Below are 288,358 nucleotides of genomic sequence, written 5' to 3' on the forward strand. Positions count from 1 at the left end.
ATTCAAAAGAAGAAGAAAATAGTAAGAGGATTAGATGAAGAGAGTAAGAGGATAGATGAAAGGAGAAGAAAGAGATAGAATAGAGGAATGGGGAAGAGAGGAATTCAAGTGGTTAGACTAACACAGTAGCTAGACCAATAAGTGATTGACCCGGAGTGGTAGCACCCGGAGTGGTAGCAAGACGGGAACGATAACTTAGACCGGCATGACGACAATACTACTAGACGACAAAATCGACAAAAGGATCACCGACTAGCCTGGCACCATGGGTAGCTTATCGTTGCAGCAAGATGGGCACGTTAACTCAGACTGGCACAACGGCAATACTGCTAAACGATAAGACTATCATGGTAGTACTTGACTTAGCCTCCCTTGGTCAAAAAAGAGGAAAAGAGAGAAGGAGAAGAAAAGAGAAGAGACAATAAGGAGAGATAAGAGAGAAGGAAGAAAGAGAGAGAAGAAGAAAGAGTAGAAGAGAAGAGAAGAGATAGACAAGAGATAGAGAAGATCAGTGAGCAAGAAAAGAAAGGAGGGAGAAGAAAGAAGGAAGGGAAAGAAGGAAGAAGGAGAAAAAGAGAGAAGAGCGAAGAGAAACATGGATGGGGATGAGGTTTTGTCGTCCATGATGAAGGAGAGAGGAAGGGAGAGTCATGGACCATCATGGGGTTCCACTGTCCATGACAAAGGAGAGAGAAAGGGAGAGAACCATGGATGGCGATGGGGTTCTACCATCTGTGACAGAGTGAGAAGAGAAAAGAAAGCATGGACGATGATGGGGTTCTGCAGTCTACAACAGATGAGAGAGAAAATATGGACGGTGATAACATTCTGCCGTCCATGATAGGAGAGAGAAAATAAAAGAAAACATGTATGGTGATGAGGTTTTGTCGTCCATGATGGAGGAGAGAGAAAGGGAGAGAATCATGGACCATCATGGGGTTCCACTGTCCATGACAGAGGAGAGAGAAAGGGAGAGAACCATGGATGGCGATGGGGTTCTACCATCTGTGACAGAGTGAGAAGAGAAAAGAAAGCATGGACGATGATGGGGTTCTGCAGTCTACAACAGATGAGAGAGAAAATATGGACGGTGATAACATTCTGCCGTCCATGATAGGAGAGAGAAAATAAAAGAAAACATGTATGGTGATGAGGCTCCACTGTCCATGACAGAAGGGAGAGAACGAAGAAGGAAACATGGACGGTAATGACGCTCCGCTGTCCATGACAGAGGAGAGAGAGAAGAGAAGAAAACATGGACGTCGATGAGGTTCCGCCATCCATGACATAGGAGAGGGAAGGGAAAATAAAACATAAACAACGATGAGGCGCTGTTGTCCATGACAGAGAAGAGGGAAAACATAGACGACGATGAGGTCTCGTCGTCCATAATAGGAAAGAGAAAGGAAGAAGAAAACATGGATGGCAATGGGGTTCCATCGTCCACAACAGAGGAGAGAGAGAAGAAGAAAATATGGACGGGGATGAGGCTCCGCCATCCATGACAGAAGAGAGAGAGAAGAGAAGAAAACATGAACGGTGATGAGGTTCCGCTGTCCATTATATAGGAGAGGGAACGGAAAAGAAAATATGGAAGGTGATGAGGTTTCGCCGTCCATGACAGAGGAGAGAGAAAATATGGACAGCGAATAGGTTTTACCGTCTATGATAGGAGAGAGAAGGGAGAAGAAAACATGGACGGAGATGGGGTTCTACCGTCCATAACATAGGAGAGAGAGAGAGAAGAAGAAAGTACGGATGTCAATGAGGCTCTAGAGTCCATGACAGAAGGAAAGAGACAGGAGAACTTGGATAGAGGCCGGCCCGCCACTCGCGTTAAGGCTTGACTCACTGTTTATGTTCCAAGAGTAAGAGGACAACATACCCGACGATAGGCTCTATCATGCATGAATGGAGAAGAGAGAAAGAAGAGAATAAGGAGAAAAAAGGAAGAGAGAGATTAGGAAAGCAAGGAAAGAGAAAGAAAAGATAGACGAGAGAGAAGAAAAGTGAATAAAGAAGATCAAGAAAGAGAGAGGAAAGAGAAAGAGATAGACAAGAAGAGGAGAGAGGAAGATGCAGATGAGAAGAGGAGAAAGAAAGAGATATAAAAGAGGAGAGATAAAGAGAGAAAAGAGGAGAGAGAATAGAGTAGAGATAAAGAGAGAAGAAAGAGGAGAGGGAAAGAAAGAGAAAAGAGGAGGAGAGACAAAGTTCCCCTCACTAAAGTGTACCAAACTTTTTCTTCTCTCTCCTCACTCTCTCTCCAAGACATGCCCACAATTTCAATGTGAAACTCTCAAATTTTATTCATGAGATGAAAACTGAGGGATCTTTTTATAATGGTTTAACATGTAAATATAGAATTGGGCCCAAACATGGGTGGATGCCTAAAATTTAGCCTAATTGATGATAATTAAAATTTAATTGAATTAAAATAAAATCTAAAAATGGGTGCAAATGGACTATTTTACCCATGTTCAACAATACATGAAATTCCAAAACAGTCCCTATTACTGCTCTAAAATGTGTGTGATCTTCCATGGATGATTTGGGGTTGTGCTGACGTTTATTTGGCCGAAAGATGATTGTTTTCTTGTCGGGCTCGGCATGACGATCTATTTGATACCAAGTTCGAGCCACGAATGACGTTTTTAGGCCACGATCATGCAACTCGAATCTTGAAAACTTCTTATTGATAGTGTGCTTGTTTCTTGATGTTTTTTTTTTGTTTCTTCTCTGAATTGCACTGAGCATGCCGTCACAATCATGTTGCAACAAACCCTACTCGATTCCATGTCCGAACGAAGATTTCGTCGTCTTGGGCCGAAATCTAGAAATCCAATGGACTGAATCTGCAGCAAATTTGATGTCTTCGTGTGTCGAATCCAACCATTCATCGTATACAAGGTTTAGAAGAAACATAGCTTCAGACCTTACATACAAAATTCAATTGGTTTCGCATCGATCAGGTAGGCAAGCGTCGTGATCTGGCCGCTTGAGCAAGGTGTGTTGCTGCTGAATTTTATGCAACTGTCTTCACAAATCACCAAATTATCTCTAGATTTTCTCCCTTCACGGGTATCCTCACAGGGCGTGCCATATACCAAAACGCTCGTCTTGACAAGAAGAACACACTCACAAAAATTGAGCACGATCTGACTCGTAACGAGTAAGATATCGATCTTCGAAGTTTATCATGACCCCGCCCCCTGACCCCTACTATCCCATACCAGAGGGCGACAGAGTGCAGGATCGTGATCGGAGGTCTTGTACGTCAGTCTGGTGGGAGTGGCATCAACACGTATTTATAGTGTGGAATCAAAGCAAACCACACGAAATAAATAAAACTCATTGATCAAACACTAAAAACTGAATAAATGAAAACCATTTCATATCCATATACAGTCTCCAAGGTCATAAACAATATCCTGAATAATACAATTCATCCAAGGCATCAAAAGCATGTTAACAAAAATATAAAGCTTCACTAACAACCTTATAGGGTAGATGGCCAGCTAACAGCTACAACAACAAGGAGATCTTCTAGTCGAGCGCGGGCCTTCAGTCCACCAATCATGATCACCGCCCGCTCGTCTTCGACTTGCAGCAGTCAATCTACAAGAGTGGATGCAGAGGAATGAGCTAAAAATCCAAGTAAGTAGATCATGGTGTCATGCTTCCCAACCTATGAAATTTTATTCACAACACAATTCAAGGTTCTAAACCATATACATAAAATAAGAGTCATGCATCACAATTATGTCACAATTGTAGGATGATGCTTTTCATGGTAGAACAGGCACAATATAAGACATCAAATATCATATGCACTAACAATGTATCAAATATCGACAGATCCACACCAACAAGATAGTATAACAAAATCAACAAACACAACCCACTCTCTAGCCCTATTCATCAAGCCACTCCCTTATTTTGCAAAATCAATCGTATAACTCAGGAAATCATATATCTCAGGTCAATCTCATAACTCAGGTCAAAACACACATCTCAAGTCAATTACACAACTCAGGCGACTACCTATCTCGGGTGATGCAATTTGCATAAGGCATTGTCGAGAAGTCACATATCACCATGTGTGCACCTCACTGGTATCAGCCATGGCCATGAGATATGCTCAAAGCACGCTCAGTAATCACATAACAATCACACTATCACAGTATTCCACTACCAATGGTAGACCCATTGCATAGCAGTCTGATATCAGTATTCATATAACAGAATCAGAAAGCCTACCACCAATGGAGGACCCATTGCGCAGTGTTCATATAAAAGATTCTCAGTATCACAATCATGTAGAAACGGTATTAGTATCATATGGTAACATTATCAATATCACAGAATATTTTAATCAGTATCTTAGAGTATCAGAGTATCACAGAGTCTCAGTGTTGATGTCACACTCCCTGAATTTCAGACAATGACAACCGATCAAAATAGGGCCGTTACTTTCAACTCATTTGGAATTTAAAAGTAGTTCTAAAATAAATTTTATGCTAGACACGACTATGATTCAAACTGCGGTGGTTCGAAAGCTATTGAATCTTGTTTGGCCCCTCAAAAGTGTAAAGGAACGGAGGCACTTAAATCTGGGGTCTGCTGAGCAGTGACGGTTGTTACATGTCTTTGAACTTCTCTCCATAACTCAAAAACAAGAAGGAACTTTGGAAAGTACTCAAATTGTTAATTGAAGCTAACTCATAAACAGTTTAAATGGTAGTAGTTTGAAAGAAAATGGACACTTTTGGGTTAGTCAAAATCTGTAATGACAGAGACCTAAATTTTGATATTTGTAAAAGCTGTCCACAGTGACATATTGTTACATTCAATCAAATAACTCTCACATTAGGAAGAATTTGAAAATGTGATAAACATGTGATCTCAATTTCACTCCAATATATTTCAAACATAAGTGGTTTGGAAGAAAACATACCTTATTTAGTTAGTCAAAACCCTTGACATCAGAGACATTAGTTCTATGTTTTTGCCAAATTTGTCCACAGTGATCTACTGGCATGTTTCAAGATATTAATTTTCATACATAAATAATCAGGATAAGATGAAAACATGAACATTGAAATAGACTCAGAAATATTTCAATTGGAAGTGGTTTTGCATCATTTGGGTTTCAATTTCTTAGTCAAACTCTTAGTACAACAGAAGTAACATTTCAAGAAATTATCACAGCCTGCTAACAGTTATATATATCCACAAAATGAAGCATATCTCTCAAATTATCAATAATATCAACTAGCCATAAACATCAAACTTAAAATAGACTCATAGACCTTTCCAATGGTAGTAATTTGAAACAATTCCGAGATCATTTGATAGGTCAACAGAGAGTCACAAGAACCCCAATTCTCTTTAGAATTCTACAGTCTAACCATAACATATTTCAAAGATCAAAGCATAACTCCTAAACTAAAGATAACCACATGAAACCAATTCTATCTTGAACTAGACTCATAAGAACATCAACGCACAAATTTTCAAGCTCGACAGAAATTACAACAGTGCATAGCATATCTTAAAAATAAGGCTCACTTCCTGGAAAACAGAAATCAAAACATGCAAATTTTCTTATTCATTCACACAATTTCTATACATACTCAAAACATAATTCATGCTTAATTAAATACTTCATTCATGCTTCAATACACACCTTATTCATGCTTAAATTCATAGAAATTCGTGCTTAAAAATAATCCCATACTTTCATGCTTAAGAATCATACTTCATACTATGGACACATAATAGCATAACCTACTTACCTTGTGCTTCAATGGTGATCCCAAAACCTTCACACAACTCACTCTTTAAGTCTCTCCAAAGTGGGAACAAAGGGGCTGGAGTTTCTAACGGTTCAAAAAGGGGGAACAACATGCAGAAGGGGGAGAGAGAGAGATATGAAAGCAGGGTAGTTAAAAGCTAGTGAGAGAAGGGGAGGAGAGGTGGCAACAAGCCGCCTCCAAGTGGCAAGCAAAAGCGGAGAGGTGGCAACAAGCCACCTCCAACTGGCAAGCAAAAGGGGAGAGGTGGCAACAAGCCACCTCCAAGTGGCAAGCAAGAGGATGACACTTGGAGAGAGAAAGGAAAAGGGAAAACAAAGATGGAAAAGAGGTGATCCCCCATGGACTACCCTATACAGCTGTGCCCGACGACCGACATCGCACACGGGAGCTCACGCACGCACAATGCTCACTCCTCTTCACGCGTGGCGATAACACTCTGACACGCACGACGATACCTCAAATCACGCATGACGTTCGTCCTCCATGCGTGCAACGTTACTCCTCGATGCGAACGACGTTTCTCCCTTACGCCCGCGGCGATACTCCTCCACACGTGCGATGTTATTTCTTCCTGCGCACAATGTTTCCACCTTATGCGCACGGCGATACTTCTCCACGCACGTGGTGTTACTTCTTTCTACGCATGATGTTTCTTCCTTATGTGCGTGGCGATACTCATCCATTCGCACGACATTACTTCTTCTTGCGCATGATGTACGCACACGACATTACTTCTCCACGTGCATGGTGTTTGTCTCTCACTACACCGATGGCGATGCCTCTCACTCCTTGTCAAGCATGTCCTTTCCTTTTTCTGACTCAGAAAAATCTTGGGTCGTTACATCATCCCCCCCTTAAAAGGGATTTTGTCCCCAAAATCATACTTATGAAACCCAACAATCAGAGGAGAGCACCCACACGTCCACTACTGTCTCATACAATTATCTATAGCCTCATCTCCAGAAATCATATGGTCTATACTTCATATTTTACACACAATGTCGTGCACTAACCATTCAGATGCCTTAGCATTTCAAACATTCCATCAATCCATTTAACCATCGCTAACAAGTTGACACACACACAATCATAGGTTAAGCCATTCAATCTCTCAGCAAGGTCATCAGTTCAATTACTACCAGTTGACGATCAGTATCAGTCTATAGTTAGGTCCGACAATACTCACAAAGCGACACCTTACCAATATCAATCGTGCGATGCACTCATGGCACCCACTACAGAATCAAAGAGTCAGAACACTAGAACCAATCAATCATATTGTCAAGCCCTGCTACAAGCTCGGAGTAGGCTTTCCATCAGTTTCAATCATGGCAATGCAATACGCTAAAAGCATGCACCATAGAATCACAAAGTCACGAAGTCAAGTTCTGCAATACGCTCAAAGCCTGCTTTCTATTAGTATAAATCACAATAGTATGGTCTTACAATATGCTTAAAGTATGCACCCTATCAGTATCAATCACAATAGTCGAGTCCTATAATACGCTCAAAGTAGGCACCCTATCAACATCAATCGTGGTCATGCAATACACTCAAAGCATGCACCACAAAATCACAAAGCTGGGCCTACAATACGCTCAAAGTAAGCACCATGGTACAGTCACAACATCAGGTCCTGCAATATGCTCAAAGCAGGCAACCAACAATCTCAATCATGATTATGCAATATGCTCAAAGCATGCACCACAAAAAAACAAAGCTGGGCCCTACAATACTCTCAAAGTAGGCACGACAATACAATCACAACATCAAGTCCTGTAATACGCTCAAATCAAGCAACCTACAATCTCGATCATGGTTATGCAATATGCTCAAAGCATGCACCACATAAACACAAAGCCAGGCCCTACAATACTCTCAAAGTAGGCACCACGGTATAATCACAACATCAGGTCCTGCAATATGCTCAAAGCAAGTACCTTACATTCTCGGTCGCGGTCATGAAATACGCTCAAAGCAAGCACCACAGAAACACAAAGCCGAGCCCCTATAATACTCTCAAAGTAGGCACCACGGTACAATCACAACATCAAGTCCTGCAATACGCTCAAAGCAGGCACCCTACAATCTCGGTCGTGGTCATGCAATATGCTCAAAACATACACCACAAAAACACAAAGCCGGGCCCTACAATACTCTTAATGTAGGCACCACTGTACAATCACAACAGCAGGTCCTGCAATATGCTCAAAGCAGGCACCGTACAATCTCGATCATGGTCATGCAATACGCTCAAAGCATGCACCACAGAATCACAAAGTCAGGCCCTACAATATGCTCAAAGTAGGCACCTTACCATCATCACAAAGTCAGGCCCTGCAATACGCTCAAAACAGGCACCTAACTATCACAAGGTTCGGCCCTACAATATGCTCAAAGTAGGCAACTTACTATCATCACAAAGTCAGGTCCTACAATATGCTCAAAGCAGGCACCTAAATAACACAATCACAATATCAACTTGGGTCATGCAGTATGCTCAAAGCATGCCCAAGAAACCGTGTAGCACGCTACCTTCATACCATGTTTCATACAACACATTCCATTCATCACACAATTAGCCACACGAGCCGTATCATACAATATTTATCATTCAACCACATAACACGTATCAACTCTTCACTAAATGGGGCAGGTCATACCCCTCAAGCAAAGTTCCACACCATTATCATAGTAAAGGATCTCTAAGGATCCCCCAAATCAGTTGCAAACACTTTAAGCACAATCATGTTGTAAAGGTCCAAATTTCATTAGATATGCCAAAATATGGTATTACACTAACAGTTATAGGAAACAAGGTCAAACAAAAACACACTCCTAGTTCCTCAAAGTCGACATCTTAGCTCCTTCCCCTTCAAGTGCAAAGACTCGACCTTGAGCTTTAGGTTTGGGTTCATCCGTAAATGCTGGGCAGTCTCGAATCAGCTGGCCCGCATTGCCACAGTTGTAACATGTCTTGGTCTTAAGCTAGCACCCAAAAGCCGCATGGCCCTGCTTCCTGCAAAAGGTACAATGCACGAGCTGGCTATGCTTGACGTCGCCATGGGAGTTCTTTTGGGCCTTACCATTCCTTCGACTTTCCTTTTCTTGTGGACCCTCAGAGGGTGGAGGCCCTGTCCTTCATTTCTCTCTCCTTAGTCAATAGTCATCACGATCTTTTCCACCTTCCTGGTCAGATCCACCAACTGAGAGAAGCCCTTAAGATTGGCCGACAGAACTCTCCCTCTGATATCAGGCCGTAACGCTCTCTCAAACTTACTTGTCTTTCTAGCCTCCGTGTTGATGATATGCGATGCGTATCGGGATAATTCTGAAAATTTGACCACATATTATCAACAGTCAGATTCCCTTGTTGTAACTCTATGAATTCCGCCTCCTTCCTTTCCTTTATTGATTCAGGGAAATATCTTTCATTAAAGGCCTCTAGAAATCCTTCCTAAGTAGGTATTATCGCATCCTCTTCCCAGGCTTGCTGGACCAAACGCCACCAATGTTCGGCGTCTCCTTCTAACATGAAGTTACCTAATCTCAACTTTTGCTTGTCTGAGCACTAGAGAACACTAAAGATCTTTTCCACTTACATTAACCATCTCTCAGCTTTCTCTAATCCCCCAAGCCTCAAGAAAGTCAGAGGCCCCAGCCTCCTAAATGTTTCTATCAAGTTGTTGTCATTCTGGTCAGGGACGTGGGTAAACGGGGCCGGCATTGCTTCCTTCATCATCTGTGTCATGGCCCCTAAGGTCCTGACAAACTCACCGAGGGCCTCGATGTTCTCATTACTAGAGCTGGCATTATTGGCCTGCGTCCTCGGCATCTTCAACCAAAGACACAAGTACTCAGTTACTAGTCTAGCAAAGAACTATCCTAAAAACACTTCCAAAACTCCTTAGGTCAAGAATCCTATCTTGGCAGCTCTAATACCATAACGGTCACAACCCCGCCCACTACCCCCTACCATCCCATACCAGAGGGTGACAAAGTGCGGGATCGCGATCAAAAGTCACGTACGTCACTCAGGTGGGAGTGGCATCAACACGTGTTTAGAGTGCAGAATCAAAGCAAACCACAAGAATAAAACTCATCGATCAAATACTAAAAAATGAATAAATTAAAACCATTTCACATCCATATACAGTCTCCAAGGTCATAAAAAATATCTTGAATAATGCAATTCATCTAAGGCACCAAAAGCCTATTAACAAAAACACGAAGCTTCAATAACAACCCTGTACAGCAGACGGCCAGCTAACACCTACAACAACAAGGAGATCTTCTAGTCGAGCGAGGGCCTTCAGTCCACCAGTCACGATCACCGCCCACCCATCTTCAACCTGTAGCAGTCAATCTAAAAGAGTGGAAGTAGCGGAATGAGCTAAAAAGCCCAGTAAGTACATCATGGTATCATGCTTCCCTACCTACAAAATTTTATCTCACAACACAGATCAAGGTTCTAAATCATGATCATAAAACAGGAGTCATACATCACAAGTATGTCACAATTATAAGATGATGATATTCATGGTAGAGCAGACACAATATAAGACATCATATATCATATACACTATCAGATATCAACAGATCCATACCAACAAGATAGCATAATAAAATCAACCGACACAATCCACTCTCTAGCCCTATTCATCAGGCAACTCCCTTATCTGGCAAAATCAATCATATAACTCAGGAAATCATATATCTCAGGTCAATCTCATAACTCAGGTCAAAACACACATCTCAAGTCAATTACAAAACTCAGGCGACTACCTATCTTGGGAGATGTAATTTGCAAAAGGCATTACCGGGAAGTCACATATCACCTTGTGCACATCGTACTGGTGTCAGCCATGGTCATGCGATACACTCAAAGCACGCCCAATAATCACATAACAATCACAGTATCACGATATCCTACTACCAATGGTAGATTCATGGCATAGCAATCAGATACCAGTATTCTTATAATAGAATCAGAAAGCCTACCACCAATGGAGGACCCATTGCGTAGTGTTCATAAAACACAATCCCAGTATCACAATCACAGGACAACGAAATCAGTATCATATGGTAACATTATCAATATCACGGAATATTTTCATCAGTATCACATAGTATTAGAGTATCACAACGTCTCAGTGTCGATGTCACACTCCCTAAAATTTCAAGCAGTAACACCCGATCAAATACTGGACCATTACTTTCAATTCATTTAGAATTTAAAAGTAGTTCTAAAATAAATTTTATGCTAGACACAACTATCTTTCAAACTGGGGTGGTTTGAAGCCATTGGATCTTGTTTGGCCCCTCAAAAGTGTAAAGGAACAGGCACTTAAATCTGGGGTCTACTGAGCAGTGAAGGCTATAACATGTCTTTAAAATTCTCTCCACAACGAAAATTAAGAAGGAATTTTGAAACGTTCTCAAGATGAGAATTGAAGCTAACTCATAAATTATTCCAATGCAAGTAGTTTCAAAGAAATGGACACCTTTTGGTCACTCAAAATCCATGGCGACAAAGGCATAAATTCTGAGTTTTATAAAAGCTGTCCACAGTGACATATTGTTACAATTAATCATATAACTCTCAAATTAGGGAGAATTTAAAAAAGTGTACTCAATCTCACTCAAATATCTTTCGAACAACAGTGGTTTAGAAGAAAACGGACCTATTTTGGTTAGTCAAAACCCTTGACATCAGAGACATCAGTTTTGTATTTTTACCAAACTGTCCACAATGATCGACAATATGAAAACATGAACATTGAAATAGACTCAGAAATATTTCCAATGGCAGTATTTTTGCATCATTTGGACTTCTATTGCTTAGTCAAACTCTCAGTACAACAGAAGTAACATTCCTAGAAATTATCATAGCCTGCAAACAGTGACATATATCCACAAAACGAAGCATATATCCCAAATTATCAAAATTGTAAACTATCCATAAACACCAAAATTAAAATAGACTCAGAACTTTCCAATGGTGGTAATTTGAAACAATTCTTAGATCATTTGATAGGTCAACACAAAGTCATAAGAACCACAATTCTCCCTGGAAGTCCACTGTCCAGTCATAACATACTTCAAAGATCAAAGCATAACTCCTAAACTATACAAGATAATCACATGAAACCAATTCTAGCATAAACTAGGCTCATAAGAGCATCAACCTACAAATGTTTAGGCTCGACAGAAATTACAACAGTGCATAGCATATCTTATAAGGCTCACTTCCTGAAAAACAGAACACAAAACATGCATACAATCCTACAGAACACAAAACATGCGTACAATCCTATTCATTCACACAATTTCTATACATACTCAAAACCTAACTCATGCTTAATTCAATACTTTATTCATGCTTCATTACACACTTTATTCATGCTTAAATTCATAGAAATTCATGCTTAAAAAAATATCATTCTTTCATGTTTAAGAATCATACTTCATACTATGGACACATAATAGCATAACCTACATATCTTGTGCTTCAATGGTGATCCCAAAACCTTAACACAACTCACTCTTCAAGTCTCTCCACAGTGGTACACACGAGCTGGAGTTTTTAAGGGTCCAAAAAGGGGGAAAAACATGGGGAAGAGGGAGAGAGAGAGAGACATGAGTGCTGGGGTAGTTAAAAGCTAGTGAGAGAAGGGGAGGAGAGGTAGCAATAAGCCACCTCCAAGTGGCAAGTAAAAAGGGAGAGGTGGCAACAAGCCACCTCCAAGTGGCACGCAAGAGGGTGACACCTGGAGACAGAAAGAAAAAGGGAAAACAAAGAGGGAAAAGAGGTGGTCCCCCATGGACTACCTTATACAGCTGCGCCCAACGGCCCACATCGCACATGGCAACTCACACACGCATGACGCTAACTCCTCTTTATGCATGGTGATAAGACTTTGACATGCACAGAGATTTCACACTCGGAGTTCGTCCTCCATGCACGCGACGTTACTCCTTGACGCGCATGGTGTTTCTCCCTTACCCACGCGGCGATACTCCTCGATGCGGGCTGCGTTACTTCTTCCTCCACACGGTGTTTCTCCCTTACGTGCAAGGTGTTACTTCTTCCTGTGTACAACATTTCTTCCTTATGTGCATGGCGATACCCCTCCAAGCACACGGTGTCACCTCTTACTACGCATGGTGTACGCGTGCAGCGTTACTTCTCCACGCGCACGGTGTTTGTCTCTCACTACATAGACGGCGATGTTTCTCACTCATTACCGAGCGTGTCCTTTCTTTTTTCTGACTCAGACAAATCTTAGGTCATTACAAAGTTGCTGCTCATGACTTTTCAAACCAGTCTTCTTTAATAGATATTGGCGCAGGAAGGCTGCATGGGAATAGCGTGCAGCTTACCCTTTCTAATGTTTCACCCATAACTTCGTCTTGGGACGTCTGTTTAAGCCAAAAAGTGTTTTTGACTGTGACGGATCCAATGATGGTCGTTCCACAGTTGTTTGATCCATCGAAAATAGAGTTCTAGTTACGAGGTCCATTTCAGGGTGCTAGAGGCTGATTTTTCCAAAATTGTTTCTTTGTATACGCTGCCTTAGACATATCGGATCAGGAAGAAACTTGGTTGGTGGCCTTTTGGAGTGCTTAAAAAGATTCTGACCCATTCTGGGGAAATTCTGAGACTATCGGTAATTCCACTATATATTAAGGCTTTATTGACCGGCTTCTCTTTTTATTCCGCATTGGGGACCAAAGGTGTTGAAAAATGTATTCAAATAGCTTGCCTTGCCAAATTTTGTGGTTTGAGAGAAGCGAGAAGGACAGCATTTGGAAATTTTCCTTTGGCTTTATTATATTTTTCTTCCTAGCCACAGGACCACGTGAACGCCGAGGAGATCCACGCAATGCTGTAACTAAGATGCTTAGATGTTTGGATACCATGTACAGGTCCATCCATAGAGACTTAGGGGGGAGAAGAGACTTTTGAAGGATCCTATCAAAGTCCTCACCCTTGCGTGGACTGTTTGTGATTATGACAGCTGAGGATTTTGTACAAACCTCGTTGGTCAGAATTTGGCCCGTCTGGAGGTCGAGTGCCATGCTTAAGGGAATTTTTTCCATTTAGTCTGGGTTGTTTGTTCTGGATGGTCTGCTGAAGGGCCTTCTGTTGGCGGCCATATGCGTTTTGCACCAGATTTTCCTTGATGGGCAGGGTACCTCAGTTTATCGAGGTGATCAGCTTTGAGCACAACCTTGCTTACTGCTAGCATTTTCAACAATCAGGATACCTCTCTTCTTTGTCCGAGGCGACCCCTGAGGGCTCAATTCTGTTGCTGCATAATAGGTCCAAGGTCTGACTGGCTTGGCTTTCTTGGGGCATCTTCAGCATCTTGGACTGTGTTAGGGACCTCCTGGTAATGTATGGTGCTCTTCTTCATGAGACTTGTCGTGCCTTTTGGCAAGTCTTCTGTCCTTCGAGTCCTTTTACGAAATGGACTCAATCTATCATAATATTTCCTTGAAGCTCATCTTTTTGGGCCTGGTATCAGGGTAGTTTGACACCAATGATTTTTTCCTTTTGAATGCTGGCTGAAGCCTCCCATGAGGCCAACACTGCATCAACCTGCTTATTAGTCCAAGCATCCTTTACGAATTTTCACTTGGACTTGGGAAGTGGTGCCGTAGCGATGGTTTTCACCAACTTCCTTTTATTTGGGGCTCTTTTACCCATGACCTTTTGGCCATGTCCATCCTTACTCTTTCATTTTTACTCATTGTGCCCTTTTGAGTTTTCACCGTGCCCGGGTTCTTACTTTCATGGAACTCTCTTACTCATGGCTTCTTGACCATGCCTGTCCGTCATTTTTACTCATGGCATTCCCTTGACCAGGTGTACATCATGCATGTTATTCTTTTTTTCTTTTTTTTTTGTGAAGATGTGTTTAGGGTCATGCCTTCGGGACCTGTGCGAAGCCTGTTAACGTCATGCGGTTAGGACGTGCACTATAGTTTAAGATCGTACAGCTGGGCCATGGTGGTAATGAACGGCTGTCTGTTGAGGCCATGGAGTGAGTATGGTAGTTGTTTGACTCACTTTGGAGAGATGGCACGAGGTTGTCTATAAGGGATGAATGGCGAATGGATGGAATGTGGAAAGTGGTGACCCACTAGCTAATGACGAGTATGGATGGTGGGATGGCTCGCCATTTGTGAGAGAGGGTGAAACTCACTGGGGAATGATGAATGATTAATGAAGGAAGATGGATTTACTAGGGAGGCTGATAAAGGTGGTGCACACACATGAACGGGTTGGTTAGGGAAGTCATGCGTGAAGACTCATGTAAAGGGCGCGTGCACGTATGTGGGGGTGTGTTTAAGGTCATGCTTCTTGAACCTGGGCAAAGCCATTTAATGTCATGCGACCAAGACGTGCACTATAGTTTTAAGTTCATACAGCTTGGACCGTGGCTATGTAGTTTAAAGTCATGTAGCTATGACCATACAGTTTAAGGTCGTGCAACTAGACCTCCACTATAGCCTAAGGTCATATAGTTTGGATCATGGTGCTAAGCATTTTAACGTCATGCGGTTAGGATGTGCACTATGGTTTAAAGTCATATAGCTTGGACCGTGGCTATGCAGTTTAAAGTCATGAAACTAGGACCATGCAGTTTAAGGTCATGCAATTAGACCCCCACTACAATTTAAGGTCATGTAGTTTGGACCATGGATGTGCAGTTTAAGGTCATGCAGCATGAACCATTGTGTGGGTTGCCATGTAGGTGAAGCTCCATGGGGAATAGAAGCATGGATGACAGTCGACTCCCTGGGAATAAAATGGTTAAGGCCATACACAAGCAGAGGGCTCAGATGAAGATGGCACCCCGACGAGGGATGGAAAACTAAAGCAGACTTTACTGGGGATTAGAGGGGGAAGTGTGAATCTCTGGGGGTGAAAGGTGAGACTCCATGGAGAATAGGTTTATGGAAAGTAACAGACTCCCTAGGGATAATATAGCTTGGTGCAAAGCAAACCCACCGAGGATTGAAGAGGTAAGCATGACCCTTTTTTTTTGGCATATACCTAACTCCACTGGGGATGATGGGCTGCAGCACATGTGTAACTCCTACTAGGTATGTTGGTGCGACACCGGTATAACTCTACTGGGGATAGTGGTAGAACACACACAGCGGTAACAGGGCCTGGCATATGGGTATGCAAGGTGGTAGCACATGCACGACATTAGCAAGGGGAGAGTAATACACACGGCACTGGTCCTGAATAGTGCTAAGCACCAGTCACACAGATGACACACACGTGACACTTGGCAAAAATTACACAAGCGGCGCTAGGCACAAATTACATAGATGGTGCTAGTCACAAGTTACACAGACAATGCTGATCGCAAGTTACACAGACAGCGCTGGTCACAAGTTACACAGACGGTGTTGGTCACAAGTTACACAGACAGCACTGGTCACAAATTGCACAAATGGCGCTGGTCACAAGTTACAGAGATGACGGTGACCTGTGTTCGGGCCTTAGGTCTGAGCCGGACTCGATCTAGGTCCCTAATGCATGGGGTTTCATTGGCTGCAGTAAACCTCCGTTCAGCCTCGGGTCTGAGCTCGACCCAGCCTGGCCCATTACCGTTTGGTCTTCAGAGACCTGATTAGCATTCCTGATTTGTTAGGGGCACTTCGGGGAAGCTTCACCTATATAAAGTGATGAACCCCACTTTTACCGTTTGGTAAACGGCTAAGGATTTTTAACAGCGTGAGAGAGAGAGCTCCTAGCGAGAATTTCGACAAGAATGCAAAACTTACAAGTGAGGGTTTACAGGAGTCTGTCGTTAAGAACTTTGGCAAGAAAGTTTCGGTTGGGAGGCGAACGCTCTGCTAAGATGAAGATTCTTATGGGGGTTATTGTTGCTAGAGTAAGAGGAGCGGAAAGCTGTTAGCTAACATAGGGACTCTGGCGATGGTTTTTAGAGTAGCTGAAAAAAGGGGGAAAGGGGTCCAAGTTGTAAGCAGGGAGCTGCCGGTAAACTTCCACTAGCTTTCGTGGGTTTTTCGGTGGTGTTTCAGTGTTGTGGAGGTGAGAAGAATGTTGAATAGTGGGTTTTCGACAAGGAAATTGGTTTCTCGGTGAGTAGCTAGAAGGTCACGAGGGAGTGAACGGTTGCTTTGAGACGAAGGGTCACTTGGAGGTAACGGTCGCTATCCACGTGTGCCAGGACGCCCGTCAAAGCACATCGCATGTGGCAGTTGTCAGGCGGTGCACCCAAGGCTCAAGGCGATGCGTGCACACTCAGTGGAATGTGTGAAGGATTTGAACACAAGCGGCATTGGGCTGTGACCAAAACACAGCCGACGTTAATCCTTGAGAAATGCAATCGACGCTAGCCTTTGAGAACACAGTCGGTGCTGGACCTTCATAACACAGCCAACACTAGGCCTTGAGAACAAAGTCGACGCTAGGCTTTGAGAACACAGCGGCGATGGCATTTGACAAACATAACCGGTGATGATCTTAATCCAACACAATCGACGGTAGCTTTTGAGGACACAACCGGTGCTAAGCTTTAACAAACACAGTAGGCGGTAGCTTTTGAGAACACAACTAGTGCTAGCTAGTACCTTTTCACATGTGGCGATAACGCCTTAGTGATTCGCACACGGCAGTGAGTCCTTAAGCTTTATATAATGGCCGGGTCTTCTCACAGAATCCCTGACATGAAAAATCTCCCAAGGGGAGGAGAGCTTGGCACAAATGATTTTACTGCGAAGAGCCTAGTCAGGGGTGAGCCCGTTTGGCTAACAGAACCAATATGCAAACTAGAGTGGCCCCGCAGTATTACTTTCATTACCGACTCAGTTCACTTTGAGGTCCGGGAGGGCAATGATGGCAACATCAGTATTGAAGAAGGGATGACCCTCCTTCATTGCATGCATAGGAATGTGGCCTTTGGAGAGAATCTGCCCACATTAGGGAAGATAATGGTGAAGACAAAGGTGTTGATGTGGTCTTTTGCAGGCCTTCAAGTGCAAGGGGAGCACTAATATTAGAAGGGGTACTCTTCTTGGACCATCAAGGTGTTGGGGTCATATAGAAGCACTCTTGAGCATGCCTCTCTATTAGCAGTTGTGCAGTGTACAGGTAGCTATTATGATCGATGCTCAAATACCATCAAGTTATTGTTAGAGACATGGAGTCATTTGAGCAATACATGGCCCCTTGGTCATGGTGAAGCAGGGATCTCCTTGTTAAATCTTTATTTCATTGACAGCCTTCCGCTGATCAGAGCAATGTATGACGAGTTCGTGCCTCAGAGCTCAGTCATTTTCGCTGGTGCTCGCCTAAGGGGAGAGGAACCGCCTACTAGTCTTCAAACTATTTTTGAGATTTACCAGCTACTTTTCTCCAAGTCCAGCAATGGTCGTGTGACCTTTGCCAAATGGCTGAAATTCTTTTGCGGGGATTACCCCGAGAAAGCTATTTCAGTTACTTTAAGAAGGAAGGGGAAGGCAGCTGTAAAGAGGACGCCTTCAATATACCAATTCGAGATCAGTGATGACTGTGTCTTCTTGGCTGCATACTTGGCCCTGCTTCTATACAAGTTTGCTATTCTTAGAGGGGTAGATGACATCCATCCAGGCACATTATATGTGGCTTGCGCCATGGCGAGGGGGCGTCAGTATGCCCATGCACAACTAGTTCTATGCAGCATCTACCATGGACTGGGAGCCATGTCGAGGAGGAAAGCCTACAAAGGAAAGGAAGGGGGTGATGGCCTAGTGGGGGACTTTAAGACACCATCCCCCATCCATTATGTGTATGGGTGGCTAGGGGCCTATTTCCCTACAACTTATGTCAGAATTCTGGGCCCCAAAGAGAGAATGTGCCCCTTCCTGATGAGGATTATTGGGCAGAAGGCTATCTTTCACAGCCTGGGGGAAGCACAGAACTTGTTTGGGAATGATTTCTCCAGTATGGGTCGGGTCACCTTTCCATTTGGGGGCTTTATTGATCGCACCTTTATTGATGAACCAGGCAAGGAGCTGGATGGTGCTCCTACAACCATCAAGGAGCTCATGTTTATTTTGAGCATCAGAGGCGGGGTTCTGGCCAATCGTACCCCATTCAGTGTCAGACTTAAAGGGTATTTCCCCATCGCTTTGCTCGTCAACATGGGCTTTATCAAAGTTGCCCCTTTTCTATGCTCTTTGAGAAGGGTCACAGCAGAGTGAACATAGGGAGGAAGGAAGAGCTAGAAACTCTTCGAGAATTGTGGCGGTTAGAGCATATCCGCACCTCATGGTCTGCATGTTTGGAGATGACTGAAGTTAGCAAATATGTGGTACCATATTTTGGCAGGAGGGTGCGGCGACCGAGGCCTATGCATGCTGGTGGAGAATTACCCGCAGGGGGGACTGGGGTGTTGATCACCCTGGAAAGGGGAGAAATGTAACTGGTGCCAAGAGACTAGACAAAGGAGGATCATCAACACTCCCCTTCTTGGCGAGATCTTTGACTTGGGCTATCCATGGAATTGGCAGGCTCTTGGGATACCTCGAAAGCAAGCGGCAGATGATGCTTTGCTGCAACTTCTTGCAATGGAGAAAAAGACAGGGAGCCTTTTTTATAACCTCACCTCTATCTTTCAATGGAGGGAGGGACGAAAGGTCCCTGGTCATGAAGGGCGCCATATTCAAGACCTAAATGCATTGATAGGGAGCGACCCCCACAGTGTTCTTGTTGCAGGCCCTCCTCGAGAGGGGAGTTCTGAGGTGGTTGCTCCTTCTCCAACAATAGGGAAGAAAGCGCTCAGCCCCTATCAGCACTCGTGCACTGCCTTGGGCTGTCAAACTTGCTCAAAGACATAGGGGTGCAAAACTTCCAGTCATCTTAGAATTAGGAGGTAGCTCCTCATCTTCTGGTGCCATCTGTATCAGATTATACCTGAAGTATCCATCCATGAAGGAGAAGATCTAGTAGTGAGTTGTAGAATCAATGAGCAGCACCATAAACGGCAACTGGGAAATCATCCTTCGGGCAAGCAATATTTAGGTCGTGGTAGTCAATACATACCCCAATTTGGTTGTTCTTCTTCTTGATTGGAACAACATTTGCCAGCCACTTTGGGTACTTGACCCTATCAGCATTTCGAGGTCAGGCCTGAACCTCCTTGATTTCTGTTTGATAGGTTTGACGGATGGATCGATGCCAAGATGGTAGACTGCGACTTGAGGATCTAAACCAGACATCTCGTGGTAATGCTAGGCAAAGATGTCTCGGTTTGCTCACATGAAGGTGGTAAAATTCTCTTTCTCTTTTGACGACATACTTGCCGAGATGAAAGTGGGCGTGGAGTCGTCTTCATCTCCTAGATTTATCTCCTCGAGCTCATCAACTGTGGCTTGACCGCCTTCTTCCCATTCTTCTGAGGCTTCTAGAAACTCTTCATCATTGGCTTCGGAGGACTTCTCATTAACCTCCAGTGAAGATACCCACACTCTTGACATTTCTTCATCTAGCCAGGCTTTGCTATGGAACATGGTTCTTGCATCCTCATCTTGCTTGCTGACAAAAGGATCAACCTCTGGCAGAGCCAATGTATCTAGTTGAGAAGTTCCTGGGATGGTTGTGACTCAACGATTGTACAGACAACGAATGCCTCATGACGACCTTCCTAATGTTCCCCTATATGCACCATGGATCTAGGAAATGTGGTAGGTTGAGGGTCAGGTTTAGAAGGAGGGGTTTTATTTTGGTGGATGGGTAAATTATTTGGAGTATTTGGGTGAAGGAGAAGTGGTGGACCAGGAAACTTTAAGATGCCTGGATTCTGAGGTGGAGGTTGCAGCGTTTTCCTCGATCTCAGGCTCATTTGCCATGCTGGGTGATGCTTCTGAGACTTGCACCATGTAACAGACTTCCTGAGAATAGAAGCTCTGTCCTCTTGACTCTCTCAGCCTCTGCTCAAAGTCAAGCTCAGAAGGCCACTGGGGTTTCTTCAGCTCTGACTTCTTACTCTTCTTTGAGGAAGAGAATGTCTCTGAGTTGGCTCTAGTCCCCAAGGCATCAGCAAGTGTTAAGAATCCAGCTGCCTTGGCTAGCGTCTTTTCAGTCACCTGTGATGCGTCCTACTTATATTGGTTCCTTCGAGTTCTCTGTCGAGGACCTCAAAGTCTGGACATTCCTGAGTTGTACCAGTAGGAGACATAGAAGAGGAGGGGAAAGAAGAAGAAGAAGGAGAAAAAAGGTTAGTAGGTGAGGGACTTCTAAGGTCATTTCCCTCATCGGACCTATCAGGGTAGCTTTTTGCATCATCACTAAAGTTGGACATGTGCAGGGAGTCTTTTAGGTCATTCCCCTCCTTAGACCACAGAGGAGTGCTTTTAACATCATCACCCTCATTGGACGTGCCCTAAGTAGAAGATGGCCCAGGGATATTCTCTTGATGAGATGAGGAAGGAAGGATGATTGGGTTGGGGATGAAGTCTTGTAAGGTAAGAAAATAGGGGAAGAGGCCTAAGAAATTCTTGCTCAACTGGTGCTTGAGCAGTCTTGTTTCTCCGGTGAGCAGCCCTTTGCGCCCGTCTGCTCCTGGTTTTCATTGGAAGTGCTTGATTCATCTCACTAGGTTTGTAAACGGCCCTAGCTTGACGAACTGGCTCTCACTTTAAGGACATGAGTCTGCTATGCTCATGGTAGATTCTCCACAGTTGGGACGTTGAGGGTTCAGCAAGATCTAAATCATCATTACCTGGGTCTTGTGTCAGGAGGCTCTCTCGCACCGATGGAGCAGTCACTTGGGGATCTCCTTTTGGAATGTTACAAACTTATTGGCATCCCTGTATTTTCTTCATGATTATGTCTTGAAAACTAGACCACTCACTCAGGTTGTGGCCCCATATCTGATAGTACGGGGCACTAGTGGTTCTCAGTTCCCTAAGCAAGGTGTTAGGGTTGCCTTGCCGACTTTGGAGTGATGAGACCTTGAAGCATCATGACGAACAAGCCACGAAGGAGATCGGGCACTTCGTCTTCCTCTTGGACTGTCACCGCATGGGAACTTTCTGCTATCCCGAATGCTTTCTTTAGTTCGTCAAGCTTTATCTAACCCTTCTAGATCAGGGCTTCGATGATGTCTTTTAACATGTAGAATTCCTCCAAGGTGTGATTTATCCTCTGATGATAAGCATAGTAATTCACATGGGTGTCGAGTCCAGCTTGATCAGGGCACTTAGTCTCAGGGAGCTCGATCATGTTCTGTTTCAGTAATAATCGGAGTAGTGCTGGGACCTATTCTTTTTCAAAAGGGTAGACTTTATTCTTATTCCTGGTCCAATAATCATCTCGATTAAGGTTCGAGTTGTATGATTGTTGTTGTTTGCCTGCCTGAGGTGCTTTTGTTGTGCTTACCCCTTTGGAGAGATCCAAAGTTTGGGAGACAGCCTTCTTTGGGTCATTAACAGTAATGGCTGCGCTGATTACTCCTTTCGGTTGGTTGCCCCGAGCATTGGTTCGAGAGCTACCATTGCCCCAGTTGTTTCCTGAGCTTACAGCCTATTGTCGTGACCTGCCATGGTGGCGTGACATGCTTTCTATGCGAACTGACTTAGAGCTAACATGGAGGATGGATTGGAGGCGTCAATATGTAGAGCAATCTCAAGTCGCATGTTGAGCACACAGGTTTGAACTGCTTCCTTCTCAAGCATGGGATTTGGATGTCGAGCGGTTAAATCCCTCCATCTTACTATAAATTGATCCACAGGTTCGTCAGGTTCCTAGGTCAAAGTGAGAAGCTCGATGGTTTGGACCTCTCTCTTGACCTCATAGAAGCGTTGGTGGAACAGTTTCTCCATTTCCTCCCAAGTACGTACTGAATTTGGGGGAAGCCGAGCATACCATTGAATAGTCAGACCATCAAGGGTTTCAACAAACTAACGAAGAAAGAATCGCCTGTTAGCAGCTGTCTCTCGACATGCTACTTGGAAATGACCGATATGCTAGTGGGGGAGGTTGTATGGTCGAATACGGGAAACTTCCCTTTCTTGTAGTCTGAGGGAAATGGAACCTGATCAAAGTAGGAGGGGTACGGCTTCTGGTAAAGCGTTGTACCCTGTATACCAGGGATTTGTCTACTCTCTAAGCTATGGGTTACCATAGCATCGATGTCTACCTGTGAGAAGGGGTGGGGGATGGAATTGTCTTGTGAGGCAGGAGGGGAAGGCTGCCTTGGAGCTGCATCATCCGAGTGATGGGAGTCGGCCTCATGATTGGATACATTGACTGGGGACCACGTGCTTTCCATGCGATCAATCTTCTCCATCATCGCTCGCACCATCTGCTCGAACCTGTCCATGCGTTCTTCCTGATTGTCTTTAGATTCAGTTACAATCATAACGCTAGCCATTTCCTCAAAAGATGATCAGCCTTAGGTGCAGCTAAAGGCTTCTGAGCTTGGCGGGTCGTGCGCGGTAGATCAGTCAGCAAAGGCTCAACATTCCCCAACTCAACTCGAGTCTTATATGCCGATCACGTAAGGACCGATTCTCGACGGTCTTGGGCCCATGGCTGCTGAGTGGCTGGGTCATCTTCTACGACACTGACCACGGTGCAGGATTCACGCACTACTTCTTCAGGCTTTGTCATCTGAAGAGGGTAAAAGGGGTTCTGATGACGAGGGTCACTAGGGGAGGCTGCCCCGATTGTCTTGTTTGCTTCTCTAGTCAGGATTTTTACTATTGCATTTAGCTTTGAGGCTTTGATGGACCTCATGCCATAACTACGATCGAGATTGCGGCTGGTAGGCCCTTCTTGCATAAGAGAGAGTCCTCTACATTAGGTGAAGCAATGGGTGTGGACCAGGTACTGAAGTCAACCTGGGCTAAGGAAGACAAAGGAATTGATCTCCCATCAGGTCTTTGCCTCGAGCTCTCTTATGGGCTCCAGCGACATGACCGAGCTAATGGGGCTAGCTCAAGATAGTGCTCCTGGGGAAAGTCTTTGAGTACCAGGGCTGAAGGTGCTTGCCCGAAAGAGAAGGGGCAGACAGAGGAAGGGTCGACTCATGACAGCGCCTGAGTCAGGAACGGGGAGCGGTCTATGAAGGTGGCGCATGTGCACCCCTTGAAGAAGGATCACAGGTGACCTTGGGGTCAGCCCGGGCTCGAACAAGTGGTCTGGCCTTAGGAGGCCGAGAACTGCGAGCAGGTGTCCATAAGAGAACAAGTGGAATCCTGCCCCTTACAGGGTGCGCTAGTGTATGCTGAGTAGGAGGACAAGGGGGTCATGTTCTGTGTACTCAGGTTGACGCAATGACGGCATTGCCCCGAGTGGTGGGATGCACATGCATAACGTGTACAGGGCTTGGCCCTAGGAGGCCTGATCCTGGACACTGACTCGAGGTAACACAAGGGTTGCCCAGAGTGGTTAGGTGCCTCGATCTCGCCCTCCGGACCCTTTGGGGATCGGGAGGCATGTGTCTCGGGTTTCGAGGGAAGACCCAGGACATTTTGAGATCGCTCTCTCAGGAACTTCTTTAGAGAATGGGGGCAGGTGTTACTAACCAGTGAGAAAGGAACTTGGTTGGGTTTAGGATTTACTCAAGTTGGCTCTTGTGGACACCCTCTTAGATCACGAAGAAAGCCCCCCAGTCATAAAACTGGTTCGGAATCGCCTCCCTTGGCTTATATTCTTCTATTTTCTACAATCACACACATATATGACAAATGTCATAAGACAAATGGCTTAGACCTCACACTTTTCCTCTTTGATGAACGTACACAAGCATGCGCATTCAAAAAGAAAAATAAAAGAAGAATGACGGGGGAGAGAAGAATTCGACTGAGTAGGAGGATCAGAGCGGTGACTAAGCTTGTGAATAATTGGCCTGACATCGTAGCAAAACGGGCTCGGTAACTAAGACCGGCTCATAAGATTACAATTAAACGTCATTACCAGTACCAACCAGCTAAGCACGATAGTCAGTCTGTTGTGGTAGTAAAGCGGGCCAAGTAATCCTAGCACAACAACATTACGGCTAGACAGCAGGACTACCGTGAGAGGCTCACCTCAATCCCTCTTAGTCAAATGAGGAAGTAACAGAACGAAGGTTATAAGAAGAGAAGAATAAAACATAAAGGAGGAGGGAGATGAAAGGAAGAGAAGATTATGAAGGATGAGAGAATAAAAGAGAGAGAGAGGGAAGGAAGACGCAGTCGGCATTAGGTAGTTTCCGACAGTGTTAGAAGGAAAAGAGAGAAAATACAGTCGGTGCTAGATTTCGTCGACTGTTTCAGAAGAAGAGGGAGAAAAACACAGTCGGTGCTAAGCTTTGTCAACTGTGCCAAAGAAGAGAGAGAAAATGCAGTCCATGCTAAGCTTCACAGACTATATCAGAATAAGAGAGAGAAAACACAGCCAGTGCTAGGCTACACCGATTGTGTCAGAAGAGAAGAGAGATAAAAAGCAGTCGGCGCTAGGCCTCATCGACTATGTTCGAAGAGAAGAGATAGAAAAAGTAGTATGTGCTAGGCTTCACCGACTGTGTCAGAAAAGAACCAACAGGAGTTAGGCTTGCGCCAATTGTGTTGGGAGAGAAGAGAGAGAGAAATCCAACCGGGGCTAGCTTTCGCTGATTGTGACAGAAGAAAAGAGAGAAAAATCCAATCGGCGCTAGGCCTCCCCCACGTGACAGAAGAAAAGAAAGAGAAATCTAGACAGCGCTAGGCTTCACTGAGAACAGAAGAAAAGGGAGCAAAATCCAACTGGGGCTAGGCTTCATCGACTGTGATAGAAGCGAAGAAAGAGAAAACCAACCGGTGCTAGGCTTTGCCGATTGTTGACAGAAGAGAAGGGAGAAAATTCCAACTGGCGCTAGGCTTCATAGCCGGCGCTAGGCTTCACTGACTGTTGACAAAAGAGAAAAGAGAGAAATCCAACCGGCGCTAGGCTTCGCCGACTGTTGACAGAAGGGAAGAGAAAGAGAAATCTAGCCGGTGCTAGACTTCGCCGACTGTTGACAGAAGAGAGGAGAGAATGGGGATAGAGATGAGAAGAAGAGAGAGAAAGAGATAGAGACACAAGAAAGCGCGGAGAGAAAGAAATAGAGATGAGAAGTAGAGAGATAGAGATAGAGATGAGAAGATGGGAGGAGAGCGAAAGAGATAGAGATGAGAAGAAGGGAGGAGAGAGAAAAAGGGGAGGAGAAAAAGAGATAGAGATGAGAAGAGGAAAGGAGAGAGAAAGAGATAGAGACGAGAAGAGAGGAGGAGAGAAAAAAAGGGGAGGAGAGAGAAACTTACCTACCCAAAGGATACCAACCCTTTTCTTCTCCCTTCTCTCTCTCTTTTCAAGATGCACTCACGAGTTCAAGAGGAAATTGAAATTTTATTGATCCTTGTGTCAAATGAACCCAAGGTTTTTTTACAATTTGCATTTGCATGCTTATATAGAATTGGGCTAAAACATGGGTGTATGCCCAAAAACTACCTAGATATGAAGATAATTATAATTTAATTGAATTTAAAGAAATTCTAAAATGGGTGCAAAAGGATTGTTTTGCCCTTACCTAACAATATGTGAAATTCCAGAACAGTCCCTACTGCTGCCTGAGAACTTATATGATTTTTCATGGCTGACCCTAGGTCTGATGCCCATTTGATTGAAATATTATTTTTTTCTTATAGGGCTCGGCATGGCGATCATTTTGATACCAACTTCGAGCCATGAATCATGCTATTGAGCCATGATCATAAGACTTGAATTTTAGATGAATCTTGAAAACTTCAAATCGATTGTGTGCTAGTTCCTTGATGTTTCTTCATGACTTCTTCATAAAATCACACTGATAATGCTGTCACGATCACGTTACAACGAACGCAGCTCGATTTCATATCCAGATGAAGGTTTTGTCGTCTTGATTTTTTAGACGGAATCTTGAGATCCGATGGCTAGAATTTTCAGTAGCTTTGTCGGCTTTGTGTGTAAAATCAAACTGTTCATCGTATGGCACATTTTGACCAGAGATAGCCTCGGACCTCATGCACATAATGCAATTGGTTTCGTGTCGATCAGGCATGCGAGCGTCGTGATCTGGCTACTCGAACGAGCTGTGCTGCTACTGAATTTTTTGCAACTTATTTCATGGATCAACGATTTCCATGTATTTTTTTTTCTCTGCTCGGGGCGTCGTCATGGGGCGTACTACATATCGAATTGTTCGTGTTGATGAGATGAACGTGCTCACCAAATTTAGGAGCGATCTGACTTGGAACGAGTGAGACATAGGCCCCGAAAGTGACTGGCCGTGACTGTAAGAACAGCCACCTTTAATGGTGTTTTGATGAAGTGAAGTCACAAGGGAATAGTGTGCGGCCTACCCCTTTTCAGTATTTTACCCATAACTTTGTCTTGGAGTCTCAGTGTTTTCATTATTAGAACGCGCACTGTTGGCACGAGTCCTCGTCAACTTGACCTAAAACAGGAACACCCAGTTACAAGCCTATCCAAAACCACTCTTCAGACACTTCCAAGACTTTCTAGGCCAAGAATCCTATCCTGGCTGCTCTGATACCATAACTGTCATGACCCTGCCCTTTTGCCCCCTACCGTACTTGTCGAAGGGCAACAAGGTGCGAGACCGTGATCATAGGGTAGCGAATGCTACTCAGGTGGGAGTGCGCTCAACGCTTTAGAAAGATGGAATTAAAACAACCCATGAAATAAAACAAAAACTCCATATCACACACATTCATTGAAGTATGGATAACCCAATCCCCAAACTGTAAATACATTGTACATAATATTTCAAAGTATTACAAAAGAGTCTCGGGCATCAAAGGCCCAAATCATTATATAACTTCAAAATTAGACAAAAACTATGGCCAAACTGTCATCTAAAACTTACAATATAAAGAAACTTCTGCAAGTAACACGGGGCTCTAACCGCCAGCCGCAATTCCCATATCGGCAGTCCTCGACCTGTGGCTAATGCTCTATAAGGATGGAAGTTAAAGGAATAAGCTATAAAGCCCAGTGAGTAGATCCCGATGTCATACCTCACAATTATATCTAACAATGTGTCGTGAACGATTCTTTTCAGGGATAAGTAATTACAATGCAGATATCATATGAATTAGCAATTTATCAAATATTTCCATCACGAGCATCATAACGATCATCATAACTATAACTCAACAAGCATAACAAGTATAAACCACATTAACAGGCATTAACCAACTCACTCCCTAATTCACCTACTCTCGTAGTAGAAGCTCTATTCATTAGGCTAAGTGAATCCCATTGTTTAGGGCTTCTACCATCACTCAGGAGGGAAGACAATGACAAATGGGTGACCCACTTAGTTATGGCTTCACACGCACACATACAATCCCAACGCACTTTAGGGCTTTTGATAGGCACAGGCCTAGTAAGACACGGCCCTCTCATGTGCCCTTCTGGCGAGCGAGAGTTAACTACCAAAGGGGGTCCCAATGGATAGTGCCTCATACAAACATTTGGGGGTTGCGACCCATCCCAACACACATAATCATCCTAGCTCCCATCCTATCATATGGAGTTAAGGGAATATCACAACTGCTAACACAACTTTTTTATCAAATCACATTACACTACCAACGAATGACCTGTTGCGTAGTGTCACTTATCAGAGCACATTTTTATCATAATACATTTTACAGAGCACAGTCTTGTTAGAGAACATTCTTATCAAAGCACATTACGGCCATGCAATACGCTCAAAGCATGCCGACAAAATCACATATCACTTAACTTGTCTCAGAATCATGCACACATATTACGTACATATCATTTATCTCAGAATTATGCACACATATCACTATAGAACGTCTATCATAGTCATGTACACATATCATAACAAGGCATATCTTACAGCATGCATTTATATCATAACAGAGCCCATCTCATTATCAGGCATTCTTACCACCACAGAGCATACTTTAATGCACACATGTATGTCCAAAGAAAAACACAAATCATAAGGCTCATTAAATTTTCGAATTATTTTGCTGGTTTGAGAAGTGAACATAGTCCACCTTTAAGAGCATAATTTTCAAATCACAGAGAATTTCAATATGATTCAAAGTCATTTTTAAAATAGACTCACTCATATTTCATATAAAAGTGGTTTGAACTCATTCTGACATAATTTGGCCAGTGAACATTCTAACACAAAACACATGTAAAAGTTCTGGGAAAGTTCTTGCATTCACAATAGTGACATCTTCATAGAAAAACAAGCATAATTTCCAAACCGCAGGAAATTTTGTTTTGATTCTACGGCTATATTTAAAGTAGACACGCTCATCTTTCATTAAAAAGTAGTTTGAGCTCATTCTGACATGATTTGGTCAGTAAACCATTCAATATAAAAACATATAAAGTTTCTGGAAAATTTCCTATCATCACTATAATAACATCTTCATCGTAAAAAGAACATATTTCCAAACTGTAGGGAATTTCGTTTTGATTCCAAAATCATGTTTAAAGTAGACTCACTAGTATTTTATTAAAAAGTCGTTTTATCTCATTCTGACTTGATTTGGTCAGTAAACCGTTCAATACAAAAACAAGTAAAGTTTCTAGAATTTCTTTTCACAATTCTGGCATGTTCTAGCCAATGGCTCATGACTTTCCAATCAAAAGACATATTGATATGGGGTCTTTTCTCTCTTAAAATAGACTCAAAGGGATAGTTATCCACAAATTTCATAATCAACAAAGATAATTTCAGCTCTTAAACAATTACTCAAAGGAGAGTCACAATCTTGGAAATACAAAGTGCATACTTAACAAAATTTCATAAGCATCTTTCCACAATCACATCCATATCCCTACTCAATTTTCATACTTTAACAAACAAGTTGAACATGCATCAAACAAGGCATGAAACATAGGATTTTAGATCCACTTATAGTACTAAAGAACTCCAATTGCACTCCAAAAGGCCAAGATCCAATGATAGGTTAAGGGTCTCGAGTCTTAGGGCTAAGGAGGGTGGGCATGAGTGAGAGAGAGAGAGAGCAAAGGCTTAAAGAAAGGTGAGAAGGGGTTTAAATAGGCCAAAGGGAGGAGGTGGTAGCATACAAAAGCTAAGTGACATAAAAGAAACATGTAGGTGCCACTTGGCACACGGGAAGCATGCAAACAATCATGGGAGAAAGATTCTTCTGCACTTGGTGGTGTCCTCTGCTTTATGTTGCGTACAGCGGTGGTTAGGTGCCTCAATCTCGCCCTCCAGATCTAGACGAACTAGCAGCACGTGTCTCAGGTTTTAGGAAACCCGAGTTTTGAGATCGCTATCTCGGGAACCACGTAAAGAAGACGTGGGCAAGAGTAGCAACCGATGAGAGATGAATTAAAGTCGTGAGGCGGGACTTACCTCACGTGGGTTCGTAACACGCTCGGGCTGGCTCGCGTGGCCACCCTCTTAGATCACATTGGAAAGCCCCTGGCCTATGGCCGGTTTGGAATCGCCTCCCTTGACATGTTTCTCCTTTCCTGCAAACACACACATACACACATTAGAAGTACCGACAAGTGAGGCAACATCCCCACCTTGTTACAAGATGAAATAAAAAAGAGAGAGGTGAATTAAAATAAAAGTAAAAATAAAATAAAATTAGAAAATGGAATTAGGATTAAAATTGAATGAAGTGAAATGAGACAAATAAAATGAAGTGGGTAAAATAGAATAAAAAGGATAAAATAAAATAAAATAACATGGGGTAAATAAAATAAAAGAGGTATATGAAGTAAAATAAAAACAAATAATTAAAATAAAATAAGATGAGGTAATGGGAATAATATAAATGAAGTAAATAAGAGTAAATATGGTAAGGGAAAATAATATAAAATAAATGGAGTAAAGGAATTATATTGAAATAAACTAAGGTGAAATAAATGGAATGGGTGAGTTTAAGTGGGATAATAATAAAAAGAAATAAAATGGAAGGAAATACCGTGAAAAGGGCGTAGCGTAAAAATAAAAGGAAAGGGATGTAAAGAAAAAGAAAAGAAAATAAAGTTGAGTAACAAAAAAAAAAAGGTAACATGAAATAAAGGAATAAAAATAAAGTAAGACAAAAAGGTCGCATAGAAATGAAGTCAAAGAGAACAAAGTAAGAATAAATTGTGAGAGGTAATAAAATAATCATAAAAAGAAAGGAAGAAGGGATAAGTGGAATAAGGACAAAAATGGTGACCATGTGAGAGAACGAGGTGAAGGAGGGTTGGACGAAAGATTGGGAACAGAACGAAAAAAAAGGGTGGGCGAAACGAAACTCACGCGACCGAAAAGAAAAGGACGAAAAAGAAAGGGCAAAACACTAGTGGGTTTTTTAGAGAGAGAGAAGGGTAAACGAGAGGGGCCCGAGTGGAAAGGTAAACGAGAGGGGCCCGAGAGCGAGAGAAGCGGAGGTGGCTGAACAAGGTTGGGGCTGCGATTGAGATAGACGGAAGTTTGTTAGGAACAGGGAAGGAGCAGCAGCGAGATGGTGGAGTTTGCAGGCAGGTGGCGGACATGGGAGGAGACAGCTGAGGAGCGGAGAGAGGAGGTGTGCGAGTGGTTACAGATGGGTGGAAGTGGCTGCAGGCAAGTGATTGAGGAAGAAGAGGGTGAGGTGATGGCCGCTAGTGGTGGTTACAGCAGAAAGCGGATGAGGTGGTAGAAGTTGGTGGCAGAGATTAGGGGCAGCAGGCTGAAGGACAATGGCAGTTGGCCGCGAGGTGGGAAAAGATGGTGGTTGGTTGCGGGCCGATGGGAGTTGCAGGGAAAGAGGTGAGCAGCGTGATGACTGGAATGGAGAGTCGAAGATTGAGACGAGATCACCATAATGCATAGAGAAGAGAGAGAGGCGGAGGTGGCTGCCTGGTGTGTGGCAGCGTGCGCGTGCTGGTTGCAGGGAGCTTGTTGTTTTTTTTTTTTTTTTTTCCATTTTTTAGTTTGAGGGAGAGAGAGGACGATGGGAGGATAAGAGAGGGGGTGGACAGGGGCTGTGCAAGAGAAGAGAATAGTTAGAGGATGGCGATTAGTTTAAGGGAGTTAGAGAAAGAAGTAAAATGAGAAAAGGGGGGGCGTAGTAGTGGACCTGCTGAGCCGTAGTTGTAGGGAGGGAACAGCAATGCGGGAGAAAAGCGCACGGCAATGATGAAGTTCGCGTGCGGTAATGAGTTGAAATGAGTAGAGGTTAATCTTCAAGCGCGGTGTTAAAGAGAAATCCACGCGGCTTAAAGGTTTGTTAGCATAGGAGGGGCGCTAGGATGTGTTTTTTACATATACGGTCATGGGGTATGCTTTGCCCAGTCGCCACTGGGGTGAGCCGTAGTTGAAGGGAGGGAACGGCAATGCGGGAGAAAAGCGCACGGCTCGCGTGCGGCAATGAGTAGAAATGAGCAGAGGTTGAACGCACACGGCGACAAGAAGAAATTCACGCGCGGTGTTAAAGAGAAATTCACGCGGCTTTAAGGTTTGTTAGCATAAGAGAGCGCTTGGATGTGTTTTGCATATACGGTCATGGGGTATGTTTTGCCCAGACAGCACTGGGGTGTGTTTTGCCCAGGTATTGAGTTGAAGAGTTTTTTAAAATAGTAGTTGCGCACGAAAGGCATAAAGAAGGATAATATAAAGGATCACATAAAAAGCAGAGGGGTAATATGAAGGATTACATACAAAAGAGAGGAAGATCGACACGAGGGACCACCAGGAAAAAATAGAGGAAGTAGACCCGAGAGTGCATATGAAGCTGGTCGACTTGACTTGCAGGGATAAAAGAATGAGAAAATTGAGAAATTGTGGTATTGTTAAACCACAAGAAAAGAGAGGAGAAAGTTGTGGTTGTGAGGGACCACAGGGATGAGAGAAGAGGAGGGTTATGGTCATACCAGACCACAAGGAGCAGAAAAAGAGAAACAAAGAGAATGAGAAAAACATACAACAATGGGTTGGTCGTCTGTGAAAGAGCAGACACTCGTTGTTCGTGAAAGAGGAGAGAGAAAGAGAAAGAAAGAGAGATAAAGATGAGAGAGAAAAGAGGGAGGAGAGAGAAAAAAGAGAGAGAAAAGAGGGAGGAGAAAGAAAAGAAAAGAGAAAAGAAAAGAGAAAAGAGGGAAGCGAGAGAAAAGAAGAGAGAAAAAGAGAGAAAAATGGAGAAAAAAGAAAAAAAAAGAGAGAACAGAAGAGAGAGAAAGAGAGATAGAGATGAGAGAAAAAAGAAGAGGAGAAAGTAAAAAAGAGAGATAGAGATGAGGAAGACATAGGTGATGGCTGGCCCTACCACTCATGTGGACTACGGGGCTCACCGCCTAGGAGGGGCTTGAACCATCATCTCAGTCATGAGAAGGAAGATAGAGAAAGAAATAGAAGAGAGAGAAAGAGATAACAGAGATGAGAGAGAAAAGAGGAGGAGAGAGAAAATCACTTTATCAAAAGGTATAAGCTCTTTTTTCCTCTCTTTTATCTCTTTCTCTCCAAAACGTACCCACGAACTTAAGCCAAAATTTAAAATTTTATTGAATGATCGAAGGTTCATTTGCAATTAGGTTTAGCATGTTTATATAGAATTGAGCCCAAACATGGGTGGATGCCCAAAAACTACCTAAAATTGAAAATATTTACAATAAAATTAAGAAAATAAGGTGCAAAATGAATGTTTTGCCCCTACCTAATAATTCATAGAATTTTGAAACAGTCTCTGCTGCTGCCTTAGAACTTGCGAGATCTTCCATGACTGATCCGGGGTTGCTCTGATGCTCGTTCGATCAAAAGATGATCGTTTTCTTGTAGGGTTTGGCATGGCGATCGATTTGATACCAATTTCGAACTATAGATCGTGTTTTTAAGCCACGATCATGAGAATTGATATAATCTTGAAAACTTTGGATCTTTAGTGTTCTTGTTTCCTAATGTTTTTCTTCAGTTTCTTCGTTGAATCACACTGAGCATGTCGACACGATCAGGTTGCAACAAACGCAATTCGATTTCGTGTCCAGATGAAGATTTCGTCGACTTGGGTTTTTGGTCGAAATCTTGAAATTCGCCAGCCGACATTTACAGCAACTTCGACGCTGATATCCAATCGTTCATCGTACGCGAGGTTCAGACTAGAGATAGCCTCGGACCTTACGCACCTAATGCAGTTGGTTTCGTGTTGATTGGGTACCCGAGCGTCATAATTTGGCCATCGCAGTGAGGCGCGCTGCTGCTAAATTTTTTGCAATTTTCTTCACAGATTAGCAACTTCTTTTTAGTTTTTCTCCCTGCTCGGGCATCGTCATAAGGCGTATTACATAACAAAACGCTCGTCTTAACGAGACGAACACATTCGCAAAGTTTGAGCGCAATCTAACTCGAATCGAGTGAGATATAGGCCTCGAAAGTTACTTTTTGTGACTGTAAAAATAAACCACCTTTAATGGTGTTTTGGTAGACGGTGGCCACACAGGAATAGTGTGCGGCCTACCCCTTTCCAGTATTTTACTCATAACTTTATCCTGGAGTGCCTGATTAAGTCGAAACTTGGCTTATGGGGGTTTTTATTGTGTCGAATCCAATGGCGATGGTCCCATGGCGATTTGACCCAACGAAAATATAGTTTCAGTTATATGGGGCCTTTTTAGGGTGTTAAAGGACAATTTTTTGAAGTTGTTTCTTTATGTTCATTGCCTTAAACATGTTGGAATGTGACAAAACTTGGCAGGTGGCCTTTTGGAGTGTTGATGAAGATCTTCACTAATTCTGAAGCCACTCTGAGAATGTTAAAGTTTTCACTGTTTTTTAGGCTTTATTGACCGGTTTCCTCTTTATTCCGCATCAGGGACCAAGGTGCTAAAAATGTGTTCAAACAGGTGGTGCCCCCTCTTCTTTCTGCTGTGCACAGTGGCTTCTTCCTTGGCAGCAATGCACATGGCGACAATGTGCACTGCGGCATCGTGTACAACGGTGTCACGCAGGATAGCACCCTTGTCACGCACGATGGCTTCTCATGCACGCACGATGGCTTCTCATGCACGCATGGCGGCTTCTCATGCACACACGGCGGCTTCTCATGCACACACGGTGGCTTCTCATGCACGCACGATGGCTACCTCCAGTATGCCAGAAAATTTTGGGTCCTTACAAGCATCGTAACCGGTTGGCTCTCCTTGAGCAGGCCAGGGCTACCTCCATTAGCCGAGGCAAAGAGTGAGGCCCTGAGAGGGTCTGAGCCTTGGCCTTCATAAGCAGCTCCGATCTAATCGGGGGAGAGAGGGAATGTTGCACCTTCTTGACCACCAGAGCTTGCCCCGAGCTTGCCTTCGAGCTCCGATGGCCATGTGAGGCCACAAAGGGGACTGAAGAAGGGTACTCACAAAGAAGACCTTAGAGTACCAGTTGGTCAAAGGTTTCACTGGGGAAGAAGGGGCGAACGGGGGAGAGGAGGCCTACCAGTGGCCTTTACCTCAGGAGCTCAAAGAAGTATGAGGATCCAGTGTGTGTGCACCCTTAGAAGAAGACTTTCGGGCGGCGACTTGCGGGTCTACATGGCTCGAGCAGCAGATCGGGCTTTAGGAAGCCCAGCTCCACGAGAAGGTGTGCATGACGAAACGGCCTTGTGACCACCCCTCACGAGGTGAGCAGATATGTGTAAAGAGGAGCGACGAGTGGGTAATCATCCGTGTGCTCGAGGGGGTGCAATGACAAGGTTGCCCCGAGTTGGGTGATGCATGTGGTGTATGGGGCTTGGTCCTAGAAGGTCGAGTTCCAAATAGTGATCCGAAGCAGCCTGAGGGAAACTTCGGGGTGCAGCTCTAGTTTGCAGACCACAAGCCTCGGTGGGTGTGTTGGAGGTGGTGACATTGGAGCCTCCTCCTGGTAGTGTCGAACCTTCGATAGAGGGTGGGGCGCAGCCTTACGGCTACCCTAGAGGCAATGGCAAGTGAACTGCTAGTTGCGAGAGGGGAAGAGGTGGCCTTCCAGCTGCTCCGAGCAGTAGGATAGACAAGTAACGTACCGATAACTGGGTGCATGCTATGTGGGGCGGTTGTTGCGCCACCCATGCAAGGGACATTGGCGGTGTGTCCACCAATGCCAGGGGGTAGGGAGTGAAGGACTTGTGAGTCCCTCCTTGCCTGAAGCTGGGTAAGAACATGGGAGCGCGACACTGAATCAACACTCAAAAGAAAAACAGGGAACGAGGTTAACGGAACCTGACTCATGGAAGACAGACTCACGCTTGTGGGGATCATAAATCCCTGACTCGGACGTAGGGGTTAAACAACCTCGAAGCCATGCGTGTGTAAGAGAGTGGGAATGAAAGAAAGCAAGGTCAAGAAAGAAGGGCCAATGATGGTGTAGCGCATCCCCAGTGGAGTCCTCAAGCTAGTTGGATGCCTCGACCTCGTCGATCCAGTCAAGAAGACCCGCCTAACAGGGACCCAGGTTCATGAGAGCCCAGGACCAGAGACCACTTTCTCAAGAACCGTGGTGCGCATGGGCGGCACGTGTAAGGGCCAAGGTTTTCTTGGGAAACATGCACGGCGGTAGGAGTCTGATAAGAAGAGGGGTAACGCCAGGCTCGTGAAAAGGGGGAACGCCGCCTGCAAAGAGAGAAAGGCATCGTCATTTGGAGGCATTGCCATTTTGAGGCATCACCATTTGAAGAAGGGAGGCATTGCCGTTTGAAGGCATCAGGCATCACCGTTTTGAGAAGGGAGGCATCACCGTTTGGAGGCATCGCGGTTTGGAGGCATCACTGTTTGGAGAAGAGAGGCATCACCATTTGGAGAAGAGAGGCATCGCCGGTTGGTGAAGAGAGGCATCACCGTTTGGAGGCATCGCCGTTTGGAGAAGAGAGGCATCGTCATTTGAGGCATCGCCGTTTGGAGAAGAGAAACATCACCGTTTGGAGGCATCGCCGTTTGGAGAAGAGAGGCATCGTCCCTTGGAGCACCATTGTGCATGGTAACACCATGTGTAGCACTGTCATGCATGGATAGTGACTGCCACATGCTGGTCTCGTGTTGAGCACACACGCCACTTATGCTTTGGCATGGACGTTGCTCTCCACTTGGCAAGCTTTGGACTGCCACCCCAGCTACAAGGTACTTAAGCCTCTCCCTCTCCCACACACCATTTCACTTTCTCTATCTAAAGCCTCCCAACTTTGATCCCCATTATTTTAGCCATTGTTCACCATTGAAGAGCCTTGTTAGGAACTTGGAGAAGAAGACTGTGGGAGAATATTTGGAGACATTGTGCACCTAAGGTAAGTGGATCATCTATCTTGTAGGTCCTTAGGCATGAACTAAGACTGCATGTGTACCCTGTTATGCCATGTATTCCAGAATTTTAGCCTACCATTGCATGTCAAAATAAGCATTGAAATCTTTTATGATTTCCATGAAAATCTGTGATTAAGTGTTATATGCATCTAATGAATAATGAGAAGGGTTGTATGTTAAAACCTAACATAACATGGGATTAATTGACTGTGATTTGAGAAATGTCATGGCTGCACTGTAAATTTCTAGTTTTAATTTACTTTTAGCCTATCAAATGAGGCCCAATTGACCTCAAATTTCTACCATTAGAAAGATATCTATGTTTACTCAAATGTTCATGTTTGGATGTTGCTCAAATTCTTTATTCATGAAGAGTTATGCTTCAAAATGTACAAGTAGGTAACTGTTTACAAATTTAGTAAAAGTGCATAACTAATGTCTCTGTTGTCACAAATTTTAATTAACGAAATGAAGTCCATTTTCTCTAAAATCACCGCCATTTGAAATATCTTTGAGTAAGCTTAAAGTTGCATGATGAAATTATTTTGAAATTTCTCTTAGATTGAAAGTAATGCAGTAATTAGTGAAGGCATGTCACTGTGGACATATTTTATTAAAACTCAGAACCATCACTTTGGATGCCATAGACTTTTGAATGACCAAATGGAGTCCAATCACTTTCCAATTATCCTTGTTGGAGAGATACTTATTTTTACTCACATTTGGGTTTTGGAACCACGTTAAAATGTTTGATGGATTGAAAGTTATAATGGTGCTAAGTGGAACATGTCACTGTTCCAATTGCACAGTAAGTTTCTGATGGGATTTCTCCTTTCTAATGAGCTTTTAAAGGGCCAAACTGGGTTCAAACACTTTCAAACTACCCCCATTTGAAAGATATGCATGTCTAGTGAAATTTTTACTTTGGAACCATTTTCGAATTCGAAATGGATCGAGCATTATGGCCTTGTTTGTGGTTGGACATCACTGTCTGAAATTGCAGAAAATTATGAGATTGTGATACTTAAAATATGATATTGTGATTCTGGCCATGACCGCTACGCAATGGGTTCTCCATTGGTAGTGGATACTATGATTCTGTTACATACGCTTATGTTATATGTGTCATGACCGCTACGCAATGGGTCCTCCATTGGTAGTGGATATTGTGATTCTGTTATATGTGATTTTGTTATATGTGTCATGACTGCTACACAATGGGTCCTCCATTGGTAGTGGATATTGTGATTATGTTACATGTGCCCTAACCGCTACGCAATGGGTCCTCCATTGGTAGTTGGATTTGTGATTCTGCTATACCGAAAATTGATATCTATGATATGACCACCACGCAATGGGTCCTCCATTGGTAGTTGGATATACTATACCTCGACTCCTCTGATAGGAGTGGAGTCGAGAAGTGACTGTGAATAACCGGGTGGGTCACGTCCCCAAATTGTTATGGGCACTACGCATTGGGCCCTCTAGTGGTAGTGTAACGCCCTCCCACCTGAAGGCGTTAGGAGAGGGTCGTGTCGTGCAAAGCCTCAACCTATCAAGAACCCCAAAGAGTGATGGGGATTATGTGCATGAGTGAGGACATTACGAAATAGGACCTCCATTTGTCATTATCCTCTCTCTTGGATGAGGGTAGAAGCCCCAAGTTACAGGATTGGCTTAGCTTGATCGATGTGGCTTCTACTTTGGGAGTAATTAGATATGTTCTGCTTGACTGAATTAGGCATTCTGTGTGAACATTTGACTGTAACTGTAATAAGCATAGATGTATTTGCCATCTCAAGAATAATGGATACTATGATATCTGAATGTTACTTTCTTTATATACCACACACACACACACACACACACACACACACACACAAACAGACACACGCACACACACACACATATACATATATATATATATATATATATATATATATATATATATATATATATATATATATATATATATATATATATATATATATATATATATATATATATATATTCTGATGCACGATTCTACTCTATGATGCTAATATGATTTCTGATAAACTATAGACCGTGTTATTATGTATATGCATGTAGGTGGGAATGTAAGGGTAGTGATCTACTTACTGGGCTTATAGCTCACTCCGCCTACTTTCATCTGTGTGGAGTGATAGCACTTGTCTGTGGGAGTAGAGCAAGAGAGTGGTGACGACAGACTTTTGAAGCTTCAGACCTGTCAGGGATCTCTTTTTGCATAGTATGTGTCTGGTGTACTACCACGTGTTGTTTTGATCAATGTATTGTACGTCAGGCTTGTAAGCCTTGAATAGCAGTGTAAAGAATCTTAGAGTTTTATTGAAATTTAATGGTTTTAATTTATTCAGTTTTTAGAGCTTGTATGAGTTTTATTTATTTTCTCGTGGTTTGTTTTGATTCTGCACTTCTAACATGTGTTGATGTTACTCCCACCTGAATGATGTACGCAACTTTTTGTTGCGATCTCGCACTCTGCCACCTTCTGATAGAGTACGATAGGGGTCAAAGGGCAGTGTCGTGACTGTTATGGTATCAGAGCAACCAGGATAAGATTCTTGGCTTATGAAGTTTTAGAAATGTCTTTGGAATAGTTTTGGGATAGATTAGTAACTGAGTTCTTGTGTCTTAGGTTAAAGATGCCGAGGACACGAGCCAATAATGCAAGCTTCAGTAATGAAAACACCGAGGCTCTCGGTGAATTTGTCAAAACCTTAGGGGCCATGACACAGATGATGAAAGAAGTAATGCCGACCCTATCTACCCCTGCCCCCAACCTGAATGACAGTAGTTTGATAAAGAAGTTTAAGAGGCTGGCTTAAGGGAGTAGAGAAAGCAGAATGATGGAGAAGACAAGTAGAAACGATATTTGAGGTACTGCATTATACGGATGAATAGAATGTCAGATTGAGGACCTTCATGCTAGAATGAGATGCTGAGCACTGGTGCGGCTCAGTGAAGCAATCATGGGAAGAGTCAGGGCTAGACGTAAGCTGGGGAAATTTTCTAGAAGCCTTCAATGAGAACTACTTTCCTGACTCTGTACGGGAAAGAAAAGAAGTATAATTTATTGAATTGCAATAGAGGAATCTATCAGCGGAGCAATATGTCACTACCTCGCCCCTGACCCCTACCTTACTAGCAGGAGGGCGACCAGAGGTTGCGAACGCCACTCAGCATGCTGCCAAGTTCGCTGAGCTATCGAGGTATGCACCACATATCATTAATACTAAGGCGCAGAAAGTGAACAAATTTGAGAGAGGTATTAGGCCAGAAATAAGGGGGAGGGTATTATCAGCGAATCTTAAGACCTTCTCCCCTTTAGTAGATTTGGCCTTGAAGATTGAGAGGGACTGTGAAGAGTCCCGGGTCGGAGGAAACTGGAAGATGAGACCAGCCCAGTTTGAAAACTTGGGGAGAAAGGCTCGACCACCAAGGAGGAACTTCAGGGGAAGACATAACCAGAGGGGTAAGAAGATTCAGAGGATCTTGCTGGATGACATAAGGGAGAACATGCGCGCGACGTGCGCACTGGTTAGGTGCCTTGATCTCACCCTCTGGATCTAGGTGATCTAGCGACACGTATCTCGAGTTTCTAGTGAATCTAGGATTTGAGATCACTCTCTTGGAACCTTGCTCAAGAGCAAGGGCAGGTATACCAACCGATGAGAGAGGAATTTAAGGTGGGTTCGAAACTTACTCTAACTGGCTCGCATGGGCGTCCTCTTAGATCACGTCGGAAAGCCCCCCATCTACTTTAGCTGGTTCAGAATCGCCTCTCTTGATCTTTAATCTTCTTGTTTTTCTACACAATACTACTATGGTTAATTTGCAACACAAGTGAGTTGCCGCGTGATCGTGATGGCATGATCAGTGCACTACAATGAAGAAATCAAAGAAAAACATCAAGGAACGAGCGCACTATCGATCCAAAGTTTTCAAGATTCATGCAAATTTCAAGTCTCATGATCGTGGCTTAAAAACACGATTCATGGCTCGAAATGGGTATCAAATCGCTCACCATGCCAAGCCCTACAAGAAAACAATCATCTTTCAATCAAACGGGCATCAGAGTAACCTTGGATCAGTCATGAAAGATCACGCAAGTTCTAGGGCTGCAATAGGGACTGTTTCAGAATTCCATGGATTGTTAGGTAGGGGCAAAACATTCATTTTGCACCTTATTTTCTTAATTTTATTTGATTTAAAATAATTGTAATTATCATCAATTTAGATAGTCTTTGGGTATCCACCCATGTTTGGGCCCAATTCTATATAAACATGCAAAACCTAATTGTAAAGGAGGCTAGTTCATTTTTACACATTGATCAATAAAGTTTCAATTCTTGCTTTGAATTCGTGGGTGCGTCTTGGAGAGAGATAGAGGAGAGAGAAGAAAAGGGCTGATATCCCTCGATAAAGTAATTTTCTCTCTTCCTCATTTCTTTCTCATCTTTATCTCTTTCTCTCTCCTCTTTTCTCTCTCATATCTATCTCTTTCTCTCTCCTCTTTTCTCTCTCATCTTTATCTTCTTCTTTCTTCATCCTTTGGTCTATCGCTTCTCCCCTTCTATGCTCTTTTCTCTATTCACACATGGCGGACCTCCCGTCTGGTGTGATGTCTCCCTGTTTCTAAGGCATGAACAGTCAGTCAAGCCTTAGCCTGAATGGCGGGCCGGGCCTCTATCAAAATTCCTTTGTCTCTCTTCTGACTTAGACGGCAAAAATCCATCGTCGTCTGTGCTCTCTCTCTTCCCTTTTCTGTCCCAAGCGACGGAAGCCCATCGTCGTCTGCACTCTATCTCACTCTTCTTCTTCTAACACAACTGGCGAAGACTCAGTGCCGTCTGTCTCTTCTTCTTCTTCTAAAACAACTGGCGTAGACTCAGTGCCGTCTGTATCTTCTTCTTCTTCTTCTTCTTCTTCTTCGTCTTCTCCTATCACAGCCGATGAAAGCACATCGTTGTCTGTGTCTTGCCTCTCTTCTTCTTCTGTCACATCTAACGAAAGGCTCATCGTCGCCTGTGTCTTCTCTCTCTTCTCTCTTCTCTCTTCTCTCTTCTCTCTTCTGACCCAGACGACGGAAGCACATCGCCACCTGTGTCTCCTCTCTTCTCTTCTTTCAGTCACAGACGATGGAAACATTTTGCCGCATGTGCTTTCTCTCTCTTTTTCTCTTGTCACAGATGGCGGAAGCCTATTACCGCCTGTGTTTTCTTCCCACTCTTATTTCTGTCACAGACGGTGGAATCCCATCGCAATCTAAGTCATTCTCTCTACATCTCATTGTCATTGTGTCTTCCTTCTCCTTTCTTCTTCCTTCTCTTTATTTCTCCCTCTTCCTCTTTCTCCTCTCTCCCTTGCTTTTCTCCTTCTTTCTCTCTCTTTCTCCTCTCTTCTTTTATATTATTCTCTTATTCTTCTCTCACTATTTTCTTTATAATCTCGCTCTCTCTCTCTCATCTTCCCCATTTCTCTTCTTCGTCTTCCCTTCTCCTTCTCTTTTTGTTCTTTTTCTCTTTTTAAACTCTCTCGTTTTGACAAAGAGAGGTTGAGACTAGCATTCTATAGTAATCCTATCATCTAGCAGTAACGTCATTGTGCCAATTAGAGTTACTGTGCCAGCCTTATTGCCACGACAGACAAGCCATTGTGTCAAGCTAGTCGGTATTGGCACTGTCGTCTAGTAGTAATTCTGTTGAGCCAGTCTGAGTTACCGAGCCCGTTTTACTGCCACGTCAGGTCAATTATCTACGAGTTAGTCACCGCGTTGGTCTCATCGCCTGGTCAAATTCTTCTCATCCCAGTCTTAATTCTCTCACCCTTCTTTTCTTCTTTTCGAATGTGCACGTCTGTGTACGTTCAACCAAAGGCAAGGTGGGGTCCCTTGAACCACTTGTCTTATAACATTGTCATATGTGTGTGATTGCAGAAAAAGGAGAGTACAAGTCAAGGTAGGCGATTTCAAACCAGTTCTAGGACTGGGGGGCTTTCTTCGTGATCTAAGAGGACACCCAGAGTAAGTCCCGAACCCACCTTAAATTCCTCTCTCATCACTTGGTATTCTTGCCCTTATTCTTGAGCAAGGTTCCCGAGAGAGTGATCTCAAGTCTCAGGTTCCCTTGAAACCTGAGATACTTGCCACCCGATCATCTAGATCCGGAGCGGCCCATGTGTTGAGGGTCGAGGAGGGGCATGCACATGTGTTGAGGTCGAGGAGGGGCCCATGTGTTGAGGGTTGATTCCGTCCGCCGATTTCCCTAGGGCAGGCCCATGTGTTGAGGTCGATTCCACCTGGGGGCATGCCCATGTGTTGAGGTCGATTCCACCTGGGGGCATGCCCATGTGTTGAGGTCGATTCTGCCCGATTTCTGAGCCCAATCTGCTGTTGATCGAACCGCCCTGATCGATGAGTTTGGGCATGCCCATCTGTTGAGGTCGATTCCGCCCGATTTTTTATCGATTTTGGCCCAGGGCATGCCTATGTGTTGAGGTTGATTCTGCCCGATTTCTGAGCCGAATCTGCTGTTGATCGAACCGCCCCGATCGATGAGTTTGGGCATGCCCATTTGTTGAGGTCGATTCCGCACGATTTTTTATCGATTCCGCCCGATTTTTTATCGATTTCGGCCCGATTCGATGAGTTTTAAATCAGATTCCACCCCGGGGCATGCCCATGTGTTGAGGTCGATTCCACCCGATTTCTGAGCCAAATCTGCTGCTGATCGATTCCGCCCTGATTCAATGAGTTTGGGCATGCCCATGTGTTGAGGTTGATTCCGCCCGATTTCTAAGACGAATCTGCTGCTGATAGATTTTGCCCCGATTCGATGAGTTTTAAATCATTGGGGCATGCCCATGTGTTGATGTCTATTCCGCCCTCGGGACAAGTTTTAAATCATTCGGGGCATGCCCATGTGTTGAGGTCGATTCCACCCTCGGGATGAGTTTAAAATCATTGGCGGCATGCCATGTGTTGACCAAAGACTTGAAAAGACCAAAGACTTTAAATAATATACTCGTATTTTCTACAAAAATCGTCCGTGTCACCGTTCCTATCCGGATCTCTGTAGAAGAATCGTGTCGAGTTTATCGATAGGAATCAAGAAGGTTTATCTAGATAATGCCTGATTTCCAGTTATCAATGAGAATCAGCATGAGATGATCAACTTATGAGCCGAATCTGATCGATTCTGCCTCGATTCGATGAGTTTTAAATCATTGGGGCATGCCCATTTGTTAAGGTCGACTCCGCCCCCGAGACGAGTTTTAAATCATTGGGGGCATGCCATGTGTTGACCAAAGACTTCAAATAATATACTCGTATTTTCTACAAAAAATATTATAATTTCAGATCTACCCTTAGGGATTGAAATCGTCTGTGTCACTGTTCCTACTCGACGAATCTCTGTAGAGAATCGTGTCGAGTTATCGATAGGAACCGTACCGGTTTATCTAGATATGATTTATTTCTGGTTATCAATGATAATCAGCAGGAGATGACCGATTCCTGAGACGAATCCACCCCGACTTGACGAGTTTTAAATCATTGGGCCAACGACAACAAGTCAAAACTTCCGTTTATTTTGCCGGGTCATAGGGCCATCCCCCACCCTAATAATTAATTTCTCTCAAAACCGTTTTAAATCACTGGGGCAACGACAAAAAGTCAAAACTTCCATTTATTTTGTCGGGTCACAGGGCCATCCCCCGCCCTAATAATTGATTTCTCTCAAAACCGTATGAATTACATCTCATCTGCATGTGAACCCAAACGTCAGCAAAGAACAACACGTTGTATCACATGATGACAGCATGTTATATTAGGCTTATGCGCAAAACCTTTATACTTCCCCTTATCCAACCGTCCATTCTAAATGGAGGGCTAAGATTGCTCCAATCACAATGTCATGTCTCTACACTATTTTACTTGTAAGTTTTCTTCTATACACTATTTTGACACCAAAATTTGGACATCCATTCCTCTATTAGACTCGCACTAGCAAAAAATATAAAAAAAAATTATTTTCAATAAAATAAAATGACCAAAATACCTTTGAAACTTTCAAAGGTATTTTGGTCATTATATTTTATCAAAAAATTATTTTTAATATTTTTATAAGTGCACCCTAATGAGAAGGTGGAACTTATCAAATTTCATATTCATGCAATTTGTATAAAAAAACTAAAAATAAAATACTTTGAGGCATCGGCTCTAAGATCAAACGGTTAGTGGTTCTCTTGATAAAATTGGACAATTGGAATGTTAGGGGAAGGATAGAACTTCTAACCTTTCCCAAGTGCAATGTGTGAAACTCAGTATTGATTTCAAATGCAAGAACAATAAATATGGATTACTGTATGCTTGCAAGAAGTGTGCTTAGATACCTTCAAATCATCTGATAAAATTGCCTTCATCTTCAAACATGCAACGCATTCGAGTATTCGAAAGAATGAATCCGAAATCTGCGGATTAGTACCCTGATTTTTTGTGAAATATTATATAAGGTTGTGGTTTGCATAAGGTTGCAACCAGTGGTTTAAAAAATGGATTGATGGCTCGGATCAGATACTCCAAAAACCCATCCGGATCAGTAAATTGGTGATTCGGATAGAGAGTCGGCAGAATTGGTCGGACTAAGCCTTAAAAAAATTCAAAAAAGCTATTAAAATTCATTATAAATGTTGTTTTTTAAAAATCCAATAAGAAATGGGGTACTACATGTCACACCCCAAGATTTATAATACTGGAATCCCTGAGATGTAACAGTCTATCTTTAACAAAATGAAAATTTTCTACTTCACCATTTATTGCACTAAAACAGATTTTTCCATTTCTAAGAGTTTGTACAAAGTCTACTCATAACTAGTATTAACATGAAGGTTTAGATATACATCTATTGATAGGACAAAATTTACAATAGTGAATTTGAACAAAAGTCACAAAGAGAAAATTTCATCATAACTATGACTTCTTCCAAAGTTGGTCCTGTTGTGCTTTCAACTAGGGAGGCTGCAATTACCCTGAAAATTTTTACCATAGTTTGATGAGTTTGGCTACTCAGTAAGTGATCATCATAGTCCAAAAAAATAATCATAGTAAGAAGATGTAAGCATTTTAAGAAAGGGAGGTCTATTAGAAACGATGCGAGCAAAAAAACATTTATGGATAACAATTTCACTTTCAGAAATGCACAATTAAACATAATCCAAATGATTGAAATGCATATAAATATTGTAACAGCAATGCATAACTCAAAGGATTTCATAAAATACCCTACTGGCGTCCCAAGTAGGTCACCTATATACCCCACCAGCATCCTAGATGGGTCCAAACAATCCCTACAGGTCCAAACATACCTCACCGACGTCCCGGATGAGTCCAAATAGTCCCTACCGGTATAACCAGATAGGTCCAAACAATCTCTGCAGGTCCAAAACTACCTCATTGGCATCCCGATGAATCCAAATAGTCCCTAGCGGCATAACTGGATAGGTCCAAACAATCCCTGCAAGTCTAAACGTACCCCAACGGCGTACCGGATGTGTCCAAATAGTCCCTATCGGCATCCTGGATAGGTCCACACATACTTAAATTATCTCAGAAACTCTTTAACATCAGAAAGCATCAACATCGTATATTCAAAGTATCATTGAAATCATTAACAGGAATATACTTGAAGCAATTTAAACAATTACTTTCATTGAAATATTTGTAAGTAACGAATCAAACAATTTGGATAAAAATTGCAAAAAGCCAGCAGATCGAATAGGTATATTTGAAATGGAATCCAATAGGCAGTCGATTATCAATTTAAGAGCTTTTATAAAAATCCAAGGTTAAACACATAAATATCACAATTTTATGGAATGTAATTTCATAATTAATTATTTTACAAGAATAAGTAAAACTTATAGTATCTAAATTTCATAGACAAACAAAAATACAATTAAATGCAGAAATGCATAAATCTCACAGTATTGGCAATATTATAATTAATTGCAGAAATATCAATTTTTCACATAATGATTTTACCAAAAATGACATCACTTATACATAAATTTTACAGTATCTAAAAGTCATAATAATAGGCAAAAATTTTATTTTTAATAATTTACAATGTCTAAATTTCTAATAAACAAAAATAATAATTTTAACAGAAAAAAAATATACCATATGCGCATAAAATTACAATATAAAAATGGTGAACAGACTACTTTTCAGGATAATGAGATCATTTACCTATAATATTTGAGAGGGAACTTTCGGTAAAAATCTGCTAGAGAGAAGGAGTTCAATGCGTTCTTTAATTCACAAAGAGGGCTCAACGTTAATGAGAGGGAGGGGCATAAGACAGAGTGTTTTTGCAGAGAGAGAATCCAACGTGTTCTCCTCTTTTTAAAAACAAAAAAAATATTATTATAATATATTATTAACCCACCTCATACATGAGGTGTTTAGAAGGTGTTACATTAACACTTAAAGCCCACGTCCCCAGAGGACGTGACACAAGAAACAAAAATGAAGGTAAAAAGAGAAAAAAAATGATGGTCCCTAAGGACCAAATTATTTGTATGGACCATCAAAGGTAAAAAATTTTTTTTTTTTTTTTAAGTTTAGGATTGTTATACTACATCATTAACTTTAATTTTTTTCATCAATTTGTGAATATTAAAATGTTTTTTTCCTATATAAACTTATGTTAACCATTAAATTTGCATCACACAAAAAGAAAAATCATAAAGTTATCATGGATAAAGTATATAATCATATATAGGCTATATTAAATAATGGATTAAATCAATGAAAAAATAGCCACTAAAATCTCAAATTGGCAAAAACCCTAATCCGCTAAAAAAAACCCTAAATTATTACAACCTAACTAACTATAATCTAAAATTATTACAACCTAAGTAACTATAATATTATATACTAAAATTGAAATTGTTGGTTTACAGTTTATGATTATTTAATTATACAAATAATAACAAATCCATAATATCTTATACTATCATCTAATTTAAAATGTATTATTGACAACTATAACAAAAATAGTATATTACATGATTTATAATGCAAATAAATTAATAAATAAAATAAAATTTTGGTTATCAATGTAGAAATTAGTAGAATGCATACCAATTTTCAAAATAACACTTTAATTTTTCAAAAATTTAAGTTTTTAGATTTCAATAATGAATTTAGTGGAAGATATTATTAGTAGAGAGAGAGGGAGAGATTTTCAAATGGCCTCATTGTATGAACCCTATCTTTAAGTTATTATTCTTAAATTTATGTTAAGGAACACTATGTTATAAATATATATATATATATATATATATATAATTAGACCATTTATTCTTAGGTTGTATTAAGAAATACTTTTATTTTTTTTGACAAGAAGCACTTGTTGTATTACTTTTATTTTATTTTATTTTTGACAAGAAATATATGATACTTGTTGTATTACCTTTTATTTTTTTCTTACAAGAAAAATAAGATGTTGTATTACCTATTTTTTTATAATTATAAAATTTTAAACTTCAAAAATGATTAAAATCAAATAAATCTATAAGCATATGAAATTCTTGAAAATAGAATGTGTTCCAAGATACACTATTTTTAGGACTCAAAATCCTTTTTCTTTTCATATTCATACTCAATTTTTAGATGATCAACGAAATGGTTTTCTGTTAGTCCAAATGAAAATAATAATAAATAAATAAAATTGAAATCGATAACAACTTACGTGGATCTATCCTTAAATCACATGAGGGACTTAAGGCTCCATACTAAATCCTATAGACCAAGTCATCCAGTGACAGACTACCTTGAGAGTCTTCTTGGTGAATCTCCTTCACCTCTTTTTTCTATCTTTTTTTTTCTTTTTTAGAAGGATTAACCTCCTTTTATAGAGAACAAATTTATTTAGTAACTCTCAAATTCATGGTCTATAGGAGTTGAGATCCAAGTGTAACTTTGTCTTAATTCTCTTAAGTGCAACTAATTAGGATTAACGAGTTGTCACCAAACTGTGTAATGAGTTAAACATGTCGTTAGTTCACTAATAACTCATATAATGGGATGTCATCCAAGTATTCCACAATTTACAAGGAATCCAAACACACTACTGGGTTTTCCCTCTAGTGATATTGGGTTTTTCTCTCTAGTGATACATCCTATTAAAGCTAAAAAATGGATCAATGTATATGGCATTCCCTCATGTTAATCACATGGGATTTCACTTATACTTAAATATAGCTTTGTACCATTATTGAAAAAAATAAATTTTCGAGAGAAAAAGGGCCTAATAGGCCACATTTCTAATAACTCCCACTTGGCCTAAAGGCCCTTTAATATCTTATACATGACATTGCATCATGCTTTTCCACATGAGATTTTCATATACTCAGCCACACACCACTTTTAGATTTCATGGCCTCCAGAGCCTTATATATGGCATCGTCTCATGCTACGTGTATGGGATTTCACATATACCCTACTAATGTGGTCATACACCACACTCATATTTCCTGGCCTCTATAACCTTGTACATGACATTGCCTCATGCTTTCCACATGAGATTTCACATATACCTTGCCAATGTGGTCAAACACCACACTTGGTTTTCTTGGTCTCAATGGTTTTATATATAGCATTGTCTCATGCTACCTGCATGGAATTTCTCATATACCTTACCAAAGTGGTCATACACCACACTTAGATTTTCTGGCATCAATAACTTTGTATATGGCATTGATTCATGCTATTTGCATGGAATTTCATATATGGTCAAACACCACACTTTGATTTATTGGCCTCAATAGTTTTGTATGTTATATTGCCTCATGTTACTTGCATGGGATTTAACATATACCCTACCAATATGGTCAAACACCATATTTGGATTTCTTGGTCTCAATGGTTTTGTATATGGCATTGCCTCATGCTACCTACATGGAATTCTTATATACCCTGCCAATGTGGTCAAATATCACACTTGGATTGCCCTCAATGGTTGTTTATATGGCATTGTCTCATTCGACTTGCATGGGATTTCTCATATACCTTATTAATTATTCACCAACATGTTGAATTTTATTTACATCTATCTTTTAGCCAAGAGAAAAAGACTTATTGCTTTCACTTGTTTCTTAAACATATCGTCCACAACTGGTTTTTAAGTCCAAAACTCAGATTCGGATCATAGGTCAAAATAATACAAAACAATAATAATTTGACAAAGCTATTGGTATTATTATATACATAAAGAAATCTTTAAGTGGTCTCAACCTTAACAATAATAAAAGAAAGAAATATAATACCATTTATTTTTGATATGTTCAATAAGTTTCAAATCGTTGATGTTATCAAACTATTCAATAATGGCTGCCACTATTTTCAATATGTGGTTGTTATCATAATAATAAAAATTAGTCTAATATAGTCTAGTATGCTAGATCAGTAATTGCTCTCACTTTTTTGATGTGCATTTATAATTATAGAGCTAACAAATTCAATTCCAATTTGGTAAATGATGATTTACTCCTACTATCTAATGAACTACTATCACCAATATGATATTTCAATCTAACATGACACATCATTAAATATTTTTAATGTCATTTAGGCATGCACAAAACTTGATAAGATGTCAATGATAATTACATTTCATTGAAAAAAGAATAGCTCAGCATCACAGCCCTATGGGTACAAATTTAGTTTTCTAAATAAAAGAAAGAATACTAAGCAAAAAAAATACTGAAAAGTAAGTCACAACTTATTTAAAAATAATAAACAAAACAAAATATTCTTAATGTTTGTAGAAAGCAAGAAAAAGATTCTAGCACAAATATACATATATTGTTGAACTTGAAATATTCATAATCATTGATCACCATAAAAATTTTCAAATCAAGTATCTCTTTAAATAAAATTGATAACCAATATATGTCTCATCATAAAGAGGCCTATGATGGAAATAAATAGGAATAACTTCCATCCTTTTTCTATAATTTTTTTTTTTTTTTTAAATAATGAAGAGTGAGAGATAGAGACTTGCATATCCTTGAGTAGAGAGAGGGAGAGAGAGCGTAACTTAAATTTAAAAAGAGGACTGCACATTGATTTACATTTATTTCATACTACTAAGAAAAAATAGAATGTCAACAAATTTCTAATTTAAGACAATAAAGAACTTACCACAAAAACTTTATAATTGAAACCTACCGAATTCCAATTTAAGGCAATAAAGAAGTTACCACAAATGCTTTATAATTGAAATCTGTCAAAATCTAATTGAAGGCAATAAAGAAATTACCACAAATGCTTTATAATTGAAACCTGCCAAATTCTAATTTAAGGCAATAAAGAACTTACCACAAATGCTTTATAATTGAAACCTGCCAAAATCTAATTTAAGGCAATAAAGAACGTACCACAAATGCTTTATAATTGAAACCTATCAAATTATAATTTTAAGGCAATAAAGAACTTATCAAAAATGTTTTATAATTGAAACCTGCCAAATTTTAATTTTAAGGAAATAAAGAACGTGCCATGCACATTGATGTACACTCATTGTTGTGATTGCAGGTATGATAATAAAGGGACATGTATAACACTAATTGGTCTCTCTTAGAAAATAGGCAGCTATGATTCTCTACATTACTGGTGCAGCTTCATGTATATAGTTTCCCAATCATGGTTATTTTTCAAAAAATACAAAACAACAAAGTGATTTACCTCACATCAAACCCAATTCCCAATGAAATCAATGTGATCAATTTTCCATAATGTAAATATTCAACTCCACTGATCAAGTGGGAAAGGAACTAGTTCATTGTTGTCCGCTCTACACTTAATTGAAGAGGAAACAAATTGTACATGGATAGCTTGGTGAGTCAAAACCTCGTAGCTTAAGTATAGTATCCATTATTTGTATAAAAATGTGTCAAAGAAGTAGTAGATCCATGACAATTGATTATGGCAAGCATGTAATATCCATTAACCACTACCAATTGTGATGCATCATTCAATATAATTTTGATGTATTTTACATACTTCAGAATGTTTTGGTGCTGACCAATAATTGAATGCATAAAACATGACTGATTTCCTAACAATATCCGCTATCGAATAGGAAAGAAAAATAATGAACCAACATTTTATTTTCAGCCAACAAACAAAGTAACATAACCACTTCCTAATCCTTTTCTAAACCAACAATCTTAAGATGAGAAGGGCCACTATGATTAGGTTCAAATGAGTAGTAGAGGTAAACGGATCACAACAAGAGAGAGAGATATATATGTTAAGAGAGAGGGAAAAGAGCTTGAAAAAAAATAATAAAGAAGCAAGTCTAGAGAGTGATACACTAAAAAAACTTCAATATGCTCCTGCTACCATTTCATGAATATAGCTTTAAGGGGAGAAACTAATGTAAAGGCTAGAGTGAAATGAAAGAGAAAGAGCCTTCTTGGAAATCATAATGGAAAGAGAAACAATACAAACTGAATTTCAAGGTATAGCTAAATCCTCAACTCCATATCAGCACACATTTCTCAGCTATACAGGTCAAATGTGATTCCAGCAATGTTACCATTGTTAGTCCCAATGAAAATAATAATAAATAAATAAAATTGAAATCGATAAACAATTTACTCAGATCAGTCTTTAAATTACGCGAGAGACCTAAGGTTCCATACCAAATCCTATAGACCTAGCCATCCGGTGACGGGCTATCTTGAGAGTCCTCTTGGTGAAACTCTTTTATCTCTTTTCTATATCTTTATTTTCTTTTCTAGAGGGGTTATCCTCCTTTTATAAAGAACACCTTTATTTAGTAACTCTCGCATTCATGGTCTATAGGAGTTGAGATCCAAATGTAAGTCCTACCTTAATTCCCTTAAGTACAGTTAATTAGGATTAACAAGTTGTTACCAAACTGTTAATCCTATGTGATGAGCTAAACCTGTCATTAATCTGCTAATGACTCATACAATGAGATGTCATCTAAGCATTCCAACAATTTACAAGGAATCCAAATACACTACTGGGTTTTCCCTCCAGTGATACATCCTATTAAAGCTTAAAAATGGATCATTGTATATGACATTGCCTCATGTTAACCATATGGGATTTCACATATACTTCAATATGGCTTTTGTGCCATTATTGAAAAAAATGATTTTTCAAGAGAAAAAGGGCTCATAGGCCACATTTCCAACATTTTTCACAATCAAAACAACTTTTTATAATGATTTTTTGACGTGCACCTTAATTCTATATTTTAAGGTTGCAACCTTCTATAACTTTTTCCATTATAATATGGAGCCCTATATAAAAGGATGTATCATGGTTGTTTTAGGCCATAAGTTAGTCGTGCTGCGTTTAAATTTTTATTAGCTAAATCTTGCAACATGTTTTTTTTTTTTTTGTTGGATAAAAAATTCTTGCAACATATTATTAATGAATAATACATGCAACTGATACAAGAAATTGCTCCTTGGATATAGTAAGTGAAAATAAAAGAGAATTTGTTTTCTTCCCATGTTTGTCCTTACAAGCCACTTTCTCTAGTTATGATTGGTGAAGAGACAAAAATAGATTTTGTCTCCTAATTGTTATGAAGTCATGAGAGTGAGATGGAGCCTTTATTTCAAAATGTCTTTTAGATATCGAAGTCACCATAGTTTGTTATGGTTTTGATGCAACACTTACAACAAGTGAACGGCAATCCGACTTAAACTTTTAACTCAATTGTAATGAGTGGAAAAGTTACTTTACATGTAGTATATTCTTCCCAAAAACCACTGTATTATGTGGCCGGTATTTAAACTCTACCTCTTGCTTTTGATTATTTAATTTTTTACCATAAGAATATTGGTTTAAATGCTTTGGTCAAAATAGCAATTGTAGGCTCCTATAATTTGAAGGCAAATTTCTTGAATAGTCTTTTGTTTATATCATAAGTTCAAACCACCACTAAAAAATAAAGAAAATGAAAAGAAAAATGAAGCCATTGTTATGCAAATGATTTTTTTTTATTAGGACCATAATAAAGTGTACTATTTTAATTATATATAACTAATTGGCACTATTTATCTTATATTTCAACCTTAAAAATAAGAATACAATCTCTATCCCAAATCAAAATTGTTAAAAATGTTTTAGATGAAAAATGTTTTATATTTACCCATCTAAATTTTTTTAGATGCCTTTAATATTATTAGATGAAAAAAGTTAAAAAGCAAAAAAATTGATTTTAATTTTGTAAAAGCATACATACTAAAATTCAATAAATAAATAATCTAGATTTATTATTGGATAGCGACTCATTTTCATCATATATGGGGGTGCAATTTGAATTTCACCTTTTGGAGATTGATTATTGGATAGAGAGAGGTAGTGCAATGTTTGGGTTCATACAAAGGCCATAAACATGGATTTTTAGAAGGGTGTTTTCATTTTGTTAGATTGACATGGTTAGATGAAATCATTCCCCTAAATGGAAAAAAGGTAAGGCATGTCTTAAAAATCATCTCAAAATGATGTTACGAAATTGGAGAAACTCTCCCATTGTTCATCTTGAATTTGAGGTGTATATAGATATAAAAAGAAAAGCAATCATGAATTTAATGAATAATGCATTATTTGGACGTTTAAAAAATGTCAATCTGATCATAATTAGGAATCATCAGGGATGAACTTCATCATCATCGTCATCATAGCCTTTTCCCAATTAAGTGGGTCGGCCACATGAATCGTGGTCAATGTATTATGCTCTATAAGTGTCACACTTTCAGTGATGCCATATGTCATCATATCTTTTCTCACTACTTCCAACCATGTCTTTTGGGCCAATCTTTGCATTTTTTTAACTTTCCACTTTAACTAACTCACACCTTCTAACAGGTGTTGTACTTGGTTTGCACCACATATGTTAGCCCACCTAAGTCTATTCTCTCTCATTTATCACCTATTGATGCCGTATCTAAATTTATTTGAATAGACTTGTTTTAAATTCTATCTCTTCTTGTCTTGCCACTCATCAAACTTAATATTCTCATATCCGCTACACTCATTCTATGGATAATATTATTTTTTTGACCGCTCAACACTCTGCTCTACAAAGCAAAGTTGGTATCACAGTTATTTTATAGAACTCGCCCTTTAGATTCATTAAAATGCGACAATCAAATAAAAGTTCAGTTTCACATATCCACTTCATCCATCCAACTCTAATTTTGTGTGAGAGATCTTCTTTAATTTCTTTATTTTCATGGATTATCAATTCAAAATATCGAAAGTGTGGTTTTTCGATATTTCCTGGCCGTCAGTCTTAACTGCTTCCATGTCTCTATACCTATTATTATTCAACTTGTATTTTATATACTATATTTTTGTCCGACTAATTTAAAACTTTTAGATTCTAGAGCATCTCTCCAAAGTTCTAACTCCGTGTTTATGCTGCTTCGAGTCTCGTTGATCAAAATTATGTCATCTACAAACAATATGCACTACGGTACCTCATCATGTAGAGTCCAGTAAGTCGTCCACACAGAGGTATGGATTTAACGTTAACCCATGTTATAGACCTATCGAGGATGAACTTTGTTGCGTGCAATGTTCTAAACTGGCCTCACAAATTAGTATTTTTTATTTTTAATAGACTATTTATTAGACCATATCACCAGTCTAAATTGCTGATCTACCAAACTAAATCAGAATTCCAGATGCACGGTCTAGGGTCACTAATCCATTTTTTTTAAAAACCTTGATTTGGACCTTTATTTCTCATGATTTTTCAAGTTTTTACATATCTAATTATGGAAGAATTGAGCATCTCGACATCAACATGCATGGACATGAGAAAAAATGAATTTCATGTTTTGGAAATATTGCATCTTATAACGATTTTTTGACCGTCAATTTTCAAGTTTTCCTAAATATGCTCGATCTACACTATTTTTGAAGCTTTAAATTTTATAATTAAAAATAAAAACAAATTTTGAGGCTATCACAAAGATTTCTAGTATTGAGCCCAGATTTCTCGAATCTTTTTGAAGGCACGTTTTACTCTGCTCTATACAAATTGCATCCATTAAGTATATATAGATTTGTATAGTGGATAGCGCATTACAAGTACCTTTCTTTTTCAATATTTTCAAATGTTTATAGATCTATTTGATGTGCATCAATTTTAGAACTTAAAAGTTTGTTGCTGGTCAAAAAAAAATAATAATAATTCTAGCCACCACAACTCTTTTCACCACCAGAAGTTATCTTTATGGGTGACGGACAATTGTTACCTCAAAACATAGGTTGAATTTGGTCCTATGCTAAAATAATCCCAAGTAGGTATTTTCGTCGAGGAAGTAGGCGTACACTCTATTTAAACCTTAGAATTAATGTGGGCCCTAAAATTACAAGAATCGAACACCATTTTTAGCATGGAGGAAAGGGAAAACCACACAAAAAAGACCATGTTTGATTACAAGGAGGTCACAAAACAGTTAATGTCGATCATGTTTCAGATTAGATACTTGCAAGAGTGTCACTAACTAGACACAAAGGAAAAAATAAAAAATTTGAACTTCGTGAGATATCTCAAGCCATCTAATTTGACATTTAATAGTTAGTTGTAATTGTGAACTCCTTGTAAAAAAATAAATGGTCCCATAGTATACTATCGTAATGAAAAGGTTATCATAATTTACCGGTAAATTATGTTAAAACTAAATAGAAAATATTTTGATAGGGTCACATCTCTATCAAAACGAGTAAAGCCTCATTTTAAAAATCACTTAAAATTGTAGTTTAGCATCGAAAAACCTTCAAATCAATCTTGACCACTATAGTTGTGAAAAAAATAAGAATTTAAGAATTTAAACCCTAAAAATAGTGTATATCATAATACAATATTAAACCTCCTATTTTGCCCTAAAAAGAAGTATTCATGGATACACAAAATATTCTATTTCCAGGCAAGGATTTGAGGTGAAGCTCTACTTTGTCTTTATAAAGCCTAGGCCTTACAAAAACAGCTCTCTCCCCGCAGCTCCCGGTTCAGAACTCGCAATCGCGCACCTCTCCCCCTTCTCTCTCTTTCTCCCTCTCTCTCTTTCACTCACAACTTTCTCAAACCTTCCGACGAGGAAACTAACGTTCCTCTCTTTCTCTCTCTACAACACAATAACGCGCCCCTCTCTGTCTCTCCAGCAATGGAGAAAGTAGATTTGTAAGTGTTACTGATAGGATTTTTACTATTTCCTTTCAAATCGTTATTCGGTCTGTTTCGTTTTGGCTGGAAAAATTTCACTGTCAAGTATATATAGTTAGTTTTTTTCCATCTACTTCGTCTCTATTGCTTGAAAAGACTTTATTTTGAGTCCTTTTCCAGGCTTCATGATGCTGCTCGCCCTGTTAAAACAGCAGTCGACAAGTTTCAGTTGCTCCCAGAGTTCTTAAAGGTATTCATCATCATCATCATTGTGTTCTTCTCAAACTTCCAGTTATTTTCAATTAGCCGGTGAATTTAATGATTCTGGTTGTATTTGCCTTGGATTTTTAACAGATCAGGGGGCTTGTGAAGCAACACATTGATTCGTTCAATTATTTTGTGAACAATGAAATTAAGAAGATTGTTCATGCGCCATCTAATGAAAGAATCACCTCTGAAGTCGATCCCGCTTATACTCTCAAGTATATATGCATTTTCTTCCTATGTTTTTTCCTTTCCTTTCACTTATTGAGTCTTTTTGTGCGGAAAAATTTCATTCTCTGGTATGCATAGTTTCTCTTAATTTGTTTTGGTCGTCTAAAATTATAATTTGGATTGGCAACATTTTTTCAAGTATACAATCTTCATCTCTCTTCAGTCTTCATTTTTCAAATCCTTAGTGGTTTACGTTTTGTTCATAGTCCATTGGTAAACGATCGATGAAATTCTTCTGATCATCATTGGACTTGTTTAGGTATCTTGATGTATCCATCGGAACGCCATCATATGATACCAACACTGTTGCAGAAAAAGTCACCCCTCAAGAATGCCGCCTAAGGGACATGACGTATGCTCGCTGGCTCATAATTCTCTTTTCAATATATCAGCTTTTACTTCAATGCTATATTTTTTTTGGTTTATTTTTCCTGTGCAGTTTTTTTTTTTTTTTTGCTTTTTCTTTTGGTTGGTTAACTTCGAAAAAGGAGGAGTTGGTGGATTTTATTATTGCATGAGATGGCTTGACATTTGCATGTAAATCTCATGATATTACATGACACGATTATAATTAAGGCTATCATGCTTGAATTTCTAATATATGGAACTCTATGGTGTAGCTCCCAGATTTATTATCAAAACTTTTATTGATGACTTCTTTCATGTCGCTAGGTGAAAGCCATGGAAGACAACCTGGTTATTGTTAGATAAGAGGAATGGGATGGATAATTTCAGAGAAAAAAATAGAGGAATGGGATGGATATTTTGTATTTCATGTTGTCTTAAAAGGATATGGCATTTTCCAGATGGAATTTTATGTGTTTCTTTTGATTTAACTTAATGGCAATCGATCATCAAAAAATTCAATTATTGTCATCAATCAATAAAAAAAGAAAAACTATGACCTATGCCCTTTTTTCTTCCAAGTGTTACCTATGTAGAAGGTGGTGAGGCTTGAGGAACTAGTGAATGAAATGGACGCAAAATTAGACATTAGAGGAGCCATCTAAGGTAGTGGATAAAACTAGTGGTTTTAATCCTTGGAATCTCTCTGGGACTTAGCCACTGCCCTGGGCTGGTCGGTTCAGTGAGTCCTGAGTTGACTCACTGAGACTTGGCTGAGTCATCATGCGAAAAAGGGGGTAGGGCGAATCCTATTTTGATATTCTAATTTGCATTAACATGAGATTTTGAGTGTTCTTTTGTTGGATCTAAGTGTCGGATTCAACAAATGATAGAAAATATATGGTTAGGGATGAATTTTCAGGATGATTGGAGTAGTAGATGCAAAGAACGAGCAAGAAAGGGAGGCATGATTGTTTTATTCCCTATATGTCTTAAAATGTATAGGACTAGGTGAGTCCTGTAGGACTCGCTTGAGTCCCCTGGCCTTCACCAAGTCCAACAAAAAGCTATCCGAGTCACTGTTAGAACTTGGCAGTCTAGTGTACAGTAGGGCCTCAAGCAAGAAATTAGTAGGTTGCTGTTTTTGGTAAACTTACCTGGGTCGGAGTCGAACTCGCAGGTTTTAAGACACTAACAATATGTCGGTTCTGATTTTTTTCATTGAAAGGATGCATCAACTGATGACATTTCCAGAATCTTTGCAGTAGTTACACTTCAGCCCTTTCTTAGTTGTGTGGCGTTGCAACCTATATCTCCACATTAATAATCCTTGATATTGTGCTTTAGAGAGATCTCTTTGAGTGCTTCATGAAAGAGCAGCAACCACAAGAACTAATCACTATGAGATTTTGTGATTGCCCTGTCTCCCATGTAGCTCTGTGAATGAAGTGATACCATACTACTGGTACAGTCACCTTAAAAATGCATCATGTTTTGTTTGCAGACTGTAATAAGACATGGCTTCTGCTGGTTATTGATGTTCTTACCTGTTGAATTAACCCCATATCACACTCAATTGAAGTCTAATATTTGAAACTTCTTGTTGCCATGAGTGGCAGAAACAAAGTCCTGGCCCAAACATTACACATCTAAATGATTGGTTTGATAATAAACCTTCTCAAGAAGAGCTAATATTTCCTTTGCATTTATAAATTGGATAAGATTTGATGCAATAGCAATATATGTCTACTTGAGGATCCATATTACAGTTATAGCATTATTCATTAGCCATGGACCCAACTCCCTGATGTTCACAGTAGATATATCCAACGTATGATCAATGTAGGTCAGAGCATCTATCTATATGACAAAGTTTTTGTAATAAAATTCCCTATGGCCACGTGGCATTGTTCTTATCATCCAGATGAATAGAAACGGTAGTATGAACATCAGCTGAGGTAGCTGATGCTATATTATAAATCCATATACTACATAAGGGATAGATTTGCTGAAACTTGTGCACTAGAATGCATGAACAATGGTATGCTTGCAATGGCCAATTAAATCACCCTAGATTTGGTTTCAGGTTGTGAGGGGTTTGGTGAATCTAAATCATAAAAAACACCAAGAAAAACTATCCGATCATATTGAAACATAGAAACAACCTATACAACGTGCTCACACTAGTGCTAGTGTGACAATATGGATTTAGCCATGTTGCGCGATGAGGAGCTCTCATTTTGTAGGCTTCATTGTTTCACTTGCGATGCCTCACTACAGGACTCACTATGCTATATTGTTCTATCTTATGCTATACCATACCATATTATGCTATGGACGTCATCATCATCATCATCATCATCATCCGAGCCTTATCCCAACTATTTGGGTCGGCAACACAAGTCCTATACCGCCATAGGTTCAGGATTCATGAAAAGATTTAGCAAAGTTTTATGCTGGCTGCCCTATCTAACACAACCCTCCTCCTTTATCTGGGCTTGGGACTGGCATTACCGGCTTAGGACCGGCCATGGTGAAGTTATTTATCAAATAAAAAATAAACTACCTAAGTTTCTTAGATTTTGATTTCTAAATGTTGATTTCCATGCAATGTGAATGGATGAATCAATCTCCCTATTTGAGAATCCCTTTTCTCTTATGAATGCGAGAACTCAATGTATGACAACATCAACAATCCAATAAAATAGGACAACAAGTGCCTTTCAACTGCAGGACTTCTCAACATTGCGATAGAAGTTTGAGTGCAAGAACACTTGCCGTACTGTTTACGTTATCAAATTAGATTACAAATTAGAAACCCAGTTAGAGGTTGAAATAATTTATACAAAAAGAAATAATAATGTCGCTAGAACTTGTATGTCTCTAACAAAAGCCCAATAATTCAAATTATCGTTGCAAAATTGGTAAAACATTCTCCAGATACCAATTTGCTGAAGCCTGAATAATGGTTGTCTTAACTCTAGTGGATGGAATGGTAGTAGCATAATAGTTTCTAGTGCTCCATGAGAACCTTCCGGGTAACTCTTTTACAATGTTAATGTCATCCTTCAGGACGTGAATAAAGCCATCGACATCAAATATGTCCCCAAAGGTGCATGAATCTCGCCATACTATATACCTTACTATGCGATGGTATAATATTTAATTAGCTTTCTAGTGCAGTATAGATTCCACTCATAGTAGTTTCATTGCTTGCTCGCGTTGTTGACGAGAAGAACTTGTCTCACTTGCATTGAGTGGCTTGATGTGGATATAAGTTAACCTCCAAATGGAGCGTAGAGTCCTTTATTAGTAGTGTGAGAGAGCGTGGAGTCCCTTAGTGTGGTACAAAAACAATTTTTTTTTTTTGGGGGAAATCAATGGGCCCTTACCCGTTTTTCCATTAAAACAAACAAAAAGGATATACAAGTTCAGAAAAATACAACCCTATCATAGAGCACCCATGCAACATCATAAAGCAACAATAAGGAAAGAAAATTTGGAGGAATGGACTGCCAAATAGTAGCTGCAGAGTAAGTAGTAGCCTTCTTAGCAATACTGTCAGCCACCATGTTGGCTCCATGAAAGATGTGTGAAATTCACCAATCACGTTTATTTAAGGAAAGTTTCTATTGGCAATTGTCTGCCATGGCATGGAGTGACCAAGGGGGCTTTTAATGGATGGAATTAACAAGGAGGGTGGAGTCACTTTTGATTATCAGAGGGAAGCCTTGCAACTGAATTGCCAAATCAGTACCTGCTCCATTGCACTAAATTCAACAAAATTGTTTGATGCAATTCCTAGTGGAGTTGCAAAAGCGGCAATGAATTGGCCACAATCATATTTTATTTTATCACCACTTCTTGCTAAACTAAGATTTCGAAAATAAGCCCCCATCAATATTTACCTTAAATTGCTGAGGTGGAGGCATGGACCAAGAGATCAGAATATTGACTTGTCTTATCTTCTGACATCATTGTATGGAGAGGTTATGCACAATCATCCTTTATGAGGGATGAAAAGGCCAAGACTTAGCATCCACTAAGTAGTGGCGTTGCCTCTGAAAAGTTCACTATTGTGCTTCTCCCATAAAAACCAAATATTGTGGTGAAGAAGAGAGAGTTCCAAACATGTTGAAGCTCCTTTGATTTGAATTGGTATGCTATCCATTTGCTAAGCATGAGTGGAACAAATTGTTTTGGTGGAAGCCTTTTGCCACACCCTCATGCAATGGGTTTCGTATAACCTGTGAGAAAGCGCACTAACTAAAGCAAGAGGTGGTTATAGTTATCATCATTGTTACAACAAAAGGGGCAGGTGGATGCCAAGATGACTCCCTTGGTCAGTAAACGAGTTGTTGTTGGGAGATGCTGGTGAAGGGACAACCAGGAAAACCACATTGCCCAGGGATGAGAGGAGGATGACCAAAGTGTCTTAATAGTGGGTTGGGGGCTGCCTCTGTGTCTATTGGAGCCCCAAGCATATTTGATTAAGAAACAACCATAAGAAGTATGCACCCAAACAAGGAAATCATGCTAGGTTGTAGTGGGACCTTGAAAGATTTGTTCTCCTCCCAAGCTCAAAAAAGAGAAGCAGAGGTTGTTGATGGAAGATCCCAACATTGAGGAGAACCACACAAGTAATTTGAGACGTGCCCAGAGGATTGTCCATCATGCCTACTAGATTGAAGTCAGAAATGTCATGAAGGCCTAGACCCCCTTCTTCCAATTTTAAGCAAACCGTCTTCCATTTGACAAGATGAAGGCCCTTTTCTTTGCAGAACGTGCCCAGATGAAATCCCGTTGTAGCCTCTTCATCATATTGCAAGTATGGCGCGACAAGCGAAAAAATAATACCCAAAATATTGCAGAGGAACCTATAATTGATTGAAGCAGCTGTAGACGGCTCACAGAAGGCAAATAGAGGGCCTCCCAAGACCCAATTTTTCCTATTATCTTACCAATAAGGCTGTGACAATGATTATCTTTTAAAGATCCTTTGGACAATGGCAGGTCTAGATATCTTATTGGAAGGAATGGATGACGATAGTCTCACAATTGGACAAGCATCCGACATAAGATATAAAAGCTGGAACCTTCTGCCTCTTTTTCATGGAATTCGTCCATGAAATCATAAATTGGCACTGATCCATGTTCTTTTTTGACTTTCGGTTTGTTTTGGTGCCAAGGTTTTGGCCTTTGACTAACCAAAGTTCACTCCCATCACTAACGGCAAATAGGGAAAATATGATTCTTTATTCACTCATGCAATAAATGTTACTTTAAAGCTATGCTAAGCTAAGCAGAAAGAAAACCACAACCCTTGAATTTGTATGATGAACTCTCTTTGCTATGGTTACTAAGGAGTCCTGCCTCTACAACTCACTCGCTGGAAACCGCAGTTTAAAACTGCGGACTCTACTTGGGATTTGCATTGGTCCATATTCGAATTAACTGGCCATGACTCATCCGAGTCTGAAAATGAATCAGCTGAGTTCATTAAAAAATAAAAGGGGACGTGACCACCGTGGCAGTCCTACACTTCTATTATAAGACTCAGTCAGGTCCTGATAGAATCCTATTCTGACATATCCCTTGTTGGATCAATGAGTTTTTTGAGCTGTTATGGAATCATATTTATGTTCTCAAATCGCTAGAACAATCTCCCTATGACTACTAAGTCAATTGCTGAGGGTAACTAAACGTTGTCCTTGTTAACTAATAGGTGGTGAAATTGATGAGGTTCTGTCAAATTGTTGATTCTCATTAATTTAATGCCATTGTCGTTGTTGCATCTGGAATTATATCAATAGCTTTTTGAATAGTCCTACTCCTGAGAAATTCATCAAGTTGTCATTCTTGCCATCCGATCACTACTGATTGAGAGAAGCTTGCCTTAAGTATTGCATTTGGAATGGAGGACTTCCACTGGTGGTAGTAAGCATGGATAAGATGGGTTTCATCATTCTTAAAGCTGTTGTAGCATTTGTAGCACACTTTAGACGTTTAGAGCCTCTAGGCATGGAGATTCATTCTTTAAGAGGGTGATGGACAATGATTGGCTTGAAGCACTGACCACTCAAAAGAACAACCTTCAAAGCATATATGTCCACCTTATATCTACTTCTGTTGCCCTAAATATTTTTGTTGTTCTCTGCTTTGATACCACTCTAATGTACAACGGTGGAAGATGATGCTAGTTGTAGAGTGGTGATGCAAGGAACCTTGAGGTGATTATTCATTGCTTTTTGCAAGGTTCAAAATCCTATAAAATTTCCTTATTACACATGATATATCTTTCTATTCAATGTATTCATTAATGTGTTAGACACTAATATTTTGCATATGGATAGGATGAGACTGCTTTTGTAAACACCTTCCCCAGATTTACCTGTCATATCGCTTTTCTTTGAGGTTGTGTTCATTTGGGTTAGGAGTGATTATTGGGTCAGTAAAATCTAGTGACCTATTGGGGGGAACCTGACAAGGGTGTAGGTCAACCCAACCTATCCCCCAATCCAAGTATTATATTCATATATACTTTTATATACAAAAAACCTTTATTTAAGGCATTGAACTTTGACTATAGAAGTACGGGGTGTCTTAAAACCCACTGGAAAAGGTTTTAGCAATGCTGGAAAATCCTCTAGTTGATCATCTTAACCCTGAGATACATGGATATGGGAAGAAAAATAAAGAAGAAGCTTTCAAGTCATAAAGTAGTGCATCTTATGCCCATTATTTGGAGTTCATTTTCAAGATTTTTGAGTGTTCACATATTACCCAATCTACACCATTTTGGATCTCTAAGCTTCATAATAAGGGATGGAAAGTTTCAGGTCGTTCACGGGTTTTTGACATCAAAGCTGCATCCTTTGGCTGGGTTTTACGGTGTCTTTTACTTTGATTGTTTAAGGTTGATGCCTTATATAAGCCTTACCCTTTATATATATACATATTATCATAAGTTTATCAGGATTCACGATGGGCTTTGGTAAAATTTTATGTTGGTTACCTACCTTACACAACCATGCCCCTTTATTCGAGCATGGGATGGGTTAAGGGAAAGTTCAAGATCATCACCTATATATATATATATATACATATATATATATATATATACATATGTATATATATGTATATATATATATATATATATACATATATATACATATATATACATATGTATATATATATATATATATACATATATATAAATATATATGGAAAAATCTTGGGTGAACCCACTAGCTCACAGGAAAAAATGAGCCCAACAGCCCAGATTGAATTTGGGCTGATCTGACGATCACAAATGTCCGGTGGTGTTTGAATTTTAATTTTTTTTCTACAAATCCAAAGCACTTGAAATTTTATCTAGCCGCACCTAATAAAAAGATAAAAAAATAATTCATGAAATAAATTGACCAAAATACCCCTGAAATTTCAGGGGTATTTTGGCCAATTTATTTAATGCAAATTTTTTTTTGATATTTTTCAAAGATTCACCTATTTTTGATGTAGACACGCTCCAAATTTCAAGTGATTTGGATTTGTAGAAAAAAAATTAAAATTCAAACACTACCGGACATCCGTGATCGTCAGATCGGCCCAGATTCAATTTGGGTCGTTGGGCTCATTTTTCCCCCGAGCTAGTGGGTTCACCCAAGCTTTTTCCTATATATATATATATATATATATATATATATATATATATAGGGAGAGATTTCGCAATGCTTATGGGCAAAAATGAATAGTATTTTCGCCCAGAAGCTTGGCTTTTTTCAATTTTTTCTGATGGCGTGGATTAAAGAATGTCACGGATATATCATGTCTGTGGTTGTCCGTCAAGGACAACATGTCCATGTTGGGTTTTTTTCTAGTCAAAATTCACTAAAAATTGTACGGAAACCGCCACGGCTCCTGTCCATCAGTGGTGGTATTTTAGGCGCTATGTCTGTGATGGCGCAAAACACTGTAGCATGAAGGCGCAAGTGGGGATTGCGAGGCCCCAAGCATGGAAGTTCATGTATGTTGATACTCACATAAACAGCAAGTCCACTCGTACCATGGTGGACACTAGAGTCGCACACAACTGCAGACCAAGAGTCGCACACAACTGCATCCAACTAAATATTTTTATTCCTGTGGGGACAACTATGATCGTGGTACCTGCGGTAAAGTAGGCATGCATATCAATGTCTGAGCCCACATTAAACATATGATGAGCCCGAACAAGATATCTAGGAACACTTGTACCGGTCATGGCATAAATCTTGCTTAGATACCCGAAGACTGGTTTTCCCAAAAAAGTTGATACAATATGACTTACGATACCGGATCTAGGCGAAATGGGAATATACACCTCTCGATGACCGTAGAACCGAAGGAGATGCAAGTATAATATAGGGTCCCCCCCTCCAACGGGATCATAAAAGGTTTGATTAGTTAATAACATGGTAATTGCCCCAATTCACCGATATGCTTTTTTGAGGCTTTTCCCTATATATATATATATGTATATATAGATATATAGGATAAAGCTACCAAAGAGTGGTACCATAATGGATAGTAATATATGTGGAATCCCAGCCATCAGATCTTCATTGGGTTGTTCAAAATACATGTCACTATCTAAATTTTAATCATTTTTCTAGAAATCAAATCGAGATGAAATTTTGGGTGTATATACTTGACACCAACATGCACCATATAAAAATATAAAAAATTACTTTCAAGAATTTAAAATGATCAAATCAAGCCTATCATTTTTAAGGGATATGTTGGTTATTCTTTTTCTAAATGGCCTGGAGCACCGTCACTGTACATACTTGCCGTAGTAATTGGCCTTGATCTTAGAGCATCACTGAATTAGAAATCTAGTTGGCTATGGCAGTTGAGTTTACCTCAATCTATACCCAATATATTCAAACTTAGGGATCATAAAGCTCTCACAAATGAAAAATGTCTAAAAAGCTTGTCCTTAGACTCAACATCCGACTTGCACATAATGCACATACTTCATTGCCCTTCTCTGTCGGTGATCCATAATGAAAAATGGTCCCCATAGGTCAAGACTAACCAGAAAGAGGATACTAATCAATCACACCTAGTAAGATTAAGTAAAAAGATTGTGCTGAGAACTCCTCTTGGCCATTCTTAGTTTAGATCCTTCCATCTGCCGTCCTAAAGGGATGTAGATCTCGCCTCGGGTGGTTGTGAGCCCAGTAAGCTCCTTTACCTTAAAGTCGATAAGGTCTCATTTGAAGCTTGGGTCCTAGGGAACATCGTGTGACATCGTACGATGTTCCTGCTCTCACCATCGATAGGAAAGTTCTTTTTCATCAAAGATTAAAGAGAATGCAAAAAGAGAAGTCTAGGACCTATTTGGGGTTTCTGCAAAACAAATTTTTATGGATCTGGAGGTCAATTTGTTTCCTTCATCCGGGTGATATAATTGTAGGGACAATTTTCTGACATGTTCTGGTTATGGTTATTTGCCATGAAATTTGATTGGGCATTACTGCATTGGATTTTGCAGGTTGTTGACCATGTTTGCTTAGGTTCTTTAGGTGTTGAGAATATTCATCTTGAAAAAAAAATAGTTTTACAAGCTTTGGATCTGGCTCTTCGTGTTTGCTATTATGTGATACATATCATCACCATCGTTATAGCCCCTTTCTCAATTAATTGGTATCGGCTGCACAAAACCTGATCTGCCATTCTACTTTATTAAAGACCATACACTCAGTGAGGCTATGAGTCCCTATATCTTTTCGTATTACTTCCAACCACATCTTTTGGGGCATACCCCTTGCCCTTTTCAATCCTTCTGTTTATACTAACGCGCACCTCCTAATAGGTGTTGTACTAGGTCGGCGCCATACATGGCCAGCCCACCTAAGTATACTCTCTCTCATCTTTTCGCATATTGGTGCCACACCTAAACTTTTTCAAATATATTCATTTTGAATTCTATCCTTCTTGTCTTACCACTCATCCATCTTAACATCCTCATCTCCAACACTCATTTTATGGGTATATTGTTTTTTGTTCACTTAACATTCCGTCCCATGGAGCATAGCTGGTCTCACAGCTGTCCTATAGAACTTGTCCTTCAGCTTTATTGGTATGTGGCAATCACATGAAATTCCAGTTGCACATCTCCATTTTGCTCACCCTGCTCTAATTTTGTGTGTGACATCTTCCTCAATCTCTCAATTTTCTTGGATTATCGACTCAAGATATTGAAAGTGTGGTCGTTTTTGTACTTCTTGATTGTCAGTCTTAACGACTTCCTCGTCTCTACTCCTATTATTACTAAACTTGCATTCCATATATTGTCTCTGTCAGGCTAATTTTAAAACCATTGGATTCTAGAACATCCTTCCAAAGTTCTAACTTTGTGTTGACGTAGTTTCGGGTCTCATTGATTAACACTATGTCATCTATGAACAACATGCACCACGATACCTCATCATGTAGGCTCCTAGTTAAGTCATTCATAACTAAGACAAAGAGGTACGGGCTCAATGCTGACCCTTAATATAGATCTATCGTCACGGAAAACTTACTCGTATCTCCACTAGTTCATAATCTAATTAGCGCTCCATCGTACTAGGTGATACACATGCATTTATTATTTTGTTTAATGAAATTATATGCATAAAAGTTAGAAGAAAATAGATGGTGGTTCAGTTCTTAGTGGTAGCATTAATGTGCTTTTATTTCATGAGTATCTTGCACCATGTATGGGTAGACTGAGCGTATTTATATGAGAATTTAACATGTGCATTCCGCACAGACAATTGGTTATGTGCCAATATAGTTTGTGATCAGAAGTGAATAATTGAGGGGCTTTAATGTGGCATTGTTGAAATCTGTTTCATTCACATGCAAGTAGGATCAGTGTTTCAAAAAGCGCTAGGCGACACCTAGGCGGTTAGGAGGGCCAGGCCGCCCAGGGCCTAGGCGGGCACCCAGAACTTGGGCGGCCGAGTTTGGTTTTTCTCTCTCTAAAATAGACTCTAATGGGTTTTAGGTTCATTTGAAACCTTAAACCCACAATTTTCACCTTTAGTATTAAAAAATATGACCTAAAATGACCCAAAAATGGCCTCAACGAGAGGTACTTTCGCCCCTGGGCGGGTGCAGGCCCTAGGCGGCTGCCTAGGCGGTTTTAGGCGGGCGCTCGAGGATACCCGCCTAATTTGATTGCCTAGGCCTAGGCGATGCGCCGAAGCCTTTTGGACCGTCTAGGCGGCCGCCCAAGTGCTGGGCGGTCCACTTTTTGAAACACTGAGTAGGATCCAAATGCTGCTACTATTGATCTATTTCCATGGAAATAGTTGGACGTAGTTCCTTTTTGTTACAACAATACATTTATTTCATGATTTCCTTATTTGTTGAGATTGTGAACAAAAGAAGAATGCGTGATTTATGTCAATGCATTTATGTCAATATATGTAGGTATTCAGCCCCAATAAAGGCTATTGTAGAGTACGCCAAAACCAAAGGAGGTGAAATTGTGCATTCCACGGTATGAAAAATAACATCTTTTTTGATGTTATTTATTATGGTTACATGGATGTTTTGACGTGCTGATTGATCTCTTTTATGATCATGTTTTACAAGAGAAATGGTTTTGACCTAATCTCTATATTTGTAGATAACTATTGGATACTTGCCAATAATGCTACGCAGTTGCCAGTGCGTTTTGAGTGGAAAAGATGAAGATGAACTTGCGGAACTAGGTTTGTAAGGCTTTTCATGTTTTTTTTTTTGATGCCCATACATTTTCATTTCCTTTACTTTGTGTTGTTATATTGTGTTCAGAATGCGTATTGTTATATGCTCTTACAGGTGAATGCCCCCTGGACCCTGGTGGTTATTTCATTGTTAAAGGATCAGAGAAGGTTATATTTAAACTCAATTATTTTATGGTCGTAGGGACTACTTTGTTTTGAGTGGCAGAAAGTACATGCTATGTCCTTGGAAGTTTTATTGCTTTTTTTGTTACTGCATTGGTCATTATTTTGTGGACGTCATTTGTGTCTTCCCTTTCTTGTTGCCTCATCTGCTAGCATGTATTGTGTGTCAATGTATATTGATAGTTGTCACGAAACACACTTGTGCCTTATCTACTTTTGCTACATTTGATGTTTGTGCATTGGCAAATGAGCTATGATGTTTGAATTGCTACTGTAAAAACTGCCTGATAATTTTCTAGTATTGTACGCAATGGAGAGAACTTTAATATTGATCTAATACTTCTTGGGATTTCTTTATCATGACGTAGGAACTCTTAAGATGCTTGATACATATTGGTAGAGCAGCTGGAAACTAAGATACTTGCATAGTATCAAATATCATTTGACACTTAAATGGGAATGCCAATCCCTACAACAACACCTAGTGCTCCTAGGAATTAGCATACTATATTTTATAACGTTATATATATAAATGTAAAACACAAAATGGATTAATTGTTAAAGATTACAGGGTTCTCTTGTTTCCTTATTGTTTATTGTTCGAGGGATATTTAGGCTCCTTTCCATGTCAGGGGTATTCTAGTCAAATTTTTTCTTTATATTCGTTAATAAGATCATTATCTGTTCAGTTCTAGTATTGTAGAGAGACTTTTTTTCTTTTCCAAGTTAACATGGTATCAATGAAACCTAGGGTTTCCTCTTTTTCTCAGTTTGTGTGCCAATAACTTGGAGTGGTTAATTGAATATCCACATCATAATTCTTATTTGTTAGGTCGAGTTCTCCTGCCGCGATTGAGAGTAAGTTTACCTTTCCTTCTTCCTAATTTGATTTCTGGGGTTAGAGTTTGGAGTTCCTCACACTTTTACCTCGGTCTTCAGATCTGTATCTCGTGCAAATAAAAATCATTCGCCTTTGTTAAATAATTGTTAATTCTTATATTCTTGCTTTATCTTGGGGTTTAGATCTAGGATTTCTTATTTTTACTCGATTTAAGGTTAATGACCCATTTTGTTACCTAACAATGTCAGTGGCCTGTGAATAAGGTTGTTTACCTAAATTTATTCATGTTAATATTGCATACTTTGGCCATATTTTGGGATTTAAAATCGGGGTTTCTGGAAATTTGGGGATCCTAAATTGATCTAAGGTTTCATTCTGGAAATTTACCCATTTCGCATTTACAATGAATAGCTCTCATTCTGTTATTGTTCATTTTGGCCATTTGGCCTATTTTGTTTTTGGGTCTAGGTTTTTCGTCATCATATTAAAATTCTGATGTTCAATATTTTTTGACTTGGGCTGAAATTTTCAAATTCAACCCTCAAAGGGTGTGCCCAAATTGCTCAATTGGGTTTACATACCTGCCGAGTGCATATTATTCTTGGCTGTGATGGCAGCCTCACCTCCCCCCGTTATCAAACTTGATGGCTCAAACTACACATCATGGTCATTTTTTATGACAAATTTCCTCTCTGGAAAAGTACGGGGCTAAGATGGGTCAGTCAAGAAACCCCTATTTGAACCCGAATGAGTGGTGTTTTACGAAGCCAAGATGTTGACTTGGATTGCAAACTTGGTGGATCCGCATTATAGTCCAACTCACCAAATATCACACAGCTTTTTGTTACTTGCGTTAACTCTGTGCAGTCTAACTCTACTCAGGCGTATCATATTGAAGGTGTGATTCGGGCAGCTAGAATGGGGGATTGTTCTGTCCAGGAGTTCTATTCACTCTTGTCCCTTGGATCTTTGATTCAGGGTCTTTCTATCATATGACCTCAGATTACTCTCTTTTGTTACATTGTTCCACACCCTCATCACCTGTAGATACTGTCGATTGATCCCCTTTGGCCATTGCCTGTGTTGGGTCTGTTGATTCTAGCTCCTATTCTTCTAGTTGATGTATTATTTTGAATGTCTTGCACGTCCCTCGTCGTCATGTTAATCTGCTCTCTATCAGTTAGCTTGCTAACATTGGTTATGATAGCACTTATTTTCATCCAGCTGTGTTGTGCAGGATCAATACTCAGGGCAAATAAATGGGGTGGGCCGTACGATTGTTCACCTCTATTATCTTGAGCATGTTTACATTCCCAACCATGGTATTGTGATTTCGCCGAGTAGCTCCAAACTTTATACAACTTGGGGCAGATAAATTTTTTTTTTTAAATAAAAAAATGTACAAAATAGGTAAATGTTGTATAATTTTTCTTACATGATTTGGATGTTTTTAACCATAATCCCTATTTTATATTTTCCTTTTTTTGGATTTTTGTAAAATCTCCCATCTATAAAATCAGCTTTTTTTAGATCCATTTTATATACTTTTTAAAGCTTTTCTGGACTTTTTAAGGATGCTTTTACGTTTATTGTACTTCTACAACCTTCATTTTATTTTTTGATATTTTTATTTTTAAACTTTTCTAGGGCTGTTTTGCCTCCTACATGACTTCGGTGAGTCCCTTCGGACCCCGAGTTTTTGTTCTCAATATACTATCTTCATCAGCAGATTGTCAGCTCTTAGTTTTCCTTGTTCTACATCTCCATTTTCTTTATGGCATTGTAGACTAGGTCATATATCTAATCTAGACGCCATTATATGTCTTTTATTTCGATTTACTACAATTTTAAAGTGATAAATAATGAAGTTCTATAAGGTTTTTAGTTTTCTAATCCTAATTAGTCTAGAAGTCGATATGGTCAAATATTACGGGGATAGAGTTCCTATATACCTCCCTAAATCATAAATGCTGATGTGTTGGATGGATGGCACAAATTTATTTTCTCTTACCTCACAGATTTCCAAGATTCTTATTAGTCAAGGTAAATCATTAGGCATACCTAAAGGTCTTGAGGTATATAAGGAGGTGAACTCCCTCTCATTACATACAATTGGAAACCTCTCTCCCCCAAATTCCCTCTCCTCCAACCCCAAATTCTCTCTCTCTCTCTCTCTCTCTCTCTCTCTCTCTCTCTCTCCCTCCCCCCTCCCCTCAAGGTGGCACGCCATCCTATAAGAAAATAAAAATGGGGGATTACACACCTGCCGCTAATTAGGATTTGAAGAGAGGGCAAGCTTAGCCCAAGAAAAGGGGGGTGCCTTGAGGCTTGCCCTAATTTTTTACTAAGGGGTTCTAACAAAACCCTAATAGTTTCTTATGCTCTCTGAAACCCTGGTTTTAAGAGGTATTTCCCAAGGAAGCATCTCGGCTCTAAAAATTCAGCAAAATCAATAGGATCGAAGTGCGTCATCAGTTAGAAAATCGGGTATGGGATATATTATGTCCTATGGGGGTGACCCTAGGTATAATCCAGTATGTTTTCGAGGCTATTTAGTTTTATTTTTCAGTCATATTTGCATGTTTGTTCTGAATTTCCAGGAGCATTGTTTGTACCTAATTTGTTAATGGAAGTTTGGTTTCTATTCTTAGATTGTGTTTTATTTATTTTGAAAGTAAAAGGAAATGTCCTAAGTTATATTTAGGGCTTTGACTTTCATGTACAGCAGTGTATTATGGCACTTGTAAGTGGAATTCATACTCAATAATAAAGAAAAGAAGAAACCATCCTTGCCATTATGGAAACTAAATGACCGGCCCCCACCCTGCAACTCATTCGCCAGGTTTGGGGCCGCTGCCCATGCCAGTGGCTATCTATTGCTGCGGCTGGAGCTTCTGGTGGAACTCAGCAGAACATGCTCTAGTTTTGTCTCACTTAGGGGAGTTTTCGATAAATGCAATACTCACAAGGATCTCGGATGGGCTCCCCTGGAAATTCACAGCAGTTTACAGTCCCAACACAGTTTCCCTTAGAGCTACGCTTTGGGAAGAACTGGATCTTGTGGCCAGCCTCCCCCACCTAGTGTGGTGCCTCGGGGGAGATTTCGATTACTAGATGGTCCCATTAGAGTAACTACAACTCTAATATTTCATAGGGAATGCTGGATTTTTTCCAACTTCATCTCTCGAAATGAACTCTTGGACCAGGGCAACCTCTTCACGTGGTCTGACCACTCCTCTCAGCCCACCCTATCCAAACTTAACAAGTTCCTAACCTCTCTGCTATGGGACGACGTTTTCCTAGTTTCCCATGCAATGGCTCCTCCCAAACCTACTTCTGATCACTACCGCATTCTGCTCCATACCCAATCAACTCACAGGGGGTCCAAACCCTTCCAGTTTGAGCTTGCTTGGTTGGAAGGGTCTTCTTTGTCCTCTCTCATCCTCCAGTGTTGGGACTTCTCCTCACCTTTAGAACCCAACTTAAACTAGACTACTTCTCAACCCTTAAAAAAGAAGAGATTTTCTGGTACTAGAGTTCTAGGGTCAAATGGCTACGCTATGGTGACCACAATACTGCCTATTTCCACGGAATAGCTAGCTGTCAGCATCGGTAGAACTCCATCTCCACTCTTAAGGTTGGAATTACATTATTGGATCAACCATCCGAGAAAGAAGCAACTATCCTCTCATGTTATCGCTTCCTCTATTCGGCTCCTACGTAGGACGGGGGACCTTCTATTCCATCGTCCTAATCTTTGGTCCAAGTGGATGGAGGGGCCCTTCTCAGAGCAGGAAATTCTGGACGCCATAGCGGACTTGGGCAAAGATAAAGCCTCAAGCTAGGATGGCTTTCCTTTAGCCCCCTTCAAGATCTTCTGGGCTACATTTAAGCCCAATTTCCTCAAGTTCTTTGATGAATTCTTCCATCGGGGCATCCTTCACAATGCGATGAATGCGACTTTCATCGCCTTGGTACTCAAAGTTGAAGGGGCTGAGGAACTCAAGGATTTCAGCCCATTAGTTTGGTCAACGCAACTTATAAAATTTTATCCAAAGTGCTGGCCACTGGGCTTTAAGAGATGCTACCCTTTGTGATTTCCTTAAATCAGAGTGCTGTCATAAAAGAAAGGCGGATCTTTGATGGGGTCCTTGTGGTTCACAAGATACACTCTAGACATCTTGCCAAAACACCTGGTCTTTTCTTTAAGATTGATTGGGAAAAACCTATGATCACGTCGACTAGTTAATCTTGGACGAGACAATGGCGAGGATGGGGTTTGGGGACTGCTGGAGAAAGTGGATGAGGGGCTGTTACGCCCATCCCTACTTCTTTGTGCTGATCAGTGGTACACCAAGAGCTTTCTTCCCCTCATCCAGGGGCCCAAGGCAAGGAGATCTTCTCTCCTCTTTCCTCTTTGCAACCTCAGCCGAGGTATTCAGCCAATCTATCTCTCGAATGTATCAGTTCGACCTTTTTGGGTTCAAAAGCAGTCTGAGTGGCGTTACTGTAACTCATTTACAATATGCCAATGATAATTTGGTGTCATTGGTGCAGTACCTCATGAAATCGAGTACTGGCGCCTCTTCCTTAAGTATTTCGATTACGCCAAATATCTTTACTAAAGCTGTTGGACAATATAGATTACAAAATATCACAAGCAAGCTGGGTATGATGCAATCTATGCACTAGCTTGATGGGGAGTGCTGGAAATAATTAATTATTTTTTTGCTTTGGGGTATTAATGTCTTTTCTTGTTGTATGGGGAAAATATCCAAGCAAGCTGGGTATGATTGAATCTATGCACTACCATGCTACAAATGATAGTATGGGGAAACAATTCCCATTCTTGCATTCTATCCTTTGTGCTGAAACCGAATTACTTTTTTAAGTGCAATGTTCCAATTAATCTTAAAATTCCTTATATGTTAATTTGGTTTGAGGCTGTTGATGCAGTTGCAGATCATGCGGAATAGTTAAGTGACATAATGTCTAGTTTTCTTTGCCTCTAGGGTACATTGTATGATACTAATTGAGGTCCTCCACCGATTTAGGCAACCCCGGGACACCTTGTACCAGTTTACAAAAAAATTCCAATTCTGTAAGTAGAGGGACAATGCAACATTCGGTAGTCCATCATTTTTTCTACTTTGCAGCACAATAATATGTCTAGGGTAAAAGGCATAGCTCAACTGGAATTGTAGTTGCAACCTTGAGGTTGTCAGCTAATATCTAGGATACCTCACTTCTTCCTCCAACTTCCAAACAATCCTCCCACCAAAAAAAAAAAGGAAAAAAAAAATGAAGGAAAAATTCATGAAGGTTTATAGATTTTTCCATTTTCCCACTTTATTTTGTGGATGTAGTTCATTGTAAGGAACATGTCATCAGTAGCGAACCAGTCAAAGAACTTGAATTTTAGACAAGCCTGACATTGCATTCCATGCATTTGGACCTCAAATGTCTTTAATGATAATTTTCTTCAATATGGCATTTTCATGAGTGATGATCAAATTATACTCTTGGAACATATATGTAAAGTTTTCTACATGTATATCGATTGTTACATTATGCACATAGACTGTTACAAAGATTTAATGAAATACTGCTATATGTAAAAAAAGTAGTAGTTGTCACATACATAAAAAAGTAGTAGTTGTCATATACATAAATTGTACTTTTCTCCCTTGTCAGGTTCAATGTCTTACCAATACTGTACAGTTAAAACTTCATTTTTTTGTTTACTTCTTTACAGTTTGGTCCAAATTTCTCTTAACTTCCACATTGTGCTTTTCTGTCCTTTGTGTTTCCTTAATGTCAAGCTCATGATTCTTCAGGTGATTTTGATTCAGGAACAACTTTCAAAAAATCGTATTATAATCGAAACAGATGGTAAGGGAAGGTATGGAAATTGGAATAAGCTTTAGCCAATTATCATTGCAAATGTTGTTTGTATGTGTTGAAAATGATGCTACATTACCATTGTTCCGCTTTTTATTTGGTTTCTAAAATGGGCCCTCTCCTGTATTTTACTATACTTCATCTCTGAATTGAATTATCATGCACGTTTTTGTCATTGTTAGTTTGGAATGATGATATAGGAGCACTTCTCTTGGTATGTCTATTTAAAGGGTCATGTTGCACCCAACTCTTTCTTGCATTTCCTACTTGTGGTTTTTTTGATGAGAGATAGTATTTACATTAAAAAAACACTGCATCTTGGGAAAAGAACATCAAATACGTAATCACTTTTTTGGACTTCCTTTGTGCAAAGAAATTTCCCTTTTCTACCCCGCAGGTCAGCCATGCAATATGTGAAATGGTTGCCTTATTACAATTAATTATGACTAAGTCTCATGCATCCTTGTATGCTCGAAGTGATCCTAAATGTACTAACCACAAGGGCTGGCAATGGACCTGATGGCCTAGTTGTCCCGGCCTAAAAAAAGTAGGCCGGGCTAGGGCCAATACTGGCCTGGTTTAGCCTGGCCCAGCCCTCTTTTTTTATTTTTTATTTTTTTATTTGTTTTTCATTTGCTTTTGGCCGTGCCCGCCCCTATGGGGAGAAGGGCCGGGCCAGGGCCAAAGTTGTCCAGGCCTGGGCCTGACCCGTTGACACCCTTACTAATCACCATAAGAAAAGGTTGAAACAATTTTAACTAACTCCAAGTGTGGGGCATTCATTGAGTCCAACTAGTAGAGCATTTCGATATATTCAATGCTGATCCTCTCGCCGAAGGTCCCAATAATACATAAACTAGTATTTTTGTTGTCATTGAATATCCTCAATTTGCATGGCCTTATATGTCCCAGCAAAAACTGGGTCGCGAAAATGAATTTAAAATTTCATGAATGTGGTATGTGGCAGATTTTTCACTTGACTGCCTAAATGATCTTTGTATATGCTCTCATACAGTGGCCTACCTCCTCTCTACAATGACAACTCTCATAATAGGTACCCAAATCTGTTTTCAGTAAACCTTCTTATCTTTAAAAACTTTGAAACATCCGCCCTTGTATGCTCCCATGCCATCTCACCTTGTCATCTAGATGTGTTTTCATATTGAGCACCTGTTAATCCATTACTCGGGCTTGATTTCAATTATTCTTTTGTGCTTGTTGATATATGAGAAATGTATATAGAGGCATTGCTCAGCATTGTTAGACGTTGACAAGTACTGGAGGTTTGTAGGCTGTGGAGTGCCCATTGAAAATAGTATCGTAGAGAATCTTTTCGACATTTGGCTCATAATAGATTATTTTCTATTCAATAGATCTATGTATGGCAATTTACTGGGAAGACTTATTGAACCTTTGCCGAGGGTTACCCGATTAGGACTTAGCGCACCCTAAACCCATTTACTGAACTGATGGTGAACTCTGATCCTTTGGCCTTGCTGAATCCTTTGAACTGAAAGCATCTCAGGCAATAATGCCTTTCTGTAGGGTTGCTTCTCGATTACAAGGGGGATTCTCTTTATGCACACGTACATATGCCTTTCTGTAGGGTTTTACCATAATGCAGCTGTCATATGTACATGCTCTCTGGAGGTTTGTTGAGTATTTGGCTGTTGCTTTCACATGCCCACAACCGCACGCAAAAATCTCAGTGGCTTTCTGTCTTAAAATCATCATCTCAGGGCATTTCTCTGACCTCAATAAGGGATGACCATCCAGAAAGCCCTCCACGATAGTATCTATTGCCTAGGGAAAGGGTTTTGGATATGACCTGGGCCATAGACTGCCCAACCCTAGGTCAATCAACCAACATACATTCCTATTGAAGTGTGCAATTCACCATATTTATTTATTTTTATAGTCTCTTATGTGCTTTAAAGGCCACAAACCCCCACAAAATCAATATGGTGTTGGTGTTCCCTAGTGGATGTAGTCCATTAGGAAGAACATCTGGGGAGATGTCTTCAACTCCTCAAGAAGGAGCGTGAACTCACTTGGCACACTTGTGGGCTCAACTTCCTCTTTAGCCACCAAAGCGTACATAACTCCACTCTCATTACTTTCTTCGTAAAGCATAGACAAGGTAAGAAAGCTATAGCCTTCATCTTGACCAAATTTCGGAGCAATTTCCTTCTTGCTAGGCAGGAATATCACTTCCACATTTCCCATTCAGAAAATGTAAGTGTCTTTGCAACCATCATGTATTATACACTTGTCAAATTGCCATTGTCGATCGAGATGTATGTGAGATATGTCCATAGGAACAATGTCACACCATACTTTATCTTTATATCTCTTTCTCATAGGAAAAGAAACAAGGCAATGGGAGAGACTTTTACCTCGTTGCCTTTCTTGTAACATGCAATGCGATACAACTGGGGATTCAGCTTGGTTTTCAGTTTGAGCTTGTCCACCACTTGTTATGAGGCTGTTCTCACAACTACCTCCATCAATTACAATGGTGCATACCCTGCACTCGCTTTGCATCAGGTCTTAAAATTGCTTGACTGAGGCCAATCTTCATCCAGCTAGCCTTGGGAGTGTTAGAACTTGGCTGATAACCCAGCTTTCGCGCACCTCGGGCTCAATCTCTTTATGTATTAGCTCAGGATCTTCATCATAGATGGGTCCAGAACTGTCCCCAATAATAGCCCACCATTCTCGTGAGAGTGACTCGTGGCTCAAATTACCTCTGGGGAAACTCACTTGAAAGGCGACCTGTTTGGCCACCCTTGAAGCAAGGTATAGGCTTATGGTGCGGTGTAGAGGCCTGCTCAAGAGGGGCTGAACAACCATGGACAGAAGTGGGGTTCTTAGTAAACTCCTTTGCTCCCTTGGTGTTTGAGCCACCACTTTTGGATGTTTTGCTCTTAAAAGAGCAATCAGTATTAGTGAATCGTCTAATTGACAAGCGTCATCGATCTTCCACCGAGAATGCATGTCCACCTCATCTCTAATGGCTTGTCGCAAGCTACCGAGATACCTAGAAACGGCCTGCTCCTCTGTTTCTTGTATGTCATTTCTTACCATGAGCTTGTAAAACAATTCAGTGTATTTTGCCACTCTCTTAGTCTCTTGCCAGATGCTATTGAATTGGGGGAAGCGAACCAGCGAGCAATCAATTGGCAGGAACTTCTTCTTCATCTTAGACCTCATCTTTTCCCAAGAGGCTACCATAGGCTTCCCTTTTCAAAGGTGAGGCTCCTGGATTTGATCTTACCATGCCAAGGCACAGCCATGTAATCTTTAGTGGCTACAAGCTTTCATGAAACCCCTTATGGGTTTTTTTATAGTCGATGAACTTCTAAACGGCGCTGGGCCAATCTTGAAAAATTTCGCGATGTAGCTGTCCATGGAACTCTAGTATGTCAACTTTGATAGAATCTCTATCAAATCTAAGGCTGTCCTTCCTCACCTCCTTACGCCAACGCCGTTTTGTGAAGGGGTTTACCTCAGAGTTGTCATTAGAGGAGTCTCATCTAGACTCAAGCGCATTTAAACACTCAAGTTGTGCAGTCAAATGAAGAACTTAGGTGATGCAACTGCATCAACTCGTTATTCCTTGCATTGTTCCCCAAAAAGTTGCTGAGTCCTCTACCTCTAGCCCCTCTTTGCGCCATGAAGAAGACTATTTCTAAGAAACAAGGGGCCTTCTAATTGGTACCAGTGAGCTTTGATACCAAATAAATACGGGAAAACGGTCCAACAAACTAGAGAGAGAGAACAAGCAAAATATGAGAAAAAGAATTCAGTCAGCTGGAAGTTTCTCTTGTATATAATAGCTCTAGATATTGTGATGCGGACATGACAATATATCCAAAGGAGAGAAACCGGCTATCGGCTGTTACGCCTTCATTATGTTGAATTCAATCAGCTGGAAGTTTAAAAATATAATATAATTGTGTGATTCAGTGCTTAAGTAGGACAGCCTCAACAACTAGTAGCAAACATATGGGGCTCAATCACTTCATAAAGAAATTGGGGTCTAAATTCTTGAGCCCATAATATTGCTTTGTGACAAATAGTGTGTGATTCTTCTTGAATGCAACTCTAACTCCCGAGTGATATGGTTCTTTATCCTTAGAGATGTCCAATCTAGATTCCATTAGATTGGAACACAAGGATCACCATATTTTGCATCCTGATTCCCCGTGATCCTCCAAAACGAATGCTACATCTTTCTTTGCTTATTTAGTAACCAATAGTAAAAAGAGAATTATTTCATCTATATGTAGTTTTGGGTTATATTTTCCTGCATATAGCTATTCAATGAAATAATTGCATCAGTGCAGCTTGGGTTTTGTACTTGAAGCTATGAAGGTCATAATTTATTTAGTGAGTTGATTTATCTACTATATTAATATGGTGAACTATGTTGAAGTGGAGTGAGGTTGAGAATTATACTCTCCCTCTACAACCCAAGAAGGATTCACTGGTCTGGATTCATTCTGCTGATGTATTATTCTCTATTAAAAGGGCATGGGATTTTATTAGGCATCAAGGCTCTTCACAATCTATTTTTCGTGCGCTTGGGTCCTCCAAATGCCACCCAAGGGTGAAATGGTTCTCATGGCTGGCCTTACATGATCGATTGCCCACTTCATTCTTATTACAGCAGCGAGGTATGCAACTGGACTGTTTATGTCCCTTTTGTAGTAACCATGATGATAGTCTTTTTCATCTATTATTACAATGTGCCTTTGCACTGGGTGTATGGAGATCACTCGCTTGGAGATGTGGAAAACGGTTTGTCCTCGGTACCTCTGTCCCTGATTTACTTAGGTAGTGGTTACTTTTCAGGTTTAAATCACATGGACTTTGTAATGTTTGGTCTTCTATCTTTTTTATTGCCATTTGGTTTCTATGGGCAGAACGCAAGTGAAGAGCCTTTGAGTCAAGACCCACCAGGAGAGAGCTTATTCTGAAAAGGATTACCCTACATGTTCAGGCACTAGCAGAAGTTAAGAAGTGGTCTTTTTATTTATCAGAAAAAGCCATCATTGGTAACCTTCAAATAACTTGGCAACAGTAGAGGGCTGAATCCTTTACTTTGGTAGCGTAGTCTTTCCTGAGACTCATAATTATAAACTCAATATTGATGGTGCTTCCTTGAGAAATCCAGTTCTAGCAGGTAGTGGTGGAGTTATCAGGAACAGTGAGGGTGGTTTTATTGCTGCTTTCGCAAAGCATTTTGGTTTTGCTTCTAATAACCGTGCAGAATTCTTGGCATTTGAGGAAGGAGTTCAATTGGAAATTCAAAGCAATTGCTTTCTAATTCAGATTGAAAGTGATTCTGCCTTGCTTGTAAATTTTATTCAGAATCGATGCAATGCTCCATGGAGGCTAAAGACCATTGGAGACTATTTTTTTGCACCAAACTGTCTTCTCATTGGTGGTCCAGTACACATGTTTTTCGTGAGGCTAACATGGTTGCTGATGCCCTAGCTAAGAGGGCAGTTGCTGGCCCTGGTGGTACTGACTGGCGCCATAGACCACCAGATTTCTTTCCTCTCTTTTATTGCATGATCTGGCTTAATTGCCCTACCATAGGGTTGTATCTTAATTGTTTTTATCTGCTATTTTATTAATGAAAAAAAGGGTAGGGGGCCTTCTCTCCCACTGACTTACCCTAAAAAAAGAAGGCTCTAAAAGGGCAAGTGGAAGACCTAGAAGCACTTGAATGGAAGTAGTAAGAAGAGATATAGTGCCTTATGGTTTGACTGAGTGTATGTCCCTTGATAGAGCGGAGTGGTAGAACATGATTCGTGTAGCCAGCTCCAAATAGTTGGGATAAAGCTTTGATGATGATGATTAATATAATGAATTATGGAGTAATTCAAAGTTAATTTATTTGACAGAATTACATATTGACGGTGGGAACTACCTGTAAAGCGAGGGAACCCTATTTAAACTTAGACAAGTATCTTGTTTTTGAATTAAATGGAGCTCGCTCCTTATCCCTTACTCCATACTATGTTGGATCATTTTTCCTATTGCACTCTCAAGTTAAGAAACTCAACAAGTTGTGCTTGTGTACTTTGTTTTCAAATCAGAGGATCTTGCTCCCCAATATTATCATAATTGATCCTATCTTATAAAGGAACTCGATCCCCAACACATGGACTGTTTTCCTTACGCTTGAGGCTGTATGGACATCGGTCCCAAACATAAGGATGTTTGGGGTAATTTCGATCCATCGATCCCACCCTGGATCTCGGAACCATTTGTAATCCCATCCACACCAACTATTCTCATTATGTACTGAATGACCTGGCTAATATTAAGGATGATGTGTGAAAAATTACCATAATGCCTTCCTAACACCATGGCTGTCCATTCCCAGGTGTAGAATAGAGCATGATACAAGGCATTCTAGTTGGATGCCACCCATAGATGGTTAGAATTTAATGTACATGGGATATATATTGTTTACATTTTTTGGATTGCTGCTTTAGTAGTGCGTCTCAATCAAATGAAGCCATAACGAATGCATTTTTACAAAGGTTCTCATGGGCATCATCTCACTATCAACCCAAGGTATTTCACTATCAACTTGAGGTGAAAGTTGACTGTATATGCAGGGAAGCTAATGAGATGGTGGATCTCTTGAAAAGGGAAGTGGTCTCCAAAATGCATATTGTAGTTACAAAGTTTAATGTAATGGTTCCAACTATTATGGAACTCAATTTTGTATAGGAATCTATACACTTACATCCTTTTTTTGAGTAATAAAATCTAGTTAACAATTAAAAAAAAAAAGAAAATAATTAATAATATAGTACTTACTAAGATGATGATTTTGGTAGAATTATTATCATGTAGTGTGTGTGTGTGTCTTTACCAATCCTTTTCCTTTTTTCGAGTCTTGAACTTTCTTGTATTGTTAGGATATTTGGATTCCCAATTGATCCCTTTTGAGTTACACATTCAATCTCCTAACCTTTGAATGTTAGAGGTATCACTAATACTTTTTCTAGAGTTAACTCTTTATATGTTCTCGTTTCCTAAATTGATATTTTTAATGTTTCTACAATATCATATCCTCTGGTTTGAACATGTTGGACGTGATATCCACGCCCATTTCTTTTCTGGACTTTGGGAAACGAAAAGTCATCTCTCCTCTTCCTCTACAACCTTATTTCTATCTTCAAAGGAGAGTAGTCAAGTTTGATGCTGATGCATTAGCCATAAAGGATGTATTGTGCGATTCTATTCCAATTCTTGCTGTCCTATAGGTTTTGAGATGCTGCCTTGGCATCTCAGGTGGCCACGCTTGTGTTCCTCTCATCATTATCATCATCATCATCATCCTCGCCTTTTCTCAATTAATTGAGGTCGGTTATATGAATCCTGGTTTGCCATTCTGCTCTATTATGAGCCATACCCTCAGTGAGGCTAAAAGTCCTCACATCTTTTCGGACTACTTCCAACCATGTCCTTTTGGGCCTACCATTTACCCCTCGCAATCCTTCCACTTGAACGCTTATTGCTCCTCTATGGCTTGGTTTTTAATAAATTAATAGACTTAGTGAAGACTAACTTGCAAATATATTTGCCAAGGCAATCTGATGAATTTCATAGGCTACAAGTGTGTGTGTGTGTGTGTTTGTGTGAAAGAGAGAGAGAGATGGTTTATATGGTGTGTGTCAAGTAATCTTTTGAATATGCATTTTTATGTTATAAATTATAGGAAAATGTTTTTGCTTTGTTCATTGTCAATTTAATGCAGGCACTATGAAGTTTTTGATTTGATAAAAGACACGACATGTTGATGTTTTGGTTGTTTTCTCTCTTGGTCCAGTGTTGTAGCTACAGTTACTTCTGTTACAAACGAGACAAAAAGTAAGACAAATATCGTCTTGAAAAAAGAGAAGATTTATTTAAAGCTCAATGTGTTTATCGAAGATGTACGTATATGCATGCCATGGAATTTTCTTAAGAGTCCTGCATGTTATTCATCATGATTTATTCAATCTTCATGTTCTCTTATAGGTTCCGATAATAGTGATCTTGAAGGCAATGGGGATGGAAAGTGACCAAGAGATTGTACAAATGCTTGGCAGGGATCCAAGATTCGGAAGCATTCTTTTACCGTCCTTGCAGGTACCTTGCAGATTTCAGTCTCTCAAAATTTTTAGTAAACATGTTCTTTGATAAAGAAATCCTGTTGAAAGAGATTCGTTTGGAATGGGAGCCTAATAGCTGAATTAGTAGCAAATGGATGTGAGATTCATTGACATCGATGAGTTTATTATGTCTTTGTAAGAAGTGGATCCTAATTGGATATGTTTTTTTCACATGGGAAACTGTCTCAACTTATTTCTCTCAAGGACTCTCATTGTAATCAAAACCTGTTTGACTCATGCATATGATATCCTGTCATGCACTTTTGACACTTAAAAATACAGCTCAAGAAGCATGTTTGGTGTGAGATTCTATAGAGGATATCTCAAGAAGCATATTTGGAGTGAGATTCTGTTGTTATGATCGCATGTTTTATGTCGAAGTGTGCCATTAAAACATCATCGCCTACCTCTAAGTTCTTACTTGGACTATTAGGTGCTTATGGTGATTTGTCATGTAATGATTACTTTGAGTTGTGTGCCCTTGTACTTAAATTATGTATGAACATTATCAAATGTTATAAGTTAGATTACAAGTGAAAATTTTTGTTACTGTTATATCTCCACCATAGTCGTTAGCTATTCTTGGGCCACTTCTCTTTTCCCTTGTGTTCTATATGTTAATTAGAATGTGAGATTTTCTTTAATTTGTACATTTATTGGAAAGCAGTTATAGACACTTATAGCAAATAAAACTGTCTTTGTTGGTGATTTTTATTTTTGCTTCAACTCAGGAGTGTGCATCTTTGGGAATATACATGGAGCATCAAGCCTTGGCTTTTCTTGAATTGAAGGTACCTATTTTCTGCTCTCTACTGTATTATGGTGCCTATCTTTGGTTGTGATGTAAATGAAGAACCATAGAAAACACATTATTGTGTGTACATCTTATAAATTCACGTTCTGGTTTCCAACGTTCGAACGCCTATGTGGTTGCCTTGGCACAACTTGGCAGAGGGCAGAAAAGGGCCTCAGCCAAGGGCAAAAAAGTACTCTCCCTCATAGTTGTTGGGATCGGGAGCGGGACTGATACTGGGATCGGGATCGGGAGCGAGGGATCGTGAAGTGCTAGATGATCCCTATGATTGGGAACGCCAGCTGTACAATGCACATGTTAGGGATCGAGATGCCAACCTTTTTGGGATGTTGATCTCGACTTTTTGGGATCTTGATCCCAACTTTTTGGGGATCTTGCTGCCAACCTTAAAGTGTATAATAATCTAGGATTATGTATACCCTTGAATGTAGGGATCTCATTGTTAATAGCAAACGAGCAATATTTGTGTTAATAGTTGGCTATAAATAAAAAAAATCATCGGTTTGGTTGTTGTTTTGGTCTTTAAGGTTGGGTTTGAGGTCCCTAACAGCGGGATTCAGAATCCCTATCAGTGGGGTTCGAGATCCCAAAATTTAAAAATCGAGATCCCCAAGGTTTTAAAAAACGCTAGGCGGCCTGCTTGGTGCCGAGCGCCCAACACCTAAGCGGGCACCTTGCGGTGCAAATTCTTAGTTTGTTTTATATATTTGTTATCCAAATGCACATATATGCATATATTTGTGTCAAAATTTGTAATTTATTCCAAAATTTGAACCATACAAAACATTTAAAAGTCGAATAGGTAAGGTCTCCAACTCTCAAATTCAGAAATTCTCCATATTGGCATATTCCATATTCCATATTCCATAATTCATATCCATAAAATAAACCATAATAACATCCAAGATTCCAAGTCTCCAACTCTCCAAGTCATCAACAAACTGACTTCCAAAACTATAGAAAAACCAGTAAACCACACAACGAAATAGTCCAAAAAGGCAAAAAAATTACAAACCACATAACTAAATAAAAATCGTTCAAACTGCAAATGTTTAAAGCCCAAACCAAGATGGTGCAATAAAGTATTAAAGTTACTTCAAAAGAAGAGAGAAGACAATCAAGACTTCAATAAGAATCAGAATCATCATCTTCATTGCCTTCATCTTCATTAGAATTGCGGCCGTCATCATGAGAATCATCACCCTTTCCAACATATTCCTCTTCTTCCATAGATTCTTCTGAATCTGCCTCCTCTTCCTCTATCTCCCTCCGTGACGTACCAGCAGAAAAAGTTGCTCGAGTGGCCCTTCTAGGATCAGAAGCTTGCCCTGAAGCGTCCTCGACCTTTTCCCATGTCAAACCCTCCCCAGGGAAGACCTCACTACCAGGGTCACTAACTAGCCAATTTGAAGCATTCTCCATGTCTTTCGAAGAGATAGGGTCCTTCTTTGACTGGTTTTTCTTCTCCTTGAGCCTTTGATTCTCTCTAACAAAACCAAGTCATTGAACTTCCTTTGCTCAAGCCTATTTCTTCTCTTTGTATGCACCTATAAGGAAAAATAATTCATAAGTAACTACTATAGGTCTATGATCTTCTTACCTTTTATGAATCTATATTACAAAATGAATATGAACTTGTAAACAAAAAAAACATATAAAATTTTATTCCTTTAAAATAGTGAAATAGTAAAATACTATCTTAAACGAACTCCAATTGCGCTCACAACCAAAAGAGGTAGTTGTCAAACTCAAGATCCGCATAGCCATCTTCTGGAGGTTTGGAACGCTACTCCCATGTTGTCTCCACCATTGGGCTGCAATAGGTGGGCAACCTTTATAATTAATTTAGGTATTTAACGTTATCAGAACTTGAAAGAAAATTATAAATTTATATTTTATAAAACAAAAGTACATAAGTCAAAAGAATATTACCTGGTTCGTCTTTGTTTCTTTGCGGTAATGCCATATATTTCCCAAATGATATCAAAGAACACTTTTACGAAATTAGCTCTTCAATTGATATCTTATCTTGGATATTTGGATCAGGAACTAATTTCTCAAGGCACTTATAAAACCATCCATAATTACCCCTTTTGACTCAATATTTGCATCTGCATAAAAGAATTTGTGGTTCAAGTAGTACCCCGTTGCATGCAATGGTCTATGGAGCTGCCTATCCCATTTATCATCTATCATCTCCCAAATTGGGGCATACTTCGTTGCATCATCGCCCAAGTTCTCTACAATCTCATTCTTAGCCCTTTCCATTGCATCATATATAAAGCCCATGGAGGGCTTATCAGCATCAACCAAGCGCAAGACCTTCACCAAAGGAAGAAATACTAATATCGCATGCTTCAACCCACACCAAAAATATTTCGAAAGAATAATATTTCGTGTCTTCTTTCCCTTGGCATCTCTAAACCACTTACACCTACTCCACTCCTCTGAAGCAAACATAGACCTTAATGCGATCCTCCTCTTATACATGCTTTGTAGACTAAGGTAGGTAGTGGTAAATCCAGTGACCCCAAGCCTCACTAGCTCTCTCTTTGTTGTAAACTTGCGCATCATGCTAAGGATAAGTATGTGACTGTATATGAAGATTGTAACCTTGTTAGCCTTAAAAATAATTCCTTCAATAGGAGGCAATTCACCAATTGCCTCAGGCATAAGATCTACGTAATGTGCAACGTAAGGAGTCCAAATTTTTCGAGCCTCTTTTGTCAAAGCAAATGACTTGCAGCTAGATTGGGAGTAGCATTATATGTGACCACTTGAATTACTTGTTCCTCCCCAACCTCCTTAATACCCTTATCAATGAAAGAAAATATATGCTCATCATGAACATCATTGAAAGTATCGATTGAGCGCAAAAAAACTGTACGCGTAGGACAATTTACTAATAAATTCATGTTACTCCTCCTATCACTCCACTTGTCTGTCATCAAAGAAACCCCAAATTTAGCCCATCCCTCCTTATGAGTCTTGAGATATTCATTAGTGTACTCGACTTCTTTCTTCAGTAGTGGCTCTCCAATCTCATAAGGAGTTGAAGCTTTCAAACCTGGCCCAAATTGCCCAATTGCTTCCAATATTGTATAGAAGCTATTCAAACTAATAGTGTTAAAAGAAATACCCGTATGGTAAAACCACCGAGCAATATACTGAATCACCCTGACTCTATCTTTTTTATTAACTTATTTTCAATTGTCACCTATTTTTCCCCGTTTCCCTTGCCTTTCTCAATTACTTTCTCAGGGCTAGGTGTAAAGAAACTATCTATAGGCCCTCTCGTACGAGCCTCCTTAGACCCAAAAGCCCTCTTGGTCTTAGAGCTCTGAGTACCAACCATGGCTACCCTTTCTTCCCCCTCTCATCATCCTCTTCTTCAGTTTCAGTATTATCATAAAAATATGAACCCCTGACTTTAATTCTGCTATATCTTTTTTTTTTGCAACTTTTTTACTTTTTTCAGCTTCAATGTACTCCAAAATTTCTTTCTTTACAAGATCTGGGACTTTCTCACATGGGGCGACATCACCTCTAATACCGGCGAGATGTTTCTTAAATTTATATATGCCGGCATTAGAAACATGTCCATAGAAATTGCACACAATTTTATTTCTGTCATTCTTATCCGGGTTAACACAATATTTCCATTCTGGATCTCCACCCCTAGTAGACCTTGCAGAAGACATCTCAAATTGAAACTAAATCTCAAATAAAGATTACAGACTGACATTTTCTACCGAATCTCTGATCTTCGATGTTGGCTATCTCAGTCGAGCTACGAATCAACTTAAAAGTCTTCTAATACCACCAATAGCACCCTAAAAATAATTTCAATCAGGAAAACAAACTTTTTCAATCCACAAGGAGTATTTTCGATGCTCAGCAATTGCTTTAGATTCTCATAAATAAGTTTAAGATTGAGGGTTTCTTGTTTTTTTTTTCAGTTTGGGGTTGAAAATAAACCCCTTAACTTATTTTATACAAACTTGGGGGTCAAAATGACCCCCTTTGCCCTTTTGGGTGAAGTTAAAAAAAAAAAAATCGTAAACTGTGCTCGGCGCCCGTCCAAAATTGGGCGCTGGGCACCCGCCTAGAACTGGGCGTTGGGCACCCTCCCAGGTATAGCCGCTCGTGTTGGGGCGCCCAGGTCCAGGCGTGCAGCAAATTTTTTTTGGGCGCCTAAGTGCCTGGCGGTCTGTTTTTTTAAACATTGGAGATCTCTGAAAGATCCATTCCGAAAACATTGGTGGAAGAGGCAATCTAGCTCCCCAACCCTCCTCAAAAAGTATGAGCCCGCTTAATAAACTTCTTATGGGGGCTTACGGGTTTTAGGATTATATCATTGATTTTTAATTGCTCTAATGGAAACTAATGGTTAATTGGGAATGGAGCAATTGGTAGTTAATTTATGGAATTGAGTGTAATTTTGTTGATTATTTCATAAAGATGGCTTCTTTTATTCTTCAATCGTGATTTTGAAATGATAATTGATGATAAAAAGGACTAGTCTCGATGGTATGTGGTACTAAATGTTCAAAGAACCCTCATAAATTAGGGCTAGTTGTAGGTTTTGGTGGGATGTGAGATTCGTTTTTGATTAATTATAAGAAAATTAAAAAATTTGGCTAAACTGCACAAAACATTATAAGAAATTTGACTATGGATCAGTGCAATATGTGGTTTCATATTACGCAACAAATAATGTGTGTGAAAAAGTAAAGAAATACTTTGTATGTTTTTTCATATTTAGTTCAAGTAATTGGGATATTATTGTTTGAAATAAATAGACTATAGTGTAAAACAAATATGTCCATGTTTGAAATAAATAGACTATAGCCAAGGTGCCCCCATAGGGGTCCTTTTGATCAATTTATTTTTTTATAAATTATTATTTTTAGATATTTTTATTAGGTGCACATACTTTTCAAGAGTAGATGATTTAAATTGCAAGGGATTTATATTTATAAAAAAGAACAAAATAAAATTCACAGCTGAAACACAACTGTGGCCATCCAATCAGCGATTGAATCTGGCGATTGGACGTATAGTATTGCATCAGCCCTTGGGCTTGTTGGGTTTTGTGGCCTTAAAGGCCTAACGCTGTTCCAAAAGGCGAGCCGCTCAATGCCTAGGCGGCCGCCCAAGGGCGGAAATACCCCTTTTTAGGGGCATTTTTTGTTTTTGTTTTTGTTTTTTTTTCTTTTTTTTTTTAAAAAGGAGAAAAGGGGTTTAAAGGTGGGTTTGTGGTTCATTTGAGGTTTGTTAAGTGAAAATATCTTCACCAGATTCTTTTAGGATTGGTGATCTGGGATAGAAATATGGTCATAACCCGAATCTTTTTGTAACTTGTATAAGGTGTAATTATTGTGGAAAGGATACTAATGGGGGTATTTACCGGTTCAAAAAACACTTTGCTGGTATTTATGGGGATGTTGCCATGTGTAAAAACCTTCCTGAGGCTATCAGGGAGGAAATTAAACAATATTTGAGTTCAATGAAACACAAAGGCCAGGGGCACTAGGTAGAGCAGCCAAGTCTCCTAAGGCCTCAGCTGCACAGAGTAAGAGGGGGCTAGAAGAAGAGGTAGAAGAGGCATATTCAATAGAAGCAGAGGAGGATGAGCGTTATGTTGAAGAGGGAGATAATTCTAATGATGTTGTGCTTGAGTCCGATGTATATGATGAGGTTGCCCCACTCCTTTTGATGATGATGATGAACACTTATCTTTTGGTGCTGTCTTGAATTGTGTATTTTCTTTTTCTTATTTACTAGTTTCTATTGTCAACTCTTGTGTGTATGTTTCGATGGTTGTATCATTGTATGGAAATATGGATTATGGACCATCTATGATCTACTCTTGTTCTTATCTGCTCTTTTTTTCTTATTTTTCTTATGGTTTTAGGCCGCCCAAGCCCCCGGCTGCTTAAGCACACCCCCCCTCCCCCCCAGTTCTTCTGCATCCTTCGCCCAGATCACAACTGCTCCTCCCCCTCCTCTGATCCCTTCAGCACCTGCGGAGGATCCTAACACCACCCAACTACCTCCACCTCCACATTGGCCTCATCTACCACTCATCATCTCCAACCCCATTGAGCCAAGCTCAGCTCTTCTTTGGGTTTTTTTTTTTCATCCGAGGAGGGACAACTTCCAGTCTATTGAGCAATGGGGCAGCAATACTGGGGGGAGCTGCATCTCTGTTGTTGCCCCCTTTCCAATGGCTCTATTCTATTCAATTTTCCTTCTGAGGAGAGCGCCCGTCGAGCTTTTCAGTCATCCCCCTCTCTGGTTTTCAAGGGGGACCTCCTTTTCTTTGACTAATGGTCTTAGGAAGCAGGTTCCTTTAGGAAACAACGGATCTGGGTCACGGTCTCCAACTTCCCTTTTCACGCCTCGTCACCCACCACTTTCAAGTTGGTTGTTGAGGCTTGCGGATCCCTTGTTCAGATCTATTGGGAATCCCTAGAATTCCTCCCTTTGAGTTCAATCCGGACGCTCTTGGAGGTTCTGACCCTATCCTTATTCCTCTATCTCTCTGGTTTGAAGCGGAAGGGTCTTTCTTCCACTTATCAATCTTGTGGTCTTTGGCCTCTCCCCTTTGTTCCAGTTTCTTTCCCTCGTTGACTTCTTATAGCTTCCCCCATCCTTCTCGTCAGAATGGATCCCAGCCCACAGGATGCGCCACCAGAACAGGTGGCGCCACCATCATCCCGACCATTGCTCGTTTCTCGCCAAGGGAAGGATCTCTAGATTGGTCGGCACACAACCCCGAGCAACCGGTCGTATGCAGCCCTCACAACCGCCTCATGACTGACCCTCAAGTTGCCACGTGACTGATGCCAGGCACACCTCTACTTTGTGGACAACAGCCCCTGCTCTTTCCCACCCACACTATGCCTTGGGGCGTACCCCCTTTGCTGACACCTCGACACCTGTCTGCCACTTGTCCTCGTCGCCGCCTCCTGCCTCGCGTCAGCCTACCTCTGCTAACGCTTGACTCTTGGCCATACCCCGGGCCTTCTGCCACCTCTTGCTTCGCGTCGGCCCCTTTTATCACCTGTTCCCCGCCACTTACCTCCTTTTGTCAACCTTCTCTCTCGATCCAAATCAACAGGGCATCCCAATTCGCTCGGGGCAGGCCAAAGCCACCTGATAAGCGTGTCACCTCCTCCCTTTATCAGTGCCCCAGCCGGATCCTTTGGCCTCGTAAGCCACCCTCATGATGACCCTCCATCTTCATCGGGTTACACCCCTCTCTCCTTCCTCATCTTCCGCCCTCTCCTTCCTTTCTCCCCCGCCCATCAACTGCCCCTATTCATTCCCCCCCATCGTTGGTTGTTGCACACCTTTCAGTCGCTGCTGTCTGCAAACCCTGTTGGGGACACAAGGCTGACTTCGACACTCAAGATCCCAACCCAACTCCTTACATCTCCCTTGACCTTCTATCTCCTCTCTCTCTTGCTGCCTAGAACCACCCAACCCTCACTCAATCCCCATCCATCTCCGTCTTTACCCAGCCACCCTGATAAGCGTGTCACCTCCTCCCGTTATCAGCCGCCTTCATTTAATGCCCCAGCCGGATCCTCTGGCCTCGTAAGCCACCCTCATGATGACCCTCCATCTTCATCGGGTTACACCCCTCTCTCCTTCCTCATCTTCTGCCCTCTCCTTCCTTTTCTCCCCCTCCCATCAACTGCCCCTATTCATTCCCCCCCATCGTTGGTTGTTGCACACCTTTCAGTTGCAGCCACCCGCAAACCCTGTTGGGGACACATGACTGACTTCGACAGTCAAGATCCCAACCCAGCCCCTTACATCTCCCTTGACCTTTTGTCTCCTCTCTCTCTTGCTGCTTAGAACCACCCAACCCTCACTCAATCCCCATCCATCTTCGTCTTTACCCCCTCCTTTGCAACCTTCTCTCCCCTCTCGTCCTTCTTTCGATGAAGCCCCTCTCTCTTCTCATATCAACTCTAAGCCTCGCCCCTACGTCTTCACCATCCCCTCAGCCCTTTCTAGACGGCCGAAACTCCACTCTGCCATTGGTTACCCTTTGGCCCCTCCCCTATCTTCCATCCCTCCTCTACTTGAAACCCCTTCTCCAGCTAATACTTCAAACCCTTGCGAAGCAACTTGATACCCCTCGTCAGATGGATTGGCCTTCTCTCCCTGCTGGGCTCATAGTAATGGAGTCCGTTGATCCTACCCCACCTAACCCTGCATTGCCTCTCTCTTGACACCCTATCTTCCTTACCCCCCTAATATTGTCCCTCTGTTCCAAGTAGCGTCCACTCCGGCCCAGGTCAAACCCCTCGTTGTGGACCCTCTCGCCTCTCTTCTTGCTCCAACCGCCGTAGCAACCCTCCCGCCTATTCCCTACCTTAACCTTGTTGCTCCCCTCTACCACCCCTCTCCTTTTCTCCCAGCTTCCATTCCTCTACCCCCATCTAACTCAACCTAGCTGGCTTCTACCCACACAAGATCTTCCAAACCACCCGCTTGAACCCATACTTTTTCAACCCTCCACGTCTAGGCCCCATCCCAACCCCCACCATCACTCGCCCACTTATAACCTATGTGCCTCACTCCTCCCTCCCTATGGGACCCTAAACCGTCACCTCGCCCGCAGCTTATGAACTTGAGGGGCTCCAAGTCACCCTCATCTTAATCCCCAAACCTCTCCACCTTTAGCTTCGTTGGTGAATTCAAAGTATGTAGACGAGATTATAGTTACCTGAATCACTTATGAGGGTAGCAATTCCGTTTCAGAATCTCGATTTGGCATTTCTCCTGGTGAAAGTCGATTCTAAAAGAAAAGAATCACGTTTCCATTTTTTGCAGAACACGATCCACCTAGTTTAGGAATCTCGATTCTTGGATTGCCGGAATCAAGATTTCATTTCGAGAACTTTATGATTCTTAGCTACACAAGAATGCTATTCTGCTTGTGAGAAACGTTGATCCCAAATTTTTTGGCTTTGCAAATCCATGTTGTTTGAAATCAAGTTTCTATATCGTAGACATCGTGATTCCTTGCTACACAACAATGCGATTCTTGAACTAAATAATAAGAACTTCAAGTGTTCAACTAAATAGTATAACATGAAAATAATGTGAGAATAAAAACTTCAATTCTTGAACTAAATAATATAACATGAAAGTAATGCGAGAATAGGAACACTGCGAGTCTTCAACTAAATAATGTAACATGAAAGTAATATGAGAATAGGAACTTCAAGTGTTCAACTAAATAGTATATAACATGAAAGTAATGTGCACATAGGGAGAGCAGAAACCCTTCAATGTATGCTCAATCATGAGTGAACCCGACATATATGAGAGCGTGAGAGTATTTGAAGTTGTTGCACATGAGAATAAAATCAAAATTTAAAATGCGAGTAATATGTTAAATTTTTTAGTTTTTATTTACTAATTTCCATTCTTCATTCCATGTTACTTTTCAAGAACTCTTACCAAGAATAAATAATACTAAAAAACATGTTACTTCAAATTTAATAATGTTTGGTAAATGGTGTGGGTACTAAACTACTAATGTAATAATGTTTAATATATGATCGGCACCGTCATTTCTTCAAGTTGAACAAGGGGATAAAAGTAGAATAAGAAGATAATAAGGATATGAACGAAGTGCCCTGTGGTGTTTTAGGTTAAATTAATCGTTAAATATCAGAAAAATTGACTAAAAATTGAATAACTCAATTTTCAAAAGTCAAAAGATTCAAAACTACATTTAACAAATAAGAATTACTATGTCATTTACCTATTTTATAATTTAAGGAAAGGAGATAAAGGGAGCTTGCCCTTGTTCTCATTTCTTATATGTCGTAGACTGGCTCTAGACCTTGTAGGCATAATAGGGTTATCGGTAGACCGAGTCCATTGTATGGGATTGTCCACAAAGATATCATAAAGGTTGACATTAGTACTTGGAGTCTTGGACTGAGTATATATAGACCAAAATTCGATCTTGTAGTAATAGGTAAATTTATATATTTTTTGAGTGCTCTCTCATGTACAGGAGGGAGTTGGTTTGCAATTCTAGTAAGGGGAGAATCTCAATTCTAATATGGGGAGAATCACGATTCCTTAATGGTGAGGATGTTGTTCCAAATTGATGAGTACAACGATTCTAGAATTTTAGGAATCACGATTCCATAGTTTTAAGAATCACGATTCCCATCGAAACAAGTGGGGTCATGTATGATTATGATTCCACATAGGTATGAAACGTGATTCTAACATGAAGGGACATCAATTCTCGGAAATAGGAAGCACGATTCTTAATTTTTGAATCACGATTTCAAAATAGTAAGAATCATTTTTCTCAAATCCGAATCGTACGAAAATTGATTCCTAGATTTCGAAACTTCTAATACATGCAATTTCGTGATTCTGATTCCAAAAATAATTTGCAATCACATACGTTTCCAACAACTATAGATGAGATCGATCATGGCCAAGGGAACATTAAGGAGGTTCTCAGAGTGATAGGCTTCCCTTATGACGGGCTAGAGGGGCCAGTCCATCTGTTCTTCTAGGCGGATGCAGAGAGCATGCTCAAGGTGAGTATTAGAGCTTCTGGGAAGTGAAGAACCTCGTTTCTAATATCAACTACGACAAATGGTTGTCTTCGTTTCCTCCTCCGAACTCTTCTCAAAGAAGGTCTCCTATGTTGATAGGCACATCCACCTCCTTGTTCATCATGAAGATAATCTCTTGGAACGGCCGACGTCTAGGTCAGACCCTAAAATGGAAAGCTGCACTCGACCTTAGCTTCAAACACCGGCCAACTATTATGGTCATTAACGAGACGAAACAGCCCCATCCCTCACTCCACCTCATCATACAGCTGTGGGTTTGCAAGCTTTGTCGATGGAAATTCTTGTCGACAGAAGGGGCTTCGGGGGGGATTTAGGTTATTTGCAAACCAAACTCTAGTTACTTAAGGCCTCCCTCAAGGACTGGAGCAAAACCATCCCCAGGAATCTCTTTCACCTCAAGAGCTCTCATTCCTCATCCATCTAGTCCCTTGACCTTATCGAAGATACCCGTACAATTTCGCCTTCTGAATCATTTCTTAGAAACCACCACAAATTCGAGTACTTTACCACTCTTAAGGAAGGGATATTTTTGGGTAGTAGAGTTCCGGACTTCAGTGGTTCCACTATGGTGACCACAACACGTGTTTCTTTCACAGGATAGCATTATCGGGACAATTCCATTTCTACCATTAAGGTAGGAAATAGGATCATTGATCAGCCGGCTGAGATTGAAGAAGCCATTCTCTCTTTCTTCAAACGTTTGTACACCGCCTCTTTGGGACCCCAACCCAGGATGTCTGACTTACAGTTACTTACCTTACCTGTCGACCGAGCCCAATGGCTTGAAGGAGCATTTTTTGAACCTGAAATCTTTTCGGCTCTAGGTGACCTAGGTAGAGATAAAACCTCCGCCCTTGGCGGTTTCCTTCTAGCTTCGTTTAAGGAATTTTAGGAAACATTCGGACCTGATTTTTTAGAATTTTTTTAAGAATTTTTTCACCGTGGTTTAATCCATAAAGCCATGAACGCCACCTTCATTGCCTTGTCCCTAAAATTGAAGGTGTGGAAGAACTCAAGGATTTCAGACCTATTAGTTTAGTGAACTCCACCTATAAAATCCCTTGAGGCTTAAAGAGCTCCCCCCTTTCGTGGTCTCACCATCCCAGAGTGCCTTCATCCAAGATAGGCAAATTCTGAATGGAGTGTTAGTGGTACATGAATGCCTACATTTCAAACACGCGGCAAAACAACCGGGCCTCATCTTCACGTTCAACTGGAAAAAGGTGTACGATCACATGGATTGGGACATCCTGGAAGAAACCATGGCCCTGATGAGTATTGGGGAGCGATGGAGAAGGTGGATGAGAGGCTGTTACTCTCGCCCATGCTTTTCAGTGCTTATAACCGAGCTTCAAAAGGTTACTTCCCCTCGTCTAGAGGCCTCTGTCAGGGGGACCCTTTCTCTCCCTTTCTATTCGCGATTTCAGTTGAGGTTTTCACCCAATCTGTCACCCGCATGTACCAGGTGGGCCATCTAAGATGCTTCAAGAGCAGCCCTAGGGGCCCCGTTGTCTCCCACCTTAATACATTGACGACACCCTGGTATTCTTGAATGTGGCCCTTCGGGAAGCAGAAAGTCAATATGGAGAAATCCACATGATAGGGGTAGCCCTTACACTCACAGAAGCTAGGGCTCTCATTCCGGACTGGGAGTGTAATGTGGAAGAGCTTTCTACTAGCTACCTCGGCATGCCATTGGGCCTTGGCAAATCCAAAGAAAGGCAGTGGTCCGGCATTATTGACAAAGCTAGTAGAAGGCTCGCCGAGTGGAAAGGCTTGTTCTTATCTTTCACTGGCAGATCCACCCTCATCAAGGCAACTTTGGCCAACACTCCTATGTACCTGATGGCCTTGTTCCACATGCTGACGGTGGTTGCTAACTGCCTAGAACAGTTAATGAGGAACCTTGTGTGGTCAGGAGATGTTGAAACGAAAAAATACGACCTTATCTCTTAAGTTAAAGTATGCCGGCCAAAAGACCTAGGTGGACTCGACATTCGGATTTTGAGAAAGCAGAACTTAGCCTTGCTTGGCCAATGGTGATGGTGCCTGGCTACACAAAATGACTTGTTGTGGATCAAAGTAATCCGTGGCAAGTACAAAATCCCCTCTGACAATTGGCTATTGGAGTGGCGTTCTCGAGTAGAGCATCAGGGGCATGGAAGTCGTTCTTGTCATCTCTCTCTCTTTCTCTATCTCTTTTTAATGTTTATCCGCTACTACCCTCGAGAAGGCCATCACATTCGCTTTTACTCGAGACGAGATACCCGTCTTGGGTAACATTAGAGTTTGGAACCCATCTTTTAGACGTCCACTTATTGAACTTGAAACGGAAAACTTCCTCTCCTTGTCTTCCTTGCTTAGCTCCAACTTTCTAGCCTCCTCAGGATCAGACCGCTTACTATAGACCCCTTCCCCTTCTGGGTCCTTTTCGGTTGCCTCCTTTTATAAGAAACTCTTACTAACCCCTTCGTTTCCTCATTCTCCTAAATCCATCATGCTGGAGGTCTGGTCATCTATAGCATTACTTGAACCTGCATCTCTGGTAAAGATCATGAGATAGACCCAGCCCAGCGAATTCCCTTTTCTTGTTATCATGACTTTTTGTAACTTGGTTCCCAAAAAAGGTACATCTGAGGTCGTTCCTAAAGCTCCAGCCTTCAACTGGATTGCTTGCTTGGAGAAGACCCTCACGGTGGATCAACTACAACGGAGGAACGTCCAATCCAACCCCGATCTATTTTTACACTGTAAAGTGGCCCACGAGCTTTGGAGGCTTCTTCTCCGCCTCTTCGGTATCTCTTGCGTCACTCCTCCCTTCCTTCCGGCACTACTCAACTTATCCAAGGACACTCCGTGGCCATCTACTGGCAGGCTCCTCTGGAAACCTTCCATAGCATTCACAATTTAGGTCATTTGGACAGAGAGATGAACTCGAGGATATTCCGTGGTATCAAACATGATGTTCCTGACCTCTTTCCCAAAATCACCTCGGAGGTCACCTTTTGGCCATCCAATAACAGAGACTTTAGATTGTCTCGTTCATAGCGTTCCTACTAAAGAAATCCTCCAGACGCAGTCACTCGGGATTCATAGATGTACCAACTGGTCTGCCCCCCGGAGGGCCATACAAAGCTTAACTTCGACGGGTGCTCTTTGGGTAACCCTAGTCCAGTTGGAGTGGTGGGGTCTTCCGAGACCACCTTGGCAACACTCTTGCTTCTATCTACAAGAATATTGGCCCCAACGACTCTCAATTTGCTGAGTCAATGCTGCTCACGGGCCTCAAGGTCAATAGCACTGCTCACAGGCCTCAAGATCTTTGACCCCACTTGGCCTCAACCACTTATAGTGGAGGGAGATGCTAAAAAAACATTATCTATTGGGTTGTTAGCTATGCCCCCCCCCCCTCTCCTTGTGGCATCTTCAATTTTTGGAGGTTACTCACATTTGCAGGGATATAGCCGTCTCATAAAAGCATATTTGGCAGGAATCCAACGCCCTGGCAGACAAACTAGCTAAAGATGGAATGCCATCAAGTACCTTAGCACCGTGAAAGATTCTCTTTTCAGTTTTTTGGGTTTTCTTCCTTGTTATGAGCAGGATGTTTAGGCCCGTATTTGGTTCGTAGTTTTCTTGCTCTATCTGGTTTTTGGTACTAGGCCCGAACATTTTTGGTACGAGATTGCCTTCTAGGGAAGTCTATTCTTTTTGGCATGAGGCCCGACCTGTGGGCTTCCTCTGCAGCTCTCTTTTAATTATTTTACGCTTAATACAGCAGTAAACAAGATAAAAAAAAGAGGATAGTTTTCCTATTCTAAAAAAAAAGCAAGAAAACTGGGGATAGTGTTCCTAATTTATACCCAAAATTATAATGGCTAATTTGTGGGATGAATTTAATTATTCTCACCCCACAAATTTCCTAAGTTCTCGTTGGTCAAATTAGGAGAAGGAATTCTTTCTATTTAAACACCATTGAGCCCCTCTCTCTATACACAAATTCCTCTTTCCGCCACACACCAAATTTCTGTCTCTCTGTCACCATTAAAATTCATTTTTGCTCTCTTCCCTTCCAAAAAGGGTAATGCCACCAAAATTTAACAAGACAAGGATGGCATATTGAAACCTTAATCAGGATTTTGCTGTTTGGAGAAGAAAAAATGGGTACGCCCAGCCTAGAAGGTTCTATACCTTCATGAGATGCTCTAATTTGATCCTAAAGGGTTCCTACAGACCCTAGTTAGTTTTCTATGCTCTTTAAAGCCTTAGATAAAGAAGTATTGCTTGTGAAAAGTTTCTATTTCTGAAATTCCAGCAAGACCAAACGGATAAAAGTGCCGTAATCGATCAGGGAATTGGGTGTAGGGTGTATCAAGTCTTGTGGGGGTGACCCTAGGCATGATCAAGTAACTTTTTCTGGTTGTATTTTATTTATTTTTTCATTCATATTTCCATACTTTTTGCGATTCTCCAGGAACATATATTGTACTTAAATTCATTGTGAAAAACTGAATATTGTTCCTTGGTTATGTTTTTTTGCTTTAGCACTAAAAGGAAAGGTCCTATGTTCCATTTAGGGTTTTATTTTTTATTTACAACTTTGTATTTTGGTCGATGTAAGTGGACTTGAGGTATATTAATAAAAGAAAAAGAATTTTTTTTGAATTTATTACCTTGAGTTCAACATAGCCACTCCTTTCTGGGCTGACACATTATTTTCTCATATATATATATATATATGAACTGTTATTCTGTGGTTCATCCAGGTGAAGAAAAAATGGTTACATTTATTTAGAAATGATTGTGAATGGTATATTGACATTCATAAACCATTCTAGTACATTTTTTTTTTCATTTTGCTTAGTATTTTCAAATTTGGAGCTAAAATTTGGAACCAATCAGGTTCTGAAATTGAAAATTGTTTAGGTGGAAGAAAGTTGGGTTCTGAACTCAAGGCCGTTGTCGCCCATCTCTATTCTCCATCAACTGATCCACTCCCAGTTTTAGCGAGTCCATTAACCATGTTTGTCCAAGTAAGCACATCGTCTGTCCAAGTAATCACATCTCTATGACCTATCTTGTAAACAAAGCTTCAATCGCCTCTTTTTATCTTTCTGCTTTGAGGTGGAAGAGTGATCATGATTTTTCTTGCCAGATATTATTAGGCATTTGCTCGAAAAGTTTGCATGCTCTCTAAATTCTGTAATTTGAAGTGTAACCTAAGGTCATGTTCCAAGAAACAATGTTTTTGTCAGGTATTTGTTCGAAGAGCTTCTCGTCTTCATGCATTTGATTTGCTGAAATATAACCGGAGAGTAAGACTGTCCAAGCAACAACACTTTTCTGGGGTGTGATTGTGATTGATGACAAATTGACGAGGTTCTTTGGTCATTTTACACTTGATACAAGTAGAAATAATTGAAGTCATATTCAATGATATGAAAACAATCAAAGCTTTCTTCTGACTAATATAAGCACTGAAACTTTCCAGCCACTTCCCCCAATTCAAATTGAATTTCAATCTATTAGAGGGGGAGGAGAAGAGAGAGAAGAAGAGAGCAAGTTGCGTAAAAAGGCATCGAAAAGCCTTTCAATCTGAGTCAGTTGCAAGGGATTGGGGACCTGTTTGAGCGAATGGGAATGACAAATGCTTCATCACTGGAGTTTTGGGAAGATAGTCGAATAAATTGAGAAGTTGAGGGCCTAGTAGAAGGAGGTTGAAGGATCCACTCTTTATAGGGTTATATCAGTACGAAACACTTGAGAGTGAAGCCTTCGTTCTTTGTCAAAATCTCTCCTCCATTTGCCATAACTACTCCCCACTGCTTTCAATTTTTCCTCTGCATGTGTGCACGATAAAGGGAGAGAGGGAGAGAGAGAGAGAGAGCTGTTTGAAGTGGGAAAGAAATGAGGAGAGTGGGGGGCCAATAGTTCAGATAAAAAGAGAAGGAAAGAATATTGGGGGCTTTAGATGGAGGCCAATAGTTAAGATAAAAAAAGAAGGAAAGAATATTGGGGGCTTTAGATGGAGAGAGAGAGAGAGAGAGAGAGAGAGAGAGAGAGAGAGAGAGAGAGAGAGCTCAAGGGTTTGGAATGGATAGGAATGCTCCGCTATAGAAGTGGTCCTCATTGGTATGAACATTGTCTATCTCTTCCTTGGATTTGCACCTGGTTGTGAAGGTGTGATGTTTAGCTTTGGAGGACCATCACGGACACATAATAGGATTAAAGGGAAAAGCGATGGTGAGTAAAGAAAGATGGATATTAATAGTGGTAGAGAGGCATGGCATGAGAGAGAGAGAGAGAGAGAGAGAGAGAGAGAGAGCGAGAGAGAGAGAGAGAGAGATGGTGGCCTGAGAAAGAGAGAAGGTTATCGTGGGTAGAGAGAGTAATGTGATGGAAAATAGGGCTTCAATTTTTCTTAATCATAGAACTTTTCACTTTTTTTTTAATTTTACTGAAGTGCCCTTCAAAATTATTTACAGCTATTTAGGAGAAACGGTGTTTTTTGTATATATAGCATTGACACCACTTTCTAAATGTGACCTATTCTTTGTCACACTTGTGAACAATAGATAAACTATATATGTTTGTGTGTGTGTGTGTTTGTGGCGGATATTATAGCTTTCTACTTTTGGGTTGAGTACCATATTTGGGGGTCTATAGTTGTTAGGATCTCTCAACATAAGTGGCGATACCGCTCTGAATTTTCACTCTGGCATTCCGAGAAATGGAGCTTGAAGGGTTCACGATTTTTTAATTTTTGGGATCTCGTTCCCCAAAAGGTTGGTATAAGGAGAGATCCCTTACATTTTGGAATCTTGAACCATAGCATATGCATTGTATGGATGGCTCTCCTAACCATAGGGGTCTTCCATCCTTGCACGATTGTCTGCTCCCGATCCCACTCCCAGTCCCAGCTGCTAGAGTTTGGCGAAGGGGTAAGGCTGCTATGGCTTCTTTATTTTGGGCATATTCTCTAGTTTGTTTAGATGTATATCATGTTTGATGCTTATTGAGTTTGCCTGTTCTTGTTATAATTTATTATGCTTATCTTCTAGGTGAAAAGATCAGCTACAGCAAATTCTGTTAATGGAAAGGTTCTTACTGTCCTCAGCTATTATTTCTGCATTTGTCTATTTTCTTTATATTTTTGTGTGTTTAGTAGCAACAACTTGATTCCTTTCTTGGTTTTATAATATTATTTCTGTAGGAAGGCAGAGCTAGAAATATTCTTCGTGATGTGTTCCTGGCTCATGTGCCGGTGAGGATTTTATTTGTATTTGAAGCTTTATCTTAATGGGTTTATTGTTGCTTCTAGTTTATGTGCTTTTTCTTATGATTTCTATTTTCACAGGTTAAACGCTTTAATTTTCGTCCAAAATGTATTTATGTTGCTGTTATGTTGAGACGCATGATTGAAGCAATCCTTAATCCAGATACCATTGATGACAAGGTAAAATAAAATTATCGTGCAATTTTTAATGGCAACAATTTTTTTCGGTAATTTGCTGAAACACTAATTTTCATTCGTTTCTACTTATATCTTGATGCTGGTAATTATATAAGGGCGCATTTTTCCTTTTTGTGGAATGGTTCAATTTTGTTATACTATAATTTCTGCTTCAGGAGAACAACATACCTGTTCTCTTGTTTGTGCTGAAGCATTTGGTGAATACTTCTTTTTGCATACACCTATGGTGACATAATATTTTTGTTTTCTTTTTGAGTAATTTTGTATAACTTGATGTTTCTTAGCTCATTAATTTTGATATACAAAGTTTGATACTCTACTGACTTTGTAGTCACATTAACCATGTGTACATTGTATACTGTTAATCTTTTCTGAAAGCTGTCATATGCACTAATCTCTTCATTAATTTTTTTGAGGTACGTGGTGATCCCTAAGTATGAAACATTGTATTTAAATGGTAACGAAAACTGGTGAATTGGCACCTCAACTAGTCAATTCGGTGATCTTATACCTGGAGGCACTAAATCAGTCCAAAACTGGTTAAAACCAGTCTTAACCTGTTAGTTTAGACAGGTTGAACCAATGTGATCGGCTGGTTCAGATCTTTCTTGTGGTTTTGACTAGAACTTTAATAGCTTTATGTTTTTTCTTTATATTTTCATAGCGGTCTAACATGTTGGGGTTGTGTGGCCATTTAGAGGCCTTACGTGAGCATGTATTGAAATTATATAATGATACATTGGCTCTAGTGGAGTGTGGTCCAGTTTGGACTGTGAGGCATTACTAATGCTTAGATTCACGTGAGCTTTGACTGGCTATGGCTCAATGGGAGGTCTTAAAACTCGTAGTCTTGAGCATTGTGTTAGCACAACCGATGAGGGTTTTGATGTGGACTTATTCCTTGGTGATGTCGGAGTTGTGCTCAGGACAGTTGGCCAGGGGACATGGATTTGACCCCTGTGTGTGATGGAAGGCTTAAGAAGATAAGGACCTAAATCCTCATCATTACCATCACACGGCATGTACACTAGATAGCCGTTCAGTTAGCAACCCTTTCGATAAGGATGTGTGACGTGTATCGCATGGTCGGTAGCAGGAAAATCTTTTGAACGGCCAAGCCTTTGCTCTCATGGAACCAGATCTATGCATTCTACCTCAAGCCCTCTCCCCCTCCCTCTCATCGCGCCCCTCTTGCTCGCAATCAGCTTAATCGTGCCTCTACGGCTACTCCTGCTTTTGCAGAGGTGGTAGCAAAGAACATCAAATCTTTTGAAACTCCCACTAGAACTCCTCGGGTTCCCACACCTCTCATTTCTCCTCAACAGTCAACTGTGAAGGAACAACCTCTCTATATTTCCGTTCCCAGTTAGTGTTGACACCCCCCAAATCTAAGCTTGAGGCCTCTCTGGTTGGTTCCTTCTCACCAAGGCGAGATGATATCAGGGGGATTGAGAAGCTAGCTAAAATCACTTGGAAGGAACCTAATATATCTTGTAATCGGCTTTCGGGAGGGAAGTTCTTTTCTCCTTTCCCTCTCCACAACTAGCTCAGCATGAGGCTCCTCCTCTCTCTTTTAAAGGAGCCGCAACTCAGCTTCATTCTTGGTCTCCAAAGGTCGGCTCTTACTTTAAACAGAGAGTCTAGCTTACCCTTGATCACATCCCACTTCATGTTTGACCTCCGGATACTTTCAAAAGCATAGTTGCAGTCTGTGGGGATCTTGTCTCTACCCTCTGGAAATCCTTGGAATTTCTTCCCCTTGGGTCCATACGACTATTGGTGGAAGTGCTGGATCCCTACCATATACCTTCCACTCTCTGGTTGAAGGTTTAGGAATGCTACTTTCGGATTGTGCTCTCTTGGTTTCCTGCCGCCCAGCCTTCCCCACATTCCTATATCTGACCCTCCTCCCCAGGGAGAGTAGTAGGGAACTCTCCTAGTGGACCCTGGTTAAACGGAACAAGCGGTCTCCTCTTCTTTCCATGGTTTTCGGCTACCCCAAGATGCAAACGTCACCTGCCGGACGAAACAGGTGCCGTGCGTCAGACGAGCTCTCCCTTCCCTTCGTCCCGTTGTTCATTCGGGCCACTCTTTGGTGGCGAGGGCTCCGTCGGGCTTTGCCCTAGCACGCCCCTATACTCTTCTGACCCTCGTCCAACCCCGGTTTCCCCTTTACCTTTGCGCCCCCCCGACCATTGTTTCCAGCTCACTCCCTCTGCCCACCTTTTCGACTCTGTTCCCCCCCCCCAATCCCGCCCACCAACAGCTGGCTCCATCTTACCTCTCCTTCTATGAGTTCTCAGGCGACCCGTGTGACCCCACCGCTTCTTCCCTGTCCTTTCCCGCCTGCGTTCCTCACCCTATTCCTGTTTCTTCCTCTCTGCCCCCGCCCTCTACCTTCACCCCCTTCTTTTTCTCTGCCTCCTTGAGATGGCTTCCCCGTCGACCAGTGCTCCTTTGTCTCTCCCTGAGACGGCTTCCCCACCAGTCAGTACTCCTTTGTCTCTCCCCTTCCTAGATTCTCCTTCTTACTTTTCGCTCCCTTCCCTCTTTCCCCTTCCTTGATGGACATAAACTAGCTTCCTTTCGGTATAGCATCGGTTCATACCTCTGACTTGTCCCCTCTAGAACCAGACGTTGTCTCTGGTCTGCTGTCTCCTCACCTTCATTTTGAGCCACATATCGTTCGGTTCTGCCACGTGAGAATGTTGCATGTCCGCTATCCCCTTCCTTGCCAATACTAGTCGACAGATTACTCAACTGTGCATGTCGACCATTACCTAGCCTTTTTCCCCTCTTCCACTCTAGTCGTTGCACCTTATCCCCTTTCTGCTCTCTCCCCCTCTGAAACTTTCCCCCCTCCTGTGTACGGGCTTCAAGATGTCTTCCCCCTTTCATTCCCCCAGCAAGCTCCTTCACTCCCTCTGCTCCTCTTAACCCAACTCCCTATCTCCCCCTCCTCTTCAACACGGAACCTACCCTCCCCCATTCCCACTATTCATCAGGACTTGGCCTCTTTCGTCTCTCTAGCACCTTCTTCTGTTGAAGAGACTCCCCTAGTCTCTGCACCACCCCCTACTACTGAAGAGATTCCCCTGGAAATCATTTCCATTGGCACTGCTCATGTTGCCTCAACGATAGCAGAATCAAGCTCCCACGTTGATTTGAACGCCATGGGTGGAAATCACAGGGAATAATGTGACAAGGACTAGAAAAGATGAAGGAAATCTACAAAGTTATGAGTTTTGAACACGATGGACCAGAGCTACTCTCTCACTCTTCTTATAGGCTGATGCTCAGAGTCGCATGAAGGTGAGATCAAAGGGACAAAGGGAACTTTTGAACCGCTTATTATCTCTCTCTTCTAATCGTTTTAAATCACCAACTCAGTGGGGTCACCCTTCCTCGTTTCCGAGAAGGTCAGCCAGATTGACCTCTTCACTGAGAGCTTCTCAGGTTTTCCATTCGAACCCATGAAGCTCCTGTCATGGAATATCAGAGGCTTGGGCCAGCCCCTCAAAAGAACTGCAGTCAAGGATTTGACTGTAAAATTCTTACCAACCATTCTAGCTAACTCTAAAACGAAACTTCTTGAGCCCAACCTCCCCCTTATTAGGCAGGTCTAGGGTCACAGACCTAGCCTCCCGGCCTACAATTGGGGTGGCAGGGAGCATTTGGGTTATCTGGGATCCTTCAGATAACACTCTCATCTCCTACCACTCTAGAGATTTCTTTGTCACCATTCTACTCTCTCGCATCTCAGACGGGTTTCCCTGGAAACTTACGGCTGTCTGCGGCCCTAATTCAGAAGCACTTAGACCTCAATTCTGGGTGGAACTTGACCATGTTGTACTGGCTCACAACATGCTGAAGCAAAGGCACTATTGATAGGGCTCAAACATCTTAACGCTTCTTGGGGATCCCACTTGATTGTTGAAGGGGACTCATACACCATCATATCTTGGGCATCTGGAAAGCTATACCACCCTGGTACCTACTGCCGATCTTTGATGAGATTGAATTCATTTGCAGGGGAATCAACGTCTCATGGAGGCATGCATTCAGGATGTCCAACGCGCTCGTAGATCTCATGGCCAATGACGGAGCCAATCTTCCAAACAATCTTGGACCATCTTAAGCTAGTTGTTGGGCCTTTCTCTCCTTTTTTGTGCTCTGCTCACCTCATTTTGTAAATAGGGTGCTATATAAATCCTTTCACTTATTTTGCTTAGCCAACTCTTTGTTGTCACAAGCATTTATCTCTCACATGGCTTTTTTGTAAAGAAACAACTTGTTTGTAAAGGGATTACTTTGCCCGCTAGGGTCCAGGTAGCTCTCAATTTTTGTAAGGGATGCTAGACCTTACACTTGTACAAACTCTTACTTTCTTCAATGAAACAGTTAACTTTATCAAAAAAAAAAGGTTGTGTGACATGTACATGTGCGAAAGAGATGACTCTTGCAACACTGGACTGTGTTGGAAAGACCCATGGTGCACAATATTGAAATGGGATCTGGACTTGTCCTCAGGGAGGGACCTGTAATCAACGGACTAGGATCATATTTCCTTCATTATTGGTTAACTTTAATAGTCTAATAATGAACTCTGCAAAAGGCTGTGGGTCATGGGAACTATTGGGTCAATTTGAGAAGATGCAGTGAGATGCTGTCTCTAGAGATGATGATGTCCTCAGTATATTTGTTGTAATTCTAATTCTATGAATCCAATTCTCATCAAATTTTCTTCGCTATGTTTTAATACGTTTTAATATGTTTTAATTATTTTTCATATATTTAAAATGAATTTTAAACCCCTCTAGGTATTTTATTTTACTAAAAAATAATTTTTAAATAAAAAATCAATTTTCTGGATTTATTTTAATCAAAGAGAAAAATAAAATATTTATAGGCTTTATAAAAATTGTTTTAATATCTGAAAATATCCTTTAATATTTTGGGGGCCCATTGGGATTCATTAGGCCCACCAAATAGTGGGGTGTGGGGCCGACATGACCACCTATGGTGTGGGGCTCCCCACCTCTTACTTTCTATTTTGTTCTATGGCAAATTAAGCCATGTTTTGACTTGAGGTATTTTGGAAAGTGTGGTGTAGAGATTTTGATTGTTTTCAAAAAGGAAAAGTGTAAGAAAATAATAGGAATAGATTGAATTCTTTTTCTATACAATATTAAATGGGATTAAAGTTCTGGAAATTGAGGGATAATGGTTCCGCCTCATTCTTTTACTCATGATGGCTGATCTAAAGAATGAATAGATGAGATCTCTTCACATATCTTCAATATTAAAGGTCAAGGTTAAGCCTCATAATGATGGCAAAAACCCTAACCCTTGAAAATCTAGCCTTGTTCTATATAAACTAGCTATTGGGGGATTCATTCTGTACACTTGACCTCTCTCTCTCTCTAAGTCCCAAGGGGTGGCACACCCCTATCTAATCTCTTTTTATATCTTCTTTCTCTAAAGTTTAGGGTTTAAGAAAAGAAATAAACCCTTAGGGGTGGCACGCCTGAGCCACATTACCTAGCCAGAGGTTATGATCCCATGCTTGTGTTAAGCATTGGTCTAGGATATCCCATGTTCATGCTTTCTGCTGGTTTTGCCTAACCTTCCTGTGTTGTGAGACATGTTCCTGGACCGAGATCCTATGCGCCATTGGTGGAGGAGACCAGGTTTGTGGTGTACGAAGTCCTTGGGGTAAGGCAAGGTATGCGTTATTTTTATTTGATTTATGCTCTCTTGATTTATTTGCATTTTTTGTGTAATTTTCAGATCTATGATATGATTGTAATTTTGTTTTAATGGCAAGCAAGTGAGAGTTCTTTGTATTTTATTTGGTTTATATATTGTATTTGGACACTTCTGAGTGAGTCGGGTGGTGATACAAAAAAAAAAGATGGAAAAAATTTTAATCGGTATTGACTTGTCCAGTTGCATGGTCCACCTTTCATAACCAGTGAACTAGCCAGTCCTATCAGTTTGAATAATCTAGTGTCCTCACTAGTTTGATGACTGGTTTGTCATGATACCATTGGTTTGAACTTTGAAGTGTGTATACAGTTTTCGAGGAAATTTGGAAGTTTTCTGTTTCTTTCTCTAGCCCTTTTTGAAGTTTACTCCTTTTTTTTAGGACTGAAACAATGTCCTATCCATATTTGGGAATCCGGAATGGGATTGGAAGCTGGGGACCGCGAAGGGCTAGAAGATCCTTGTGATATGGACCACCGTCCATCATGCAAATTATAGACTCTCAATCCCATCCTTTATGGGATCTTGTTCCCAACTTTTTAGAATCATGCAAGAAATTCGGACTACACCTCTGACTTTTACAATTTCCACTAAAAACTAGTTACAATCTGTGTAATTTTAAGGATTATAACTATTTTAAGACTACATTTTTTAATTTTTGTTAAAGTAGTGTAATCTTCAAAAGGTTGAGATCTTTGCCAACGCTTTGGGGATCTTGATACTTCATAGTGGGGATCTAGATCCAAAAATTTAAAAATTGAGATCCCTTGAAGCGGTCTTTCTCGAGAACCTGAGGACTATTCCGGAGTGGAATAACCTTGGGGTGGCAATCTCCGTAACTGTGGTCCTATCCCATCTCCTGGCCATTTTGAGAGGAATTTTCTGTGATCTTCGGTGATGCAGTGTGGTAATTGATGGAAACACCTTTGCTGCGACTTGTGGTCATTCGATGGCAAAACGTTTGATGGAAAAATGCCATTTCCGCTCCTTATTTGTGTGGACTATTGGTCATTTTAATCTTTATTTTTAGCCATCTCCACCAACCATATGAATGGATGGTGGAGATGATATAGGAAGAAGCTGTTTTGGTGCTCCTACTGGACCAAAATAAGTGCGACTCGGGACTCTTCTGTCGGATTATGTTTCCAAAATGCCCTTACTCAAATTCATTAATTGCATTGCATAGAATTCCATTATTGTACGGTGATCTATAAAACTTATCATGCCCTCATCCAAAGTAAAAAGATTTATTAGGTTAAGGGCATGTGTTAAATTTATTTTCCAACATCTATGCCATTTTTTGGGTTAAAAATTGTTCAATTTGTAATTGTTAAACTTATAAAGATTTTTTAAGGAAGAATTCCATATTAGTGTTGAATGAGGAAATTTCAAGAATTCCATATTAATGTTGAATGAGGAAATTTCTACATGTGACAGTCCTTTCCTTTCTTCTCTCTTTGGAAGTCAAAGTAAATCATCTATTTTTCCAAACAAACGTGCTATTATTTTTCGAGAGCATATTATTTCTAATTTTCAACTATGAAGATTTCTAATTTTCAACTAATGTTGAACGAGGAAATTAGTTTTTGAGAGCATATATACTTCACTGTTCCAAACAAACGTGCTATTATTTCTAATTTTCTACTACAAAGAAAATAGTTTTCTCATTAAAACTCACAAACTTTTCTCACTCTCTCTCTCGTCCCCCCTGCTCCCCCTCCCCTGTCTCTTCTATGCCCGTGCAGTGCTCAGGCTGATGTTTAATTGGCTTGTAGGTCAGTCAGTCAATCTTGTCTTTAACTGATTATAATGATATGATTCAATCGATATAAAATGCAACATGAGCTTGCGTTTTTATAAGTTGGAGTCATAGTGCAATTACTGAATAAGCATGTCTCTGACTTGATCCTCTATGGAAAATGATATTGAAAATTCAAATTTCATTTACTGATCAAAAGAAAAAAGAAAAAACAAAAAAGAAAAGAAAATGATATCAAGATTTTCTCTTTTTCTTTTTCTTTTTAACTCTGATATTTGATGAGTATGAGTTGTGATTCTTATAAATCATGGGGGCAACACTTTGAGCCCTTCCCTAAGTTTTCAATTGTCTTGGATGGGAAGGAAGGTAAGGAGGGAACAGTTCATGAGACAATTTTTGTCGAAAGTTGTTCATACCTTATATCATGGGTGATGCTTATGCCAGTTTAATACAAGTATATCTATTGTCAGGTTCTCTGTAAATCTTACAACTGCTTTAATCCCACTTACTGGCATACTCAAGGAGGCTGTAGCAACTCGACTTCTTATCCCGTCAATCATCCTTAACTTCAAATTGTTAAGTTGAATTCTTGGCTTCCTCAATTTTTTGCTAGTCCGCAAGATAACTGTTATGTGTATGTGTCTCTGTACCCAGTTTTGTGTAGAACCTGATTCATTTTTGCTCTGATCAAAGCTTCATTGGCTGTAATAAGAGTCCCCCTTGATTAGGTTTCTTATTAAAATAACACATATTTGATTTGTTTCTTTGGAATTCTTGTCCATTGTCAACTCTTTGGGGATGATTGTTTAAGTATATATACTTTAAAAATTTGTATATGGATTCTTAGCGTGCTTTGTGGTGTAACTTTTCTTAGAGGGAGTGGCCAGGGGGGCTCCTCTTTTGGGGAGTAAGTCTCACTTCCTTAATATCTCTTTTGTATGCTCTTATATTTGGCTGTATATCTAGTTCCACAAAGTTTTGGTTTATCCCTCGTGTATATTGTTTCCAGGTTGTAGTTCTGATGCAAATGATGTGCGGGCCTCTCCTATTTGTCGATTTGACTGATGGAAAAAATTCTTGAACGGGTTTTCTTCTTGTTCAGTTACTTAAAGGATTATTGTTTATGACTATGTTAACAGGATTATGTGGGGAATAAACGTTTGGAGCTCTCTGGCCAGTTGATTTCCCTACTTTTCGAGGTAACACAAAAGTGCCGATATGTGTAGACAAAACTTTTATCATCTTGAAAAATTTATATTTTTCAACTGACTTGTCCTTTTTAGTTGATTTGATGGTTATGCCAACTTTTTGTTACAAACTTTATCATCTATGTTCGTTTTCGCTGGCCTTTGAACATTTTTGTGGCAGTTCAATTTAACTTAATGAAATTCTGACACCGTAAATTAAATGTTGAAGGCCATCATAATTAATCATAATGTTAATGACACTTTTCAGAAGTTATAATTATTTGCACCTGTACTGGATCACTTGTAAAATTATGATAACAAAATGGCTTGATAAGTTTTATAACATCGCCTCAAAAGCAGGGGATTTAATTGGCCAAAAAAAAAAAAAATCATGTTGTCATTCCATATCTTCGGTTGTTACACACAATAATTTCTTTCTTGACCAGTTAAATGCCTGCCCTAGGAGTCGGTTTAATACTTTGGTAATTTTTTCCCAGCTCCACTATGTTGATCCTATGGTCTTTTGAATTTGTTGTCCAGGATCAGTTTAAATTCTTAAATTCATTGGTCAAGCAGGAAATTGATAAGATTCTCAGGAAGAGTGACCGATCTAGTGCTTTGAATATGGGAATGGTAAGCAAAGTGATATGTTCTGATCTAATAGCATAAGTTTGTTATTGTTTGTACAATAACTCAGGACGTATTTTTTGTTATGTATTTATGATTTATAATGTATAGATAATATGTACAATAGGATCTTTTATGGTTTATAAATTGCTTTTAGTTGATTTTGTTGAAGGATTTGGCAAAATTCTCTTTTCGAAATGGGTAATATTTTTTCTTCACTGTGCAAAAAAGAATCATGAATCAAATGTTGAATTGTTTTCATCATTCCTTTACTGCTTTTAAGTCTCTTGTGCCAGGAAGACCTTCTTGCCATGGCGTTTACTGAATCAATTCTAAAAGATATGGGAATTTTCTTTTTCTGTGATCTAATTGGTGTAATTTCATACTTGTTCTATTTGAACATCTAGTGGGGAACAGCTGTGTGGTCGTTTCACCAGGTGAAGTCGTTGTAGCTGTGTAGTTTTAGATATTAGTTGATGCTAAACTCCAAAATTCCATGAAGTATGGGGAAAAAGTATCGTACCTCGCCATTTACTAATTCACAGCATGAGAAAATCAGATCCAAGCTCCACTTTTTGCATCAAACAGGCTTCTTCAGGCTTTGAAATCCTATTGGAATAGGAATATGCAACTTGGAACCCTATCCAAATTCTATGAAGAACATTTCTTCTAGTTGTTACTTACTCGTGTCAAACTAGTTCAGCAAGGCAAGGGGTAGATTTGCCCAGAAGCTTAGGTTGCACGCACTCATGGGAATCCTGTCTAGAACCAGTGAAACTTACTATTTGCCTAAGTTTTTGTTTCCTAAATGACTGGCAACATGTCTATTTTCAGTTACGTATAGCAATTAAAACCTTGTACTTACACTTTGGTCGTCGAGGACTATAAAGAGGTTATGTGAGACTACTTTCTTTCTCTTTCATCTTTTTTTTTTTTCTTTTATAAAATGTGATATGTGCACCCAAACACAAACTCTTTCTGTTCTCCTCTCCATCTATACTTTATTTCTCTCCAGGTCATTTTTACATGCTATAATACTATGTCTCTCTCTTGCATTAATCTCCAATGTTCATATATAATTGTGAACTATGTTGGTCAATGTCATTAATTCTTGGCTGGTCATTAGACTGGGTAAGGGATCCTCTCTAGCATCTAACCTGTTGCCATGATTTAATTAAATACACTACACTTATTTATTTTTTAAATAAATAAGGCTGAGGACCTTAAACTATCCTTTAACCTGGCCCAAGCCCGGGTAAAGGAGGTGGGTTGTGTTGGGTAGGCAACTAGCATAAAACTTTGCCACATCTTATTATGAATCCTGAACCTATGTGTTACACCCCAAGTTTTATAACACTAAAATCCTTGAGATGTGGCCGTCGATTCTTAACAAATTTTTTTTAAAACTTCACCATATATTGCACTAAAACAAATTTTTTATTTTTAAGAATCTGTACAAAGTCTACTCATAACTAATATTATCATGAAGGTCTAGATAGACATCTGTTAGGATAAAATTTACAAATGGTGAATTTGAACAAAAGTCACAAAGGGAAAATTTTATCATGGTTATAATTGCTTCTAAAGCTCTTACCGGATGAGTCCAAATAGTCCCTACCAGTGTAACTGGATAGGTCCACACTATCCCTGCATATCCAAACATACCTCATTAGCGTACCGGATGAGTCCAGATAATCCCTATTGGCATAACCGGATAGGTGCACACAATTCCTGCAGGTCCAGATGAGTCCAAATAGTCCTTCCCGACGTAACCGGATATGTCCACATATACTTAAATTATCTCTAAAACTCTTTAAACATAAAAAAGAAGCAATATCGTATATGCAAAGTATCATTGAAATCATTAACAGGAATTCATTTGAATCAATTTAAACAATCACTTTCATTGAAATATCTATAAGTAAACAGTCAAATATTTTGGCAATAATTTCTGAAAGGTAGCAGTTCTGAAGGACATTCCTGAAATGTAACATAATAAACAATCCATTATCATTAGAAGAGCTTTTATGGAAATCCAAAGTTAAACACGAAAATATCACATTTTTACGGAAATGCAATTTCATAAATAATCATTTTACATGAATGGGTACAACTTATAGCGTCTAAAATTCACAGATGGACAAAAATACAATTAAATGCCGAAATGCATAAATCTTATAGTATTGGCAATATTACAATTAAGTGCATAAATATCATAATGTTTTTACAAGAAACAGAATAAAGTCACTTTCACATAAAACATACGATATTTAAAATTTATAATTTATTGAAAGCAGAAGTAACCAAAATTCATAACAGCTAATGGGATATCATAGTTTTGCTAACACAGACTTTTCCAGGACAATGAGATCACTTACACATAAAACTTATAAAATAAAGATGCTGGCCGGAAATATCACTATTTTATTAAAAACAGACTATTTTTTAGGAGGATGGGGTCACTTAAACATAAAACTTACGTGTCTAAAATTTATAACTTTGTACAGAATTAATCAATTTTATTTCTAATAATTTTACAGTGTATAAAATTTCTAACAATAGATAGGAATAATAATTTTATTAAAAGTGGACCATTTTTCAAGAAAATGAGGTCACTTACCTTCATGATGCCGATATGCCCATGGGATGACCATCCGTGAACCTTAGGTAATATAGAGAGAGTATAACACAAATGCATCGAAAAGCAATTGAATATATCAATGGCAAAATACTCACTCTGATGAATTGAGCTGGAGAAGAATCAAAACCCTAAAATTCCGAATTCCACAACATAGAGCATTTCAAACCCATGAACGCACTCTCTGATGCAAAAGAAATGTGATTAAATAATGCAAAAGGTAAAAGAATGTATAGCTTATGACACTCTGAAAAAGAACCAAGCAGGCGAGAGAATCTCAAAGAACTCCATAGTTATAACAATAATGCAGCCTTTAACCAGTCACAACACATCCTTATGCAGATAAGAATTTTCCTCACGCGCTTGAGAGAGAGATGAGCTATCAACCTGGAATGATGAGAGAGGGAGAGAGTATAGCATGAGAGAGAGAGAGAAAGAGAAGACACATTTTTAAAACGAGAGAGAGAGACTTTGATAACACCTCAATTAAGAGGTGTCCAAAATACAAAAACAATGAACTTTTAAAATGCCACGCAAGAGGTAAAAACCCACCTCCTCATGAAAAGTTAAAAAGTAAAAGATAGTGGGCCTAAGGTCCACCCAAATAAAGATGGATCATCCAAATATTTAATAATATTGTGGCTTTTGAAACATTTTAAGAAAAGCTAAAAGAATGGTCCCTATGGTATATTATTGTCACAATGAACTATCATCCAAAATGATTGTTATTATTACTATTATTATTATTTTTCAGTTTCAGAAAAATTTTGGGTCGTCACACTATGTTATGTAGCTCACCCCAGATAATCAAGATAAGGCTTGGATGATGATGATGATGACTCTAAATTTATTTATTTTTACTGTAGCTGTTATCTTAAATGTATCTCAGAAAGTTGTTACATGATCAACTAAAATATCCTTCATTTTTTATTTATTTTTTAATTTTTGTTTGTTTTCACGATTGACTTTATTATTTCTTGAAAGGCAGGGATGCTTTTCGCATGGGCTTTGCATGCATGCTTGCTTGCAATCAATGATTATTTATAGTATGTTGGGGTTCCTTTCTGTTGTGCTAGATTTTCACTTGGCTATAATTTCCAGAAGTATAGAAGTTCTTTTTTTTTCCCCCTTTTCTTCAGCTCCTACGAAGTCACAGAGATGTCATAACAAATGGCCTGGAGCGGGCTATCTCTACTGGAAACTGGGATGTGAAAAGGTTTCGGATGAACCGGAAAGGCGTATCCCAGGTTGGACTGAATGATTTTGTTCTCTTTTTTCCCCTAGTCTTTCCTTTCTTCCCTTACTAACAAACTAGTTCATTCCATTGTTTCTCCTTTTACAGCTTGTTTCTAGACTGTCATTTATTGCGGCCTTGGGCCACATGACACGAATCTCTTCCCAATTTGAGAAGACGAGGAAAGTTAGTGGACCAAGGGCATTGCAACCAAGCCAGGTAAATGTTTTTATGTATGTTATTTTTATGGATTCTGTAGTACATTATCTAAAATAAGCATGAAGTAAATCGCCTGCAGTTTAAAATATTTGATGGTGTGCAAGTTCTCTTTGTTTGCAGTATGCTGAAAATGTTAGTTCTTATTAATACTAATGATTATGATATCTTCCCATTGAAACAGTGGGGTATGCTTTGCCCGTGCGATACTCCTGAAGGTGAGGGTTGTGGTCTTACTAAGAACTTGGCTTTGATGACCCATGTTACAACTGACGAGGACGAGGGTCCACTGATTTCTCTGGTTTGTTATCCTCCTCAAATATGCACAAGTGTATTATACATGATTTAGTGCAAATGTGTGACTTCTTTTATCTTCATGTAGTATTATACTCTGATGGATCGTGTCTCTCTTTATGTTCAAATTAACATTGGTTCGAAACTTGATTCTTGGGATATCTCAGCATGGTGATTCCTCGAGAAAACTTCAAATTTGTAGTATTTTCTTAAAAATCCTTGAAATTCTTATGAAAAATATCTGTATTTCCACGAATAAGATTAGTCCATAAAGGTTTCGAAAAAAGGAAAAATTGGAGAAGCGAAATTTTAGGATTTATGCTTATAAAGTTTTAAGCCACGAAAACATATTCAGAAAGCTCATTTTTGGCATTTTTTTATGTAGTGTAATAACTTCTAATTTTTTTTTAGGTGATAACATAATTTTTCTTTAAAAACATACACACACATACACACACACACACACACGCACTCGCGCGCACACACAAACACAGACACACAGGAATAGATGCTGTCAGCCCATGGGTTGACTGCTACAGTGTAAGCCAATGGCCCAGATTGAATCTGGGTCGATCTGACGCTCACGACCTTGTTTCATATTTGAATTTTCATGTTTGTCTATGACTCCAAATCACTTGAAAATTTAGGCGTGCATTCTACTCATCGAGGTGCAACTAATAAAAATATTAAAAAAATATTTCATACAGTATAAATTGACCAAAATACCGCCGAAATGTTTTGGGGGTATTTTGGTTTTTTTAATATTTTTATTAGATTCTAACGCTCAAAATGTCAAGTGATTTGGATTTGTATAGAAATGAATAAAAATTCTGATACAAAATGAGGTCGTGACCATTGGATTGAGCTCATATTCAATCTGGGCCATTGGCTGACATTGTAGCGGTCAGTCCGTGGGCTGACAGAATTAGTCACTACAGTGCTCCCATACCTCCACCATGCATTATTAAGGGTCTTCAATAACTCATTTATGAGCTCTACCGCCTTAGTCCAGGGCATCCTAAGCTCATAAGGTGTTGGCCCATGCTCAAATTGCCCCACTACTTCCAGCATGGCTTGGAAGCTCGTCAAGCTAGCGACAGTGAAAGAAATACCTGATTGGTATATCTTTGCTCTATGATTGACATACCAGACCCCTATCCTCTTCTTGAAGTAGTTTCCCTATGGTAGTCTGCTTCTTATCTCTAACCACAACCTTAGGAATAAGTGGAAATTAAGAATAATTCTAATTAAGCCCACATAGGGATCCCCTTCCTCGACATAATAATAATCATCTTCTTCCTCATCTCAAAAAATATTTTCCTCTTCTTCTCTTCTTTTTAGTTTTGGCTCGCCTCCATAGTGGCCAACATTTCTTTCTTAACACTGGCTGGTAGTGACTTGCATGGGCCTACATAACCTCTGATATCGGCTGAGCTTTTTGTTACTTGATGTATGCCGGTATTATGAATATTGTTGACAAAACCTGATTCCACTCTGTTTTTGTCTTTTTGCTTAGGGAAATAACAATATTTGAACCCTGATCACCGTGTCTATTTGAATTGGAAGTTTGACATTGTCACCATCTCAACAATAGGGAATCAAGTGAATAACGCCCAATATCATCATCATCATCATCCAAGCCTTAGCGAAATGATTTGGGGTTGCCTGCATGAATCTTGTTCATCCTTTCATCTCTATCAAGGGCCATACCCTTAGTAAGACCAAAGTCACCATATTTTTCTCACTACTTCTATCCTTGTCCTTTTAGGCCTTCCTCTTGCTTTTTTAGAGCCTTCCACTTGCACCAATGCGCACTAAGTTTACACTGTACATGGCCAGTCCATCTACGTCTGCTTTCCCTGACTCCTATTGAAGCCATACCTAAGTTCCTTCGTATATGTTCATTCAAAATTTTATTCTTTCTTGTCTTGCCACTGATCCATCTCAACATCCTCATCTTAGCTACACTCATTCTGATAGGTTGTTTCTTGACTGGTCTTACCACCGTCACATAGTACTTTCTCTTCGGTCTCAATGATATGTGACAATCACATAAAACTCCAGATGCACATCGCCAATTTGCACACCCAGCTCTAATTCTTTGGCGACATCTTTCTCAATCTTTCCATTCTCTTGAGTTATCAACCCTAGATATTGGAAACAATCTCTTATAGGTATTTCTTGACCATCACTCTTAACTATTTCCTCGTTTCTACTCCACAAAGCTGAAAGGTCTGAAATTTGAATTTGAAAACTAGAAAAAAATCACAAGCCAAAACCATATATAGGAAAAAGTCACTAAACCAAATACTAAAATTCAGAAAAGTCATCAAAAAACCCAAATCTATATACTAAAAGAAATATACAAATTAAAAATCTAAAATATAATTTCAGAACTAGAAAGAAAATATAAAATTTGTATCCAATATGAAATGGCCACAAGCTTTGAGTGCGCCATAGGCTTTAGAGTGAACTTGGCCAAACAATGATGATGGGTGTCCGTCGACAACCTCGTGCTTTTCAACTTGGCTCTTTTTTGTTTATTTGTTTGTTTGTTTTTTTTTTTTTTTTGGTTGGGGGGGGGGGGAGATGTTTGGTTTTGCTAAGGCCAACCATTGTAGTTCTCCTATGGGGGGGCAAGCCCAAACATCAACAATGGAGTCATATCACCGATAATTTGATAGGAGATTTACGGGATGGAAAGGTCTCTTTCTTTTGTTAGCTAACCGGATAACCCTAAGTAGGCAACCCTTTTGAATATTCCCATCGTCCAAATATCTCTCTTTCTTATGCCTTCCCTATGGTTAGCTATTTAGAGCAGCTTATGAGAAACTTCTTGTGGTTAGGTGCGAACGACAGGAAATACCACCTGATTGCTTGGGACAAGGTATGCTTCCCCAAGTCTCATGTGGGTTTAGTATTTGCAGACTAAAAAATGACTACCTTGCCCTCATTGGTAAATTGTGGTGGAGATTCCCCACCCAATAGAACCATCTCTGGTTGGATGGGGTATGGCACAAGTACTGTCGTGAACCCTCTTCCTGGCTCCCTAGTGGTAGAGCCCCAAACAACTCCTCTGGGCTATGGAGACGCTTGCTCTATTGCCTCAATCGGTTGGTATGCAACACTCACTATTGGCCGTGATCAATTGAAAGAATTTCTTTCTTGTTTGACTTATGGATTGGTTGTGCCCCCGCGCAGGTATCATTTCCCCAACCTCTTTCGTCTGGCTAGCTCCCCCTCGCCTTAGTAGCTGCTAACTTTGAAACCTTTGGCCCTGGTAGGGTGTCGAATCCTAACTTTGGGACGCCTTTGTCTTTGTCTGAATAAGAGATGCCGGCACTCTTAGAATTGCCCTCCATTCTCCACGCCATCTTCATCCCATCTTTCGACCAGGATAAGATCATCTAGTCTCCAGCTTCGTCTGGCATTTTCTCGGTTTCCTCTTTTTACCAAACCCTACAGGGCCCCTCAACAGCACCATCCCCTTCCCTATCCATAGCTGCCAGAGCTTGTTATCCTTTCATTCCTCCAAAGGTCCAATTTTTCAGTTGGATTGCCATCTCCGGATGTGTTTTGGCTGTGGACCAATTACAAAGAAGGGGGAATGTTTTGGCTGTGGACCAATTACAACGAAGGGGGGTGCACATCCCTAATTGATGCATCATGTGCCGTAATGAAGCTGAATCCAACGTCCACCTTTTCATCCACTATAGCCTTGCTGAAGTTCTCTAGGGTGGCTTTCTCTAGCTCTTTTGATGCTCATGGGTCACTCCACAGTCCATCCCTTGGCCAAAGGTGGGTATCCTCCACTGAACAGCTACAATGGCTGCCACACTTCCAGTGATTTGGTTGGAGAGAACCATAGGGCATTTCGTGGCGAGCTGATGTGGAGGCCACTCCACAGTCCATCCCTCAACTGTCCTTCCTCTGCCCCCTTGGCCAAATCCGAATATCCTCCTGTGAAGAGCTACAATGACTACTACACTTTGAGTGATTTGGTTGGAGAGAAACAATAGGGCGTTTCGTGGCGAGGTGGCGCATGTGGAGGCCCTATTGGAGAAGGTTCGTGCACTACTCGGTTGCCCACTTCCACCAGAATTGGCGGGCTTTGCTCTTTTTCAATCCTATTCGAATCGCTTGGGCTTCTTTGGGGAGACCTTTAGATAGAGGCCAATCCGAGCTCAACTTGCAGGGAAACCAACACTGTAGTCGACACCGTCGCTATAAGGACGGAGCTAACCTACACAACTAGCAAGGGAATCTTTTGGGCATTTTTTGAGTTCTCAAGTCCCATCTCTCGTAAATTCTGTTCTAGTTTTTTTTGGCTGTCCATAAGGGTTGTATAGATTTTTTGGGCCCCTTTAGACGTTTTTTGGATTCGGGCACTTGACTTGAGGAGCGCCGGATTTTTTGTACACTTCTTTACTTAATACAACAACTAAAATTTAAAAAAAAAGAAAAATATGAAAGATGTGTCCAAAACCCTAATTTTAGAGAGAAGGCCAATGAATCTAAATCCAAACTTGAAAAAAAAAAAAAGAGAGACAAAAACCAATCTTTAAAAAAACAAGCAAATACCAAACTAAGTCTGGAAAAATGTTAATAAAATACTAAATCCAATATAAAAGTGAAGTACTTTTCATGACCTAATCAAAGTTGGCTTGAAATAGTAAGCTTTGGTTATGAAAACACCTTTGTTGAGACAGCTTCAAGTCTCACAATAGCTTGCTATTCTTTTCGATTTCTAAGTCTTGTTTTTAGAGGGCTTTTCTCTCTCTAAGTTGTGAAAATGAATTTTGCGGGTTTGATTATCTCCCAAACTCCTCTCTTCCCCCATAAATGGGGAGGGAAATGACAAAAATGCCCTTGCCCTTGGGCCTATTCTGCCCTCGAGCAGAGACTTGGTGGCTACGTTGTCCACCTAGGGGGGTTCTTAGAAGGCCTACTCCAGGCACCCGTCCTAGCCTAGGTAGAGCTCGCCTAGGGCCTCGGCCCACCTCAAGCTCCCGCTTAAGCACCCAATGCACCTCCATAATTGTCAAATTTGGTTGCATAGGTTCACATCAAGCTGACTAAGCGGCAAGGAGATTATAACATAGAAATTGAAATTTATATCGATTATGGAGGCAAGATTGACTTTTTTGGAAGTTTTGTCGCCTAATACATTTTATATTGGAATAATGTATTCATCTTCTTTGAGTAACGAAGGTCCAAAATTGGAAGTATTGAAAGCTCAACAAACCTAATGATCAAAATAGTGTTTCTCGTGTACTTTGTGGAAAAGTAAGTGTTCCCGAAAGATTCGAAATAGTTATTCTGGTGTATTTTCCATCAAAAGGAACAACTTACTTGTATTTAGGGGGACTGTATTGGCATGAGCAAAAACAATCAATAAAAATTAAAAGAGAGATTAGGCATATATTAACAGCAGAATAAAAAAAATAAAAAAGAGAGGCATTAAAGCGACAAGGTTTTGTTTGGTTATTGTTGATGATGTAGAAGATGGAGATGATGCATCTGAAGTTAAAAGTAACGTAGGATTACAAGGGCAAGGGTGATAAAATTTTGATGAGTTAGGCCAAAAGACCTTGACCAAAGGGACCGATGGATTAATTTTGCATCCCTAAACCCTTGGTTGTGATAAAGGATGGACGGAAGAAAAAAATTTGCAAGTGCATTGCCCAGAGGTTTTACCAATCTTTTATTGCTTAGGAATCTCCTACTGAGAGATGCAATGAAAATTGTAAAGATGATTGAGGTATTGGACAATTTGGCTTCAAGCTTAGTGAATCTTATGCACTAGGTGATCATGTACATATATTGGGATTGAGGTAAATTGAGGAATCAAGGCTAGGGTATATGTAGGTTTTAAGACCCAACTATTCACGAACTTGTGATATGGACCTCTCTACCCCACTATATTGGAGAGGCTTTTAAATACGGCTATGACTAACATGCTTCAATTGAGAAGTTGTAATGGGTGTCTCTATTCGAAAAATTTTAGGTCCATGAGCGAACTAGGCTAATTCATTATCCTTGGTTTCTTGTGGGAGGTTTGAAGTTGTCTTTTCATGGACAACTCAATGTTATCCAAGTACTAAGCTCACATGTGTCCTTTCCTTGTCACACAAGTAATTAAGATATTTTTATGACCTTGTACAACTCCCTTTGCATGGGAGAACGCTCCCATAGGGGCATTAGGTGCATAGTACTTCTTCAATATATGAAGGCTTTATTTTATGATCTATATTAAGGCCCATAGGTTTTACATGTTAATAACATAGAAAAGAGACAAAATAGTTCAATAACCATCAAAATAGGCCAAATATGAGTGGATCTAGCTTTTTGCACAAAAAGTAACCCCAAAAGCCTAGATAGGTTCCATAATCAAAGCCTTTTCTCAACTAATTGGGGTCGACTGCACAAATGCTGGTTTGCCATTTTGTTCTACTAAGAGCCATACCCTCAGTGAGGGCATAGGTCCTCATATCTTTTCTCACTACATCCAACCATGTCCTTTTGGGCCTACCCCTTGCCCTTTTTCAGCTTTCCACTTGAACTAACTCGCACCTCCTAATAGGTGTTGTATTACGTCTGCGCCACACATGGCCAACCCACCTAAGCCTACTCTCTCTCATCTTATCGCTGCCTATTGGTGCCAGACCTAAATTTTCTTGAATGTATTCATTTTGAATTCTTTTCCTTCTTGTCTTGCCACTCATCAATCTCAATATCCTCATCTACGATACACACATTCTATGGGTATATTGTTTTTTTGACCACCCAACATTATTCCCCATAGAGGAAAGCTGGTCATAAAAATACCCCATAAATCCCTTCACTTAAAAATAATACTTTAATGACACTTTTACCCCTAGTAAAGCAACTAATTCTGTAACTATTCTAACCATTTTTCTGAACATCTCCTATAATCCTAAGAAAATATAAAAATCCTAGAATATGTAAAAAACTTAAAACCCCTAAGCAAATAATCCTAAAAATTCAAAAATCACATCCTTAATATTGAATAAGAAAAATTTAAAAACAACAGGCATCTTGTCTTGCATCATTCTCCTTGGGTTTGAGAACAACTCGTCCTTGAGTTTTGAAATAAGCTAAGATGAATTTTGCATCATGCAACCTTCTTCAACCCAAATACTGAAAACACAGTCCTCAGACTTATGAGTGATTGGACTAATCAAAACACATTAGTTGTGCATTGAAATTGCGTCTTTGCAATCCGTTGATATTATCCATACACACTTTTTCAGAATCCCTTGTGGAAAGGGTCATTTTATGTTGATGGAATAACCGTAATATGTACACCCGGTTTAGTCATTTTAATTAGCTGAAATTGCATCATAGCATCCGTTAAACCTTGTATAAATTGCATTCATTTAACCCCATAACAAACCAAGGGTGCATCTTAGAGATGATCGTCTCCGACCTCCTAGTTCTCTAACAAAATCAGCTACTTCCTCTTCCAAAAGTCCATCTTCATCTTGATCATTGTAACCCTCCTTGTTTTCACGCTGTTCTTTGTCAAAAATTGGATCACTAACTTCTTTTTTTGAACTCTATTCAAAGACCAGTTCAGAGTTCCAATCACTGACTTGCTGATTTTGGAAGCGAATTGATGAGAAATTCTTCGAGTTTAACCAATCTGCCTCATCTACTACTTGGAGTGTAATCATGCTACGGCGGAACACGAATAGCTCCCCATAATCACTATAGCCACATCTGGGTCCTTTTCGTCAATCGGCTCATTTTAGATGGGATCACCGTCAAAAGAATGCTTGCTGTCGTCATCATCAAAATCCTCAAAAAGGTTATTGAACTTGTCGATTTGGACATTGTGATGAGACATGCCCGGTCCCCAAACATTTGTAGCACTTGATGTTGCAACCAGCTCTCGAAACAACCCGTTTTTGGTCCAAGGCACCTTGCTAGTTCGTCGTTTCAGCAATGCAATATGTCGAACTGGCATTTGTTATGCTGCCTTTTCCTTCCAATCACCACTACAGACTACTGCCTCACTTGCACCTTCACCCGCACCCTGCTTTTTTGAGGGCCATTTCCGCTGAATTTCAATCCTCTTTGCAAGTTATAGACCTCATAAAGGGTCCAATATTGCTGCAAAATTACCACATCTTGAATTTATTGGCGAAGTCCATTCACATCCCTGGCAATTGACTGCATATTCATCCATCGTACTATATCCTTGGCGCAACACATGCATCTTTTGATATGCAACTGCAAATTATTTCAGGTAGAGATCTTTCCTATATCTCTTCCCACAACATAGTTTTAGGCTTTCCCATCCTTTCTGGCCTTGCTCTCAGGTGTTCCCATGCTAAAGCACTTTTCTTCAATTTAATCGCAACAATTTTAACCTTTCTATTCTTTGACACATCCTTGTACTCAAAGACGGTCTCTACTGTGTTTAACCAATCCATAAAGTCATTGTGTTGCGACTTTCCTTCAAAATCAGGAATATCTACTTTTAGATCTATGGATTTTGAGTGGCAGCTATATTTTCGTGCATATTCTTCTTCACTGGACTCATCCCGCGGAGCACAATAGTGAAAAGGGTTGGACTCAACATCATCTTGGATGGATAAAACTTCATCTTGCCCACAATGAATGCCTACAAGACGCTTTGTAAGTTCTTGAACTTGTTGACTCAGATCCTCTACCTCATGATTCCTCTCATCACGAGGTGGATCCATATGAATACCCCAATCTCGACCTCTTCTTCCTGCCGTAATTTCATTAAAATAATAAACCCCAGGCAGAGAACCAACATAACCTAACTGAAACCAGCAAGTTGTAGCCTGATTTGGCAAAACGTAGCCTAAAATCAGCAAGCCCTAGACTTGGCTATAGATTCCCAGCTTTGTTGTTAAAGAAAACCTAGGTTCTGATACCAATTTGATGCAGGAAAATAGTGAGAAGAGACAAAACAATTCAATAATTTTCAAAACAAGTCGGATTTGATTGGATCTGGCTGCTCTTGCACAACAAAGTGACCTTGAAATCCTAGAGAGGACTTCTTGTTACTATTTATAGCCTGTTTTTCTGTTCACGCACAAAAAGTGCTAGAAACCATAACATCCCAGGTCCTTTTATTACATTATAATTAATAAAAAAGCCCAAAGCTCCCACACTTAAGTTAAAAAGTTATATAAATACCCCATAAGTCCCTTCACTTAAAAGAAAATTTGCAGACACTTTTACCCCCATTAAAACAACTAATTCTGTCAGTATTCTAACCGCTTTTCTAATCATCTCGTAAAATCCTAAAAGAATATAAAAAATCTTAGAATCCCCAAAAAAATTAAAATCCCTAAGAAAATAAGCCTAGAAAATTTCAAAACATACATCCTTACTTTTAAGAAGAAAAATTAAAAAATATGAAGCATCTTGTCTTGCATCAACAGTTTTTAGTCAAAACCAGAGTTTGACTACGTTTGGTAGGTAGGACTAGCCAGTTTTGATCAGTTTATGCTAAACAAAGTTTGGCTAATGATTACAATAGTTCATTTTTTCTAACTATGATTGCTATTAAATTTTAATTTTCTTAATTCTAGTCTAATCAGTTCTGCCAATGGTTGCACCCGCATTCACTGGATCGGACTCCTTACCGATTCGATGGCCGGTCCAATGCTGATAACACTTATATTGTTTTTTAGGAACTTAAGTTAGGTATAAATAATTTTTCTTATTATTAATAGGGTGAAATATATTTCTTTATATATTTTATGATGATGTGTAAATTATAGATGTGGGACTTCTATTTTTTTTTTTTTTAATCACTAGTTGGAGTAACAAATTAGAATAAAATTTTCCATGAGGACTTTTATTTGAAAATAGTATTAATAAAATGTTTTATTTTTAAGAATGCGATGATGTAGATGATATGGAATATGATATTCCCAACTCTACCTTTTGTGGGCCATAATCTTTTAATTTCTCTATCTTTGGGTCTACCTTTTTGTATGTGTGTTGTTCCTTCTTCAGGAGGAATGGCTTGTAACTCCTTGTGAAAATGTATTCAAGTATCCAAGGGATCAAGGTTTCCTCCATGAGACTTCTATTTACTTATTAGGGAGTCACTTCAATCTTTTCTGTTGTATTCAGCCTCTTGCTAATTTCTAAATTTTGGCTGGGTATCAGTTCATGTGTGGTAACTATTTCTAGTCTTATTTTTTTAATTAATATCACCTTTTCCCTTTTGTGGTCCTTCCATATTGACTCTAGCGGCACTATTTGAAAGGGAGATCTAATCTAATAGTCTCTATCTTGATATGTAGTCAGTACACTGGCACTTCTTGATGGACAAATATGATTCATTTTGGTCCTGATTATGATCATGAGATATATTACCTCTTTGTGCTTTAAAGTAGGTTTTCTTCTTGCATGAACCTGCTTATGAAGTTCTAATTATTTCTCTTCTTCTTGCTGTGACTATTTATGGTTTCAGTATTCCCATCCATATTGTCTGGTTCTACTTGCACTGAACCAACTGATGCTTCATCATTCCTCTCTGTTCCATGTATAACATACACATATTTGCTAGTATGAATAAATATATACAATGACCATTGTTAGGATTTTTTGCACGTAAACTTTGAAAAGGCCTATGAGTATATATATTGATGATTATTTACTAGGTATGTATATAAAAATTGCACATAATAAATAAGTACATCAATATTTATTTAGATACATGTTTTGATTACAAAGAACTTTGTAAGACTTATAAATGGACTTCAAACTCGACATTTCAACCAGGCTCTTTGTGAGGCCAAATTCGGGTGCAGTTTGATTTGTAACTCGTAAATGTTGCTTTCAAGAGTGTGTAAGCCCACGTACTGGTTTGTATGTTGCTTCATGAGGAATTATCAATGTTTGTTATCTTGTTTTCCAGTTCAGGTTCCCTGATTATTGCTGCCTTAAGTTATTATGATTCTACAATCATTGTTAGTGGTGACAATTATTGTGCAACTTTTTTTTTTTAAATCTGATTTCTACTTTTCAACTTCCGCATTGCAGTGCTATAGATTGGGAGTGGAAGACTTGGCTTTGCTATCTGGAGAGGAGCTACATTCATCAGATAGCTTCTTGGTTATATGTAATGGGCTAATACTTGGCAAACATAGACAACCGCAGGTAGTTAATACTGAAATAAAATTTAAAACACAAGAATGAAATTCCTTTTATAATTTTTGTTTTTTGTCATCATATTTCTGTTTCTTTAGAATTTCGCTACCTCTCTGAGAAAGTTGCGGCGAGCTGGCAGAGTTGGTGAGTTTGTTAGCATTTTTGTCAACGAGAAGCAGGTATGCTGTTTCACTTACTGTTATTAACAAAAGTTTCATGTAGCTTTCTGTAGTTGATACATTTTACTTACTTTTGAAAATGCTAAAAACTCAATGTTTTTAATTATCTTGGATGTGCAATGCAAATTGGTATCTAAACTTAATATGAGGTATTTTTAATTTCCATATTGATGGTATGAATTGATCATATCACATTGTAAGTGCTCTTTGCTTGTGGGTACTTTTGAATGGTGTCCTCTGGATTCTTGATGCGGATCACGAAAAGAGAAAACTCTGAGAAGAAGTCTCTCTCTCTCTCCCTCTATCTCTCTCTCTCTCTCCCTCTATGTTAATTAATTTTCATAACTACTAAAAAAAAAAAAAAAACCCACCAAGCACATTACATAGTTGTCCCTCCCTTTTATTACCCCTTCTAAAACTCTTATCTTCTGTAACGATAAACCTAAACCCTCCTATTGCACTTAATCTTTCTAAAAAAACAAAAAATACATGCTCCTATCTTCCTATGTAAGATAATATTACTTAAAGACAAAATGTAACTCCTAATGAAAGGATAGACCTTCCTACTGAAAAGATATTTTTATTTTTTATTTGATAAAATTAACAAACATATTGAAAAGATTGACTTGCTAAAATGATAAAAACGGACTCTTTGGCCTTCATACAAACTCACCCTCCTTTAATTCCTCAACCCTTCTATGCAGTAATTCCTGAAATATTAACCCCAATAAAAGATAAAATATCTAACTACATATCTAAAAATAAATTAAAATTTTGAATCAACCATGTATTGATCTGCATCAATTTTTATCAATGGGTATATATTGAAGTTGGGCGACTTTGATTAAAGTTTGTGAAAGCCTTACTTTTATTTTATTTTGACGAACTTCGATGTCTGTAGTATTTCCTTACTGACTTTCACCTGTTATACTGTGTTTCTAATTATGCGAGAATCTATTTGCCAGCGCTGTGTTTATATTGCTTCAGATGGGGGTCGCGTTTGTCGTCCACTTGTCATTGCTGACAAGGGCATCTCTAGGATAAAGGAATATCATATGAAGGAATTACAGGTGGATTGAGCTTATTTTTGCGAATAAATTGTTGGATTGTAATTTATTAATTTAATTTGTAGCTTTTTGATAAAAGGCACATTTTTCTAGGATGGATTTCGGGTGTTCGCCGATTTCTTGCGGGAGGGACTTATTGAGTATCTTGATGTTAATGAAGAAAATAATGCTCTGGTTTGTTTCCTGTCTCCTGAAAAGTCTATTCAATATGAACTTGATTGGTTGTCAATGAGATAAGGAATGCCATTTATTAGTATTGTTTTGGTAAATAGATTGCATTGTATGAGGGAGAGGCAACACCAAATACCACACATATTGAAATCGAGCCCTTCACCATACTAGGCGTTTGTGCTGGATTAATTCCTTATCCTCATCATAACCAGTCTCCTCGAAATACTTATCAGGTTGGGTTTGATATTTAATATTGTGATTGGGACTCTCTTTATCAACTGTAGATTTATATAAGTTAAGCCCTTGATTCCCTTAAAAAGTATCTTTTGCGTTTTGCAGTGTGCAATGGGAAAGCAAGCAATGGGCAATATCGCTTATAATCAGGCAAGTTGGCTTGACATTATTCTTATTTATCTGCTTTATTTTTGTAACTATGTTATTTTGTTGATGGAGTTTTCTTTTTACTCATTGGCATTATTATTTTGTTGGTGGGGTTTTTCTTTTTAATCATTGGCATCTTATTTTCTGTCCTCAGCTTTTTAATGCCTCCGAACGTATGCTTGCTTTCAACTAACACTGAATATGCATGAAATTGTTCAAAAGGATTTGCTTTTTTGTTGGTATCTTATTCTTCTTGCTTGTGATCACAAGTATGGTCAGCACCCATCTAATGACGATACCATATCAGTTCAATTCGTAAATTTACAGTTTACCATAAAAATGGGTACCATGTGAATAAGACAATGTTTTGCTTGTATGGTACCCACTGATCATATTGCTTGCAGTTGCCGTGAGAATGGTTAGTACCCATCAAGTCACAATGGCATATGATTTTGTTATCTTGTTTGACACAGTCTGAGTCAATCTAAGGCTCAACCTGCATCTTCAGGGACAAACATTGCCTAGTCTCTCTCTTTTTTGTTGGACACCTAGTCATAGGACTTGTGAGTCCAATACATTTTTTGGTAGGAAAGCTGCAAAATGCAGATGGTTGTTTGTTTGCAATTGGGGGCTAAGTGTCCCGAATCCTTCTTATCCACCAAGGCGTCCTGTTTGTATGGCCAAAAATGTGGTTTGTACTTAAAGAAATCTTAGTCGTTTTCATTGTTCGCACTTACATGTTTTTGTGGTAGGAGAGAATTCAGCAAGTGAATCTACCTTAAAGGCAAGCAGTTGTTTATTTTCTTTGTTTTCACTGAACAATTTTCAGTGATCCTTGTTTCCTAATTTTATGGGCCTTCATGCAATAAGAAAATATATGAATAAGGAAAGTCAAACATTGTTAGTTGATTTGCAGGAGGAAACAAATTAAATAAATGAAATTTCTGCTTTGGGTTGATAAAATTTCCTTTTACCAAGAGTATTGATGGAATTTAATCTTGGAAAGTGGGGAATAATGGCTTTAACCTTGAGACATTTCCTCATCCTGACGGTTCTAGGTGATTGTTCGTCAATGCTCTGCGTGATAATGTCAAATAATGTAAATCTGGATGAAATTAGGTTAGAAGACAGGTGTAGATTTGAGCCATTCTCATTTTAGCAAGTCAATTAAGAACACAGATAAAGTATGAAGCAAATGGTTGGTGGGTAAATTTTAATCTTCCAGTCTTGATATTTTCATCAATGATTGGATATGTTAAGAATCGGGGAGTGAACCAATTTAAGCTCTGTGAACAATTGGAACTTAATTTTGGGGCCGCCTGGCCTTTGATATTTCTCAAGTTCTGCTAGAAGACCTTCTAAGTTACATAGAGGTGCTCAACATCAGGAATAGTGCATGAAGTAATTATGGTGCAAAAATTATCTCGCGATATGTAAATGTAGGAATGACAGATGTATAGTTCTTTATGTTATTCTCTTATATTCTATCAAGGGGGTGGCATGATCATTCACTGCATTGATACCTGCGGATATGACGTTTAACCTCTAACATTTGTAAATGAGGATCTATTTATTACAACTGTACCCCTTTTACCACTATTGAACTTAAATATGTGATTTTGCTGAAATCTGGCTCCAACACTGTTGCATAATGAATGGCATGCTGATCGAAGGATTGCCATTTAGTGTAGGGGTTCATAATTTTTATGCGAGAAGGCTAATTCCCAAATTAATTACGAGGGATTAATATCTTATATGCCTAAAGGTATTAATGACTTAGACAGGGACGTGCATATTGTTCATACATGCATGGAGAATATACACCTTAAGGTAATGTAGAGATAGATACGTGGGTAGTTAGAAGAATATCCCTGGTAAATGTAAATTTATCTGAACAATTATTCATACAATTGGCATCTCTATTTTAGTTTACATTCTGGTTTTGTTTCCTCATATCACTTATGAGCTTTCATTTATATGTTTTTCGAAGGTGTTAGTGGGGTGGTGTTAGTGGGAATGGAAACCACAACGTTTTGACTAGGGTGTCGGGGTGCTACCACCATGACCCCAGACCCTTTCCTTGCCTTCATTTATACGTAGATGAATTTTATGATGAATAGTTGACATTTGGTGTTTGAATTTTTGAACTTTACACTTTATGGATACTGTGAACAATGTCCTGAACAGTGCCATAAACAATACCATGAACAGCAGAAATTGTCAACTAGAGAGAAAGGGAAAAGAAGAGGAAAAGAAAGAGAGAAGAGAGAAAATATGAAAGAGAAGAGATGAGCGAGTGATATGAGATTCAATCGCGTCATGCCCCAGTAATATCTTTATTTATAATGTTTTTACAAGAATAAGAAATAATTTCAATAAAAATAAGTATCTTAAAGTATATAAAAATGACAGAAATACACCAATACACGAAACAAGTTATTCTTTAATACTCCCCCTTAAGCTAGAGCACATATGTCACCATGCCTAGCTTGGAATGCATCTAGTGAGTTTGGTTATGACTAAGTGCTTTGGTAAGTATATGAGCCAATTGATATGATGACTTCACATATGAGGTTGTTATTTGCTTGTTGGTCACTTTCTTGCAAATGAAGTGACAATCCACTTCAATATGTTTTATTCTTTAATGAAAAACTAAATTCCTCGCAATATGAATGGCTGTCTAATGGTCAAAGAACATCTTCATTGGTTTAGTAATTGAAATACCCATTTTCTAAATCAATGTTTTCAGCCGTGTTAACTCATGTGTAGTATGAGCCTTAGCTCCGTACTTAGCTTCTGCATTAGGTTTAGCCACCACATTTTGTTTCTTACTTTTCCAAGTCACCAAGTTTCCTTTAACAAAGGTGCAGTAGCCCGTAGTAGATTTATTTAAAGTGATCCTACCCAATTGGAATCAGAATAACCTTCAATGTCAAACTGGCCATTCTTCTTGCAGGTGAGTCCTCGACCTGGGGCGCCCTTCAAGCCTCTCAAAATTCTTCTTATTGCTTCCAATGTGGTGTTCTAGGAGAATGCATAAACTGACACTGACTTATTACACTCAAAACAAAGGCTATATCTAGTCTAGTGATTGTCAGGGAGATAAGTTTACCTACAAATCTTCTATATCTACTAGGATATTCTAGTAAGTCTTTTTGATCTGCTGATAGTTTGGAACTTGGATCTATCGGTGTATCAATCAGTTTAGCCCTTAACATCCCCGTTTCTATTAGTAAATCAGTTAAATGTTTCCTTTGGGATAGACTAATACCATATTGTGATTGAGCTACTTTAATCCCAAGAAAATACGTCGGTTGCCCCAAATCTTTTGTATGAACATACTGTTGCAGATTAATCAAATAGCAAATGTCAATGTGTATCCCATTTCCACTAGTTTAGCCTTTTATCTATCTACAGATCCATTTGGCTTGTATTTGATGGTATATGCCCAATGATATCCAACCAGTCTCTTTCTTGCAGGTAAATCAGTGAGCTCTCACGTACCATTGACTCAAGCGCAACAATTCCCTCATCCATGGCTTTCTTCCATCCATCATTTAAAGTAGCTTCTTGATAGGACTTAGGTATGGAAATGAAAGAAAGTGCTAAAGCAAAATTCTTATAACAGGGAGACAATTTTCAAATGTAACAAAATGAGCAATAGGATGCTTTGTCATGATCGTTGACCTTTACAAAGTGCTATTTGAAGATCAATACTTTGAACTTCATGAGTGGGTTCAGGAACAGGATGAGGATCTGCATACAAAGATGAAGATTGGTTGGCTGCTTGACTTGGTGGCGATGGCCCTTCTTTTAATTCCTTCTCCTATGCACTTTAAGAGGTTGCCAATGTGGAACACTAGTAATTGCCGGAGAGATAGGCTCTAGAGAAGGAGACACTTGAGATAATGAATTATTGATAGGGAAATGAATATGAATGAAAATAGAAGTAGAAAAAGTAATGAGTTGTGAATTCATGCCTTGTGTGGATTGTCCTAAATTTATTTCTAACATTTTACTATCATTAGAAAAGTATGGAATATTTTTAAAAAAGAGAACATTAGCACACACAAAGTTCTTTTTTAAACCAAGATGATGACAATGATAGCCTTTATGGGTCGAAATATGCACTTAATAGCTCAAAGATCCAATTTATCTATTTTAATACCTAAGACCTTAACAAAGCAAATACATCCAAAAACTCTAGGGGCACAATAAACAAGGGTCCGTGGGGAAAAAGCAATAAGGTGAATTTCCTTCCAAAACAAAGGAAGGCATATGATTTATCATGTAACAAGCTGTCAAAATAGCATCTCCCCAAACATTTTAGGCATGTGCATATTTAATAGGAAAGCATGAGTTACCTCTATTATATGACATATTTTTATTATTAGCTAATGGAAAATTGTTTCATGGGGGCTGGACCGCATTTCTACAATATGTTGTCCCAAGGTATGAAGCATCCATCTTAAAGATGGATACAAATAGGTAGTCCATCTAAAAACAATTGAAACTAACGGTCCAAATGTTTCTTTAATAAAATTATTATTTATAATTTGCAAATTTATTTATTTTTATAGTCATGATCCCCATGTTAGAGATTACATGTCCATAAAAATTAAGTCCAAAAATCCATCTAAAAAATAGATTTTTAAGAGGTGACTCATTTCTACATGGACTCATAGAAACCGTGTTCTCAGTTAATTGTTTGATTGACAATAAACTGAATGGAAACTTTAAAACATAAAGGATAGAAGATAATGAGAGTGAAGAAGTAGGACGCACCACGCCTTTACAGGATACACTAGAAAAAGAACCATGAGCTAGAGTGACAGTAGTAGTGACATTTGGTTTATTGAGAAACAAGAACATGGAGGACTCACCAGACATATGATCAGATGCTTCTAGATTAATGACCCAAGGAAAAGCCTTCAGCAATGCGAGGAATGCAGAAGTACCTATATAGCCAAAGTAGTAGTGGTGGAGGAGGGATGAGTAGATGACTATTGGCTGTTTTTGATTAACTTATTGCAATATTCTCATGAGAGCGTCATTGAGTCACTAGTGGAATGTAGAGTATGGTCTTGATTGTTGGAGCCAACTAGGCGCACACTATCAACTTCAAAAACATAGGACAGTTGGTTAGCCCAAACAGGCTTAACAAACTTATCCGACACTTTTTAGTAGTGTGCTTTGGTTGCCCACAATGGTTGCGCTTCCTGCTGCCTCGACCTATACCATGACCTCCTCGTGAATCCTGACCACACCATTTATTTTCATGACCACGGCCTTAGCATCACCTTACCCATGGAGGAGGTTAATGTAGACCCATCACCAAGCTAGTAACCGATGAAGAAGAAGATATAGTTACCCATTGAAGGCGAGAGTATGCATTATTGAGAGAGGGAAGTTCACTACTAGACAAGATCTGCCCCTGAACAGCATGATACTCAGTATTAATGTCAGATAGGAGCTTTGCAACTCTAACTTCCGGTCCTTGCTTTTTAAGAAGTTCCATTTCATTAGTTAGAAGTTGATAAATATTCAACGCTTCCCACATGCATTGAAGAGAGCTATAATAATAATTAAGGCTTTTATCTCCTTGCCATAAAAGACATATATCCTCGAAAACTTGATAAATCTGAGAAATAGTTTTATCAAAGGAATACATTTCCTTTATAGCTTCCCACACTTCCTAAGCAATATCATGAACATAACATCACTCTCACATGGGTTCCATGCTATTCCATAACCATATGATAGTTCTCCTTAAGCCACTCGTCATACCCTTTTTCCGACTCTTTTGTGTCATCCTTAGTTAAAATTTTCATCTTACTTCTTGCGCTTAGAAAAACCTTTATGAGTTGGGCGCATAAAAGTGAATTGGACCCATTTAATCGTTCAAAGATTGCTGGAAATCTTATTATATCACTGAGTAGGAATTCCTAATAAGAATTTTAGTATTAGTTTCCTTATAGGAATTCCTAATAGGACCCATTCTATCTTTTTTCCAGAACCTTTATGCTGCTCTGCGGGGTCCAAGACTTGCCATGGCTGACCTCGGCTTCCATACTTTGTTGGAAGAATAGGCTCAATGGCGAAGCGTCCCTTCCTAGAAGAGGAAGTCTTGAAACCTTAGATGATCTAGCCAAAGATAAAGCTCTAGGTTCTGATGGGTTTCCCATTGCTCCCTTTAAAATCTTTTGGGAAACTTTCCGCCCTGACTTCATAAGTTTCTTCACAAAATTTTTCCACCGGGGAATACTCCAAAAGCCATTAATGCCACGTTCATAGCCTTGATCTCAAAGATAAAAGGGGCTGAGGAACTAAAGGAGTTTCATCTTATCAATTTGCTCAACTCCTATAAAATCCTGGCTAAGATAGTGGCATCAAGATTACAACATGCCCTTCCCTCAACTATCTCATCTTCACAGTCAGCCTTCATTAAAGATTGGCAGATCTTGGACAGTGCACTAATTGCCACGAGTGTATCCACTCCAGGCATTTGGCAAGAAAGGCTGGCTTTATCTTTAAGATCGATTGGGAAAAAGCGTACGACCACATTGATTGGCCTGTTTTGGATGAGACAATGGCAAGAATGGGGTTTCGAGATCGTTGGTGGAAGTGTATGAGAGGCTACTACTCTTATCCACATTTTTTTATACTCATCAACGGTATCCCAAAAGTATTCTTCCCTTCCTTGAAGGGACTATGCCAAGGGGACCCCTGCTCCCCTTTCCTCTTTGCCATCTCAGCTAAAGTCTTTAGCTGGTCCTTGTCCCGTGTTTACTAGGGTGATCTCCTCACAGGTTCCAAAATCTCTCACTGTGGGCCTACAATGTCACATCTGCAATATGCTGACGACACTCTGGTATTCCTTAATGTCACATTTGCCCAAGAAGTGGATAACTTGAGGCTCTTTCTAAAATGTTTCCAATTTGCCACAGGCTTCAAGGTCAATATGGAAAAATAAAAAATGATGGGTATAGCAATTGCTAGTGCCCAAATAAGAGAACTCATTCCAAATTGGAAGTGCAAAGTCGAGGACCTTCCTACAACCTATCTGGGTTTAGCCCTCGAGCTCGGTAAACCTAAAAACATACATTGGTCCAATGTGATTGACAAGGTTGATAGACGATTAGCAGGGTGGAAAGGGAGATACCTCTCTCAATCCGGAAGAGCGACTCTAATCAAAGCAACCCTGGCCAATGCACTAGTGTACCTTATGTCACTTTTTCAAATACCAACTTCAGTGGCTAATCGCTTGATCGACTTATGAGGAACTTTCTTTGGTCAGGGCAGGCCAAGAAAAACAAATTCCATTTAATTTCTTGGAATAAAGTATGCTTACCCAAACTACAAGGGGGGTTGGGTATTAGGCTCTTAAGAAAACACAACTTGGCCCTTTTAAGGAAATGGCGGTGGGGTCTGGCCACTCAAACGGAATCTCTTTGGGCTCAAGTACTATAAGTAAGTATAAGATTCTTGAAAATACTTGGGTGCCAGAGATTAGACCTTGGACCAATGCATCTGGAGCTTGAAAATCTTTCATCTTCTCACTCTCGTTGTTTAAAAAATACATCAAGCTTCACTGAGGGACCTCTATTCATCCCTTTACTCTATCACAGCGAACAGAGAAGCCACAATAGAGGACAAAATGGTGCTGGAGGGAGGTAGAAGAGTGTGGAACCTCTCTTTCAGAAGAAACCTCTTTGAGGAGGAAACAAACCACTTTCTCTCCCTGTCGGCACTAGTGCACCATTCTTTCCTCCCTATACAAGGAAGGGATCAGCTGGTATGGTCCCTCGCTCCATCAGGGTCTTCTCAATGGCCTCTTTTTACAAGAAACTCATCCAAACTCCCACTTTCCCACTTAATCCCTCATCGTTCAACTATAACACCTCCCAAGGTGCAAACATTCAATTGGATAGCGAGTTCCCAAAAGGCATTTACAGTGGACCACCTACAAAAAAAAGAGGATCCCAATCCCCAACAGATGCATCATTTGTTTGTGCGAGGAGGAATCTAATCCTCACCTTTTCATTCACTGTAATCTTGTCCACAACCTCTAGAGCCTTTTGCTACAACTGTTTGGTGTCCACTGGGTAACACCACCGACTGTTAGAGACCTAATAGCTGTCGATTTCTCTTCTCAATGGCCGCAGGTCGGTAAAATCCTATGGAAGGCAGCGGTGGCAGCAACCATTTGGTTGATCTGGACAGAAAAAAAGGCCAGAATTTTCCAAGGACAGTTCTGCCTGGTCCCAACCCTCTTTCACAAGGTTATGTCCTCAGTAACCTTCTGGGCGTCTAAATAACACTTTTTCAAGGGTATTCCTACGAATTCCTTCCTAAGTCAATGGAAGAATATTCTTGTTCACCGATCAAGGAAGGAGAAAAGATCAATCATTTGGAAGCCACCTCCTGATGGAGCCATCAAGCTAAACTTCGACGGTTGCTCTTTGGGGAACCCCGGACAAGTAGGAGCAGGTGGTGTCTTTAGAGATCACCAATGTAATATCCTCTTCACCTACTCCGAATGTCTTGGCCTCCAAGATTTCCAGTTTGCCGAATCAATGGCCATTCTCAAAGGCTTGCAAAGCTTTCGATCGATCTTGGGGGCAACACCTAATAGTGGAGTGTGATGCTTAAAACATCATTACTTGGGCAACCGGGAGATCTAGACCCCCATGGCATTTGGCACCGATTTATGATGAGATTGTATATACCTGCAGGGATATGGCTTCCTCGAGGACATCAAACGAGTTCGCCGACCTCCTGGCAAAGGACAGGGCTAGGACCCAAGACGATGACCAGGCCCGGTTCCTTTTTGCTCTGGACTGTAGAGGAAACACCTAGAAGAATAACTTACTATGTACGGGCAATTTTTTTAGCCCATTTTTGTAAACTCATTGCAAACTTTGTAAGGGGCCAATTTTTGTGAACTCACTGTAAACTTGTAAAGGGACTACCTTATAGTCCCATTTTTTGTACAGGGTCTGTTGACCTAATCTTTTTAACCGAGAGTCCCGTCTAGAGGGTACTCTCGGATTAACCCAAATTGTACTCCCTCTCTCTAAAGCAATACAAAAGTTAACGCTTATAAAAAAAAGTGAGTGAGTGACACGAGATTCAGTCGCCCATGCTCCACTAATATCTTTATTTATAATGTTTATTTAGGATTTATAAGGGATTAAAAATACCCTCAATGAAAATATATACCCTAAAATATTTAAAAATGACAAAAATATACAAATACACAAACAACATTATCTTTTAATAGATACTTCTGTGTTTCCTAACCTGTCTATTGCATATGCCTGTTTTCCGTTTTTCTTATGCAGGTTTTGGTGATTAATTATGCTTGAGTGTCAGATATTTATTGTTTATACTCTTTTCTACAAGAAATTTCCGTATTGTGTTGTAGCTAGACACATGGATCAGTGGTTTTCGTAATGTGGGTACTAGCTGTGCCAGCCATTTACTTCCTGCTCTATATATTTGTTGGTTAAAGGGGATGAAAGGGGTGGTCATAAACCAATTCCCTATTGTTAACTGGTTTGGCAGTTCAATACTATTGCTTATTTGTTGTTCAGATACTCTTCTCTTGGAAGCTGAAAAGAAATATTTGTCAGTTCTTGTTCATTTTTAAGCATTCCATAATAAAGGACCAGCTTATTACCTCTGGTTGTTGGTCTCCATTTTGCTTGAGTAATGTTATAGTGTTTGTGGGCATTAAATGTGACAACATTGTGGCATTAACTGTGGTCAGTGAATTGTGTTTTATTCTTCGGCATCTAGGAGATTTCTTACATGTACAATTTGTTGCAGCTATCTCGGGTCGACACCTTACTGTACCTCTTGGTTTATCCTCAGCGACCACTTCTGTCGACAAAAACAATTGAGCTGGTGATGAAGCTAGGAATTCATGTTTATGTAATGGTTTCTGACATCATTCTATAGTTGCTAAGACTCTTCAGTCACTTTTTTTTTTTTTTTTTTCAGATCCACTATGACAAGCTTGGGGCAGGGCAGAATGCAACGGTTGCTGTGATGAGCTACAGTGGCTATGACATTGAAGATGCAATTGTCATGAATAAAGCTTCACTAGATCGTGGTTTTGGTCGTTGTATTGTGATGAAAAAGTATGAACTTACCAATTTAAGACTTATTGCATGTATCAATATCTGAAGGTTCATCAATATCACCAATTGATTTTCAGAGGATGGAGTTAGCTCTTAATTGATATTTACTATAAATACAAGCACTAGACCTGTGTCAAAATGTTTAATTTTAAAATAGCTCATCATGAATTTGTTATGCTCTCCAGATTTATCTGTTGATTCTTGTATCCTAACCATGGTATATGTACAGCGAGAAAATTATTGTTGCCTCGTTGGACAATGTTTCCATCGTATTAAGAAAGCTACTTATTTAGAAATGCTTCTGTGCATTCTTTGCAGATCTGTGGTTTTTAAATGTTTGGAAAATATGCTTGAGAGCACTCGACCTGTCTTCTTGTTCTTGTATTTCTTGACCTAAAATATAAATGACTGTGATTCCCTGAAAACTGCTACTAATGTCATTTGTATGCTGTAATCATATTCTTGTGACCATGATCCTCCGTACCTGCTGCTGCAAATTTGACATGTATTGGGATTTTCATTTCTCTGTGAAATCCAGCTTTACGATTATGCCATGTCAGGAACGCAGATTGGAAATGGGAAGTGAAAATAGAAAGACATTAGAAATTTTTTCATTGATGGTAGGTGAACAACCTAGCAAGCATGCACAGAAAAATGATTATGATAATGTGTATAGTAGATGATGGCTATCTCAGGAAAAGTTATGGATCCCTGAAGGCTTGCACATGCCAAAGATGTGAAAGTGCAGATTAATGCTGCCTTTTGCTATGGTTAGGATGAAGTTTAGAATGGTCTGTTTGACCTGTAGAACTAATTAAAATTACCTTTCTGATGTCTCTGTCAAAATTTGTCATTAGCATATTTGTGTGGCATAACTAATTATGTGCAGTATATGACGTAGGATGGAATGTTAGAATCTTAAGTATATGTTCAATGATCATTTCATTGAACATCTTATCTAGGTTTTTTTTTTTTCTTAACTTCTTGGTAGATTATCTGTTATAGTCTCCGATTTCCCCATCTTCAAATCCTCATGCTTTCATAATATAAGATAATATTATCCCATTCATTATACTCGGTGGCATATTTATCCTCGCCGTCAATGAAAACCCCTTGTTTCTTTGTTACTGAATTTCATGGCCAGTATCTCTACTTTTTATGTTACGTGTCCATTATTGTTGAAAGATAACTACAAATATGAGTTTCTTTTACAAAGAAGAAATACTTCCAAGCTCAAAAGCATTCATTTTGAGCAAGTGAAGGTACTATGGCGTATTTCTTTTACAGAGAGACATTATGGTGTATTGACTGTTTGTTGCAACTCAATAACTGTAACGGCTAATTCAACAATTTTGTGAAACAGAACTACTGTTCTTAGTCAAAAGTACAGCAATAAAACCTCTGACAGGATAGTCAGGCCTAGGATGCTACCAACAGGGAATGGTGATTTTGTTCTCGATCCTCGTTTTCAGGTATGTAATGGGCCTCTTCGTGCTCATATATCAGTGCTTGATTAGGTTTGTGAGAATATGCTCTTGTATCCTTTTCAAGATGATATTTATGGTTATGTTTTCTTTGGGAAGCATTAGCGTGCATCAACATATTTTATTGAAAATATACATATGAGTAACATAGTTACAATATTGTGGCCGTACTGGCTGGCTCGTCTTGAGAAGCATGGGCAAAAAGGCATATTTTGAAATATCATCTCAATCAAATTGCTTGAATTAATTTACGTGGTCTATGCAATGCAGATATAGCAAAGAAAGTGCATGAAATGAAGCAAATCCATTTATTCATTTTTATGGAACAGCATATTAACTTTGTTAAGTTATGACAGCTCAGAAAAAGTATAGAAATGTTGTCTAAGCTATGCTTGGAGATATTATTTGATTTTTCTGTATTATCAGAACAAGGTATCTTTGATTGTCATGAGAGCAAGTTCTCTTCAATGTACATTGTTCAGCAAAATATTACCCTACAAAGTACTTTAACTTTGATCATATATGAAATGTATCTCTAATTTGATCAACTTGATCATTGTAGCTTTCTGAAACAATATGTTACGACAGACTTTTTAGGAGATTTAACATACTGATCGTTGTCCTAAATGGACTTGACATAATTTGTTGTTTAGATTCTTTGCTTCAGGCCTCTTTTTACTTTCCTTTCGTACCTGATTTTAAACTTTTATGTCGGTTCACAAGTTATATTAAACCAAAACTATCTAGAAATTCTTGCAGTTATTGGGGCATCCCCTTAACAGATTGGCTGATAAAGCTAGAATAAGTTATTGCCGAAGCTAAAGCATTCAATTTGTAACCATAAATGCTTATGCATAATAGTCTAACTTGCGAGATGGCCCTAAGCAGTTTGGCGTCCATGGGGCCTGAAGATGCCAAATGACACTGAGTTTAAAATATGAGTTCGGAACCTCTTATTTCACCTTGGTTACTATGTGTCTTAAAACATTTCTTTTTGTCATATGCTGCATCTTGTAGTACGATTGAAGCTTATGATAAATAGAACCTGTAACCGTTGACTATGCTTTTTTATCGCCTGAAACATGATTTGGGAGCTGTCTAAGCAAGAGAAATTAAATGTAATGCCTGGTTTGGGAATTACTTTGCTGTGCAAAAATCATTTATTGGCTCCTTTTGGTGGATTTCTAATAAATATTTGTATGGTTATATACAACCGATGAATCTTTTATTTTGATATGTATGTGATCTATTCTTCTCTCCAGATTTGATCTTTATGGAGCGGAATTGCCTAGATTGACCTAGGCACCTACTACTTGCTTAGGCATTATATCTAATGCTTCATAGTGATGGAGGACCATGAGTGACACCTTACAAGTTGGCTTCAGGTTTCAGTGACTAGAGTTTATGAAATGAAGGTTATGGTTCAAAGGTTACAGAAAATGTTTAACATGGGCTGATGGACTTGTGTCGATAGTGTCTTCATCAAAACTGATATGGGACTGTTTGGATAGCTCCACATGAGTGAGTTGTAGTTTCAGTGATGAGGGCTTGGGAAAAATGAGGGTTAGAGTTGGGGTTATGCATGGGTATGATGGAACTTGTGGTTAAGATGGGATGGATTTGTTGTGGATAAGTTTTAGCGAAAACTAGGGTTGTAGGAGGGGATGAGTATGGTTTGGTTACAGCTTATTGCATATAGGGCTGTGGTTTTGGAGAAGATGGAAGAAGGGTGGCATGCATGAATTGCTAGGGTTTAGGGCTTTTATTGGTGATGGCATGGGTAGATAGCGAGATGGATGAATGGTGTGGAGTATACTGTTGTTATTGAAAATTTCTAGGCCATAGTATGAATTGGGACCATACATTATGTGGTTGAGGAATCAGTATCACAAAGGAAGATGGAATGGAAGCCATCTCCAAGTGATTAAAACAAAATTTATTAAAATAATATTATAGCCATAGTTCTTGGGGATGGACAGGATCGGGAGTAATTTCATGATTAGGGGCGAGATCGACAGATCAAGGCTACTCGAGATCTCTATTTTGGGAATCGATTTCCATACAACCTTGAACTTAAGGAACACAATCCATGTGTATTAGGGATCGAGATACTCAATTAGATGAGAGCTAGGTTTATAATACTGGGGAGTATGATCCTTTGATTTCATGTTGGATTTTTGTGGCCATTTATAGGCCTTATGAGAGCATGTACTAAAAATATATAATAAATTATTGACTCCAGTGGGAGTTTGATCCAGCTTGGACTGTAGGGCGTTGATAATGCCTTAGACTCACATGAGTTTTGATTGGCTATGACTCAATGAAATAGCCAAGACATTTCACTTACATGCCATTAAAGGAAAATTACATTTCTCATGTGGAACTGAAAATTACATAAGAAAGCCTTAGAAGCAACAAAAGTACGGAATATGAAACAACGCGTACCTTGTCTCTGTTCTTGGTATAAGACCAATGGGCTAGAAATGCAATCTTTTAAAAAAATTTCATTGTATTAAAACTTATTAAAACTTAATGGTTTAAATGCATGAATATCTCAATACAAAATCATAATACATATATTCCAGCTTACAAACATGGTTTATACACATTTGCATAATAAAAAGTCAATCCTAATAAGACCCCTTACAAATCCCTTAATAAAAATACAACTAAACTCAATACAATATCCAAATACTTACAATGTACGTCTCTAAAACATATTACATGACTTGTACTTGCGATTCCTCATTATATCAAAATTATATCATAATTCTATCTTCATTCTTCATCCTCATCGTATATCACAATGTCTCACATACATCATATACTTGCTCATAATAATCTAATGAAATTTCAATTCACATAAGTAATAAAGTATAACATTAAAGCTTATACCGCAAGATTAAATAACAATCTCAATATTCATATAACATACTCAATTTAACCAATCATGAATCACTTTATAATTGTAAATACATCAAATTAACATGCAAACAATACATGGGGGAAGCTATGGTTCGAACCCCTTGTGCTTGGGCTACGAAATGGCCTTTTGAGAAGTTAATTTTATCTCATTATCTATGGCACGGGTGATAATAATAACTCAATGAGATTAATCCAATGGGAAGCGAATGATCGCTTTTATTCACTTAATAGGGATCAAATCATGATAGAGACATGTATCAAAATAGCCGTTCAAAGTTTGACAGAGACACTACACAAAGTAAGGAAGTTATGATGAAACTACACCATGTGGTCCATAAGGGACCACACGAACTTTGCAACATTCAAACAGGAACTCAAGGGGCTATTTTTTATATTCTCAAATATAATGATATACACCTCAGCTGTATATTCTCAGTAAAAATTTCAGAAAAATAAGATCAAGAAAATCAAAGTAAAACTACTCAAGTCATGTAGTAAGCAAGCTAGTCTATACATACCATGTGTATGGACTATACTTTTGCTTTGGGACTCATCAACTATCAAGTTGTTATGACCAAAAATGAAAAAAGTTACCGTAAATTAAAAATTATAGCAAGCTTTAATAATGGAAATGAGATAGGAATTAAAATATAAGAAGAAAAATCAATAGCTTAGTGAAGCAATAGTATGGGTTTGATCACACAAATGAGGGATTTATTCCATAGTAGGGTTTCAAATGAAAGCTCAAGGAAGAAGATAGTCTCAAGGATGGCCACCTTTCTATCAAGGGGGCTCTCTCTCTATTTGGAGTGAGTACACAAGTTAGGGTTATAATTGATTTCATAATTTACTTTTATAGTTAGATCATAAAGGAGGATTTGATCTTGATCCTTGATGCCTTAGATCAATGGTACATGAGAGGCTTTTATCCAAGCCACTCATACATATCTTATCACCAAGATCAATGGATGAGTTTTTGATATCCTTCACTCCTTAAAACCTAGGTTTATAGTCATTTTACTTTAAAGCCCTTAGCTCCATGTATTGTTTTCCATTAAGTCCAAATTCATGTTTACACTTATTCCCATGGTTTTTTAATAATTTGTGAGAGTCAATAAAAGAAAAGGACATGCATCCATACATGTGAATAAAATATTTTATGGCACCACCAATAGGATTTCAACAACTCTAAAGTTTCATATAGGTCAAGCCAATAAGGTGGTGTCACATAAGATATACCAACATGCCACATAATCATACGTGGATAATTAATTCTCAAATTCCATAACTTCACAGGTCAAATAAACCACATGTGTAAACAAAACACCATGTGACAAAATAACTCACTTAAATCACAACATTATAAAACATCATGTTTTAAATAAACATAATATACCTAAATAACAAAAGACATCAATGCCCCCCATGCATGACATGATGTCATCATGATGTTAGCACCCAAGGCGGTGTGGGGGTGCCACGTGGCATCCCAATGGCCCCTTGGGACCCACGTGGCTTCCCCATGGCTTGTCCTCGATTGTCATTTTGGCAAAACAATTTCAATAACACAATTTTTAAGTGTTTTGAAAAATTCTCCAAAAATCCCAAAATTTCTCCAAATCGTTTTTCAACATTATTACATATTTTCTCATCAACAAAATCTTTTCTTATCAATTTATGATTAGTTTGGACGAAAGATAAATGAGATCTCTGAACTTATAACACTAGTTGGAGTCTTCCATTGGGTAAGCCGAATGACGTTCCACCGGTGTCTCAAGTCGACCCAACGGACTTATACTCTACAGTCTATGGCAATGACATATAATTGGTCACATCAAAGTCACTGAGCCAGAGCTTCTTGTCACCGGGGGTTCAATGGTTTACTGGTGCATCCCTGTGGGACATATTCCTACTCAAATACAGGGGTCCTATCAAAGCACATGTGCACTAGCTCTTCTAAGTCGGATAATACTATAGAAGAGGGGCTTCCCCATGCGACTGTGGGTGCACATGCCATGGAACAGTCTCGTGCTTGGATATGGGCTCATGTCGTATGAGCCAACCAATCCATATAGGGATAATACTCTTTTAAATACTCGGTTCTATTATTCTTGCTTAGATCCTCCGAGCCCTGGCTTATTACATCAATTGTAGGGCATTCTAATCAATATAATCCTAACTGGGAGGGGACCTTCACTCCTCCCCACAGTGTTTTAAAATACGGGTTGCGATCAAAAGCGGTGGGGGGGGGGGGGGGGCAATGCGGCGATGCGGCCCAGAGTCGGGTGCTTTGTGCTTTGTCACTAAATGTATAAAAAATCTAAAAAAAATAGGTTAATGCATAGAAAAAATTATGGAGGTGATGTATGTCTTGGAATGACATCTACAATCTATACCCTTCAACCCATATTCATCATAGAACTTCTCGACCTGTGACTCTTTCTACTTCTTCCTCTCTCTCTGCTAAGCCTCAGCCTTCTGTTCTTTCAGGTCAACCTCCATCTTTTGCTCAAGTCACTGCTATTCCTCACTGCAGCTCGGCTGGTAGGCATGGGCCTCTTCGGGATCCTTCTTCATCCCCCTTGACCTAGCCGTCCCTTTTGTTCCCCCTCCGTTCGAGCTTTCTCCATTTCTACCCTTTGTAGCTCCTTCCATTCCGGATGAAGTGTTGGCGAACAGGAAGAAGCTTCAGGCATTGTTGATAGGTAGTTTCCTACTCGCAAGGGATGACAGCTGTGGCATTGAAAGTTGGGCAAAAATCTCTTTCAAGGATCCCAATTTAACTTGTAGACATCTCCTCTCTGGAGACTACCTTTTCTCCTTCCCTTCTCAGGCTGCAGCCCAGCACGCTCTTCAGGAAGGAACTCATCTTTCCTTCAAAGGGGCTTTCTGTTCCCTTCGGCTGTAGTTGCATAAAGAGGGCTCTTTCAAGAAACAAAGAGCCTGGATCACTCTTGGTAATATTCCCCTTCACACCTGGTCTCCCGCGACCTTCAGGACAGTCGCTACCGCTTGCGGCACTGTTATCTCCATCCATTGGATTTCCCTTGAAACCCTCCCTTTGGGGTCCATTCGTCTGCTTCTGGATGTCCTTGACCCTAATCGTATCCCTTCCTTTGTTTGGCTTGAGGTCGAAGATCTTTTTTACCCGATCAACATCTCGTGGGAGCAGGCTTCCCGTCCCTCTGTTCACTTTTGGCCTCCTCCGGCCCCAGAGCCTGCACCGGAAAATTCCTCCTAGCCTTGAATTGAGGTTTCTAGGAAAAAACGGCACCACAAGCAGCGATGCCGGATTTCGCTTGACCCGGCCCGGGTATCGGTCAGGCCCGGTCTCGAAATGATGAGACAATGTTGCGCTAGCAGGCACGTTTCTTTCCCTCTGGTCCTTCTAACCCTTTCTTGAACTGTACTGTTGTACCTTGTAAGGAGCCTCCTTCTACGAGTTTACCCCTTTTGAACAGTGGCTCGATAAAGAGGTCTGGGTCGACCCCTCACCCTCTCCTATTCACTCGGGCCTTTCTGGGGAACCCAGCCCATCCCCATCTTTTTATTCTCGGCATGCTTCCCCTCCCTCCTCTTTTACTGCCACCTACCCCACAACGCCCGCGAGCTCATGTCTCGGGCAGCGTGTGCAGCCTCCTCTTCATGTGCCTCCGTCCTCTCTTCCCTCTGTTCTTCGTCCTTCCATCTCCCATGAGGTGTCTTCACTAGCCTTTACAGCTGTTGCTCCGCCTGTGACACCTGTCGCCACGCCGTTCCAGCAGCCTCTTCTGGCTCTTCAGCTGTCCCACCCCGTCATTTTTCAGTCAGAGTTATCCGAGTCCTGTCCGCCCTCGCTGCCTTTGCCGTCACTTTAGCTGTCCCAGCCTCCTTCTCTCTGTCCTCTTTCTGCCGTTAAAGTTCTTCAGCTGCCGAATTCCTCTGATGGGTTTGACCTTCAGTCGGTCCCCATTGGTTTTTCCCTCTCATCCCCCCCTGATTCTTCCCTTTCTCTGCAGTTGAGGGCCACTTTTGTTTTGCCTCCTCCTTCGCAGTCGTTGTCCCCTACCCTCCCTCTACTCCCGTCTTCCATTCACTTTTTTCCCTTCGCCCTGGAACCTGTTCCTTCCCTTAGCTCTACTTGGCTTTCTGTGCTTTTAGTCAGCACACCTTTGGGCTTTGTTGTAGGCCACTCCATGGATCATTCTCCTCCCCTACTTTCATCTGTTGCTAACTTTTTGGCCCCCCATCTTTCTTTCACTCCTCACCTGGTGCAGGTCCACAATGTACACAGCTTTCAGGTGGTTTGGGACACACAGCGTAGTACCGGCACATCCCATCTCTCACCCTCTATCTGTGACAGAGGTGGTTGACGGGGATGGGAATAACAGGATCTTTAGTGCAACTCCCATCTCTTCCCCTCTGGTAGTATCAGAGGTGGTCGACGGGGATGGGACACACAGTGTAGCAGCGACACCTCCCATCTCTCCCCCTCTAACTGAGACAGAGGTGGTCGACGAGGATGGGAATAACAGGATTGCTAGTGCAACTCTCATCTTTCCTCCTCTGCCACAAGTAGAGACAGAGGTGGTCGACGGGGTTGGGATAATCATAGCTGTCAGAACAAACCCCATCTCTCCCCCTCTGCCTACCTTAGAGTCAGAGGCGGTCGACGGGGATGGGTCTATCAGGGTCAAGGCTAGTATACGCAACATGTATAACGTTATGGGTTTTGCATACGACAGACTAGAAAGACCGGCCCACAAGTTCTTAACAGCTGACATCCATAGTAGGATGCAGGTGAATTTCAGAGGTCAGAGAGAATTATGTAATATGTTTTCTTTTATTCCTTTTGAGGGTCAGCCTACAGATTGTCTTCCTTTGATTTCAAACCCAAACGCAGTACGGAGGTCTCCCAAATTGGCCTTCTTTCCCCTTTGTAGTCTTAATAAATGAAGCTTTTGGTTTGGAATGTTAGAGGCCTAGGATATCAATCCAAGCAGGAAGCGGTCAAGGATCTCACTTCAAAACACTCCCTTGCGATTCTTGCCCTCTTCGAAACTAAACTACCTAATCCTGACCTCCAACTCATTTGTCAGGTCTGGGGTAGAAAACCCAGCCAGTGGGTCTCTGTAGCATCGAATGGGGCCTCTGGAGGCATTTAGGTAATTTGGAACCCCTCTGACTTTTCTCTCAAGTCTTCCTTTATCGGGGAATTCTCTGTTACGGTCCTTCTAACCTGTATCTCTGACGGTATACCATGGAAATTCATTGCGGTCTATGGGCCCAACTCTCCTTCCCGTAGACCTAGGCTCTGGTCAGAACTGGATTTAGTTGCGCACTACCTCATCCCATCTGGTGCCTAGGAGGGGATTTTAACATCACCAGATGGTCCCATGAGAGAAACACCTCTTCTTCTATCTCCAAAGGTATGAGGGATTTTTCAAATTTGTTGGTCGAAACGAGCTTTTCGATGTTCCCCTACAAGGTTGTAATTTTACTTGGTCCAACCACACAACCAACCCCACCATCTCTAAACTCGATAGGTTTCTTCCCTCTATGAATTGAGAAGAGCATTTCTCTAGATCTTTAGCTTTGGCCCAACCTAAACCCACTTCGGACCATTGTCCCATTCTGCTAGACACCCTAGCAGTCAGGAGGGGACCAAGACCTTTCAGATTTGAACTCCTCTGGCTGCAAGAGATCTCTCTTCACTCCCTCCTCCGGAATTGGTGGACCTCTTATTTCGCTCAGGTCACTGAAAGAGCAGGTTTTATCTTGCAGAAAAAAATCCAAATGCTCAAAGCCTCGCTTAAGTCTTGGAGTAGGTCTATCCCTAGTAACTTCCCTCTTCTGAAAACCTTGCAGCTCAATACCATCCAAGCTCTAGACCATCTCGAATAGGATAGACTCTGATCGATACTGAAATTGATCGCAGGAATAAGACAAAGTTAAGAGTATCTCTCCACTCTCAAGAAAGAAGAGATCTTTTGGTATCAGAGATCAAGAATCAAGTGGCTAAAAGCAGTGGACCTAAACACTGTTTTCTTTCATCGGATAGCTAATTGTCGTAGGAGGGACAACTCTATATCGATGATCAAACATAACTACAGCCATCTTACCCTACCTTCTGATATTGAACTCGCCATAGTAGACTACTTTCAATCTCTTTACTCTGCTCCCCTTGGCCCTAGGCGCAGGATGTCTTCCCTTGATTTCTTGAGTCTCTTGGCTGAAAGGGCTTTGTGGTTAGAAAGACCTTTCACTGAGGAAGAGATTTTAATAGCAGTTGATGCCATACCCAAAGATAAAGCCCCTGGCCCTGATGGTTTCCCAATTGCACCTTTTAAGGCCTTTTGAGATATCTTTGCCCCTGATTTTAAACTCTTCTTCGATGAATTCTTTCACAGGGGAACCTTGCATAAAGCTATTAAAGCAACTTTCCTTGTTCTTGTTCCTAATGGAAGGAGCAAAGGAAATCAAGGACTTTTGCCCCATCAGCCTGTTAAACTCCTACAAAATTCTAGCCAAAGTCCTAGCAACCAGACTTCAATAGGTCATTCCTTCGACCGAAGACCCCTCGAAGAAGAAAAGAAACCTTTTGGGGTCCCATTAATCAGGACCGAGAAATGTAGATGAGAGTAGCAACCTCTCATCCACTTCTTCCAGCGATTTTGGAAGCCCATTTTGACCATAGTCTCTGCTAAAATGGACCAATCAACATGGTCGTTAGCTTTCTCCCGATCAATTTTGAAGATAAGGCTAGGTTTTTTCTCAAGTTGACGAGAGTGAATGCACTCGTGGGCCACTAATGCTCCATCAATAATTTGTCTTTCTTTGATGAAAGCAGTATGGGAAGAGGAAGAGACCCTCTCTCTCCTTTCCTGTTTGCTATCACAGCTGAAGTTTTCAGTCGTTCTCTCTCCCGGGTTTTCAGGCCGGTCTTCTCTCCGGCTTCAGGAGCAGTAGACATGGCCCTATGATGTCTCATCTGCAATATGCTGACGACACTCTGGTGTTCTTAGATGCCTCCCTTAGGGAAGTGGATACCTTGAATCTCTTCCTTAAATGCTTTCAAAATGCAACTGGCTTCAAAGTCAACATGGAAAAATAAAAAATGATGGGGGTTGCAATTTCAAATGCTGAGATTAGAGGGCTTATTCCCTCTTGGGAATGTAAAGGGAGGACCTACTTGCAACCTATTTAGGTCTTCCCCTTGGACTAGGCAAACCCAAAAAAGATTAATGGTCCCAAGTCATTGATAGGGTGGACAGACGCTTGGCTGGATGGAAAGGTCACCTCCTTTCTATGGCAGGCAGGTCGACTCTGATAAAAGCTACTCTTTCAAACTCTTCAGTCTACTTAATGTCGCTCTTTCATATGCCTGCTCAAGTGGCCAAACGCTTGGGCCAGCTCATGCATATTTTCTTATGGTCAAGGCAGGCTCAGAAGACTAAGTTCCATCTGGTAGCTTGGGACAACATCTGCCTTCCTAAAACTAAGGGAGGTCTAGGTATCAGGGTACTCATAAAGCATAACTTGGCCTCTTCGGCAAGTGGTGGTGGCGACTGGCATCCCAGCCTGATTCATTGTGGGCTTAGGGTTTATGAAACAAATATAGGATACCGGAAGGAGCTTGGGTACCAGATAGGTTCTACTGTCACAATTCCTCAGGAGCTTGGAAATCCTTCTCCTCATTCCTGCCTTTCTTCAAAAAATTAGTTAGATTCCATTTGAGAGAGGGCACTAGGGTGAGTTTCTGGTCTGATTTATGGCTAGGCACCACTCCACTAAGGGAGGCTTTCCCTGATCTCTACTCCTTGGCTATCAATCAAGAAGCTACAGTGGCTGATGAATTGATTCAAACAGGAGATCGTAGAGTATGGAATCCTTCTTTTCGAAGAAACTTAATAGATGAGGAGTTTATCACCTTCCAAATTCTCTCGTTTGGCCTGCACTCCCACTTCATTCCTAACCAAGGGAGACACATCTTGCTTTAGACACCTACTCCTTCGGGAGTTTTCTCGGTGGCCTCTTTTTACAAAACCCTTAGTGCAGCCCCCCACTTTCCGGTCCAATCCCATCTCGGCAGTCTCGAAAGTATGGTCCACTATCGCTCCTCACAAGGTCAAAATTTTCAGCTGGCTTGCTTTCTCTCACAAAGCCCTTACTGTGGATAACCTCCAAAAGAAAGGGATTCCCATACCTAACAGATGTGTTTTATGCCTAAAAGATGAGGAGTCAAACCCTCACCTCTTTCTTCACTGTGATATCTCTTTTGAACTTTGGGGGAACATTTTGCAACTTTTTGGTATCGAATGGGTCACTCCACCCATGATAAAAGTGCTCATCACCTATGAGATCCACTCCCCTTGGCCAAAGGCTGGCATAGCCCTCTGGAAGGCAACAGTAGCTACAGTCCTGTGGACCATTTGGGTGGAAAGAAACAACCGTATCTTCCGAGGTGCTAAACTACAGGTTGCAACTGTTCTGTACAAGGTCTTATCCTTGGTCACTTTTGGGGCCTCAAATCACAAGACCTTCTCGGGGATCCAAAGGACTCAGCTCATCCCTCAATGGAAGAATATTCTCCTCCACTGTCCGCGACAGCCACAAAGATCCAAACTCTGGCTACCACCCTTGCCAGGAACCATCAAACTTAATTTTGATGGGTGCTCCTTAGGGAATCCTGGTGCGGCGGGAGCAGGGGGGGTTTTCAGAGACCACCTAGGCAATGTATATCTTTCTTACTCAGAGCATCTTGGCACTATGGAAGCACACATTGCTGAAACCTTGGCCCTCCTTCAAGGACTGAAAAAGTTTGATTCCTCGTGGGGTTTCCACCTTATCATAAAAGGAGATTCAAAGAATGTCATCTTGTGGGCTAGTAGAGCCTCCACTCGGCCATGGTACCTAACCTCTACATTCGATGAAATTGATCATCTTTGCAGGGATATGGACGTCTTATGGCGGCATACGTGGAGGACGTCCAACGACTTCGCGGACAGTTTGCCGAAAGAAGGAGCTAATAGGCAACCACAAGATCATGGCGGGATCGTCTCCTTTTTTGCATTAGATCTCTGGCACAGCGTGCTTCTATAGCACTTCACCTGGCTTCACTTGGGCCTCCATTTTTTGTATTTTTGGAAAGCTTCATGTAAACCCCTCTCTAAGGGGGGACCTTAGTATATAATTCACAGGCTGTATTTTTCCAGTCCAGCCCTTCGGGGGTGAACTTGGCCACCTCTCTCTTGTAACAAAGAACCGCCAAATAGAAGATTTGAATGAAAAATAAATTTCTGCCAAAAGTTTTTAGTCTTGATTTGATGCAAAAAAAGCCACAAAAGTGGCTGGAAATCATCGTTTAGGGGGTTTAATAGCCCCCAAACAGTTTTCCCCATTTTTGGATGGTCAAAAAGACCATTTTTGCCCTCCTCGAGGGGCAAACCGAAAACAAATTCAGATGCGATGCGATGCAGTGCGATGCAGTCAGATGCGAGATGCGGCTACGATGCGGCGCATATGCGGCCGCATAGGTTAGAAGTGCATATGCGCCAATTTCTAATACGGATGCCAGCACATCCCGCATGATGCAGTGATGCGGCCGCATTTTAAAACACTGCCTCCCCAAGAGTTCACACTCTCAAAACACATACTTTCAATGCCTCAAATACTGGGGGTAGATTCAGTCTCTCTCTACCTGCCCACTAAGGGTATATGAATCAGCCATCATGATTAAAAGAATGATGTGGAACCTTATCCCTTAGTTTTCAAAACTCCATTCCCATCAAATACTTTGTAGATAAAGTATTTAATTCATTCTTATTTGATATCTTACACTTTCCTATCTAGTTTCAATTCAAATCTCTACATCTTAAGTTTCCAAAACTTCAAATCAACACATGCCTTAGAAGGCACATGAAAAAATAAGTAAAGTTTGCATGGGGTGGGGCTCACCACCCATGTGGTGTCCATGTGGGCCCCACGCCCCACACTTTGGTGGGCGCATTGAACCCCATTGGGCCCCAAATATATGAATATTAATTTCTAGATATTAAAAAATTTACAAAACCTCCAAATGTTCTATTTTTGTCTCTGATTAAAATAAATCCTGAATAAATCCATAAAATTGACTTTTCCCTCTATAAAAATCATTTTCTATTAAAATAAAATACCCAAAGAGGTCTAAAAATTTATTTTAGTTATTTATAAAATAATTAAGACTTATTTAAACATATCAAAAGAGATTTGATGGGAATTGGATCCCAAGAGTGAAAATTATGACAAATATACTGAGGACTCCTTCCTCTTTAGAGACTGCATCTCACCGCACCTTCTCAAATTGACCCAACCGATCCCATGACTCACAACCCGTCATAAGGAGTCATGATTGGATCATCAAAGTCAGCCAATAAGTGGGATCCTAGATCATGGATTTTAGGTCCCTCCCTGAGGACAAGCCCAGGGCCCATTTTAACAGTATGCTCCATAGGTCCTTCCAACATAGTCTAGTGTTGCAGGGAATCTTCTCTTCCGCACATCCAAAAGGTCGCTTCCTAGACGGCTATTTAGTGTACATGGTGTGTGATGGTAATTGTGAGGATTTGGGCCTTTGTCCTCTCAAGCTATCCATCACACACATGGGTTAAATCTATATTTCTTGGCCAACTATCTTGGGCACATCTCCGACCTTATCTAGGGATAGCCCTTATCGGTTGTGCTTATACGATGCCCAAAACTAAGGGTTTTGGACATCACCTTGAGTCATAACCAGTCAAAACTCATGTGCATCTAAGGCATTATCAATACCCTGTAGTCCAAGCTGGACTACACTCCCACTGGAATCAATAATTCATATATATCTTCAATGCCCTACAGTCCAAGCAGGACTACACTTTAAATGAGCACAAAAACCCAATGTCGCCCACTTGGCCTTTGAAGGCTTTACAGTCTCTCTTCATCCCATGTACATGTTTGGTGAACACATTCACCACTAACCCCTTAGTTAAGGGGTCCCTAATCATTGCCTTTGTGGGGATATCTGTGATCTCTATCTCTCCAAGTTGGACTTTGTTCCGAACATAAAAATATGTTGGCTTGATGTGCTTGGACTTCTTGTGGAAGTGTGGCTCTTTAGATACACATATTGTTGATTGGTTGTTATAGAAGATTCTCACACACAGGCATCTTACAGGCTCAAACATAAGCTGATTGAGAAACTTATTTATCCATGTAGCATCTTTGGCTGCTTGACAACACGCCACGTACTCATATTCCATAGTGGATAGTGCCACCACATCTTGTTTCTTGGACATCCAAGAAACCGCCTTACCAGCTAGTATGAAGACTTACGCAAGTGTCGACTTGACGTTATCAGGGTCTCGTTGATAGTCAGCATCTTAGTAGCCCTGTATGACTATGTTCGTTCCCCCTCCATATGTGAGTGCATAATCCGCAGTCCCTCTCATATATTTGAGTACTCTCTTAACTGCCTTCCAATGTTCCAATCTAGGATTGCATTGGAAGTAGATAATCACACTCGTGGGAAATGACAAGTCGGGTCTCGTACCTGACATTGCATACATGAGTGACCCTATTGCGTTGCGCTAGGGCATTCTTTCCATGGCTTTCTTCTCATACTCTTTAGTTGGGAACATTTGCAGGCTTAATTTGGTCTTCTTATTTATAGAGGTAGTAGATATGGGTGTACATTTGTCCATCTCAAACTTTTCCAACACTTTTTTGCAATAGGTGGCTTGAGAAAGTTGAATGGTTCAATTTTGTTTATTTCTTTTTATCTTTATGCGCAATACATATGATGCTTCCCCTAAGTCCATATCGAACTGTTGCGAAAGGAAATCCTTAGTATCCTTAATTAGAGCCATCAAGCTATTGACAATCAACTTATCATCCACATGTAATGATATAAAAGCCACATCACTCCCACTTGCCTTGTCATAGATGTAGTAATCCTCCTGGCTAGAGACAAATCCTGCTCTAGACAATGTCTTTTGGTATTTTATGTGCCATTGTTGTGAAGCCAATTTAAGGCTATTAAACGATTTTCTAAATCTGCATACCAAGTCCTCTTTTGCTTTCTCTATGAACCCTCAGGTTGTTGCATGTAAATTTCCTCCCCAAACTCCCCATTCAAAGTGTTTACATCTATTTGGTGGAGCTCAAAGTCAAAATGGACAGCTATGACAATCAAGATTCTAATGGATCTAAATTTAACAATTGCAAACAAAGTTCAATTGTAGTCTATCCCTTCCTTTTGGGTGAACCCTTTGGCTACAAGTTTGGCTTTGTATTTCTGCAGTTTTCCTACAGAATTCAATGTTTTCCTGAACACCCACTTGCATCCTATAGACTTTTGGTTATGAGATAGAGGCATTCCCAAACCTGGTTTTGGATAATGAAGAGGTATTCTTCATTCATGGCTTTTTCCCATTGGGTTCTTTTAGGACTAGATTTATAGGTTGAAGGCTCATCGTCAGGTTCTTCCCCAACTCTTTCATAGTGTTCCCTTAGATAAATGAAGAACTCAGGTAGTCTTCAAATTCTGTTGCTTCTCCTAAGGGTTTGTGGTTTTGGTTCTCAATCTTTGGAAACTTAAGGTGTAGACATTTCAATTGAAACTAGAGAGGAAACTATAAGATATCAAATAAGTATGAATTAAAGAGACATCATCATGTCAATGTCATGTTATTTATCAATGCAATAGACATCACTATGTTATATTTCTGACTTTTTGGGATGAACATTGTCCACCTTTAAGGGCATATCATTGAATTTAAAGATCATTTAACCCTGCAATCAATTTTTTGACAATCTAGACTCATTTAAAGACAACTTTCATATAGGAAGTAACCCCAAATATTGGTCTAAAGTTTGTCAAACTATTTCATGTTCTCAGATGAAATTTCTGTTCTGCACAGCAGAAAATCCAAGTTGACACCCTACTTGAAAAATGACCATAACTTTCAAACCATAAGGAATTTTATCATGAGTCCAAAACCAGTTTTAAACAAGACTAATCTATTTAAAATTTTAAAGTGGTTTGACCTCATTCTACTACAGTTTGGTCAGTTAAAAGCTTCACACTAAGACCTAGTAAATCCATGTAATTTCATTTCACAGATCTGGCATGCTTCAGCAAATAGTTAATAGCTGTTAAATTAAATGAGATATTATAAAGGGGTCTTTTCCATGTGGAAATATATTCAATATAATACTGATCCACCAAAAATTCATGGTCTAAGCCAAGGTTTAAGGTATCCTAACAATCTCTCAAACAGGGACCACAATTCTGAAAATAAGAATACACTGTAACAGAATTTTAGTTGGCATGCACCTACACTCACACATACTTGAATTTCACATTTTAATTAGGTAAAAAACATGCATTAACATAAGCATGAAACCATGGAGACTAAAATGCTTACCTACTCTAATCGAAATCTCCAAGATGAAATGTTCTACAAACTTCACTTTGGTTGCCAAGCTTCAAGTGGATTGGGTTCAAGCTTCATAGGTTTAAGGCTTAGTGGGGGTTGATGGGCTAGGAGGGTTTTAAGGCTAAGGTAGAAGAAGAACAAGGGCGGAAAGAGGGGAAAGTGAGGGAGTGAAGAGGTGAGGAGGGAGAGAGAAAACCAAATTTATGAGTGGATGGGGGATGGAAGCATGCGTGTGCCACATGACACTCATGTGATCATACATGAGGAGAGAGAAGACATGCTTGAGGAACACAATAATGGAGGTGGAAGCATGCATGTGTCACATGGCATTCAAGTGATTATGCATGAGGAGAGAGAAGGCATGCATGAGGAACACAATGATAGGGGTAGAAGCATGCATCTGCCACATGGCACTCAAATGATCTTGCATGCAGAGAGAGAAGGCATGCATGAAAGAGAGAGCATGTGAGAGGAGAGAGCATGCACGTGTGTAATCTTTGTGTGGGGGGCATGCATGATGTAATCATGTGCATTGGGATGGGTGAGTTTTCATGGGGATTCACGCACATAAGCATGTGTGCAAGCATGGGGATGCATGCACGCAGCATGGGGATGCACACGAAAAACAATTTGGGGTATAAATCATATCTTTCTGACGATTGCTCGGATTTGAGCGATTTTTGTACCGTCAGAAAGCTCACGATCGCTATAATAACACAGAACCTCTCAAAACACTAGACAGCGGTTATACAACAAATCAAAAAGAAAACTGAGATAAGCATTAATGGGAAACAATTCAAAATGTAAATAGGATCAACGACCAGAAAAGTCTCGGACCTTACATTTTGATTAAGTAAATTAAAGGTTTCCATATCATTAAAATTCTGGATCTACCATTGATCTCATTAGCAATAAAGCTATTATAAAAGCCCAACTTTTTAGACCAAATACGGCTCAACTCCACAAGAAGCTTAGTTGCCAATAGGAAAAGAAGACCAAGATTATGTTGTCCTTTTAAAACCCCAATATCTGATATTCTACCCCGGCCTTGAAGACCCTTAACATTCTAAGCTGCAATTGAAATAAATAACATTAGAGGTTTGGTCGTTGGGTAAGGGAAACCTTACCTTCAGAAGTTGTTGGAGCACATTGAACCCTATCAGGTAACTCCTTTTTGTCACCTGTAGCTCTTAGAATTAATCATTTCGTATCGCTTAAAGCTAATAGAATTCCCCTTCTTGTCACCTATAGCTGCCAAAGAGGCTCTCAATTGCGATCTAGTTCGAGCTTGAGGAAGCTTCTCACTTTTCAGCATGATCCTGCAATCGCTTACTAGAACCTTCCACCTTATCGACTTCCTTTTCCAGAGATTTGCTATGACTTACTTCGACTTGCTGCTTGGGATTGTGACAACCAACAATATTCCCCATGTCATCCTCTAACGTGTCCCCCTGTGGCTCAGTCACACCCTTGCCATTACCACAGATTCTCGGATCCTCCATAAACAAGGGATCCAAACTTCCCTCAACATCATACTCCTCCCCATCTTTCTCTACGTCAGTAGTGATGTTAACTGCTTGAGACTGTTCTCACATTCCTTTTGATCATGGCCATGGACTAAGGAATGCATGACTGTAGGTATAACAATTGCTTTATCAATCACCATAATCGTAATGATATCAACATTTGTGATCATAGAGTGGGTAGCATTGTTTACATCAGCTTGGCTGTCCATAGTCATCAACGAAACTTCACAGTTCAGAACTGCATTCTGTGGCAAGAGCGAGTATTCACCATCCTCAGTTGGTGACGAAACACTCAGTCACTGGCGACAGATCCTTGACATCACCAGGCACACCAATATTATTGACATTAGTCATAATTGTAACCTCATAATCCTATTGCACATCAGAATCACCCATAGGATTATAAGTGAGCTACTTGAAACTGACTTACAAGCCTAAATAAGGGTTTGAGGGCTTTGGTTTGATCCGGCCTCTAAAGCTCACTCAACGCTTTTCTCGTCCTGCCTTTCGTCGCAGGAAAAGTCTCTGTTCCTATATAAACTTCGACTTCGTTCCTTGCACCTTTCTCTCCTTTCGTCACTTCGATTTGGTCGATCGGCACTTCTACTCGGAAACTTCTCCTCGTCCTCCCTTTTCTTTTCTTTCACTGGACCATACACCTCGAGTAAGCCTAAGCCTTAGTGATACGCCTCTTAAGCAGCTCTAGCGGAGCGATGGCAAGTCTTTCTCGAGCTTCATCTTTCTCGTGGATAGAACGAACCTTTGGTCCAATACAAATATCCGAAGTCAGCCCGCCTCAGAGGATTCTTTTTGGCTGGAGCTTGAACCGCTTGCCTCTTTCCTCTGTTGGAGGACTGGACTCGCATTGAGCATTGAGCATCAGGGTTGACAAGTGCGTAGTAAGAAGCGTGCCGTAAATTCCTAACACTGTGGCCTTACAGCGTTAGTTGTTTTTCAGTGAGGTAGGTTCTGAAGGCCTTTTTGTGGCTGTCAGAGTTAAGCTAAGTGTCGATTGTAGTTTTTTCATAAGAGCTAATTGCCTTCTCAATAAGAGACACATGGTTATCCTCTTGGACATTGGCTAGAATTTCAAAAGCATTAGAAATGATATCCTTCGAGTCCACACTATTCGTAGCGTGAGAACTAACAGTGTGGTCGATAATCAGCACATTATTCTCCCTTGGCACATTGGGAAGGGTTAGAAAACCATTAATGCTTTTCCTTCACCCTCTGTTTATATACTAACTATTGTCTCCCTTTGACTACGTTCCAACGCTCTTCCCTTGAGGGTAACTTAACAGAAGTACCACCATTAAGAACAATTGTTGCACTAGCCTTTGCACTTAAATTTGCTCAACATAATTCAGCCTTATGGCCCACCCTCCGACATTTAGAGCAGATCGAGGGTATGAACTTATAAACTATCTCTTGCCTATAATCCTTCCCATACATGTCCAGCCAAACTTCAGTCAAGACCAATGCAAAACACACCCTTGGCTCAGCCCTTGATCTTAATTTTATTGATTTGTTCATGAAGATGGGCTTTCCAACACTAGAGGCAATACAAAACAGAATGTTCGGTTCCCAATACATCATTGGCAACCTTGGCAATTTGATCCAAATTGACACAGCTTGGCGAGTATGCCTAGAGGGTTGAACTGATGGATTCCATGAGGATTGAACTGATGGATTCCATTCTTGAAGCACCAAACATTTTCTGTTGATATAACATGGTCCCTTCGTACTGGCAACCTCCATCTCCTTCCTAGAACGGAATCGAAAAATCAAGAACCCCCCCATCAGCGGAGAATACTTCAACATCATGCTCAAGCCTCCACATTTTCCTCAACATCTCTTTCAGATAATTCCAATCGGGTCAGCGGCCCAAGAAGTACCCAATAAGCAGTTTTCCCACCTACTCCGACATGAGTCTATCAACTTCTTTTCAATTTTGATAATTTTTTTACCATTAATAATTTCAGTGGGTAAAGTATCCATCTCCTCAAAGTAAAACACTCCATTTTGAACACCTTTGGCATCAAATAACATGTTTGAGGACCTACTCGAGTCCCAACAGCTGTTAGCTAAGCTTCCATTCTTGTTCTTTGAAACCAAGGATGGAATTTCCTCCCTTACGATACCTTCACTATGAAAACCTGAAGTAGATCCTAGGTCATTCTTACCACCAAATTTTCTTTTTCCAAGGTGTAACATCCATCTCCTTGCCTTTGCCGGAACCAACAATAGGTTGACTTCCTATATTCCCATATATAGTATGCTCTGAGCGAACCACCAAGGGTGGAAAGACCTCCCTTACAGGACTCCTGACGACCCCATCAAGATCAACAGTAGTAGATCTCGAGCCAGGGCCCGTACGAAGATTTTCAATCATTGTCTCTCGGTTCATGATAATTTGAGCAGTACCATCAAGACCAGAATTTATGGACCGAGGAATATCCCCAAAGGGAGAACGAGCTGGCTGATCTGCATGCTCACCCACAACCGTAGGTGCAGGCAACCCATAACCATCACGAATAACATAACTGAGACGGTGACCATACTCAACATCATTTGCAACCCCACCAGAGTCAATAGCGTGATCAATAACATTGCATGGGGCAGAACTTCGAACACCCAAAACGTTCCCAATGTGGGCAGCTTCACGACCATCTTCTGTGGAACTAGAAACACAACCCAAAAGATTGTGACCCATAACTTTAGCTTGCACATTACCATGGCTAGCAAGTAAGCCATCCTTTTTTTGATAAAACAATACCAGCAGGGAGACACACCGAAGCACGTACTAGAATGCACAGAAGAAGCATTCTATAAATCAATGCAAAAAGAGATATTGTCCTTCGCAGGCATCAAAGAACAACCAGAAATGATGTCACTGCCAAAGGTAGATACCACATGAAAGGCAGCACCATTTTCTTCCTGCATATTATTATCCTTCGCAGGCATCTCCGCTTAACCAGACCCAGATACCACACGATAGGTAGCACCAGAATCTACCTTTGAAACTAAATCACGAGAAACACGTTTAATACCAGTTCCATCCCGAGGTGCAGGATTAAGGATCATAGCCTCTTCATCCTTTCTGCAATCTCCAAATCTCATGAAATGAGATCCACTATCATTCGCATGCACAAAACTATGATCAGATATGTTAGATTTAGATTTATCTTCGCCATGAATATTGTGACTAGAAATCAATGGATCATAACCATATTGTTGCCTAAGTGTTTTGATGCAACATGGTATTTAATACATGAAAACAGTAAGCATGCTCACAGCCAGTCACATAAGCAGTCTCCTTAAGTAGGATTTTCTCCAAGCAAATAGCAAAAAATCTATAGTCAATGCAGCTTCAAAATAAGTGTTGTGTACTCCTCCTGTTCAGTAATAAGAGCCCTAGTTTTCTAGACTCAGACCACAGTAAGGAGCACTGGTAGACCACAGTGGGGAGCAATGGTCCCATTGGCATTTGATTGTTCAATGCATAGTGTCACCTGAATCACTTGGTGTAATTTCCTATTTGGTCACACCAAGGTTGCTAGTTTCTTTTCAGAATTTAATATTTTTGATGATTTATCACTGAAGTGTTTTTCATCCACTTAAGAGAGATCCTAGTTGATATTATTGATGAAAGAAACAAAGGTCAATCCTTTTTATTTACAGTGAAAGTGACACATAACAAACCAACCTTCTTTAATGTTTATCATTAGAAAATTCTTGATGTGTTACACTATTTTCTTCATGTATTTCTTGATCCTAGAGAAAAAAATTGTATACAAGGTAGGCCAGTGAAAAGTGATTATGCCTTTAATGGGTGTTGTATGTATCTGTATCATTTTCATTACTGGACACTTTGTTATCTATTGATGCTTAAAATGGTTCTCAAATTCTCAAATTTTCTGATTTTATTCTTTGTTATGAAGTACTCACGCAAGACTGTCCATGATGCAGATACTAGATACTGATGGAATTGCTTGTCCTGGTGAAATAATTGGACCTAATGACATTTATGTAAACAAGCAAAGTCCTGTAAATACAACTGCCACTCCCAATAGGGAATTATCTGACAGGTGAATTTACTTAACCAAGTTAAATTAATTTGTGAAGTATAACATGCATAATTATGTGCAAATACAGAGGCAGGCGTCAACCCTCTGTTTCCAGATGGAGATTGGGGATAGACTCTAGTATGGTTGTGAAAAGCATTCTTGGAGGAACTGCATTCATTTCCACTGTTTGTCTTTTAGATGTACAGTGGATGTCTGTCTGTGTATAAATATCATGTATATGATGTTTTTGCTTTGGTTTCCATTTTAACTTATGATGAAATCTCTTTATTACATATGTTTCCATGTGAACTAAATCATGTGGCTTCTGAATTGCAGTCAATATAAGAACACACCTGTAACCTACAAAGGCCCAAAAGGGGAAACAGCTATTGTTGATAAGGTGTTACTAATGTCAGATAACAACGAAAACATATGCATCAAATTTCTCTTTCGTCATACCCGAAGGCCTGAGGTAAGCTCCAAATACAGTACCTTAGCAAAATTTAGTTTCAGCTTTGATTATATGGAAACCAATTAAATGTTTCCAAACTTTACAAAACTAATACGCTTTCTCATTATTGGCTATTAGGTGGGTGATAAATTCAGTAGCAGGCATGGGCAGAAAGGTGTTTGTGGTACCATCGTACAGCAAGAAGACCTTCCATTTTCTGAACGTGGGATTTGCCCCGACTTGATTATGAATCCTCATGGTTATCCTAGGTACTCTTTACTTAATGAGGACTTGATAGTTTCCATTAGTTTTGTAAATGATTTTTTTTCTGAAAAATCTTGCATAATCATTCGATAGTTATATTATGTTGCTTTGCAGTTTGCTGCCCCCATTTTTATTGCATCTCTTTGAAACATATCATTGTGGTTAGGTGAACATGGTGCATTTATTGTGAAGCCTTTCGGTTGTATTCCATGTTTATGTGATTTTTCACATGCTTTGTACCTGCAAATCTCAATTGTTTGTTCTCTAAAACATTTCTATAATTGCTGGTGTTTTATTACTTGGCAAACTGAATTACCCAAGCCATATAAAGATTGTATGTTTGCAAGAAATTTAATGTTTTTCACATAATCCTGTTTCACCATCATCATGAGAGCCTTTTCCAATGATTTGGGGTCGGCTATACAAATCCTCGTCCGCCATTCTGCTCTATCAAAAACCATACCGTCATTGAGGCAATAAATCCACATTTCTTCTCTCACTACTTCCAACCATGTCCTTTTGGCCTACCACTTGGCATTTTTTAGCCTTCCACGTGAACCAACTCGCACCTTGTAACAGGTTCTGTAACTGGGTCTATGTTGCACATGGCCAGCCCACCTAAGTCTATTTCTCTCATCTTATTGCCTATTGGAGCCACATCTAGGGTCTCCCTAATGTATTCATTTCGAATTTTATCCATTGTTGTATTGCCACTCATCAATCTCAACATCCTCGTCTCATCTACATTCATTATCTCAACATCATTTCGAATTCTATCCCTTGATCGCCCAACATTTTGCCCTATAAAGCAAAGTTGGTCTCACAGTTGTTCTGTAGAACTTCCCCTTAGCGTCATTGGTCTACGGTGATCACATAAAACTCTAATTTTATATCTCTGCTTTGCCCACTCAGTTCTAATTCTATATGCGACATCTTACTCAATGTCTCTATTTTCCTGGATTATCGACCCAAGATATCAAAATTGCTCTCTTGTTTGGTATTTCTTAGTCGTCAAACTAAACTGCTTTCTCGTCTAGGCTCCTATTATTACTAAACTTGCATTCTATACACTTTATCTTCATCCGGCTAATTTTAAAACCTTTAGATCTAGAGCATCCCTCCAAAGTTTTATCTTTGTGTCGACGCTACTGCGGGTCTCAATCAAAACTATGTTGTCTGCAGACAACATACATTACGTACCTCTTCTTGTAGGTGTCTAGTTAAGTCGTCCATAACTAAGACAAAGAGGTATGGGCTCAAGCTAACCCCTAATGTATATTTATTGTCACTGAAAATTCACTCGCCTCTCCCGAGTTATCCGTACACTAGTTAGCGCTCCCTCGTATATATCTCTCACTAAGTTGATATCGTATCTTGATACTCCTTTTCTAAAATCCACAAAATAAACCTCGAGGTACTCTATCATAAGCTTTTTCTAGATCAATAAAGACCTTGTAGAGGTCATTTTCCTTCACCCTAAACTTCTTAATAAGTTGCTTAAGTAGGAAACTAGCCTCAATTGTTGACATCCCTGGCATAAAATCGAATTGGTTTTCTGATACATCTGTGTCATGCTCGATCACTCTCTCCCACAACTTTATAGTGTGGCTCATAAGTTTGATCCCTCAATAGATTGCACAACTCTGTACGTCTCATTTGTTCTTGTAAATAAGTTCCACATTGCTTTTCCTCTATTTGTCTAGCATTTTTTTTGTTCTCAACACTTTGTTGAATAACTTGGTGAGCTAGTCAACGCCAATGTCCCCCATGCACTTCTAAATCTCTAACGGATACCATCTGGTCCTATAGCCTTTCCTATCTTCATCCTCTTCTAGACTTCTGTCACCTTTGATATTCGACCTCCACCCTCAAGTGTGCCAACAGGTCCTTCTACTATTGTGTTTCCACTGTATTCGTCGCTTAATAAGTTTTGAAATGAACTCTTCGCCTTTTGTTGACCTCTTCATCCTTCACCAAAACACTTTGATTCTCACTCTTAATGCATTTAATATGGTCTAAATCCCTGTACTTTTTCTCTCTCATTTATGCTAATTTGATGATATCTTTTTTACCTTTTCTTGTTTCCAGTTTACTGTATAGATTATCCTATGCCTTAAAGTTGTTAGCCTTACTTAGTCTTTGTTTAGTGTTTTTCTTAGCATTTTTATATCTTTTTAAGTTTTGATCATATCGATTACATTGTCATGTTTTATAACCTGCTCATTTTTTACTCCATAACCACGAGCCTATTATGGGTAGTTAAACTCTCTCTTCGAATAACCTTACAGTCTTTACATGATGATCGATTTACCTTCTTAACTGGAAAGAAGTCTATCCGGTTTTATGTGATCCACTTTTATATGTAATTAAATGCTTATCTCACTTTTTGAAATAAGTGTTTACTATTACTAAGTCGTAGGCCATAGCAAAAACTAGAATAGCCTCACTCATCTCATTTCTTTCAACAAACCTATATCCCCCATGTACCCCTTCATATCCTTTACTACGTGACTATTTAATTTTTTTTTATTCTGGGTAAGTCAGTGGGTGAGAAGGCCATATACCCGTTTTTTCATTAATAAATGAGAAAAGAAAAACAATTAACGTACAACCCTATAGTAGGACAGTTGTATCGGATCATGTAATAAAATAGAGGAAAGAAAATCTTGTGGTGTATGGTGTCACACAGTAGCACCGAGGCCAGCAAATGCCCTCGTAGCAAGGGCATTGGCAACCATGCTTGCCTCCCAAAAAATATGTGCAATGGACCATCGATGAGAAAAAAATCTGGTACGGCAAGTATTTGCAATCGTCTTTATCCGCCATGGGGCACGACATCGATTATGAATGACATCTACAAGTAGGGCTGAATTTCTTTCTATTTGTATTGGAAAGCAATTCCTTTAATGAACCAATTGAACTCCTTCTTCAAGTGCCAAGAAGTCTGCATGGTTATTAGAAGCAAAACCAAAATGCTTTGCAAAAGCAGCAATGAAACCACCCTTTCTGTTGCTGATGACTCCACCATTACCTGCTAAAAAGGTCCTCACTCCATTTAGTACGGCTTAGACTAGTCTATCCATGTCCTCCCAAAATTCTCTCTTAATTTTATACTCAGTCTTATTTGTGGTGAATAAGCACTAATTACATCAATTATCTCTTCCCCTAATACAAGTACAATTAATAAGAGTCTATCACCTACTCTCTTGACATAACATTAACTATTTTATCTTTTAAATCTTTGTCTACTATTATACCTATGCCATTTTTATTATTATTCTTTTCTATATAGCAAAGTTTAAACCCATCTATTTTCTTAGCTTTTTCCTCTTTCCACGTAGTCCTATTTGTGTTGAATAAGCATTAATTGCATCAATTATCTCTTCCCCTAATACAAGTTCTATTAATAAGAGTATCACCTACTCTATTGTCATGACATTAACTATTTTATCTTTTAAATCTTTGTCTATTATTATAGCTATACCATTTTTATTATTATTCTTTTCTATGTATCAAAGTTTATACCCATCTATTTTCTTAGCTTTTTCTTCTTTCCACTTAGTTTCCTATAGACAAGCTATGTTTACTTTCCTTCATTTCATTGTATCCACTAACTCCATACTCTTACCTATAAGCGCTCTATTCCATGTGGCTAAACGAATCTTATTCTCCTAGACCAGCTTCTTTTACTTATGCGCATCCAGCATGTCGCAGGAATCCTTGCCTATTTTTCACCGCAACGGGCGGCATTGCGGCGCATCGTCTCTGGGGAACGCCCTATAACTAGCTCTTGCTCGTTTCTTACTGTACCCAGGTTCCCGTACATCGTGTTGCTTATGGGTAATGCCCTAGTATAAGCAAATAGTGTAGATTCAGGATTCATGAAAATTTTTTGCAAAGTTTTACATTGGTTAAAGGAAAGTGTAATGTCCTCATAAACTTTACACAATCCACCTCCTTTACCCAGGCCCGCGACGAGTTAAAGGAAAGTTTAATGTCCTCACCCTTCTTAGACCATCACATACTCTTGTTTTTGTCGCTTTAAAAATAAGCGAAATTGAAGATCTGAAGATTCGAAGAGGCATGGGATGGAAGACAAAGTAGCATTCAACTTCTATGTGGTTTGTGGTGGACTTCAGCAAGAATACAAGCAATGCTAGTTAAGCTAATTGAAGTTTTGAGAGATTGAACCATGGATTGGATTTTATTGAAAAAAATAGAAAATAAGTGTTAGCTGTAACATCAAAAAAAAATGTACAGGACGGTAATTGGTTAAACTTTTCTCACAAAGAGGAGAAATTAACAATGAATCACAATGTACAAGCCTAAAATCCAACTCGGGATGATTCCTAGGTCGAATTGAACATGACCCATTTGGGTTGACTAATCAGGTCATGAAAAGGACAAAAGCAAGAAATTATATAAACATAGAAGAATATAAAAATAAAGGAGTTTTAAAAAATATATCTTCAAAATGTTTTTTCCCCTTGATCATGTCTAGAGTGTGGTATTCCTAAAAGCAAAAAGAACAAGCTTATAAAATCATAGGTAACATAAATTACAACGACCTATGAAAATGGTTAGATGGAGGAATTATGAACTATTTTAGAAAGAATTTGTGAAGAATAAGAACAAAAGACAGGTGAATATTCAAGTGCAGGTAAAAAAACAAAAAAAATCAGTAATTTGAATCAGACACATGATATTCTAGGCTGACGTAGTATTTAAAAAAAAAAAAAGAGCATGAAAAAAGAGCCAGATAAATGATATTCTTCATGCAGATAAATGATATTCTATATGCTGCAATGTAGAGCCCATTAGCTTGAGGCAATAAAGATGGGCTAGAAACATCTGACTCTTTATTCTTAAGTTTGTATGCTGGACTAAAATTTCTTTTGTGTGGGTTAGTCGAATGACAATAGGGAAGATGATAGAGCTACTTGGAAGTAAAGCAGGGGTTTCATGTGGTAGATTTCATTATGGTAGTGCATTTGGAGAACCAAGTGGTCATGCAGATAGAGTCGAAGCTATAAGGTGCTGTATCCTGCTCAGATATCATAATATTTTCTGTAACAACTTTTGTATTCCTTGCCATATTTATTATATTTTTGTGCTCTCTGGCAGTGAGATCCTTGTCAGGCATGGATTTAGTTATAGTGGGAAAGATATGATCTATTCAGGTTCTTGCCTTTCGTTTTTATCTGTTGCCTTCATGCTATTGTTGAATTTCCTCTATATATACTAGTATGTAACCTATAATGTTTAATTTGTCAGGCATAACTGGGTATCCGTTGCAAGCATATATATTTATGGGGCCAATTTATTACCAGAAACTGAAACACATGGTATGTATGCAGCACTTTTGTTTAAATGAGCATTAGCAGTGGTTTTGTTTAAATGAGCATTATTACCTTTACAGTTAATGTAATTTCCATATATGCAATTGAGTTTCATTCACATATTTCAAGAGTTTTCTAATATACTTAAATTTGATTTATACTTAAAATGCTTTTGACATATGGCAAATAACCTAGTTCAACCTCTATGTGGTTTCGGGAACTTAACCTGAACTTCATTGGGCTCTGGATTTTCACTTATACTTCGAGGATTCAGTTTTGGATTTTAACCCAGACTATTAGCTGATTATGCATGTATTACTTTATTATGTTTGTTTGTTTGCAGTCGTAGTGTCCTCTACACCGCAGGATCAAAATCTTACATATATATGTTGGGCCTTAGGATTATAATTCAAAAAATATTCATTTAATTCTTCTGTTCCTCATGATATATTCTACTCATGCAAAGCTGGCATACTTCTAATGGGAGACTTATAACATGGATTTTTGGGGGTAATTTCCATTTCCTCATGGGAAGTCATTATATCTACAATACTCTTGCTCTCCCCCCCCCAGGGAGACAAGAACTCCTCACCCTCCTCCCTCCCTCAAGAATAGGAACATACAGTTGGCTGCCTTGAGCATGTTCCTTCCACGATTGCATCTTTGGCATGAGCCATAGTCATGCAACTACATATTGGCATTGCATTGTCATTCTTGGAATTGGTATTCCCTTGCGATTCCTAGATATCCGACTGTGAATTCTTCTCTCTCTGCCTAGATCTGTCTTGGCATTTCTTCTAATGAAGGTTTGACCATTAGTGGGATCAGATCTTACCTATGTATTGAGTTTTGGTTTCAGTATTGTTTTCTTCTCCTTTTAGTCATTTGACATTTAGGTTTTCTTTATTTGGGGTACTTTATGAGGTCCATTTTCCTTTGAGGCATCTTGTTTCTTATCAGAGATTTTGCAGAAGTTGCAGACTTATGGGCTGGTGGCATTTGTTTTGATAAACAGACCCTACATGGACTCCTTTGCTGTATATCTTCCTAATCTGATCAAGGATTTCACTTTTTGCGGAATGCTCAATTTCCCTTAATAGTGCCTCAGTCATAACATGTTGCTCTATCAGTTTGATGAACCTTGTTGATATACTTTTTGTTAATATGCTTACTTCCTGTGTTTGAAGTGTAGTGGCAATTTTTTTCTGTAACAAGTGGACAGTTGGTTTATGGATCTTGTACTAGTGCTTGACCCTTTTAGAATTGTTTTGCGTATCTTGAATGTTTTCCACAATGGTTTCAATTTAATAAAGCTTGGTGATTAATTTACATGCCGATCCCAAATAATTGAAATAAAGCTCGGATGATGATGATGATGATGGTGATTAATTTACATGATTTCATTGATGGTATCAGGCAACTAAAAGTTTCATGAACTTTCCTTTGGAGAAGATTTCAGACGATACAATTCATGATCAATTTATTGATGAGACAAAAAATGTTCTGGCTCAATATTAGAGAAATATTTGTTCTCCCACATTCTGAAGTCGCTATTCTCTTGTAATGTGGCTGAGATAGCGGTTTTTTAGACAAAATTCCACTTACAAGAGGCTTATCAGAAATGCAAAATTGTCCAATTGTGCGACAAATATGAGACTGCCATCTCTTTATTAAATGTAGCCTCCTTATTGTTGTAATTGCTACCTTGATTAGACTCTCTTTGTTCTCTTTAGTTATTCACAAAGCTTACAAGCATACGACTTATGATTGGCATTACACTGATCAGATTCTTCTCAATTTGGAATGTTTCCCTGTGCTTACATAGGTCCTAGATAAGATGCATGCTCGGCCTAGCGGGCCTAAGGTGTTGCTCACTAGACAACCAACCGAAGGACGGGCTCGGGATGGAGGTCATTAGAATTATTGCATACTTACATCTTCCTTATGTGAAAACATACAAGATATCTCACCAGTGATCAGTTCTTAGTGATTGAGTTGTTTGATTCTTTATTTTGCCAGGACTAAGGTTAGGGGAAATGGAGCGTGACTGTTTGATAGCTTACGGTGCAAGTAATATGATCCTAGAACGCTTGATGATCTCCAGTGATAAGTTTCAGGTTCAGGTATGACTACTTGGTGATTATCCTGTAATAGTATGAACACTTAGACAATACCATGCCTTTTTTCTGCAGCCTAGAGATCATATATTACCTTCTGTCTTCAGCTATAATTTTCTGTTGTACAGGAATTTGGTTTGGACTTGTTTGGTTAGTTGTTGACAACTACAACACTATGTCCCAAGTTCAGTTCCTACTACTGAACTACCTGAAGACAGAATATCCTCTTGTACATTGGATAGAAACTGTTTTTGTTTGGTTGTTTCTATGTCAAAGTTGAAATGCCTGTTGATCTAGAATAATTGAGTTTTTAATTGGTTCTCTTTTCTGGTAGATGGGCAATTTGAATTGCTGCATGAGCTGCGAAATTCCATCTGCATTATTTCAACTTGCCTACTCAAAAAGGCTTTTCTCTAAATGAAGAATCAATTAGCAGTTTGTTGTTCCCAAGGTTTTAAACCTTGCCAAGGGCTTAAGAATGCCCAAATCAGCATGGATTGGCCTCTTTGCTAGTAAAACTGTGAAGAGAAAAAAAAACATCGAGGTTCATCGGTCATAAGTCACCTTGCCACAAAGATCCGCTAATTCCCAAGACAAGTATGAGCTTTGGAAAAGTCTGAGCCTTTGAAATATGTGATAATGTCTGATATGAAATAAAACATGTTCTTATTTCTGAGTATGCTATTTTTCAAATGTTTTTTTGCAAAATGATGAAAATGTGTTATTTCTTGGAAACCCCAGTATTGTTCTAAATCAGTGACTTGTCCATAGAATGTATTTTATAAAATATAGACCAACACTAATCGGTGGTGTATGAGATCACTATGGTTTTCGTTTCCTTTTCTCGCCTCCCTGCTCAAGCTCGATTGCCTCCTCTACTCGTCCTTCCCACTCTTGCTCGTCTGCCCCTCCTTCTCGTCTTCCTCGTTCTCGCCCAACAACCTCTTTGGCCTATGGAGTAACCCCGGCTTCTTCACGTGATAAAGGTAAGTTTCCAGCTTTCTCCTCGAACCCTCCTCCCATTGGCCCCCCACCTATCTATCGCAACTATGCTCACCTCTTAAACCCTCAGCTGCCTCCCAAGGCCCCCTCTCTTGCTTGTCCTCTTGTACCTTTTAGTCTCCCTCCCCCCACCTTTTAGTCTCGGACCCTTTTTGGCCTTGATTAGAGTTGCTTCCTCCCTTTGAGTCGCATCCCAGCTTCAAACTTGCCCATTTGCCCCTAGCATGCTCTAGTTGGTGCCTTCCACGCCTATCGTGATGACATCCGGGGCATTGAGAATGGGCACAAACATGCTGGAAAGATCCTGACCTTCATTGCAAGTGGTTCTCTCTTTTCCTCCCTACCTGGAGCTGTTGGAGCACTCAAGGCTCCACTTCAAGAAACCTTCTCCTCTTTTCCTTCAAAGGGGACTCTCTTTCCTTGAAGCAGTGGTCACCCCAAGTCAACGCTTCCATCTGCTTCAAGTATTGGCTCTGGGTTGATAACATTCCTGCATGCTTGGCATCCCACAACCTTCTCCTCCATAGGTGCTAAGTGTGGGAAACTGGTAGCTGTTACCTGGAAAGCGGGGGAATATCTCCCCCTGGGATCTGTTCTTGTTCTGGTTGAGGTTTTTGACTTGTCCAACCTCTCTAAGCTTTTGTGTTGTTGCTTAGCTAGAGTTTTCTATTGCCTCCACTTGACCTGGAATCTTGCCTCCTCTAATACATTGGCCTCTACCTCTCTTCCACCCTCATCTCCGGAGAAGTGGACTACTGTTAAGCGGAAGTTCAAGCAGACCCCCCACCCATTCCCTTCTCACAACCGGCCTCACCGACCCAGTCGTTCTCCTCCATCCGCACCCACCAATGGGCGTCGATCTGCGGGACGAGCTCCGGGCCGGATTCCTGCCCTTCGGCTCTCAAAGCGACCCCTCATGCTCCCCCTACTACGTTGTCTCTATGCCCCGAGAGTGCCATCCCCTTTGGTACACATGTCGAGGGATGACGTCAGTGACCTTTTTGCCTCTGTTTCTTGCCCCTCTTCTCCACCGTTGATCTCTTCGTCCCCTGACATCCTATCCAACTCTCTCCCTGAGAGTGGTCTTTCCCAAGATCTCCCCGTGCTGCAGCCATCTACTGCAATGCCATCCTCGTCGAGCTCCGTGGAGCCCACCGCCGTATTCTCTCTTTCCGAGGCTGCCCCCATTTCGCCCCTACTCATTACCCCTACTCTTCTTCCGCTTTCTACCTTGGCTTGCACCCCTTCTTCCTCGATTGTCCCCTCACCTGCCCTCTCACTCTTGCTAGCTTTTATTGAACCCCCTCCACTGACAGGGCAATTGAAACGTTCTTCAGGCCCTTTGCTCTGCTAATCGGATCTCCTTGTGGACGTTGACAGTGAACTTGAGCCTGACCGGCTTCTCCTTTGCCCCCTTCTTATCTTCCCCTTCCCTTGGATATACCGTCGCTTTCCCCTCTCGCTCCTTCCCCATCTTGTCTTGTCTTCGCTCCTCCTTCTGCCGCCATTCTCTCTTGTCATGTTCTTGTTCCCCCTTCACCTCATTATGACTTCCTCTCCCCTCTCCGCCTGTCTCCATTACCATCTCGGCCTTCTCTCTTGCTTGACCAGGAGCTGTCCCCTATGCTGTCCAAGCTCTCCCCTCCCTCCTTTTGTTACCTCTGAGAGTCTATCTCCTTCTTCCCCTTCCTCTATGCCCCATCGAAGCCGACCCCGCTTCGGGAGGACAGCGATTTCTTTAGCCCATCCCCTTCAACGACCCTCCCCCTCCCCCCTCCCTCCCCTTTTGAGAACCCCTATGGGCCCTTTACCTCAGCCACCCTTCCTCTGGCTCCCTCCTTTGGTGCTTCTTTTCTCTTGCTCACCTCACCCCCTAACCTTCTCAGCCCATGTTATGGCCGTAGTGCACTCTTTCTCATCCTCCCTGACCCCGCTTCATTCCAACCCTCTTGCTTGGTTTCCCCCCACCCTCTCCTTTTGGGACTACAGCCTGTTGAGACATACCTTGCTCTACTTAATTTTTTCAACCCGCCTCCTCTCGTGCCTAGTCCTTCCCCCTCTAACCTTCCTTGTTCATCCGCTCCCTCGGCTTCCCTCCCTAGATCTCCCTCTTCCTCCACTCCTCTTTCAGCCTATTCGATTGCTCCCTTGGCTTCTCTTCCTTCCCTTGTTGCTCCACCCCCTGTTCCAGAGTCTTCTCCGACTCATCCACCCTCTCTTGCCCCAACCCCTCCTTGCCACCTCTCTTCCCCTCGGGGTATTCCAACATCTGGGCCCTTTCTCCTTTGAACTTTAGCAGCTCCTTTTGTCGTCCCTCTCCACCTATTTCGGTGGGGTCTTCTGCTCCAGGATGGATAAGGCCCAAGGTAGCATTGACAAGGTGATAGGAGTGATTGAATTCAAGTTCAATGGTTCTAAGGAGGACATCAGGGCTTTCTTCAAATTAGATGCTCATTCTAAATTCAAAGTGAGTAACATAAGCTCTAAGGAACTGGCCAAACTTGCATGTAACATAAATTACGACCGGCCTAGTTCTTCTCGGCCTTGCTCGCTGGCAGCAAACCTTGATTCTTCTACCACCTCCAGACTCTGGTCTAGGAGATCTTTCTCTTTACCAAGATTATGAAGATCGCGATGTGGAACATTAGGGGTCTCAAATGCCCTCGCAAGATCCGGGCAGTTCATGACTTCTGCATACAGCATTCTCCCGGACTCTTGGCCCTTATTTAAACCAAATCTTCCTCCCCAGCCCTAATACAGGTTCTCTAGGTCCGGGGTCACAGACCCTGCCAATGGGTAGCCTGAGACGAAGTGGGTGCGTTCAGTGGCGTCTGGGTGATCTGGGACCCATCCACCTTTGGGATCGAGAATTCCTGGATTGCAATGCGGTCGGTGACGATGTCTCTCTACTGCATCTCGGACGGTCTCTGTTGGAAGTTCTCAGCAGTCTATGGTCTGAACTCTAGCTCCAACTAATCGATCATGTGGCAAGAATTAGACCTCATTCTACATGCTGGGGGATCGGGGGAGACTTTAATGTCACAAGGTGGTCCCACGAAAGCAACTCCTCCACAGTCATTACTCTGGCGATGCTAGCCTTTGCTGACTTCATTGTCAAACATGAGCTGGTGGGTATACCATTGTTAGGGTCTGAGTTCACATGGTCTAACTCTGTTTCTTGATTCAAATTGATCAGTTCCTCTGTTCTTTGCAGTGGGAGGACACATCTCCTGGCACCTCCTCATCCTCCTTACTTAGAACGATGTCTGACCACAAACCCATCTTGTTGGACACTTATCCGATTCACAGGGGCCCGAAACCTTTTCGCTTTGAAATCTATTGGATTGAGGAACCCAATTTCGATGAAGAGCTGAAATCCTGGTGGGCCTCATCCTCTCCCCTAGCCCTTGGATTGGTAGGCTTCAAACTACAGAATAAACTTTCTCATCTCAAAGGGTCTCTCAAAGCTTAGCGCTCTCTCCTTCCTGGCAATTTTCGAGATCTCGAAACCACACTCTTGGGTTTCCTCCATGAGTTTGATCAGCTAGATGACACTCGGTCCCTGTCTTTTCAAGAAGCTGTCCTCCGCTTTTTTGCCTAGAGCGATCTAGAATCCTAGCTTAGGAAGGAAGAGATCTTATGGGCACAAAGATCCAGGGTCAAATGGCTCCAATGAGGAGACCTCAACACAGCCTACTTTCATAAAATCGACAACTGCAGGAGGAGAAATGCTATCATGCGCATCGAATCTTGGGGCGACCCTTGAGGAACCTTTAGCTATCGAGAACACTATCATTCAGTACCCCACTCACATGTTCACAACCCCCTCTCATTAAAGATAGGCAGATCCTCGCTAGAGCCCTGGTGATCCACGAATGCATACACATGAGGACGTCTTCCAAAACCCTCAATTTGATTGTCAAATTAGACTGAGAAAAGGCTTATGACCATGTCGACTGGGACGTCCTAGAAGAAATCAAAAGAAGAATGGGCTTTGGGGGACGATGGAGGAAATGGATCAGGGGATGTATTCGTGGCCCCTTCTTTTCATTTCTCATCACTGGTTCCCCCAAAGGATTCTTTCAATCTGAAAGAGGTCTGCATCAAGGAGACCTCGTCTCCCTCTTTCTTTTTGCTATAGCTGTAGAGGTTTTTAGTAGGACGACGGCCAGACTCTATCAGGTGGGATTGGCCAAAGGTTTTCAGGTAGGAAGGGAGGGCCCTTGGGTGTCACACTTACAATATGCTGACAACACCCTTCTATCATGCGAACTTGAGCCCCACTAGGTTCACAATCTTCTCACCTTCCTTTTCACTTTGCGACAGGTTTTAAGGTCAAACTTCAAAAGACCAAGATAATAGGTTTCCTTACCAACCCCGCCCCCTTTGCCTCTATTTTGGGTTGTGGACTCAATTCCCTACGGGCCACCTACCTATGTCTGCCGCTATGTTACATGAAACCCAAGAAGGCTCAATGGAGCCATATCATCGATAGGGTGGAAAGGAAGCTAGCCTTTTGGAAAGGGTGTTTTCTTTCACCAGCAGATAGATTCACATTCATTAAAGTAGAGCTCTCGATAGTACCCATCTGTCGGATGCCTCTTTTCCATATTCCTGCAGCTATGCGTAACCGATTGGAGCAACTCATGGGGAACTTTTTGTTGTCGGGAGACAGCTCCATTAAGAAATTCCACCTTATTGCTTGAAATTTAACCTTCCTTCAGAGATACAAAGGAAGTCTGGGGATTCGAAGCCTCAAATCCCAAAACTTGGCACTCTATGCAAATGGTGGTGGAGACTCACCACTCAGCCTAATAACCTCTGCCACATCATCCTCGAAGCCAAGCATTCTCTTGTAGCCTCACCCTGGTCCGTTCCCCAAGCCCAACGTAGTCTTGCCTCGAGATTCTAGAGGTCTATTTCACACTCTCTCAAGCTTTTTCTTGCCCACATCAGGTTCTTTCTCAAAGGAGGTTCTTTCTCAAAGGAGGGACCAATGTTTGCTTTTGGCTCAATACTTGGATACGCGAATCCCCTCTAGCTACCCACTTCCCATCCCTTTTTTAGCTGGCCCATGACCCTCGGGCCTCGATCGAGGACCTCTTTCCAGCCTCGGGCTCTTTCAGATCTTGGAACCCTGACCTTCATAGACCCCTTAGAGATGGGGAGCTTGCAAAGTTCTTATTATTTCTTCACTTTTCCTTTTCCCATCTACCTCTCTCGGGGGCTGACAAAATCACCTGATCTCTAGACCCTTCTGGCTCCATCTCTGTCTCTTCTCAGTTTCGGTTCCTTAACCTAGCGCAACCCGACCCCTCGGGCACCACCATAGCTACCCTCTTGTTTCTAGGGCCTGGAACCCCTTCATCCCTCCTAGAATCTAGTTCTTTAACTGGCTGGCCTTTTGGGCTAGAATCCTCATCGTAGATCAGTTACAATGACATGGCCTTCAAACCCCCAATAAATGTGTAATTTGCTGCTCTGCTGAGGTAACTATCGTTCACCTCATAATCCACTACCCCATCGCTCTCCTTTCCCCGTAACCCCTACTCCTGATCAAGGCTCAAGCTCAGTCTCAGTCTCAAGCTCCAGGTCATCATGCCAGCTGTTCAGTTTTTGTTTATCACAAACTCAAGCAGTAGATCAGAAAATCTCTCTTTCTGCCCTTACTCTTTCAAGCATGCCAGCTAGCTCAGTCTCAATCTCAGTCTCAAGCAAGCTCAAGCTCAAGTGTTGTATAGCTCACTCTCTTGTAAAGGTCAGTCTCAATTTAAAAATATGTGCCTTTGAATGCCTCTCTTACGCCTCCGACTAGTTCCGCTGCTGGTCGGGATGTCGGCTTCCCTATCGCTCGTACGATCAACGACTACTCATTTTTACCCCTATGCTACATATGCTTACCCATATTCCTACATAACCTTGCACCAAGCCCTGTTAGATCCACTATCATAGCGCGAACAAGATTCGGGACTGGAAATGGGATTGGAACTGACAATAGGAACTATGCTTGGACTATCTGTTTCTCCAACTGGGACTAGAACTATCACTCGATTGAAACGTTTCCTTGCTCTGTGTCTTGATTAGATGTTGACTAAGCAATAGAAACTGTAACATTGGCTACTAGGTCAACTTAGTCAATCCAATCCTTTTGGTCGTCAATGGTCGGCAAGTATGATGATTCTAATGATGATCATGCACGTATCTCATAGACGAATTTAAGAAACCTCACGAATTAACTTGGATAACGGGTGTTGTTCTAGCTGTATTGACTGCATCTTTTGGTGTCATCCAATTTACCAAGTCGAACTATCCGCAGCGGAGGGAGCAACGAGAGCACCGTCGACAAAAGCAAAGCACCAACAGCAAAGGTAGGGGCATTTGAGCCAGTGTCTAGGCTAGTTGGCTTTGTTGATTCAGCAATGGAAGTGGTTGGTCCCAGTTAATTACACGATAAACCATCTTGCATCAGGAATGTGGCCATTGAACAATAGCCCATTGATCTACAGCAGATAGAGACCCTTCGACCAAGACATTGCCTTTTTTAGCATTTTTTTCCTGAGTTAGTTTTTTGTTTGTTTTCTAGTGGTCTTTCCTTTCTACTAGAAAGACTTGAGTTATTTATGTAGAATATATAGAGCGGTTCTCGGTGGTTGACCAAGAAAAGCAGGTTAGGTTCTTGTTAATTCGTCAATTTATATGGCAGTTAGGAAGAGGTAATACAAAAGTGTGTAACGGGTCAAGGTAGATTGGCCCACACTAGCACTTCTACATAATAACTCTACCAAGGGCGATCCTATTACAGGGATAGCCTCAGGCACGCCGGTCACGATTGCGACTGCCCAGTAACCAAGTTGGTCCCGAGGTAAGGAACCGGTCTACGAATCTATTCCAACTACTAACGAATTCCTCGGATTTCAGGTGGAATGGGGGTTATAATTTTTTCTACTTCTCGAGGAATAACCCTCTTATTTCGAAACTTAACTCCCTACCTTAAATCAAGCAAGAAAGTAGTCGTTTTTTCAATTCCCCGGTCGCTAAGCTCCCTCCCTTTATCTGAATCCTTATCTACTCCCAATCTTGCTTTCCTCGTCTAGTATTGAAGTCCTCCCCTTTGCTTCAATTCAACACAAAGGAAAAGCACGACCTCGTAACCTTCTAAACTCTCGAAGACTCTCTCCTTCTCTTCAGTTGGGTATGGGTCACCCTTGAGTCTGTCCCAAACCTCTTCAAACTCTCCTCCTTCCTCCTGTGGGCCAAAGCCGGCACCCTGCTTAGGAAGGCAACGGTTGCCGCGAACAATATGGAAGGAACGTAACAGGATATTCCAAGGCCTAGTAGCACCAGTACATAAACTATTCGACACTATCCTGGGAATGGTGATTTTCTGGGCTATTAATCATAAGCTCTTTAAGGCGTGCCCGCTCGCGACATTCACCTCAATTGGAGCCATGTCCTCTCCTTTACACAAAAAAGAATCCGGAGGTCTGCCTCTTGGAGGCCTTCTAAAAGGGGAACTATCATACTAAACTTCGATGGGTCCTCTTTCGAGAACCCGGTCCTGGCCAGCATAGGAGGTTTATTCTGCAACCATGAAGGAATAACACTTCTTTCCTACTCCTCCATAGGAAAAGCTGACTCCATAGAGGCTGAAGCCGGAGCTCTACTACAAGGCTTGAGACTATTCGACCCGGAATGGGGAGCTTCCTTAGTGGCCGAAGGGGACTCCTAAAACGTCATTCAATGGGCATCTTGCATACCTCATAACTCAACCTCCTTGAAGACTATGGCATATTTTTTATGAAAACCATGATCTGCGTGGGTATATGCAGATATCCTGGACACATATTTGGCAGGAGGGAAACCAGATAGCTGACGACCTAGCCAGACAGGGAGCAGCGCAGACTTGGAGATTCACATTGGGATCCTCTTTTGCTCTTGTTTGGGTCTCTTCGCTATATTGTATCTCTTCTAAGTGGGCCTTATTTATATTTTTTGGAGCGTGGGGTGTTCCTGTTTTGTCTTAGTTACCTCTCTGGGTGACATACCCTACGGGGCAACCTTTGTACTTTCTCATCCTTCAATACAATGTTAACATTCTCAAAAAAATATATGCCAACACTTTGACAAGCTTATTTTGTTTATGTTATTTATAAGATTACTGCTATGAAGTTCCATATATTCTGTTAGATCTCTTGAAGTCGTTTTTTACGGCTAGGGGAACTTCTGGGATTTTCAAAATAATGGCTTCGAAATTCAACATTGAGAGTTTGGGAGCTTCCAACCCATGGAGGTAGTCTTTCTTGTATATCATCTGTATTGTTTCGTAGGGCCTGGTGGCTCTGTAACTGGAGGCAGCCTTGGTAGGGAAACTCAGTTAAAGGGGTCTGTTAGTCTTTTATGAAGGGCTTAGAGTAAATTTTGTGGTACAGTGTAAAATATATAATTAAAGCAAACATTCTGCTGCATCTTTTTGTTTTGAAGTAATCTTCATTATGTTACTAGTATTAAATGTTTTCTGCTTTTGCATTCACCAATCTCTGATTTTAAAACTATGCAAAGGCATCCCTTGTAATTATGCGAAGATGTAAATTGTGTCTGTTTATAGCTAAGGTGAATGCAGGTTGATGGTCTCCAGCTTTATTTTTTCACAGGTTTGCACAAAATGTGGTTTGTTGGGATATTACCATCATACATTGAAAATGGCCTGGTGTACATCATGCAAGAACGGAGATAATGTCTCTACTTTGACACTACCTTATGCATGCAAGCTTCTAATCCAGGTTCGTCCCACCCCTTCCAATATAGAAATAGTACACTATTATCTTAAATAGCTTATAATCCAATTGAACTACATAATTCCAACCACTTCCTGCTACACATTTCATTGGATGATGATGACCCAAAGGCCAATGTTTTTTCCATAGTCCCTTGTATTGTAATATACTCTCCCTTCATGTTGATGCATTCTATGATGTTGGATAGGCAGAAATAATTTCTGAATTTTAATCAAATCATGCTTAGTTATAGACAACATTTCCTGTGGTATTCCTTGGGAAATACCGAATAACATAATTGGGAAATTGGTACTAAGTCCAGTCCTTTTTCTAATGTTTGTGTTTCCCTTCTTGGTTCTCCTGGGCAGTCTAATCTGTAGTAGGAATTCTACCCATATATTAATGTGTGTTTGTGTCTGTGGGTGGGTGGGTGTGTTGGTATAGACTTATATTCTTTCTTTGGCTCCTATCTTCTCAAGTATTTATACCAAAATTAGGTTAACATTATCAAAAAAAAATATTTATGCCAAAATTCAATTCCTGAATTTTCTATGTTGGAACTTCCAGGAATTGCAAGCAATGAATATCGTCCCTCGTCTCCGACTTTCAGAGGCATGACAAGCTTAATTGTGCAGTTAAGACATCCAAATTCCATGAACTGCTAATTGCATATGACTAACATGTGAGATCCACGCATACAACTGCTTGGAAAATGTCCACGATTATGAAAAGTTAAGTAAATCGTCTTCATGATGCATCATGGGGTGTTAACCAAGCGATGGAAGGAACCTTGAAAAATGGATTTGTGGAGGCTGCATCCCTCAAAGTTTCTGAAGATTGATGTCTTGGAGCTGCTACTCCTGCAATAGCGGGTTCTGTGTTTTGTGAATTGAAATCGAACCCCAAATGCAAGAAGTTTTGAGTTGCCAGTTTTCATTAAAACAAATTTGGATTGTCAGTTTGGTCAGGAAAATCAGCTTCTTATGGACGACCTACCATAGCATATTTATTGGAGATTATACATAGGAGACTATGACATTGTGTTTCTACCTGTTATAAATACGAAAGATAAGGTGGTTAGGCTAAATTTTGTGAGTCAAAATAGCTGCTTAAGCTGAGGTGCTAAAACTTGAACATGGGCTTTGGCTTATTGTCTTCTGAGTTGATTAGGGAGTAAATCCCAACTCTTGAGTTAAAATCCTTTGCGCGGTAATTTTTCAAGTCATTTGTGAGGATGAATGAGGGCTTTGAATTTATCTTTGGAGTTGACTTAGGGAGTACATCCCAACTCTTAGAGTAAGAATTCAATGTCCGGTATAATGTCCGGTATCAAGTAATTTTTGAAGAATTCCTCTCTCTCTATATATATATATATAGAGGGCAATGATGTAGTATGCGATGTCGCGTTTATGGTTGTTGTGCGCAGATGGTGAGGATTTTTCCCATCTAATCGGACGGCCCAAAGTGAGTGGGGGGAAATTTAAACCCAGTGTCTAAGCACACTCGCTCTCCCCCCTGTAAGCGTCTCTCTCCCTCGCTCTTTCTCTAAGTATGCTCGCTCTCCCCCTTGTAATGCTGAAAGGCCTCTCTCTCTAATGCTGAAACCTTGAAACTCCCTCTCTCTATCTCTCTCTCTAAGCACACAAACCCTGAAACCCCCAAATATTTTTTCGTGTGCACTGAAAATCCCTCTCGCTCTCTACTGCGGATCAGATTCCTAACAGTTGAGGATTTCGAGCTTTCACCCATTTCAGGTATGGAAAAGACCAATGAATAAAACTCATTTTAGGTCGAATCTACCTCAGTCAACTCTACTTATTCAGTGGATAAGTTTTATAAATCAAAATTTGACGATGCATCCAAGTTTTCACTTACGTACAGTTTTTCTACGTTATTTTGTCACATAAGTAATGTCTTTGATTTTGGTAGGATTGTGATATGATTTACGTGACGAGATGGGTTTGAGTAACACTATAGACATTTTGTAAAAAAATTTCTTCACTTGAAAAATTTATATAACTTGCTGAGTTTTTTCAAGTTCTCTGTTAGCGTTTTTGTAAATCCGCTCACTTTTGACAATGATCAAGCGGCCTGTGAGTTGGTGTATTTGAAATGCCAACATTTTGGAGTTTTGGATTTTCGGACATTTAATATGTTATATAGAGCATTTTTTTTTTTTTTTTTTTTTTTTTTTAAGCTCCTTCATCCATATTGAACATGAACATTTTGTAGTAAATGAAGATGGAAAAGTCTTCCTTTATTTTTTAACTTTTGATGCTTGCATTATCAGAAATCTTGTATATGAAATGCCAATTTTTTGGGATTTTGAATTTTCAGACATTAAATGTGTTACGTAAGGCATTTGTTTTTTATTTTTTATTTTTATTTTTATTGCTGTTTTTTTTTAAGCTCCTTCATCCATATTGAACATGAATCGTTTTGCAGTAAATGAAGACGGGAAAATCTTCTTTTATTTTTTTACTTTTGATGCATGCATTATCAAAAATTGTGTATATGAGCCAACGTATGGGGTTTTGGATTTTTAGACATTGAATATGTTACACAGAGCATTTGTTTTTTTTTTTAGTGCTGTTTTTTTTTTAAGCTCCTTCATCGATATTGAACATGAATCTTTTTGCGGTAAATGAAGGTGGGAAAATCTTCCTTTATTTTTTAACTTTTTATGCTTGCATTATAACATTTGGCGTTTTGGATTGTCGGACATTGAATGTGTTACACAAAGCACTATTTTTTTTTTTTTTGTTTTTGCTGGTTTTTTTTTAACCTCCTTCATCCATATTGAACATGAATCATTTTGTAGTAAATGAAGATGTGAAAATCTTTATTTTTTAACTTTTGATGCTTGCATTATTGAAAATCGTGTATATGAATTTTGAATTTTCAGACATTGAATGTGTTACACAGCATTTTTTTTTTTTATTGCTACTTTTTTTTTTTTCTAATTTCTTCATGGTTTCTAGATAGGCTATTATTGCATGGATGGGACTTCCACCATCACAATTAAGGCCACTATTTCCAAATGTTTATTCTTTGCTAGTTCAGGATGATCTCATCTTAGGGATCTGATAGGGCTATCTCATCTGGATACACAGAATTTTGAATGTCATTGAATTTGTACAGAAGAAAGTTTGAGCATACACAGAATTTGTACATTGAATTTGTGGCACGTGTTAGAATGCATTAGAGCATCAGCCAGACAGTTAATCCCTCTGGATTTTTTTTGTCAGCCAAACAACTTATCAGGAGGGATCTTCAAAAAGCAATGGATATTTTTGTTAGTGCACTCTTCTAACATTCATCTTGTTCGTTGCAAGAAAATTGTGATATGTAAAATGTCAGTTGCTTATTATCCATGTGCCATTGTAAGCACATTTTGATATGTTAAATGAACTAGAGTAAAATAAAATTCTTTCCTCTTTCACTTTCCTGTTTCCTTTCAATATGTTACACATCTGGGTAAAGCTACGGTCATGGCAATCATTGTCGATTTTGGGGATTTTGTTTTTCACATTTTGAAAATGTCACAAATTTGGGGGTTTTTTGTTTTTCGAATTCGTCTCATCTTCTTTTTTTCACTTTCCTGTTTCTTTTCAATATCACTTTGGAATTTTATTTTACTGATGTGTCATCACTTTTGATCATGTAAAAGAATCGGTTCTGGTCTGCATCCATTGTCCCAATGGATTTTGGGGATTTTGGTTTTTAACGTTTTGAATATGTTTCACTTTTGATCATGTAAAATAATCGGTGCCAATGTTCTTTGTGACTTTAATTTCAGAGTATGATCTTGAACTTGTAAAGCAACACATTTGTTATCATTCTTGTAATATTGAATTTCTTTTTTAGCCAGCAAATATTCTTTTAGGGTCATTTCATGAATCATATTAATGGGCTGATTTTGAGAGCCTTTTACTTGCAGCATGTAAAGTACGACAAAAGTGAGGAGACACATAATCTTCAAAAGAAAGGTAGTAGCAGCCATTGTTCCCAATCGTCATTAGATTCATATGGTTACCCATTTGAGAGGGGTGGAAATAGAAGGAATTGGTAAATTGATGTTAAAGTTTACTGGCCTCACGAAATTGGAATTGGCAAATTGATGCCTCACATCGCCAATCAGTGATTGAGGATAGAGCAAGGAGCTTTGTTTTGTTTGTCTATATCATATTTTTTTTGAAAGGATTGTAATTACCGATGGAATTTGACAGATACACTCGACTTTTGTGTTGAAAATGTAATATGGCTCCCTACTGTTTATTGGAAAAGGGATTTATAATCAATTAAGTAAAACATCAGCATGCTCATAAGACTTTGTAACTCTCGTAGATGATTTATAATCCAGGTGCAGCTGCTAGATTTTGCCAAAAAATTTGAAAAGTAAATTGTAATGAAAAATCTGAAGATCCTCAAATCGATTTTCAAGTGTTTATACATCATTTGATTGATTTGTACTATTTTTGAAGTTATAAATTCTACAATTACAGATAAAAATATAGTTTCAATCATCGCAAAGACTTCTAAATCTTAAATCTTACATTACTATTTCATCGTGCGACTTGCTTTGATTATTTAGGCTTCGGCCTTATACAAACCACTCCCGATATAAATTAGAACCAGTAAGCTCTCTCTTTCTCTCTATCTCTCTCTCTCTCCCATTTCGGGACAATATCTCTATAGCAAAATGAAATGAACACCTCCTTAGGTCTCTCCACCTCTAAATATCAAACCTTCATTGAAAGCGGGTTGATCCAAAATAAAAAACAAAACCTAGAGCGTCGAAATCCATCAGCTTTTTGGACTTAATTTAAACCAAAAAAAAGATATTAACCCGGATAATACAGTCAATGCCTGTTAACAGAACTGATTCAGTTTAATACATGAACACTATATGAAACCTGCTTTTGAGGGTTCCTATTGAACCTGCCCCATCCAAGGACTACAATTTGGTTGTTTACAAAATAGCAAGAGAGAGAGAGGCTTATGCATTCAACAAAAATTGGAGCAAGTTAGTGGAAATAGGTCGACAGAAGAAGATTCCCTTTTTACTATATCGTGCAAAAGAACAAACACCGACACAATAGATTCCAAAAGACACTTTTTTTTCTGTGTCTCACATCGTCATCCAAACCAATGGATTATATTGAAACTTCTGTTTGAGAAGGCTTTAATATTAATAAATCTTATGCTATAAGCTGACCAAAAAAAAAATTGCTTCAATGTGATAATAGGGATTGAAATATCAACCTGAGCACAACAAAAACCCAGATGTACAAATGACTCTCAGCACAACAAAAACCCATATCTACAAATGACTTTACAAGCAAATTGTCTTCTTGTTGTTGCATCATGTCAGGAGGTCGTCGTAGACTGAAAACCATCTCTTTTGTCTTCTCAAAATAAACTTGCAATCAAATGGCCAATTTTACGCCATTTCTAGAGCTATGCATTTTAGTCACTCAGAACATAAGTGCTATCTAAGATCTAAAAAGTTTTAAAACAATGCAAGTTTCAGTAAAACATTTCTAAGATAGTGGCATAATCATAGTTCCTCCCTATTTCTTTTGATATCAGTTTTTGTAATATTTGAATGGTTTTCTGTATTCTTTGCAATTGCAATGACAATTAAAAAAGGAGAGAATACCTTATCGAGTGAGTTTCTTAGGTTGCCCTCCTTTTCTTCTATCATCTGAAACAACAAGATCCAAAACCATCTGCATTGATTGAAAATAATTAATGACCTGAAGAAGAGAAAAAATTACTGCTCACATTCTTAACTGATGTACACATCAGTTCGGAAAACATAAAATACAAATCACTAGCTATATATCAATGGCACTTTAAGAGTTTGTATGATAACGTTCAAAGGAAATCCATTCCACCATTTAAGCATCTCAAGAATAGAAAACCAAGTCATACACGATCTGTTGGCTTACTAGCATATATTTCTTTAAAAACATATGTTTCTTGGAAACATGTAGAATAACTAGATGGAGAGCCCAACCTTGATCATAATAGTTAATTATTGAAAAAGCAAAACAACTAATACAATGAAAATTCAAATGAATCTAAAGGGATGGATTAGTACTTTTCACGAACGAATGATGGACAATTTCTTCTGTCATGCCCACTGCCCCGACAAATTGCACATTTCCTAATATTTTCCATTGGCTTCCATCCCTTTGATCGAGCTTTTTTTCTTGTATTTGTCGGCCGTCCTTTGCCCGTGCTCGTGGAAGATCAAGGACTTTTAAGGCAGTTGTAACTTCCATTTGGTGTGTCAATAGAACCAGAAGCACCCCTCTCATCATTGATGGGTGTCAACCTGTGGACGTTACTTACAACCGAATTTACCATCAACCTTTATAATACCGTCGTATATTAAAAATATTACAAAATCATGAACCTCCATGCTTTCTGACGTACGCTCAGTGAGGGATCAAACAGTCTGCAAGACACTGTCATATCGAATGGAGGGTGGTAATGCAGAAACCCCTCTTTACATCCTTTGACCAATTCCTTATTATGTATACTGGAGGGATTTCAAAAATATTTTCCATCATAAAAATCTTCAACACATGCCAGCAAAGAAGGCCCATCCTTTCATATAAGTGACAATTGCAAGAAGCCTTCTTCTCATGAGCATTGAATTCCACCAAGTATGATCTAGATCTGGTTCCCATATCTGCCACCTTAAAAGGGGAAGCTGTCCATTTTCATCAACTAATTCACTCATTAAATACATACAATTGGCAACCTCTTCCGCAAATATCTTGAAAATCTTTTGAATATATATTTTTTTGGCCGACTCAAATAAAGAAGTTCTTAATATTGGAGTAGTTGCAAGGTCTTTTAAATTGTTTTTCTTTTCTTTTCGTACCTTTTTATCTTGAACCTTTGCACATATTTCAATTAATGTACGTAAGCTAGTTCTGGACGTCAAGTACGTCTTGAAATTCTTATGCATCCCTTCACTTCTTTGGGTAGAAGTCATACCCGCGTGAACCTGCCAGTCAAGTATGCATCCACCCATTGCATGTGGCAACCATAAAGCCTATGTGTCCATTCATTGCTATCCAACTCATTTTTTCAATCATTAATTTCCATTCTAATTCAAATTCTTCGATTGTTGGGCTAGCTGTACATTGTTTTTCTTTAACTTTCGAAAGTATATGCCACTTACGGTAATGATGCTCACTCTTGTCAAAAACTTGTCTCACTGCGGCTGCAATTACATGGTCTTGATCAGTGAGAATAACGCCCGGTTGTTGTCCACCCATTGCTTCTAACCAATTTTCAAATGCCCAAACAAATAATTCTACCTTCTCAACAAATATGAGTGCAAATCCAAAGAAGATTGTATTGAAGTGGTGATTTACACCAAGTATGGGTGCAAAGGACAAACTAAAAGAGTTTGTTTTATATGTGGTATCAAATGTAACCACATCAGAAAAGCATTGATATGATACTTTAAATGTCGCATCTACCCATAAGAAGTTGAAAACGTGATCGTCTTCATCTAATTTCAATCTATAGAAAAAAAATGGATTCGATTCTTTCATTTTATACAGCCATTGCATAATTAGACTACCATCTTCTCCTCTTAGTTTCCTTTTAGCACTAGCAATTTCATTCTCGATATCCTTTTGTGTACATGTGACATTCTCGATCCCTCCAACATGCGCTATGAATATGTCATAAATATGTCTTGGCTTAACCATTGCCAAAGTAATTTATCATCAACTTTGTGGCACTAGACAATGTTCGGTAGCTGCGAATTAGACAAGCTTTTCTTGGACTGACTAGATCGTGATTGTGATCATCAATAAACCTAGTCACGACCTACTTGTTGTCTGCTTTTTTAATGACTCGAAGCTTAGCCTTACACCCACACCTTGATTCAAGAAGTTCCTTTCCACTGACTTGATCATTTGCTTTGCAAAATCCTTCCATAGAGCAAAGAATTCCCTGTGAATCCATTCACCTTTTTCATTATGGGTACTGCCCTTACGGATACCAAAACCTTTTGCCAATGCATAACCTTATAGTACTCAATTGCATCTTCCTCTGAAGAAAACCCCATTCCTACACGGGGTACATTTTTTTCTAAGAGTTTGGTTGAGGAGTCAGGTTCTCCATCTTGCATTTCTGTGAAATTTCTAGGAGGGGTGACAAGATAAGGAACCTGCTCTATGAGCTCATTGGTGTCTCCCATTGCACAAGTGGGAGCTGACATACAATCTGAAACGGTGTGATCCATCTAAGTTTGTCAAGTACCCCTACATAAAAAGATAAACTATATAAATATATGTATTCAAACCTTTATATAGACATAATAACATCTCAATATACAAAAGTGGGGGTCAGGCACTATACTCTTTCATAAAACTTACACAGAGCCAAAGAATATAGTCCAAGTTCAAAGAGAAATTAAGATAACAGTGACCTTAAGAAAGAACAATCCGAAGAGAAGTTGAACAGAACTTAATGATACAAATGAGAAGTGAATCAATCTGAAAATCACCACCAAATTCATTGAAATATGGATTTTGTAAATGTGCAAGCAACAGATCATCACTTGAGACGTGCTATTCAGCAAGCGAAATAAGAAATTTAGCTTGGATTACATGATAAAAAAGTGATAATGCATCAAAGCAAAAAATTATGTTCAATCACTGAAAAACAAAAACCCCCACATGTGGAAAAGAATTCTTTAATACAAAGTTAACCTTTCCTCAAACAAACATGGAACATAAGCTACAATAAGAAGTTCTTTTCTTTTTTCTATTGAAAACAATCTACATTATTGAATGTGTGAACTCAATTATATTTTTATATTTGTTCAGCCCAACATTTTTTCTTGAGGAGAATCAGGTCGTAAACATGGATCAACAACATCACGTCTCATAAATTCTTACAAGCCACATGATCATTATCATAGTAAATAACACATAAACAAGTCATCGTCCAACTTGAATAAACAATTGAGGATGCTATACCTCAAACTTTAACTAAGCAAGACATGATTCATTTTGTAAAAAAGTTTGACAGACTGATTCATTTTGACAAATCAAGTTTGTCAAGACTCGTACCATAAAAAAAAACCCCAAACAAAATTCTGATTCATTTTGTAAAATGGTTTTTAGCTCATAAAATTTTATAGACCATAAGGAAGCATCAATCATCCGAAAAACCCAAATATACAGATCTATGATCATAGTTTAGTTGTTGTGTAAAACATTCAACCATTGAAAAACCGAAACCCCCAAATGTTGCCATAAAAATTGTGATCGATTAATTTGTATAGATCATAAGCAAGCATCAATCATCCATAAGCAAGCATCAGTAAAATGGCATCACTCATCCATACGAAAGCATTAGTAAAATGGCATCACTCATCCATAAGCAACTATGGTAAATTGGCATCCATAAGAAGAAACAGTAAAAAGTCAAATGGCCATGGTAAAATAGCATCCACAATAGTTTAGTTGCTCTGTGTAAGACATTCAAGCACTGAAAAACTGAAACCCTCAAAGGTGGCCAAAAATTCTGTGAGATACAAATTTTTAAAGAAATTTCTTTGATTATAGTTTTGTTGCTTTGTGTAAGACATTCAAGCACTGCAAAACCGAAACCCCCAAATGTGGCCAAAAATTCTGTGAGATACCAATTTCTAAAGAAATTTCTATGATCATAGTTTTGTTGCTATGTATAAGACATTCAACCATTGAAAAATCGAAACCCCCAAACGTGGCTACAAAATCTGTGATCGATTAATAAAGGAAGATTACCACATCTTCATTTATTGCAAAATGCTTCATGTTCAATATGGACGAAGGAGCTTAAAAAAAAAAAGCAACAAAAAAAATAAAAAAATAAAAAAATAAAAAATGTTCTGCGTAACACATTCAATGTCTGTAAAACCGCCCCCAAATGTTGGAATTTTATATACACAGTTTCTGGCTGATAATGCAAGCATCAAAATCCATTGAGACCATGGATGCAGACAAGAAATGGTGAAAACTTTGGGGAAATATTAAAATTCACTAAGACAATGTCTGTGTCACACATTCATGGTCGGTGTAACACAAGAAATCATGTTTCCCATCATTTCCCCATGTGATGAAAGAAATATCAAAATGCTTCATGTTCAATATAGATGAAGGAGGTTTAAAAAAAAACAGCAATAAAAAAAAAAAGTGCTTAGTGTAGACATTTAATGTCTGAAAATCTAAAACCCCCAAATGTTGGCATTTCATATACACAATTTATGTTAATACAAGCATCAAAAATTAAAAAATAAAGGAAGATTTTCCCATCTTCATTTACTGCAAAATGATTCATGTTCAATATGGATGAAGGAGCTTAAACAAAAGAACAACAATTAAAAAAAAAAAAAAAAATGCTGTGTAACACATTCAATGTCTGAAAATCCAAAACCCCCAAATGTTGGCATTTCATATATACATGATTTCTCATAATGCAAGCATCAAAAGTTAAAAATATAAAGGAAGATTTTCCCATCTTCATTTACTGCAAAATGATTCATGTTCAATATGGATGAAGGAGCTTAAAAAAAAAATAGCAGTAAAAAAAAAAAAAAAATGTTCTGTGCAACACAATGTCTGAAAATCCAAAACCCCCAAATGTTAGCATTTCAAATACACCAACTCACAGGCCGCTTGATCACTGTCAAAAGTGAGGGGATTTACGAAAATGTTAATAGAGAAATTGGAAAAACTCAGCAAGTTTTACAAATTTTTCAAGTGAAGAAATTTAAAAAAAAAAATGTCTATAGCGGTACTCAAACCCATCTCGTCACTTTAGTCATACCACAATCCTACCAGAATCAAAGACATTACTTATGTGATAAAATAACATAGAAAAACTGTATGTAAGCGAAAACTTGGATGCATCGTCAGATTTTCATTTATAAAACGTATTCACTGAATAAGTAGAGTTTACTGAGGCAGATTCGACCTAAAATGAGTTTCATTCACTGGTCTTTTCCATACCAAATGGGGGAAAGCTCGAATTCCTCAGCTGCCAGGAATCTGATCCGCAGTAGAGAGCGAGAGGGATTTTCAGCGAACACAAAAAATTATTCGGGGGTTTCAGGGTTTGTGTGCTTAGAGCAAAAGAGAGAGGGAGTTTCAGGGTTTCAGCATTAGAGAGAGAGAGGGAGAGAGATACGAGAGATTGAGTTTAAATTCCCCCCCACTCACTTTGGGCCATCCGATTAGATGGGAAAATATTTTTCAATCATAAAAATCTTCAACACATGCCTACAAAGAAGACTTATCCTCTCATATAAGTGACAATTGCAAGAAGTCTTCTTCTCATGAGCATTGAATTCCACCAAGTATGATCTAGATCTGGTTCCCAAATCTGCCACGCCACCGTAAAAGCGGCAAGTTGTCCAATTTCATCAACTAATTCACTCATTAAACTCATACAATTGGCAACCTCTTCTATAAATATCTTGAAAATCTTTTGAGTATATATTTTTGATGCATGCTACTCAAATAAAGAAGTTGTTCTTAATATTGGAGTAGTTGCAATGTCTTTTAAGTTGTTTTCCTTTCTTTTCGTACCTTCTTATCTTGCACCTTTGCACATATTTCCATTAATGTACATAAACTGTCAAGTACGTCTTGAAATTCTTATTCATCCCTTCACTTCTTTGGGTAGAAGTCATACCCGTTGTGAACCTGCCAATCAAGTATGCATCCACCCATTGCATGAGACAACCATGAAGCCTATTTAGCCATTCATTGCTATCCAACTCATATTTTTCAATCATCATTTTTCATTCTAATTTAAATTCTTCTATTGTTGCGCTAGCAATACAACTCCTGAAGGTATCTGAAAAGGAACGATGCATGCGCAAGACATGCCATAGTTTTTCTTTAACTTTCAAAAGTATATACCACTTACAGTAATGATGCTCACTCTTGTCAAAAACTTGTCTCACTGCGGCTGAAATTACATGGTCTTGATCAGTGAGAATAACACCCAGTTATTGTCCACCCATTGCTTCTAACCAATTTTTAAATGCCCAAACAAATGATTCTACCTTCTCATCAAATATGAGTGCAAATACAAAGAAGATTGTATTGAAGTGGTGATTTGCACCAAGTATGGGTGCAAAGGACATACTAAAAGAGTTTGTTTTGTATGTGGTATCAAATGTAACCACATGAGAGAAGCATTGATATGAAACTTTACATGTTGCATCTACCCATAAGATGCTGAGATTACGATCGTCTTCATCTAATTTCAATCTATAGAAAAAAGATAGATTCGATTCTTTCATTTTATACAGCCATTGCATAATTAGACTACCATCTTCTCCCCTTAGTTTCCTTCTAGGACTAGCAATTTCATTCTCGATATCCTTTTGTATACATGTGACGTTCTCGATCCCTCCAGGTTGCTCTATGACTATGTCATGTATATGTCTTGACTTAACCATTGCCGAAGTCATTGAATTTATCATCAACTTTATGGCACTAGACAATGTTCGGTGGCAGTAAATTGGACAAGCTTTTCTTGGACTGACTAGATCGTGATTGTGATCTTCAATAAACCAAGTCACGACCCACTTGTTGTCCGCTTTTCTGGTGACTCCCAACTTAACCTTCCACCCACACCTTGATTCAGGCAGTTCCTTTCCACTGACTTGATCCTTTGCTTTGCGAAATCCTTCCTTAAAGCAAAGAATTTCCATGTGAATCCTTTCACTTTTTTCATTATGGGTAGTGCCCTTACGGATACCAAAACCTTTCGCCAATGCATAAGCCTTATAGTACTCAATTGCACCTTCCTCTGAAAAAAACGCCATTCCTACACAGGGCACATTTTTTTCTAAGAGTTTGGTTGAGGAGTCAGGTTCTCCATCTTGCATTTCTGTGAAATTTCTAGGAGGGGTTGCAAGATAAGGAACCTGCTCCATGAGCTCTTTGGTGTCTCCCATTGCCCAAGTGGGAGCTGACACACAATCTGAAAAGGTGTGATCCATCTAAGTTTTTCAAGTAAACCTACATAAAAAGACAAACTATATAAATATATGTATTCAAACCTTTATATAGACATAATAACGTCTCAATATACAAAAGTGGGGGCTAGGCACCATATTTTTTCATAAAACTTACACAGAGCTAAAGAATATAGTCCAAGTTCAAAAAGAAATTAAGATGACAGTGACCATAAGAAAGAACTATCCGAAAGGAAGTTGAACAGAACATAATGAAACAAATGAGGAGTGAATCAATCTGAAAATCACCACCAAATTCATTGAAGCAAGGATTTTGTAAATGTGCAAGCAACAGATCATCACTTGAGACGTGCTATTCATCAAGTGAAATAACAAATTTAGCTTGGATTACATGATCAAAAGTGATGATGCATCAAAGCAAAAAATTATGTTCAATCACTGAAAACCAAGACCCCCACATGTGGCAAATAATTCTTTCATACAAAGTTAACCTTTCCTCAAAAAAACATGGAACATAAGCTATAATAAGAAGTTCTTTGCTTTTTTTTCTATTGGAAACAATCTATATTATTGCATGTGTGAACTCAATAATATTTTTATATTTGTTTAGCCCAGCATGTTTTGTTGGGGAGAGTCAGGTCGTAAACATGGATCAACAACAGCACGTCTCATAAATTCTTACAAGCCACATGATCATTATCATAGTAAGTAACACACAAACAAGTCATCATCCAACTAGAATAAATAATTGAGGATGCTATACTTCAAACTTTAAATAAGCAAGATATGATTCATTTTGTATAAAAAATTGACAGATTGATTCATTTTAACAAATCAGGTTTGTCAATGCTTGTAACATTAAAAACAACCCAAACAAAATCCTGACTCATTTTGTAAAATGGTTTTTAGCTCATAAAATTTTATAGACCATAAGCAAGCATCAGCCATCCGAAAAACCCAAATATATAGATCTATACTCATAATTTAGTTGCTCTGTGTAAGACATTCAACCATTGAAAAACCGAAACCCCCAAATGTTGCCATAAAAATTGTGATCGATTAATTTATATTGATCATAAGCAAGCATCAATCATCCATACGCAAGCATCAGTAAAATAGCATCACTCGTCCATACGAAACCATAAGTAAAATGACATCACTCATCTATAAGCAACCATTGTAAATTGGCATCCATAAGAAACATCAATAAAAAGCAAAATGGCCATGGTAAAATGAAATCCACAATAGTTTAGTTGCTATGTGTAAGACATTCAAGCCTTGAAAAACTGAAACCCCCAAAGGTGGCCAAAAATTATGTGAAATGCAAATTTCTAAAGAAATTTTTATGATCATAGTTTTGTTGCTCTGTGTAAAACATTCAAGCGCTGAAAAACCGAAAACCCTAATTGTGGCCAAAAATTCTGAGATACCAATTTCTAAAGAAATTTCTATGATCATAGTTTTGGTTGCTCGGTGTAAGACATTCTACCATTGAAAAACCGAAACCCCTAAATGTAGCCACAAAATCTGTGATCGATTAATTTGTAGAGATTATAAGCAAGCAAAATCTGTGATCGATTAATAAAGGAAGATTACCACATCTTCACTTACTGCAAAATGCTTCATGTTCAATATGGATGAAGGAGCTCAAAAAAAAGAAGCAAAAAAAAAAAAAGTGCTCTGCGTAACACATTCAATATCTGTAAAACCAAAACCCCCAAATGTTGGTATTTCATATACATGGTTTCTGCTGATAATGCAAGCATCAAAATCCACTGAGACAATGAACGTAGATAAGAAATGGTGAAAAGTTTGGGGAAATATCAAAATCCACTGAGACATTATCCTTGTAACACACTCAATGTCTATATAACACAAGAAATTGTGTTCCCCATCATTTCCCACATGATCAAGGAAATATCAAAATGCTTCATGTTCAATATGGATGAAGGTGCTTAAAAAAAAAACGGCAATAAAAAAAAAAAAGGCTTTGTGTAAAACATTCAATGCCTGAAAATCCAAAACCCCCAAATGTTGGTATTTCATATACACGATTTTTTATAATGCAAGCATCAAAAGTTAAAAAATACAAGAAGATTTTTCCATCTTCTTTTACTGCACAATGATTCATGTGCAATATGGATGAAGGACCTTAAAAAAAACAGCAATAAAAAAAAAAAATGCTTTGTGTAACACATTCAATGTCTGAAAATCTAAAACCCCCAAATGTTCATTTCAAATGCACTAACTCACAAGCCGCTTGGTCACTGTCAAAAGTGCGCAGATTTGCAAAAACATTAACAGAAAACTTGGAAAAACTTAGCAACTTTTACAAATTTTTCAAGTGAAGAAATTTTTTAAAAAAATGTCTATAATGGTATTCAAACCCATTTCGTCACTTTAGTCATACCACAATCCTACCAGAATCAAAGACATTACTTATGTGACAAAATAACATAGAAAAACTGTATGTAAGCGAAAACTTGGATGCATCGTCACTGAATAAGTAGAGTTGACTGAGGCAGATTCGACCTAAAATGAGTTTTATTCACTGGTCTTTTCCATACTTGAAATGGGGAAAAACTCGAAATCCTCAGCTACCAAGAATCTGATCCGCAGTAGAGAGTGAAAGGGATTTTTAGTGCGCACAATAAATTATTTAGGGCTTTCAAGGTTTTTGTGCTTAGAGAGAAAGAGAGGGAGTTTTAGGGTTTCAGCATTAGAGAGAGAGAGGACTTTCAGCATTATAGGGGAGAGAGCGAGCATACTTAGGGAGAGAGAGAGAGAGAGGGAGAGAGACGCTTACAGGAGGGAGAGCGAATGTGCTTAGAGACTCCGTTTAAATCCCCCCCCACTCACTTTTGGCTGTATGATTAGATGAGAAAAATCCTCACCATTTGCGCACAACAACCATATACACGACATCGTGTAATTCATCATTTCCGTATATATATATATATATATATATATATATATATATATATATATATATATATATATATATAAACACTACGCAAGGTTTATAAGCAAAAATGAATAGTACTTTCTCCTATCATCGTCCAAAATTCATCGCGCGTTCACGATTGTTCAGTAGTGTTTTATTTTTCATTTTTTTTTTTACAAATCGGAATGATCTGAAATTTACAGCATTTATTCATAAAAAATAGAAGAATCTTCGAAAATTATAAAAAAAAATATTTTTACATAAAAAAATTGACCAAAATATCCACAAAATATTTCGAGGGTATTTTGGTCAATTTATTTTTTATGGATAATATTTTTTATATTTTTATTATATGCGCTTCATTAAGATGTACATACCCTTTAAATTTTAGGTCACTCCAATTTGTAGAAAAAAAATGAAAAGTAAAACATTATCGGACAATTGTGACGACGTTATGAAATTTGAATGATGATGAAAATAGGCAAAATCACTAGTCATTTTCGCTTATAGACGTTGGAAAATCTTTTCCATATATATATATATAGATAGATAGATGAAATCACCAAAAATTACTTAGATACCGGTCATTGAATTCTAACTCAAGAGTTGGGATGTACTACCTACGTCAACTCCAAAGATAAATTCAAAGCCCATGTTCATCTTCACAAATGACTTGAAAATTACCGCACAAAGGATTTTAACTCAAGAGTTGGGATTTACTCCCTAAGTCAACTCAGAAGACAATAAGCCAAAGCCCATGTTCAAGTTTTAGAACCTCAGCTTAAGCAGCAACTTTGACTCACAAAATTTAGCCTAACCCCCAAACGTTGGTAATTTATATACACGATTTTTTATCATGCAAGCATCAAAAGTTAAAAAATAAAAGAAGATTTTTCCATCTTCATTTACTGCCAAATGATTCATGTTCAATATGAATAAAGGAGCTTAAAAAAAAAATATGCTCTATGTAACACATTCAAAGTTTGAAAATCTAAAACCCCAAAATGTTGGCATTTCATATACAAGATTTCTAATAATGCAAGCATCAAAAGTTAAAAAATAAAGGAAGATTTTTCCATCTTCATTTATTGCAAAATGATTTATGTTCAATATAGATGAAGAAACTTAAAAAATAAAAAGCAATAAAAAAAAAAAAATTGCTCTATGCAACACATTCAATGTCTGAAAATCCAAAACCCCAAAATGTTGGCATTTCAAATACACCAACTCACAGGCCGCTTGATCATTGTCAAAAGTGAGCGGATTTGCAAAAACGTTAATGGAGAACTTGAAAAAACTTAACAAGTTTTATAAATTTTTCAAGTGAAGAAATTCTTTTAAAAAATATCTATAATGGTATTCAAACCCATCTCGTCACTTAAGTCATACCACAATCCTACCATAATCAAAGACATTACTTATGTGACAAAATAACATGAAAAAACTGTACGTAAACGAAAACTTGGATGCATCGTCAGATTTTCATTTATCAAACTTATCCACTGAATAAGTAGAGTTGACTAAGGCAAATTCGACCTAAAATGACTTTTATTCATTGGTCTTTTCCATACCTGAATGGAGAAAGCTCGAAATCCTCAGTTGTTAGGAATCTGATCCGCAGTAGAGAGCGAGAGGGATTTTCAGTGCGCTCACAAATTATTTGGGGGTTTCAAGGTTTGTGTGCTTAGAGAGAGAGAGAGAGAGAGAGGGAGTTTCAAGGTTTCCACATTAGAGAGAGAGAGGACTTTCAACATTACAAGGGGGAGAGCGAGCATACTTAGAGAAAGAGAGAGAGAGAGACGCTTACTGGGGGAGAGCGAGTGTGCTTAGAGACTGGGTTTAAATTTCTCCCCACTCACTTTGGGCCGTCCGATTAGATGGGAAAAATCCTCACCATTTGTGCACAAAAACCATATACGCGACATCGCGTACTACATCATTGCCCTCTCTCTCTATATATATATATATAGAGAGAGAGAGGAAATCTTAAAAAATTACTTGATACCGGACATTGAATTCTAACTCTAAGAGTTGGGATGTACTCCCTAAGCAACTCCAAAGATAAATTCAAAGCCCACATTCATCTTCACAAATGACTTGAAAAATTACCGCGCAAAGGATTTTAACTCGAGAGTTGGGATTTACTCCCTAAGTCAACTCAGACGACAATATGCCAAAGCCCATGTTCAAGTTTTAGAACCTCAGCTTAAGCAGCTATTTGGACTCACAAAATTTAGCCTAACCACCTTATCTTTCATATTTATAACAGGTAGAAACACAATGTCATAGTCTCCTATGTATAATCTCCAATAAATATGCTATGGTAGGTCATCCATAAGAAGCTGATTTTCCTGACCAAACTGACAATCCAAATTTGTTTTAATCAAAACTGGCAACCCAAAACTTATTGCATTTGGGGTTTGATTTCAATCCACAAAACACAGAACCCGCTATTGCAGGAGTAGCAGCTCCAAGACTTTAATCTTCAGAAACTTTGAGGGATGCAGCCTCCACAAATCCATTTTTCAAGTTTCCTTCCATCGCTTGGTTAACACCCCATAATGCATCATGAAGACGATTTACTTTAACTTTTCAAAATCGTGGACATTTTCCAAGCAGTTTTATGCGTGGATCTCACATGTTAGTCATATGCAATTAGCATTTCATGGAATTTGAATGTCTTAACTGCACAATTAAGCTTTTCCTGCCTCTGAAAGTTGGAGATGAGGGACGACATTCATTGCTTGCAATTCCTGGAAGTTCAAACATAGAAAATTCAGGAATTGAATTTGGCATAAATAATTTTTTTTTATAATGTTAACCTAATTTTGGCATAAATACTTGAGAAGATAGGAGCCAAAGAAAGAATATAAGTCTAGACCAACACACCCACCCACCCACAGACACACACAAACACACACATTAATATATGGGTAGAATTCCTACTACAGATTAGACTGCCTAGGAGAACCAAAAAGGGAAACACAAACATTAGAAAAAGGACTGGACTTAGTACCAATTTCCCAATTATGTTATTCGGTATTTCCCAAGGAATGCCACTGGAAATGTTGTTTATAACTAAGCATGATTTGATTAAAATTAAGAAATTATTTCTGCCTATCCAACATCATAGAATGCATCAACATGAAGGGAAAGTATATTACAATACAAGGGACTATGGAAAAAACATTGGCCTTTGGGTCATCGTCATCCAATGAAATGTGTAGCAGGAAGTGGTTGGAATTATGTAGTCCAATTGGATTATAAGCTATTTAAGATAATAGTGTACTATTTCTATATTGGAAGGGGTGGGACGAACCTGGATTAGAAGCTTGCATGCATAAGGTAGTGTCAAAGTAGAGACATTATCTCCGTTCTAGCATGATGTACACCAGGCCATTTTCAATGTATGATGGTAATATCCCAACAAACCACATTTTGTGCAAACCTGTGAAAAAAATAAAGCTGGAGACCATCAACCTGCATTCACCTTAGCTATAAATAGACACAATTTACATCTTCGCATAATTACAAGGGATGCCTTTGCATAGTTTTAAAATCAGAGATTGGTGAATGCAAAAGCAGAAAACATTTAATACTAGTAACATAATGAAGATTACTTCAAAACAAAAAGATGCAGCTGAATGTTTGCTTTAATTATATATTTTACACTGTACCACAAAATTTACTCTAAGCCCTTCATAAAAGACTAACAGACCCCTTTAACTGAGTTTCCCTACCAAGGCTGCCTCCAGTTATAGAGCCACCAGGCCCTACGAAACAATACAGATGATATACAAGAAAGACTACCACCATGGGTTGGAAGCTCCCAAACTCTCAATGTTGAATTTTGAAGCCGTTATTTTGAAAATCCTAGAAGTTTCCCTAGCCATAAAAAATGACTTCAAGAGATCTAACAGAATATATGGAACTTCATAGCAGTAATCTTTTAAATAATATAAACAAAATAAGCTTGTCAAAGTGTTGGCATATATGTTTTTGAGAATGTTAACATTGTATTGAAGGATGAGCAAATACAAAGGTTGCCCCGTAGGATATGTCACCGAGAGAGGTGACTAAGACAAAACAGAAACACCCCACGCTCCAAAAAATATAAATAAGGCCCACTTAGAAGAGATACAATATAAGCGAAGAGACCCAAACAAGAGCAAGAGAGGATCCCAATGTGAATCTCCAAGTCTGCGCAGGTCACTGTCTGGCTAGCTTGCCAGCTATCTGGTTTCCCTCCTGCCAAATATGTTTCCAGGATATCCGCATATACCCACGCAGATCATGGTTTTCATAAAAAATATGCCAGTCTTCAAGAAGGTTGAGTTATGCAAGACTGAGGTATGCAAGATGCCCATTGAATAACGTTTTAGGACTCCCCTCGGCCACTAAGGAAGCTCCCCATTCCGGGTCGAAAAGTCTCAAGCCTTGTAGTAGAGCTTGGGCTTCAGCCTCTATGGAGTCAGATTTTCCTATGGAGGAGTAGGAAATAAGAGTTATTCCTTCATGGTTGCGGAATAAACCTCCTATGCTGGCCAGGACCGGGTTCTCGAAAGAGGACCCATCGAAGTTTAGTATGATAGTTCCCCTTTTAGAAGACCTCCAAGAGGCAGACCTCAGGATTCTTTTTTGTGTAAAGGAGAGGACATGGCTCCAATTGTGGTGAAAGTCGCCAGCGGGCAAGCCTTAAAGAGCTTATGATTGGTAGCCCAGAAAATCACCATTCCCAGGATAGTGTCCAATAGTTTATGTAGTGGTGCTACTAGGCCTTGGAAGATCCTGTTACTTTCCTTCCATATTGGTCGCGGCAACCGTTGCTTTCCTAAGCAGGGTGCCGGCTTTGGCCCACAGGAGGAAGGAGGAGAGTTTGAAGAGATTTGGGACAGACTCGGGGTGACCCATTCCCAACTGAAGAGAAGGAGAGAGTCTTCGAGAGTTTAGAAGGTTACGAGGTTGTGCTTTTCCTTTGTGTTGAATTGAAGCAAAGGGGAGGACTTCAATACTAGACGAGGAAAGCAAGATTGGGAGTAGATAAGGATTCAAATAAAGGGAGGGAGCTTAGCGACCGGGGAATTGAAAAAACGACTACTTTCTTGCTTGATTTAAGGTAGGGAGTTAAGTTTCGAAATAAGAGGGTTATTCCTCGAGAAGTAGAAAAAATTATAACCCCCATTCCACCTGAAATCCGAGGAATTTGTTAGTAGTTGGAATAGATTCGTAGACCGGTTCCTTACCTCGGGACCAACTTGGTTACTGGGCAGTCACAATCGTGACCGGCGTGCCTGAGGCTATCCCTGTATAGGATCGCCCCTGATAGAGTTATTATGTAGAAGTGCTAGTATGGGCCAATCTACCTTGACCTGTTACACACTTTTGTATTACCTCTTCCTAACTGCCATATAAATTGACGAATTAAGAAGAACCTAACCTACTTTTCTTGGTCACCACCGAGAACCGCTCTATATATTCTACATAGATAATTCAAGTCTTTCTAGTAGAAAGGAAAGACCACTAGAAAACAAATAAAAAACTAACTCAGGAAAAAAATGATAGAAGAGGCAACATCTTGGTCGAAGAGTCTCTATCTGCTGCAGATCAATGGGCTATAGTTCAATGGCCTCATTCTTGATCCAGGATGGTTTACCGTGTAATTAACTGGGGCAATTGATGAACCGGGACCAACCACTTCCATTGCTGAATCAACAAAGCCAACTAGCCTAGACACTGGATCAGATGCCGCAACCTTTGTTGTTGGTGCTTTGCTTTTGTCGACAGTGCTCTCATTGCTCCCTCCACTGCGGATAGTTCAACTTGGTCAATTGCATTACACCAAAAGATGCAGTCAATACAACCAGAACAACACCCGTAACCCAAGTTAATTCGTGAGGTTTCTTAAATTCGCCTATGAGATAAACACGAAATACGTGCATGATCATTATTAGAATCATCATACTTGCCAACCATTGACGACTAAATGGATTGGATTGACTAAGTTGACGTAGTAGCCAATGTTACAGTTTCTATTGCTTAGTCAGCATCTAATCAAGACACAGAGCGAGGAAACGTTTCAATCGAGTGATAGTTCTAGTCCCAGTTGGAGAAACAAATAGTCCAAGCGTAGTTCCTATTGTCAGTTCCAATCCCATTTCCAGTCCTGGATCTCGTTTGCACTATGATAGTGGATCTAACAGGGCTTGGAGCAAGGTTTTGTAGGCATATGGGTAAGCATATGTAGCATACGGGGAAAAATGCGCAGTCGTTGATCGTACGAGCGATAGGGAAGCCGACATCCCGACCAGCAGCGGAACCAGTCGGAGGCTTAAGAGAGGCATTTAAAGGCACATATTTTTAAATTGAGACTGACCTTTACAAGAGAGTGAGCTATACAACACTAGAGCTTCAGCTTGAGCTTGAGACTGAGACTGAGTTAGCTGGCATGCTTGAAAGAGTAAGGGCAGAAAGAGAGATTTTCTGATCTACTGCTTGAGTTTGTGATAAACAAAAGCTGAACAGCTGGCATGATGACTTGGAGCTTGAGACAGAGTCTGAGCTTGAGCCTTGATCGGGAGTAGGGGTTACGGGGAAAGGAGAGCGATGGGGTAGTGGATTATGAGGTGAACGATAGTTTCCTCAGCAAAGCAACACATTACACATTTATTGGGGGTTTGGAGGCCATGTCATTGTAACTGATCTAGGATGAGGATTCTACCCCATAAGGCCAGCTAGTTAAAGAACTGGATTCTAGGAGGGATGAAGGGATTCCAGGCCCTAGAAACAAGAGGGTTGCTAAGGAGGTGCCTGAGGGGTCGGGTTGCGCTACGTTTAGGAAAAGAAACAGAGAAGAGACAAAGATGGACCCATAAGGTTCTAGAGACCAGGTGAGTTTGTCAGGCCTCGAGAGAGGTAGATGGGCAAAGGAGATAAGTGAGGAAGTTATAAGAACTCTGCAAGCTCTAATAAGAACTCTGCAAGCTCCCCATCTCTAAGGGATCTACGAAGGTCAGGGTTCCAAGATCTGAATGAGCCTGAGGCAGGAAAGAGGTCCCTCCTCTAGGAAAGAACCTGATGTGGGCAAGAAAAAGCTCGAGAGAGTGTGAAATAGACCTCCAGAATCTCGAGGCAAGACTGAGTTGGGCTTGGAGAACGGACCAGGGTGAGGCCGCGAGAGAATACTTGGCTCAGAGGATGATGTGGCAGAGGTTATTGGGCTGAGTGGCGAGTCTCCACCACCATTGCATAGAGTTCCAAGTTTTGGGATTTGAGGCTACGAGTCCCCAGACTTCCTTTGTATCACTGAAGGCAAGGTAAATTCCAAGCAATAAGGTGAAATTTTGTAATGGAGTCGTCTCCCGACCTCAAAACGTTTCACATGAGTTGCTCCATTGGTTATGCACAGCCGCACGAATATGGAAAAGGGGCCTCTGAAAGATGGGTACTCCCGAGAGCACTGCTTTGATGAATGTGAGTCTATCCGCTGGTGAAAGAAAACGCCCTTTCTAGAAGGCGAGCTTCCTTTCCACCCGATCAATGATATGGCTCCATTGAGCCTTCTTGGGTTTCCTCTAACATAGCGGCAGACCCAGGTAGGTGGCCAGTAGGGAATTGACTCCACAACCCAAAATAGAGGCAAAGGGGGCGGGGTTGGTCAGGAAACCTATCATCTTGGTCTTTTGAAGTTTGACCTTAAAACTTGTTGCAAAGTGAATAGGAAGGTGAGAAGATTGTGAACCTAGTGGGGCGCAAGTTCGCATGATAGAAGGGTGTTGTTAGCATATTGTACGTGTGACACTTAAAAGCCCTCCCTTCCTACCTGAAAACCTTTGGACAATCCCACCTGATAGGGTCTGACCATTGACCTACTAAAAACCTCTACAGCTATAGCAAAGAGAAAGGGGAAGACAACGTCTCCTTGATGCAGACCTCTTTCGGATTGAATGAATCCTTTGGGGGAACCAGTGATGAGAAATGAAAAGAAGTGGCCACGAATAACATACCCTGATCCATTTCCTCCATCATCCCCCAAAGCCCATTCTTCTTTTGGTTTCTTCCAAGACGCCCCAGTCGTCATGGTCATAGGCCTTTTCCTAGTCTAATTTGACAATCAGAATAAGGGTTTTGGAAGGCGTCCTCATGTGTATGCATTCGTGGGCCACCAGGGCTCCATCGAGGATCTACCTATCTTTAATGAAGGTGCTTTGGTTAGGAGAAATAACCGAACTGAGCACCGATTTCAGTTGGGAAGCCAAGACCTTTGACAAGATCTTATAGGAGCAATTAATGAGGCTGATAGGCCTAAAATCTTTCAGCTCCACTGCCCCCTTCACTTTAGGGATAAGGGCGATGATTTCAGCTCCACTGCCCCGTTCACTTTAGGGATAAGGGCGATGAATGTGGCATTCATCCCCTATGGATGGTGCACCACTCAAAAAATTCAGCAAAGAAAGCAAGAACATCAAGGCGTACGAATGTTCCAGTGGCGAGCAAAGAAGGCCTGGACCTCTATCTTGGCCGAGTTCCTTGATCGTACCCAAGATATCTTTTTGGTGAAGGGTCTCTCAAGCCACCTGGTTTGGTCAGGATGGATGGTGAGGAATGACAGATCCGCCATCTGGGGTTTGGAAAGAGAGGGGGTTGTGAACAACTGAATGGGGTACTGGATGATAGTTTCTTGATAGCTAAAGGCCCCTCAAGGGTCGCCCCAAGATTCGATGCACATGATAGCATTGCTCCTCCTCCGGCAGTTGTTGATTTTATGAAAGTAGGATGTGCTGATCAAACTCCTGGATGGAATCCAAGAGAGTGGTTTCGAGATCTCGAAAATTTCCAGGAACAAGAGAGTGTCAAGCTTTGAGAGACCCTTTGAGATGAGAAAGTTTATTCTGTAGTCTGAAGCCTGCCCATCCAAGGGCTAGGGGAGAGTACGAGGCCCCCTAGGATTTTAGATCTTCACCGAAATTGGGTTCCTCAATCCAATAGATTTCAAAGCAAAAAGGTTTCGAGCACCCCTGAATCGGATAAGTGTCCAACAAGATGGGTTTATAGTCAGACATCGTTCTAGGTCAAGAGGACGAGGAGGTGCCAGGAAATGTGTCCTCACACTGCAAAGAACAGAGGAATCGATCAATTTGGGATCGAGAAACAGAGTTGGACCATGTGAACTCAAACCCTAACAATGGTATACCCACCAACTCATGTTTGACAATGAAGTCAGCAAAGGCTAGCATCATCAGAGTAATGACTGTGAAGGAGTTGCATTCGTGGGACCACGTTGTGACATTAAAATCTCCCCTGATCCCCCAGCATGTAGAATGAGGTCTAATTCTTGCCACATGATCGATTAGTTGGAGCTAGAGTTTGGACCATAGACTGTTGAGAACTTCCAGCAGAGCCGTCTGAGATGCCATAGAGAGACATCGTCACCAACCGCGTTGCAATCCAAGAATCCTCGAGCCCAAACGTGAATGGGTCCCAGACCAGCTTCTAGAGGTGGTGGAAGCATCAGGGTTTGCCGCAAGCGAGCAAAGCTGGAAAGAACTAGGCCGGTCGTAATTTATGTTACAAGCAAGTTTGGCAAGTTCCTTAGAGTTTATGTTACTCACTTTGAATTTGGAATGAGCATCTAATTTGAAGAAAGCCCCGATGTCCTCCTTAGAACCATTGAACTTGAATCCAATCACTCCTATCACCTTGTCAATGCTACCTTGGGCATTATCCATCCTGGAGCAGAAGACCCCAACAAAAGTGGTGGAGAGGGACGAAAAAATGAGCTGCTGAAGTTCAAAGAAGATAGGGCCCCGAGGGGAAGAGAGGGGGCGAGGAGGGGTCGGGGCAAGAGAGGGAGGATGAGTCGGAGAAGACTTCGGAACAGGAGGTCGAGCAACGATGGCAGGAAGAGAAGCCAAGGGAGCAATCGAACAGGCCAAAAGAGGAGTGGAGGAAGGGGGAGATCTAGGGAGGGAAGCCGAGGGAGCGGATGAACAAGGAAGGTTAGAGGGGGAAGGAATAGGCACTAGAGGAGGTGGGTTGAAAAAATTAAATAGAGCAAGGTAAGTCTCAAAAGGCTGCAGTCCCAAAAGGAGAGGGTGGGGAGAAACCAAGCAAGAGGGATGGAATGAAGCGGGGCAAAGGAGGATGAGAAAGAGTGCACTACGGCCATAGCATGGGCTGAGAAGGTTAGGGGGTGAGGTGAGCAAGAGAAAAGCAGCACCAGAGGAGGGAGCCAGAGGAAGGGTGGCTGAGGTAAAGGGCCCGTAGAGGTTCTCTGAGAGGGAGGGGGAGGAGAGAGGAAGAGTCGTTGAAGGGGATGGGCAAACGAAATCGCCGTACTCTCCCTGAGCAGGGTCAGCTTCGATGGGGTATAGAGGAAGGGGAAGAGGGAGAAAGAGGAAGGGGAAGAGGGAGATAGACTCTTGAAGGTAACAAAAGGAGGGGAGGGGAGAGCATCCACCATAGGGGAGAGCTTGGATAGGATAGGGAACAGTGCCTGGTCAGGCAGGAGAGAAGGCCGAGAAGGTAATGGAGACGGGTAGAGATGGGAGAGGAAGTCATGATGAGGTGAAAGGGGGGACGAGAACGTGCCATGAGAGAATGGCGGCAGAAGGAGGAGAGAAAACAAGATAGGATGGGGAAGGAGCGAGAGGGGAAAGCGACAGTACATCCAAGGGAAGGGGGAGATAAGAAGGGGACAAAGGAGAAGCCCGTCGGGCAAAGGTTCACAGTCAACGTCTGCAACGAGATCCGATTACCAGGGAAAAGGGCCTGAAGAAGGTTTCAATTGCCCTATCGGCAGAGCGGGTTCAATAAAAGCTAGCAAGAGAGAGAGGGCAGGTGAGGGGACAATCGAGGAAGAACGAGTGCATGCCAAGGTAGAAAGCGGAAGGAGAGTAGGGGTAGGTGAAAAGGTAATGAGTAGGGGCAAAATGAGGGCAGCCTCGGAAAGAGAGAATACGGCAGTGGGCTCCACGGAGCTCGACGAGGATGGCATTGCGGTAGATGGCTACAGCACGGGGAGATCTAGGGAAAGACCACTCTCAGGGAGAGAGTTGGATAGGATGTCAGGGGACGAAGAGATCAACGGTGGAGAAGAGGGGCAAGGAACAGAGGCAAAAAGGTCACTGACGTCATCCCTCGACACGTGTACCAAAGGGGATGGCACTCTCGGGGCACAGACACGCGCCCTGTCACATACCGAATGACGTAGTAAGGGGAGCATGAGGGGTCGCTCTGAGAGCCAAAGGGCAGGAATCCGACACTGAAAGGGGAGCTCGTCCTGCAGATCGATGACAGTTGGGCGGTGTGGAAGGAGGAAAATGATTGGGTCGGTGAGGCCGGTTGTGAGAAGGGAATGAGTGGGGGATCTGCTTGAACTTCCGCTTAACAGTAGTCCACTTCTCCGGAGATGAGGGTGGAAGAGCGGCAGAGGCCAAGGTATTAGGGGAGGCAAGATTCCAGGTCCAGTGGAGGCGATAGAAGACTCTTGCTAAGCAACATAACAAAAGCTTAGAGAGGTTGGACAAGTCAAAGACCTCAACCAGGACAAGAACAAATCCCAGGGAGATATATTCCCCCGCTTTCCAGTTAACGGCTACCAGTTTCCCACACTTAGCACCTATGGAGGAGAAGGTTGTGGGATGCCAAGCATCCAGGAATGTTATCAACCCGAAGCCAATACTTGAAGCAGATGGAAGCGTTGACTTGGGGTGACCACTGCTTCAAGGAGAGAGAGTCCCCTTTGATGGAAAAGAGGAGAAGGATTCTTGAAGTGGAGCCTTGAGTGCTCCAACATCTCCAGGTAGGCAGGAAAAGAGAGAACCGCTTGCAATGAAGGTCAGGATCTTTCCAACATGTTTGTGCCCATTTCTCAATGCCCCGGATGTCATCACGACAGGTGTGGAAGGCACCAACTAGAGCATGCTAGGGGAAAATGGGCAAGTCTGAAGCTGGGATGGGGCTCAAAGGGAGGAAGCAGCTCTGATCAAGGCCAAAAAGGGTCCGAGACTAAAAGGTGGGGGGAGGGAGACTAAAAGCACATGGGGACAAGTAAGAGAGGGGGCCTTGGGAGGCAGCTGAGGGTTTAAGAGGTGAGCATAGTTGCGATAGGGAGGGGTTCGAGGAGAAAGCTGGAAACTTCCCTTTATCACGTGAAGGAGCCAGTACTCCATAGGCCAAAGAGGTTGTCGGGCGAGAACGAGGAAGACGAGAAGGAGGGCCGGACGAGCAAGAGTGGGAAGGACGAGCAAGAGAAAGTAATCGAGCTAGAGCAGGGAGGCGAGAAAAGGAAACGAAAACCATAGTGATCTCATGCACCACCGATTAGTGTTGGTATATATTTTATAAAATACATTCTATGGACAAGCAATTGATTTAGAACCAATACTGGGGTTTCCAAGAAATAACACATTTTCATCCTTTTGCAAAAAAACATTTGAAAAATAGCATACTCAGAAATAAGAATATGTTTTATTTCACATCAGACATTATCACATATTTCAAAGGCTCGGACTTGTCCAAAGCTCATACTTGTCTAGGGAATTAGCGGATCTCTGTGGCAAGGTTACTCGTGACATTGACAAACCTTGATGTTTTTTTTTATCTTCACAGTTTTACTAGCAAAGAGGCCAATCCACGCTGATTAGGGATTCTTAAGCCCTTGGCAAGGTTTAAAACCTTGTGAACAACAAATTGCTATTCGATTCTTCATTTAAAAGTTGGGACATGTGCAACCCCAAGAAGAGGAGGGGGGTGGGGAGGGGGAGAAACCAAAAAAAAAAAAGAAACTTGAGAAAAGCCTTTCTGAGTAGGCAAGTTGAAATAATGCGAATGGAATTTCGCAGCGCGTGCACCAATTCAAATTGCCCATCTAATAGATATAGAACAATTGAAAACTCAATTATTCTAGATCAACAGGCATTTCAACTTTGACATAGAAACACCTAAACAAAAAGAGTTTCTATCCAATGTACAAGAGGATATTCTGTCTTCGGGTAGTTCAGTAGTAGGAACTGAACTTGGGACATGGTGTTGTAGTTGTCAACAACTAACCAAACAAGTCCAAACCAAATTCCTGTACAACAGCAGAAAATTAGAACTGAAGAAAGAAGGTAATATAAGGTCTCTAGGCTGCAAAAAAAAGGTATTTATTGTCTAAGTGTTCATACTATTACAGGATAATCACCAAGTAGTCATACCTGAACCTGAAACTTATCACTGGAGATCATCATGCGTTCTAGGATCATATTACTTGCACCGTAAGCTATCAAACAGTCGCGCTCCATTTCCCCTAACCTTAGTCCTGGCAAAATAAAGAATCAAACAACTCAATCACTAAGAACTGATCACTGGCGAGATATCTTGTATGTTTTCACATAAGAAGATGCAAGTATGCAATAATTCTAATGACCTCCATCCCGAGCCCGTCCTCCGTTGGTTGTCTAGTGAGCAACACCTTAGGCCCACTAGGCCGAGCATGCATCTTATCTAGGACCTATGTAAGCACAGGGAAACATTTCAAATTGAGAAGAATCTGATCAGAATAATGCCAATCATAAGCCGTATGCTAGTAAGCTTTGTGAATAACTAAAGAGAACAAAGAGAGTCTAATCTAGGTAGCAATTAGAACAATAAGGAGGTTACATTTACTAAAGAGATGGCAGTCTCATATTTGTCACACAATTGGACAATTTTGCATTTCTGATAAGCCTCTTGTAAGTGGATTTTTGTCTGAAAAACCGCTATCTCAGCCACACTACAAGAGAATAGCAACTTTAGAATGTGGGAGAACAAATATTTCTCTAATAATGAGCCAGAACGTTTTTTGTCTCATCAATAAATTGATCATGAATTGTATCGTCTGAAATCGTCTCCAAAGGAAAGTTTATGAAATTTTTAGTTGCTTGATACCATCAATGAAATCATGTAAATTAATCACCATCATCATCATCATCCAAGCCTTATTTCGATTATTTGGGGTCGGCATGTAAATTAATCACCAAGCCTCATTAAATTGAAGCCATTGTGGAAAACATTCAAGTAGTTAGTATTTGTTAAAATGAGTGGCTACACAAAACAATTCTATAAGGGTCAAGCACTAGTACAAGATCCATAGACCAACTGTCCACTTGTTACAGAAAAAACTTGCCACTACACTTCAAACACAGGAAGTAAGCATATTAACAAAAAGTACATCAACAAGATTCATCAAACTGATAGAGCAACATGTTATGACTGCGGCACTATTAAGGGGAATTGAGCATTCAGCAAAATACGGCAACAACCGAACATTAAAACTCCCTCCATCATTTCAAAAAGTGAAATCCTTGATCAGATTAGGAAGATATACGCAAAGGAGTTCATGTAGCGTTTGTTTATCAAAACAAATGCCAGTAGTCCATAAGTTTGCAACTTCTGCAAAATCTCTGATAAGAAAACCTAAATGTCAAATGACTAAAAGGAGAAGAAAATAATACTGAAACCAAAACTCAATACAAAGGTTAGATCTGATGCCACTAAAGGTCAAACCTTCATTAGAAGAAATGCCAAGATAGATCTTGGCAGAGAAGAATCCACAGTCGGATATCTAGGAATTGCAAGGGAATACCAATTTCAAGAATGACAATGTTATGCCAATATGTAGTTGCATGACTATGGCTCATGCCAAAGATGCAATCGTGGAAGGAACATGCTCCAGGCAGCAAACCGTATGTTCCTATTGTTGAGGCATGGAGGAGGGTGAGGAGTTCTTGCCCCGGAGGGGGGAGAGAAAGAGAAGTGTAGATATAATGACTTCTCATGAGGAAATGAAAATTACCCCCAAAAATCCATGTTGTAAGTCTCCCAATAGAAGTATGCCAGCTGTGCATGACTAGAACATATTATGAGGAAGAGAAGAATTAAATGAATATTTTTTGAATTATAATCCTAAGGCCCAACATAGTAGTAAAATATCTGTTACTCTCAATGGCTGGAATTATATATATGTAAGATTTTGATCCTGCGGTGTAGAGGACACTAAGATTGCAAAAAAACAAACATAATAAAGTAATACATGCATAATCAGCTAATAGTCTGGGTTGAAATCCAAAACTGAATCCTTGAAGTATAAGTGAAAATCCGGAGCCAAATGAAGTTCGGGTTAATTTCCCGAAACCACATTGAGGTTGAACTAGGTTATTTGCCATATGTCAAAAGCATTTTAAGGCATCATAATTTATAAATCAAATTTAAGTATATTAGCAAAATCTTGAAATATGTGTATGAATCTCAATTGCATATATGGAAATTACATTAACTGTAAAGGTAATAATGCTCATTTCAACAAAAGTCACTGCTAATGCTCATTTAAACAAAAGCGCTGCATACATACCATGTGTTTAAGTTTCTGGTAATAAATTGGCCCCATGAATATATATGCTCGCAACGGATACCCAGTTATGCCTGATAAATTAAACATTATAGGTTGCATACTATTTTATATAGAGGAAATTCAACAATAACATGAAGGCAATAGATAAAAAAAAAAAACAAGAACCTGAATAGATCACATCTTTCCTGCTCTAACTAAATCCATGCATGACAAGGGTCTCACTGCCCGAGAGCACAAAAATATAATAAATATAGTAAGGAATACAAAAGTTGTTATAGAAAATATTATGATATATGAGAAGGATACAGGTCTATCATCTTAATGAAATCCACCACATGAACTTCCAAGTAGCTCTATCATCTTCCCTATTGTCATTCGACTAACCCACACAAAAGAAATTTTAGTCCAGCATACAAACTTAAGATTAAAGAGTCAGATGTTTCTAACCATCTTTATTGCCTCAAGCTAATGGGCTCTACTTTGCCGCATACAGATAAATAGTTCTTTGCCTCAAACCATGAGTTGCAGGCTCAAATCCAGCAGGCATTCGAAAGAAGAAATAAGAAGTCTACATTTCTTTAATTACACAAATTAATTCCATAAGCAACAAAAAATCTAGGGAGCCTGAATTCACAAAAGACTTCATAACCTCAAATAAAAATGAAAGATGTTATCACCTCAGCATTATAGGCTCCATCAATTCACTGCAAATGGATTGATGAAAAAAAATAAAACGGTAATAGGGCTATCAAATCATGTAGCTCAGAAAATTGAGCCTGAGTATTGCATGCACCAAGAATGTGTTGTTTTACTTTGTGAAATAGCCACTGAAAAATGAATAAAATGCTAGAAGAAATGAAGAATATCATTTATCTGGCTCTTTTTTCATGTTCTCTTTTTAAAAAAAAATACTACGTCAGCCTAGAATATCATATGTCTGATTCAAAGTACTGATTTTTTTATTTTTTTATTTATTTTTACTTGCACTTGAATATTCACCAGTCTATTGTTCTTGTTCTTCACAAATTCTTTCTAAAATAGTTCATAGTTCCTCCATCTGACCATTTTCATAGGTCGTTATAATTTATGTTACCTGTGATTTTATAAGCTTGTTCTTTTTGCTTTGAGGAATACCTCACTCTAGACATGATCAAGGGAAAAAAACTTTTTGAAGATATATTTTTTAAAATTCCTTTTTTATTTTTATATTCTTCTATGTGTATATAATTTCTTGCTTTTGTCTTTTTCATGACCTGATTAGTCAACCCAAATGGGTCATGTTCAATTCGACCTAGGAATCATCCTGAGTTGGATTTTAGGCTTGTACATTGTGAGGATATTTTAACCAATTACCAACCTGTACAATTTCTTTCGATGTTACAGCTAACACTTATTTTCTATTTTTTTCAATAAAATCCAATCCATGGTGCAATCTCTCAAAAATTCAATTAGCTTAACTAGCATTGCTTGTATTCTTGCTGAAGTTCACCACAAACCACATCGAAGTTGAATGCTACTTTGCCTTCCATCCCATGCCTCTTCAGATCTTCAATTTCACATATTTTTAAAGCAACAATAACAAGAGTATCTGATGGTAAGGCTAAACTTAAGGCATGGTATAATCTATATAATAAACTGAAAACAAGAAAAGGTAAAAAAGATGTCATCAAATTAGCAAAAATGAGAGAGAAAAAGTGCATGGATTTAGACCATATTAAATGCATTAAGACTGATGATCAATGTGTTTTGGTGAAGGATGAAGAGGTAAACAAAAGGCGAAGAGTTCATTTCAAAAATTATTAAGCGACGAAAACAGTGGAAACACAATAGTAGAAGGAATTGTTGGCACACTTGAGGGTGGAGGTCGAATATCAAAGGTGAAAGAAGTCTCGAAAAAGATGAAGATAGGAAAGGCTTTAGGACCAGATGGTATCCGAAAGAGGTTTAGAAGTGCATGGGGGACATTGACATTGACTAGCTCACCAAGTTGATCAACAAAGTGTTGAGAACAAAAAAAATGCTAGACAAATAGAGGAAAAGCATTGTGAAACATATTTATAAGAATAAAGGAGACATACAGAGTTGTACAATCTATCGAGGGATCAAACTTATAAGCCACACTATAACATTGTGGGAGAGAGTGTCGAGCAAAAAGTAAGGCATGAAACATATGTATCAGAAAACCAATTCGATTTTATGCCAGGGAAGTCAACAATTGATACTATTTTCCTACTAAGGCAACTTATTGAGAAGTTTAGGGTAAAGGGAAAGACCTCTACAAGGTCTTTATTGATCTAGAAAAAGTTTATGATAGAGTACCTTGAGATTTATTTGGTGGATTTTAAAAAAGGAGTCTCAAGATACTGTATCGACTTAGTGAGAGATCTATACGAGGGAGCGCTAACTAGTGTGTAGATAACTAGGGAGAGATGAGTGAATTTTCAATGACAATAAATATACATTAGGGGTTAGCTTGAGCCCATACCTCTTTGTCTTAGTTATGGACGACTTAATTAGACACCTACAAGATGAGGTCTGTTGTGTATGTTGTCTGTAGACAATAGAGCTTTGATCGAGGCCTGCAGTGGCATCGACACAAAGTTAAAACTTTGGAGGGATGCTCTAGATCTAAAGGTTTTTAAATTAGCCGGATTAAGATAGAGGGTATAGAATGCCAGCTTAGTAATAATATGAGCCTAGATGAGAAAGCAATTTAGTTTGACGGCTAAGAAATACAAAAAGGAGAGCAATTTTGATATCTTGGGTTTATAATCCAGGAAAATAGAGAGATTGAGTACGATGTTGCATATAGAATTAGAACTGAGTGGGTAAAGCATATATATTAAATTAGAGTTTATGTGATCACCGTATACCATTGAAGCTGAAGGGGAAGTTCTATAGGATAACTGTGAGACCAACTTTGTTTTATGAGGCAGAATGTTGGGCGATCAAGGGATAGAAGTCGAAATGATGTTGGGATAATGAATGTAGATGAGATGAGAATGTTGAGATTGATGAGTGGCAAGACGACAAAGGATAGAATTTGAAATGAATACATTAGGGAGAACCTAGATGTGGCTCCAATAGGCAATAAGATGAGAGAAAATAGATTTAGGTGGGCTGACCATGTGCAACATAGACCCAGTACAGAACTTGTTAGGAGGTGCAAGTTAGTTCAAGTTGAAGATTCAAAAATGGCAAGAGGTAGGCCAAAAGGACATGGTTGGGAGTAGTGAGAGAAGATATGTGGATTTATTGCCTCAATGAGGGTGTGGTTTTTTATAGAGTAGAGTGGCGGAGAAGGATTCATATAAACGACCCCAAATTGTTAGAAAAGGCTCTCATGATGATGGTGAAATAGGAGTATGTGAAAAACGTTAAATTTCTTGCAAACATACAATCTTTATGTGGCATGGGTAATTCAGTTTGACAAGTAGTAAAACACCAGCAATTATAGAAAATGTTTCAGAGAACAAACAATTGAGATTTACAGCTACAAAGCAAGTGAAAAATCACATAAACATGGAATACAACCGAAAGGCTTCACAATAAATGCACCATGTTCATCTAACCACAATGATATGTTTCAAAGAGATGCAATAAAAATGGGGGCAGCAAACTACAAAGCTACATAATATAACTATCGAAAGACTATGCAAGATTTTTCAGAAAAAAACTCATTTACAAAACTAATGGAAACTATAAAGTCCTCATTAAGTAGAGAGTACCTAGGATAACCATGAAAATTCATAATCAAGTTGGGGAAAATCCCACGTTCAGAAAACGTAAAGTCTTCTTGCTGTATGATGGTACCACAAGCACCTTTCTGCCCGTGCCTGCTACTGAATTTGTCACCCAACTAATAGCCAATAATGAGAATGCGTATTAGTTTTGTAAAGTTTGGAAACATTTAACTGGTTTCCATGTAATCAAAGCTAAAACTAAATTTCGCTAAGGTACTGTATTTGGAGCTTACCTCGGGCCCGCGGGTATGACAAAAGAGAATTTTGATGCATAAGTTTTCGTTGTTATCTGACATTAGTAACACCTTATCAACAACAGATGTTTCCCCTTTTGGACGTTTGTAGGTTACAGGTGTGTTCTTATATTGACTGCAATTCAGAAGCCACATCATTTAGTTCACATGGAAACATACGTAATAAAGAGATTCCATCATAAGTTAAAATGGAAACCAAAGCAAAAACATCATATACATGATATTTATACTCAGACAGGACATCCACTATACATCTAAAAGACAAATAGTGGAAATGAACAGTAGTTCCTCCAGAATGCTTTTCACATCCATACTAGAGTCGATCCCCAATCTCCGTCTGGAAACAGAGGGTTGACGCCTGCCTCTGTATTTGCACATAATTATGCACGTTATTCTTCACGAATTAATTTAACTTGGTTAAGTAAATTCACCTGTCAGATAATTCCCTATTGGGCAGTTGTATTTACAAGACTTTGCTTGTTTACATAAATGTCATTAGGTCCAATTATTTCACCAGGACAAGCAATTCCATTATTATTTAGTATCTGCATCATGAACTGTCTGCGTGAGTACATCATAACAAAGAATAAAATCAGAAAATTTGAGAAATTGAGAACCATTTTAAGCATCAATAGAGAATAAAGTGTCCAGTAATGAAATGATATAGATACATACAGAACCCATTAAAGGCATAATCACAACCCTACCTTGTATAAAAACATTTTCTCTAGGATCAAGAAATACATGAAGATAATAGTGTAATACATCAAGAATTTTTTAATGATAAACATTAAAGAAGGTTGGTTTGTTATGTGTCACTTTCACTGTAAATAAAAAGGATTGACCTTTGTTTCTTTCATCAATAATATCAACTATGATAGCTCTTAAGTGGATGAAAAACACTTCAGTGATAAATCATCAAAAATATTAAATTCTGAAAAGAAACCAGCAACCTTGGTGTGACCAAATAGGAAATTACACCAAGTGATCCAGGTGGCACTATGCATTGAACAATCAAATGCCAATAGAACCATTGCTCCCCACTGTGGTCTACGATTGCTCCTTATTCTGGTCTGAGACTAGAAAACTAGGGCTCTTATTACTGAACAGGAGGAGTACAATACACTTATTTTGAAGCTGCATTGATTATGGATTTTTTGCTATTTGCTTGGAGAAAATCCTACTTAAGGAGACTGCTTATGTGACTGGTTGTGAACATGCTTACTATTTTCATGTATTGAATACCATGTTGCATCAAAACACTTAGGCAACAATATGGTTAACATTGAGCTTGCAACAAACCGCGAGTGATGTGCTAGGGTTTTGATGGCTTCCTCAGCCCCTATTGGTGTTCCACTCCCTATGGAGGGGAAACCTCCTGATCCTTGGAAGCTTTGTTCTCGTTTCTCCGATAGTAGTTGCTTATTGTTATGATGGTGCTGATCCCCTAGAGACTATGACCAGATCTGCTTGTTTTGTTCCTGATGGTGGTCATCATCTTGGTAATGATAGGGATGGATCTGGTTATGATCCACTCATTTATGGTCACAAAAATTTTGACGGAGATGGATTTGGATCTAAAAGATCTGCTCTTTTACATTTGGATAATATTGATAGTCGAAGATCCTCTTTTATTGGTGGTGATCATCTTGAATCTGATGATGCTCTTTTGCATGCAGATGATAATGACATCATTATTGGTACAGATGGATCTGGGTCTAAAAGAGCTGTTCACACTATTTTACATGTGGATAATATTGATAAGATACGATCCTCTTTTAATGGTGGTGATCATCTTGATGGGGATTGATGTGGTTATGATCCATTGATTTCTAGCCACAATATTCATGGCAGAGATAAATCTAGATCTAACAGATCCAATCATACTCTTGTGCATGCAGATGATAGTGGATCTCGTTTCATGAGATCTGGAGATTACAAAAGGATGAAGAGGCTATGATCCTTGATCCTGCACCTTGGGATGGAATTGGTATTAACGGTGTTTCTTGTGATTTAGTTTCAAAGGTAGATTCTGGTGCTGCCTATCATGTGGTATTTGGGTCTGGTTATGCAGAGATGCCTGCGAAGGATAATAATATGGAGGAGGATAATGGTGTTGCCTTTCATGTGGTATCTGCCTTTGGCGGTGACTTCATTTGTGGTTATTCTCTGATGCTTGCGAAGGACAATATCTCTTTTTGCATTGATTTACAGAATGCTTCTTTTGTGCATTCTAGTTCTTGCTTCGGTGTGTTTCCTTGCTGGTATTGTTTTATCAAAAAAAGGATGGCTTACTTGCTAGCCATGGTAATGTGCAAGCTAAATTTATGATTCACAATCTTTTGGGTTGTGTTTCTAGTTCCACAGAAGATGGTCGTGAAGGTACCCACATTGGGAACGTTTTGGGTTTTCGAAGTTCTGCCCCCATGAAATGATATTGATCATGCTATTGACTCTGGCGGGGTTGCGAATGATGCTGAGTATGGTCAAGGTCTCAGTTATATTATTCGTGATGGTTATGGTTACCTGCACCTACGGTTGTGGGTGAGCATGCAGATCAGTCAGCTCTTTCTCCATGTGGGGATATTCCTAGATCCATAAATTCTGGTCTTCGTGGTACTACTCAAAGTATCATGGACCAAGAAACAACGATTGAAAATCTTCGTACGGGCCTTGGCTCGAGATCTACTGCTGTTGATCTTGATGGGGTCATTAGAAGTTTTGTAAGGGAGGTCTTTCAGCCCTTGGTGGTTGGTTTAGAGCATACTATAGATGGTAATATAGGAAGTCAACCTATTGTTGGCTCCAGCAAAGGCAAGGTGATGGATGTTACTCCTTGGAAAAAAAAAATTGGTAGTAAGAACGACCTACGATCTACTTCAGGTTTTCATAGTGAAGGTATCGTAAGGGAGGAGTTTCCATCTTTGGTTTCAAAGAACAAGAATGGAAGCTTAGCTAACAGCTGTTGGGACTCGGGTAGGTCCTCAAACCTATTACTTGATGCCAAAGGTGTTCAAAATGGAGTGTTTTACTTTGAGGAGATGGATACTTTCCCTACTGAAATTATTAATGGTAAAAACTTTGTCAAAATTGAAAAGAAGTTGATAGACTCATGTCGGATTAGGTGGGAAAACTGCTTATTGGGTACTTCTTGGGCCACCAACCTGATTGGAATTATCTGAAAGAGATGTTGAGAAACATGCGGAGGCTTGAGCGTGATGTTGAAGTATTCTCCGCTGATGGGGGGCCTTCTTGATTTTTCGATTCCGTTCTAGGAAGGAGATGGAGGTTGCCAGTACGAAGGGGCCATGGTATATCAACAAAAAATGTTTGGTGCTTCAAGAATGGACTCCATCAGTTCAACCCTCTAGCCATACTCACAAAGGTCTGCCAGTTTGGATCAAATTGTCAAGGTTGCCAAAGATGTATTGGGAAAAAAAAATTCTGTTTTGTATTCCCTTCAGTGTTGGAAAGCCCATCTTAATGGACAAACCGACAAAATTAAGATCAAGGGCTAAGCCAAGGGCATGTTTTACATTGGTCTCAACTGAAGTTTGGTTGGACATGTATGGGAAGCATTATAGGCAAGAGATAGTTTATAAGTTCATACCCTCGATCTGTTCTAAATGTCGGAGGGTGGGCCATAAGGCTGAATTTTGTCGAGCAAATTTAAGTGCAAAGGCTCCCATTAAGACTAGCGCAACAATTGTTCCTAATGTTGGTACTTTTGTTAAGTTACCCTCGGGGAAAGAGCGTTGGAGCGTAGTCAACGGGAGACAATAGTTAGTATATAAAAAGAGGGTGAAGGAAAGTACTAATGGTTTTCTAACCCTCCCAATGTGCCAAAGGAGAATAATGTACTGATTATCGACCACATTGTTAGTTCTCACGCTAATAACAAAGTGGACCCAAATGATATCATTTCTGATGCTTTTAAAATTCTAGCCAATGTCCAAGAGGATAACCATGTGCCTCTTACTGAGAAGGCAGTTAGCTCTTATGAGCAAACTACAGTCGACACTTAGCTCAACTCTAACAGGCACAAAAAGACCTTCGGAACCTACCTTACTGAAAAACAACTAACGCTGTAAGGACGCAGTGTTAGGAATTTGTGACATGCTTCTTACTATGCACTTGTCAACCCTGATGCTCAACGCTCAATGCGAGTCCAATCCTCCAACCGAGGAAAGAGGCAAGCCGTTCAAGATCTAGCAAAAAAGAATCCTCTGAGGCGGGCTGACTTTGGATATTTGTATTGGACCAAAGGTTCGTTCTATCCACGAGAAAGATGAAGCTCGAGAAAGACTTGCCATCGTTGCGCTAGAGCTGCTTAAGAGGCGTATCACTAAGGCTTAGGCTTACTCAAGGTGTTTGGTCTAGTGAAAGAAAAGAAAGGGAGGACGAGGAGAACTTTTCGAGTCGAAGTGCCGATCGATCAAATTGAAGCGACGAAAGGAGAGAAAGGTGCAAGGAACCAATTTGAAGTTTATATAGGAACGAAGACTTTTCCCGCGACAAAAGGCAACACGAGAAAAGCGTTGAGTGAGCTTTAGAGGCCGGTTCAAACCAAAGCTCTCAAACCCTTTTTTTAGGCTTGTAAGTCAGTTTCAAGTAGCTCACTTATAATCCTATAGGAGATTTTGATGTGCAATAGGAGTATGAGGTTACAGTTATGACTAATGTCAATAATATTGCTGTGCCTGGTGATGTCGAGGATCTTCTGCCAGTGACTGGGAGTGTTTTGTCACTAGTTGAGGATGGTGAATACTCGCTCTTGCCACAGAATGCAATTCTGAATTGTGAAGCTTCGTTGTTGACTATAACAATGCTGCCCACTCTATGATCACACATGTTGATTTCATTACGACTATGGTGACTGATAAAGCAGTTGTTATACCTACAGTCATGCATTCCTTAGTCCACGACCATGATCAGAAGGAATGTGAGAACAGTCTCAAGCAGTTAACATCACTACTGACATAGAGAAATATGAGGAGTATGATGTTGAGGGAAGTTTGGATCCCTTGTTTATGGAGGATTAAAAAATCTGTGGTAATGGCAAGGGTGTGACTGAGCCACAGGGGGAAACGCTAGAGGATGACATGGGGAATATTGTTGGTGGTCACAATCCCAAGCAGCAAGTCGAAGCAAGTCATAGCAAATCTCTGGAAAGGGAAGTTGATAAGGTGGAAGGCTCTAGTAAGTGATTGCAGGATCATGCGAATAGTGAGAAGCTTCCTCAAGCTCACACTAGATTGCAATTAAAATCCTCTTTGATAGCTATTGGTGACAAGAAGGGGAATTCTTTATCAGCTTGAAGCGATACGAAAGGATTAATTCTAATAGCTACTCGTGACAAAAAGGAGTTACCTTATAAGGTTAAATGTGCTCCAACAACTTCTGAAGGTAAGGTTTCCCTTAGCAAACGACCAAACCTCTAATGTTATTTATTTCAATTGCAGCTTGGAATGTCAGGGGTCATCAGAGCCGGGGCAGAATATCAGATATTGGGGTTTTAAAAGGACAACATAATATTGGTCTTCTTATCCTATTGACAACTAAGCTTCCTGTGGAGTTGAGCCGTATTTGGTCTAAAAAGTTGGGATTTTATAATAACTTTATTGCTAATGAGAATGAGGGTAGATCCAGAATTTTAATCATATGGAATCTTTTAATTTACTTAAATCAAAATGTAAGGTCCGGGACTTTTCCGATCGTTGATCCTATTTTCATTTTGAATCGTTTACTATTAATGCTTATCTCAATTTTCTTTTTGATTTACTGTATAACCTCTGTCTAGTGTTTTGGGAGGTACTGTGTTATTGTAGTGATCGTGAGCTTTCTGATGGTACAAAAATCGCTCAAATCCAAGCAACAGTCAGAAAGCCATGATCTGTACCTCAAATTTTTTTTTCGCATGCAACCCAATGCGTCGTGCATGCATCCCCATGCTTCCACACATGCTTATGTATGTGAATCCCCATGAAAACTCACCCTTCCCAATGCACATGATTACATTCTTTCTCTTCTCACATGCTCTCTTTCATGGATGCCGTCTCTCTCCGTATGCAAGATCATTTGAGTGACATGTGGCACATGCATGCTTCTACCCCCATCATTGTGTTTGTCATGCATGCTTTATCTCTCTTCATGCATGATCACTTGAATGCCATGTGGCACATGCATGTTTTCACCCCTATCATTGTGTTCCTCATATATGTCTTCTCTCTCCTCATGTATGATCACTTGAGTGCCATGTGGCACACCTATGCTTCCACCCTCATCCACTCATAAAGTTGGGTGCCATGTGGCACACCTATGCTTCCACCCCCATCCACTCATAAATTTGGTTTTCTCTCTCTCTCCTCACCTCTTCACTCCCTCACTTTCCCCTCTTTACCCCTTGTTCTTCTTCTACCTTAGCCTTTAAAACCCTCCTACCCCATCAAGCTTCCCTAAGCCTTAAACCTCTAAAGCTTGAACCCAATCCACTTGAAGCTTGGCAACCAAAGTGGAGTTTGTAGAACATTTCATCTTGGGGATTTCGATTGGAGTAGGTAAGCATTTTAGTCTCCATGGTTTCATGCTTATGTTAATGCATATTTTTTACCTAATTAAAATGTGTAATTCAAATGTGTGTGAGTGTGGATGCATGCCTAATAAAATTTGTTAAAGTGTATTCTGATTTTCAGAATTGTGGTCCCTGTTCGAGAGATTGTTAGGGTACCTTAAACCTTGCCTTTGACCATGAATTTTTAGTGGGTCATATTATATTGAATGTATTACCACATGGAAAAGATCCCTTTTTAATATCTCATTTAATTTAAAAGCTATTAATTATTTGCTGAAGCATGACAAATATGTGAAATGAAATTACATGGATTTAACAGGTTTTCGTGTGAATATTTTAACTAACCAAAATGTACTCGAATGAAGTCAACCCACTTTCAAATTTTAAATAGGACAGTCTAGTTTAAAATTCGTTTTGGACTCATGATAAAATTCCTTATGGTTTGAAAGTTATGGTCATTTTTCAAGTAGGGTGTCAACTTGGATTTTTTGCTGTGCAAAACAAAAATTTCATCTGAGAACATGAAATAGTTTGACAAACTTTAGACCAATATTTGAGGTTACTTCATATATGAAAGTTGTCTTTTTATTAGTCTAGATTTTCATTAAATTGATTGTAGGGTTAAATGATCTTTAAATTTAATGATATGCCCTTAAAGGTGGACGATGTTCAACCTAGAAAATCAGAAATATAACATAGTGATGTCTATTACATTGATAAGTAATATGACATTGACATGATAATGTCTCTTTAATTCATACTTATTTGATATCTTATAGTTTCCTATCCAGTTTCAATTGAAATGTCTACACCTTAAGTTTCCGAAGATCGAGAACCAAAACCACAAACCCTTAAGAGAAGCAACTGAATTAGAAGACCATCTAAGCTCTTCACTTATCTAGAAGAACACTATGAAAGAGTTGGGGAAGAACCTGACGATGAGCCTTCAACCTATAAATCTAGTCCTGAAAGAACCCAATGGGAAAAAGCCATGAATGAAGAATATCTCTTCATTATTCAAAATCAGGTTTGGGAATGCCTCTATCTCATGACCAAAAGTCTATAGGATGCAAGTGAGTGTTCAATAAAACATTGAATTCTGTAGGAAAACTGGAGAAATATAAAGCGAAACTTATAGCCAAAAGGTTCACCCAAAATGAAGGGATAGACTACAATGGAAATTTTTTTGCAATTGTTAAATTTCTATCCATTAGAATCTTGATTGTCATAACTGTCCATTTTGACTTTGAGCTCCACCAAATGGAAGTAAACACTTTGGTCCTTCAAATGCCACCCAAGGGCGAAATGGTTTTCATGGTTGGCCTTGCATAATCGATTGCCCACTTCATTCTTACTATAGCAGCGAGGCATGCAACTGGATTCTTTATGTCCCTTTTGTAGTAACCATGATGATAATCTTTTTCATCTATTATTCCAATATGCCTTTACGTAGGGTGTCTAGAGATCACTCGCTTGAAGATGTGGAAAAACGTTTGTCCTTGGTACCTCTGTCCCCAATTTACTTAGGTGGTGGTTGCTTTTCAGGTTTTAAGAAGTGGTCTTTCCATTTATCAGAAAAGGCCATCATTGTTAACCTTCAGATAACTTGGCAACAGTAGAGGGTTGAGCCTTTTACTTCGGTAGCGTGGTCTTTTCTTGAGACTCATAATTATAAACTCAATATTGATGGTGCTTCATTGAGAAATCCAGGTCTAGCAGGTGCTGGTGGAGTTATCAGGAACAGTGTGGGTGGTTTTATTGCTGATTTTGCAAAGCATTTTGGTTTTGCTTCTAATAACTATGCAAAATTCTTGGCATTTGAAAAAAGAGTTCAATTAGTTATTCAAAGTAATTGCTTTCCAATCCAGATTGAAAGTGACTCGGCTTTGCTTGTGAATGTTATTCAGAATCGATGCAATGCTCCATGGAGACATAAGATGATTGTTGACAATTGTTGCACCAGACTGTCTTCTCATCGATGGTTCATCACACGTCTTTCGTGAGGCTAACATGGTTGCTGATGCCCTAGCTAACATGGTTGCTGATGTCTCTAGCCTGAAGGATTACTGCATCTATGACAAGGCCAGTGGAGTGGTGTGGCTTTTATCTCATTACATGTGGATGATAAGTTGATTATTGAATGTTTTATGAAGTTAGTTTCAAGTTTCTAGTTTCTATCCAAGGATAGTGGATAACTGGATACAGAATCTCTGACAGCTAATAATTTTGAAGTTAATCAAACTAAAATACCTACTATCACATATATCACCTCCATAATTTTTTCTATACATTAACCTATTTTTTTAGATTCTTTAGATTTTTTATACAGTTATTGACCGCATAGTCGCGATGCACCGGCATCCGGACCGCATCGAGCTGCATCCCCCCCCACCACTTTTGAACGCATCCCACATTTAAAACACTACGGGGACGTATGAAGGTTACCTCCCAATCAAAATTATATTGATTAGAATGCCCTATTGATTAGAATGCCCTATAACTGATGTGATAAGCCAAGGCTTGGAGAATCCAAGCAAGAATAATAAAACCGAGTATTTAAAAGAGTATTCACCCTATATGGATTGGTTGGCTTATGGGACATGAGCCCATATTTAGGCACGAGATCGTTCCATGACATGTTCACTTACAGTCGTATGGGAAAACCACTTTTCTATAGTATTATCCGACTTAGAAGAGCTAGTGCACATATGCTTTGCTAGGACCCCTGTATTTGAGTAGGAATATGTCCCACAGGGGTGCACCAGTAAACCATTGAACCCTCAGTGACAAAAAGCTCTAGCTCAGTGACTTTGATGTGATCAATTATGTGTCCTTGTCATGACTGTGGAATATAAGTTCGTTGGGTTGACTTGAGATACCGATAGAACATCATTCGGCTTACTCAATAGAAGACTCTGACTAGTGTTATAAGTCTAGAGATTTCATTTAACTCTGATCCAAATTAATCTAAAATTAATAAAAAAATATTTTATATTGATGAGAAATTATGTAATATTGTTGAAAAATCATTTGGAGAATTTTTGAGATTTTTGAAGAATTTTTCAAAAATTTTAAAACACTTAAATATGTGTTATTGGATTTTTTTTTCCAAAATGACAATTGAGGACGAGCCATGGGATGCCACGTGGGGCCCAAGTAGCCAAAGGGTTGCCATGTGGCACCCCCACACCTCCTTGGGTGCTAACATCATGATGACGTCATGTCCATGCGTGGGGGGGCATTGATGTCTTTTGTATTATGTTTATTTAAAACATTATGTTTTATAATGTTGTGACTTAAGTGAGTTATTTTGTCACATGGTGTTTTGTTCACACATGTCGTTTATTTGGCATGTGTGAAGTTATGGGATTTTAAGAATTAATTTGATGTAATATTATTATCCACGTATGATTCAGTGGCATGTGTGTATATCTTATGTGACACCACATGGGCTTGATCCATATGAAATTTTAGTGTTGTTGAAATCCTATTGGTGGTACCATAAAATATTTTATTCACATGTGTGGATGCATGTCCTTGTCTTTTATTGACTCTCACAAATTATTCAAAAACCATAGGCATAAGGGTAAACATGAATTTTGATTTAATGGAAAACAATACATTAAGCTAAGGGCTTTAAAGTAAAATGACTATAAACCTAGGTTTTAAGGAGTGAAGGATGTCAAAAGCTAATCCATTAACCTTGGTGATAAGATATGGATAAGTGGCTTGGATAAAAGCCTCTCATGTGCCATTGATCTAAGGCATCAAGGATCAAGATCAAATCATCCTTTATGATCTAAGTATAAAAGTAAATTATGAGATCAATTATAACCCTAACTTGTGTACTCACTCCAAATAGAGAGAGAGCCCCCTTGATAAAAAGGTGGCCACTCATGAGACTATCTTCTTTCTTGAGCTTTCATTTGAAACCCTTCTATGGAATAATCACTCATTTGCGTGATCAAGCCCATACTATTGCTTCACTAAGGTATTGATTTTTCTTCTTATATTTTAATTTCTGTCTCATTTCCATTATCAAAGCTTGCTATAATTTTTAATTTACAGTAACTTCCTTCATTTTTTGTCATAAAAACTTGATAGTTGAAGAGTTCCAAAGTTAAAGTGTAGTCCATACACATGGCATGCATAGACTAGCTTGCTTACTACATGATTTGAGTAGTTTCACATTGATTTTCTTGATTTAATTTTTCTGAAATTTTACTAAGAATATACAACTGAGGTTTATATCATCATATTTGAGAATATGAAATAGTCCCTTGAGTTCCTTTTTGAATGTTGAAAAGTTCGTGTGGTCCCTTATAGCCCACATAATGTAGTTTCACCATAACTTCTTTACCATTATCAAACTTTGAACTGCTATTTTGATACATGTCTCGATCATGATTTGATCCCTATTAAGTAAAATAAAAGCGATCATTTGTTTCCCATTGGATTAGTCTCATTGAGTTATTATTATCACATGTGCCTTGGACAATGAAATAAAATTAACTTCTGAAAAGGACATTTCGTAGCCCGAGCACAAAGGGTTCGAACCATAGCTTCCCCCATGTATGTTTGCATGTTAATTTGATGTATTTACAATTATAAAGTGATTCATGATTGATTAAATTGAGTATGTTATATGAATATTGAGATTGTTCTTTAATTGTGGGTTATAAGCTTTAATGTTATACTTTATTACTTATGTGAATTGAAATTTCATTAGATTATTATGATCAAGTATATGATGCATATGAGACATTGTGACATATGATGAGGATGAAAAATGAAGATGAAATTATCATATAATTTTGATATAATGAGGAATCGCGAGTACAAGTCATGTAGTATGTTGTAGAGATGTACATTGTAAGTATTTGGATATTTTATTGAGTTTAATTGTGTTTTTTATCAAGGGATTTGTAAGGGACCTATTAGGATTGCATTTTTATTATACAAATGTGTATAAACCATGTTTGTAGGCTGGAATATATATATTATGATTTCATATTGAGATATTCATGCATTTAAACGCTTGAGTTTTAATACAATGAATTTTTGGTAAAAGATTGCATTTCTAGCCCATTAGTCTTATACCATGACCAGAGACAAGGTACGCGTTGTTTCATATTCCGTGCTTTTGTTGCTTCTATTGCTTTCTTATGTAATTTTCAGTTCTACATGATTAATGTAATTTTCTTTTAATGGCATGTAAGTGAGAGGTCTTGACTATTTCATTGAGTCATAGCCAATCAAAACTAGTCTAAGGCATAATCAATGCCCTACAGTCCACGCTGGACCACACTCCCACTAGAGTCAACAATATTATATATTTTTAGTACATGCTCTCATAAGACCTATAGATGGCCACAAAAACCCAACACGAACTTCAGATCTTAATAAGAGGATCATGCTCCCCAATATTATAAAACTAGCTCGCATCTAATTGAAGAACTCGATCCCGAATACACATGGATTGTGTTTCTTAAGTTCGAGGTTGTATGGAAATCGACTCCCAAAGTAGGGATCTTTCAGGTGGCCTTGATTTGTCGATCCCGGCCCTAAGCATGAAATTACTCCCGATCCAGTCCATCCCCAACAACTATGGCTATAATATTATTTTAATAAATTTTGTTTGAATCACTTGGAGATGGTTTCCATTCCATCTTCCTTTGTGATGCTGATTCCTCAACCACGTAATGTATGGTGCCTATTCATACTATGGCCTAGAAATTTTCAATAACAAAAGTATACTCCACACCATTCATCCATCTCGCTATCTACCCATGCCATCACAAATAAAAGCCCTAAACCCTAGGAATTCATGCATGTCACCCTGCTTCCATCTTCTCCAAAACCACAGCCCTATATGCAATAAGCTGCAACCAAACCATACTCATCCCCTCCTACAACCTTAGTTTTCCCTAAAACTTATGCATAGCAAATCCATCCCATCTTATCCACGAGTTCCATCAAAGTATGAGGGTCGAGGTCAGCCATGGCAAGTCTTGAACCCCGAGGAGCAACATAAAGGTTCTAGAAAAAATATAGAATGGGTCCTATTAGGAATTCCTATTAGGAAACTAAACCTAGAATTCCTAGTGGGAATTCCTACTCAATGATATAATAGGATTTCCAGCAATCTTTGAACGATTAAATGGGTCCAATTTACTTTTATGGGCCCAACCCATAAAGGTTTTTCTAAGCACAAGAAGTAAAATGAAAATTTTATCTAACGATGACACAAAAGAGTCAGAAAATGGGTATGATGAGTGGCTTAAGGAGAACTATCATATGGTTATGGAATAGCATGGTACCCCATGTAAGTGTTGATGTTATGTTCATGATACTGCTTAGGAAGTGTGGGAAGCTGTAAAGGAAATGTAGTCCTTTGATAAAACTATTTCTCAGATTAATCAACTTTATGAGAGTATATGTCTTTATGGCAAGGAGATAAAAGCCTTAATTATTATTATAGCTCTCTTCAATGCATGTGGGAAGAGTTGAATATTTATCAACTTCTAACTAATGATATGGAATTCTTAAAAAGCAAGGAATGAAAGTTAGAGTTGCAAAGCTCCTATCTGACATTAATTCTGAGTATCATGCTAATCGAGGGCAGATCTGGTCTAGTAGAGAACTTCCCTCTCTCAATAATGTATACCCTCGCCTTCAATGGGTAACTATACCTTCTTCTTCATCATTTACTAGCTTGGTGATGGGTCTACTTTAACCTCCTCCATAGGTAAGGTGATGCTAAGGCCGTGGTCATGAAAATAAAGGGTGTGGTCGAGATTCACGGGGAGGTCGTGGTATAGGTCAAGGCAGCATGAAGCGCAACCATTGTGGGCAACCAAAGCACACTACTAAAAAGTGTCGGATAAGTTTGTTAAGCCTGTTTGGGCTAACCAAGTGTCCCATGTTTTTGAAGCTGATAGTGTGTGCCTACTTGGCTCCAACAATCAAGACCATACTCTACATTCCACTAGTGACTCAATGATGCTCTTATGAGAATATTGCAATAAGTTAATAAAAAAGAACCAATAGCCATCTACTCATCCCTCCTCCACCACTGCTACTTTGGCTATACAGGTACTTCTACATTCCTCACGTTGCTGAAGGCTTTTCCTTGGGTCATTAATTTAGAAGCATCTGATCATATGTCTGGTGAGTCCTTCATGTTCTCGTTTCTCAATAAACCAAATGTCATTACTACTATCACTCTAGCACATGGTTCTTTTTCTAGTGTATCCTATAAAGGCGTGGTGCGTCCTACTTCTTCACTCTCATTATCTTCTGTCCTTTATGTTTTAAAGTTTCCATTTAGTTTATTGTCAGTCAAACAATTAACTAAGGACAATGTTTCTATGAGTCCATGTAGAAATGAGTCACCTCTTAAAAATCTATTTTTGAGATGGATTTTTGGACTTAATTTTTAAGGACATGTAATCTCTAACATGGGGATCATGACTATAAAAAATAAATAAAATTTGAAAATTATAAATAATAATTTTATTAAAGAAACATTTGGACCCTTAGTTTCAATTGTTTTTAGATGGACTACCTATTTGCATCCATCTTTAAGATGGATGCTTCATACCTTGGGACAACATATTGTAAAAATACGGTCTAGTCCCCATGAAACAATTTTCCATTAATTAATAATAAAAATATGTCATATAATAGAGGTAACTCATGCTTTCCTATTAAATATGCACATGCCTAAAATGTTTGAGAATTGCTATTTTGACAGCTTGTTACATTATAAATCATATGCCTTCCTTTTTTTTGGAAGGAAATTCACCTTATTGCTTTTTCCCCATGGACCCTTGATTATTGTGCCCCTAGAGTTTTTGGATGTGTTTGCTTTGTTAAGGTCTTAGTACCTAAAATAGACAAATTGGATCTTTGAGCTATTAAGTGCATATTTCTACCCAGAAAGGCTATCATTGTCATCATCTTGGTTTTAAAAAAGAACTTTGAGTGTGCTAATGTTATCTTTTTAAAAAATATTCCATACTTTTCTAATGATAGTAAAATGCTAGAAATAAATTCAGGACAATCCACACAAGGGATGAATTCACAACTCATTACTTTTTCTACTCCTATTTTTGTTCTTATTCATTTCCCTATCGATAATTCATTATCTCAAGTGTCTCCTTCTTTAGAGCCTATCTCTCCTTTAATTACTAGTGTTCCACATTGGCAACCTCTTAAAGTGCATACTAGAAGGAAATTAAAAGAAGGGCCATCGCCACCAAGTCAAGCAGCCAACCAATCTTCATCTTTGTATGCAGATCCTCATCTTGTTCCTGAACCCACTCATGAAGTTCAAAGTATTGATCTTGAAATAGCACTTCGTAAAGGCCAACGATCATGTACAAAGCATCCTATTGCTCATTTTGTTACATTTGAAAATCGTCCCCCTGTTATAAGAATTTTTCTTTAGCACTTTCTTTCATTTCCATACCTAAATCCTATCAAGAAGCTACTTTGCATGATGGATGGAAGAAAGCCATGGATGAGGGAATTGTTACGCTTGAGCAACGGTACGTGAGAGCTCACTGATTTTCTCGCAAAAAGAGACTGGTTGGATATCATTGGGTATATACCATTAAATACAAGCTAGATGGATCTTTAGATAGATAAAAGGCTAAACTAGTGGAAATGGGATACACTTAGACATTTTCTATTTGATTATTTTGAGACGTTTTGTCCTATGGTCAAACATGAGTCAGTTAGGGTACTTATATATGTGGTAGCAAATAAGGGTTGGTTATTATAGAACGCATTCCTCCATTGGAATTTATAATAAGGAGTTTATATAGAGTAACCACTGGCGTTTGTTGCTCGGGGGAGTCTGGCAAGGTATTCAGGAAAGCAATTTATGGCTTAAAGAAGTTGCCACGTGCATGGTTTGAGAAATTCAATGAACTTTTTAGGGCATATGAGTTTCAGGGGAGCCAAGTGGATCATTCAGTATTTATTCAAAAAAAAGCCTTTAGAACTATTATTTTGGTTGTTTATGTTGAAAAATGTCTTCAAACAGCTTGCCCCGCCGAATGTTGTGGTTCGAGAGAAGTGAGAAGGTCAACATTCAAAAAAATTTCTTCAGCTTTACTACTTTTTTCTTCCTAGCCACAGGACAGCGTGGACGCCGAGGAGATCCACGCAATGCTGTAATTAGGATGCTCAGATGTTTGGATGTAATGTACATGTCCATCTATGGAGACTTTAGGGGGAGAAGAAACTTTTTTGACAAGGGACTAATTGTGATTCTTACAGCTGAGGATTTTGTGCAGACCTCATTGGTAAGAACCTGGGTGAGAACCTGGGAGCCAGATCGTGAGTCTTGACTCAGAAGGAGAGTAGGGAAGGAGGCTTGAGCGACTTGCTTCCCTAGGACAACCATGAGTGCAGGGATAAGGAAGTCCCCGACCTGGATGAACAAGTTGAACAAAGAGAAAAAATGAATTGGTCAAACAAGAGAGAACCGACTAAGGGGTAGTAAGCCTTCAGTGGAGTCACCAAGCTGGTTAGGTGCCTCGATCTCGCCATCTGGATCTAGGTGATTTGGCAGCATGTGTCTCAGGTTTCTGGTGAACCCGGGATTTGAGATCGCTCTCTCGGAACCTTGCACGAGGGCGAGGACAAGTATACCAACCAATAAGAGAGAAATTTTAGGTGGTTTCAGGACTTACTTGAGCTGTCTCGCATGGGCGCCCTTTTAGATCACAAAGAAAGCCCCCCAGCTGCTTGAGCTGCTTCGGAATAGCCTCCCTTGCCCTGTAATCCTCTTGTTTTTTTTTCACCACACTTCTATGGTTAATTTGCAAGATAAGTGGGTGGAAGGGACCCACCCTTATCTTAGGGCAATGCACGTTCACATGAGAAGGCGATGAAGTGCAAGGTTAGGTGAAAGATAGAAAAGAGAAGAGAGCATGACGTGGGGGTGAGACTAGCATGACAATCAGCGCGTCGGTGATAGGCGAGGTCTACCCTCAATCAAGTGAGAGGAGAAAGAGGTGAAGAGGAAAGAACGAGACGATAAAAAGAAGGGAAAGTCTGAGAGTCATAGGCATTGTGGTGGACGATGCAAGGAGATGACGCTAGCTCTTAACGAGCCAGAGGACGATAACTTCTCCTAGGTCGCACAATCAGAGGCGCAGGATGCAGGCAGAACATTGACGAGTACCAGGCATGCAGAGGAGGCTCGCAGACCACGTTAGGTGTTGTCAAAGCCTCTAGCGGGTGGCGATAGGTATCGCCGTCTTCGCTAGACGTGCAGTAGAGGAAGAGCCCTGCAAGTGGCAACAAGCTTCACTGTCTGGGTTCTTCGCCGAGATGTCACAGCTACGTCTATGGGCGGTGACAGGCAGCGCCGTCTACAGACTTCACTAGAAGAAAGAGACAGACGAATAGAAGGGGAGGAGGACTCGTGCATGGCTCTGCTACGACCATGCACAACCTGTAGGACTAAGGGAGAGGAATGCATGACATTGCCACTGCCGTGCATGACCTCTGAAAGGAACTTAGACAAAGAAGAGGAAGAAGAGAGGGGCGAAGAGAGAGAAGAAGAAAAGACAAAGAAGGGAGAGAAGGTTTATCTAAACCCTAGGGGTACCCGTAAAAAAGTTTCTCTCACCTGAACTCTCTCTCTCAGAAACGTGACACCAAAATGGTCAGAAAGAGAAACTTGTATTAAGTGAAAACTCTCTCTTGTGTGTGTATGACTCTGCCTCTTTTTTTATTTTGTGTACAATGATGGTATATATATATAGAAGTATGCCCCAAACATGGGTGGATGATCAAAATTAACCCAAATTGCTGGAAATTAAGATTAAATTGAATTAAAAGGAATTAGAAAATAGGGTGCAAAATGATAAATTTGCCCCATTCTAACAAGTCATGGAATTTCAGAACAGTCCCTGTATTGCCTTAGGACTTACGTGATCTTGCATGGCTGATCCGGGGTCCTTCTGATGCTTAGTTGATCATAAGATGGTTGTTTTCTTGTAGGGCTTGGCATGACAATTGATTTGATACCAACTTTGAGCCATGAATCGTGTTTTTGGTGCACGATCATGTGACTTGAAATTTGAGTAGAACTTGAAACTTTGGATCGATAGTGTATTCGTTCCTTGATGTTTTACTGTGTTTTCTTTGCTGAATCACACTGAGCATACCACTACGATCAGGGGGCACCAAACGCAGCTCGATTCCGTGGCCGAACGAAGATTTTACGAGCTTGGAATTGTTGCCAGAATCAAGTATTCTGACATTGACTTTACAGTCTGTTCGTTGGCTTCATATGCAGAATTCGACCATTAATCATGAACGAGGTTTGGGTCAGAGATGGACCGAGACCTTACGCCCACAATGGACTTGGTCTCGTGTTGATCGGGCTCGCGAGTGGCGCAATTTGGCCACTCGAGCGAGGACGATGCTGTTGAATTTCCTACACTTTTCTTCACGGATCAGCAACTTCTCTCTAGCTTTTCTTCACGCTTGGGTATTGTCACTGAGCATGCCACATATCGAATCGCTTATCTTGACTAGAAGAACATGCTCACCAAATTTGAGCACAATTTGACTTAAGACGAGTGAGATATGAGCATCAAAAGTCACTGGTTGTGACTGTCTCGTCAATGGTGTAGTGTTGTAGGGTGGTCGCATGGAAATAACGTGTGGCTTCTCCTATTTCACACTTTCACCTATAACATCTTTTTGGAATGTCCATTTGAGCTGAAACATGACCCTTGGGGGTTTTTAACTGTGTTGGATTTAATGGTGGTGGTCCCACAACAATTTGAAATGGTGAAATGTAGCTCTAGTTAAAGGGGTGGTCCATTTCAAGGTGTTAGAGGCCGATTCTGCCGGAACTATTTCTTAGTCTGCACTGCCTTAGACATGTCAGAATGCGATGAAACTTGACAAGAGACTCTTGAGAGACCTCATGAAGATGTTGGCCAGTTCTGAGACTGTCTGAATTTCCACTACTTGCTAAGCCTTTATTGAGTGGGGGCCCCATGTTGATGAAAACTACCTTCCAACCGTGACCAACTGTGGATATAACCCCTACCCCCTGCTAGCAGTGTTGTTGCATAGGAAGTCCAAGTTTTGGCTGACTTGGCCTTCTTGGGGCATCTTTAGCATTTTGTAGTGTGTTTGTTTTGTTGTAGGTGCTGGATGGTGTGCTGAAGGGCCTTTGGTTTTCGTCCATCTACGTGGTGCACCAGATTGTACTCAGTTAGGAAGGGTACCTCAATTTATTGAGGTGACTGCTGTGGGTATAACCCCTACCACCTACTAGCAGTGTTGTTAAAGAGCAGGTCCAAGTTCTAGCTGACTTTTGGTCATCTTGGGGTGTCTTTAGCATTTTGGAGTTTGTTTGTGACCTCGTGGGAATAGTGCTCTTCCTCATGAGACTTGTCTTGCCTTCTTGGCAAGTTTTCTATCTTTCGAGTCCATTTTGTAAATGGACTCAAGTTGTCGGAATCTTCCTTGATGCTCGTATTTTTTGGTCTTGATATTGAGACACCAGGGATTTTTCTCTTGAATGTGGGCTGAAGCCGCTTGTTGAGTCGAGTGTTGCATCAACTTGTTTATTGATCCAAGCATCCTTTGCGGATTTTCACTTGGACTTGAGAAGCGGTGCCGTAGAGACGGTTTCACCAACTTCCTTTTTATTCGAGGCTCTTTTACCCATGACCTTTCGGTCATGTCCACCCTTATTTTTTCATTTTTACTCATGGTGCCCTTTCAAGGTTTTCATCATGCTCGAGTTTTTATTAATGAAACTCTTTTACTCATGGTTTCGTGACTATGCCCGTCCGTCATTTTTACTCATGGAGTTCCCTTGTCCAGGTATACACCATGCCCGACTTTTTTTTTTGTGAAGGCATTAACGTCATGCAGCTAGGACGTGCACTATAATTTAGGGTCATACAATTGGACCATGGTGGAGATGGAGGGCAGTCTGTAGAGGCCATGGAGTGAGTATGTTGGCGGTTTGACTCACTTTGGGGAGATGACACGAGGCTGACTATGAAAGATGGATGATGTATGAATGGTGGGTGAAAAGTGGTGACCCACAAGCCGTTAGCGAGTATGGATGGCGAGATGGATCACCTTTTTGTGAGCATTGGTAAGACTCACTGGGGAATGATGGCGGGTGATGGAGGAATAGTCTCACTGGGGAGGTGCTGAAGGTGATGTGCACACATGGATGGGTCGGTTAGGGAAGATGTGTGTGAAGATGCACTTAAAGGGCGTGTGCATGTGTGTGAGGGAGTGTTTTAGGTCATGCCTCCTGGACTTGTGCAAAGCAGTTTATCATTATGTGGTCAAGACGTGCACTATGGCTTATGGTCATATAGCTTGGACCGTGGTTATACAATTTAGAGTCATGCGATTAAGACCATGCAGTTTAAGGTTGTGCAACTAGACCTCTGCTACAGTTAAATGTCATATAGTTTAAAGCCTTTTAATATCATGCAGTCAGGACGTGCACTATGGTTTAAGGTCATATAGCTTGGACCATAGCTATGCAATTTAAAGTCATGCAAATAGGACCATGCAGTTTAAGGTCGTGCAACTAGACCTCTGCTACAGTTTAAGGTCATGTAGTTTGGACCATGAAGTTTAAGGTCGTGTACTTAGACTTATGCTACAGTTTAAGGTCATGTAGTTTGGACCATGGAGTTTAACTTCCTACCTAGACCTCCACTACGGTCGTGTACCTAGACCTCCACTACACTTCACTGGGATTAGGGGATAAGTATGACTCCCTAAGGTGAAAGATGAAACTCCATGGGGGATAGGCTCATGGAAGAAAACTTGACTCTTGGGGTTGAGATAGCTTGGTGCGAGACTGACCCACAGGGGATTGAAGGGGTAAGCTTGACTTTAACTCCGTTGGGGATCAATGGGCTGCAATACAGGTGTAATTCCTACTGGGGATGAGGGACAGTGACCTGCTCCTGACTCCATTGGGGATGACTAGTCATGGCCTAGGTGGAACGACCTGTATGTGACTCCATTGGGGATGATAGAGGTTATGGATTTGATGCAACTCCACTAGGGATAGTGGTAGAATACTCATAGTGATGATGAAGTTCAGACATGCGCGGTGCTATCCATAGACAGCAGCAACATACTCGGCGACAGTCATTGGCGCACATAGCATTAGCACAAGCGGCACTGACATGCATGGGAGTGGTCACGAGCGGTAGTACTGGCTCATGCAGCATTGGTTCACGCGGCATTAGTTACGCACGTCGATAGAGCCGGTGTTAGCTTATGTTCAACATTGGTTGCACACGACGATAGTGACGGGCGACGATAAGCCTCTATTCAGGCCTCGTGTCTGAGCTCAACCCGGTCCATCTCATCTGAAGGTTGGTGCTCGATGTTGCGCGGTCGACGGTAAGCCCCTGTTTTGGGCCTCAGGTCTAAGCCCAACCTGGTCTGGCCCATTGTCTATTGGCCTTCAGGGTACCATTCTGGTATTCTTTCTTTGTGAGGGGTACCTTGGGAACCATCTTCTATATAAGGGGGAAGACCCCATTTTTACTGTTTTGCCAAAGGTAAAATAGTGAGAGTTTAATAATGATAGAGAAGAGACTTCCGAGGATAACTTACAAGGAGCGCGCAAGTATTCTGACAAGTTTAGCAGCTTCGACATGGTGTCCGCAGGAGTTTGCAAAGGAGCACCGAGGTTTTCATTGAGGAATAGAAAGTTCACGTGAAGAAGGGAGAATGCTAGTGGGTTGTAGATGTATTTCGGTAGAGGTTCTCAGTCATCGAATTGGTGGGGAAAGAGGCAAGCGAGGGCCATTTAGACATTTTCGTGAACTTCCGGTGGTTCCCAGTGGTTTTCCATCATCGGGGAGTAGTGACAGTATATAGCAGTGAGCGGAAGTGTTTTTCAACGTCGGGAAAAAGTGAAAAAGGCATCACAGTTTGTTTCCAGTGAGAAGGGAGACAAAGGTTTATCGGGGATTTTCTGGAGAGTTTCGAGTGGTTCCCCGGTAGAATTGGTCACCGATAAGGAGAGGGAAAGAACGGAGAGGGTTTCCCGGTGAGAAGGAGTGAGTTCTCGATGAGAAGGAGTGAGTTCCCGGAGAGGAGAGGAAACACCAGTGAGAACCGGAGGCGTTGCGAGCTTGTTACAGTCGGGGAGGTGAAGGGCAGTGGAGCAGCGAACGGTCGCCCTCCGCAAGCATGGTGTCAGGCCACATTGCGAGTGGCAGGTGTTGTGCTCAGATTTTGAGGGACTTGGGGCTGTACGTGTGGGGCGTGCAAAGAGCTTGAGCACAGCCAGCACTGAACGTAGGAGGCATTAGCCCCTAACAGCATACCTCCTTGGGTTGGGGCACAACACTGCGTCTTGAGTCAGCAGATGTAGATAGCCTCTTGGTTGACCGTCGGTGTTGCATCTTGGTCAACGCAAGGCGCTACTACTTCCGTGGTAGACAATAACCTCCACAAATGTAGCCGACGTTAAGCTTTAAGAAACCAGCCGGTGATACACCCTTGTGAATGCAACAGGTGCTACGCCTTGAGAACCTAGACGGCAATAGCTTCGTGACTTTAACATTTGTAGACAGGAAAACTGACGCCAGTCTTTATTTACACAGCCAGCGATACCCTTGCCTTTTGCGCACGGCGGTAACACTGCCCCTTAATGACTTGCACACGGCAGCAAGACCTTGGCTTTTAGCTTCATGGCCCAACCCTTAGGCACCATTATTGACATGAAGAACCTCCCACGGGTAGGGGAACTTGGCAGCAACACATTTATCGACAAAAGCTTGGTGAGGGGTGAGCCCAGTTGGCTCACCGATGCATTTTGTGAACCAAGGTTGCCTTTGAGTGTCACCTTTGTTAGTGACCCCATCCTCTTTGAGGTTAGAGAAGACATCAATAGGAATGTAAGGATGGAAAAAGGGGTAGGCCTCTTCCACTGTTTACATAGGAATGTGGCCTTAGGTGAGGACTTGCCTACCATAGGCAAGAGGATGGTGAAGACCCCGGGCCTACGATGGTCCTCTGCTGGTCTCCAGGTGCAAGGGGAGAACCAATATTTAAAAGGATATTCTTCATGAACCATAAAAGTGCTGGGCTGCTACGGGGGCATTCTGAAGCACGCTTCCTTGCTAGATGCTATCTAGTGCTCAACAGGCTACTATGACCATTGCTCGAACACGGTCAAGGTATTGTTGGAAACTTGGAGCCATGTCAGTAACACATAGCTACTTGGTCATGTAGAGGCCGGGATTTCTCTGTTAGATCTACACTTCATCGGTGGGCTCCCACTCATCGGTGCTATGTACGACAAGTTTGTGTCCCCAAAACTTAGTCATTTTCGGAGGTGAACGGCTCAGGAAAGAAGAACCACCAGCTGGACTTCAGGAGCTGTTTGGAATGTACCAGTTGCTTTGCTCTAAGTCCAAGAATGGACACTTCTCCTTCACCCAGTGGGTGGCATTTTTTTGCGGAGACTCCACTGATGAAGTTGGTCCGGGCCTAAGGAGAAAGGGGAAAGCACCCATGCAGGGAACCCCTCTGGTATTTGAGTTGGAAAGTGGGAATGACCACATCTTCCTAGTGGAGACGAATCCTCAAGAGCAGAGGAAAAATAACAGGAAACATGTAGGAATTCTAGGAAGCAGATGGTGGAGAATAAGGGTCTTGCATGAAGAAGCAATTGCACAGCGGCTGGAGAGCTCGCAATTGCCCCCTTTGGAGTCCTCTCTCATGCGCCATCGCGAACTGGTAGAAGCTCAATTGCAGCAAAAGGATGCTGCAGTCTTCTAAAGATCTGATCTTGCTGAGGAGGCCATCGCCCGCCACCACAAGGTGATGACCCTGAGGGCGGAGATATTAAAGCTGACACAAAATCTTGACAAGTTGGTGGAGGAGACTGCGGCTTGGGAAACAAAGGATTAGGTGCTTGCCAATAATATTTTGACTCTCGAATACTCCTTGGAAGAAGGGACTACCTTTGTGAAGCATGAGGCTGAGATGGTGGTAGAGTTGAAGGGACGCAATGAGCAGGTTAAGGCATCAATTGCAACATATAGGGGGAAGATCAATGAAGTGATTGATCGATTTTGAAAGTTTGATCTTATTCTCTTTTTCCTTTTTTTTTCTGACACTTGTAATATCCCCTTGCTTTATGAATAAAATTCTTTTGCTTCAATATGACGCGTGACCTTTTTTTCATTTATTTGCTTCTCTGCACTCTTCCTCTTACTATTGTTCATTGTATCTGCCCCTTCGTGGAATGGGACGTGGAGTGATACCCTTCACCTTGCTTTGTTTTATAACAAGTCATTGTAGCTTCAATGACCTTGAATGGGGGAGCAGTTGCTTCTTCTCCCCTTAATGTTTGATTGAACATGGGCTCACAATTCATCGTTCTCATAATGTGATGAGCCTGATCATTGTAAATAGTCCAATCAGGAGGAGCTTTGGCTTCTATTCGTGGTGAATTCACTCTAAGCCCATTGTAGCTCTTGGTTTCAGGTACGAACTCATTCAGGTCTTTTGAAAGCGATACGCATCACCCCCAATTGGTTTTGGAGACTACGAACCTCGTTTCTTTACTCTTCTAGGAGATCATACTCTTTAGGATAAGAGGGTTGTCCTTTCCTTAACTTCTCTTTTCCAATAATATCAGGGAAACGCAAAACCTTTGGAGGTGGCCGATGCGTTAATTCTGCTTCCAAGAGGGTAATGGGGACATGCAGGACTTTTTCATGGTCCGGCGTGTATGTGACCCTTGGAACAGGGAAATCTATCCCCTTGACTCCCTCAGTCTCAAGGGTGACTTTTGGTTCGTCCTCTTGCACAAGTAGTTCAGAATTGGAAGCAGAGGGGGAAACCTCATCTTCAGGGGAAGATGGAGTTTCCTCAAGGATGATGAGTGATGGCATACTGGGTTGAATGAGAGTTAGGGGGAGAGTTTTGCCTTTCTTTCTTCCTCTTTAAACATGCTCACAAGTGTTCTCCCAATATCTTAAACATCTTCATGAGGCGAGGGTTCTGTCTTCCTTACAGACTATGGATCACCATCATTTGACTTTTGGGGTGACACCGAATCTGTGAAGTAGTACTTGGCATCAACATAGTGAGTTTCAGCTACAGGAAATGGTCTTCTATCAGCATAGACCGTATATTGTCTCCCATCTAGACTATACTTGAAGCACTGATGTAATTTGGATGAAACCACTTCTTGATCAGGGAGCCACGGGCTACCAAGAAGGATGTTGTAAGATGTGTCGGTGTTGATCACATGAAATTGTTTGTAGTCTTTTAATTCATTGATCTTGAGATGAAGGTGGACCATGCCAGCTGGCTTCTCTCCTCACTAGTTGAACCCCTGGACTGTGATATGAGTCAGAGTGAGATCCTCAGAACCTAATCCCAATTGAGTGAGGATCCTCCTTGGGATAAGGTTGACTGCTGACCCTCCATCCAGCATAATTCGGCTGATGGGGTATGTGTGTAGCTCACCAGTCAAAAAGAGAGGGAGATTGTGAAATTTTTCTCCCAATTGCAGATCATCCTCTAAGAAGGCGACTGCCATACATCCACTCAAGCTTGTTGAGTCCACCTCAATTTGTTCCACCTCGGTCTCGTAAACCTCCGGAATATAAAGAGTTTGAACTAGAGCCATTCGGTAATCCCTTGAAAGCATGAGGGCATCATAGATGCTGAGAAGGGCTTCACCTTTTCCTTGTTAGCTTCCTGTGCTACTGGTCCTGTCACTGGTTTAGCTGGTATGGTAGGTTGAGGAGTAGGTTTAGGTGGAGAAGGTTTGTTTTGGGCTACTGGCTGGCCTGATTACACAATCGACTTGGTTTGGGTAGTCTGAGATGATGTTTGAGGTTGGAGTTTAGGAGATGGCTGGGTATATGGGATTTATAGCATCCCAAGGAATTAACGGATAGGTGGATTGTCTTGGGTATTTGGGGGAGGAAGGAGCCCAGGGAGTTAGAAGATGGGTAAATTGTTTGAGGTATGAGGGAGAAGTGGCAGACCAGGAAAGTTCAAAATGCCTGGCTTCTGAGGTGGAAGTTGTAGCATTTTCCCCGACGTTAGGCTCATTTGCCCCGTGCAGGGTGATGTTCTTGAGATTTACACCATGTGGAAAGCTTCTTGAGAATAGAAGCTCTGCCCCGTTGATTCTCTTAGTCTCTACTCAAAGTCAGGCTCAAGAGACCACTGGGGTTTCTTTGATTTTGACTTCTTGTGCTTCCTAGTAGAAGAGGATGGCTCTGACTTAGCTCGAGCTGCCAAGGCATCATCAACTGTTAAGAATCCAGTCGCCTGAGCTAACGTCTTTTTAAGCCACCTTTGGTGTGTCTTGCTTATATTGATTCCTTCAAGCTCCCTGTCAAGAGCCTCAAAGTATAGACATTTCAAGGTTGTACCTACAGGAGACATAGAAGAGGAAGGATAAGAAGAAGAAGAATAAGAGGTAGAAGGAGAAGGGTCAGTAGGTGAGGGACTTTTAAAGTCATTCCACTCATTGGACCGATCTGGGCAGCTTTTTACCTCATCACTATAATTGGACGTGTGCATGGAGTCTTTTAGGTCTTTCCCCTACATAGACCATTGGGGAGTGCTGTTATTGTCGTCACCCTCATTGGATGTGTCCGGAGTAAGAGATGGATCAGGGGTATCCTCTTGATGAGACGAAGGAATGAGGTCTGTGGTAACCGAGATGGAGTCTTTTAAAGTCGACAAGGGAGGAAGAGGTTTGAGGAATTTTGGCTCAACTGGTGGCTGAGTAACCTTGTTCTTCCAGTGAGTAGCCCTTGGTGCTTGTCTTCTTAGTCACATTTGGAGGCGCTTGGTCCATCTTGTTAGGTTTATGAATAGCCCTAGCTTGACGAATCACTTCTCGCTTTAAAGACTTGAGCCTGCTTTGCTCGTGATGGACTTTCCATGGCTAGGAAGTCGAGGGTTCAACGGGATCAGAGGCATCCTTTTGGGAGTCTTGTACTGGGACACTCTCCTAAGTAAAAGTATAGACTTGTGGGCATTCAGCAAAAGCAATGTGACCTGCCTGGACTTTTTTCGCAACCACAGCTTCGAACCCATAACATTCGTTCAGCTCATGCCCCCATATCTGACGGTATGGGCACCAATGATTCTCGGTCCCTTGGGCAAGGTGTTTGGGTTACCTTGCCGGCTTAGGAGTGACGAGCCCTTGTTGGAGCATCTCCTCAAACAGGGCTAGAAGAGGGTCCGAATTATCATTTCCCAGGTCTTGAGTCAAGGGGTCCTTTAGTTGAGGAGAGATTTGTCGATCTCTGTCTGGAACATCACCATCTTCTTGGCCTCTCTGCATTTTCTTCACTAATAGCTCATGGAAGCCAGAGCATTCACTTACGTCATGCCCCGATATCTGATGATATTGACACTAGAGACCCTCGACTCCTTGAGTCCGGTGCTTGGGTTGTCTTGTTGGTTTCGGTGTGATGAGGCCTTCTTGAAGCATCATGGCAAACAAGGCGCAAAGAATGTTGGGTGCCTCATATTCCTCTTGAACTGTCATTGCGTGGATGCTTCTGTTGCCTCGAATGTGATCTTTTTGTTTGTAGCATTCTTCTGTGGAGTAGTTTACCATTCGATGATATGCACAACATCTTATGTGCTCATAAAGACTAGCTTGATCGGGAAACTTGATCTCGGGTAGCTCAATCATGTTCTGTTCCAGCAATAGTTGGAGCATCGCGAGAACCCATTCCTTTTCAAAAGGATGAACCTTGTTCTGATGTCTGGTCCAATAGTCATCTCAGTTAAGGTTTGCGGGTGGGGGTACCCGGTTGTATGACAACTACTGATTGGCTATCTAAGTTGCTATCTTTGCTGTGCTCACCCTTTGGAGAGGTCCAAAGTTTGAGAGACAACCTTCTTTGGATCACTAATGGTAATAGCTGTATAGATTTACTCCTTTTGGTGGTTGCCCTGGGCGTTGGTTTGAGAACGAACATTACCTCGGTTGTTTCCCAAGCTTGAGGACTGTTGTCATGACCCACCATGGTGGCGTGACAGACTCTCTATGCGAACCGACGTAGAGATTAGCTCTGACATGGAGGTCGGATTGGAGGCCTCAACATGTAGAGCAATCTCATGTCATAGGTTTCGCACATAGGTCTGAATTGCTTCCTTCTCAAGCATGGGATTGGGATGACCAGCAGCCAAATCTCTCCACTTACTATGAATTGATCTACGGGTTCATCTGGATCTTAGGTCAAGGTGAGAAGCTCGATGGTTTGAACCTCTCTCTTGACCTCATAAAAGCGTTGGTGGAATAGTTTCTCCATTTTCTCTCAAGTATGTATTGAGTTTGGGGGAAGCCGAGCATACCATGGAAAAGTCAGGCCCATCAAGGGTTTCAACGAACTGATGAAGTAGAAGTCTCCCGTTAGCTGCTGTCTCTCGACATGCCGCTTGGAACTGAGTTATATGCTGGTGCGAGGAGGTGATAACATTGAACAGGGGAAACTTCCCTTTCTCGTAGTCTGAGGGAAACGACATCGGACTAATGTATGAAGGGTACGACTTTTGATAAAGCGTTGCACCCTGTATTCCTGGGATTTGTCTGTTCTTTAGGCTGTGAGTCACCATAGCATCGATGTTTGCTTATGAGACAAGGTGAGGGACAGAATTGTCCTGTGAGACGGGGGGAAGTGGCTACCTTGAAGGTGCATCATCTGAGTGACGTCATGGTTAGTCGAGTGTCGAGCGACATCTATGTGATCAATCTTCTCCATCATCGGGTGAACCATGTCTTCGAATTTACTCATGAGCTCTTCTTGAGAGTCGTCAGGTTCATTTACAACCATTATGTTGATTGTTTCTCCAGGAAGGGCAGCCTTAGTTGCAGTTGAGGGCTTCCGAGCTTGATGGGTCGCACGTGGAAGATCGGTCAGCATACCCTGACTGGACTCGACTCTTGTATGTGGACCGTGTGAGGACCGGCTCTTGACTGTCTTGGGACCGTGGCTACTGGGTGGGCGGGTCGTCTTCTATGACACTGACCACAGTGCAAGATTCTCGCACCTCTTCTTCGGTCTATGTGATTCAAAGTGGTTATAAGGGATTTTGAGGGAGGAGACCATTGGAGTTGGGTGCCCCAACTTTTCTGATCAGCTCCTATTCAGAATCTGTAGTCCTCTGTGTTGCCTGAGCTTTAGACTGTGATAGACCTCTCTCAAGAATTGAGACTAGGGTCAAGGTTGACCTGCCTTCTTAGAGCATGAGAGGGTGGTGTCCATGAGATGGGACAATGAATGTGGACCTTGGACGGGGGTCAGCTTAGGCTGCTGCCTTGGAAGTTGAAGAACTTCATCAATCATCAGGCCTTTTCGAGTACCATATCTTGAGATGTCTGCCACGAGGAGAAAGGGCGGAAGAAGAGGGGAGTGGCTCTCAACGATGTCTGGGTCATGAGCAAGCAATGGCCTAGGAAGGCAGCACTTGTACGCCCCTTGAAGTAGCATTCTGGGTGACTTGGGGGTCAGCCTGGGCTCGAAAAAGTGGTCTGGTCGAGAACTACGAGCACGTGTCTGTAAGGGAACAAGTGGAAGCCTGCCCCTTACAGGGTGCGCGAGTGTGTGCTAAGTGGCAGGACGAAGGGGTCATCTCCCATGTGTTGGGTTGGCGTAGCAATGGCGTTGCCCTGAGCAGCGGCATGCATATGCCTGTGCACAGGTTTCGACACAAGGAGGCTTGATCCTGAATGCTTACTCGAGGTAGCACTAGGGCTGCCCCGAGGTGTGACTTGAGTGGATTACCTACGAGCCTTAGTGTGTGTGTGTGAGGTGAGGCCCCAGGGTTTCCTCCTCGATGTGTTGAGTCTGTAGTAATAGAGACCTGTGGTGGTCCAAGAATGTGGGGGGTGGCCTTACGGCTACCCACAAAAGCAATGACAACTTTGCAGAAAGGGACTGGGTAGCCTTTCGACGTACCTTGGCAATAGGATCGACAAGTGACTTGTTGCTTGGTTAGGTGCCTTGATCTCGCCACCGGATCTAAATGATCTGACGACACGTGTCTCGGGTTTCTAGTGAACTCGGGATTTGAGATTGCTCTCTCGGAACCTTGCTCAAGAGCAAGGGCATGTATACCAACTGATGAAAGAGGAATCTAATGTGTGGACGCCCTCTTTGATCATGTCGGAAAGCCCCCTACTTACTTTAGCTAGTCCGAAATCGAGTCCCTTGACCTGTAATCTCCTTATTCTTTTACACAACACTTCTATGGTGAATTTGCAAGAAAAGTGGGTCGAAGAGACCCAACCTTGTCTTACGGTAATGCACATTCGTGTGGATAAGAATGTAAGAGGTTAGGATGATGGAGTGGAAGTTTTGAGCAAAGGACGAAAAGAAAAAAAAACTTGATGAAGGGATGAGACTAGCTTGATAGCCAGACAGTGACCGACTCGGAGGGGTAGCAAGATGGGGATGGTACTCAGGACTAGCACGGCGGTAAGACTACTCAAAATCGAGGCGAATATGGCAGTGCTATGCTAGGTCAACCCTCAATCAAGTGAGATGAGGAGAGAATGAAGAGAAGATACGAGATCGTAGAGAGATAGGGTCCTAACAGTGCTAGACGTCTCCACCCACGACCGTGGAGTAGCAGTGTCACAGCCCTTGGATGGCGCTAGACACTACTGCTCGCAGCATGAGCGAAAGAAGGGAACTACGGACGATGCTAGGCATTGCCGTTGGCAACACAAGAAGGTGGCACACCCCTGCGTGGGCGGTGATAGCCTCTCATGAAGCACGAAGCGATAATTCTCATGAGGCGCATGTCAGTTGGCATGGGACATGGGGGGAGTGGCAATGAGCACTGAACACACAAAGGAGGCTGACGGATGGCGACAGGCACTGCGCGCGTGAAGAAAGCTCGTGGACGATGATAGACATTGTCGAGACCTCTCGAGGGTGGCGATAGGCGTGTGATGGGAGAATACCCCTACGAGCGACAATGAGTTTCACCATCTGTGCTCTTCACTGGGGCGTCGAGGACGCGTCTGCGAACGGCGATGATCAACACCATCTACAAGGCTCGCTGGGGGGTAGAGATGGACGAACAAAAGAAGAAGGAGGCTCGTGCATGGTGCTGCCATCACCATGCGCGACCTGTGAGACCACAAGAGAGGCATGCACGGCACTGCCACTTCCATGCATGATCTCTGATGGGAGCTCAGACGGAGAAGTGGAAGAAGAAGGAGAGGAAGAGAGAGAAGAAGAAAAGAAAAAAGAAGAGAGAGAAGGTTTATCTTGAGCCTAGGGGTACTGTTCCAAAAGTGTCTCTCACCTTACTCTTTCTCTAAACATGGCCCAACAATGAGAAGAAAGATAAACTTTATTCAGTAAAAACTCTCTTTGTGTATTCTGTGTGTGTGTCTATTGCCTCCTACGTACAATGATGGTACGTGGTATATATAGAATTTGCCCCAAACATGGGTGGATGATCAAAAGTAACCCTAATGGCTTGAAATTAAGATTAAATTGAATTAAAAAAAATTTAGGATGCAAAATGATAGATTTGCCCCTTCCTAACAATATATGGAATTTCAGAACAGTCCCTATGTTGCCCAAGAATGTGCATATTTTTCATGGATGATCCGCTGATGCCCGGTTGATCGAAAGATGATTGTTTTCATGTAGGGCTCGACATGACGATCGTTTTGATACCAACTTCAAGCCATGGATCGTGTTTTAAGCGCACGATCATGTGACTTGAAATTCGAATGGATCTTGAAACTTCAAATCAATAGTGTGCTCATTCCTTGATGTTTTTTGGTGATTTTTTCGCTGGATCACACTGAGCATGGTGTTACGATTGTGAGGCAACAAATGCAACTCGATTCTGTGCCCGAACGAAGATTTTGCAACTTTGGAATTTTTGCTGGGATCTGGAATTTCGGTGACGGAATTTGCAATAGCTTCGTAGGCTTCATGTGCAGAATTCGACCGTTCATCATGCACGGAGTTCGGGTCAGAGATAGCTCGAGACCTTATGTACGTGATGAAATTGGTCTCACATCGATCGGGCTCTGGAGCGGTGTGATTTGGCTGCTCGAGTGAGGCATGACGCTGTTGGTTTTCTTGCACTTTCTTTACGTATCAGCAACTTCTCTCTAGCTTTTCTTTATGCTCGGGCGTCGTCATGAGGCGTGCCACATATTGAAACGCTCATCTTGATGAGACGAATACGTTCACAAAATTTAGGCTTGATCTGACCTTGAACGAGTGAGATATGAGCATCAAAAGTCACTGGTTGTGACTGTCCTTTCAATGGTGTGGAGTTGCAGGGTGGCCGCACGGGAATAGTGTGCGGCTCCTCCTGTTTCACTCTTTAGCCTATAACTTCTTCTTGGAGAGTCCGTTCAACCTAAAATTTGACCCTTGAGGGATTTCAATCTTGTCAGATCCAATAATGGTCATCTCATAGAAAATTGGGACACCGAAAATGTAGCTCTAGTTTTAGGGCCCATTTCAGGGTACTAGAGGCCGATTTTACCGAAACTGTTTCTCAATCTGCACTTTTTTAGGCATGTCAGAATGCAATGAAACTTGGCAAGAGTCTTTTTAGCATCATCATGAAGATCTCAACCAGTTCTAGGGCTATTCTGAGATATCGAAATTTTCACTGTTTACTAGGCTTTTATTGAGCAGGGGCTCCATGATGATGAAAAATATCTTCCAACAACATGCCCCACCAAATGTTGTGCTTCGATACAATAGAGAAGTGCAATCATCCGAGAAGTTTGAGGGATCCTATCGAAGTCCTCACCCTAGAGGGACTATCTGCGATTCTGAAGGGTGAGGCCTTAGTAGGGACCTCCTCGGACAGAATCAGGCCTAGCTAAAGGACAACTACTTTGAACCTTTGGTCAGCATTGTTTGCTGCTACACCAGGTTTGCTTTGATGTTTAGGGCATCTCTATAGGTCCCATCTAGCAGGGTCCAGTCAGGGGCTTCTGACCTGCCCGAAAGTCTAGGCCCTTATTGCCTAAGGAATTTTGGCGAGGAATACCCTAAAGTCTTTGGAAGGCTACACCCTGACTTCCTTAGTTTCTTGCCTTCATGATGGTCTTTAACATTTTGGAGGGATCTTTTGATCATCATCCTTATCCTCAAGGACTCTTGTTGTTGTTGGTGTTGAAATGTGGGAGACCTTATGCGGCTCTCACTCCCTAATGAGCCAATTTGTGTTGTGATTGGATGCTGACATTTGAGGATTTTAGGTAGACCTCATTAGCCAGGCTTGTGACTGTTTGGAAATTGAGTGTCAGATGAGGCAGCGGTAGTGCGTCAACCTGTTTTGTTGGTCCAAGCGCCCTTTCGCGGGTTTTCACTTGAACATGGGAAGTAGTGCCATAAAGACGGTTTTCACCAACTTCTTTTATTTCTGGGCTCTTTTACCCGTGACCTCGAGGTAATGTCCACCATTTTCATCTGTTTTTGTTCACGATGCCCTTTTGGGGTTTTCACAGTGCCTGGGTTTTGTTTTCACGGAACTCTTTTACTCATGGTTTCGTGACCATGCCCGTTCATGGAATTCCCTTGTACAGGTGTACACCATGCTTGTTTTTGTGTGGAGGCGTGTTTAGGCTCATGCCTTGGAGACTTGTGCAAAGCCTTTCAACATTATGCGGCCAGGACATACACTATAGTTTAGGGTCATGCAGCTGGACTGTGATAGTGATGAATGACAGTCTGTAGAGGCCATGGAGCGAGTATGGTGGTCGCTACAACTCACTTTGGGAAGATAGCATGAGGCTACCCATGAAGGGAGAATGGTGGGTGAAGAATGATGACCCACTAGTTGACGACGAATATGGATTGTGAAATGGTTCGTCTTTTCATGAGCATGGGTAAGACTCACTGGGGAATGATGGATAGTGTGTGCACATGAATGGGTCGGTTAGGGGAGGCGTGACGTAAAGGGCGTGTGTGCGTATGTGGACTTATTGGAGAGGTAATGAGGGTGGTGTGCGCACACGAATGAGTTGGTTAGGGAAAATGTGCATGAAGATGCATGTAAAGGGGGTGTACGCATATGTGGACTCATTGGGGAGGTAATGAAGGTGGTGCGTGCACATGAGCGGGACGGTTAGAGAAGCCACGCATGAAGACACATGTAAAGGGGGTGTGCGTGTATGTGAGGGCGCGTTTAAGGTCATGCCTCATGGACCTAGGCAAAGCAGTTTAATGTCATACGGTCAGGACGTGCACTATGGTTTGAGGTCATAGAGCTTGGACCGTGGTTTGTATTTTAACGTCATGCAACTAGGACTGTGCAGTTTAAGGTCATGCAACTAGACCCCCGCTACAGTTTAAGGTCATATAGTTTGGACCGTGGCTTGTATAGTTTAAGGTCATGCAGCTAGGACCGTGTAGTTTAAGGTCGTGCAATTAGACTTCCTCTACAGTTTAAGGTCATATAGTTTGGACCATGGCTGTACAGTTTAAAGTCATGCAGCATGGACCAGAGCTGTGCAATTTAAAGTCATGCAGTTAGGACAATGGCTGTGTAGTTTGAAGTCATGCAACACGGACCAGAGCTATGAAGTTTAAGGTCATGAAGCCTGAACCAAAGCTGTGTAGTTTAAGGTCATGCAGCATGGACCAGAGCTGTGCAGTTTAAAGTCATGCAGTTAGGACTAGAGCTAGGACTATGGCTGTGCAGTTTAAAGTCATGCAGAATTGATCAGAGCTGTACAGTTTAAGGTCATGCAGCACAAACTAGATTTGTGCAATTTAAGGTCATACAGCACAGACTAGAGTGTGGGTCGCCATGTAGGTGAAGCTGCATGGGGGATAGGTTTATGGATAGCCATCTGACTCATGGGGATAAAGATAGTTAAGGCTATGCACAAGCAGAAAGGTTTAGGAGTGGCAAGCGGAAGAGACCTCACCAGGGATTAGGAGGGCCAGTGTGACTGTACGGGGATAATGAGTAATGATATGGATGTAACTCTGTTGAGAATGACAGGCCAGAGCATAAATGAACCTTACTGAGGGTTGAAGGGATAAGAATGATCCTGACTCCCTGGGGATAGTGGGTCGCAGTACGATGTGACTCTCAGTGGAATGTTGGTGCGAAACAAACCTATGGAGGATTAAAGGGTAGGTATGAACCTTGCATGCATCTAACTCCACTGGGGGTGTTGATGACGTACACCTTTAGCAAATAGGTGGCCCATCTGTCGATTGGAGTTATGCATATGGACCATTTGTCGTGCCGTGCATTACAATTTTAGGGTCTTGTAGGTCGAACCATGGCTATGCTGTTTTAAGTCATGCGGTTAGGACCATGCAGTTTAAGGTCGTGCAACTAGACCTTCGCTACAGTTTAAGGTCATGTAGTTTGGACCATGTCGCTAAGCCTTTTAAGTCATGCGGCTAGGACATGCACTATGGTTTAAGATCATGTAGCTGGACCATAGTCGTACAGTTTTGAGTCGTGTGACAAGGACTAAGCAGTTTAAGGTTGTGCAACTAGACCTCTGCTACAGTTTAGGGTCATATAGTTTGGACTATGGCTACGCAGTTTAAGGTCATGCAGGATGGACTGTTGTGTGGTGAAGGAATGCGACTCCAGGGAATGAACTTCCTGAAGAGGTAGGACAATGGTTCAGAGGGGAGTGACGTGGCATGATCGTGGCACTAAGTGTTGGATGGCGCACTCGGCATTAGGCTTAGATGGTGCGTGCACAACGTTAGGTACTTGTTGAAGAGCGCGACGTTAAATCCTTGACGAAGGGTGCGGCAATAGCCTCTGGGCAAAGGCGCACGTCGATGGCCCTTGACGAAGGCAAGCTGTCACGCCCCAAGAATTTACAATATTGATATTCTTGAGATGTGACAGTCAAAACATATATACATCTCTTGATAGGACAAATTTACAGTGGCGAATTCTCACAAAGTAACAAAAGAAAGTTTACGCACAACTACAATATCTTCCAGAGTTGATCCTGACAAGCACTCAAAATGAAACCGCAGTTATCCTAAAAAAATGTTTACTATAATTTAATGAGTTTGGCTACTCAGTAAGTGATCATCATAATCCTAAAAATAATCATGGTTGAAAGATATCAATATTTTCAAAAAGGAGATCTATTAACAGAAATGCATTAACAGTTTTACTTTAAAAAATGCATAATTAAGTATAATCCGAATAATTGAAATGCATATAACATTTTAAGGGCAGTGCATAATTTAAAGGATTTCACAAATTACCCTACTGGCGTTCCAAGTAGGTCACCTATATACCCCATCAGCGTCTTGATGGGTCCACTTAATCCCTATCGGTGTCCTGGATAGGTCCACTTAATCCCTGCAGGTCCACTTATACCTCATCGGCATACCGGATGAGTCCACTTAATCCCTACAAGCGTACCGGATAGGTCCACTTAAACCTCACCGGCGAACCAGATGAGTCCACTTGCATACTTAACGTATTTCTAAATCTCTTTAAACATTCGAAAGCAGCAATATCATGTACTCAACATATCTCTGAAATTATTAATATGAATTTCACTGAAACCATTAATAACAGTCACTTTCAATAACAGTTCAAAAATAACCAGGCAAATATTTTGGGCTCAAATTTAGAAGGTAGCAATTTGTAAGGACATTCTAGTATAATTGCCAATCTAGTATGTATGGAAAACTCTTATAGAAATCCAAGAATACGGAATTATCACAATGTATGGGATGTCAATTTGCAAATAAACATTTCACAGACAAAAAGTAGAAAGAAATCTCACAATAGAAAGAAATCCTATAGTAGAAAGAAATCTCACAATTTTACTAAAAGTAGAAATATCACATTTACTTTTAATAATTTTACAGTATCTCAATTTTCTAATAATAGACAAGAAAAATAAATAAATTTATTTTTCTAAGAATTTACAGCATTTAAGACTTCTAACATAGATAAAATATCACAATTTTATTAAAAAAATTATTTTTCAAAATAATGAGGTCGCCTGCGCATAAAATTTATCGCACCTAAAATTCATGATAATAAGTAGAAGTAATTATTTCATTTCATTTTTAAAAAGAGCGGATTATTTCTCAAGATAATGAAGTCACTTACCTAAAATATTTTAGAGGGACCTTCCGATAAAAATTTGGCTAAAGAGAGAAAGAGCTCATTGCGTTTCGACTAGAGAGAGAAAGATCTCAAAACTTTTCTAGGGTAGGAGTCCTCGCCTATCTTATTTAAATTCTTAAGATACCTTATTATATTATTTTATTAAGTTGCACCTCATACATGAGGTGTAACAATTATATTACACATGAAACGTTTAAAGCCCACCTCCACTAAAGGACGTGGTATTGAATGGAAAAGTTAACAAAGTGGTGATGGTCCCTAAGGACCATAATACTTATATGGACCATCACACTATAAAGAATTATTTATTTATTTATATATATATATATATATATATATTTTTGAAAGTTTTAGGATTGTTACACATGCGGTGATAGCCCTTGACAATAGCACATGGCGATGGTTCTTATGCGGTGCACAGTAATTGCCCTTTGGGCTTCACCTGCCCCGGCCAGATCTTATTGCCATCAAAAGATGAGGACTGCAACGTATTTTTAGATTTTTCAAGGGCAATTTGTGGCACTGCTGAGTATAAAATGGGAAAAACCCACTTTTACTATTTTACTGAAGGGTAAAACAGTTTTAGAGTTAGAGAGAGAGAGAGAGAGAGAGAGAGAGAGCCTGAGCTTCTGGTAAGAGATTTCCGGTGAGAACTACCCAGTCAAAATTTGCAGAGGTCTTCAAGAGCTTTTTTGACGAGCTTCAAGAGGCTGCGAAGCGTCGTGCCATGATTACGAACATTTTCGGAGAGTGCCGAGGCTCTCTCAAGGCTTCTTAGAGCCTTAACAAGTTTTGCAAAGGAGCTTTACCAAAGTTCAAGTTTTCTCCGGCAGTTCCATGGCTGAAGGGAAGTTGCAGAGAGTTCAGAGGGCTCTTTCGGTCATTTAGTTTCTGTAGGAGAAGCAGTAGTGGGCACACCGGGAACTCGGTGGGATTCGGTGAGTTTCGTGGTGAACTGCTAAAGTGCGAAAACTAGGAAGGAGGGAAACCCATAAGGTCAGGGAAGCTTTCGGGGACTTTCGGTGGTTTTCCGCTAACTTCAGTAACAAGTAGAAGGCGAGGGAATCGTTTTCGGGTGAATAAGAGTGAGTTCTCGGCAAGAAGGGTAAACACCAGTGGGAACCTGAGGGGAGCAGGCCTGCAACGGTCGAGAGGCAAAGGGTTGTGGGATGGCGAACGGTCGCCCTTCGCACGTGCGACGACAGGCCACGACGCGATTGTCAAGCGTCTCGCCCAGATTTCAAGGGACGTGATACTCGCACATTGTTTATGATGCAAATTTGACAGTTATGGTAGTGAAGATCTCTTGTATCTAACACTTTAAACTAATGAAAATGAAATGGTAAAGAAAGTGGGGCAAGTCGAATTCAGATCTGAGGTCAGATCTACCTAGAAATGAGCAGATCTACTCTCAGATCTGTGGTAGAGCCAGGATGATCCAAGACACTAAAATATGATTTTTAAAGAAAACTGATCCACATAAGGCCAAAATGAAATGAAAGTAGTAACAAAAAGAAAAAGAAAGAGAGATAAATGATACCAAACAAGGCTGGAAGGCCCGGGACTCCGGAGCCCTTGAGGGCTCGCCCATATCAGGGTCCTCTTTGCCTCTCTTATCTAGATGTCGGCCAGCAAGTCTTGATTGAATAGGGTGGTTGTGCCTTGGAAATGGCTTAGAACTAGGGTTCTCAAGCTTAAGTTTGGTTAGGGTTTCCTCTTTGAGTTTTTCTCTAAGATTCCTCTCGTCTGCAGCTCTCTAGGGTTTCTAATCTTTATCCCCAGGTTTTTTCTCTCTCTCTCTCTCTCTCTCTCTCTATCCTAGGGTTTTTTTTCTTTATTCTCCCTCAAAAATCCATGAAAAATAGGGTTTATAGGGGTCAAAATCCGTTGTGAAGGATATCCTCTCGCAATAAACAAATCCCCCCAGTTAAAAATGTGTTTTGAGGGTCTCGGATCTGGGTGAACGGGCAGTGTCTAGTGTAGCCCAAGGAAAGTAGCAAAAAACACAAAAAGGCCAAAATTTCAGTTTGGGGCAAAAAGAGTTGGTCAACACGGGCAGTGTCGCCTAAATCTGGGCGACATTGAGCGTGTCACCCAATTTACGCCGGGCGACACTGTTAGAGTCACCCAATTAAAAAAGTGTTAGAATTGAAAAATTTAAATTTGGGTGTGTTCCTTGTCCTTTTGTGAAGCTACCAAAAAACATTTGGTTCAAAACGGATTTGTTTTACTATTTTTAATGATTTTTTGGTAAAACAAGGCATTTACAAAAATATGTGTTAAAACATGGTTTTTGTAGGGTTCTGGGCAAGCAGACTACTTCGGGGTCACAATATAGGTTGTGTGAACCATGGATTTGGGTTTACTAGGTTAAGCTTGATCCTAAAGGCTCAAGAAACCATAGAATTTGCAAGTTTTAAAATGGGGTGTCTACAGTTGCCCCTCTTTGGTACTCCCTGTCCTTCGGCGGACAGGTGAGTGGCAAAGAAGTAGACACTTTGGCGTTCCCTGTCCATCGAGGGCCAGCTAAACGTCAAAGACAAAGCAGAAATTTTAAATTTTGTCTTGAAGTCATATGGTCAGGGGACACACCAACTATCCCTCCAAGTTATTGTTCTCACCGAGCTCACCCACCTAGGGCATTTTTCCTCTTAGGATTTTCGACGTGAGATGTCGGTGAGTTACACAAGCTTAAAACTCGAGTTAGATTTTCTAACCATGCGACTTAAGTTCAGGGGTTTTCAAAATTTGAATTTTTTAACCTTGACATTTTCTTTGATCTCCTTTGGGTTTTCTAAGGCTGTCTATAGGGAAGGCTTTCTATCGGAAGAAACTTGTCTGGTCGAATCCGAAGTGAGAGATGAGGCAGCAAGGTGGCAATCGCGGCAAACGCGGTAATCGTCATGTACGAGTGTCCAAGCTCCTTCATTTTTAAAAGTCTTTTAGCAATTTTGAAGGTAGGAGGAGATTTGAAATAGAACCCAGAGTAGGGACAAGTTACGGTTTTAATAAAGAAATTAAAGTTTTTGAAAACATGGACATATAGTGAAACTTTTGAAAAGGGAAAGATATTTCAGAAAACATGGTTGGTTAGTAGTTTTAACGCCTACAACCATAGAGCCCTCTAAGCAGTTTAGCGTCATGCAGAGAATGGACCATACACCCGACCCTTTTATGTCAATATGGGGATAGATAGAATACACCCGTTTTATGTCATATGGGGATAGACGTTACTTGCCTCGGCTCGTTTACGTCGCACGAGTTTGATATTGAACTGGATACACCCTAACTTTCACGTCGCATGAGTTTGACATTTTTCCCATCTCGGCTCTTTTACGTCACACGAGTTTGACGTTTTTCCTCTCTCGGCTCTTTTACGTCGCACGAGTTTGACATTTTTCCATTGAACAAGGTGGTTGTGCCTTGGATTGGACTTTGGTTGGCAGTTTAGGCTCATGCCACCAAGGAGTATTATCTTTTTTATTTTTATTTTTTTTGAATTTTTTTATTTTTTGGAAAATGGATTAGCCGTTTAGGCTCATGCCATCAGGGGGCGTATTTTTCTCTTTTTTTGAATTTTTGAAATTTTTACTTTTTTCGAAAATTAGTTGGCAGTTTAGGCTCATGTCATTAAGGAGCATTTGAAATTTTTGAAAAATTAATTAATATGTTTGAAAATATTTTTATTTTTGAAAATTGGTTGGCAGTTTAGGCTCGTGGCACTGAGGAGAGGTTAAATTTTTTGAAAATTAATTAAATTTTTTTTAAAACGGTCTTAAAAATACATGACAACACCAAGAACCATCCCTGGAAGACCCTAAAATCAAGTGGGGGTATTTTCGAGAAAAACGTTTTGGGTGACACAGGTGGTGTCACCTCGCTATTTTTTTTTAATTAAGTAAAACATGGGGGAATAAAAAAATCAAAATTTTGGAAAAAATATATGGATGACACGAGGTGTGCCGCCCTCACAGGCTGAGCGACGTGGCTGGTGTCGCCCATAATTTTTTTTTTTATTATTATTATTTTGAACAAAGGGATGAAACAGTGACTTTTTTCAAAAAAATGTGTGGGCGACACGGGTGCTGTCACCCAAGTCTGAGTATGGAATTGGGCGACACGGGGCATGTCACCCAGACCTCAGACCTTAAAAAATTTTCTTTAGGATTTTTCTTAGTTTTAGGATTATCTAAACCCGCTGTTTGACAAAATGGATAACTATAGGACGCGTTTTGGGTTGGGTTTCTTTTTTTTTCTATAAAAATCATCCCCCTCCCATGCTTCTCTCATATTTCAAACTCAATTTTCTTCCTCTCACCTTCATCCTCTCCCTTCTACATCATCTTCCCTCTGTTTTTACGGGCTTTTATTGCACCCATCCTTAGGCTTTCAAGGCTCTTAAGAAGGACAACGTGATCTCCAAAGGCAAGGGGAAGGTTTTCAAGCAGGTTGTCAATGGACGAGAGGAGGAGGATTCCCCCCTTTTTCTCAGGGTTAGTGTGACAACCCAAAATTTTTGCCGCCAGTTAGAATGCACGACAGGATAGGAAGGAAGGAAGGAGGCAGCGCCAGTTGAGTTATGTGCCAGCACTTGTTGAGTTGTGTGCCAGCGCCGACTGAGTAGTGTGCCAGCGTCGGCTGAGTTGGGTTCCAACGCCGGCTGAGTTGGTTGCCAGCTTTGGCTGAGTTGGGTTCCAACGCCGGCTGAGTTGGGTGCCAGCTTCGGCTGAGTTGTGTGCCAACGTCGGTTGAGTTGTGTGACAGCACTGACTGGGTTGTGTGCCAGCGCTGGCTGTGAAGAGGAAGAAGTGCCAGGGCCGGCTGAGTTGCGACCGGCGCCGGCTGTGAAGAGGAAGAAGTGCCAGCTCCAACTGTGAAGAGGAAGAAGTGTCAGCGCCGGCTGTGTTGCAGGTATGCATGGATTATGAGTGTCACTTGTTAGATGCACGCTGATGTGAGTGCCACTTGTCCAGATTTTAAGTCTTTTGATGACACTTGGACCACCACCTCAAAAATAAGAGTACTTAAGCCTCTTCTCTCACACACACCACTCACTCTTCCCTCTTTTCTCCTCTATGTAAGATACAAGCATTGAAGAAGAGACTGTAGGACGACAACCATTGTTTGGAGGGTGAGAGCCGTGAGCAGAGGGTTGGAGAAGGCACCTTTGTATTCTGGTAAGTGGATCCATTTCCATTCCATTTCCATTCCTTGTTCACTGAAAATTTGGAGCTTTTGTTCGATGATAGTGGTGGATGTGTAAATGAATATATGATTATTAGATTATGTAAGAAATGCATATTGTGTGTGTACGTAATGAGAGAATGATTGTTATTATGTTCTTCACCATGAAAGGAAGGTTATGGAATGTATTCTTGAGACATGATATATGCTACTCTGAAATTCCAGGAATATGTGTGTTTTGAAAGAAGCTTTTGAATAGCCAAATGGGGTTTGATTAACCTTAAATTATCGCCATTGGAAATATGTATGAGTCTAGTAAAATGTTTGTTTTTTTCCACAGTTGAGATTCTTCATAAAAATGGAGTTATGTTTCAAAATGAGGAGGTATATCACTGTTGACTGTTTTCCTGGATTTTTCACTAATACCACTGTGGTCACTGATTTAAACTAACCAAATGAAATATATTTGAATGGGCTAAAATTTTCATGAAGAAATTATTTTGAAAGTCTTTTTAGATTGAAAGTTAAACTTCAAATTATGAAGGTGTGTTACCATGGGCAGTATTGATAAAATTCAGAAAGATCACCTTATTTGGCACAAATCTTTGAACTATCAAATGAAATCCAAATGATTTAAAATTTGGCTTGTTAGAAAGATATATGTTTTGGATTAAAAATTTATTTTGAAACCATCGCCAATTGTCTAGCGGTTTGAAAGTTATAGTGATATGAAGCAGGGTATGTTGTTGCCCACTCTACACAACAGGGTGCAGCTAGTTAACCCTCACCTCTTAGAACTTTTGAGGGGCCAAACGGTGCCCAATTATCTTCAAATCACTCCCATTTGATGGGTAGGTGTGTCAAGTACATAATTTGTTTTGGAACCGTCTTTAGCTTCTAAAGGAATTGGGGTTTATGACCATGTTTTGATCAAATGTCACTGCCTTAAATTTTAGGAAATGTGACAATGACACTGAGATTTCGTGACTTTGATAATGTGATCAAGTAATGTTGATACTGATACAATATGAATCTGATACTGTTAAAAATGTGATACTGATAATGTCTAATTCTGCTATATGAATACTGATTTTGAGCCACTACGCAATGGGTCTACCATTGGTAGTGGATATTCTTATTCTGTTATATGAGTTCTATTATTTTGTGATTCCGGCCACTAAGCAATGGATCATCCATTTGTAGTGAATATTCTAATTATATTATATGAATTCTGTTATTATGTGATTTCGGCCACTATGCAATGGGTCTTCCATTGGTAATGGATATTCTGATTCTGTATTCTGTGATTCCGGTCACCACATAATGGGTCCTCCATTGGTAGTGGATATTCTGATTCTGTTATATGAATTTTGTTATTCTGTGATTCTGGCCACTACGCAGGTCCTCCATTGTTTGTGGATATTTTGATTCGGTTATATGAATTCTGTTATTCTGTGATTCTGGCCACTACGCAATGGGCCATTGGTAGTAGATATTCTGATTCTGTTTTATGAATTCTATTATTATGTGATTTTGGCCATTACGCATTGGGTCCATTGGTAGTGGATATTAAGATTCTGTTATATGAATTCTGTTATTCTGTGATTCCGACCACTATGCAATGGGTCCTCCATTGGTAGTGGATGCTCTGACTTTGTGAGCGCTATGCAATGGGTCCTCCATTGGTAGTCTGGTATTTATGTACCTCGACTCCTATGATAGGAGTGGAGTCGAGATGTATTTCTGTAATAACTGGGAGGGTCACCCCCCCTGATTCGTTATGGGCACTACGCAATGGGTTCTCCAATGGTAGTGTAACACCCTCTTACCTCAGGTACAAGTGAGGGTCGTGTCTTGCAAAGCCTCAGCCTATCAAAAACCCCAAAGCGCGCTGGGGAATGTGTGCGTGAGTAAGGGCATTATGAAGTGGGGCCCCCACTTGTCATTGTCTTAGAAGTCCCAAGCTCAGGATTGGCTTAGCTTGATCGATGTGGCTTCTACTTTTGGGGTAACTTATCTATTCTGCTTGTCTGAATTCTATATTATGTAAGAATATCTGTTCGACTTGTCAGAATTCTGTAAGAAGATTTGACTGTAACTGTGATATGCGTAAAGGTAGATATCATCTTGAGAATAAGTAATGCTCTTTTAACTGATCCTCACCCTTTTTATATATTATTCATGTATACTTTGATATGTGACTTACTCAACAAGGCAAATATGATATCTGATAAACTATGGGTATGTTACTATGTATATAATGTTAGTTAGGAATTCAAGGGTAGTGATCTGCTTACTGGGCTTTTAGCTCATTCTATCTTAATCTCTTAACTATAGAGTGAAGGGTGGTAGCAGCTGTGCAAAAGGTGGGAGGCTGTTTTGAGGGCTTGAAGCCCGAAATTAAGAAGTGAGCATAGCCGTTTTTCGAAGACTTCCACAGTATGTTTTGATGATATCAGCGATATGATGTATACTTCATTTTGTGTATTTTTAGGCCAGTAGTGCCTCAAAGAAATTATAAAAACTTTTGATTGTGAATGAATGAAATGACTATACCTTTTGGATTGAGATTTGTTTGATGAATGGATTTATTCTAGTTTCCTTTCATGGTTTTCTCTCGATTCCGTGTTTTTATGCATTGATGTCACTCCCACCTGAGTTACATTCGCGACCTCTGGTCACGATCCAGCACTCTGTCGCCCTCCGACGGGTATCAGGGGGTGACAGTTATGGTATGAGAGCAGCTAAGTTTAGGTTCTTGGCCTTGGGAGTTTAGCGGTGCCTTTAGAGTAGTTTTAGGTAGATTAGTAACTGAATGTTTGTGTCTTAGATTGAAGATGCCGAGGACGAGGGCCAACAATGTCAGCTCTAGTAATGAAGACATCGATGCCCTCAGAGAGTTTGCCAAGACTTTAGGAGCTATGACGCAAATGATGAAGGAAGTTATGCAAGCTCCATCTGCCCCTGCCCCTGATTCGAATGATTGTAGCTTAATGGAGAAGTTTAGCAGGTTGGCTCCTCCGGCCTTCTTAGGGCTTTGGGGAGTAGCAAAGGCGAATAGATGGAGAAGACAAATGGAGAAAATATTAAAGGTTTTAAACTACACTGATGAGCAGAAAGTAAGGCTAAGCACTTTCATGCTTGAATGGGATGTTGAGCACTGGTGGGGCTTGGTGGAACAATCTTGGGAAAGGGAAGGTCATGGACATAAATGACCTGGGAGAATTTTCTAGAAGCCTTCAATGAAAAGTAATTTTCTGATTCGTGGGGGAAAGAAAAGAAGTAGAGTTTATCGAGCTGCAACAAGGGAATTTAACTGTGGAGTAGTATGCAGCCAAGTTTGCTGAGTTGTCAAGGTATGCGCCACACATCATTAATACCGAGGCATAGAAGGCCAGTAAGTTCGAAAGAGGCCTTAGGTCAGAAATAAGAAAGGGGGTAATATCAGCCAATTTAAAGACCTTTTACCCTTTAGTGGATCTAACCATGAAGGTAGAAAGGGAAGACGAAGAGTCCCGGGTTGGGGGCAAAGCTCGACCACCCCCAAGGAGGAACTTTAGGGGAAGAAAAAATCAGAGGAGCAAGAAGATTCATAGGATGTTACCGGGCGATGTAAGAGAGAATCGACGTCCGACATGTCCACACTGTGGGAAGGATAATCACTTGGCAGCTGATTGCTGAAGGAAGACTGGGGCGTGCTTCAGGTAACAAATTGACCAAAATACCCCCTGAATCTTTTTGGGGGTATTTTGGTCAATTTATTTCATGGCAAGCCGGGCCACCAGATTAGAGATTGTTCAGTAAAGGGGCTAGAAAATCGACCAAAGACTCAAGGTCGGGTGTTTGCTCTCACTGAGCAGGAAGCCAAGGCATCAACTTCTGTTATCCAAGGTATGCTCTCTGTTTGTCGCATTGAAGCAAAAATCTTAGTTGATCTTGGATCCACACACTCTTTTGTTGCACCTCACTTTGCATGCCACATAAATGCTAGGCCTTCTTTACTTGACTGTATATTGGTAGTATGCACACCTATGGGGGGATTTATAGAAACTGATACTGTTTATATATATTGTGGGGTTTTACTTGACGGGTGTGAGATGGATATAGATTTGATATTGTTAAATATCCAAGACTTTGATGTTATTTTGGGCATGGATTGACTATCCACACATCATGCTATTGTAAATTGTCGTGATAAGACTATAACCTTTAGATGCCCTAACCAGCCTGAGTTGAACTTTATTGGTGTCAAGGATGTTCCTCCTCTTCATTTTATTCTGACAATTCGGGCTTCCCGTTTGCCGATTAAAATTTGTGTTGGATATCTAGCTTACGTAGTGGAAAAATGGGATGATCGGTCTAAGTTAGAAGAGATACCGATGGTGAGAGAGTATCCGTAGGTTTTTCCTGAAGAGTTAACTTCTTTGCCCACTAGAGAAATAGAGTTTGAGATAGATGTGGTTTCTGGTATCATCCCCATCTCCAAAGCCCCTTATAGAATGGCCCCAACTGAACTAAAGGAGTTAAAAGAGCAATTACAAGAGTTATTCGACCCAGTGTGTCACCCTGGGGTGCACCTGTTTTATTTGTTAAAAAGAAGGATGGGTCTTTGAGGCTATGTATAGACTATCGACAACTGAACCAGGTCACTGTGAAAAATAAGTAGCCTTTGCCTAGAATTGATGACCTTTTTGATCAACTCCAAGGGCCCCAAGTATTCTCCAAGATTGACCTTCAATCAGGTTGCCATCAACTACGAGTTAAGGAAGAAGATGTACTTAAGACCGCATTCAGGACTCGTTATGGTCACTATGAGTTCTTAGTAATGCCCTTTGGGCTAACTAATGCCTCGACCGTCTTTACAGATTTGATGAATAGCGTGTGTAATAACTTTGTGGTGGTTTTTATAGATGACATTCTAGTAAATTTGAGGAATCTAGAAAAGCATGAAAGGCATTTGAGGATGGTCCTCCAGACCCTAAAAACAGAAAAGTTATATGTTAAGCTGGGAAAAAGCCAGTTTTGGCTTTCAAGTGAGGTCTTCCTTGGGCATGTTATTTTTAAAGAGGGGGTCGCAGTTGACCCTTGTAAGATTGAAGCCGTGCTTAAATGGGGAAGACCGACAAATGTGACAGAAGTTCGCAGTTTTCTAGGTCTAGCAGGATATTATAGGCATTTTGTATAAGGCTTTTCAAAGATAGCATTTCCCTTAACTCGCCTGACCCAGAAAGGAGTAAAATTTATATGGTCAGATGATTGTGAGAAGAGTTTCCAAGACTTAAAGAAGAGATTGACTACAGCCCCAATACTAATTTTGCCCGAAGGAAATGAATGCTTTGTAGTCTACACTGATGCTTCCCATAAGGGATTAGGATGTGTATTAATGCAGCAAGAGAAAGTTATAGCTTATGCCTCAAGACAGTTAAAGCCGCATAAGAAAAATTACCTAATTCATGACTTAGAGCTTGCGGCTGTGGTTTTTGCCTTGAAGATTTGGAGGCATTATCTCTATGGAGCCCAGTTCAAGATATTTACAGATCATAAGAGCCTCAAGTATTATGGAGTTGAATATGAGGCAAAGGAGATGGATGGACTTACTAAATGATTATGATTGCACCATCAATTACCAACTGGGCAAGACAAATGTAGTAGCCGATGCTTTGAGTCGGAAACCCTTAATAACAGTGGCACATCTGATGGCCCGAGAAATGAAACTGATAGGAGATGCCATGAAGTGGTGACCGACCTTACCCTCTAGTGCTGAGATAGAAATAACTGCAGGTATAAGGGTGGAACCTCAACTCTTTCAACAAATCAGGGTAGCTTAGAACGCAGACCCCCAGTTGAGTAAAATTCTGGGAGACTTAAAGCAGGAAATACAATGAGATTTTTCTGTCGGTAGTGATGATTTATTAAAATGTAGAGAATGGGTATGCGTCCCAACTGATGAGAACATAAAAAGGGCTATTCTAGAGGAAGCATATCACTCCCATTATACTGTGCACACAGGAAGCACAAAAATGTACCAAGATTTTAAGAAGACCTTTTGTGAAATAACATAAAGAAAGAGGTGGCACAATTTGTTTCTAAATGTTTGACTTGTCAGCAAGTAAAGGCTGAGCATTAGAGACTTGCTGGACTATTACAACCCTTACATGTGCCTGAATGGAAGTGGGAACACATCACTATAGACTTTGTGTCCGTTTGCCAAGATCAGGCATGGGACATGACAATGTTTGGGTTATTGTGGACCGATTAACTAAGGTTGCCCATTTCTTACCGGTCAGCACTACCTATACCCTAGATAAACTGACCTAGCTGTATGTCAAGGAAATGGTAAGGCTGCATGAAGTACCTGTTAGTATTGTGTTCGATAGGGACTCTAGATTTACTTCAAGGTTTTGGAGCAGTCTACAATTAGCTTTGCGAACAAGACTTACTTTCGGTATTGCTTTTCACCCTCAGACTGATGGACAGTTAGAGAGGACCGTTCAGACCTTAGAGGATATGTTGAGGGTCTGTGTTACCGACTTGAAAGGAAATTGGAACGATCACCTACCTTTAGTGGAATTTGCATACAACAACAGTTTCCAGGCCAATATTCAAATGGCACCTTTCGAAGCTTTATATGGGAGAAAGTGCAGATTGCCGATGTGTTGGAAAGAAGTCGCCGAAAGGAGACTCTTAGGGCCGGAAATTGTTCAAGAAACATCAGAAAAGATCACTCTAATTCTAGAAAGGCTTAAAACAGCTCAGAGTTGGTAGAAGAGTTATGCCGATAATTACTGAAGGGGCCTTGAATTTGAAGTAGGTAATTGAGTATTCTTAAAAGTGTCTCCAGGGAAGGGTATTATGAGGTTTGGAAAGAAATGGAAGCTAAGTCTACGATTCATTGGACCCTTTGAAATATCGGAAAGAATCGGAGTCGCGGCATACCGACTGGCCTTACCGCCTGAGTTGGCCAATATTCATAATGTTTTTCACGTTTCATTATTGAGAAAGTATCAGCTCAATCCGTCCCACGTTTTGAAGTATGAGCTGATGCCAATCGGGGAAGACTTAACTTATGTTGAGCAACCAATTGAGATTATGGACAGAAGGGTTCAAGTATTGCATCACAAAGAGATTCATTTAGTTCGAGTTTTATCACGAGAAGAATCAATGTGGGAGTGAGAAGATGAAATTCGGTCATTGTACCCCCATTTATTCGATTAATGATTTTGATGACAAATTTTTTTTTAAGGGGGGGATAATGTGACAACCCAAACTTTTCCCGACGAGTTAGAATGCATGACGGGATAGGAAGGAGGGAAGGAGGAAGCGCCGACTGAGTTGTGTGCCCACGCCGGCTGAGTTGTGTGCCCGCACCGGCTGAATTGTGTGCCAGCACCGACTGAGTTGTGTACCAGTGCCGATTGAGTTGTGTACCAGTGCCGACTGAGTTGTGTGATACTGCTAGCTGAGTTGTGTGGTCAGTGCCGGCTGAGTTGTGTGCCAGTGCCGATTGAGTTGTGTGTCAGTGCCGACTGAGTTGTGTAACAGCGCCGACTGAGTTGTGTGCCAGCACCGGCTGAGTTGTGTGCCAACGCTGACTGAGTTGTTTGCCAGCACCAGCTGAATTGTGTGCCAGCGCAGGTTGTGAAGAGGAAGAAGTGCCAGGGCTGACTGAGTTGTGACCAGCACCGGCTGTGAAGAGGAAGAAGTGCCAGCGCTGGCTAGGTTGTGACCAGCGCTGGCTGTGAAGAGGAAGAAGTGCCAACGCTAGCTGTGTTGTTGATATGCATGGATTATAAGTGCTACTTGTTAGTGCATGCTGATGTGAGTGCCACTTTTCCAGTCTTTTGATGAAACTTGGAGGACCACCCCAAAAATAAGAGCAATTAATCCTCTTCTCTCACCCACGCCACTCACTCTTCCATCATTTCTCCTCTCTTTAAGACAGTTGAAGAAGTGACTGTAGGAGGGCAACCATTGTTTGGTGGGTGAGAGCCACGAGCAGAGACTTGGAGAAGGCATCTTTGTATTCAGGTAAGCGGATCCAATGCTATTGCATTGTAGTCATAAGTATGCATGGGGATTTATGTATGTGAAATGAGCAATGGAATTATATGTGATGTAGAAAATCCTTACACCTTGTTCACTGAAAATTTGGGGCTTTTGTTCAATGATAGTGGTGGATGTGTGAATGAATGTATGATTCTTAGATTATGTAAGAAATGCATGTTATGTGTGTACATCATGAGAGAATGGTTATTATTATGTTCTTCACCATGAAACGAAGGTTATGGAATGTATTCTTCAGACATGATATATGCTACTCTGAAATTCTAGGAATATGTCTGTTCTTCAAAGAGGCCTTTGAATAGACAAACGAGGTCTGATTAACCTCAATTCACTGCCATTGGAAAGATGTATGAGTCTAGTAAATTTTTTGTTTTTTCCCACTTTGAGGTTCTTCAGAATAATAGAGTTATATTTCAAAATGAGGAGGTATATCATTGTTGACTGTTTTCCTGGATTTTTCACTAATACCATTGTGGTCACTGATTTTAACTAACCAAACAAAATCCATTTTAGGCCAAAAAAAATCCATTTGAAAGATCTTTGAATGGGATAAAATTTTCATGAAGAAAATATTTTCAAATTAATTTTAGATTGAAAGTTAAACTATAAATCATGAAGGTATGTCACTGTGGGAACTATTGATAAAATTCAGAAAGATCACCTTGTTGGCCCAAATATTTGAATCACCAAATGGAATCCAAATGGTTTCAAATTTCGCTTGTTAGAAGATACATGTTTTGGCTTAAACTTTTATATTGAAACCGTCACCAATTGTTTTGCGGTATGAAAGTTATAGTTATATGAAGCAGGGTATGCCGCTTTCCACTGTACAGAGCAGGGTGTAGCGTGCAATTCGATATGTGGCACACCCCGTGACAATACCCGAGCGCGAAGAAAAGCTAGAGAGAAGTTGTTGATTTGTGAAGAAAAATGCAAGAAATTCAACAGCGTCGTGCCTCACTTGAGTGGCCAAATCACACCGCTCGCGAGCCTGATCAACGCGAGACCAATTCCATTGCAGGCGTAAGGTCTCGAGCCATCTCTGACCTAAACACTGTACATGATTAACTGTCCAATTCTGCACACAAAGCCGACGAACAGACTGCAAATTCCATCGCCCTTGATTCCAACCAAAATTCCAAACTCGCAAAATCTTCGTTCGGCCACGAAATCGAGCTGCATTTGGTGCCCCGTGATGTAGTGGTATGCTCAATGTGATTTAGCAAAGAAAACACAGAAAAACCTCAAGGAATGAACACACAATCGATCCAAACTTTCAAGCTCTACTCAAATTTCAAGTCACATAATCGTGCACCAAACACATTATCCATGGCTCAAAGTTGGTATCAAATCCATCGCCATGCCTCGCCTTAAAAGAAAACAATCATCTTATGATCAACCAGGCATCAGAACAACCCCGGATCGGCCATGCAAGATCACGCAAGTTCTAGGGCAACACAGGGACTGTTATGGAATTCCATGACTTGTTATAAAGGGGTAAATCTAGCGTTTTGCACACTATTTTCTAATTTCTTTTAATTCAATTTAATCTTAATTTTCAGCAATTAGGGTTACTTTTGATCATCCACCCATGTTTGGCGCATACTTCTATATATATGTACAATCATTGTACGTAAAAAAAAAGAGGCAGAGGCATACACACACACAAGAGAGAGTTTTCACGTAATACAAGTTTCTCTTTCTTATCATTGTGGTGTCACATTTGAGAGAGAAGTGAGGTGAGAAATTTTTTTTGACCGGTGTCCTTAAGGTTGAGGTAAACCTTCTCTCTTTTCTTTTTCTGTTCTTCTTCTCTCTCTCTTCTCCCCTCTCTTCTCCCCTCTCTTCTCCCTCTTCTTCATCTGAGTTCCTTGCAGAGGTTGTGCATGACAGGGTCTATTTCATGCATGCCTCTCCCTTGGTCCCACAAGTTGTGCATGGTGATGCAACGCCATGCACGAGTCCCCCTTCCCTTCTATTCACCTCTCTTTCTGCCAGTGAAGTCTGTAGATGCCTATCGCCGTCCACAGACATAGCTATGACTTCTCGACGAAGAACCCAGACGGCAAAGCTTGTTGCCACCTGCATGGATCTTCCTCTACTGTGCGTCTTGCGAAGACGATGATACCTATCACTGCTCACTAGAGGCTTTGACAACACCTATCGCCATCCACGAGCCTCCTCCGCATGCCCGGTGCTCGTCACTGTTCCCCCTTCATCCCGCGCTTATCTCGATGTGACCTAAGAGAAGCTATAGCCGTGTGCCTCGTCAGGAGCTAGCGTCGTCCACTAGGGATGCGCCGTCTCCTTGCAGTGTCCACCCCGTTGCCTATTGACGCCCGGAATTCCCCTTCTTTTTGTCATCTTGTTCTCTCCTCTTCACCTCCTTTTTCTCTCACTTGATTGAGGGTAGACCTAGCCTATCACTAACGCGCTGATCTCGATTTCGAGTAGTATTGCCACCGTGCTGGTCCTGAGAACCATGCTCGTTTTGCTACAACTCCGAGTCGGTAATTTATGGTTGTCATGCTAGTCTCACCCCCACGTCAAGATCTCTCTTCTCTTTTCTATCTTTCACCAAACCTTGCACTTCATCACCTTCTCATGTGAACATGCATTGCCCTAAGACAAAGGTGGGTCCCTTCGACCCACTTGTTTTACAAATTAACCATAAAAGTGCTGTGCAGAAAAAACAAGAGGATTCAAGGTCAAGGGAGGTGATTCCGAACCAGCTCAAGCAGCTGGGGGGCTTTCTTTGTGATCTAAGAGGGCGCCCATGCGAGCCAGCCTGAGTAATTCCTGAACGCACCTAAAATTCCTCTCTCATTAGTTGGTATACCTACCCTTGCCCTCAAGCAAGGTTCCGAGAGAGCAATCTCAAATCCCAGGTTCACCAGAAATCCGAGACATGTGCCGCCAGATCACCTAGATCCGGAGGGTGAAATCGAGGCACTTAACCATCTTGTTGACTCCACTGGGGACTTACAACTCCTTAGTTGTTTCACTCTTGTTTGACCAATTCCTTGTTTTACTTTCTGCACCTATTTCTATGGAATTTGGGTTGTTCAACCCATTCATCCGAATCGGGGACTTCCTTATCCCTGCAGTCATGGATGTCTCAAGGAAGCGAGTCACTCAAGCCTCCTTCCCTACTCTGCTTCTGAGTCAGGACTCACGATCTGGCTCCCAGGTTCTCACCTGGATCGTGTGAGAGGGAACTTAAAGGTCCCTGCCTCCTCGCTTTCTCGCCCCCAAGGCCCCTTGCATGGGAAGCACTCCTGCGGTCGCATGCTCTGCTACTGGCAAATTTCCTACCAGTCAAACTACTGCGGTACACCGGAAGGCTGCCCGTCCATCCCTGCGAAAGGCAAGCAAGCTGTTGTCGCTCCTGAGGTTCGCCGTAAGGCAATCGCTTGTGCTCCTTCACTACTCAAGGCCTCCACACCTGGAGGGTCGGTACACAGAGGCAAAGGTCCTGAGGTCTCCACCCCTCAAACACACTCAAAGGCTCGTGGTCTATCAGCTCGAGCCACACCTCAGGGCAACCCTCATGTTGCCTTGAGCTCTCATCCAGGGCCAGGCCTTCTTGGGCAGAACCTTACATACGTAATGAATTCGCTTTCTACAGCTCGAGGCAGTGCTAGCTCTATGCCCTCTCGAGCACATGAGGGTCGACCGTTTCGTCTTCCCTCTCGGCACACACAGCTTCACCTTGTGAGAGACAAGCTCCTGCCTCATCCCTCACAAACACTGGCTCGTGGGTCTTAGCCTCCTCAAGTAAAACCCATTGATCGAGCCCGGGCTGACCCCCAAGTCACTCAGACGGCTAACCCTAAAGGTGCACACGCACCATCTTTGTAGTTCCCTCTCATATCCAAACTCAGGCGGGGTCACAAACCAGGTTCTTCCTTTCTCGCTTCCCTAAAGTTAAGAAAGAACCTTGAGCCCTGGTATTCAAAGCTCCTCGAATTCCCTGACAAACGAATTTGGGGCTATGGCTTGATGTTAGACAGAGGCCTCCAGCCTCCAAGACAAGAACCAAAACTGCCCTCCATCCTTGGGCCCCACTCCCAGCTATACTCATAGACATGGCCCTCGCTTGTTCGAAGAAAACAAGGCAGCCCAGGTCTTAGGCTTGGTTCTGAAATGAGGTTCATAGCCTCCTCAAGATCAAGCAGGAAAGAGGCCTGCAGATCCTTACCAGGGAAACCTCCAAGATAGTCAAGGTCACCACCCTTGATGACCTCCTGCCTTGTAACCCCTTCTTCCCTCTTCAAACTCCAGATCTTGAGCAAGTCTAGGAATACTGTTTCGTGATCACCACCTAGAAGTCACGGTCCCAAGACTATTAAGAACCGGTCCTCACAAGATTCGCATACAAAGCCCGAGTCCAGTAGCGGCAAGCTGAGCCCCTCCAGACTGACTTGCCACGCATGGCTCGCCAGCCTCGATAGTTCGCTGCATCACCTGACTCTGGCCTCCCAAAAGAAAAGGTCTGTGTCATGGTGATCAATGAGGAGGAGCGGATGAACAAGTTCGAGGAAATGATGCAAGCCATCCTCGGAAAGATGGAGCGCCCGAGGCCTCCAGATTCCCTTCTTCGTCAGATTCCCCGACCGGTGAGGACACAACTCCTAGACAGACTCCCTCTCCGATCTTCCAAGACAGCTCCCCTTCTCGCGGGGTTTACCAAACTTACATAGATGCTATGGTGGCCCATAACCTCAAGAACAAGGTCCCAGGCATGCAGGAGACGCCACTCTACCAAAATCCGTATCCTTCGTACATTGACTAGGTGCCATTTCCCCCGAACTACCAAAAGGGGAAACATCCCCTGTTCAATGGTACCACGTCTGCTCACCAGCATATGGTCCACTTCCAAGCGGCTTGCCGGGAGACAGCAACTGACGGACGTCTCCTCCTCTGCCAGTTCGTCGAGACTCTCGAAGGACCATCCTTCCAGTAGGATGCTCAGTTGAAGCCAAACTTGGTGGGCAAGAAATTGAGCAGTTGTTCTACCAATGCATCTCTGAAGTCCAAAGGAATGTAGAAACCATCGAGCTCCTCACCTTGATGCAAGACCCTGGTGAGCCGGTTGACAAGTTCATCACCCGATGGAGAGAGTTGGCGACCTTTCACGCAATCCCCATGACTGAGAAAGAAGCAGTCCAGGCCTGCATATGAAACATGATTCCCGAGATCGCCTTACATGTCGAGGGATTGTTCAAGCACCACAGCAGCCCTTGTCAGCAATCCTCCAGCTCAAACTCTCTCTCCAACAGTCAAGGCAATCAAAAGGCAGTGATCAACGTGGCCCTCACTGTAACTGACACCACAGGCGCGGCTCCCCAAACTCTTCACCTCTTAAAGCACGGACGCCTTAGGCCAAGGGAAAACAACAGTCCTACAATGTGGTCCCGCCTCTTAAAAACAGTAAGGAGACCGACTACTGGACCCAACACAAGAATAAGGTTTACCCCTTTGACACAGAGTGGACCCCTGCACTGCTCCAACTGTTGTTAGAATAAAACATGATCCAGCTGCCAGAGGTCACCACTGTAGAGTTGTCGGGGCATGAGTCGAATGAGAAATATTGTTCCTATCATAGGAGAGTAGCCCACCCCACTCACGACTGCTACAAGCTTAACCAGAATATCGATGCCCTTATCAACAAGGGCCAGATAAAGCTCGAGGAGTTGAAAAAGAAATTCGAGGCAGCTGAGGCATCTCACATAGTCACGATCCAAGAGGACGATGGGGCACCCGCTATCCTTCGTGCATTTTTCTCTATAATGCTCGAAGAAGGGATCACCACCTCAAAGCCAACAAGGCAGCCCAAGTTCCTGCCATCAGGGGCCGAGAACCTCTGGTGTGCGTATCACCAGATACGAGGTCATGACATCAGCGAGTGCACTGGCTTCCATAAACTCTTGACAGAAAAGATGTAGTGTCAGAAGGTTCAGGGTGACTCGGTAAGATACCCTCAGGTCCCTCTTTCGCCTGTGCAAGAAGACCCCCTGACAAAAGCCCAACAAAACACTGAGCAAGATCCTCTGCAGGCCCTCTTTGAGGCAATGCTCCAGCAGGGTCTTGTCACCCTCAAGTCAGCCAGACAGCCTAAGCATCTTGCCTGGGGCACAAAAAAACTCTAGTGCCCCTTCTCACCTAGTGTGGGGTCACGAACTCAAGGAGTGCATTGGGTTCAGGGGCATAGTCGCACAGAAAGTCCAGCAAGGCCACATCATCTGTGCGGTTCTCTCGGGACATGTCCAAGCCCTTGCTCTCGTTCAAGAGAAAGCCCGGCTACAAACCCTTCATGAGCATGCACTGGACCTTTCAGAGCCCTTGACCTCTCAGCCCCATGAAGTGTACCATGGGTGAAGTAGGCTCAAATCCCTGAAACGTAAGGCAGTCCACCAAGCTAGGGCCACTCACCAGCTTGATGGGGAGGTCCAATCACCCCCTCAACGATCTAGAAGGAGACAGCGAGCACCTAGGTCACCTCGTCGAAGGAATCATCGTCCTCAGCCACTAGTCGAGGAAGAATTCCTTTGGCCCCTTCCTCCGCTACCGACCTTGCGAGACTTCATCCCACGGGCAACTGGCCTCATCTTATTGTCCAATTAGGCAGACGGCCCTGAGTTATCAATAGCTCAGGAGTCGGCCAAAATGAGTGATGACGTTAAAAGCAACCGACGACGGTCAAAGCCGGGGCATGACCTTAAACGCCCCCTGCAAATGTCCAATTCCGGCGACAACGTAAAAAGCTGTCCGGAACGTTCTAACTCTTCTTTTCCTTTCCCCTCCTCTATTCCTTCTGTAGGTACCACTAGGGGATGCCCAGATTTCGACACTCTTTCGGAGGCACTAGCCTCACCACACCACAGCAAGAGCACCTCAGAGAGATGTTGGCCCAAGCAACCGGATATTCGACAACTGCCGACGCCCTATTAACCTGAGCAAATCCTCGACCTCCTCTTCTAAAGAGGCCTCCCACATGGTGCAGATCTTGGAAGTACCAGCGAGCACAGGGCAAATGAACTTAAGATCGGGAAAGAAGCTACAACCCACACTTCAAAAGATCAAGATCCTCAAATTTCCTGATACTTCACTTTCCCCTAAGCCTAAACCTCAAACCTCTACATCCCTAGTACAAATTCCTATTACTACCCCATCAACCCAGACTGCACCGGTTGAACAAAGTCAGCCAGTGTCACAAACCAGAACTCAACAAAGCCTGTTCGTAAGCCTACCCTACGACCTACACCAGTGACTGGATCAGAACCACAGAAGTTGAATGAGGATAAAGTAAACTACGACGTAATTGGGCACTTGAGAAAGCTTACAACCCTTTTAAGTATCTATGATACCCTCCTACTGTCTAGAGACTATCGTATGGCTCTGACCAAAGCTCTTTTTAACTCAGAGGTGTATGAGCAGTTAACTTGATCCCAAGAAGGATTCTAACTTGACTGGGATTAGGGTCTAATGACCTCACTTCTACCCACATCACCGTGCAAGGGTTCAACCAGTCAGGAGGAAGCTAGTCGGCACATTGCGTCTTCACCTCAAGATTCGTGATCTCAACAATTACGCTCAGTTCCACGTAATCGACACCGATATGACATACAGCGTCCTGCTTGGTCATCCTTGGCTTCATGATCAATGGGTGGTTCCTTCCATGGTCCACCAATGTTTCAAGTACAATCGAGATGGAAGGCAACACACAGTTTATGTTGATAAAAGATCGTTCCTTGTAGTTGAAACCCACTACGCCGACGTCAAGTACTATTTCACAAACCTTCCAGCACCAAGGGTCACCTATAAATCAGATCAACAAAAGGTTATGCATGTCCCCATCGCTCTCCTAGAGGCAGAATTGGCACACCAACCACTACGGAAGGTGCTCCAAATTCCAACCTCCTTAACCAAGGAGATAACTGGCAGCCAAGAGAAGGTTCTACACTTTTTCGGGGTTGTCGTGGAAGTACAGGCTGACAAGAGTCAACCCTTTGGCTCTTAGGGACAAGACCCCATGGTGGAGCTGAGAAGAGGGGTGCGTAACCTCTTGAATCAGCTAAAGGTTATGCATGTCACTTCAAAGTACTTAAAGGAGTTTGTCCCTGAGACTAAGACTTATGACGAGCTGAAGACCAATGCACCTTGAATCAAAGCCAAAGGTCCCCCAGACTAGAGCATTTACAGCAAGCTGGCTCCTCAAATCATGAGAACCATGAATTATGAACCCCTCTACAATCAAACACTAAGGGGCGAGGAAGCCATTGCTCCCCCATTCAAGGTCATTAAGGCCACAACAGGCTGCCACAAGATGAAGTAAGGAGTGGGCTACTCTTTCTCGTCTCAAACCATGAAAGCGCAGAAGCAATGAAATGAAGAAGAAAAAGAGGGAACAAAAGACATACCATGCATAGGGAAGAGAAAAGAGTCATTTCATTCATCAATCAAAGATGGTTACATATATAAGTGAAAAGGCAAAAAGGGGGATTCTATCGTTATTTGGGTACAAAGAGCTACGAATAGAAATATCTGCTAAAATCTCAAAGCTAAGCCTATAGTGGTCTTCTTGTGCCCACTTGATCTCATCCTTCAAAACTGTCGCTTGGAGGAATACAAAAAGAAGAAGAGAAGAAAAATGGGAGAGAGAAGAATTGGACTAAGTAAGAGGATCATAATAGTGACTTGGCTGGTGGATAATTGACCTAATGTGGTAGTAAACGGGCTCGATAACTAAGACAGGCTCACATGATCATTATTAGATGTCAATACTAATACCGACTAGCAAGGCACGATGGTCAATCTGTCATGGCAATAAAGCGGGCCAAGTAATCCTGGCACAATAACATTACTACTAAATGACAGGACTATCACGAGAAGCTAACCTCAATCCCTCTTAGTCGAATGAAGGAGTGGCAGAGTTAAGGCTATGAGGAAAGAATAAGAAGAAAAGAAGGGAAAGAAAGAAGGAGGGAGAAGAAAGGAAGAGAGGAGTATGAAAGACGAGAGGATAAAGGAGAGGGAAGGAAGGTGCAGTCGGGGCTAAGCATTACCGACTGTGTTGGAAAGAAGGGAGAGAAATGCAGTCGACGCTAGGTTTCATCGACTGTGTTTTACAGAGGAGAAGAGAGAGGAGACACAGTCGATGCTAGGCTTCGTCGGCTAACAAAAGAGGAGAGAGAAAATCAATCGACGTTAGGCTTCACCGACTGACAGAAGAGGAGAGAGAAAACCAGTGGGCACTAGGCTTCACCGACAGATAGAAGAGGAGAGAGGAAATCAGTCGATGCTAGGCTTCGTTGATTGACAGAAGAGGAGAGAGGAAACCAGTCGGTGTTAGGCTTCGTCGATTGATAGAAGAGGAGAGAGAAAACTAGTTGACGTTAGGCTTCATCGATTGACAGAAAAGGAGAGAGGAAATCAGTCGGCACTAAGCTTCGTCGACTGACAGAAGAGGAGAGAGGAAACCAACCGATGCTAACCCTCACCGTTTGCATTAGAAGATGACAGATTGAGATAGAGATGAGAAGAAGAGAGAGAAAGAGATAGAGATGAGAAGAAGAGAGAAAGAGATAGAGATGAGAAAAAGAGAGAGAAAGAGATAGAGATGAGAAGAGAGGAAAAAAGGAGAGAGAGATAGATATGAGAAGAGAGAGAAAAGAGAAAAGAAGAGAGAAGGGAGGAGGAGAGAGAAAATTACCTTACTTAAGGGTGCCAACCTTTTTCTTCTCTCTCCCCTCTCTCTCTCTCCAAGAAGTACCCAAGAACTCAAGCAAGAATCAAAATTTTATTGAATCAATGAAAAATGAACTAAAGCTCTTTACAATTTATCTTTGCATGTTTATATAAAATTGGGCTAAAACATGGGTGTATGCCCAAAAAATAGCCTCATTGAGGATACTTACAATCATTTTGATATAAAAAAAATTAAGAAAATAAGGTACAAAAGGACTGTTTTGCCCCTGCCTAACAATGTGTGGAATTTCAAAGCAGTCCCCGCTACTCTCGAGAACCTGCGTGATCTTCAACGGCTAACCTGAGGTCGTTCTGATGCCTGTTCGATTAAAAGATTATTTTTTTCTTGTAGGGCTCGGCATGGCGATCATTCTGATACCAACTTCGAGCCATGAATCATGCTTTTGAGCCATGACCATGAGACTTGAATTTTGGATGAATCTTGAAAACTTCAAATCGATTGTGTGATCATTCCTTGATGTTTCTTCTTGATTTCTTCATTGAATCACACTGAGCATGCCGTCACGATCATGTTGCAACGAATGTAGCTTGATTTCGTGTCCGGATGAAGATTTGGTCCTTTTGAGTTTTTGACTGGAATCTTGAAATTCGGCAGCCAGAATTTACAAAATCTTTGATGCCCTCGGGTATGAAATCCAACCGTTCATTATATGTGAGGTTTGGACCAGAGATAGCCTCAGACCTTACGCACATAATGCAATGGCTTTCGTGCCGATCGGGTATGTGAGGATCGTGATCTGGCTGCTCAAACGAGGCATGCTGCTGCTGAATTTTCTGTAACTTCCTTCACGGATCAATGAATTTTATTTAGTTTCTCTCTCTACTCGGGTGTCGTCACGGGGCGCAACACATATCGAATTGTTCGTCTTGATGAGACGAACACGGTCACCAAGTTTGGGTGCAATCCGTCTTGGAACAAATGAGATATAGGCCCCGAAAGTGATTGCCCGTGACTGTGAAAATAGCCACCTTTAATGGGGTTTTAGTGTACGGTGGCCACATGGGAATAGTATGCGGCCTACACCCTTTTGGTCTTTTACTCATAACTTTGTTCTAGCGTGCCCGATTGAGTTGAAACTTGACTCATAGGGGTTTTTGACCATGCCGGATCTAATGGAAATAGTCTCATAGTTGTTTGATGCACCAAAAGTATAGCTCTAGTTACCGGGTCCATTTCAGGGTACTAGAGTTCGATTTCACTGAAATTGTTTCTTTTTGTTCATTGCCTTAGACATGTCTGATGGTGATATAATTTGACATGTGGTCTTTTGAAGTGATGATGAAAATATTGAGCAATTATGGGTCCATTTTGAGACTGTTGAGAATTTTTACGGTTTTGAGCAATTCTGGGTCCATTAATGAGTTGGGGAAGGATTTAGACGGTGCTCCAACAACCATTAAGGAGCACATATTCATTTTGAACATCAGAGGGGGAGTCTTACCTTATCGAACTCCGCACAGTGCCAGGTTAGAGGGGTATTTCCCTCACTTCGCTCGTCAGCACGAGCTTGATCAAGGTTGCCTCTTCTTAGTGTTTTTCGAAAAGCATCGGAGTAAGGTGAATAAGGGGAAAACGAAAGAGTTTGAAACTTTTGGTGAGTGTTGGCTTCCAGAACATTTACGGATTGCTTGGTCCATGTGCCTAGAGATGACAGAATCTAACAAATATGTAATACCTCACTTTGGCAGGAGGGTTCGGACGAGTAAGGCCTATGTGAACTAGTGGAGAATCACCAGTAAGGGGTATTGGGATCAAGATCACCCTTGGAAAGGGGTGAACAGTAACTAGCACCAGGATACCATGAAAAGGAGACTGGCGGATGATCCAGCTTCTGATGCAGTATTCATCTTAGATTATCCTTCTAATTGGTGGGCTTTTGGGCTTCCGGGTGAGATAGCAGCTGATGAGGCTTCCTTGCAATGAAGACTAGGATTGGGAGTGTCTTTGACAATCTTAGTTCCATCTTTGAGTGGGATGAGGGGCGACGAGTCCTAGTTATGAGAAGCGTCCCCCACAGGACTTGAATGCCCTCATTGGGAGTGGTCCCAACAGTAAATTAGTTGGAGGGCCTTCTCAAGGTGGTGGATCTGAAGTGACAGCTCCTACTCCGGCAGGGGGGAAGAAAGGAAAGCACTCAAGCAATTGCTAATACCCGCGCACCGCCATCAGTTAGTGGGCATATTCGGAGGCTCAAGATTGTCAAGCTTCCTATGGTTTCAAAATCAGAAGGTAGCTCTTCCTCTTCTGATCTTTTAAGAACTACTCTGGTATCACCTTCTGCGCTCTCTGGACCACCTTTTGCTTCTCCTGAATTGTTTTCTTTTTCTTCAGAAACTAAGGCAGACGACTCCGGCTACTCTGAGCCCATTTTTATTGCTTCTGATTGGGAGGTGACCCCGGATCTTGGGGAGGCACCCTTGAGTCTAGGGGTAGCTCCTGAGCCAGGGCCGGCTCGAATGGAGATTGATGAGGATGAAAGCCTTGAAGCAACTACTCCAAATAGGGGCTCTGATGTTGATGTGGCCACCATGCCTCAAGAGCTTAGTGCCCCGACCAAAGCAGGGGCTATGACTTAAGGAGAAGAACTTGAGGTTGATGAAGTGCTTGAGCACCAGGAGGTTGCTACCCCGGTGGATGAAGGTCGTCAAGATGAGGGAGTTGAACTCTTCGTAGCCGAGGTTCTGGTTGTTGAAGGTGGAAGCTAAATAGAAGAAACCATGGCTAGAGATGAATTGGGTGCGAAGGCTAAAGAGAAGAGGCGATTCCTAGACTCGATAATGCTGAGGCGACAGTTCAGGTGGATGAAGAAGAAGTAGTGGTCCCCATAAGAGAGGGTCAAGCCAGCGAGACTGGTATTGAAGAACCCAGGTAGGTGGCTGCCTATGAGTTTGAGGGGTAAGAAGCTCTTGGCTTTGCCCTTGTTTCAGAGGAGCCAGTAGCTCAGATGGCTATTATTTCAACAAGCCCGGTCCTTGAGGTTGAGGCTTCTTCAGCTATAGTGGTCTCAGCAGCACCATCTAGGTCTGTTTTTAGTGGTGTTTCTAGCATGATTGCAGGCATGCTTAGAGCAGGCCTTCAAGGCTTAAGGGAGCTTCCTCTTGATGAGCTGAGTGAATCTTTGGCAAAATTGAGGGAGTTCGTTGCGACTACTGCGGTTGGGAGTGCCCCAGAAGTGCTTTCTCATTTTAATGCAACTCTAAATGAGTTGGAGAGCTGACAGTTGGGAGCGCTACATCTTGAAGAAGAAATTGGATGGCTAGCATCTTGGGAAGAGTTGATCTTGCGTCGTCCTGAGAAAATAGATGCCTGCATTGAGAAGAAAGCCTCGATAACCAGCCGTCAGCAAGAACTCAAGAGGGAGGAACAATGAAGCTTCAAGAGAATGATTGAGGTCCGAGAGGAGATGCGAATACTGAAATAGGAATTCACGGGCCTTGAGACGGAGATGGTTCAGAGGAAGGCCATGGATGGCACAATTGAGTCGGAAACTATGGCGATGACAAAGGAGGCTCAAACGGTGGCAAAACTGAAGGAGCTTATCCAAGGCACTGAAACTTCTCCTGCAGTGCACAGTGAAGATATCAATGAGATATCAATGATTGATCATTTCTAAACATGTCGTTTCCTTTTTCCAGTAATTGTAAAAGTTTTTAATTGATGAATAAAGCGCTTCTCTCTTTTGACTTTGTTGCCTGATTTCATTCTCTTCTTACTTTTGCTGCACCCCATGTGATTTCTCTTCTGAAAGCCTCTCGACACTTTTATTGTCCCAAGAGGCTAATACCCTAGGCCTTGTTTAGCTCCATGGTGGGCTGCGGTGGCTTGGATAGCTTTGAAATGGTGAGTCATTGCTTTTTCTCCTCGTAATGTCTGATTGGCGAACTTCGATTCTTAAGTTTGCTAGGGAATTCTGCCCTTGAAGGGAAGAAAGTTTCCCTTCATTGAACTGCTCTCCTGAGAGGTTGAGGAAAAGTAAAACTTTTAGCTGGTCGCCAGTCAGAGGAGCATCCTCTATCGCAACCGATTTTGAAAAATATTTTACGACGATTTTCATGCCACTTCAGCTTTCAAAAGTGCAATGGGGATATGCAAGACCTTTTGCTGGTCAGGCGTCCTTGGAGCCGAGAATTCTATCCCCATAGCTTTCTCAATCTCAAGAATGACCTCTGGTTGATCTTCTGGCCAAGGTGGCTCAGAATTGGGAGCAGAGGACGAAGACTCCTTTTCAAGAGAAGAAGGAGTTTCTTGAGGGATGATGGTTGGGATGTCAGAATGAAGGGTGGTTAAGGGTAAAATTTTGCCCTGCCTTTCTTTCTCTTTGAACATGTTTACCAATGTTCTCCCAACATCCACAACATCTTCATGAGACAAAGACGTTGTCTTGATTGTAGACTTGTCACCTCCATCATTTGTCTTCTGATGTGATGTCAGATATGTGAAGTAATATTTAGCATCAGCATAGTGAGTTTTGGCTACAAGGAACTTTCTTTTGTCAACATAGACTGTATGTTGTCTCCCGTCTCAACTATACTTGAAACATTGATGCAATGTTGATGGAACCACCCCTTGGTCATGGAGCCATGACCGATCGAGGAGAATATTGCAGGAAGTGTCAACGTGGATTACATGAAACTGGGTGTAATCGTTTAGCTCAACGATCTTAAAATGAAGGCGTATCGTGCCAGCCAGCTTCTCTCTTGATTGGTTGAACCCTTGAACTGTAATGTGGGTCGGGGTAAGATCTTCAGATCCCAACCCTAATCGAGTAAGGATCCTCCTTGAAATAAGGTTGACTACCGACGCTCCATCAAGCATAATTTGGTTGATGGGGCATGCATGTAATTTGCTCGTAACAAAGAGAGGGTGATTATGAAAATTGTCCCCTAGCTACAGATCATCCTCAAAAAAGGTGATTGGCATACATCCTTGTAGAATCGCCCGGTCTACCTCAATGGGTTTTACTCCAGTTTCGTACACTTTTGGGTTAGAGAGAGCTTGAACTAATTCGATAATCCTTTGAGAGCATGAGGGCATCATAGACACTGAGAAGAGCTGGAAGTTTTCGTAGATGCCCTATCACATCATATTTCACTTTTTCTTGATGAGGGCCTTGTGCTCCTGGTCCTGCCATTGATTTGGGTGGAATGTTGGGTTGAGGAGCAGGTTTGGGTAGAAAAGGTTTATTTTGGCCAACTGGCTGACTTGGTTTCATAGGGGGCTTAGTTTGAGTGATAGAAGTTTGAGATTTTGGAAGAGACTGAGTGCATGAGATCAAAAGGGTCCCAGGGAATTGGAGAACAGGGGGATTGTTTGAAGTATTGGGATTAGGAAGTAGCCTTGGGAGCTGTAAAATGGGCAGACTAGTCTTTGGATTAGGGGACAGTGGCGGACTCGGGAACCTCAATGTGCCCGACTTCTGCAGTGGAGGCTGCAGCGTCTTCCCTGATATGAGATTTATCCACCCCGTGGTGGGTAGTGCCCTTGGAATTTGCACCATGTGGCAATCTCCCTGAGAAAAGGAGTTTTTCCCATCTAATTCTCTCAGTCTCTGCTCAAAGTTAGGCTCAGGGGGCCACTGGGGCTTCTTTGGCTTCAAATTCTTGTGCTTCTTTAAAGAAGGTGGCTCTGCCTTAGTTTTAGCTGCTAGAGCATCAACAACTGTTAGGAATCCTACTACCTGTGCCAGGGTCTTCCTCAATCGTTTTCGCTGCATCTTGCATGTATTGATTCCTTCGAATTCTCTGTCGAGAGCCTTGAAGTTTGGGCATATCAAGGTTGTACCTATAGGGGACGTAGAAAAGGGGGAATGAGAAGCAAGAAAAGAAGGAGGAGAAGGGTTAGATGGTTGGGGACTTTTAAGTCGTTCCCCTCATCAAACCGATCTGGGCAGCTTTTTTCGTCATCATCAGGGTTGGACAGGTGCAGGGGGTCTTTTAGGTCTTTCCCTTGCCTAGATCGTTGGGGAGTGCTTTTAACGTCGTCACCCTCATTGGACGTTTGCTGAGTGAGAGATGGCACGGGGATGTCTTCTTAACAGGATGAAGAAGGAAGAAGGATCTTGCCAGGGATGAAGTCCAGTAAAGTTGGCAGTGGAGTGGAGCGGTCTTGTTTCTTCGGCGAGTAGCCCTTGTTGTCGGTCTTTTTCTGGTTTTCTGAGGTGACATTTGATTCATCTTGCGGTGCTAACGAATAGCCTTAGCTTGGCAAACTACTTCTCACCTTAAAGTCTTGAGTCTGCTTCGACCATAGTAGACTATCCATGAATCATTGATAAGAAGGTCTTGCTTTGTGAGATCTCCTTGCTTCAATGGAGAAGTGTCTTGTGGGTTACTTACGGGGAGATTGTAAAACTCCTGACACTCCCCTATTTTCTTTGCGATTGTATCAAGGAAACTTGTGCATTCTGATAGGTAATGGCCTCTTATCTGATGGTATGGACACTAACGATCTTCGGTCGAAGGGGTAGACCTTGTTCTTATGCTTGGTGAAATAATCACCCCGATCATGGTTGGTTGGTGGGGCACTTGATTGTACAACTGTTGTTCTTGCTAGCCTAGGGTGCTACCTTTGCTGTGCTTACCCCTTTAGAGAGGTCTAAAGTTTGGGAGCGAGCCTTCTTTGAATCAACGACCATGATGACTGCACTAATTACCCCTTTTTGTTGGCAGACCCATGGATTATTCCGAGGGTTATCATTGCCCGGTTGTTTGTTGAACTTGTAGATGGTTGTCGTGTCCCAGCATGGTGGTGTGATAGACTTTCTATGAGGACTGATTTAGAGATCAGCTCTAACATAAAGGTCGGAATAGAGACCTCAACATGTAGAGCGATCTCAGGTCGCATGTTCCACACAAGTTTGGACTACTTACTTCTCAGGCATAGGATTGGGATGGGGGGAAGTCAAGTTTCTCCATCTTGATATGAACTGATCCACGGGCTCATCGGGGTCTTGAGTCAAGATGAGAAGTTCGATGGTTTGAACCTCTCTCTCGACCTCATAGAAGCGTTGATAGAACAGTTTCTCCATCTTCTCCCACGTATGCACTGAGTTTGGAGGAAGTCGGGCATACCATTGAAATGCTGGGCCATCGAGGGTCTCAAGGATCTGTCAGAGAAGAAGTCTCCCATCAATCGCTGTTTGTCGACATGCTGCCTGGAAGTGGGCAATATGCTGGTTTGGGGACGTGGTTCTGTTGGATAAGGGAAACTTCCCTTTCTTATAATCTGAGGGAAATGAGACCTGATCAATATACGAGGGGTACGGCCTTTGATAAGGCATTGCACCCTGTATCCCTGGGATTTGTCTGTTCTTTTAGGCTATGGGTGACCAATCCCTCTTAGTCAAACGAAGAAGTGGCAGAGTTAAGGCTATGAGGAAAGAATAAGAAGAAAAGAAGGGAAAGAAAGAAGGAGGGAGAAGAAAGGAAGAGAGGAGTATGAAAGACGAGAGGATAAAGGAGAGAGAGGGAAGGAAGGCACATATGGGGCTAAGCATTACTGACTGTGTTGGAAACAAGGGAGAGAAAACACAGTCGGTGTTAGGTTTCACCGATTGTGTTGTACAGAGGAGAAGAGAGAGGGGACGCAGTAGGCGCTAGGCTTCACCGACTGAAAGAAGAGAAGAGAGAAAACCAGTCGATGTTAAGCTTCGTCGACTGACATAAGAGGAGAGCGAAAACCAGTTAGCGCTAGGCTTCATCAATTGATAGAAGAGGAGAGAGGAAACTAGTTGATGTTAGGCTTTGCCGACTGACAAAAGACGAGAGAGGAAACCAATCAGCATTGGGATTCACTGACGAACAGAAGAGGAGATAGGAAACCAGTCGATGCTAGGCTTCATCGACTGACAGAAGAAGAGAGAGGAAACCAGTCGACGTTAGGCTTCACCGACTGACAAAAGAGTCCTTGCTGCTGCCCGAGAACTTGCGTGATCTTCCATGACTAACCCGAGGTCGTTCCGATGCTCATTTGATTGAAAGATTATTGTTTTATTGTAAGGCTCGGCATGACGATATTCTGATACCAACTTCGAGCCATGAATCATGCTTTTGAGCCATGATCATGAGACTTGAATTTTGGATGAATCTTGAAAGCTTCGGATCGATTGTGTGCTCAATCCTTGATGTTTCTTCGTGATTTCTTTATTGAATCACATTGAGCATGCCGTCACGATCATGTTGCAACGAACGTAGCTTAATCTCGTGTTCGGATGAAGATTTTGTCGTTTTGAGTTTTTGAACAGAATCTTGAAATCTGACGATCAGAATTTACAGTAGTTTTGATACCTCTGTGTGTGAAATCCATCGTTCATTGTACATGAGATTCGGACCAGAGATAGCCTTGGACCTTACGCACATAATGCAATTTGTTTCATGTCGATAGGGTATGCGAGCATCGTGATCTGGCTGCTCGAACGAGGCATGTTGCTGCTGAATTTTCTGTAACTTCCTTCACAGATCAACGAGTTTCATTTATTTTCTCTCTCTGCTCGGGTGTCGTCAAGGGGCGTACCATATATCGAATTGTTTGTCTTGACGAGACGAACATGCTCACCAAATTTGAGAGCAATATTTTTTGGAACGAGTGAGATGTAGGCCCCGAAAGTGACTACCCGTGACTGTGAAAATAGCCACCTTTAACGGTGTTTTAGTGTAGGGTGGCCACACGGGAATAGTGTGCGGCCTACCCCCTTTTAGTCTTTTACCCATAAATTCGTCCTGGAGTGCCCGATTAAGCCGAAACTTGACCCACAGGGTTTTTTCACCGTTCTGGATCTAATGGTGATGGTCCTATAGCTATTTGATCTATTAAAAGATTAGATCTAGTTACAGGGTCCATTTCAGGGTGCTAGAGACCGATTTCGCTGAAATTATTTCTTTGTGTTCACTGCCTTAGACATGTCTAATCGCGATAAAACTTGACAGGTGGTCTTTTGAAGTGTGGATAACAATATTGAGAAATTTTGGTGCCATTCTGAGACTTTCGAGAATTTCCACTGTTTTGTAGGCATTATTGACTGCTTCCTAATAGGGACCAAGGTGCTGAAAAACATGTTCAAATGCCATGCTTACCAAACGGAAAGCCACCTTAGCACCCATATTCACCTTCAGCTAGTGGGTCACCACCTTTCACCTACCATCCAATCAACTCTCCACATGCAACTTCATGCCATCCTCCCAAGTGAATCAAAGTCATCACCAGACTAACTTTGTGGCCTCTATAGATTGTCATTCCTTACTGCTATGGTCCAGTTGTAAGACCCTAAACTATAGTGTGCGTCCTAGCCACATGATGTTAAAAGGCTTCGGACCGGTCTTGAAGGCATGACCTTAAAACACGCATTCTAAAAAAAACGGGCATGGTGTACACCTAGACAAGGGAGAGTAGAAATGAAAGACGGGCATGGTCACGAAACCATGAGTAAGTGAGTTCCGTAGAAAATAAAATCCAGGCACGGTAAAAACCCCAAAACAACATCGTGAGTAAAAACAGATAAAAAGGGTGGACATGACCACAAGTCATGAGTAAAAGAGCACAAAAATAGCATAAGTTGGAGAAAACCGTCTTCACAACTCCACTTCCCCTGTTCAAGTGAAAACCCGCAAAAGGGCGCTTGGATCGACAAAGGAGATTGAAGTACTTCCACAGCCTCAGTCGACTCCCCAGTTTCATGGTTCATTAGGGAGTAGGAGCCTCATAAGATCTCCTCGGTTTTATGACACATCGGGGAGTGAGAGCCTCATAAGATCTCCAAGGTTTCATGGCTCATTAGGGAGTGAGAGCCTCATAAGATCTCTCAGGTTTCACAGCTCATCAGGGAGTGAGAGCCACATAAGATCTCCCCAGTTTCATTGCTCATTAGAGAGTGAGAGCCTCAAAAGATCTCGCCTATTTCATGGCTCATCAGGGAGTTAGTGCATCATAAGATCTCTCAGTTTCATGGCTCATCAGGGAGTGAGAGCCTCATAAGATCTCCCCGATTTCATGACTCATCAGGGAGTGAGAGCCTCATAAGATCTCCTTGGTTTCATGGCTCATCAGGGAATGAGAGCTTCATAAGATCTCCCCAATTTCATGGCTCATTAGGAAGTGAGAGCCACATAAGATCTCCCCAGTTTCATGGCTCATCAGGGAGTGAGAGCCTCATAAGATCTCCCCGGTTTCATGGCTTATCAGGGAGTGAGGGCCTCATAAGATCTCCCTAGTTACATGGATCATTAAGGAGTGAGAGCCACATAAGATCCTCCGGGTTTTATGGCTCATCAAGGAGTGAGAGCCTCATAGGATCTCCTCGGTTTCATGACTTATCAGGGAGTGAGAGTCCCATAAGATCTCTCAAGTTCAATAACAACAAGAGTCCTTGAGGGTGAGGCTGATGACCAAATGATCCCTTTGGAAACGCTAAGATCCATCACGAAGGTAAGAAACTGACAGAGTCAGGGTCTAACTTGCCACAGGCTTCAGGGTAGTCTTCGCCAAACACCCTAGCCTACATGGGACCAGACTTTTCGGTTGGGTCAGAAACTCTCGACTGGACCCCACTAGACGAGACCTACAGGAGATACCTTGAGCATAAAAAACAAACTTGGTGTAGCAGTAAACAACGCCAATCAAAGGTTCGTAGCATTTGGCCTTAAAAAAAGGCCTGGTTTTGTACGAGGAGGTCCTGACAAAGGCCTCATGCTCCAAAACCACAGATAGTCTCTTGAGGGTGTAGAATCTGATAATGATCCCTCAAATTTCTTGAATGATTGCACTTCTCTATTCTCTCGAAGCAGAACATTCGACGGGGCATGCTGTTGGAAGGTATTTTTCATCAACATGTGGCCCCCGCTCAACCAAGGCCTTGCGAGTAGTGGAAATTCAAAAAATCTCAGAACAGCCCCAAAACTGACCAAGATCTTCATGAGGTCTCTCAAGAGTCTCCTTCCAAGTTTCATCGCATTCCGACATGTCTAAGGCAGTGCAGACTGAGAAACAGTTCCGGCAGAATTGGCCTCTATCACCCTGAAACGGACCCCTATAACTAGAGCTACAATTTCAGCATCTCTAATTATTGTGGGACCATTACCATTGGATCTG

General features: G+C 40.7%; 1 protein-coding gene and 3 long non-coding RNA genes across 42 annotated transcripts; 2 read left to right on the plus strand and 2 right to left on the minus strand.

Moving 5' to 3' along the window:
• Positions 1-3,377: 3,377 nt before the first annotated feature.
• Positions 3,378-32,620, minus strand: LOC110007776 (uncharacterized). 15 transcript variants are annotated; one of them, XR_016058655.1, is made up of 5 exons: positions 31,059-31,926; positions 30,236-30,354; positions 27,722-27,795; positions 10,097-10,171; positions 3,378-3,618 (listed from the first exon to the last, which is right to left on the minus strand). It is a non-coding gene; the product is annotated as an uncharacterized LOC110007776 (long non-coding RNA). The 15 variants fall into 15 exon arrangements; XR_016058656.1 differs by lacking the exon at positions 10,097-10,171; XR_016058651.1 differs by lacking the exon at positions 3,378-3,618 and having other exon boundaries at positions 9,924-10,171.
• A 67-nt stretch (positions 32,621-32,687) lies between these two features.
• LOC148781673 (uncharacterized) lies at positions 32,688-39,432 on the plus strand. Of its 2 annotated transcripts, XR_016058661.1 has the most exons (4): positions 32,688-33,283; positions 34,699-36,933; positions 37,045-37,097; positions 39,205-39,432. It is a non-coding gene; the product is annotated as an uncharacterized LOC148781673 (long non-coding RNA). The 2 variants fall into 2 exon arrangements; XR_016058660.1 differs by having other exon boundaries at positions 34,699-37,097.
• Positions 39,433-57,196: 17,764 nt separating this feature from the next.
• NRPC2 (nuclear RNA polymerase C2) lies at positions 57,197-186,519 on the plus strand. Of its 23 annotated transcripts, none has more exons than XR_016058113.1 (39): positions 57,197-57,383; positions 57,546-57,615; positions 57,720-57,847; positions 58,120-58,212; positions 69,672-69,741; positions 69,871-69,955; positions 70,065-70,117; positions 76,811-76,865; positions 84,733-84,838; positions 84,924-85,034; positions 85,789-85,848; positions 103,567-103,605; positions 103,719-103,769; positions 103,863-103,961; positions 112,644-112,703; positions 113,232-113,324; positions 117,096-117,203; positions 117,299-117,409; positions 117,591-117,707; positions 128,759-128,875; positions 128,965-129,045; positions 130,011-130,115; positions 130,206-130,286; positions 130,385-130,516; positions 130,623-130,667; positions 140,496-140,573; positions 140,670-140,809; positions 142,173-142,281; positions 164,150-164,268; positions 164,584-164,719; positions 164,837-164,967; positions 169,871-169,996; positions 170,087-170,142; positions 170,237-170,307; positions 172,127-172,211; positions 172,321-172,424; positions 182,072-182,200; positions 182,762-183,948; positions 186,135-186,519. XR_016058113.1 is itself a non-coding variant. In XM_088870297.1 (39 exons), the coding sequence occupies exons 10-38, from the start codon at positions 84,951-84,953 to the stop codon at positions 182,810-182,812; spliced, it is 2,718 nt and encodes a 905-aa protein (XP_088726423.1). In that variant the 5' UTR covers positions 57,197-57,383; positions 57,546-57,615; positions 57,720-57,847; positions 58,120-58,212; positions 69,672-69,741; positions 69,871-69,955; positions 70,065-70,117; positions 76,811-76,865; positions 84,733-84,838; positions 84,924-84,950; the 3' UTR covers positions 182,813-182,828; positions 186,135-186,519. The 23 variants fall into 23 exon arrangements, 17 of the variants coding, with proteins under 17 accessions (XP_088726423.1, XP_088726415.1, XP_020526558.1 ...); XM_088870297.1 differs by having other exon boundaries at positions 182,762-182,828; XR_002281942.2 differs by having other exon boundaries at positions 57,198-57,383; positions 76,811-76,875.
• A 13,866-nt stretch (positions 186,520-200,385) lies between these two features.
• On the minus strand, positions 200,386-212,907 carry LOC105421096 (uncharacterized). Of its 2 annotated transcripts, XR_016058114.1 has the most exons (6): positions 212,680-212,907; positions 211,795-211,906; positions 211,562-211,645; positions 211,350-211,453; positions 201,473-201,601; positions 200,386-200,906 (listed from the first exon to the last, which is right to left on the minus strand). It is a non-coding gene; the product is annotated as an uncharacterized LOC105421096 (long non-coding RNA). The 2 variants fall into 2 exon arrangements; XR_966873.3 differs by lacking the exon at positions 211,795-211,906.
• Between the last annotated feature and the right edge of the window lie 75,451 nt (positions 212,908-288,358).

This window comes from Amborella trichopoda, chromosome 6, assembly GCF_054954075.1.
Source record: "Amborella trichopoda isolate Santa Cruz 75 chromosome 6, AtrichopodaSantaCruz75HAP2 v2.0, whole genome shotgun sequence".
NCBI lineage: Eukaryota > Viridiplantae > Streptophyta > Magnoliopsida > Amborellales > Amborellaceae > Amborella > Amborella trichopoda.

Coding starts and splice junctions, on each gene's coding strand:
- NRPC2 (XM_020670897.2), top strand. Junction 84,839..84,923: donor TCAATGTGTTTATCGAAGAT/GTACGTATATGC, acceptor GTTCTCTTATAG/GTTCCGATAATAGTGATCTT. Junction 140,574..140,669: donor CGACAAAAACAATTGAGCTG/GTGATGAAGCTA, acceptor TTTTTTTTTCAG/ATCCACTATGACAAGCTTGG.